Genomic DNA, 288,358 nt, shown 5'->3' on the forward strand with positions numbered 1-288,358 from the left:
TGTTGGGACACCAACTCAGTTGCATAATTTCGCAGTTCGTCATGGAAGTTAGCAGTTGCCGAAGAGCTCTTTTGGTGTGCTTTGTTTGCAACAGTTCTCTGATTGGTGGATTTTTCTCTGTAGTATCATGGGTAGTGTAGTTCTTAACCAGGAATCCTGCTATTAAACATGTTTTTAAAAAGATCAAGTTGAAATTACGTGGACTGATGGAGCTCAGAGCTCACGGTAAGTCTGTCTGTAAAGGTTTATAAGTCGCCAAATCATTAATAATCAATTCCCCTATGAAACAAATGAATGGGATTTTTACTTACAGAACCAGACTGATGAGCTCTATGACGACTTAAGTTTCTCATATGTCTTCAAAAGATTGGAATAAAGTTCACAAGTCATATGGACCACTTTGATGATGTTTTTTTGGAGCATGACAGCCCTTGGTCACTCTGAACGATTCTTCAAAAGTTTCATTTTGTGTTCCACAAAAAAAAAAAAAACATATGGGTTTGGAATTACATGAGTAGGGTGAGGAAATAATGTCAAAATTGTAATTTCATTCAATAAAATGTATTTGGGACATCAATTTGGTATATTGTTTAACAGAAGTATAAAATATCACAAAATAGATGAAATTAGGAAGTATAGCATATGTTTTTACTCTCCACACATTGTGCCAGCATGCAGGTGTGCATTTCTCTCTGCCTTTGGCTGATATACCAAGCCCTCCGAAATGAAACTCATCACACTCGGCCCAGATCAATAAAAAACCTGTGACTTCAACCTTGAGTATGATTGCTGTAGAAAATGACAAGATTGCTCCTGCAGAAGAGAAGCTTCTTCCAGGCCATATGGAGCAGATGAAAGTGCAGTATGTGATGATGCAGACCCAACCTAGACTCACCTTTGATCTGCCATGACAAATCAAGTGCTGCGGTAAACCTCAGTGTTCTTTACTGCATTAATCCATTTAGATCTATTTGTGGTGGCCACATAATGCCATACTGCAGGGAAATTATTATGTATTGGGTTAACTAAGATAGAGTCCTGGGAGACGTCAATGGGCAATGGGTTAACGCAGTGTTTCATGCATTGTAATATGCACATCTCATTATGGATTATTTTTTTATTTTGGGCCCTTTTATCTTATAAAACAGTATATACGGGGTGGCAGAACTCTGTTGGCTTGTATTAAAAGCACATTTCTGATACTGGCTACAGTTATTTTGAACAGGTAAAGATGCCTTTGCGCTCCCGAACTTGAAAAAAATGGCATATGTCTGATCAAAGCCTTAATCCACAACCTATTAATTTCCCGGAGCGGCACATCTAACTGCCAGAAACTCAGAACACATTTGTCCAGAGAGGAACTATGACAGTAGGGGGGAATCATTTGTCTTGTTCTGAATCTCTAAGTATCTACCTACCAGTGCAAACTTTACATTTCAGTTTGCATATTTTTACTACAATGATATTATGTGGTTCTGAGGTGTAATATCCACTATGTAAGAGTAAAAATTAGTTAAATATTCCCCATAACAGATTTTAAAGATAATACTCTATAGCGAGTTTTAAATCAACAAAACATACCTCCATAAACCTAACCGACAGTGTCATAAAAAGCAAATGTAAGATTACAATTGCAATTGCAGAAGGTATAACGTCATATTTTTGATGCTTTTATGACACTTTCAGATCACATGTTGACTCACATGCTCTTCAGGACTAGTACCCTCTCTCTTGCATTGCAAGTCCAATGCTCACAAACCAGCTTATAAATGTAGCTAGTTATGTAACGTTAACATAGAACTATATTGCAATTCAATGAGACCAGGTTAAAATTATGTCAGTATGTTTATTTGTGCTAATGAATTGATAAAGAAAGAATTCCACACATTCCACACTAATCACATTGCAGGTTATGTCTAGAGAAATAGCCAATCAGTTCACTAAGTTTTTGCTAATCGTATCTTGTTATGTTAAAACGTTGACATTTAATTTTTGATATTTTTTACATGAACTCTACTACAGACTTAACATGAAACTGGCTTGATATTGTATATCATGGCTAAGACAGCATGGAACTTCTAAGGCTCTTGAATATTAATGAGATAACCTAACTAGACAGTGTAGGATGATTACCTAGCAATGCCATCACAAGCTGATTAATATTTATGAGCTCAGTCTTCTCTAAATTACCCCCACTCTGAAACTCATTCCGAGGGAACAGGAAATATTGCAAGCCATATTTGAACCTGTGTCACGTGTGCTAACCTCTAGGCCATGGCCCTGACATTTTTGCACACATTTTGAACCTTATTGAAATACAAAAGAAAAAAAATGTCATCCTGCTATTCACTGCATCACTCAAAATCACAATATAGAAGTTTTCATGCGTATCACTATAAAATATGAACAGTGCAATTTACCTTCCACCTGCGCTCCTGTCAGCATCTTTGTTTTGTTGCATATTAATTTGTTCCTGATTTCTTGTCTACCTAACAAGACATATACACAGTATGTTCTAAAAACAATATCTGATTTCATAGAAATGTTCTTCTATATACAAAGCATGTTATTCCATAGCTAACAAGTATGTGCAGTGTTTGGGTTTAACATTATTCTGTAGTGTGGTATTAGCTCTGCTTTTCCAGTAACAAGATACTTTTACCCCAAAATAGCAAAACACTGTTTTTGTCCCATATATTTTACACGCACAGCTTTGCAGCCGAGCAAACCAAGAAAATAGTCAAGCATGCCATCCTAAAATGCCTTCTGTCCCATATGTGGTTTCTAATTCATTTAAGTGAATATGTTAAATGATTCACAGATTTATTGAGTCCCTGTGCAACTTATTACATATTTTAATTCAAAATGAAATATTTTGTTTTTAATAAATATTTTGTTAATACTTCTGTACTTACTATGCTTTGACTCCGGTATATAAATGAGTTTTTTCTAGTTTTATTAGTTGTATAAAGTTTAAATGTATCTTTTGAATAATTTGAATGTTGTCACCCTAATTGATTGTTGTTTTTGTGCCAGATAAATGGTGATTGTATAAATAAATTACCTAAATATTCTGAAGTAATTAACTGAAATATTTAAAGATGTATTACTCTAAAATATCTTCAGTATAGTTATAAGTTTTGTATGTAGCTTGTATGTAGCTAACTACTTTTTAATAGGTAGCTTGATTGTAATTTATGAAATGATCAGTAGCTTGGAAAGCTGTAGTTTCAAAATGCAGTAGATTTCCCAGCATTGGTGGCCAAAGGTTATTGTCATAGCAACTGTAATTTCTAGTTTATCTCCATTCACACCTCAAAAACTCATTTAAATCTGTGAAATGGACATTTAGCTTAAAGGCCCTCGCACACTTGTGAAGTTCTTCTTTGCACTTCATTCAGAGGTAAAAAGAAGTTTGAAACAGCTGAGCATCAACATACTTTTAGCGAACGTACAGACACCAGCCACGCTTTAGTTTAGAGGTACATTTAAATATGAGGACACTCAAGGCTACATGTAAAACATCAACTAATGTGACATTGAAATGTGTTATAAATGTATGCCTCATTCATTGAGTAGAATTCACACTAGATCAGTAAAAGAAGCTATTTTAACTACTCAATGATGATTTAAAGTAATATATCCAGTGGATATTGAGTAATTTGTCTTGTTTACGTTCTGAATTCAAGATATGCTAATGCACTAACACACTTTACATGGCAATAATATGCACCGATTGCACTCCGTTAATGTAATTTACGATGACACTAATACTACTGCAAAGATTGGTGTATAAAATAAGGTTATGGGCAGAATACAGACAAAATAATTATGATGTGTGAATGGCTTTCAGCCGCAGATGGCACATGAGTAAATGGGGATTTTGAGTCGATTTGATTCCTTTTTAGACCAATTAAAAGACTTGGAAAATGTCTCTAGGTGAACGACCGTAGAGATGTAGGTTAGTTTGCACCAGATCGCTAATAACCCTGAATGCAATTTGTAAAGGGATCAATGGAAAGGAGGAGGCGAGAACCGGCTTTTCAATATAAATAATAGTTTAATGATAAACTTAAAAGAAGACACAAACACACACATGACGGACATGTCCATTAACGATCTCTCTCTCACGCACGATCCTCTGCAGTTGACCCTTATACCGCAGAGGCTTGATTAGCCTAATACAGGACCGGGTGTGTAGGATCACGACCCGGCCCCGCCCTCCACCCTGCCACACAATTATTCTTGTTGACTGATCTTAACAGGAATTAGCCGTCGGCCTAAAAGAAGGGGAAGCTGTAGGTCACGCCTACTGATGACGTGGACCAGTGGCAATAAGAAGGTGTTTAGCAGCCAGTACAAATTTTTCCTCTTTTTGGCAAGATTTTGTCCTAAATTATAGACACCTGTTCATTCTTCAATTTCATAGGAAGTATCCAGAGGCCTTAAATAATTTAAGCTGTACAGCATTGTGGCTGAATGGAGATATCCTAACCAACTCATTAAATTCCTCAGCTGGAGTATAAGACCTCAGTTAAAGCAGTGTGCTCTGGTGCTCATAGAGCTTCTTGTGACTTTTAGATATTCTATAAGCATAAATGTAAAATATAAACCTGGAAGATCATTAAAAGGGTAAAGAACAGTCGATTTTCATTTCTGTCAATTTTAACATTTGTATTTATTATTCATTGCAAAATGTGTGCTTGACATTTTATATTTTGCTTGACTTGCCTTCAGAATAATGTTGTTGTACATGCACAGACAAACGAAAATTCTGTTTCATGCAGTTATTAATATCAGAAATGCCAAGAGACACAACAGTTAACAACACATTCCACAGTTAATGTAGCCTACAAATCAGCTTCATCTGGTAAGAATTTTTTTTTTTATATAATAATATATTTTTTAAATAGTTGTTGCATAATGATAATAATAATACTAATAATTATTATTATTATTGTAAGGCTGTTATTATGAAAAGGCATATATAAGTCATATTTTATTAATAGAAACTATAAATGTAAGTGTAACATTTAAAAGTGGCATTTTTGTAGTTTTGACGCACTTCAAATGTATACAGATACAAATACAGATAATGGCTTCACTGCTCACCCTTTGTTTAGTGTAATGAAGTCACGTTTGTTCCCTTGTTTGTCATCACACGCGACCCTTAGTTTCGGTTACCCACATGACTAGCTTTGTTGTGCTAAGTAACATTAAGGCGTGTCTATCTTTTTTCACTTAACGGTGGGATAGCAGTGTGTATATATTTGACTTGAATGTTAACGCAGAAGCGGCAGCGGAAATGGCAGCCCTTGTGTGAAGCCCTCCTTGTGTGAAGACCTACTTGTGTAAAGACAATCGAGTCTACCTTTGCGAGTCCACTGAGCAAGGACACAGACAAGGAGATGAGGGGAACAGGGCAAAGACAGGGAGCTAGGGCCAAGATGGAGCCGGAGACCAGGGAGACAAGAGCGGATGAGGTGGAAACCCATGAGACCAGAGTAGATCGAGTGGATGGCCAGGAGACCTAGGAGGCCAGAGCAGATCAGATGGACAGCCATGAGACCAGGGAGACAGAGCAGATCAGGTGGACTGTCATGAGACCCAGACGACCAGAGCAGATAGGCAGATGGTCAGGAGACCCATACTGCCCTGCAAAAGCAAAAGACCTTAACTCACTAGAGTATGAAACTGAGAAAAATGACTTTGAAGTTTCTGTTTTGTCCAGACAAAAGTATTGTAGGTAGGACTCCCAGAATTTCACAACTAGTTGCTATACTGAAGAAATGTTTGTATGCAAACATTTCTTCTTGAGCTCAAAATTGACCTTTGACCCTTGTTTGGCAGTTACTGTACTCTGCCTTTGTATCATGTGCCAAAAATCAGGAGTCATGCAAAGGCAAAAGGCCGTAACTGACATATAATCAATATTTACTTGCTGTTCACCATACTTACATCCATTATAAGAACACCTAACCAAGGCCTAGTCATCATGGTATTTGTTTTAAATTATATAGAAGACCTTTGGTTGTTCCTATTTAGTGCTATAATGATCAGGATAGTGCGGCAACACTAACACAGTTAAACAGTATAACAGATAAGTTACTTTGCAGTACAGTATGTACAGTATGAATAAATACAATAAATATTTTCACAATAAAGATAATTTAATTATAATTGAATACAAAGGTATATGTATTTAAATGCAAGATATAGAGTAATAATTAATTAAACATTGGACCAATACATTAGAGATTAGAGACTGCTCATTCCAAGTTTTTTACTGCGCCCAAGTAAAATCTTACTGAAAGCTAATTATTTTAGATATCAACCTAAAATTTGGAACACAATTTGTCCATAGGTATATATGACAAAGCATTCTTGAAATACAACCATTTAAGTTTGGATAGTGATTTTCATGTCTATGCGAAAAAAGGGGGAGGGGTGACAGTTAAAGTGTTAAGGGCCACCAAACTGCTCAAGATGCTCAGTCAACGAACTCGACTTGGATTACTACGTTTTAATTCTGAGATAATATAGACAGAGTATACCGAAAAAAAGTTGGAATTACTTTTACTATTTAGGTTAGCCTACTTTGTACGGACGTTAGCGATAACCAGCTGTAAAATCTGACGTGAACACCTGCAAGAATTCTGCTGTATCCACCATTGTTGTGGATACAGCAGATGACGTGCATTGCTATGGATTCTATCTTCTATGGATTATATCGGATTGCATGGAAAGGTAGGATGCCTCTGTATTTAATATTTGGTTTTCAGCATCTGATGTGAGGCGAGTGTCAGCACCAACGTTAGCGCTAATTTACGTGACACAGATTAAATTTAGCAAGCTCCGGGCTGTCACTGACATTGACAGATCTGAACCATCGCCCTATCACATCGCTATCACAGAGTAATAATACAAACAAGCAGTTGGCAGTCTACACTTTATTTCAAAGATGTGTTGTGTGTATGTTACGCGGTTTGGTGACAATAAAAGAGCGGTAATCTTTGACAGTATGACAAAGCCAGAGTACAGTAACATCACAGCGGCACCGTAACATCTCTCTTGATGCCAGGCGAAACAAAGTCAGAACACCTTAACTCAACTTAAGCGTGCCGGAACAAAGGCTAAGAACCGTAACAACTGTTACGGCGTTCTGCTGTGGTTTCTCGTATGGTTTTGGATGTTACGGTTGTCATAGCCCTTTAATTTCTCATTAAAACAATCAAATTGACTCACGATATTTATTCACATGATAAAGGAGGTCTTGAATACCCCAAAAATGACATTAACTCATTTTTGACCAAACATGTTACAGCGTTTTGCCTTTGTAGGGCAGCATAGCTGATCAGGCGGACGGTCAGGAGACCAGAGCTGATCAGGCAGAAAGCCAGGAGACCCAGAAGGCCAGAGCAGATCAAGCAGATGGTCAGGAGACCCAGAAGACCAGAGCAGGTCAGGCGGATTGCCAGGAGAGCAGAGCATATCAGGCTGACGGCCAGGGGACCCAGAAGACCAGAGCACCTCATGTAGGGTATCTGCCTCCATCTGTATCAGGAGGCCTGGTTGGTGGCCACAGGGCTGAAGCAGGGTCAGGAGGGTGGAGCTTTGGAAGGCAGAGCAATGGGAGGTTCGAGGGGCGAAGCCATGGCAGGCTCGTGGGGCGAAACTGTGAAAGGCGGAGCAATGGGGGGCCCAAGGCCAAGAGTCAAGAATGACTGAGCAAAGACCCCAATGGCCGTAGGCATGAACAGAGTCTCGGGTGTGACCCCTGTGGTCCAGGACATGAACAGAGTTTTAGGATAAACCACTGTGGTCGTGGGCATGAATAGAGTCTCTGGAACCACCTCTGTGGTCGTGGGCAAAGACAGGGCTTCTGAAGTGACCTCTGAAGTCATAGGCATGGACAGAGCTTATGAAGCGACCTCTGTGGGCGTGGGAATGAACAGAGACTATGGAATGACCTCTGTGGTCGAGAACACTGGCAGAGACTGGAAACAAACTATGTGGTCATGAACACTGGCAGAGACTTGGAAATGGAAGCCTTTTTCCTCCTCCTCCGGGAGGCCAAAGTTGGCAGCACAGGATCTGGGAAGGCTAAGGCTGGCAACTCAGGCTCTGGGACGGCCGAGGCTGGCAACACTGGCTCTGGGACAGCCAATGCTGGCAACGCTGGCTCTGGGACATTCAAGGCTGGTAACGCTGACTCTGGGACAGATGAAGCTTCCAGCTCGTTGTCTGCAGCAGGCGTGGACGTTGGCCCATTGGCCATGGCAGGCATGGGTGTTGGCTCGTTGGCTGTGGCAGGCATGGGCATTGGCATGAAAAGGCATGGAGCAGGTTGAGGCGTTGTTGTAACATGGCATGGAGCAGTTTCTGGTGTGGCTGTTACAGTATGCAGAGCAGACTCAGGCGTGGAACGCTCCAAATCTAGCCTCACTTACTCCTTCCGTATGCAATCTCCGGTCTCCGCCAATTCCCTCCACCGGCGTGTTGGTAGTCAGATTCGATAAATGGTTTTTAGGGTCTCGTCATCAAAACTGGTGTGGACGGCAACAGTGGAGAAGAAATGGAAGAACTCTCAAATTGTTAAATCCGCCTGACTGTCAGTTGTTCTGTGATGCTGGGAAGAAGTCAAGAGAGCTGGATCTAGGTGCAGCTAAAGATTTTAATGAAAATAAAAATAAACAAGTACAAAAATAAACATCCACGATGGGGGAACGGGAATGGGAACGGGAATGGGAACGGGAATGGGAACGGGTTAAACATGGGTGGTCTAGATACATACAACCACTGACAAAGAACAAGCAAACAACAGGGCATTATATACACAAAGGATAATGACTAAATGAAACACAGGTGAGACCAATGAAAGACAGCTGGCAGTGATGAGGGTAGGGAATTATGGGAAGTGTAGTCCGGGACAAACTGACACTCGCGATAAATTACAGCTGTGCGAGAAAACAAGAAGAACTTGCGTGAACGTTTTAAATATACCATCATACGCATTATTGACATATATTACCAGTATACGGCACTCGCGCAAACGTTTTTGACCATCACTGTTGTAATTGACTGAAAAAAGAAAATGTTCCCAGAAGGGAGAAATGCAAGTTCTCTATCAGCAGCTCATTTTCTACACTTGCCATTTTCCACTACGAGTGCAGAACTGTGATGTCCTCAAGTTGACCCACATGAAACACAGGCGGAGCATATCCATCTACAGATCCATTCAGGTGAATTAGCTGAGGTTGTAACTGTGCCTATCTATTTGACACTTTGTTTTCTTGACCAAACTTGTGCTACAGATGCATCATTAAACTTGAGGTGAACTAACCACAGTGCCAATGCTTCCAATGTCTGTTACAGAGAACCGTTACACTCCTATTGTTTTCTCACCCCTGTGTTATTATAACCCTATATGACTTTCATTTGACACAAAGGCAGAAATTGTGAAAAAAATGTTGTGCTCAGTGATGGCATACAATGGCAGTATATGGTGACCACATCTTCAAGATTCAAAGGAATGCAAAAGTATAATTTAGTAGTCTAATAAATTACTCTATGAGACTCATGATTGTTATGAAATCATACGATAAGGTTTGGTGAGAAACAAACTGAAATCTCATGTATTATTCAGTGAAACTGTTCACTGACCATCTTCAGTGTGCATTGAAGAAAGGGCACGAGAGTAACAGTTTATGTAGCCCTCTTGAGACATTGGGGCATTCAGTGAAAACTTGTTTTGTTTATCTAAAAACAGGTCTGGCACAGTGATAGCAAAACCAGAACACAATACAGCAGAACACAAAACAGAGAACAGAACTTACTGAACATAGCAGAAGAGTTTGTAGTCAAAAATGGTGTAGACAAAAAATGGTTACAACCTGAAATACCTACTATGAAAGAATTTATGAATAATATGCAAGATATTTTTGTAATGTAAAAAATTACTTATTCATTAAAACTGCATATTTAACAAAATATAAGTAATTGTTTTGAACATTTAAAACAATATAGGCCAAAATGGAGTAAATATCCTACTCTCATTGATCCGTTAATTCTTTTTGTTTTGTAAAATAAAAGTAAATAGGCCTATTGTTAAAATTAAAATATAGAAGAAAAGTTATGAATTTATGGAAGCTATATGCTTTATCCTGTGTTGGAGAGTATGTAAAGTTATTTGGAAACGCTTTCTCTAATAAAAATATTTTTCTTTCATGATTATTCTATTATATTCTATACAGGAACTGCACAGCCTGGTCTACCAATCTGATGGCTCAATCATTAGTGGTTTTAATTATGCCAAACCTCCAGGTGGATTAAATCCATTCAGCAAAAGTATTACAAGCATGCTCATTTTGTATTCTTGATCATTAAAATTTTACTTTGCACCTCCTCCCAGGACAGCAGCTCCTTTTCATCCCCTCAGCCAAGTAGCATCTAATTTTCTCCATGTCTAAAATTTGCTACAAGTTATCAGATAACATCCAAGTTGTTCTCAATCCCACCGTGAAATCTTAAATGAGAATATGTGGATGAAGACGTGTGTGGTAATGAAACACTGCATGCCATTGGAAGGCGATGTAAGCAAATCTAATTATGGGAGTGAAACAAGGATAAAAATGGGAATGGAGGCAGCGGGAACCGGCTGAATGGTCAAAATAATATTTAGGCGCAAGGCGGAGCAACAGTGAGAGAGAGGAGAGAGAGAAAAAAAACATGCTCACCGGTTCCCAGACATGCTGTCGCCTGGTCCTCAATCACTCCCCCATGTTAGAATCACATGACCAGCCGAATACTACTCGCTTATCTCAGTAACTGTCCTGTTATTTGACACTTTCACTTATTGATTAAAGTAATCATGGCTGACTGAATACTACATTTCTACAATGGCATCTGAATCTGTAAACTATTGATTTTCAATGATGCTGCATCCAAGCCGCTAGGTGTCACTGTAAGTCCAAGATAATTAAAAGAATGGGTCGGCTGCTAATCACAGGGTTGGTGGTCTGATTCCCGGCCCACATGCCAAAGTGTCCAAAGTGTGAATGTGTGATTGGGACAGAGTGTAAAGCACTTTGGTAACTTCTAAGGTTAAAAAAAGTGCTATAGAAGTGCAGACCAAGATGACACAAAGACAAAAGTTATTGAGTGCAATAAGTAAATGTATCATGTATATTTTTATATTTATTTGAAAAACAAGACAACAGTATATATATTTATGCAATGCTATTATTTTTCAGAGCAATCAGACGTACGATTACCTGGCAGACAATTTAATGGGTGAAAAAAGCACAGAGACTTGGAGGTGGACTCTTTTCACTTGGGCCAGTAACTTTGAACCACCTAGAAATGCCTTAGCATCAACCCACAATACCTGAGTAGCAACACCCTGTAAACCATCCACAATACCCTAACAGTGTGGCAGTGAGTTTTACACAGGCAAGCCCCACTCACATATTCTGCAGAAATTGTAATTATCTAGTTCATATTGAGAGAGTTTGTATGCTCTATATGGCCTAATTAGTGCTCTCAGACTGAATTAAGCCCTGAGGTTTTTTGTGCTATCATAAATGTTTTAAAAAAAAAAAAAATTGTATTTATGATTACACCTCACCTATAAGGTAATACAAGCATTACAGCATAATTTTCTGTATTTGAAACGATGTGTAGTGTGAAAAGCACTATTCAAATAACAATTACTTGACTTGATTAAATACCAAATTTACTCTGCAAAGTCACTTTGCTACATCAGAGATATCCAATAGGTGAGCTATGCATGGCTTATTGCCAGCATGGGGTCAGAGCATAGCAAGAACAAATGCCAGGCGAATAGTAACATTTCCCTACAGTACCTGAAACCTGCAGGTGTGCCTGGGCCATCTGTAATGGCCGACATTTCCTAAAAAAAATGTTGCTTCCTAAAGCGGCTGACCTGCTGTGTCCAAACAGAAGCAAAGACAGCTTCATCACTTAACTTTCAACTAACAAATGATCAAAGAGTGAAAAATGGGTGAGACAGATCTATATCATGTTTGGTTCAGGGTGTGGGGGCGAGATTTGAGATTAAATGTAACACAAATGGAGACTTTTGCTTTCTAATGCTTATATTATGCTTCTCAGTTGTATCTCACGAGAAAAAGAGCATAGTAATCTCATACGTCTGTCCTCTGGAGTTTCAGCAAGATCTCAACAATGTTACAAACTGTGCTCAGATTTGCAACACATTACTTTTTTCCCCTTGCTAGCTAACAATTAGCATGTTCTTGGTTCATGTACTTCGGCCAACAGGTGCCACTATCATTAAGCATGAAATCTTATTCTTACAAGGTGACAGAAGGCACCAAGACCAATTTTTTTTCACGTTGCTGTTCAAAGCTTCCGTAATATCCACATGAGTCGAGATCTATAAACTTACTGTATGTCAACAATTATCTAATTTATGTTCAACAAATTACAATTTTAACAATTTTGAGGAGAAATATCTGAGTGATACCTATGTGAAACGCAAATTAAAACTCCATTGTGCCTCCTGAGCTATGAAAGCAAAGTCTGGGCAATTCTGAAAAGTCTGGCTTCTTGAAAAAACAACCAGTCAAATAGCACAATGCCTACATTTAAATCGAAGCACATCAAGAGCGGTTGCCATGGGGATGCTAGGCTTGTTTTTAGATCAGAATGTGTGGAGGGGACAGAAGGTGAGGGTCCTACGAGTGCTGTTAAGTCTTCACACAGAGTGAACATTAATTAAACTCCCTCATTACAAAGCACTAGTGAGTGAGGTTGCCCAAGCTTCCGAGACCCTCAAGGTAATGCAGATAAATAGGGTGCAGTCAAGCACAGATACCCGCAATTATGACTGCATTTCCTGGAAAATCCACACTAATGTACCAGGCATATTCACTTTTTAGTTGCACGGGAACAGCAATTTGTTACCTAATTACCTAAAAGTCACTTGAAATAGCAACTGATTGTATTTTTGGCACATCAAATTTGATGTTTGGGAAATTTGATGAGTGACCAAAGCATTGATAGAATTATAGATAGAAGATCCCCCCTGCAAGATGCCGCCCTGGGCGACTGCCCATGTCGCCCATGCCTATACCGCCACTGGTCCTCGTGTTCCATCGGCGGACAGTAAACTTCACGTTGGCTTCAGAGGAATACAATGTAAAGGTTGTACAAAGGAACATTTATCTTCAACAACGATATCAAATTGAATAGCAGGCACAACAATGCCACAACAACATTGGCCACAGTTGGATCACATGACTGTGTCACATAACAACAAATATGTAATCATTTTCAGATATCTCTGTTTTCCCTGTCCACAATACAATGCAAAGACAGCATTTTCAAATGTATCCACTTTGGAGAGAGTTCTCGAAAAGCTTCGTTTTCACTGGCAAAAAAAGCTGTCTCACGTGGACGGAAGGCCAAAACATAGCGACAAAGATGAGTTTTTAAATGAAAACATATTAGTGTGGATGTGGCCTAAGATGTTCTGCCTTGATAGGCATTGGTAGTGTGTTTTGGTTGGTTTTCTAATTCTCAAAATAATGTCATAGTACAATAACATATCCATGTTTTTTTGGAGTAAGTCCCACAGTAGTTAATGTGTAATCAATAGTCTCCCTGCTGTTTAGTGCTGGTGAGGTGATGGGCTTGCTGTTATACCAGTATGGCCCTACTGTTTGCCAGTAAAATGTATCTGGTGAGCCCAGTCTACCAACATGGCCTTCCTTACGAAGCTGCTGGATTAGCTTATTAAGAAACTCAATGGAAAACTAGCACACCTGCAATACATGCTGGAGACCGGCATTCAAAACTCAAAATATAATGGAGACAAATTATGCAGGTCCCACATTAGAGCAACAGCATCTTAAAATTGCTTTTTGAAATGGCTTTCACTGCTCCAAATGTGCAAATATGAATATTGAGCTTCTGTGCAACAGAACAAGCAAGCTATTTCAGACCATTGTCCTTTGACTTCTTTGCCCAAAAGAGTTTTACAGATTTATCCATCCAAAAGTGCAACTGATGTAATATATTTGACACTGTATAACACCTCCAAGACCAATAGAGCCATTCAAAGTTCATGAAATAATTGGTTAATAACTATGTGGCCAACAATAAGTGAAAATGCTAGTCTATCTTTTTAGATACACACTCTCTTTTTCAGAGACAATCTTTCAAAGAAGGCAAACTGAGATCATTAATGTAATTTTGCTGTTTGAATGGTACAATTTGAAGTTATTTCCTCTTGTGCTTTGTTCCTTTTTCTGGTTGCATGGATTTTAATGATGTAGGTTTTCTTAACAAGACTGTTGTGCCGCTGGCTTTTACAACACTTGGATAATGAAATGGTCTGGCTGCAGTATGTACCATTTTATTGTGTTGTGAATAAATAAAAATTTTGCAAATGGGAACTGCAAAACTTGAAAATTACTACTGGCAAACAGAAAAGGGGGAAAATGCCTCAAGTCACAAATGTTCATTCCCGCTGGCAACCATTGCTGTGCCTGTCTATACAGACAACACGTGAGTGGACACAAAGATACAGAGAGGCCCTGCTGAGTTTTACAAACTGAAAATGTTGTACGAGCAGTGAGTGAAAGCTTGCTGAGCACGCGTTAGATTTGCCTGAATTTTGTGCGTAGGCAAAGCTGCTTTCAAATCCAACAGGTGCTCATGGGACTCTATTCTGTATGTATTCCTGGTGCTTTACTTCTGAGAGCTGCTACCTGGGAAAATAGGGCACTTGAACAAGAGGTGCTAGGAATATTTCTTATTGCACTTGCAAGATTTCCTGGTTTCCAAGCCTACATCCATAAAAGGGGATACATATATGGGAGACCGTATTTGTCACTTTTTACTCCAGTGAATATTTCTCAGGGCAGGTTTATTTTTGAAAGTCTATTTCTATATATACACTTACCCAAGTCTTGGCTAGAAAACATATATGGGCATTTGCACCGTTATTGCCCAGAAAAAAAAAAGCTACAGTTCATGTTATCAAACTATATGTGGGAAATTGTCACCCTGGAACCTGCCTGTTAAACAGCCTAAATTTAAACAGAAAGAAATAAAGAAAAGTTTTAAAAATGTTTAAACCATTGTTTTAGTGGAACCATCAAATTATAATAAATAAACTGTAAACTGTATATCTTTCCAATATTTCAAACATATATGAATACTTTACCCATTAAAAATATAAATGTGAGAACTTGCCTTGACCTGGTATTTATGGAAAAATGTCCTGACAACATGGCTCAGCCTTGAGTTAAAATCTACCTTCAGTATACAGTTGTTCTTTGCCTACAGCTATTTCAAAAACTGATGATACTGGAATTTTAGTTTTGTGCACAGAATTCACAAAAAATATTCTAATATAATGTGCCATTCACACCAAAATGTATTTGCACTAATAAAAATCTAGACAGAGCACCATGAATATAGCAGAATGCAGGTGTCTCAAGACATGTTGAAGAGTACTTAACACAGCATCTAAAAAACACAGTAATCCTGCACAAGATGAAAAACAAAATGTGAGACGTGGAGCAACAGTTAAGATTAAAACAGATTTACAATGAAAAACAATTGAAAACTTCCCCATGTGATACCTAGCCCTGGATCACCTACAATCAAACATTAATTTGTGTATATGTAATTACAAATTTTCTCATTTGTCTGCTACTTTAGAATCCACTAAAATGTATCAAAATTAGATAAAATAGGTGTTCAGGCTGACACCTTGATCAATTGCTTTTTGCATGCCAAAATGGACATATCTATGTGGTTAACGAGTAGGAAGTGGAGGAAACAAGGCAGTTCAAGTCTGTGCTGATTGCGTATAACTGCATCTATTCAAAAGTCTGGTGACATTAAATCTAAGGGAGATAATGCCTGCAACACAGACTACAACACAAAGGGCATTGGTTCCTTCATTATCTCACTCTCTCAGTGTAACAACACAGTCCATTAATCACCCGCAAACCCAACAGCCCTACTCCGCCATCCCTTTCACAATGGGGGCAGCAACTGAAGTGCCAGATCGCTGTTTTCTTTCTCATCTTTTTTTGACTCGCCTCCATAATTAGCTTGTCTGCATACTGTTCAAAGGTGAACTTTGAAAGAGAGAATATTTGTGTGACTACATGCAAACTGTAGCAAATCTGATTAAATTGAAGGGACATATGCAAAGGAGACGTATACCATTTTTAGAGTTTACAAACAGATGAGGAATTGTTCTTTACTGTTCTCCCAGTACTCCCCCCACCCAACAGATGGAAACAACCCAGATATAAAGGTTATTTTTGTTGGTGTGTGTAACAAGATCTTTAAATGAGGGAATGAGGAAGCGGGAGATGGCGTTTCCAACACAGGGTAGATCATTTATTTAAACAAAATGTCCGCTTTACAGCTATAAAGGAAACTAATAAGGATTTCACTGAACCAAAAAGAGGAAACAAAATCAGGGAAATGTAAGTCTAATGGCAACGGCCAACACACAAACAGCACACAAACAGCTTGATAGTGGGGTCTCTCCTCTGCCACTGTCTTCTGTCCTTATGAGCTCCTTCACTCCTCACTGGAACATAAAACAGGTGTTATGCACAGGTTGAATTCATTCACCTATCATCTCCCCGGCCTCTCTCTACACAATATGGCACTCGGCCATGCCCCCACCTCCACATACCCCCACTGCCAACTCAGGATGGGGGCCGTGGTCCGAAAACAGGGTGAAGGCCCTCCCAAGCAGTTAGTATTGGAGGATGAGGACTGCTCACTTAATGGCAAGACACTCTTACTGAGAGCTTTTGGCTAATTTACAGCATGGAGCATTCCTCCCTGCTCCACCTGGGATAACACAGCCCCCAACCCACCGATGTGTCCGTCTGTAATACAAAAGGTACAGAGAAGTCAAGGGAATGCAAAAGAGGTCCACCACAGAGTGAAGCCTTTACTTGCAGAAAAGCCTGTTGACACAGCTCCATCCACTGGAATGGGTCTGGCACTCCTTTTTTAATGAGATCAGCTAGTGAAGTCCATACAGTAAGGTACAAACCTACGATAATAGCCAGCCAACCCCAGGAACTGTCTCAACCCCTTTTTGGTCTTGGGCCTAGGACAAGCCGCAATGGCTGCTGTTTTATCAATTTTGGGACTCACTTGTCTGTGACCCAAGATACCTTACTTCCACCCACCCAATTGCACACTTCCTCGGATTTGACATGAGTCCAGCTCACATCAGCGACCTCAGGAAGGCCCTTAGATGCTGGATATGCCACTGCTAATCATTGCTATAGATGCTGATATCATCCAGATAGGTAGCAGCATACGCTGCATGAGGGCGGAGAACTTTGTCCATGAGTCACTGAAACATCGCAGGGGCCCCAAACAAAAAGCGGCTTTTTCTCGGGACATGGGAGCAGAATCTGCCAATATCACTTTGTTAAATCCAGTAAAAGTAAGCCACACCCAACCGATCAAGCAGTTTGTCAATGCGAGGCATTGGGCAAGCATCAAATTTAGACACTGCATTTGACTTTTTTGTAATCCATACAGAACCAGACCAAGCCGTTCTTTTCGGATCCAGCACCACTGGGCTGGCCCAGTCACTGTGGGATTCTTCAACATATTGAATTTCATTTTTGCTGTCCTCCTCACAATTTTCCCATAGGATTTTGAGGACTCAGCATGGTTGACACCTGTACAATAATTCGAATTGGGAGAACCCCATGGAGGCTCTAGCCACCTGTCCCAATTTTGAGCGTCTTCGTGCGAACTTCCAAATCCTATTCTTTAGTGTCTGATTAAATCGTTTGACCAAGCCATCCATTTGGAGGTGGTAACACTGGTCCGAATTGATTGAATCCCCAATAATTCCAATAGTTAGCATAGTGTACGTGACAGCTTCCGGATATCGCATTGCGTATTCCACCATAACAAACACAAAGCTATTTCTAAGGGACCCTCGATCAATGGAAGTGGGTGCAATGGCACACTTGGGGTGGCTGGTGGATTCACCAACTGACATTCACAGCATGCCGGATCACAACTGCAAACATCCCTGTGAATGCCTGGCTTTGTCTGAGCGTCCTGTGTCACTCAGTACAACCGATCCTTGATCATTTATAATTATGGATTTGCAAGTGCAATGTCTGGCTGGATGCACTGATCATCAATCACTTTCACCCAATCAAAGGCGTGCCTAAGGGTCTCATCTCACTTCTGCTCCAGAGGGAAATCCCCCACCGGGAATCCTCTGAGGGCTGGGGAAGTCAAAACTTCCCCCTCTGTTATGTTATCCTGACGTGGAGCTGATGTAGAAGACCCTCTCTCCGCCTCCCCAGCCAGTGAATTGCAAAATACATAGACACTTTGTTACAGAACACATCAGCACATATTCCCCCCAATAACGACTGAAATGTCAATCCGTACCCAAAATCAGCAGATGGGTGAGACGACGAGTAATTACCGCCTCAATTCTAGTTTATGCCCCAGAAATTTAATATTAATGGGCACTAAAGGATATTTGTGAACATCCCCATGCACACACCTCACCTTCACCCTATGTGCTTTACCCAAAACCTCACCTTGAACAAAGTATTGGTGAATCAAGGTCTGATTAAAACCTGAATCCACCAAGGCTTGGTATGTACCCCCTTGAATACTCACAGGTATCTTGTACGTTCCTGCCAGGTCAGGGTTGGCATGCGACACATCGGGGATCCGCACCAATATCCCTACATCCATTATCGGCATTGGTCCTGGAAGTGGCACGGCTCTTCACAGTGCCAGCGCACCAGCTAAAATTTTTTACTGCACCTGCACCCACAGATTCTCCAACCTGGTGGAAAAGGGGAGACACAGAGGGTGGGGTGTTACAAATGCCTGGAACCCCCGGGCCGGTGGAGGGAATAAACCCCCGTCCCCGGGATGAAGGGACAGGAACAGGATGAGGTAGAGGGGGGAGAGACAGCGGGAGAGAGAGAGAGATAGAGAGAGAAAGCTTGGCTGTTTCCCAGATATGCGTGTGGTCCTAAGGTAGCTCCGTGGTCCTTTTTGGACAGCCGGTCGATGAACTGTTCTAGCACCACCTCCGGCAGGCATTCCGGAGCTATTGGGTGAAGGCAAATGTGTGGCCGAATTTCCTGTAGGTCAGCACCTGGAAGTGCTGACGATGTTGCTCTGGGTTCCGGCTGACCTGTTGTTGGATGGCTCGCTTCAGGTCCAGGTACTCCAGCAGTTTAGCCAAAAGCGGATGTTGGGCCGTGAGCTGGACCTCCCCTGACATAAGTGGCAGCAGGTGGACCACCCACAGCATCTGGAGCCAGCCGACCCCGCAGTGGCCCATTCATACAACTCAATGAATGCTTCGGGATCTTCCTGGGGGCCCATCTTGACCAGGGTAATCTGAGATGGGGGGTCCTGCGGCCGGTGTCACTGCTGGAGTACCCCCACGTGGCAGCAAGCTCTGGAACATGCGCCGGTAAAAAAATGTTTTAAGGTTTGAAGAAATTTTAATTGTCTTGATACTGTACGTGTTGATATGACCCCCACTAAAATGTTGACTCATATTCTACTCAATTTTGGATTTTTATATTTTGATAGGAAGCACACACACACACACACACACACAAAGGAAAAAACACCAAACCTGATGGAGGTTCCATTACATCTTGGTCAGGTGGTCTCTTCCTGTCTATTTTGGTGTTTGACCAGAAAAAGCTGAAAACTGGACCAGACTTGTTTCAAGATGGTGCCGAGTATGGCTGCTGCACTGCGAGCTCAACACATCAGTTGCAACACACGAGGGAACAGGTTTTGGACCATTGCTACTCTCCCTTCCAGGATGGCTACAAATCCCTCCCCCACCCACCATTTGGCAAATCGGACCTCTCTTCCGTTCTTCTTCTGCCCTCTTACAGGCAGAAACTGAAACAGGAACAGTGTATTTTTATATTTGTGTATACTGTTTATTTTATATTATTTTATTGTATACAGTCTTCTTATTTTGTCTATACTGTATATTGTATATAATTTTTTATTGTACACAGTCTTCTTATTTTGTGTATACTGTATATTTTAAATTATTAGTTGTATATTGTATATTGTTTTGTGCAACATGATGTATAAACTGTGTTTTGTGTAAATCAGATGTTTATTGTAATTGTCATACTGCTATGTTGCTTGAAACTGCACCCAAAACTTTCACCCACTGTTGCATTTGTGTATATGGTTGGGTGACAATAAAGATATTTGATTTGATTTGAAGCCAAAAAATGCAGGTCAACCACAAAATCCCATTAATTAGGAACAGAATCAGACCTCATGTTCACGCAAACACACAGCACTTTAGAAAGTCACATCGTATACGATGTATCTCCCCTGTCTGATAAGTACAATTCTTTTGTTTGGGACTCCACCCTTATTTGGACTGCAAGTGCTCAATTCTGAAAGTGCATTATTGTGAAAAGGAGCCTGTGTTGGACTTGAAGATAGAATGAGTGTCAACTCGGTGCAGACAGGTCATTTCCCAACCATGCGGGAAGCCCCCTGAGCACAGTAAGTCTTCTCTCCTCAGGCAGATATGGATGCTAACGCCAGTCTCAGCTGCTGCTGCTCATCTGCTTCTCAGAGGGTTTAGCTGAGTCAGCGCCACGCTCTGCATCACACCCTCCATGTGGGGCCACCGGATTTGCATTTCTATAATTCATATTCTATGTTTCATTCCCGTTTTCAGAACTGTGTTAGGGACAGTCAGGGCTGTTGATTTGGCCATTCAAAGTATTTGCATTATTTGAACTGTAATTTAATTTGTAAGGCCCTGAAAATGGCGCAATTGATATTTACTTGCAATGTCATAGCCATCCATTCACGGATACATAGGGTGTCCCCTTTGTCATTTTATGATACAAGAGGTGCTCATAAGCACCCCCTTTGAGATCGGTATACACCCTCGATGTACACTGGTGCGGTCACATCAGCAGACTACATCCCAATAGTGCATGTTGCAAAGTGTAGACTTGGAGTTTGATTGTGCCATTTGGGGCAGGGTCTAAAGGGATGTTGCGTGTAGACAGACTTTTGAAAATTGGCGTAAACTCTGGCCCATTTTGCAACCTATTTTAGTCAAGAACCACACACTAAGACAGGAAGAGACTGTCTGACCAACTTGTAAAGCAACTAATCACAATTAGTTTGTTTTCACATGCTGTTTAATGCTGGGTTTGTCAGAAATAGCAGATATCACAATAATAGACTTGTTTGAAAAAATAAATTGGTACAGCACAAAGTGTTGGGTCACAATTGGCAGTATAAAAAACACCAATGAAATTATATAATTATAATTTTTCTCCATCCAGTGGTATAAATTATCTCACTGTGAATTCGAGGGCAATAGGTCGACAGTTCTCGGCCTGTGCTAACTAAAATGTTTGAACTTATGGGCACGTGTGCGCATTTCCGGGTGAAATGTCCCCCAAGGTGCGGCAAAAGGGAGTAGTAAAGGGAGTGGCTTTTAGTTGTAAAATTTTCTAACACAGTGAAGAGGAATGCATATTTTATAAACACTTTTCCCAAACCCCAAACATAAACTTAGCTATAAGTAGGTTAAATGTAATCTTAGAGGGAAAATGGAGCCTTCGAATCGCACTCTTCACTGAATAAACAAATGCAATTACTTCTTTGATTCAACGCAGGACGAGAACTCCACTCTCTGATGCAACACACCATTTTTCACACCACAGAAGAAGGTAAAAACATTTGAACTGATGCTGAAAGGTCTGATGGGAGATGCTGTTTGTCAGTAACTTGGCTGAATGGGGTCAATGTCAGGGTACTGGAATACTTGTTAGTAACATGTCAACTTTCAGTGAGATCTTGTTGAATAGCAATAAGTACAGTTTATTTCACATTAATTACTCAAAAAGAAAGTGTAATGTACAATTCTGCTCATGAATATCTAGTTCACTTGGTACTTACCTCCTCTAACAAAACTCTGAATATCTTTCAAACATTTTATGACACTAACCTCGCAAACCTTGGCAAATCCTGTGGTTAGTTGTTCCTTAAAAACACTTATTGTACAAGGTTTGCCATCTTTTTGTCATGCAAATATGGGTGGCATTTCACAGTCGGCCCAGGCTTGGCAGAAGGGGTACCCCTTAGGTATTTTGCCACTTAAATTTGGGACATTAAAGCCAAAATACAGGAAGTCCTGGCAAATACAGTTGGCAACCCTGCATCAACTTGTTAGCATGCCAACAGCCCTGATCTTGTCTGGTGCTAGCCATTCCATTTGTAACTGCCCATTACGGCCAGCTTTTGACATGTTTGTGTGCAATATGCATCAGAGAGACTGTGGGCAGTAAATGGGTGTGATGTTTAAGTAGAGACTAATTAAGGTGTTACTGCAATTCCAATAACTACAGTAACTGTGATATTATAGGTTGAAACTATAGTTCCTACATAATAACCAAAGTGAAATTAACATCTACAAATGCCTTATCATGAACAAGTAGTTACCTCAGTTTGTCCTTCACGTTGTCATAAGGTGGTAGTACCCACAACTACTCAGACCCTTAGGCAATAGCGACAGGCTAACATGACGAAAGCCTCATGTCTTCCTGTCATCTCTGATGCAGACAGTGGGCACAGATTTGGCTCAGAGCCAGGGACCACACTTCAATTCCAATTTGTCTCATTCTAAACTATTTCTATGGCAAACAAGGGAGAAATGCTCGGAATATGAAGCCAGGCTGAAGTAATAAACTTTTTTAACTTTTTTAACCGTTCCAGCTGCCAAGGCACGCTAGCATTGTTTATCAAGACCACATATAATTTGTTTCACAATTTGCCAAAAACATAACATTTCCATAGATTTCCGAAAAATCAACCCTCCAACCATTCTTAGAATTGCGTATTGTTAGTTTTAGAAAAACATTGCTTAGAATATTCACCATCTGCTTACACGTTTGGGAAATCACAATCTTCACATCTACTGCCTCAGCAGGCATCAAGAAATGTTTATTAATGCTCTCTGCATGTTTTAAGGATGAAAGCATTTAACGTGAGTAATAACTTTTGGGTACCTCAATGTCTTGGCCACAGCTGTATTTATTAGAGTGTATCCAGATTGATTACTTTCAATGAATGAGCAAATTCTGTACATCAAGTTAGACTATCGGGTGTGATACCGACTTGAATGGAAATGTTTGTTCCAGGTTTCTATTTCTTGTAACAGAAATCACATTTGGTCATACATATGTTTATAACTAATAATCAATGTTGGGTTACATAAACAATAGAGAAAAACAGATGCACTCTGATAGACCAGAATTTTGAATGCATTATAAAATTTATTTAGTGGTGCTTGCAGAGCAGGCTTTGTGCAAACCTATGAGGTTTGTTATGGACAATTCTGCTATTACTAGTATTTTCTAAGCATTCACATGAACTTATGGAGGATAGACCCTGATCATAACTAGGGACCAGAATACCCCCATAGCAACACAATAGCAACTGCAGAATACCTCAGCAACCACACAGCAATGCCCTAGCAACCACACAGAACACCGTAGCATCATTATCGCAAGTTTTGCATGAACAAACACCATTCACATTTCCTTCAGAAGATGCAAAAAAGTTTTTGTAAGATTGAGGACAAAATCTAAAATAATCATCTAAAATAAGTCTCATACACCTACAGCACCAAGCTGCAGAGGGTGTGGATCCATTAAATCCAAGCTCCTTTACAAGACTGACTACACCTACACAAGTGATACAGCCTCCCTTGGCTACATATAATTGATAAGGCTCTTGAGAAAGAAACCTCGGGACAAGATGAAGATCAGGCTGAAGGAAATTGATTGAGCTCATAAATTCTGTATAGAGCAGCACCATATTTTATTAGCGCTGTGCTGGAGAAGTGAGCTCCTACTGAGAATATAAAAACTGCCATTCTGAGACTGTGTGTGTGTGTGTGTGTGTGTGTGTGTGTGTGTGTGTGTGTGTGTGTGTGTGTGTGTGTGTGTGTGTGTGTTGTGTGTGTGTGTGTGTCATACAAGTCATGACTCAGCTTTTGTTTATTTGCATAACTGGGGACACATTTTACACAGATACAACATATTTTGCCTAATTCCCCATGAATAATGAAATTACATTCATTGATGTAAATGCATGATAAGCATGCGTCATCAGCTGCAACAAAGAAAAAAGTATCTCTTATAATATAAGAGCATCATTTTTATAGTATACTGAACTCACTTATACTTCAACCCACTTTTATCTTGTAATCTCATGTTTTGACCCTTCATTTCTGAACATTTGGTTCAAAAAGGCATTTTTTTAATCCTAGGCATCATCTGTCTGTCTGTCTGTAATCTAGCACTCGACAATACACTCTAAGAGATCAGCATTGTACACAACACAACAATGAAAATGCAAATAAAAAAGTACAACTGAACAGATGTGGGTTTCTTGCTGTGGGGATACACTTACGAACGAGGAGTCTACTTTATTACAAACAATAGTAATATCATGAAACAAATGGTCTGTGTTAAAAGCTTCAAGATTTCTGCAAGGATAACTTGAGCTCAAAATGTGGCAACCCAATTGAATTAATGACCCATCCCTGGAGCTGAACTCCTGCTCAAATCCCTTTTAGTTGCTCTCCATAAATGAATGAGTCCAGTAGGTTTTAATATTTAGGTTACCCCACGGCTCACTGCATTCGATCTTATAAAACATAATGAGATTTCCCCCGCTAGCAAAACACTAAGTATTCACATATTTACCCTGATGGAGAAATATGGAAAGGAGAAAGGTGTTAGGACATAGTCTCTCAGAAATATTATTTATAGCACATTGTCTTGCCTGTGAGATAAATAAGAACTCTACAGTACTGTATATTCACAACCAATTTCATTTTTGATTTGTACTAAGAAGTAACCAACAGATTTAAGACATTACAGACATCACAGCATAATTTTCTGTAAAGCTGCTTTGAAACGCTGTGTATCGCTGTGAAAAGCCCTATGCAAATTAAAATGAATTGACACAGTGCTAGATGGTTTGATGTTGAGTTTCTTGCTGTGTTATGGGAGATACAAGGTTGAGAAAACATGTATTTGGAGATAAAATGTGTAATTTTGGCACTACTAGAGTCACTAAACAGAACTGGAAAATAGTATCTGTTTTCAAACAAGTTTCCTGAACACCTGTCTTATATTGCTCAGACAAAAAAATAGTCCCACTCTTACCAATGGTAGAGGCAATGTTACTTTGTCAGGCTATACTATCTAACTCTTAACACTGTATTTTTGTTCTGAATTCCAGTAAAAGTATACACAAATTAGATCAGATTACATTTAACTGAATGCAAAGACTAAATGAGAGCACTTCCCTGCAAGTCTATCTCATCCATTTTAATCAGACCTGAAATACCACACATGGAGTCATAGAAACTCAGTTAATACAAGTTAATTCATTAACTCTAAAAATGTATTTGGCACAAACGACTTCTTGGAAGTGCAGTCAAGCAGACTCTCAAGATTGGCCATCGACATGCTCGAGGCATATGATAGGACAAAAGCATGACCACAAGATGTTCTATAGAACTCATGATTGAAAGACACTGAGCTGGGAGGGCTTAGGCATGACTGATGATTATCTCCACGAAAAAGAACATCAAGAAGATCTTGGCAAGGAGCCAGGGTTTAAATAGGGAGATACTTCTAATAAGCCTCTCAGGACCTGCTCTCATGGTCTGGAAATTGTAGGGTTGCAGGTCTTCTAAGAGCAACAGTGAGGGCAGTACAAGTTAGAGGCAGAGCAAAAGTATATTCTGATGGAAAAGGGATCAAAATCTCCACTGCATCTTTCCTGAGGCTGTACCTCCTCCAGAATTATGATGAAAAGTGAGTCAGATTTGAAAGGAGGGAGATGTGTCAATCTAATGGCTAGAAGGATAAACGGTGGGCAACTTTACCTACCAAGAAACCTTGGGCACAAGACATACCCCATTGCCAAAGTATGTGGACTCCTCAAAATCATCCTGTATGTGATTGTTGAACATCAAAGTTCAAGACCATTGACCTTAATGGGGAGTTTGTCCTTCCTTTGATGTTCTAACAGCTTCCACTGTTCTGGGAAGACTTTTCACTAGTAGAGGTTGGCAGGGTTGGCATTGTTGCAGGGTGTTGCTCTCTGATGTTGGGTGATGAGGTCTGGCTTGCAGTTGGCATTCAAGTTCATCCCAAAGGTGTTCAACAGGATTCAGCTATGTGCTTTGTGTAGGCAAGTCCAGTTCTTCCACACTAAACTCACCATTTCTTGGATCTTAGGATCACAGGGGCATTTTCATGCTGGAACAGAAAAGGGCCCTCCCCAATCTGTTGCTAAACATTTGGAAGTACACAATTCTCTAGAGCAGGGACCTTTGGCCATGTAGAGTATTATACAGAAGCCTATCTCTCAAGACACTTTCAACAAGTAGTTCCATTCAGATTACATTCAAAGAAGGATGTTTGAGTTGTAACAGTCTGTGGCAGGGCGGAGGGCGGGGCCGGGTTATCTCTCTCTCCTTTCTCTTTCTCTCTCACTGCTGCTCCGCGTTGGCCTTTTCCCTCTCGTTGAACTTTTACAGTGTTTTTTGGGGGGTATTACACTGTTACAGGAAGTACACCCCATTTTTATTATTTCTGTTTCCCTCCCCTTGTCCCCTCCCTCATCCAAGTGGACGGGGATGACCTGCCGGCAGACAGGGCTTCAGGCACGCCCTCCCCCAGGGAAAGGGGTTCTACACACCCGGTCCCTTATCAGGATTATCAAGCCTCCGAGAGGGATAAAGGCTGACTGCGGAGGATTGTGTGGGAGAGAGAGATAGTTTTTTGTCTTTTGCTTCAGTTTTATATTAAACTATTATTTATATTATCAAGCCGGTTCTCGCCTCTTCCTTTCCATTGAACAACGTTACACAGACTCTATCCATCAAATACGTTGTCCATATGGCTTGTGTGCTTTATTTTGAGTCTTCTGAAGCTGAACGTTAGCTTTTGGTGGGAAATAGACAAACATTTTATATGTTGTTATTAACAGAAAATAACATTTTCTCATTTGCTGCATATTGGAACTGGTCTGTTATGCTCAATTATGACACACATGAGAACCAGTGCTGTTTTGGCATCAATAACATCAAACAAGGCGTAACATGTCAGTGTGCCCTTTTTTAATCTGAACATAACTGTCTTAAATTTTGGTCTGTTTCTCATATAGATTCCTCAAAATTATTTTTCATTTTCGGGTGAACTGTTCCTTTAAATACTGTGAAGACAACTTCTATTAGGAATGAAATTAGCATTGTTGGGATCTCCTACTTATGCAAGTCACCAAACTACCTTTGCAGGTTTCTTAACTTTCAACCTCTTTCTATTGTCTGTTGCTTGTCCTTAATCTTCTCTGCCCAGCATTGCACATAGACACACACATGCAACAATACTATCAGCCATTCCAGGCACGCAGGCCTCAGCACAATGTAAATTATTTAGCTGGGCTTGCTGGAGGCTGCAAGCGAATCATAAATCGAGACAATCTGGGGCCTTTTTCAGAGGGGTGACTATGGTTAAACGAAGCTAAACATCAATACCGAAAACACTCACAACCCTAATGCCATCAAAAAGGATAAAGTCAAACAGTGCACACTACCTCAGATTTCACAATAAATGTTTGGGCATCAGTTTGGGCATCTTTTGTGGATTACAGTTCTTGACAGGGCTTCAAAGGTTAACTAACACTTTATGGATGCAAACCAACCCCATGACTTGCTAAATGACTTTAATTATGTATGGCTTCTGGGTCAGAGGAACCCACAGTCTACCTGAAGCAGTAAATCTTCGCACATGGACTCGCATTCAATATGTTGACATGAAAATCCCAGCAAAGCTCTTTTTGCACTCTGCAAAATGAATCAGGAATGAGAAAGTAAACGCCCCCAAAGAGTTGCGTGTTCGAGGCCAAGTTGCCAATTGCGCATTATGCTGAATATTATGGAAACGTTTTCGACATAAATAAAAATATTTTTAGAGGTTATATTTTGGACACTTGTGTTTGTATGATAGACTGAAGTAAACAATCCGCCTTATTTAGTTTTTGATCATGTTTTATAGACTAAACACAGAGAGAGTTTTATAATTCAACTAAAAAATTAAAGACTATGCATCATTAGCATTCTGGGCGGAAAGCTTTGTGTGGTCAGTGTGTATTCCCCATTTAATTTACTGTAAATATTAAACATTACATTTGTCCATATCAAACCCTTTGCAGATTTTAAATAATTAACTTTCTCTAAGAGCCAGATGCCTCTGAATACTTAACATTCCTTAATTACAATAAGAAATAGCATATGACGATTTTACAGTTTTATGTGCGCTACTTGTTAGATATCTAAGCAATGGTTTTCAAAAGGTGGGTCGCAACCCAATAATGATATAAGTTCATTGGCATAAGGGGGGAAAAACACTGAGAAATGCAAATAATAAAGTGAAACTAATCTTATAATGTTGTATAGTTTGGATAGCAAAGCAAATGTGCTTATCAACTTTATAATGGGAGGAGAAAACACGTCCCATATCTTTTGTTGTTGACGTTAATGGCCGTCCATCCATTTTAACTGTATGGTATTTGGGCACAAATTCATCTGTCACTTGGTAGAAGCTAGCCAAATTAGGCAGATGCCAACATAGATAAATCCACACAAGGTAATAGAAAATACAACTCTGTAATCATTAAATACAGGTTCACTTGCAGCAAGGATAAACATGGTTTGTGACGACCACAAAGTATTTTAAATTATAGATGCAGAGAGCATGAAACCATTGGAATTCAAGAGACCTTTCCAAATCAGCCTATGTCTAGTTAATACATTTTGTATATTGTTTGGCTTATGCTGTTCTTGGTAATAATACATTTCCAAGTTTGTAGTTTTGGTTCTGTGTGGGGTTGCCAATTGATGTCCAACATAAAATCAGAATCCTGAAGCAAAACCAGTTGAGAACCACCTTGCCAATGCATAATACTCTGCCTTGATCTATTCTGACAGAAATCCAAATCTGACAGAATAATTATTGAGGGAAGAAAGATAGTTTCTTGGTTGTTTGTCCAGCTGGTGTTTAACTTGGTTATTGTGCGTACGTGTTTATATGTATTAGTGTGGGGGTTTGCTCTGCAGGGCAGCTGCCATGTTTAGTGAGGCTGTTTGCTGTCTAATTACACACTGCAGGAGTGACCTTCCATATACCTCCTTTTCACCAGGCCTCAGGTACAAGCAAAACAATGTTATCATGCAGCATTTCCTCTAAACAATGTGACACTACAGTGATCATGGCTAATGGCGGCAGTGGTTTTCCATTAATATTTGAAAGTCAAGACTCAGGGAGACACCTTGACATCCCCTACAATTTGTATACAGTCTTTAATGAATTTGGAAGCCTCACCCTTGTAATTATCCTTGCTTAAACTTCATGCTTAGACTTGTATAAATTTCCACACTGGTCCAGGCTTATTAATACTGGTCTAGCTGGAGGACCAGGAATACCAAGTTGTTAACCAGCTAAATTTAGCTAGTGAAGATGGTCGACCAACACATTGAGCCCATTTGTAAGCACAGCAATCCACGATAACTCTAAAATATCAGCGTATTTAAAAAAATCCAACAAAGCTTTAGGAAAGCTAAAATATTTAAGAATGATCTTACACTACACACATTTTTGTACAATCCAGTGCTCTCTAGAATGAGAATGTCCCTCCCAGTAATACCACCTGCAACTGAATATGTCCCACCCAAACTTCCTGTTTCAATAGAAAAAACATCATCACAGCAAAGAAAACTTTGCTCCTTTCCCTCTTCCAAAATATCATAAGAAAGTACAATTAGAGACACCAGCAGAGCCGGCCCAAGGCATAAGCGAACTAAGCGGCTGCTTAGGGCCCCGGTCGCCACCAGGGGGCCCCCAAGAGCACATGATTTTTTTTTTTTTTATTATACTGTCAATGGACAATGGTAATTATACAAAAACGCAATATTAAATGCAAGATTATGTTAACTGGCTGCAGGATGCAAGCACATTCAGACAGCAAAACAGCAATGTCACAAAAAAGGACATATCCTCTGGTGCAAAGAAAATGAAAAAGAAGAAAACAGAGGAAGAGAAAAAACAGCACGATAAAGGTATGTTAAGTAGCTAGGCTAAGTTACGAGCTAACATTAGCTGGCTAGTTAGTTAACATAGCCTATGTAGCATATCTTCTTTTTTAGGAAAGTTTGATTAATCATCCGTAAATAGCCTTGACATCTTAATATATTATTAGTACAACATATTACTTAGCAAGTTTTAGATTATGTTTTTGTCTTCTGTGTAAAAATAAATTTCCTGGGTATATATTTATAAGCTTCTGTTCCATAAACTTTGTACTGATAACAACTTAACATTATTTACATTAATCTACCATTTTGGGGTCTTTGCTATTATATTCCAATATCATTATGCCTCAATTAGCTAGTTATAGATTAAGAGTTGTTGTTTAGTCGTACAGATGGCTTGCTGCTGTGTATAATAATTTGTAATGAGAAAATAACATATTTTGTCAAATATTCTGTCAAATATGTACTTTTATGAAACTTCCCTAGGAGCACTGTTGAAATATTTTGGACGTGGGGCACAACCAACGCCACCTGCCCCGAGTTCTAGTGCTACAGCTGAGGATGATTTTTCAACAATCCCAGATCACATGGCTAGCTTTTATTATTATTTTCATCTTTCATCAGGTCCATCCTCTGCATGCGAGGAGCACTTCCCAGCACGTGCGTCCACTGATGTGGTCATCTATCCTGTCTGACTCAGAAAGGACTGATCTGGTAAGCAGAGGGCCACTGCCTATACAGGAAAACCTCACATTCTGTTGCACTGTTGCACATTGTTCTCTAGGAAGTACACAAAACTGGTAACAGAGGATCAACAGGATTGGGTAAATATAGGTACATTTAAAACCATAGAAGGGTAAAATCATGCCAGGCAGACATTGGTATGTTGTAAGCAACACAGCTACAACCAATAAAATTGATAAGGGGTGTGTTAGATTTATAGTGTGCGAATAATCAAGCATTGACAATATTCAATCATATTGGCGGCACCGAGGGGCCCCCAAATCAAATTCTGCTTAGGGCCCCATAAAGGCTTGGACCGGCCCTGGACACCAGCATCACATCCATCCATGTTAGCTTAGCTACTGCTAATGCCACACTCGTAACTTGTTACAATCAACTTGTACATTTTTGAAACAACCAGGGTTTGAAATTAACACCCCCCAACCCATCAAATGTGGGTGGGTTTTATGCACAGTGGGGGGTCATTTTGCTTATCTAACATTACAAACATTTTGTGTTCTGGTAAACTAACTGCAAGCTTGTCTCTAATTCAGCAAATTTGCCATGAACTCTCAATTTTTGTAAGGGTACTGTGGCAGGCGACCTATAAGACATCTCAGAGTGATGTTCAATTTATTTTGACATTGCTTGATACCAAATATGTGTGGTTGTAAACAGTATGTTACCATACATTGCAAATGACATGCAACGACATTAGGTTAATTGACATGTGTTATCATAATTCATTATAGCCTCAAAAATTGTGATTGAACAAGAAGTTTCACTTCTGTGCTTGTCTATTCTTTAGCCTCCATTTGTATGTTGTAATAATAATATAATATGTTATATTACAAAATAACATTATATTAAAAGTGTATAAATATATTATTATTTAATAAATAATTATTTAATAAATATTTTAGAGGAGCTAATTCCTGCTTGTTAATCTCTCCGCAAACACGCGAAGTGCTGTTGTGTTCGGCATCAAACAGTTGCTTGACAGTAGAAGCAAATGACAGCTGAGTGGAAACAATGCCCAAACGAAAGTGCAAATTTACAGAAGATTTGCACAACAAATCCCCATCCTTTCGTTCAGATCAAGATCCACGGGAAGCAGAATGTATGACATGTAAAGCTGTCACTTATGGGTCAGTTGTTAATAAAGGCGCAAGTGATTTAGAAGCACACACACATGCTCTGCAAAGCATAAACGGTCAGCAAAAGGTGAAAGCTCATCAGGTAAAATAACGGACTACTTTTTGTGACCTGGTAAAATTATCACACTGCTTCATTTTTCATGGCCATTCAAAACAATAGTAATAGTAAATAAAGGTACACTCATGGCATCAAATATTTTATTTGAGTAGACGGACATTCAAAGAAATGTTGTTTTTTTAATAGTGTTTTCTTCACTGTATTAAAGTTTGCATTCAACACTGTTTTGAACCCTATAAAGTATGGAGTTCAGCACACAAATCCTTATCCAACTCTATTAATTTGTTCTATTATTTGTACATTACTAACTGAAAAGGCTGTAAAAAAAAATCTGTAAAAGAAAAACATTGTTAATGGATGTTCTGCATTTGGAAGACTTGTCTGTGGCATCAAACGGAGGGAAAGGAATTTTAATGACAGTAAGGATTTCTTGGCTCATGATATTCTAGATTCCCAAAAGGCTGTGGGATTGGAATTATTTTCTGTTACAGTAATCACATTCTGAGGTAAAAGACAACATTCAAATAAAGATGATCTGTGATGGGCACTTGACTATGACAGATGTGGAATGGCCTGGTAAAACACATTCAGTAGTTGAACAGACCATTCCAAAGACTTTGCCTGGCTAGATCTCATTAGAAACAAAGTGCTGTACAACCACACACTGGTAAAGTATTGAACAGCATGTGCATAAAATGTACTGCCTGTCACATTTACCGGTGTTGTGCTGGAATCTGACTCTCTGCCAGATTCTTACTCCCCGCTACCTGAGTGGTCTCTATCCCTAAAGCCCATCCCTACACCCACCCCCTTCCATAGTACGGAGTAATTGGTCCATATCCTTAAAGGCCAAAATGACAACTACCCCTAACCCCTCCCCATACTAGGGAGTCAAAAATCAGCATGACACTGGTAACCCCGACGCAAAACACAATGGATATTCCTACACAGATTTGTGATAAGGAAAGCACATTATGAAAAATGCCATTGTTGTTCAGAAGTATTTGGTATAGGTCAAATTTAAAACAAAAAAATAATATTACAAGTTGCACGTTTTATTTATTTAAAAAAAGCTGTGACCCGATTGTGTCAGACAGTGTTTTACACTGTAAAAATATTTTTCTTAATCACCATCTTTTTATTTTTCCTCCAGAAATTAAAACTACATTTTAAGGATCTATAAAAACATCCTAAAAATTTTTTTTATCTGAAATATTAGACAAACTAAAGTAAGTTAAGTTAATTTCTTAATGTTGAAGAGATAAGACTCCTTAATGGAATATTTCAGGTTCAATACAAGTTCAGCCTTATTGACAGCATTTGTGGCATAATGTTGATTAACACCAAAATAAAATTTGATTTGTCCCTCCTTTTCTTAAAAAAAAAATAAATAATAAAAAATCTGGTTTACAGTGAAACACTTACAATGGAAGCCAATGGGGTCAATCCGTAAACATTAAAATACTCACTGTTTCAAATATAGCAACCAGATGTAAATAATATGCAACCAGATGTAAATAATATGCAACCAGATGTAAATAATATGCATTTTAATCTGATTTTAGTTTGATAAAATCGCACACTAACCTTTTCTTTGTAAAGTTAAATCCAATTTTACAATTCCGTTGCTATGACGACCTAATGCCATAAACCTTAAAGACCTAATACATCCTCAATAGATAATAAGATTTAATGTAAGTGATTTTATAAAATAATAAGCATTTTAGCCTGTCCAAAAATGGGCCCCATTCACTTCCATTGTAAGTGCCTCACGGTAACTTTAATTTAAAAACAAAACAAAAAACTTTAAAGAAAAGGAGGGACATAATATTAATAATGTTATTGGCATAATGTTGATTAAAAGAAAAAATGTAATCTTCTAATCTTCCAAACATTTCAGGTTCTGGCATTAGTAAGGCTTTATAAATCTGAAAACTTTTGTGTGTGCGTGAAGTCTGACTTTTTAGCACACTTTAAGGACAAAATATACAGCATGTTTTATACACAAGGCCACAGCTCATCTTATATGATACGAAGTGAATCAATAACATTTGCTGTTTGTCTCAAATATGGAAGGAAAAAAATACAATAAAAAAATACAGTATCATTTATATACAGTATTTATATAAGACAAAAAAAAATTATAAAATAAAAACAGTTTTATGGCTGGTAAGGAATATTTACTCCTGGTAAACAACCTGAATTCACTTGCTATTGCATGCGCAGCTTAAAGTTACCCTGTGAGGAACTGTTGCTGGTATGGTTGATATTGTGGAAACAGTCTAATGGTGTGGACCCTGTCAGACCCTCTTACTCAAACACCAAGACCTAGTTGAGACTCTTAACTCTGTGTGTCCAACTCTGTCTCTCCTTGAATTGGACTTTAATGGAAAAAGACTTCGTTGAAACAAATAGTTCCGGATTCTATCTCCTCTCCTTATTATAACTGTAACTGCCTATAGGTTGAATAAATCTTTATTGCAAACCTATATGGCCACGTAAAAACATACATTAATTTTATTGTATATGTATATGTCATACTCCCCCTGCCACAAGTGAAATCTTTTCCACATGTATAGTATAATATACAAGTAGTCATTTAAAAGAGTGTTATAATTTGACTAGAAGCTTATTATATTCTTTCCACGCTGTGCTGATTATTTTTTATTATTATTTTATTGAGCTGTCAGTATGTTTCATGTAAAAAAAAAACTGCAGAACACCATTGCTTGTTATTCTAGTGCATATTGGCTTTCTTGGACACTAAGTCAATACTTTAAAGGGGTATAGTGGGATTTGATTATCACAAAAGCCCTGTATTATTTTAATGTGTCTGATTTTAATGTTTGATGTAAACCCAGACATCTGTATAGGATACTTCACTTTTTATATTTTATAAAGAAAATGTGAGTGGTGCTTGATAATGCAAGTGTTTGCATAGTGTCCCCTGCAGTCAAAAGAGTCCACCGCCAAGTCTCTATGATATGGCTTGGGTCCCTCCTTAAATTTACATTTATGGTATTGTTTGGGAAGTCTTATCTCTTCGAAAAATAACCTTAAATCACTTAGATTTAGGGGTTTGTTTAAATCCCTAACCCGAAGTATGAGCAATAGTCATAACACCACTAGGGGCCGTATATACTGAAATAAATGTTGTCCACCCACACTGTTTTTCAATTTAATTTTTGCTTTTGCGATCTCAAATGTTTTCAATGGCATCGGCATATGGTTTTAGCATATAATGTGATCTTTAGCATTTTAAATTGCCAAATTAAAAAATGTGGCTCCATATTGCAGATGCACTCACTGAGCACTTTATTAGGAACAAATATACAATTATTCATGCAAATTTCTAATCAGCCAATCATGTGGCAGAAGTGCAGTGCATAAAGTCATACAGATATGGGTCAGGATCTTCAGTTAATGGTCACTTCAACCATCAGAATGAGGAGAAAATGTGATCTCAGTGATTTAGACCGTGGCGTGATTGTTGGGCTGGTTTGAGCATCTGCTGATCTCCTGGGATTTTCCAGAGGTGCAATTATAACTACTCTCGTTACAGTACTTGAGTAAATGTTTCTCAAACTAAATAATAATACTTTTACTTGAGTTGATAAAGTATTCAACTTCACTACAATTATTTTTCACCACAATTACAAAATACAAAAAATAATAATAATATTTTAGAATTTTTGTGAAAAACTCATGAGTGCTAAATATGTTCATAAACTAAAAGGCACTGTGCGCAGCACAACGGAAGCCCACAGGGCACAGCATCATGACCACACTACACAGGGCAATAAAATGCTGGTGTTTCATTAGCTTCTTCAGGACTTTCTGCCCTGCCACTATACAAGAACTGTAATACTGTGATTTTCTGCATATTTCAATAAATTCTGGAAAGGAGCCGTTCATTCAGGTTCCAGGGAACCCTCTGAACAAGTTTAGCCACTGATCAAACTACACTTGTTTTTAAGATAAGCAATATTTTAACTGTGTCAAACATTAACACAATGAAGTTTGACATATATGTGGGGATATCTTGTTTACTTGCTACTATGTGTCTAAAACAAACTTTTTATATACCTTAGAAAGATACAATACCAATAGGGTCAGAAATTTACGAAAATATCCCAGAAATTCTAAACATTAGGGCAAAAAATGCCCATGGGATCTTCTTTAGACTTTTCACTGAACATCATTTTTGTTCCTCGCACCATCACTCTCCGCTTCTATCAAACCACATCAGTTTGGTATTGTAATCCCATGTTATATTCTGTAACCCGTTCACCCCTCTTGTTCAAAATAAACTGTTCTAGCGGGTAACACTCTCAGTCGCGATGCTGTACTGTATTTCTCTGCCCTGTTCTGCTCTTTATCTGTCTGAAAAGCCTCACCCGCTAGAGGCCAAAATTGTGCAAGGGATGGATGTTAAATAAAGAAGGTATGAGAAATCTCAAAACATAATATAACCAAATAATACAATTTAATTACTAATAATATCTCGATGTTATATAACCATAATGTTAATTAAGACTTTATTATTTCAACTGTAATACCATAGTACATATCCAGAGCAACAACTTTTATTGTTTGAATCAATCATACCTCTCACAAAACACTGTGTGAAATTTTTATTTTTGCCTTTTTTTATTCAGCTGTCATGTAGGAGTTGATAACAGTTTGCTTAATACTCTCATTCCATATCTGGATAATTGCTACAATATAGGATAAATTCCCTCCTTTATGATACTGCATTAAATTAGTTTTGAACAGTATGTTAACTTAATAGCCAAAATACTTGGATTTATATGAATGAGAATAAACCTGAAATAGGAATGTGTTTCAGTCACAATGCACATTATGTAGTTTAAAGACATTTTGAATATTACAAATGGCTATTACTATTTACATAAATGTTCTGTTTGTCCAAGTATCCTCTTGCAGCAATGCAGGTCTTTGGCATTGCAAGTGTAAAGTAACTTGTAAGAACTGAATAACTCAGCAAATGGGGGGAAAAAAAACACTGTATTGTGATTCCTGCATGGTAGCGTGGAACAAAATTGAATAAAAATCACTTAAAACAATTATTTCAAACCATAATAATATTGGAAATATGTTATTTTGACAGTATTTTTGAACAATAGAATGCATCCTTGGTGAAAGGAAGCATACATTTCTTTCAAGTCTTTATGTTCTAAAAATGGAAGTGTATATACTATATATAATATAGTTTTCATGACGTAACTTGTAACATAATTAATTGAGTAGTTTTTTGGCAAACTACTTATTTACTCTTACTTGAGTCATAATATTTCTTAGTACTTCTACTTGTACTCAAGATAATCATTATTACCATTGGGATTTTCAAACACAACAGTCTCTTGAGTTAACATCCATTTTGTGCCAAAAACAAAAAAACATCCAGTGAGCGGCAGTTCTGCACACAGAAATGCCTTGTTGATGACAAGAATGAGAATGGCCAGACTAGTTCGAGTTGACATAAAGGCTCCAGTAACTCAAGTAAACACTCTGTTATATTGTAGTGAGCAGAATAGCATCTCAGAATACACAACGTGTCGAAACTTGAGGCGGATGGGCTACAACAGCAAAAGACCACGTTGGGAACTTTATTAGAACCACAGTGTTACAAAACAAGTGCTCAGTGAGTGTATTTTACAGAGTTGCAATGAAGTCTTTTGACGGTGCCTTGCCCGAGTGGGTAGATAACAATGCGATAGCCCACATTGAGTTAGATCTTCCAACAACTGAACAAGTTAAGCCTGAATTCCTTTTTACTTCAAATATTACTGAGAATGGCAGTTGTTCTCCATCTGGATCATTCATTTGGGTAGATTTTTCATGACTTCTTATGGAGACTGGAAACAGAAAACAGTCCAGTTCAATCAGAATCATCAAGGCGATGCCCAGTGGTTTGTCAGGAAAACTGTGGAATCGTGGCACTGCATCTATTTTATTTTAGCACAAGGGTGCGTTCGGTGTGAATGGCCCCCAAAGTTAAAAGAACTTCAACGTCAACTCAAAAAACAGGTCTCAAGACACCTGCATTCTGTTAAATTCATTGTAATTCGTCTAGCTTTTTTAGTGCAAAAACCTGTTTGGTTTCAATGGCCCCTAATAATGCTAAAATGTGAAGCAACAAAAAGGAAAGCACTACATGGGACAAGGGCAGCTGCCAGCATCATAACTTCACAGAGCATTAATTGTTCACCGCTGTCAGCAGGATTGTCTCTGCTCGTTAAACCCTGGCCAAGGAGCGGCCCATCAGCCAAATTGGAGTCCAGTTGGTATGTAAGTAAAAGTTCCAGGGAATGATGTCTGCGCATATCAGAGCGAGGTGTCAGCCTCAATTTTGGAAAATGTGCTGAGGCCAGGTAGAACTCTCCACCACTAGTAGCCTCATATTCACAGTGGCGACTCAAAATGTGAATCTGCCAATTATTACAGACTGCAAAGTCAACAATTGATCAGAGTAAGTTTTTTCTCAATAAAAATGATGCAAATTGGTAAATATTTAAAGAATATTTCATTAGTGGTGCTTGCTAAGGCTATTAGGCCAACTATTGCTCACTCTTAAGATAAGGGATTTTAACAAATCTTTAACCCCATGTATTGAACTACAAGGCATAACTCATCTAGCAGTGTATGTACATGTGTAAGAACATCAATCAAAACTGATGAAAAATGTCTCTGGTGCTGAGGTGGATAAACCAAAGTATTCTGGAACCCATACTTTCATTAACCATGACCGCTTTCTGATCTGCTGGTAAAGACTGCACTCTCTGGCCTCAATATCCAAATATTTGTACAATTGCCTTGACTCAGTGCACTGACAAAACAGGGAAAAGATGTTTTCTTTTAAAAAAGGGGAAGAAATGTTTGAAAAACAAGCCTCTTTTATTCTTGCCATTACATGTATAAAAGATGGACTCAAACGTATTGAGTATCGCTTTGCCCTATCAGTTCACTTAGCCTCAGGAGGTAAAATACTTTTGTTAACAGCCATGTTAGTTTGACGGTGACACTTCATGGACAGAAATTATGGGGTGGTATTAATGATGAGGCAGGTAATAGCAGTGTGACCCCATAATAATCAGTTAGATTGGCATTGTGGATTTCTCAAGACCAATGTAAATTTTTTCAGCTCTAAGATTATTAATATTTATCATGGTAAATTAAAAAATAAACAAATAAATAATAATAATAAAAAATGAGGGTACATTTCCCAGAATCAAAATACACCAAAGTTCTGAAAAAAATAATGTATGGTAATTAAACAGCCAAAAAAACTAAACATTTAAATTCCTTTTGGAACTTTACTAAAATGTTAGGTGCAACGTTTTTGAGTCAAAAAAAGTTTTGAGTTTGTTCTTATTTATGTCAGTCTAGCTAACAGACTTGTTGTGAATGTCACACACTCGTTCTCCATCGGAAATCTCGCCTGAGAGTATGAGAGGAGATGTTGTTGTTAGAGATGTCAGCTCGCCAGAAGAGGGCATTCGGATTCTGCCTGACAAAATGATGGTGCGAAAGGCAATCGTGGTTAACCACTCACAACACTGCTGCATCTCTCTACTGTCGGGAAATGTACAGAAGAGGAGAAACATACCCGATGGAGTGGAATACACTTAGAATAATTTCAAACTGTATTCACTGACGGCATTATTTTAGGTGCGCGTTGAAATCTCCTCGACAACATAACACTGACTTTTAGAGACAAAATATATATAGCCTAGTTACGCTTCAGCTCCATCATTTGTTAAAGACAGTATTTGCGCAGTACGCAACGATGGAATATAATGAAGCGGAGAGGAATTGCTGGGATTTCCACAAGTTTGACTTGTGGTAGATAACTTGGATTTGGAATCGCGCGTTTCTTGCTCTGTTTTTATATATCATTTTAGGGTATCAACTTGTTTTATGTGGATGTTTATTTTGAACACCTGACGTATCTAAATTCGCTTTGGAGGGGAATTGAAAGACATGGTCAGTGGTCAGTCGCGAGAGACTGGCATCAACGGATACTAGGAAGGTTTCCCGCGCCTGCTCTGCGGACTGCAGGCGGGAACGTGGAAGAACCGACGCATCTGAGGAGAGCGCATGCCATGCCGCTTCGGGTGTCGCGCGATAGAAAGCTGTAAAACCTGTGGCCAGGAGTTGACTGAGACGCGGTGATGGGTGAGTTTACGGAAGTTCACTCGGACCCGAGTGAACTGCGAAACTAAATAAATATTTTTATTTTATTTTTTTGCAAACATGGAAACCACAGCGTGTGTTTTATCCACAGTTAATACGGACAAATTAAAGAAAGACACATTACCTACAGTTAAAGCGTTTCTTTTAATTGTACAGTTGTCATTCAAATGATGTCCGTGCATTGAAACTACGGAGAGATATGCATAAAATGTTCTCATGTTTGGCATATTGCATGCTTGTCAATGCGTATGACATTTTAGGACTATTTGCATGTTTTAATTATTATTTATTTTTGCATTCATTTTGCATCATGTCTATTTCTAGATCTGATTTTGCAGTCTGCAATTTACTATGGATGATTCTGGTGAGCTATACAGTCAAGTGCATCCGTCCATTCGTTTATTCGATGGGCTTCTCCATCCCTCACTGTTATAAAGAGCAGCCCGACGCCAGATCATTGATTGACACTGGAATGTAAATCGGACCTCGTTTTTGGAGGCGAGGCAACTTTTCAGCGCGTGCCTGTTCATTATTGATAGTTTGGAGATAGAAAATTGCTAGTTGCGGCTATATCCTACGATAAACCTGCTTAGATGCTGGTTCTAATCGGGTCATTTTGCATTTATTTATTTGCATATGCCTATTGCACAGCTTTAAAATCGATTAATATTTAGCCAGAATTCTATGCGTTTCTTATAGTCTTCTTTTACGCTTTCTTGGACCATTATTTAACAATGAACTGAGGTTAACTGTAAACTGCAGACCTTCTCATGGCCGCGTTAGAGTGCTTGATTATAGATGTGCCTTCAATCATTTTACAAGGGCTATTTGACAGATATGCGACCTGCTCTGATTGTTATTCGTTAGCACCGTGCGGCGAGATGGCCTTCCACAGCTCGTAAAATAATGAGCTATGCTCACTGCTTTGAGCCACTGTAGTGGGAGATCTTGACAGCAAACATAAAATAATCAACCGAGCAAAATATTGGAGCATCACTGCAAGGGGCATATGTAGGTCTAAAGAGGCAATATACATTTTACCAAAATAATAGCTGCATTGCCTCTAAAAAAAGAAAAGTGGCAGTGTAAGTTTGAATCAAATTAATTTTCATTAGACTTCACTTGGATCATTAACTTTATCAGCATCATTTCATTAGTAAATGTCATTAAACCGATACAGTCTAATTGTATTTTTGATATGAATTGAAGGCAGTGATGTAATTGCTTTATTGTGACTGCAGCCTGCTCATATCAGTTGTTGGTATGCTCATGGATGTGAGCATCTTTGTACTTGGTATTTGTGATTTTCTTTAACAAAGTACTGTAAATTCAGCCAAAGCTTTACATGTTTGAATTGTGGCATTTTTAAAAAAAATGCTGCATGCATGGTTTTGCAATAATTTTGCCTTAAAGCAAAATGGTTGTTGTTATATTCCATAACCACCTGTATGAATTCCTGTTATAAAGATACTAATATCCCATGCCCACTTCCTTCTTCAGCTGATCCAGACAGATAATACTTTATGATATTCAATTCAGACTGTTATTTCTAGCCAGCTTTGTGACATTGTTTGATAAGTTTTTACATCAGGCTTGGCATTGAAAACCCTTTTACAGCAACAGAGTTTGGCTATAAATTTTAGAAAGATCAAGCACAAAAGAAAAAAATCCCATTACGGAAAAATAAATCTAGGCTTAGGCAGAGAGAGACCTTCGCACAAAGAACAAGTGTATTTTAGCCAGACCTCTGACCTCAAGAGCGAATGTTTAGTTGTGGATTCACTGCTGATACAAAGCCTCACTTCATCCCTCCCACCTCTTTTATTTTGACAAGAACATCACCTTGGTTTTCCTCTGCCCATTATGGTGAGATGGACAAAGGCTGGCAGCACAGTGACTGAATAGCCAGGAAAATATAACCGATTTGGTTGACTAACAATCATTTAGATTATAATTAGGGACTAATAGGATGGCTGAGGCATATCTCTCAGGACATATCCTTTCATGCTGTAGTGGGCTCATGTCCAAGCTTATTGCAGCACTGGCTTGCACTGATAGCATGTTTAACATTGCCAAAGAGGAGAATTAAACAACATGCCATGGCTGGATTGATTTAAACAATCACCACTGTTAATTGGGTCCCACGTGGTATAATATTGCTGTATAAATATAATACTTCAAGGATGCATAATAACATCACAATTACAACTTTTCTAATTAGTCTTGTTAATCTTTGCTTTGGAACAGCAAAATAACAGATAGGATTGTACTAGCAGAACAGTATAAATTAAATAAAGTAATTGTTCACCCTAAATGAAAATTCTGTCACCATTTACTGACATGGCAAATCCACTTTCTTTTGTGGAAATAAAAAGTAATTTTTTTTAAGAATATCTTGTCTGCTCTTTTCCATATAATGAAAGTAAAGGGGGATTGTCTCCTTTAAGCTCCAAAATGAAAAAGTATCATGAGAAAGGACCATAAATTAGTTATTAAAGTAGTCCAGATGACGTATGCACCATTTTCCAAGACTTCTGAAGTTGTACAATAGCTATAAAAACTCCTTTTGTGATCCACAGAAGAAAGAAAAATTATACAGTGTTTTAAAGACATGAGTATAAGTACATGATGACAGACTTTTTATATCTAGGTGAACTATTCCTTTAAATAGCTTGATTTGGTTATCACATTAAGCAGTTACTTAATTTTTAATTTTTTTGTCAATTACAGGCTTTGCCATGAGGCACCACTGGTTCATGGTGCCACTGCTAATGCAGGCATGGCTCTCCGCCACTCCATGCTTTGGTGATCGTCCCTGCCCTCGGAGCTGCAGATGTGATGGCAAGATTGTATACTGTGAGTCTAGCGCGTTCCGTGATGTTCCCAAGAACCTCTCTGGTGGCTGTCAGGGTCTGTCTCTACGATATAACAGCTTGGCAAGCCTAAAAGCAGGCCAATTTGTTGGCCTCAACCAGCTCATTTGGCTGTACCTGGACCACAACTACATTGCCAATGTGGATGCTCGCGCCTTTCAAGGGATACGGAGGCTCAAAGAGCTGATATTGAGCTCCAACAAGATCACACTGCTCCATAATACCACATTTCACCTGGTACCAAACTTGAGGAACCTGGACCTCTCTTATAACAAGTTACAGGCTCTTCAGCCAGGCCAGTTCCAGGGACTGCGCAAGCTTCTCAGCTTGCACATGCGCTCCAACTCCCTGAAGAATCTTCCCTCGCGCCTTTTTCAGGACTGCCGTAATCTTGAGTTTCTTGACCTTGGCTACAATCGTCTGCGCAGCATCACCCGCAATTCCATGTCTGGCCTCCTGAAGCTAACTGAGCTGCATATCGAACATAACCAGTTCTCCAAAATCAACTTCTTCAACTTTCCACGCTTCTACAATTTACGGTCTCTTTACCTACAGTGGAACCGCATTCGGACCATGAGCGAAGGCCTTACTTGGACCTGGTCATCTTTGCAGAAACTTGACCTTTCAGGAAATGACCTGCAGGAGATAGATGCAGAGGTGTACCGGGCCATGCCCAACCTGCAGATGCTTAACCTGGATTCAAACAAGCTTGTCAATGTGTCTCAGGAGGCTGTAGATGCCTGGGCCTCTCTGACCACAATTAGTCTGGCAGGAAACATGTGGGACTGTGGACCAGTTGTGTGTCCCCTTGTGGCCTGGCTGAGAAACTTCCGTGGAAACAAGGAGATTAATATGATTTGTGCATTACCCAAAAATGTTCAAGGTGAGAAGGTTATGGATGCTGTTGACGCCAATCGAGTTTGCAGGATTGCCCCCGTTACACCATCAACAGGAATTGCTCCCTCTACCCCATTTGTTGTCTTTACCCAAACCCCTGCTAGCTCTTACATCCCAACTATCAAACCTGGAGACAGCAGAAGGGGCAAGGGTTCATCTTTGGAAGGTACAACCTCTTTAGCACCTTCTCAGCCTGCTGTTTCACCACCTGAGCAAGACTTTGAGCCGGTATCCTTCCACAAGATAGTGGCAGGAAGCGTTGCACTCTTCTTGTCAGTTGCTATGATCCTCCTAGTAATTTATGTCTCATGGAAGCGCTACCCAAGCAGTGTTAAGCAGCTACAGGAGAACTCAGCTGCTGCTCGCAAACGCCGAAAAAAGTCACGGGAGACTGAGCGCACACTCAGCACACCATTGCAGGAGTACTATGTGGACTACAAGCCTAATAACTCGGAGGCCACAGATGTGCTGGTCAATGGTACTGGACCATGCACATACACCATCTCGGGCTCCAGAGAATGCGAGGTATGACACTACACCTCTGCTTCTTCATTACAAATCTATTTGGTTTGTTGGGCAATAGAGTTAGATTCTTCAACTTCTTGTCTAAAAATCATTGCACAAATTCTGATTGGTAACATTTTTAGAGCATTTTATCTGTCGGATTAAAGTGCATGTGTGGGTGGGATATGTATTTAGCAGGGATATCTTTTAGTGGATATGTTTTGATACTGTATGTGTTTGGGACAATTTGTGGTTTGTTTAGCCTTTGACGAGATGCTAATTTGAAATCGCATATTGGGTATTTATGAGTCCTGTTCATTTAGTTTTTTTTGTGTTTGTTGTATTATAGCCGTTTTCTGATAGTTCTGGTAACATGAGTACTGACAATATTATGGATAATTGTATTTTGGGCTATGATATGGCATTATGTATATCTAGACTACAGTGTAAGGTCTACCTACAATGCCTTGTTCTTCCTGTGAGGCATTTACTTGATGTGGATAGGATGGTTTTATGTATGATCTACAGCAGGCTTGTCAAACTCAGTTCCTGGAGGGCCGCTGCCCTGCAGAGTTTAGTTCCAGCCCTGATCTACAGTATCAAGCAGATTCTTGCTTGTACTCTTTTTTTAACCAGACATTTGTGTCACAATTATTTTGTTATCGCCTGTAAAATAATATGCTTGCCCAACTAGGGGTGTGCGATATTGACAAAAAATTATATCTCAATATTTTCTGGGATTTTGCCGGTAACGAAAAACAGACGATATTTTGCATCCTTCAAAAAAAATTGTTGAAGGCTTATATTGTACCAGTTTCCTCTTACAACATATTAATAGCATAACATGATAATATTGATTGTTGATATTATTATTCGAAAAAGTAAGAACAATGCAAAACACTGCTCTGCTGTAAGGTGAACTGTGCAGCATAAAAACAAGAAGCGAAAATATGACATTGTAATAAAAGCCACCAAATGCAAACTTCTTTCAAACAGCACAAGAATTTTTTTTTATTGCATTTGTAAACAAATTACACCCTTCTGTAAATGTTTGCATAAAATCAAAGATGAAAAAAAAATGCCCAGGCAGTGTGTATCTTGGGTCTGAAGTCTTCAAAATTTGTTTAAAACTCATCTCTCTCAACCGCTTGAATTGGCCATGTCTTTTGCGATGTAATTGGTGTCAGCGTTTGTTATATCTTGCTATCTGTCGCTTTTTTTGTCATAAGGACATTTTTTGTTAAACGATTCGGCCAAAGTTTGTTGAGTGTGTGTTTTTGCTTTTACCCTGTCAGCTGCAGGCGTGTTGTGTTCAGTTGACTCGGGAAGCTTTTCATATTCCTCATATTCAGTGCTGTGGGTAGTTCGAAGATGGTGAAACAGGTTGGTTGTCAAGCTGCTTTCGACTGTAACCGATTTTTGACACAGTTTGCAGATTGCCGTCTTTTGACTAGCATCTAACCTTTCAAAACCAAACCACCTCCATGCTATTGATGACGAACAACGTCTAGCAATTTAATAAGCGTGGGTTGCAAGGTTGTTGATGTTTGATGATCTTATCCTCTTGCCGTTTTTTCGCTCATTATTAACTTCTGTCATACACACCGCAATCTTATGTGCAACATCACAATCTGAATGCGAATGTGCAGTAGTATATACTACTTTGCTGCAGCACGCACTGAATTCGTGGACACTTAATACAGCTTTTTGAATGGTTTTTGAAAATGAGTGACATACTCGATAATGTGAATTCGCATATCGTTAAAACAACAATTGCGATATATATCGTATACGATAATATCGCACACCCCTATGCCCAACTACTCCAAAGACCAAAATGGATTGGTTTAGTCTTTTGGAAACTTCAAAGACATCCTGTTAGTGAAAAAGCCTAACCATCTTTCTAATCCAGAATCTTTTTGATTAATCTGTTCTTTAAGCACTGTTTGATCCATGCTCAGTTAGAGTGAAAGGGAGCAAAGATGGTACTCTATTCTATTTCCTCTTTTCTGCTTCTCATGCTTCTCTTTAATGACACCCACACTTTATCTTCCAAGAGCTCTTTTTTAAACTTCTTCTCTGTGTTTCACATTATACAATTTTTTTTAGCCTCTTATGTATGTTTCAGACTCATCCTCTCCTCTTGAACCATCTTTACCTCATTTTTAGATTCTCCCTGTTGTTCTACAACAGAATCTGCAGTACCGATTTACAAAATACTAATTTTCACAGTGTGTCAATCTGTCATACTGATGTGAATGCGCATGTGTGTGTGTGTGTGTGTGTTTGTGTTGACAGCTGGGGTCAATTGATGCTCTTTAAGCAGCTGGTTTGGTCTGTAGTTTGTGTGCTTTGCTATACTTACATGTGTTCATGCATTTCTCAAGGGGTAGCTGCTACCATTAATCCCTAGGGCTGCCTGTCAGTAGTGCAAGAAGGTGTCATTAGATGCAGAAAGTGCCTCTGGCAGAGCCATGATAGGGGCCTATGTGCTGGTGGCAAGCAAGACAGGCCTGAGTGAAACAAGAAAGTTAGGTAGACAGGCTAGAAGACCGATTGGCATGATGCTAGACAGGTAAACAGGCAAGTCGCAGGAGGAGAGGACATTAAAGATGGGTGAGAGCACAAAGGCAAACAGCGTAACATTCTGACAGTGATGCTGACCTCTCCACATGGGCCCCTGTCCATTCCCTGATCTTCCAACTCAAATAATTTTTTGAGAGATCAGAGGTGCACTTCAGAGTCCAGCAGATTCACATGTTTTCCTTTGTGACTTCCTGAAGTCAAAAGACTTTTTTCATTTTAATGTGTAAATCGCTTTAGTCTCTTACACAGCGTGCATCCACTTTGTGCCATTTTGTGATGAAAGGTCCTGGCAACAAAAGAAGAAAAAAGTAACAAAACATTATGTCACAATGTATCCACTTAGTCCTTTTTTAGGCATGCATAATGGAAAATTGGCTTATGATGGTAGCTGTGTTTTAGAACACGGTAGCTATTTGTTTTGCTGGTCTAACCTGGTCATTAGCTGGTCCAAGCTGGTCATTAGCTGTTTGACCATCCACCTTGTTACAAAAAACAGCTAATGACTACCTGCAGCTGGTCTGAACAGTTGGTAGCTGGTTTCTTGCAGGTCTATGCTGGTCTAAATTGGTCATTGGCTGATCCTAGCTGGTTTTTACTCATCCAAGCATGTTGACCATCCACCTTGTTTCAAAAACCAACTTGGCCACCTGCAAGCTGGTATCTTGCTGGACTAAACTAGTAATTTGCTGGTTGACCGGCCACCTTGTTCAAAAACCAGCTTGGCCACCTGAAGCTGGTTTGACTGACTAGTAGCTGGTTAGTTGATGGTCCAAGAGAGTCTACCAGCATGAACCAGCAAATGGCCATCTTAGACCAGCTGCCATGTTCTAAAACACAGCTACCAGCATAACTGGATTGTCCAGCAGGGATTGCCTAAAGCTTCAAACAAGTCTATTCAATTAAGTACATAATCATCAAACTGTCTCGTGCAGTGTGTACTTATTTGATCTATTTCATGTTTTCCATTAACCCTTATGTTGTGTTCTGGTCATTTTGACCCAAAGAGGATTTTCTTTTGCCTGAAAATGCTAGTTAATGTTATCCTATTGGACTAAAACTGACTGCTCACACAGGATATCACAACTTCGCCTTGTTACACTTTTGGTGTTCCTGGTCAAACACTTGTGTGTTTTATAATGTTGTTTGGATGAATGGATGTTGGATGCAGTTCAGGGTAGGCTAGCGTTCATATCTGTGAAAAAGAAAGCATGTAATACTCCAAAGAGTTTGTGCGGGTACGTGAGCATGCGTGTGCTTGTGTGTGCGTGCACATTTGTGTGTGTGTGTGAGTGTGTGTGTGTATGTGCATGTGCACAGGTCCGAGGCCTTTATGTTTGCAAGCATATATGCACATGTGAACATGAACATGATGAACATGCTCCTGAACACTCAATTGTTCTCTTATTTTTTATCTCCCCCATTCATTTTCAATGGCCGGTCATTTTTGACCGGGAACACCTCAACTGTGACTTTGTGCCATTTTGTACAAAATAAAAGCATTTCAAAACTTTATGGTTAAACATTAAAGCACTATAGTGTGATAAATAGTACAGAATGTTTTCATATTTTATTTAATATTGCCAAAATGATCCACATATAATGTTTTATTCACTCAAAAATGGAGGTGTATATGCTCAGATCAATGAGGCATACGATCAATAAGTTCCAAAAAGAAATACAAAACCTGTGCTAATTGAAATAAAATAAGTTGGCAAAAAGATATAATACAATATTTGGTAATGATATAGCATAATGAGACATTTATAAGCAATTGTTATGTATCTGGTCATTTGAACACTAAATTAGGTTAAAAATATCAACACAGCACAAGGGTTAATAGTCTATAACTCTGAATTGTTTGCCTCCTTTTCCCCCTACTGTCCTCCATACGACAGCATTGCTGCATCAACGCTAATGTGGTTTGGCTTCCCTCCCGTGCAGCAAAGCGCACGTCACCCATGATTGATGAGTTCTATTCTCTCTCCAGCGATTTGGTATTCCGTGCGCACACCTGATTTACAGGCTTTTCACATCAAGCCAACAGACTAGATTCAAACACACAGTTCAGATTGCTCCTGTCTCAAAAACCAGTGTTCTACTGATGCCTTACATCGCCTCTGTTGCGAATCACAAATAGCGTAAATGTGTGGAAGAGACTCTTAAGAGAGACTGTCCTCTGACCTCACCTTGAGAGAGGTTCTCCGTTAAGCTGACATACGATTTGGCCATCTTTCATCATAAAATATAATGCCAAGATCTAATGTCTTCTTCAATCGATTTGGAGCAGCAAAGGGTCTTTATCGACAGAACTAAATAAGGCTCGACTGAGGATGAAGGGCCTCTTGAATCCAGTTATTTAGGTGATGAGCTTCATGGTATAACAGATCTCATTGAGTTCTTAGAGATGCGTTGGCTTCTGCATTGTGCTATACTATACACTACACTAGATTATAATATTTATAATAAGTGGCATATGCTTCCAGTTCCTTTTACATTCATTATTGCAGTTAAAGAGACATATGACCAAACCCTTCATAAATTTTTACATTGTCGATTTTACCTCTAGACATGATCTCATAAAAAATAAAATACTCATGTAAGGGAAGGGGCATCATTCAGTCTGACCCATTGGGGCTATTGTGTGCATATGTGTAAGCCATGGAAGTGCTGAAATCATCAAGTGTGTTTGTGAAAGCACCTCATTCAATATTTATTCTCTTTAGTTGTGAGCAATTAGGCCAACCATCACATTTTGGTGTATTGTACATTATGTTGCTGTCACATTTGCATTAAAAGATTAACCTGTCAGCTCGTGATGTGTTTCTTGGATTTAAAATAGCTCTAATTGTTTTTTAAAAAAAATGAAAACATATTTTGCTTCAGTATAACTGTGGAAGGCCTACAACTAAGGAATTAATCATCATTAGACTAAACAAATTTTAGTTAACAAATTGGTGTTGAGCAGTACATTTGACCCCTCTAACTAATGAAAATGGACTAATCCTTCCAGCAGACAAGAGTGCCTGTTAGAGATTAATGTTTGTGCAAAATCTGGTTAGCAGTACAGAATGAGTCCATGACTTAAAAACTAGAGAACTTGACTAAACTAGAGATGGAAAGGTAAAGTGTATTTTATATATATATATATATATATATATAAAAAGATGGGAAACTGTTTAAAAATCAATTTTATAGTTTAATATTTTTCCAGTAAAAATATCTAATCCTTAAAACAAGATACATTCTGTTATGAAGGCAGGATCTAAACGCTGTTTATTTGCAAAATAACTAGACAAACACTGGAACAAATATTACGTCCACAATGGGAAAATAAAACAAAAACACGAAAGACATACAAGGGGTACACAGGTTGAGGAAACATCCACGGAGGGCAAAGGTAACATTAACAAACATCTACATTCAAACATCCACATTCAACGATCGACAGAGGACTGGAGGAACAGCAGGGTTTAAAATACACAGACACGATAATGACAAAATGACATGCAGGTGAAACAATGGCCCTGTCCCAAATGGCACACTCCGGACTTGTGGACTTCCTCAGAGTCCACACTTCGGTGACGTCATGCAGTGCAGACTTATAGGGCCCCTCGCGCAAGTCCACAAGGGCGCATTGAGAAGTATTTTTGGGACAGACTCGATCGTGAAGCGTGGTTATTGTTGGACAGGAGCTGCAGGTTCGGTTCGGGGAAATATGCTGCCTATTGTTGTTGTTTTTACTATTGTGTTTGCGAGATGGCTTGCCATGCAGAGAAATCACATTTATACGCTCCGACGTCGTAGAAGACAAGATTATTTTTCATGCATACAAATGCTGATGTTATGCACGGAGGAAAGGGTAAGCAAGTAAATGTTATTGACTTTATAGATAAACATATAACTTGTCAAAAGTCGTTAATGCATTAAGTCATTATTATTTGATTTACTGTTTAATTTTCTTTTTCTTTATATACATATATATATATATATATATATATATATATATATATATATATGTATTTTATATTTTTTATGTGTACCTTGTTTTTTTTATGTCGTTTTTAATTTACAGGTTTAAATATCCATACTTCACTTACATATGACTCAGTAAAGCCCTGCCATTCGGTTCTATATAATGAATCGTTATGCGATCAGCCTATTATTCAGCGCTATTACTATGTTTGAGACATCAACCACTGGTCGATGACCATAATGTTTGTATAAACTGTAGGTAACAACTGGTAAAATGTACACAGTCATAAAAACCATAATGATACTTACACTTAAATATTTTCTTCTCAGCCATGTTATCAATTGTCTGTGTCCGTGAGTGAAAGCGCTCTTCACACCAGTTGTCTGATTGGCCTTTCGCAAGGACTCCTGGGTACTTGAAGTGCATGAAGCCTGGATCTATGCGGGCTTCGCGGAAGACCGCTTCAAGGGTACAAAGGGGGCGCTGCTGAGCACACTTCAGAGCCTTAAAATGCTAAACGGGACGGCCTACGGACTCGTAGACTCAGCGAGCACGCGCAATTTAAGTCCACGAGACCGAAAGTCCGCATGAAGTGCGCCATTTGGGACAGGGCCAATAACAAAGTGCTGGCAGTGATGAGGGCCTGGAATCATGGGAATTGTAGTTTGTAACAGGTGACAAGAGAAACATGGGGCAGACAACAAGGGATCGTAACATAACCCCCCCTCTAAGGAGCGGATACTAGACGCTCCTAAAGAGAGAGAAAAAAAAAATACAAAACCATCCAAGGAGTGAGGGGGGCAGGCAGACCAAGGAGAGCACAAGGGGCAACCAGACAGTCCAAGGGGGCACAAGGGGCAACCAGACAGTCCAAGGGGGCACAAGGGGCAACCAGACAGTCCAAGGGGGCACAAGGGGCAACCAGACAGTCCAAGAGGGCACACAGGTTGAGGAAACATCCACAGAGTGCAACGGTAACATTAACAAACTTCTACATTCAAACATCCACATTCAACGATCGACTAGGAATGGAGGAACAGCAGGGTTTAAATACACAGACACGATAATGACAAAATGACATGCAGGTGAGAACAATAACAAAGTTCTGGCAGTGATGAGGGCCGGGAATCATGGGAATTGTAGTTTGTAACAGGTGACAAGAGAAACACGGGGCAGACAACAAGGGATCGTAACACATTCCCTGTACAAATAGTTTTTAATTAATTAATTTGTTTTTTTTAGAGAGTATATCTTAAACGAATTTGGCCTATTACACCTTACTGTCAAATTGTTGTTTTATTATTATTATTATTATTATTATTTGTAAGCATAAACCTTGCAAAATGTTGCTAGATTTATGCTTAAAACAAGAAAAAAAGACATTTAGCTAAAACGTTTAAAAAATAAACTGAATTCAAGATATATTCTCTAAAATCAAGTCTTATTATAGTATGCAACTGTGCTTCTCAAGTAAATGTATCTTGTTTTGAGGATGTTAAGATATAAGAAAAAATACATAAACACAGGTTAAGAAAAATATAGTTTGAAGAGAGGAAAATGTCAGTTTCATTAAGTTTCAGCATTTGAAATTCTGATTGAAATAAATACAAATATCAAAAATAAAAAATACAGTAATCTTCTCCTACAGAAAAAGTCAAGTAAAGATATGGTAAGGAATAAGCTATGTAGCTCAACAGATCCATCTCACTCTGACCTGAAAGTCACAGCCCATTTAATTTAGCACCAGTCGTGCTTTTTAATGTCTGCAGGGTACATTATCATTTATTGGGATTATCATAAACATGGACCTGCATCCTGGCACAAGGGCATGCCTGCCTACCCCCTCAAAATGAGATTCTGACAGCAAGACTTGGCATCAGTCATCACAAAATTCATAACCCCACTTTTCCACACCACTTTGTTTTTGTCCCCCTATCTTCAGGTTGGCAAAGCTTTGGCACCTGATAAATATTTATGACCGTCAGTGCCTGTCATTTTTGACCAAGGATCCTGCATAGTGAATGATGCTGAAGTGTCCTTAACATTTGCACCGATGAGCAGGGAGGAGGTACACAACCAACAAGGGCTCTTGCAACAAAAGTGGCCCCTCATGTCGGCTTATGAATACCATGTCCATTGAGGAGGAAGAGTGGGGGATATTGGGGATTGTAAGAGAGGGTTGTTTTCTGTCCCAGATGGCCTCTTGTATCTCAGTGTTATGAAAAACAGAGCTGGAGTGATTTGATGCTTAAATTGGATTGTACAGGGGTTTTGTCCAAATTGTGAGATTATAAAACATACATAATTTTGATTGAGAGGCTTCCGCAAATGACATTCTAAACAGAGAAATACAAGTGTCCTTGGCTGAAAAGAAAGCTAGGAATAGTGGTAATTCAATGGCTTATTCATGTCTGACCTTTTAACTCTCATACGCCTGTAGCGTTCTTTGAGGAAGCACTAGACTTCTGACATGAGCATGCATCATATATGCCACTGATTGTTTATTAACAATGTCATCAGCTCACTCTAAAACAGTGGTTCTTAAACGTGCGAGTGCCCTCAGATGGTAAGGAATATTTATCTGAAAATTTACAATACTAAAAATATAGACATTTTATAATATTGTAATAGCTCCGATATACAAAACAAATATATAATAAATGAAGTTACCGGTCTTTACTTTTATTCTTTATCAACAACAAAAAGAAACTAGGCCACCATGAGCCCTGAAACTAATGATAAAAACTACATATAATTAGCTAAATATAGTCAGTTTCCTAAATAAAATCATATACAATTTTCAGACCATTTCTAGTGCAAAATTTGCTGTTTTTCTCTCACACCAGAATCTTCTTCTTAAACCCCTCCCCTTAAAGGGAAAGTTCACCCCAAAATTAAAATTATCTACTGAACACCATCAAAGATTTTTAGAAGAACATCTCAGCTCTGAAGGACCATGCAATGGAAGCAAATGGTGGCCAGAACTTTAAAGTTACAAAAAGCACATTAATGCAGCATAAAGGTAATTCATATGATTCCAGTGGTTAAATCCATATCGTCAGAAGTGATATGATAGGTGGGATTGAGCAACAGATCAATATTTTTTACTATAAATTCTCCTCCCTTCCTACTAGGTTGCTATATGCACAAAGAATGTGAACCACCAAAAACAAAAGAAAAGGAAAGTGAAAATGGAGATTTATAGTACAAACGGGACTTAAATATTGATCTTTTTCTCACCCACACCCATCATATTGCTTCTGAAGACATGGATTTAACCACTGGAGTTAATCGTTTGTGTTCAGCAGCAGACAGAATGTCTTACACATCTGCCCTTGTGGCACCAACAATCATGCCACAGTCCAAATCACTGTGATCACATTTTTTCCCATTCTGATGGTTGATGTGAACATTAACCGAAGCTCCTGAACTGTATCTGCATGATTTTATGCACTGCACTGCTGCCACAAATTTAGCTGATTAGATAATCGCATGGAAGTTTGTTGGTGCCAGATGGGCTGGTTTGAGTATTTTTGTAACTGCTGATCTCCTGGGATAAAATGTACTATGAATGGTGCCAAAAACCAAAAAATCCAGTGAGCAGCAGTTCTGTGGATGGAAATGCCTTGTTGATGAGAGAGGTCAACAGAGAATGGCTAGACTGGTTTAAACTGACAAAGTCTACGGTAACTCAGATAACCACTCTGTACAATTGTGGTGAGAAGAATAGCATCTCACAATGCTATTCTGAGATGCGGGTTGGCGCTGATTTGGCGGCACTAGGGGTACCTAGACAATATTAATGAGGTGGTTTGTTGTGGCTGATCGTATTTCTGCAATGGATCATGCGAATAGGTGCTTTTTAATGTTCTTAATCTGCTTGCTTTCAGGTTCTTTGCACAATAATGTTATTTTGTATGCTACAAAGAGAGCAGTAAAAAGTGAGGTGGTCGAAACAGGAAGGTTTTTTTTCTGTTTACCCTTATAGCATGCTAGATTTATAGATTTTAATTGTATTTTTCAGCATTACATTTTTAGCATGGTATTGATATTGACATGTAACCAGTCTGACAGAAGAGTTCCTAGAACTTCTTGACAGATGGGAAACATATGTGTGTGTGTTTTTTAAATGTCACTCTGGTAGGGTCTTTCCACAGATCTGCAAAAGGATCGGTCAAGGAACTGGTCAGGGTCTTACAGCAATATAAAGTATCTTAACTACAGTAATACTGACAGTCCTTAAACTTACTCTCAAGAGATAATAATTTGCTCAATGCTGAAAAGATTTGTGGGAACATTGTATAGTACTTGGATGTTCTGATTTAAACAAAGATGCTATGTGGCTTGAAAAATGTGTCAACCAGTGCTCTTAAATGGCTCCAGCAAACTTAAACACAAATGCAAATGATGTTCATAAAAATAGTTGTAATGGTTTTGTTATTGTGTTACCCAGTTACCTTTAATTTACCTGCAAAGCTGCCCAAGCTACATTTTCCTCTGGGACAGTGAATCACACAGTCATTCCAAATACCAGAGATGGAAAATCTGTCCAACAACATTGCAGTGTGTTTTATGATGGGATAGAGGCTGGTGCTGGCAGGGAAAGCAGTGGGAGAACGCGAGGCAGGCAGACTGAAAGCCTAATTAATCCGGCCTCCCTTAATTAGCCTCTGTCCCCTCCATTATGTGCTTTCCAATGTGTTTCTCACTCTCTCTATTACTCTGTTTTCACTCTGTCCTTTCTCTCTCGAATGCTTCATCTTCCTTTCTCTATTCATCATTTATTTGTTCTGTTTCACTTTTCCTCTCTATCTTCCTGTCGCTCTCCCTCCCGCTTCCTTCCTTGCCTAGCGAGGACATCGGCAATATGCTTTGGTGTGATAAACAAGCTCTCTCCGACGCAGAGGGCAGCAGAGGCGACAGTGTAGGCGTCTAAGCCTGCGTGGTATGTCTCTAACGGGAGACAAAAAGCACAGATGTGGACTGATATTAAGCACTTGTTTTTTTCGGAACAGCTATTGTTCGTAAGTTGCTTGGAGATAGCGGAATAGGAGAGATGATCATTGTGCTCCGGGTCTGGCTCATGGCCCTGGGACGGAGCCCTCCCTTGTGCTCATGTCGATTAGTATCATGTCATGGCTTGAGCAGGCATTTTGCCCAGTGTGCACACATGGGGTTCTCACCTCTTGAGTACATGGCACATGGTGGGCTGGAGCATGTTTCCCGTTCAGAGGCATAGCTCTGGTTAGAAGAATAACAGCAGATTATGATTAGTGCTGTAACGCATAGCTAGAATTAGAATCAGCAGAATGTCAAGGCTCTACACAGTAAACAAAAATGTTAACAGCTGTTTATTCAGTTGTCATTCATGGAAATGACATGTACATATATATATATATATATATATATATATATATATATATATATATATATATATATAGGCATGGGATTGATGAGTTTTCCACGAAGATAATCAGAAGATATTCCCAATGATTATCAATATATATCAAGATGTTTTTCAGATATAAATATGGCTACTCATAATAGACCATTTCCAATTGTCCAGTTTGTGCAGTTACACGAGTTTCATACACTAACCTGCAAACTCATTAACGTCTTTTTGTTCATTCTTGAAGTACAAAAACCTTTGTAACTTTGGACTGCCATCTGCTGCTCCATATCATCTCGTCCTGTGTGTGTGTGTCTGATACCTGTGCCTTTCCTTACCACAACCGGCTTGAATACATTTTATATCACCCTCTTGTGGTCTCCCACCGCAATTACAAAAGACTCTTAAACAGAGGCCAATTGAGTGAATTGGAAAGCACACAAATTCGGCTTCTAATTTAAATGTCGGCTCATTTTAATATATCGATGCCTCAAAAATATATTGATAAAATAACATACTGATCAATAATCAATATATCAATATTTTATGACATCCCTAATATATATATATATATATACAGTATATATATATATATATATATATATATATATATATATATATATATATATATATATCCAATAGCAAAAAAGCTATTACAGAAATTGACATTTTATTTATTTGTGGCTTGCAAAAAAATTATATATATAGCAACATATAAATCAAATTATTTAATTGTATTTATTACATTTATTCTTTATAGATGTTTTGCCAGTTTTTTTGTTTTTGTTTTTTGGAGGGCTCTAAAATTCATAACATGGATTTGGAATTTATGGCTCAGGTGACTAGCTCAAAAAAACCTGAATACGGGACAGAATGCCCATGAGCAAAGATGAGAGATTTTAATTTGCAACAGCAATTGATGCTACTGGATAGCTTTCACCTGATGTTTTAAACACCCTTTATCTTTTAGCTTTGAAGCAATCTACTATATGCTAGTCTACTCTTAAAAAATGACAAAATTAACTTTTAGCAGGTTATATATTTACGCATTTAAAATATACAGTTGTTTTACTCCGAATAAATTTACTAAAATATCGGTGACTCATCTTGCACTCACAGGTGAACCCTTCTTTAAAACCTGTAGTCTACTGAATGTGGTAAATAATTAAAAAAATTATTTCTTACGGATGATGATAATTAAATGATGCAGAACCCATCTACTTCCTTGCCAATGGTTCACTGCATGATAAATATCTTTCCTTTTATCCTCCCCCTTTTTAAGAAGGTCTATTTGCATATCACGATCATCTCACCTCACTTACAACCAGGGCATTTGCCAGATCATTCCTTTCCTCTCTTTTATTTTCTTACATTCTTTTTTATCTGTGGTGGGGGCAGATTCAGGAAGGTTGAGGAAATGGAACACGGGCTGAGAATGGTAGAGCCTTCAATGTGGGAGGAGAGGTGACGTGGGAAATGACCTTTCAAGCTCTGTCTCATAAATTCATACCCCAGTGGTTAGAAACATTTGTGACGGACAGCTTGTCATGTGGATTTAGTTGCCAGCACTCTAACCAGACAGCTTTTACCATACGCAATGCAAGGTTTTTCAAACGGGTGTCCACGAATGTACTGCATGGAGTCAGTGGACAGAAAAAAAAATCTGTGTTTCTAAATGTGTTTGAAATGTTCTATAGTTTTTTACATTATGGTCAAAATAATTAGTCTCTTACTGTAGATAATCTTTGGTTTATTCTGATGTGCTTGAATCCACATTAAGCAAATGTAAATTTGTCTCTGTCAGAAAATACAGTGGTCTCATGCATCCAAGATTGGCAAATGTGTTAATTGAGAAACTAAGTCAGTGCTAGTCTAGCATAATAATGTTTGTTAATATTATACAGTGTTACAGAGAAAATTTAGCATTTTTTTCAATAAGGGGTAGCGGTTGGAATCATCAGGTATGTTGCCAATACAGTTATATCGATATCTAGGTCACAATACGGTAACTTTGCAATTCTTAAAGAATTGCAATGATGCTTTGATGCTTTGCACATCAAGTACTGAACTTCATTTTTGAGCCATACATTTAGTTGTATGGAGGATCTGCATTGACACCCTTTTACAGTTAAATTAAGTTTACTTACATTCATATCTCTTTTTGATCAAATAGAAATAAATGAGCATTTGTTGACGTAATGCTTGTAGTATAAAATGTGAAAAATGTATTGGATATGTACAGTATCTAATAATATCAATTCTAGCCATATATATATATATATACTAGAATATTGATCAGACTGATCGCACTATGAAGTCGACATCAGTAGGTTGATTGATTGATTGCTTCATTATTATCCCCTTAGGGAAATTTTTGTTGCTTGTGTTTCAACATGCGTACATATAAGACCAACAATATACATGTAACAAATATGCAGATTTATATATAAAATAAATAAAAACAAATTCTACCCGCTCAGTGAACACCCACACTACCTATCATTTAATAATTTTTCTGCGTGTGCCAAGAAGGAATTTTTCCCCCTGTTTTTAAAAATTGCTGGCATCCTGAATCTTCTACCTGTGTCACGTTCCTCTGTTGTCTACCCTGTGTTCTGTGTCTCACTATTCACGTTCATGTCATGTTTCCTTGTCTGCTCCGTGTTTTCCATTTCACCCGTCACCGTTCACGCTCCATGTCACGTTTTCCTTGTTGTCCGCCCCGTGTTTCACTGTCCTTGTCTAAAACTACATTTCCCACTATCCACCTGCCATCAGCACTGCCATTTTGGTTCATTGTTCTCACCTGTGTCTAATCCAGTCATCACTCCCTGTGTATTTAAGCCCTGCTTTTTGATCACTCCCTGTCGATTGTTGAATGTTCATGTCTGGTTTCCTGCGGTGCATTTGCCCTTGTTTCCTGCCCTTCGTGTTCATTCTTCCCGCTGTGTGTTCATTTGTGTTTAGTTAAGTTTTTCCCATCGTGGACTGTTCTTTTGTTTTTGTGTTTGTTTGTTTTGCTAGTTAGTTAAATAAAACCTGCTTTTGGATCCGCAACCCCTGTCTGCCTTCTCCTGCTTCCCACATTCGTTACAGAACAATCGACCACCTATGGATCCAGCGGTTATACGAGCTAGACGCCGCCTGCTCGATTTAAGGCAAGAGGACCGCCCAATCGAAGACCACATTCGGGACTTTCTCCGTCTGGCGAGCGCCGCAGCCTTTCCGGACTCAGCCTTGGTGGTCTTCTTTAGGGACAACCTGGACCCGTCGCTGAAGGAGCGGCTGCCACAGGCGACGCATGGCTGGATACTCTGCGACTTCCTGGTGGCGACCCTGCTGGTGTGTGACTCACCGCTCTCTGCGGGCGTTGCTGAGAAGGACCCTACCTCACCATCCACAGGGGAGTCTCTTCAGCCACCCCCGGCGCCCCCTGTAACACCAGCTCCACCTGTCAGCGAACTGACCCCTGCGCCAGTCGCGCTCCCAGAACCCCCACGGTCCACTTCGGGAGAGAAGACGGGCTTCCGCCTCCTGGTACACGCCTGCCCCGGTCCTCCTGCCAGAGCCACTAGGCCCCGATGTCCCAGCGCCTGTAGCCTCTACCGTCCCAGAGCCAGCGCCTGTAGCCTCTACCGTCCCAGAGCCAGCGCCAGCAGCCTCTACCGTCCCTGAGCCAGCGCCAGCAGCCTCTACCGTCCCTGAGCCAGCGCCAGCAGCCTCTACCGTCCCTGAGCCAGCGCCAGCAGCCTCTACCGTCCCTGAGCCAGCGCCAGCAGCCTCTACCGTCCCTGAGCCAGCGCCAGCAGCCTCTACCGTCCCTGAGCCAGCGCCAGCAGCCTCTACCGTCCCTGAGCCAGCGCCAGCAGCCATGACCGTTCCAAGGGCCAAAGCCTCCCGAGCCTTCCAGGGCTCCGCCTCCCGAGCCTTCCAGGGCTCCGCCTCCCGAGCCTTCCAGGGCTCCGCCTCCCGAGCCTTCCAGGGCTCCGCCTCCCGAGCCTCCCGAGCTTTCCACAGCTCCGCCTCCCGAGCCTCCCGAGCTTTCCACAGCTCCGCCTCCTCCGCCTCCCGAGCTTTCCAGAGCTCCGCCTCCTCCGCCTCCCGAGCCTTCCAGGGCTCCGCCTCCCGAGCCTTCCAGGGCTCCGCCTCCCGAGCCTTCCAGGGCTCCGCCTCCCGAGCCTTCCAGGGCTCCGCCTCCCGAGCTTTCCACAGCTCCGCCTCCTGAGCCTCCCGAGCTTTCCACAGCTCCGCCTCCTGAGCCTCCCGAGCTTTCCACAGCTCCGCCTCCCGAGCTTTCCACAGCTCCGCCTCCTGAGCCTCCCGAGCTTTCCACAGCTCCGCCTCCTGAGCCTCCCGAGCTTTCCAGAGCTCCGCCTCCCGAGCCTTCCAGGGCTCCGCCTCCCGAGCTTTCCACAGCTCCGCCTCCTGAGCCTCCCGAGCTTTCCACAGCTCCGCCTCCTGAGCCTCCCGAGCTTTCCACAGCTCCGCCTCCTGAGCCTCCCGAGCTTTCCACAGCTCCGCCTCCTGAGCCTCCCGAGCTTTCCACAGCTCCGCCTCCTGAGCCTCCCGAGCTTCCACAGCTCCGCCTCCTGAGCCTCCCGAGCTTTCCACAGCTCCGCCTCCTGAGCCTCCCGAGCTTTCCACAGCTCCGCCTCCTGAGCCTCCCGAGCTTTCCACAGCTCCGCCTCCCGAGCTTTCCACAGCTCCGCCTCCCGAGCTTTCCACAGCTCCGCCTCCCGAGCCTTCCAGAGCTCCGCCTCTCGAGCCTCTCGAGCCTTCCAGGGCTCCTCCTCTCGAGCCTCCTAGGGCTCCGCCTCTCAAGTCTCTCGAGCCTCCTAGGGCTCCGCCTCTCAAGTCTCTCGAGCCTCCTAGGGCTCCGCCTCTCAAGCCTCTCGAGCCTCCTAGGGCTCCGCCTCTCAAGCCTCTCGAGTCTCCTAGGGCTCCTCCTCCCGAGCCTCCTAGGGCTCCGCCCCTCAAGCCTCTCGAGCCTTCCAGGGCTCCGCCTCTCAAGCCTCTCGAGCCTCCCAGGCCTCTTGAGCCTCCCAGGCCGTTCGAGCCACCCAGGGCTCCGCCCCCTGAGCCTCCTACGGCTCCGTCTCCCGAGCCTCCTACGGCTGTGCTCTCAGAGACCCCAGAGCCTTCTAGGGCTCCGCCTCTGAAACCTCCTACGGCGCCACCTCCCTCGGCTCCGCCTCAGAGCCTCTTGAGCCTCCTACTGCTCCACCTCCAGAGCCTCCTACGGCTCCACCTCCCGAGCCTCCTATGGCTCCGCCTCTTGAGCCACCCAAGCCTCCGACGGCTCTGCCCTCCCTGGCCCCCTAAACCTCTCCCTTTGTGCCCCCAGGGACTGCCTAATTGGCCCCGTGGACTGTCTCATTTCCCCTTGTGCCCCCGTGGACTGCCTAATTGCCCCTTGTGCCCCCGTGGACTGCCTAATTGCCCCTTGTGCCCCCGTGGACTGCCTAATTGCCCCTTGTGCCCCCGTGGACTGCCTAATTGCCCCTTGTGCCCCGTAGACTGCCTAATTGCCCCTTGTGCCCCCGTAGACTGCCTAATTTCCCCTTGTGCCCCCATGGACTGGCTAATTTCCCCTTGTGCCCCCGTGGACTGCCTAATTGTCCCTTGTGCCTCCTTGGATGGTCTCTGTGTCCCTTGTGCTCCCTTTCATCTGTCTGTTATCCCCCCCGGTCTACCCCCTCACTCCTTGGTAATTTTTTGTTTTTGGTATTTCTGTCTTTTTGGTTAGGACCGTCTGGAATCCGGTCCTTTTGAGGGGGGGTTATGTCACGTTCCTCTTGTCTACCCTGTGTTCGGTGTCTCACTATTCACGTTCATGTCATGTTTCCTTGTCTGCTCCGTGTTTTCCATTTCACCCGTCACCGTTCACACTCCGTGTCACTTTTTCCCTGTTGTCCGCCCCGTGTTTCACTGTCCTTGTCTAAAACTACATTTCCCACTATCCACCTGCCATCAGCACTGCCATTTTGGTTCATTGTTCTCACCTGTGTCTAATCCAGTCATCACTCCCTGTGTATTTAAGCCCTGCTTTTTGATCACTCCCTGTCGATTGTTGAATGTTCATGTCTGGTTTCCTGTGGTGCATTTGCCCTTGTTTCCTGCCCTTCGTGTTCATTCTTCCCGCTGTGTGTTCGTTTGTGTTTAGTTAAGTTTTTCCCATCGTGGACTGTTCTTTTGTTCTTGTGTTTGTTTGTTTGTTTGTTTTGCTAGTTAGTTAAATAAAACCTGCTTTTGGATCCGCAACCCCTGTCTGCCTTCTCCTGCTTCCCGCATTTGTTACAACCTGAGGGTAATATCTCAAATTTATCAAACGGAGGATGTCTATTGTCTGATATAATTTGTCTTACTTTACTAAGGCATCTAGTTTTATAAATTTGTTCAAGACCTCTTAAAGGGATACCAATTAATGTACTCGCAGTAATCAAGACCTTTCTAAGCGAACTTTTTTGCTTCACTGTGACATTTCCAAACCAGCAGGTGATGCAAAATGTAAAAACACTTTCAATAAAAGAATCATAAAATACTCTTAGGATTGAAACATTTACATTAAATGTCAGCATCTTCCTAAGGAAGTATAGCCTTTGCTGTCCTTTTTTTGTTCACAGCTTCAGTCCATTTATCCCACCTTAGTTTGTGATCAAAGACTACCCCAAGATATTTATACTCATTAACACTCTGTATTGGTACCCCTTTAATAGTGGTCACACTCACTGAAGACTCCTTCCTAAAATCAATACTCATCTCCTTTGTTTTTGAAATATTTAACTTAAGGTTTGACATGTCGCACCAAGTAATAAATTCATTTAAAACAGGTCCATGGTTGAAAGTTTTGCAACAGAAATCAGTCTGTGTTCACACAATTTGTGTTGTTGAACATATGGGTTCGTGTGAGCTCCAATTTTCTGGTGAAATGTCCACAGAGTGAGTACTCCATAATCCAAACTCCAACCCTAAACCTATCCATCAGTTGAGTAAAAATGTAATTTTAGAGGAAGAATGCAACATCTGAACCATGCTCACCATTGTTTGTGTACATGTTTACTTTGTGGTTTCTGTGGGACCAGAACCCGGGTCTCAGACGTTGCTTGGACATTGCGCTATCAGCACTAGAGGGAATGTGAATCACAGTTGAATTAATTTAAGTCTGATGGGTAAGGGTTAAATTGGGATTTTTGAGGAGGGGGAACCTTAACCCTAAATTACTAAAACTGAACTGGAGCACGCCTGCAGGAAATATAATTAATTGATGCCAATAATTATTTAATTGTTTTATTTGGAGGTGCCGGAACATCGCTCCTGTTCATTATGCCCCAATTTAACCCATGCTGATGGGGGATGGAGCTTGTCAGTAATTCAACAAAATGGGGGTTGATTTCAGGGTACATAAACTTTCAGAAGCAACATGTCTATTTCCTGTGTATTCATAACCTGTCATGAGGAAAATTATCACAATGCTTTAAAACATTGATTTTTCCCTCCCTCCTCTGTTAAGGGGACCCTTGGTTAGAAAAAGATGACAACCCTGCACTACGGCAATCGCAGAACACAATTGTAATTGGAATTAAGGATGCATCTTGTACACTTTATTTGTCTTTGGAACAATACTCACAAGAGTGCTAAATTATAAGAAAGCCTTATTCTCATCTAAACTAGGGTGACTTCGTGTCAGGATAAGTGCTCAGAGAGCAATCACGATGGCAATGAGGTCGAAAAACATTGTCCCTGGACAGAGTGGGAGGATGACATGTATTACCCATCACTGGAAGTGTTGTCATATAATCCTTCATGCATCATTTCAATGTCCGCGATGTCTTGTCTGCCGCCAAGGCCTGTTGGGAGCGTGCACTTAACTGAGCCCTTGGAGTACAGCCTGCCTCCTGTTAGAATGGTGAGATAACTGAGTGTGGTTTTGCAGATAATGACTATACCCTGTGACTCTGGCTCAGTGTCTCGAAGGTCTCCCGGGTCTCATTGTGGACAATTCGAAGTATAGTGTCAAGCTGATGTGCAATTTTGGTGGCAACTGCAATTCTTCGGCACTAGAAACATCTTTACATTTAATTTTAATTAGCTGCAGTTCTCTAATATTATCTTCAGGAGGTGAAACCTATTGTTATACAGTATCTGGGATGATTGATTGAACGGTGGGATACAATTATTTTATTTTCAAACTAAATAAGGTTAATTTAACAGAAGGTTAAAGGTGATGAAGGTTGAACGGTAATTTTGTGTGCAAATACTTGAACAAAAAATTGTTTGTCAAATACATTCGACTGTCCAAGCTTAATATGCTGAGACATGTGTAAGTATGCCATATACATGCCAATTACACTTAACATGTTTAAGTCTCTGAATACATAAGTCAGGCATATGTGTTAACGATATGTGGTATCGTTTGAAAGCTTAGAATCGGATCTTTTCATAGATAAACATCATTTCTGCATTTGTTACATAAAATAACAAATAAGGCCTAAAAACATTTTTGTCATAAATCAGTGCCACCTAGAGTTTATGTTGTAGTAAGTTTAATATGAATATAAAAATGTTTTAAATAGAACTTAAAGGTGCAGTAAGCGATATTAGCAATTCTACTTCCACTGGACTGAGCCATTGAATTAGCCACACCCCTTCTTTCCAAAACCCTGCACTCCAAAGATAACAAACACGAGCAGAAATGGTTGTTTAAAACAACAGCAGCAAAATAGTGCCCACACCTCACAAATGTTAAGAACAACATGGTTTAAAAATATGCTAAATGATTTATTGTCTAGTGCTGCCACAGAGACAGGTGAGATAACTTATGACACTTATCACAAAGTGAAACTTGATTTCTGTAAGGCATCAAATACAAATGTCTCTTTTATGCAGATCATTGCTGCTGAAAGCCCCAAATAGCTATAAAAAAAAACAAATGTACCTTTATTTTTTAATTGTCTGTGAGCTTTCTTTTGTGAATAATCGGATGATATATCTCAGATGTCCGAAACAAAATATGCGATCCAGCAGGAAAAGCATGCTTAACAAATCAACGGAAATATGTTATCAACCATTGATGATAAAATGTTATACATCATTGCAAAGGGGAGAATCTCAGCTTTCTAATGACACCTAGATTGAACTAGACACCTAGACTTTCTAGTCCACTCAGAGGCCGAGATATTCAATGAAACAATGGGGGTGGTGCCTGAACTGAAAATTAGGCTGCATTATCAATGTACAGGCCCATCTGTGAGGGCTAAAATGTGTTAGAGCACCACCTACATTTTAGATCTGCATTTTGTGAGGGAAGGTGACAGGGGAAAAAATATTTTTTCTAGTACTTGCTGCCATTTAGTTGAATAAAATAAGGCTTTTTGGAGGGAGATGGAGTGAACAGGACCAGAATTACATGCTTACAAAATTAGAACAAAAGAACAAAACAACAACAACAAAAAAAGATGAAAAAAAAAATAATCATAAAAATGAAAACATATACACTATTTTCTATGAATATTTGTGGGCTTTTGTGTTCTTGTCCAACCAACTGCAGATGGGGGAGTGTTCGGGAAACCTTTTTGAAAGCAGCCCTTAGTTTTGCAATTATATTTGGTGAAGTTAGTGGCACAGAAATTACAAACGTAAGCTTTAAATACAGTAGAAGACCATGAAGTAAATAAATGTTGTAACATATATATTTTTGTGCAAAACATCATACAAAAATCTTTTTTTTTGTCGCAAACGTTTCTTGTACCCAAACAGACAATGCATCAAAGCATAAATTAATCCATGCTGTCCTGCAAAGCCAAAATGTAGTAACAACAAATTAGGTGAAAATCAAGTTATGACCAAAATCAGGTCTGTGATTATGATCAAGGGCTGCACGATAATGGTGAAAATGATCATCACAATTATTTTGCTTAAAATTATAATCATGATTATTAATCACAATTATTCTGTTATTTGAAAACTTTTTTAATTACAATTTGAAAAAACAAAACAAACAAATCAATATATAAATACTGTTGCCACTGCTTAGATCTTGAATCTCAAAGAACAAAAAATATAAAATTACATTAAACAGTAGCTCTCATTTTAAACAAGTTGTTAGAACTGCAAACTAGTAAATGATTCCTTTTGACCAAAATTAAGGCATGTTGTGGTGTTCAGGTGTTTACATGATCAATTCTATAAATGATTATTATTAGCATTATTATTATATTCCCTTTCCCTACAGTAATATATAGGCTAATAGTAATATATTTCTGCCTTGCTCCACACATCCCCGGTGCCATGGGGTTACTTTAGATTTTTTAACACACTTGTTATGGCCAAATATATTTGGAATTAGGCAAATGTGCAACTGAGGTAAATGCATAGCGCTTTAAAATAACCCAGTCAGCGCACGTTTGCGACATGCACGAACCGAACTCAGAGCACATCTGTTCTGTATAAAACATACATTATCAAAGCACGAGATGGAATTAATTTTATGTGCATCAAGCACAGAATAGCATATCATTATCCTTGTGTTCAGCACATGCTCAAAAGAGAAGCAGTGATCGGTCAGTAACAAACTTCTGAAGAGTGCGTGATTGGTCAGGTGAGGTGAATACAGACTAGAAAGAGCTTGTGATTTGGTCTATCATCCGTAGACACCTCCTATAATGAAAATGAACAACAATTTGCTACTTTACCTGGCTGACACCTTCTGTTTGCTAGCTCACTAATATTGCAGACTATTATGCTTAATTAACCGTGAGAGGCAGAAATCGTTATCGTGATTAAAATAAGATTAATTGTGCAGCCCTATTATGATCTGTCCTGTGACAAAATGGTTTGTCTCAACTATACTCTGATTCCGAGAAAACAGAATGAGACTATTTATAATCCACATTTGGCTGGACAATCAGTCAAGGTCACAACAGAGGTCATCGTCTGAGGAACAAAGAATTTACCATTGAACCTCTCTGGAACCCCCTTTAGGATTTTTATGTGGGATGTTAGGTAATTATTTTTGCTGTATCTCTGAAAAGGGTAGAAACTTCAGATGTGAATTTTTAGATCATGCACTGACTAGCATGGTGGTTGCAGCTACACTGATGGCCTATTTTTTAAAGTGGGGCATCTTAATACCTCCATCGAGGGGCTGCGAAGTGGTAAACACTCCTTTCAACACTGGCGCTAGCGGCCATCCCAAATGAAATGATCCACTTATGGTTTACTTCGCCTGTGCCCCTCACGTCCTCAGGAGCCCTGTAATTCAAACGCACCCCTGCTCTATCACAGAGTTACCCGTGTGTGTGACCTAAGCTTTGTTATAGTTTGAATTGAGGATTCTCTCACCTTGTTCTTTGTACTGCTTAGCTCGATTTGAGCTCTAATTTTTGGATGTGCCTCTTTAGCATAGCAGCCTGCGGGTTAACTCTGCCTCAGTCAGATAAGTCATATGCTACCAAAACCACCCACCACTTTTCCTCACTCACTGAGTGTGTTGATCTTTTTTAATGTCTTGCATAAAGTGTGCTTGCTTTTTGCATGTCAGGGCATTTGAAACAAGGTCACATCAAGATAGATGTGCCACATCGATGGCCAGAAATGGTTGTTTTCATTCTCTTTAAAGTAGCTGCGCCACAGGGATACACATGCATAGATGTGTTACATTTTGCACAGTTTTTAGCGCATCCCACCATGAGCACAGCATTTTTAACACTTTAAATATTCTTTTAAAAATGTGTCTCAGGATGCCTGCAGTCTCTTCCATTCTGTTGTGCTACTTTTAGTTGTTTTTGAGTGCAAGAACGAGTTTTATAAAAACGCCTCCTGAGAAAAGCAACCAATTAGGGTAATGTGGCTTGCTAAAGACCGATTAGTCACCTCGTCGATCAGACAACCCACCAGCCTGTGTGTAAATATATATTTAAGATAATATTTTAAAACATAATAGCCAGTATTACACTCTTAAATAGGGTAAAATAAAAGTTGAATATTGTGTAAGATTAGCTGCAACTATTTTGTTGTATTGTTGTTATCAAATTGTACTAAAGTCTGATCTGACTCTTGTTAAGTCTATGGGCCATCTCTCACCACACTTTCCAGTGTTGGACTTTCCCTTTTAGCTGTTCTACGCCTAGCCCAGTGTCCGTTTTGGTGATGTCGAGCCAGCACGTTCTTTGGCAGCCTCGTCTTCTTGTTCCACTGACCATTCCAAGCATCATTGCTTTCTCCAATGAAACTGTTCGAATAATGTGGCCAAAAGTGAGTGAGCTGGAGTCTGGTGATCTTACCCACAAGTGACATTTCTGAGATGTTCCAGAACCTATTTGTTGGTGACCCTTGCTGTCCATGGTAGCTGTAACAGTATTCTCCAGCACCATAGCTCGAAAGCATTAATCCTTCTTCGTCAGCTTTTTTCAGGGTCCAGCTTTCACACCAATACATTGATATGGGGAACACAATAGCATGGACCAGTTTTCATTTGGTTGTGAGGCTGATGTCTTTGCTCCTCCAGATTTGGTGCATGCTCAGCAAGCGAACACAATTTGTCACTTGATTTTAGGTCGATCATGGATCCCAGGAAGCAGAAAAACTTGACGCATTTGATCTTTTCACTATTGATGATTATTTTGACTGTTCCATTTACAGCTGTTGTCATGATCTTTGTCTTTTTGAAGTTGAGGTGGAGGCTCATCATTTCCCTTTCCTTTTTGAATCTTAGTATGAGGTGTTTCAAACCATCTTCCATTTCCACCAGTAATGTTGTATCATCGGCATAGCGGAGATGTGAGAATGTTGATATTTCTGCTGCCAATCTTCACAGCGATTTACGATTCCAGATCTAATGTCTTCATGATAATTTCTTCATAAAGATTGAACAGAAAAGGGGACATAATACAACCTTGTTGCATGCCTTTCCCAATCTTGAACCACTCGGTGTCTCCGTGTTGTGTTCAGACAGTTGCTTCTTGGTCTGAATAAAGGGATTTTATCAGCTGGATAAAGTGTGCTGGCACTCCCAGTTCTTACAGGGCCTTCCATAGCTTATCGTATTTGATGCAGTTAAATGCCTTGCTGTAGTCGATGAAGCACATGTAGATGCTTTTCTGATACTTTCGACATTTCTCCATAATCCACCGCAGATTTGCGATATGGTCACGGGTACCATGACCTAGCTGGAACCCAGCTTGCAAGTCAGGTAGGTCTGCTTCGATTGGATGGAAACACTATTGTATGATCTTCAGAAGGACTTTGCTCGCATGAGGAATCAGGGCTATTGTACGGTAGTTGCAACAGTCTTGCCTTGCCTTACATTGCCTTTCTTAGGCAGTGGGATGAATACTGATCTCTTCCAGTCCTTTGGCCACCTACTGGTTTCCCAGATCTACTGGCAGATCGCTGGTGCTTGTTTACAGCTCTTCCGTATGTTCTCGCCATCTGCTTCTGATGCCTTGCTGGTCGGTCAGGTCCTTCCCATTTTGTCTTTGATTGCTCCTTTGTTGGCATTGAAGGGAGTTTCAATTTTCTTGGAATGTGCGAAAAGATCTCTGGTGTGACCTTTTCAACAGTCCTCCTCCATTTGCTTGCATCGCTGATCCCAGTATGCTTCTTTGTCCTTCCTTGCTGCCCTTTGAAACTCTGCGTTTAGCCTCCTAGTCTCAACTCGGTCCCCGGCAGCTTTGGCTGCTCTTCTTTGATCGACCATTTTTATGGTTTCTTGTATGGTATGTGTACCTTCGCTTTCTCGCTAGGATTTCCTGCCACCATTCATCCAGCTATTTGTCTGCAGTGCCAAACAGTTCTAATCTGTTCTTCACTTTGACTATGTATGAAACAGTAACCTTGATATTATAAAGTGACCTTCTTTTTGATTTTGCAGAATTTCACCTTGTTGGCGGCTACAAGCAGCTCGTGGTCAGAACTGCAGTCAGCACCAGGGAATGTTTTGATGGCAAGGACTGAACTTTCCCAGCGTTGACTGCAAAGGATGTAGTCGATCTGATTGCGATGCTGTCCATTGGGGACTGTCCAGGTGTACAAACAGTGTTTAGGTTGCATGAACTATGTATTTGAGACCCTGAGATTGTTTTCATGACAGAATTTGACCAAACGATCACCATCGTCATTCCTTTTAATCAGTTCAAACCGGCCTACAATGTTTGCATCTTCCTGACTGCCGGACTTCGCATTGAAGTCACCTATGATATAAACAATATCCTATTTGGACACCTGTTCCAGTGCTTCCTCGGTTTTGGCATAAAAGTTTTCGATTTCACCTTCTCTTTTCATATTTGAAGCATGTGAGAAAATTTCCATGAAATTTCGTTGCGGTGATTTTCCATGGTAGGTCACCAGGACTTTTCTCAACCTTCCCCATTTGCCCGGGCTTGGGACTGGCATTCAGGAGTCCCTACATGGCTGTTTAACAGTGATTAAATAGAGCAATTTAATACATGAGATCCCTAAAAACCCTAAAAAATATTCTTGACACAGTTGTGTGGGTTCTAATCATGGAAACTCAAACACATAACCACAGCCAAAATGTTAATTCCTATGGGTATATGCATTCTTATAGGCTTTGCTTAACCTCCTGTGCTGCTATTGTTTATCATGGTTATTTATCCCTCATTAAATGTACTGTTTAAATCTTCAAAATACATTTTATCTGCCTGAAATCAGACTACCAGCACTTGATGGCTTAGCAATTTATTTGACATCAGAAAGCATTCTCCTGAGTAACTGGCTGAAATATGCCTTAGGCTTGTGAAACGGGTTTAGGATGGGCAAGGAGGAAGCGAGAACTGGCAGAACAGTCAACATAACTTTAATGACATAAAATAACTGAAACATACACCCTCCTCCTCCTGTGGGAGGTGTTGCCCTTCTGGCCATCCTACTGCCAACAGGTCTTCCCTGCCTCTCTGGAACCCTGGGAGAGATGTGGGGACGGAAAGGGGAGATGGAATGAGGGAGGGGGAGCGACAGAGAGAGAGAGAGAGGAGAGAGAACAACTCGCTCGGCGTTCCCCGGGCACTCCGTCGCCTGGTCCTCAGCCACTCCATCACCCTCTGGTGGACCACAGCTGCACCTCCCCTGGCAGACGGCAGCGAGTCCTCTGACCCCTGGTGGACTGAACGGTTTCTCCCCATCCTAGCATATGGCAGTGGTTCTTCTGACTCTCGGTGGCCGGCAGCGACTCCTCCATACCCTGGCGGACAGCCGTGGCTCCACCGCTTCGGCATCAGTGTAAAGGATTCAGGATGGGCAAGGAGGAGGTGGGAACCGCCAGAACAGTGAATGTAACTTTAGTGACTTAAATCAACTTAAAACAACATAAAACACATTGACGCACACACACACACACAGCGGCCACGTGTGTCTCTCCCGGCCTTTACCTCCCCCTAGTCACACTCCTCCGCCACCCGATTCAGGCTGGGGAGACCTCCATCATGACATACTCCCCTCCTCTTCCTTCCTCTAAATTAATAATTACCTTTTTTTGTGCACTGCTTGTTTAGGATGGTTATATTTGACATAGGATATATAAAATACAGCGTTTGAGTATTTGGCCATGCAAAGAGATAAATGCCTAATATACACACTTAAATGTAAGATTTGTGCATATTCCACCGTAACAAGGTATTTCTACCTCAGGTGACCCCTTAAAATAACTTGCTGGTGTAACTCAAGGACGCAACCAAATTTTCATGATCTGAGAATATTGAGAATTGGACTTTGCAACGCTTTCTTATACATTATATACTGCAGTGTTAGGAAGTCCAATTCATTTTAGTGTAAAGGTGCGTTCGGACAGTTAATGTAAATGAACTGATAAAAATAAACAATTCACAGATTCACTTAAATGAAGCATAAGAAGTCAAATTAATTTTAGTGAATCGTTTCATTCTGACAGTTCATATAAATTAACTATTTAAAATAAACATTCCATAGATTCACACGGTTCATGTACTGTAAATGATAAATATTTCACAGATTCACTTATATGAAACATGAAAGTCCAATTTGAGTGAATTGTTTCATTCTGACAGTTCATGTAAATTATATGGTTCAAATAATAATTTCACTTATATGAACCATTTGGAAGTCCTTTTCATTTTAATGCATCGGTTCATTCGGACAGTTCATGTAAATTAACTGGTTAAAATAAACAATTCACCGTTTCAGTTTTATGAAGCATTAGGAAGTCAAATTCATTTTAGGGAATTGGTTTGTTCAGACAGTTCATGTAAGTGAACTGGTTATAATAAACAATTCACTGATTAACTTATTGTAGCATTGGGAACTCAAGTTCATTTTAGTGAATTGGTTCATTTGGATGGTTCAAATAAATGATTCCCAGATTGACTTGTGATCCTGTGCAGAAGTCACTCTTTTTTTATAATATAGTTAACTGCTGTTTAACACTATGTATTTTAGATAAATAATTTAATGTTGTCAGAATAGATTAGAACAGTATTTGTGTGGCACAAAAGCAACAAAGATCTTTTTAAATATATAACTATATTTAAGATGATTTTATAAATATGTGTATAGTTCATATATGGACTAAACTATATAACTGTTTAAAAGATGGTATTAATTTTGTATTCAGAACTGACAGTTATGTATTTAAATCATTTCTTGGGAAGCTACAGTTTTAAAGAAGCTTCCTCAACAGTGATGTATATTCAATATTATTTTGACTTGAACAAAACCACTGTAGACTATATCAAGCCCATTTTCATTAGGTTATATGACCAAAAAAAATTACAGGTAGTTTTAGTGAAAGGCAGAGTTGCTTTACAAAACATTTTTCAATACATTGAGTATCCCATATAGATTTTCACTCCTCACTCAATTTTGCTGTCGATCGCACTGACTGAGTATGCAGTACCTGTCTGTGGCAGAAGGAAAAATAAATCACGGCTAGAGCTTTCTGGCCCCTCTCGCTTGACTGCAAACCTAAGGCAGCCAATCTGTTTGCTAGCCATTCCAGCCTGCACCATTCTCTCCCACTTTAGTTCTGAAGGTGCTCCACTTTGTCGTCTGTCTGTCGCCATCTGCGAAATGAAACCCAGACCGGCTATGCTAGTGACTCACACAACACATCAATTCCCTGTGATGGGTTGCTTGTTTGGCCTATAAATCCAATTGAGATTGACTCACTTACACATGACAAATGAATGATCAAATGATATCTGTGATTATTTATAGGTTAAAAAGGTTGTAGATCAAGGTCACAATGACACTGCCCTACTTGTTCATCCAAAGTATCTGCAGTCCAGCTAAATCAAAGAGTTTATTTTAGGGCTGTGTTCAAAATAACGATACGATGATGACCACTTTTAAATTGGATGAGACTCTTACTAAGGCTGGCAAATAAAAAATATATGTGCATTTTGACTTTTTGCCTTAACTCTGTAGTTGGGAGTAGGGCTGGGCGATATATAGAATATTAACAAAATAATCAAGATCATTTTGCTGATAAAATAGAATATGGCGATGATTTTAATGTGCTTTCATTTGGCCATTAAATTCCATAAAGAGTGCATCAGTAGACTAATTTCACAATCCTTCAAGGCTGCACAATTAAACAAAATAACATCAAAATGGCAAATTGGTCATTTGTGACTATTAATCCACAAAAAGCTGTAATTTAAAGACAGATAAACATTGTCTGTGTGTGATTCAGGACAAACCAGTGACACGCTGATCTGTGTGCACGAGCATGGCGGCGATCTCAGATTAGTTATCAGTAAGTAATGCTGGTTCAAGCATTCGCACAATTCAAAACATTAGTATCAGTTACAAGTTATTATACAAATCTACAAATGTGGCACAGAATACAGAAAAGAAGATTCCAGCATTTCACGAAATATTCAGAATATTTACATTTACATTTAAGCATTTATGCATTTGGCAGATGCTTTTATCCAAAGTGACTTACAGTGCACTTATTACAGGGACAATCCCCCCAGAGCAACCTGGAGTTAAGTGCCTTGCTCAAGGACACAATGGTGGTGGCTGTGGGGATCGAACCAGTGACCTCCTGATTAACAGTTATGTGCTTTAGCCCTCTACGCCTCCACCACTCACATATTGCAGACTGTCAAATACACATTACCTTTTCTGTGTCGAAATAAAAGCTCCTTGTGAAGTACGACAGGTGTAAACAGGACAGAACCATATTACTTCTGTATAACGCAAATCTAATAATCAAAATATTAATGATAATTCAGCATTATATTATAATAATCAACCTGATGTGCCCCACAGTAATAATTTAGTATTATGCAATGTTCAACTGGGGTTTCAGAAATAAGTCAGTGCAATAGCTTTGAACAGTAAAACATTTGAAGGTAAATAATGCTTTTTATTAAGCTACTATGTATTATTGTGTATGGATTATAAATACAAAGTGCATATCAATAAAAATTATTGAATTCCATTCTCCCTTGTGTTTATTGAATGAAAAACGTATTATTGGATTTTTATTTAATGTCTTTAAAATATTGAATCTACTTGGCTACAATGGATGTTTGGATGAAATGATGTTCCTCTGAAAAATGAAAATAAAAAAAACAAACATTTTTGAGCCATTTTAGAGCAAATACATAATTTTTGAGATAGATATTGAATATCGTCAATAGGCTGAAAAAAATTCAAGATATAATTTTTTAAGATATATTGCCCAGCCCTTGTTGGAAGTGAGACGTGACTCATACGATATCCAAATACTGCAAAACTTAAGTACTGTGTAACCTCCATCTCCCTGTACATATGTCAAGATCTGCTTCTTGAACAGTCAACCAGGGTATGAAATGAACCAAAAGGCGGATACTTTTTGCTGATATTTAAGCCCATCTTCCTGCCTACCTGTTTGTTTCAGACCCACTCGCACATGCATTTAGCACTGTCCACTTGTGAACGGACCTACCGAGATGGATATTAATACTACGTCTGAACAGGGCAAGAGTGACATTGGAAAAAAAAGTCATTACTTAGACACAAAGCTGTGTGTTTGTAGGAACACATTTCATTATATTTTAAAGAGCAGATGAAAGAAAAGCAGCTGTTGTGCATGTCGGATTCATCTTCAATGGTGCTTTTGCTCATAAGCATAGGGTGAGTGCTTTTCACTGAATATGCATATAAAGAGTTTTCTTCTCTATCTCAGTGACCTGCAAACAGTTTTGTTCTTCATGTGAGTGCTACAAATGATCTCAGAACATCTCAGGAGGTGCTCTGAGTTTAAATCCAGCAGTTTGCATTTTACTGTAAATGGATTGTGAATAGCATATACAGTATACTTATATATCATATGCATATATGCAACGGATAAAGGTTGCTGTAAATATTGAGGTGGATGGTTAATTTGGGCCAGAAAACATAGTTTTGTACCCTACTCTCAACCGAGGTGCGTAAAATGCCAAAGATCTGCACTGAAGGCATCATGGATATCGCATGTGAGTTACACTAACTATATAAAGAAAACACAATAGCAGGCTAATATGTATTTTTAGCACAGAATATTTGAATTTGTATTGTATTTACGAATGTGGAGTAAATTGCGAGATATTTAACTCCTATTAAATTTACTAATTAATTTCATTTTATGATTATGATAATTATACAATTCTTCTTTTGAATACAAGAACAGTGTGTAGAACGGATTTGTGTTTGACTTGGGTTAAGACTTAAGATGTTTAATCATAGAGCCTTTGACCTTTTGAACGCTTCAAAAATAAGGTCTGCATTTGAGCCAGAATATTTTAAACTACAGTAAGAGTTGCACAATACACGTTTTAAAAAGGAGAAAGAAAAAAAAAAATAGCTTTTTGATGACAATTATTTATTTTTCTTTTCTTATCATTAAATATCTTATGTTTTGAATGGTGCAAAATAAAAGGTTAGAATTTTGCCATATTTAGTATACTATAAACAACAAAATTATGCTCAGGTGTAACTCAGTTAAAAATTAACATGTATCGCGATTCATATGGTATGGTGATACCCAGCCATAGTTTATTTTTTTATTGAGTTAAAAAAAAACAAAAAAAAACAACAACAACAACAACAACATACAAAACATCTGGGTTGGGGAATTTCCAATGGAAATAAAGGGGGCCATCCATAAACATTAAAATACTCACTGTTTTAAAAGTATAGCCACAAGGCATAAACAAAATGTGTGTTTACATGATTTTAGTGAAATCCAATCACTTTCTAATCATTTCTGTGTAAAGTTATATGCAATTTTACAACTTTGTTGTCATGACGACATTACGGTGTAAACCCTAAAACCATTAAAGTTGATGATTTACCTTAACGGCTCAAATAAAATAAATCAATTTAATAAAGGTTAAACAGAAGAATAAGTGTTTTTATAAAATTATAAGCTTCAGAATTCTGTATTTAAACCCTCAAAACATTTGGCCCCATTTACTCCCATTGTCAGTGCCATACTGTAACCTCAATTTATTTATTTATTTATTTTTTAAGAAAAGGGAGGAATGAGTCGAAATAATTTTTTGGGGGGATAATCTTTCATTAACATTAAGCCACAAATACTGTCCATTCGGCTAAACTTGTTCGGATACATTTTTTATTTTATTGTTTAAAGTGGAACGACATCTAGGCAGAAATCTTGCTAGAGAGCAAACTAGTAGTGGTTTTTCTCACACAAGTGAGCAGGGAGTGAACGAGGAGTGTGAAATGTAAAACCCAGAGTGGAGTTGAAACAAAGTGAATACAGAACACTTTAATGCATAAACTGTGTCCAAATGTCGCATACTTGCACAGTATGTACTGAATTTGATAAATAACATACTTCTCGTCCATTAATAATGTACAATTTAACAATAATTAACAACTTTCTTGGTACAGTATATATAGTATAACAATTACACTTGAAAAGAGCCAACTGATTCAAGTTTTTTTTCATTTTACTATTTGTAAAATGTCAGAGAGGCATTCTGGATTAGAATTAATTTTGGCACCCTATGAAAAGAAAAATCATTAGCACCGATGTGGGAATTAGCGCCGACTTCCTTGAACTGCATTGAAGATTGTACATTGGAAGCATTGGATTGATTTTCCCATCATTGCTGGCATTTGATTGCCGTCAAAGTCCTCCCCAGTCTCCTTCAATTATCTCTCTGCCTAGGAGCTCTGTCAATCCCTATCTTCTCGCGTGCCCATCAATGGCTTTCTCCACTGAGCAAGAGCAACAGAAAGAACAGCTCTGTGTTTGGAGCCCTGTTGCTGTAGAACAAATAATCTGGTGTTAGTGGTATGTCAAAGCTAGGGCTGCAACAACTAATCGATAAAGTCTATAATTATCGATAATGAAAATCATCGACAACTAATTTAATTACCGATTAGTTGGATATTGGTCTAAACCACATAACTGGTAAACTGTTAATCAGAAGGTTGCTGGTTCGATCCCCACACCCACCACCATTGTATCCTTGAGCAAGGAACTTAACTCCAGGTTTCTCTGGGGGGATTGTCCCTATAATAAGGGCTCTGTAAGTCGCTTTGGATAAAAGCGTCTGCCAAATGCATAAATGTAAATGTAAATGGTGATACTTGTTTGAAAAACGGCAGAGACAAGTTGAAGCAGAAAAAAAAAAACATGACCCAAGATGTTCATCGCACGAGAGCACATTATAAACACTTCAGAGAAGATCATAATAAGCATACAGTTTATTGTAGAGCGGTTGCTGCATCAGGTGCTGTTTGATGCGCTTAAGACTTGTTTCTCTCCAGGGCATAACTTACATTTTACTGCTATTTTCTATGTTCTGTAATGCATACATGTTATGAATTCAAAATCAGACACGCATTTCCATTTCGCAAAACCGTTTGTCTTTACCACAAGCGAGACTCCATTAAAATTTCATGTCAATCAGACCAATTACAATGGATAAAGGGAGAGCAATCATTTTGATTAAACTGTACAACATCATACCATGATTTCAGTCTCAATGTAATCAATTATGCAGCTGGATGTTTGGATGTCACAATGTCTCAGATGTCCAAGTGTTTCAGCTTTTAAAGCATTTTAGATGTTTTCTTCTCATCATGTAATACAATGAGCTTAGGAAGTCTTGGAGGAGACTGTTCAGTGAAAGTCTAGGATGAGACTGTTCAGTGAATGTCTAGGATGAGACTGTTCAGTGAAAGTCTAGGATGAGACTGTTCAGTGAAAGTCTAGGATGAGACTGTTCAGTGAATGTCTAGGATGAGACTGTTCAGTGAAAGTCTAGGATGAGACTGTTCAGTGAAAGTCTAGGATGAGACTGTTCAGTGAAAGTCTAGGATGAGACTGTTCAGTGAAAGTCTAGGATGAGACTGTTCAGTGAAAGTCTAGGATGAGACTGTTCAGTGAAAGTCTAGGATGAGACTGTTCAGTGAATGTCTAGGATGAGACTGTTCAGTGAAAGTCTAGGATGAGACTGTTCAGTGAAAGTCTAGGATGAGACTGTTCAGTGAATGTCTAGGATGAGACTGTTCAGTGAAAGTCTAGGATGAGACTGTTCAGTGAAAGTCTAGGATGAGACTGTTCAGTGAAAGTCTAGGATGAGACTGTTCAGTGAAAGTCTAGGATGAGACTGTTCAGTGAAAGTCTAGGATGAGACTGTTCAGTGAAAGTCTAGGATGAGACTGTTCAGTGAAAGTCTAGGATGAGACTGTTCAGTGAAAGTCTAGGATGAGACTGTTCAGTGAATGTCTAGGATGAGACTGTTCAGTGTGAGAGTGAATCTGATGATTGTAAAAAATTACCATGACATTTATAAATATTACGGATATTTTATATTTGAAATTAAGACTTTGCATTGTAAAAAAAAAATTGGGTAAATTGAACTACTATATTTAAGAGAGAAGACAACTATGGTTTAATTTACGGACACCAATTCATTTGAAAGTGAACAACTGCTGATTTGACGACATTTTGGCAGACTGGTCGACATGTGTACACGCTAAAAGGTAAGCCTTAATTTGTAATTTCTTTTTATTTCTTAATTGTCTTGTTAAATTTTGACCAGGTGTGTTCAATCCAGTTCTGGAGCACCACTAACATCACATATTTTGGATGGCACCCTTATTTTATAGTTCCAGTTTATAACGAAGCCTGTCCTGATGAGCTAGTTGAATCAGGTGTGTAAAATAAGAGAGACATTTAATGTGCGGGGTTCTGTGGAGAAAATGTTAAAGATTGTCTGATGAAAAAAGGGCCATGATCGTTTAATAATACCTCCTTTATTCATCCGTTTGTGCAGAGACGGCACATAAACGGACGATGGTTATTCAATGTTAATTGTAAAAAAAAAAGACAATTCAAGATGTGCTTCAGAGACGGTTTAAAATCAACATGATCAGACTAAACAAATGGTCACTGTTTGCTTTATCTCATATTTTGTATATTGAGAACTTTGTTCAAGTTAGCTAGGGTGACCAGACTTCCCAATAAAACCGGGCTAGTCTTGATTTTATGGACCGTGTCCCATCCTGATGGAGTTACAAAACGTAATTTGCGGTGCTTTTTTATCATGAGCAACTTGCAACAAATAATGAGAGAAACATTAATTCCCCATAATCAGTGGTGCTGATCTTTCCCTCTCAATGATCCCTCCCACTTCTGCTGCTGTCGGTCAGCCCAGTATTTTCCCCAAACTTTTTATGGGCCATGCGTTCCTGCGCCGATAAAGAGTCTTATTTTCTATTATATACCCTGAGGGAAAAAAAAACAGGTAAAGGTAGTCTGTAAACCTCAAACCGGTTTCCAAACATGTTCTTGGGGACACACAACTCTGCACATTTTTAATGTCACCCTTATTTAACACAACTGATTCAAATCATCAGCTCGTTAGTAAAGGCTCCATTATCTGGGTGTGTCAGATAAGGGGATGTAAAGCAGTCAATGGAAAGAAGGAGGCGAGAACCGGCTTTTCAACATAAATAATAGTTTAATAATAAACTGAAACAGAAGACACAAACACACACATGACGGATATGTCCATAAACTATCTCTCTCTCCCGCACAATCCACAGCAGTCAGCCTTTATTCCTCTCGGAGGCTTGATTAGCCTGATAAGGGACCGGGTGTGTATGATCACGACCCGGCCCCGCCCTCCGCCCTGCCACAAGGGACTTACAAAATATAAAGAGCTGTGGGTTGCCAGGAGCAGGATTGAAAACCCCTGGTGAAAAGTGGTTGTTAAAGACTATAAAATGGAAAGGCCTCTGATTAAGCTTTATGGAATAGAAAAACCACCTAAATTAAAAATGAATAAATAAATTTCCAAAGAAATGTGTACATATAAATAAATGTATTTTCATGACCCATGTAGAAGCATTGACTAGTTTTTCTCTGTGAAACACAAAAGGATGTGATAGGTACAATACACTAGTAGGCTAATAGTTTTGACTAGTGTTCATTGTTACAGCCTGGTAACTTTTAGCAAAACTTTATCTGATTAATTTCGTGCACCCCCTCATAAGAGTTGCATTGCAGACAACAAGTCAGAATGGATTTTATGAATGTAGTCAAAGAGTCTCAATGTTTATACTTTTCAGAGAAATCGGACAACATATGGTTTACTAATAGTTGTCTCAGAATATTAAAATGAGTATGTAAACAGAAAAAAATACATGACATTTCTCTTTTAAATGGTGACATGATAGAAATGCTTGCAACATGAGAAGTATCAAATGCTTGTGTGTTTGTGTTCAATAGTGCTCTAATACAGATGTTCAGCAAGATCTCCTGCAGCATTTCATGAAAATGTCTGTCAGCACAAGGGGTGAGCAGGTGGACTTCAGCATCATCTTGGAGAGGGGCAAAGTCATGACTGGGTTGGAAAATATGGCTAAAGCCAGTCTGATTCTTCTGGGACTCGCATATGCCCTAAACCTCAGCTATCCCAAACAACTGAGGTATCCATTTGAGGCCTTTCAGAAGATCTTATTAAAACTGGATGTATGGAAGTGATCTACCAAAATACAAGCACTTAAAAAAAAACATATTTTATAGACTTTTGCAAGCAAAACCCTTTCTTTGTTTTTCTGGACCAGGTTTTGGACCAGAATGCACTGAATAGAGGGATTTGTCCTTAAAGTTCAACATTAATACAAGCTTATAGCACGCATAACTGTAATTGGTTTTGCAAGACAAGTTGTTTACCTAGTTTTATTCCAGAATAGTTTTTTTTTCCACAAATGTTTTTGGAGAATGTTATAAGTTTAAAGTGTGGGTATAGTCTAGTCCAGTTAGTCATGTATAGCATTTTCAACACACTCATGTCGAAATCATCAGGATTTGATCTTTTCTAAATTTGGCTAATTCGTACGATATCGTGTGACTGGACTCATTTGAATTCCTACGACTTTCACAACAGACAATGACGTAGCTGTACATCGTTTCCATCTAATACTTGCTTCTGTCACACTACAGCTTCATATCATGTTTACACACTCTACTGATTGGTTAAGTTTAGATATGGGGTTTGTGTAAGTGCATAATATTAATAACCATGTCTGTGACAGGGCAGAGTGCAGGGCCGGTTTGTGAGCCTCAGAGAGGGATAAAGGCCGACTGGAAGCTGGAAGTGTGACTGAGAGAGAGAGATTTACGGACAGCTGTCAGACACCTTTGTGTGTTTGTCCATCCATTTTTTTTCAGTTTTATATTAAAACTATTATTTATATTGTCAAGCCGGTTCCCTTAATCCCTTTACACTGGTGCCGAAATCCGGGAAGGAGGAGGGATGCGCCATATTAGAGACCTCGCCACTACCATCCACCCCAATGGAGCAACCGTGGCCATCCGCCGGAGGACGGAGGAGCCCAGCCGCCTGGAAGTGGAGAAACGGCCGCCGACCACGAGGGGAGGAGGGGCTCCCAACCAACCGCCTGGAGCGGTTACCACTGCCAGGGACGGGGAGACCCCTACCGTCCACCAAAAACGCGGCGGGGCATTCCGTACGCCAGGGGCCGGAGGTCTGCCTTGATCCGCCCATGGAGGTGCGGCTGTCCTCCATTAGAGGGTGGATGAGTGGCCGAGGTCCAAGCTACGGCATATCGAAAACCGGCAAGTGTTTTTATTTCCTCTCTCCTCTCTTTCCTCCACTGCCGCTCTGTGTTGGCCTTTCCCTCTCTTTTTAAAAAGTTTTGTTAATTTGGCATGATCTGCTGGCAGACGATGCGGAAGGCATGCCCCTCCCCAGGGGAAGGGGGGGGGGGGGTGTACGAGAGAACGAGGGAGGAATGTGACAACGCAAAGGGCGGGCCAGTCCCGGCTCCTAATCAAGCTAATCAAGCCTCAGAGAGGGATAAAGGCCGAGTGGAAACTGCAGCGCGAGAAGAGAGATTTCCGGACAGTTTTGTGTTTTTTGGTTTCAGTTTTATATTAAAACTATTATTTATATTGTCAAGCCGGTTCTCTCCTCCTCCTTTCCATTAATCCCTTTACAATGTCCTTAACGCCTCGTGTGCAGAACTCGTACTTCCGCATTAGACATCTGGGAATTTGTACGTGATGAAGTTGTACGAGTTTATGCAAACAACCTCATTCGAGACCATACGAAAAAACTAATTTTCATGAGATAGGGTTGGCATTTTTGTTTTTGGAAAACATTTAAAGCTTTGAGATTTTACCTTGTATTTAATGTCTAGCAGCTTTATATCATGGATGAGTTATTTTTGAAAAGTTATTTTAGGATATGTTTTATAGCTTAAAGGAATAGTTCCCCCCAAAAATTGTATTCTCTCATAATTTACTCACACGTGTGCCTTCCCAGATGTGTATGACTCTTTCTTCTGCAGAACACATACAAATCACATATCTCACTTCTGGTCCATACAATGCAAGTAAATTATGCAAGTCTAAAGCACAAAAACATCATAAAAGTAATCCATAAGACTTTGGTGGTTTAATCCATTAAAACATTAGAAAATTACACTTTAATTACACTAGTATTTTAATACCTTTTAAATATGAATTAAATAGAAATTCATTAAAAAATTCTTCTGAAGCTATCTAATCAGTTTTGGGTAAGAACAGATAAAAAAAAAATCCTTGATCACGATTGCCAAGGAGACTGCTGATGTCATAATTAGTATAAAAAGGAGTTATATTTTGGTATTTTCTCACCCCAGATTGATTGGATTACTTAAGACATGAATTAAACTACTAGAGATATATGGATACATTTTAGGCTGTCTTTGTGCTTTTAGAGTCCTCAAAGTTTTGGTCACCATTCACTTGCATTGTAAGGACCTACAGAGCTAAGATTTTCTTAAAATCTTTTTGTATTCTGCAGAAGAAAGTCAGTCATACACATCTGATTTCATGAGGGTGAGAGATTTGTCATTTTTGGCCAAACTATTCCTTTTAGAGGAGGCATGTCATAATAAAACTTTGACTACTTTGACCCTTGTAAACTTTACCTTAATTTTGTTTTTCATTAAGTTGTGCATTTATTTGTGTGTTTTAATTAAACTGTGTATTTCTTTTCCTTTTTATCAAACCATTTTAGTGTAATGTACACTGCTTACTGATTGATAGAATAAATTCAGCACTTAACCGTAAGGTTGTGTGTGTGTGTGTGTGTGTGTGTGTGTGTGTGTGTGTGTGTGTTTATATCTTGTTGTGTGTTTGTACAAGTTATTGATCTCCCATATATATATATATATATATATATATAAATTCATATATAAATGCTTTGAGTGGGAATAATACTTAAAATATAAATGGATAAAGCGTTAAAAAATGCATCATGTAAAAATTGTTAAGTGTTTTAAGATGGTAAAATGGCACTTTTATCATTTTAAGCTTATAAAAATGATTAATTTAGCTTAATATCATTAGAAGAATAAAGCATGTTAGATTTATTTAATGTGATTTCATAAAAAAACAAAACAAGGTTTAATTACTAACTAGTTTGGATGACTTCACATGATTTATTTAAGGAAATTCCATTAAAAAAAGCAGTATATACTAACTATTTGGATGATTTCACATGATTTCATTAAGGAGATTTCATTTTAAAAAACACGGATTGAAAAGTTCTTAAATATTACGTGCAATATTGTTACCATACTTTTTTTAAGTAGTTATCACAAAATACTTTTTACAGTGTATAAAATGCTAAGGGTCCTGATATTTGATAATCCTGATAATGCCAAATGTAATGTCTGATTTCACCAGTAAATTTATACCATGGCAAACATTATTTTACTCATTAATGAATAGTACTTTTTGATAAGCTTTAAAGTAAATGAAAATAACTGTTTTGCATATGTCCTGAAAGTAATAATGTAACACCCCTCACAGGAAGTAGGACAGGAAACAAGTCTTCACTGCAAGGTAAGCCTTTAATGCCCGTTGTCTTTTCAATACAATAACACACAATATAACACAAGCGCACTGGGTTAGCTTGTCATCTCCTTTCCATGGAGGCCCTCTGGCTGCCCTTTTATGCCGCTCTCCCCATGCTAACTGAAATTAGAGACAGGTGTTAGACATAATTTAGCTCAGGTGTAAGCGCCCTTACCGCTTTTCTCTCCCGGACGGGCGCTTGACCACGCCCCCGCTGCCACAAATAATAATATGAATAATAATACATTCAAACTTAACTTTTCAGTTAAGTTTTGGCCCTAGTCAAAACACTCTGCAACATAGACAGACACAGAGGAAGATTTAATTACTCAGACATTGCTCTTTCATTACTCAAGATACTAAATGGGGTCTTCAGATATATTTCTTTAAAGTTTCTTATTTACTTTGTCTTAGATGTTTCTCCTAAAATTTCCTTGGAAAAAAAAAAATAGACACAAATGAGTATTGAGCTATGAATTGAATGTGGATGGCATAGCTCGGCTAATCTGGTCTTGGAAGGATTTTTGATGAGAAATCTTCATATTAAAAATCTGACTTTTGATTGCACATTTTGGAGAAACTCTAGAGGAGACATGTAAGATTACTGCAGGCTTTTCTCTGGTCGAAAAATCAGAGAAGCAGGAGCCTACTGCAAAAGTATAAGAGGTTTCATTTTTGATTTTACTCTATTAATAGAAGAGTTTGTCAATGGAAACATAAGACTGCTGCTGAGACAATTGTTATACAGCTCAGTCTTTGGTCCATGAATCACAAACAGCTCACTCCAAAACATTGCTATTTTTCATTGCCCTGGAGGTGAATGGTTCCGGATAAGTTGCGTCCGAAATCTGAGAAGGAAATTGTTCTAGCTAGTCCCATGAGGGCTTGGCATCTCCAGCAGGCAGGACCATATGGGCAGTTAGAGAGGCGATGATTGCTCCAGCTTCCACTTCTGACTGTTTATCTTTCTCCATCTTTACCATGCTGATTTTGGTGAGGCTCTGTTGCATTGTTCGGCTTTTGAATTGTCCAAGACTTTGATTTCACTGATGAGTGGCTGTTTTGACAAAGCTTTTGCTTTTCACTTAAATCAGACAAAGAGACACTTATGACTGGCACAACAAGTGTAGAGCAGAGGACGATGTTGACTTTGTGGCCCTGTTTAACTGTATTTGCAAGGCTGTGCATTTGTATTCGAAAGTCTGGCTTAGTCATAATGGTTGGTGTAATTTCAAGGCAGTGAGTAAGCAGTGATATTTGTGCATTTACCCCTCTGTTCAAACACAAACTCAGTACACTACTTTCTTTGGCTGTTATAAAAGACCAGCATTGCCCGTCTACATGCATATGTTGTGTTTTGGATGCTGGTCCTCAGTAGGAGATGCTGGTGTTCCCACCAATATTTTTATCTAGCTTGATGAGCAAAGCCTTTTTGGTCATCGAGCTTCATTAGAAAGACCATGCTGGTGAACAACATTTCTATGCTAGTTCACCAGCTAGACCAGAACCAGACCAGCAATAAAGTTATAAAATATATAAAATAGTGTACCAATTCAAATACTGTCATAATTTACCCTCATATCGTTCTAAACCTGTGGGCCTTTCTTTCTTATGCGGAACACAACAATATAAATTTTAAATGTGTCATGACATGAAGAATCACATTTTCCTTAATCTTTTGACATAAAAGAGGTCATTGAACTCTAAAAACATACTGTAAGTTTTAGAACTCAAAACTTCCTCCTCACTTCAAAAAGATCATTTGTTGAAACCAAGCTGCCAAAATGACTCGTTCTTTACTTCCTACCCATTGTGATGTCACACTGTGGTAGAAATTTTCATCAGACTTACAATTGGGAAGCAGTTGTACATATTGTCTGGGCTTTGGGAAAGATCTTATTGAAAAAGTGTGAGCATGTATGTATATACATATATATATGTATATATATGGCCTCAAATGCCATAGCCAATATTAGAATATTGCCATTATTGTAGAGAGGTTTCAACTAGGTTGTGTAGAAAGAGAACTCCCCATATGCGTTAGCACGCGAGGTCAAGTTTACTGAGTTGTAAGGGAATCATGGTGGTCAAGCTTGACATTTCAGCAAGATTAATCATCACACATACTTATGTTACGACTGTGGAAAGCCACAAGTATGATACATTTTCATTTTCAACATTGAAATTTTTGGGTGAACTATCCAATGACGGAATATTGAAGGCCCGGGGCACCAAGATCTGTGGAGGTGTACTATACCCACATTTGACAGGCTGAAACCTGATGCTTGTCTAATGAGCCTCTCGATAAATCTCTTCTGCTATATCCCTCCCGCTCTTCATCCCCACGCCTTTTCCGGGATATAAATAAATTCCTGCTGCAAAAAAATGTCCTTGTCAAAATAAAGCAGTCTCCAACAAATGCACCGTGGAGCATCAAATCACAATGGAAATTGCATCACTGATGGGCCTATCTCTGTAATTTATCTTGGCAGTTTTACCTAAGGAATGCATTAAAGTTAAAATGACTCAGATGACATGTGACAGTCTTTACCTAAGGAATTTATGTAAGTTAAGACAAGTTTAAAAATGATTTTTTATGAAAGAATGTACCAGGGGAGAACTACAATGACTTATGAATACTTTATAATTTAAATCATATTAACATTTTAAGATTGTGGTAATGAGAATATCATAATTAATCTTTTTCTCTTTTTTTTTTTTTTGCATTGCGGTAATGAGAATTGGGGGGTAAAATATGCATAACTGTCATGAAAATAATATCACAATGCCAAAAAATCACAATGGCGCTAAGATAGACTTAAAATAGATTTTTTTTGTATGCTAAATATAATTTCATACTTGTTTCTTTTGATTTTGGAGTACCAGGAGGACCAGGACACTTTCTTGACAAGTTTCGTGAGAATCAACAAGTGGGAGTACAAATCAGCAGGGACCGGTTGATATAATTTTATATTGATATCTGGGGCGTGATAATATCTTTTACTAAATTATTTCTCAGTCATATTTAATGGACTTCAGTGCTTTGAGAGACAAGTGCTAAACCTCCTGCTTTAATTAATCAGAGAACCGGAAGTAATTTAGAGTATATACACTTAAAATGATTAAAGAAATAGTTCACACAAACCTTTTATAATGATTCTGTATTGTAAGGTAAAATATCACAAAACTCCTCCACCTCTAATGTATAGCCCACCTCACCATGTGCATCGAATCACCAAAGACATTTTACCACCAACATTTCATCATTGATTTTCCTCAACCTACTCCTAAAATTCCTTTCTCATTCTTTTTCACTAATTGTTTTCCTTGCAAAGTAATCCCATTTCCCCCACTCCATTCTTCATCCCATCACCTGCTGCTGAGCCAGAAGAAGTAAGCCCAAACTCCCCCACTCAAAATGAGCGATAATTTCTCATCTTATTTGCTTTGACTGGAAGGAAGATGGCTCAAAGCCTCTCTTGTTGAGAAAGGGTGCTCAGGAGTATGGAGACCAGATATGAGGCTTGGGGTACTGGCACAACTGGTGCCTTACCTTTCAGCTGTTCAACTCACTCTCCCTTACACTAAGCTTGTTTAGATTCACACCACATCTCTCTTCAGCTAAGCGTGTACAAATCCCTGTTATTTTCCTGAAAATTGTCCCATAGATGTTTCTTTGGTTCAGGCGAGCGTGTCTTATTTTTATTTGTAAATGGATACTTTTGAATAATAGGGTGGATGAGTAAATCCATTTGGAAAAATAGTCAATGATGCTTTATTTGCCGAGAATAATCCTTTTTCAGTTGCTCACTTTAAGGGCTTTGTGGGTGCTTAGACTTGGGTTGTCAAAAGTGTTAGCACGTTGGTTCTTTTTTCATTAGTTACTGTCTATTTTCTGTACTTGGACTCGGAGCTGGAGAGCTATTCCGGCTGCTACTCGCAGGTGAGCGAGTGTTGCCATCTTCACCACTCTGTGAGCATTTAAAAAAATGCAGATATTTTTTTCTGCTTTTCAGGTGGTTGACACAACATATTTTCTGACACATGCTCTCTGTCCGCTGGTCTGAGTGTGTGATGGGGAGTCGACTCCAAAAGAGTCGATTCCTCGACTCTGATGAGCCCCAGAGTCAGGGTTGACTCCAGCACAGGAATCGACTCTCGGTGTCGACTCGGTTACTGTTAGGGGGGCGTTAGGGGGGCAGGGCACCCCCTAATATAATGGCAGGGGAAAGGATGCACAGTAAACATTTAATCTTGGAACTGCCATGATATGTGAACTGCCATGATATGTGTAATGAACAATCATTTAATAAAAATGACACCACAGTCATGTAATTTTCATGAGTTTAGACTGTTTTTCCAATCATTATCTAAATATTGATATATCAATTATTGATTGGCTCTATATTTTATCTATATATTTTTGAGGCGTCAACATTTAAATTAGAAGCCTAATTTGTGTGCTTTCCAATTCACACAGTTGGCCTCTGTGTCTGAGATAAGAGCATTGGGAGACCACAAGAGGGTGATATAACATTTACTGAAGTCGTGTCCCACAGGTGGCAGTCCAAACAAAGTTGTGGATCTAGTCATCACCATACACCTAAAAGTTACAAAGGTTTTTGTACTTCTTCAAGAATGAAAAAAAGTTGGTGAGTTTTCAGGTTAATGTATGAAACTGTGCATGTGTAACTGTGCAAACTGAACAATTAGGAATGGCAACGTTTATTATGCAATTTGTCTGTATGCAGCCTCGAAAAGGTCTTTCATTCATGTTGTCAAACCACAAAACGACATACTTGTAACTGAAAATACATTGTGTAGGCTAAATGAAAGATACATTAACTCACCGGCCACTTTATTAAGCACACATATACATCTACTAATTCATTTGATTATCTAATCAGCCAATCATGTGGCAGCAGTTTAATGTATATAATCATGCATATACGTGTCAGGAGCTTCAGTTAATGTTCACATCAACCATCAGAATGGGGGAAAAATTTAATCTCAGTGATTTAGACTGTTGCATGATTGTTGGTGCCAGATTGGCTGGTTTGAGTATTTCTGTAACTGCTGATCTCCTAGGTTTTTCACATGCAACAGTCTCAAGAGTGTATAGAGAATGGGGCGAAAAACAAAAAATAACCAGTGAGCAGCAGCTCTGTGGACGAAAATGCCTTGTTGATGAGAGAGGTCAACAGAGAATGGTCAGACTGGTTCGAGCTGACATAAAGGCTACGGTAACTCAGATAACCCCTCATAACAATTGTAGTGAGCAGAATAGCATCTCAAAATGCAAAACACGTTAAACCTTGAGGCGGCAGGGCTACAATAGCAGAAGACTACGTTGGGTTTCACTTCTGTAAGCCGAGAACAGAAAACTGAATCTGCAGTGGGCCTACCATTTGTGTACCTCACCAGAAATCCAGATTTGACAGACCAGGCAATGTTTTTCCAATCATCTACTGTCCAGTTTTGGTGAGCCTGTGCCCACTGCAGCCTCAGTTTCCTGTTCAAAGGTGACAGTATTGGTACCCAGAAGGGTCTTTTGCTGCTGTAGCCCATCTGTCTCAATGTTTGACATTTTGTGTGTTCAGAAATGCTTTTCTGCATAGCACTGTTGTAATTCTGATGGTTGATGTGAACATTACCTGAAGCTCCTTCTGCATGAGTTTATAGATTACACTGATGCCACATGATTGGCTGATTAGATAATCGTACGAATAAGTAGATGTACAGATGGAAATAATAAAGCAGCTGGTGAGTGTATACACAATATATCATCTGGCGATGGCTAGAGTAAATCATCTTTAAATTCAACCCAAATTATTATCAAAGAATAATGGAAAATACTGTATGTTTAAAAAGGTTATTGTGCAACAAGCAGCCCAATTTATAAAAAAATTAATCCAGATATATATCGTTAATCGTCTGGAAAATCTTCAGACTATCGATGCGTGAAAAAGGCAAGCTGTCTTTGACTGTTGCGCTGGGGCTCGCTGTTTCTTGCAGGTTTTGAATACCATAATAAAGAGTGAATAATTAAGGACATATGAATGAACTGTTCTTAAGAAATTAAGGCCCTTTCAAAATTTAACCCCATTCAAAAGAACTTGTTTAGGCATCCAGTGCATAAGCTTCTTAATTCTCAATTTGTTACAAGGGAATGGGCTTTAATGCCCTTTACGGTGTATAGAGAGCGTGATGGGGTGGCTTAACTAATGCAAGCAGGGAGTCTCACATAACTCATCTCAGTGGGAGATGGCCATTCAGTAGTGTCAGGCAGGAACCAGAAAATGGATGAAACGATAGAGAACCAGGTGTGACTCTGACTTATTTTATTATTTCATATCATAGAACTACAGAACAGCTAAGTCCAGCCTCATGCAGCTCTCACTCTCATTCTAAACTGGCCATGCTTGCTTGAGGCTAGCAGGGGCTTTACTGCTACTCAGCCGCCAACTCTTTGACTGACTGGCATCAGTAGTGATGGATGTGATGGGCAGACCCTTGAGAGCGCCTGCAGATATCTAAGCGCAGGAGGCTAATTAACTGTCTTCTGATAAATCATTGAATTCAGAGACTAGCCTGAGGTTAAGAGCAGAGCTCCTAGCCATTGGTTAGCGCTAGCGATTAACACATATCTTGGCTTGTGAAATCAAATGTAAATGACAATTTTTGCTGTTAGGGCCAAGATCATAAAGGAATGTCTCCATGCCCTCAAATTTACATCCCAGAGGGCTATTTCTACTCAAACACTCATGGATAAGCAGTTTATGCTTTTTTTTTCCCTAGTTGTCACTGCTGTTTATGTGTGGATATATGACTGCATCATAACCTTGGGCTTCCAAGACTTTTGTTTGCCTTCATAAACTCTTGCTCTCAAAATGGGCAAACTACAGTGGTCCGTTAAATAAGAAATGTTTTGTGGCTAAATTATTAAACAAATAGAGATGTATATCTGCGGGGAGACTGCTGCTTTGAGTGGTCTCTTTGAAGAGCGGCTGAAAAACTACCAAAACACTAAATTATGTCTTTCTTTTTGATTCCACATTGAAATGGGTTTCTTATTTTATAGTTTGAATAAAATAAATAGTTTTTCAATAATGGATCTTACACGGCCTTCGAAGAGGGTGGAATCGTGACAGAGAGACTTGTTAAAAGACCTGTGTGAAGAATTTGAACCGCCTGAGACTTTGCTCCTTTTTAATCTGCGTTAGTTATATTTAAAAAAAAAAAAAAAAAAAAAGGTATTTAAGCAGAAAAACAAAGCCACAGAGTAAGTATATGCATTGTAAAATATGCATGTATTTACAATAATTCTAGGCAGCATTGCATGTATGTGGAAAAAGAAATCCCATAATCCCAGTACAAGCCATCTTAACTTGTTTTCAATATGGCGATTTGGAGCTCTCCAATTCTTTTGTTGTTTTTGTTTGTTTGTCCTGTGTTTAGTATTTTTTTTTCCAATCAGTTTTACCAGTGACGAGCTGCTGAACATTCGACAGCACATACCAGACAATTTGTACCTGTTTTTTGACTATTGGGATGTTTTGCTGGAGATTTTAGTCACAGACAAATCTGTGTTCAATCGCACTATGAGACGCATGAGAGGGCAGCATGCCGGCATGCTGGTCAAGCTTCAACAGCGTGGCTTTTGAACAGTGCTGCTGATTATTCATCTAGTGAATCTCTGCTCTCTTCCTCACAAAATGGATGAACAACATCTCCTCACCCATACAACCAAGGACTTTTCAAACTCTGCTGCATTGTGTTTCACAGAAACCTGGCTGAGTGAAGCCATTCCGGACAGCGTGTTACATCTTCCAGGCTTTCAGCTGTTCAGAGCAGATCGCATTGCAGAGTTAATGGGGAAAACATGCTTCTACATAAATTAAATTTGGTGTACAGATGTAACAATGTTAAAGAAGATGTGCTGTCCTAATTTGGAAGCACTCTTTATCAATGGTAAGCCTTTCTACTCGCCACTGGAGTTTTCCTCATTTATTCTGGTGAGTGTTTATATTCCTCCATAAGCGTGTGTGAGCGTAGTGCTGCAACCGCTGGCTGATCAGATCACAGACATGGAACAACAATATCAGGATGAACCTGGTTCATCTTCTTCCAACCTACAAGCAGAAACTTAAATCAGCTAAGCATGTAGTAAAGACTGTAAAAAGGTGGACCAAAGAAGCAGAGCTGAAACTACAAGCCTGCTTTGACTGCACTGATTGGATTGTTTTTGAAGTTGCAGACACCAAACTGGACGAGCTTACAGATACTGTGACATCATATATCAGTTTCTGTTAGGATATTTGCATTCCTACTAGTACTTATAGAATATACTTATACTTACAGAAAAACTCAGGCAGCTTCATCAGGCCAAACTGGATGCTTACAGAAGTGGGGATAAAATCTTGTACAATCAGAATAGAGAAACAAGTTTTCAGCTAATGACCCTGCTTCAGTGTGGAGAGGCCTGAAATACATTAATCACTACAAAACACCATCCCCAACACTGTTTTACTGTAGATTTGAAAAGCCCTATCTCACACCCGCTGTGACCTTTACTTCACAAAAACATCAACACCTCCTGCAACCACCCTACTCCCCCCTCCTGCTACTCAACCTGCACCTAAGATCTGTGAAGAGGATGTGGGGTTGGTCTTCTGGGAAAAAAAAGACAAGGAAAGCACAGGGCCCAGATGGTGTTTCACCCATTTGTCTAAAATCCTGTGCTGACCAGCAGGCCCCCATCTTCACACAGATCTTCAAAAGATAACTGGAGCAGTGCGAAGTTCCCTACCGCTTCAAACAATCCACCATCATCCCTGTCCAAAAGAAACCCAAAATCACAGGACTTAATGACTACAAATCCATCGCTCTGATATCTGTGGTCATAGAGTAATTTGAGAGACTGGTGTTGGCCCACCTAAAGGACATCACTGGAGCCTTTCTGGATCCCCTTCAATTTGCTTATTGAGAAAACAGGTCTTTGGATGATGTAGTCAACATGGGATTGCATCATATGCAATAAGCAAGGATCCTTTTTATGGACTTCAGTTCAGCTTTCATCACCATCTATTTTCCAGACTAAATTAAACCAACTCTCTGTTTCCACCTCTATCTGTCAGTGGATCACCAGCTTTCTGATATCTGGAGATGATAGTGGACTTTAGGAGGAACATCCCGCTCATCATTCTGAACAGCACTGTGGCAGCAGTAGAGGAGTCATTCAGTTTCCTGGGCTCTACTATCTCACAGGACCTGAAGTGGGAGACCCACAATGACTCCATTGTGAAAAAGGCCCAGCAGAGGTTGTACTTCTTTCGCCATTTGAGGAAGTTCAGCCTGCCACAGGCGCTGCTGATACAGTTCTGCTCAGCAGTCATTGAGTCTGTCCTCTGCACTTCAATAACTTTCTGGTTTGGTTCAGCTACGAAATCAGAAGACTACAAAGGACAGTTCAGACTGCTGAGTGGATTATTTGTTGCCCCCTGCCCACCCTTCTAGAACTGTACACTTCCAGAGTGAGGAAAAGGGCTGGGTAAATCCACTCACCCAGCCCACTACCCTTTTGAACTGTTACTTTCTGGCAGGCGCTACAGAGCACCGAGCACCAGAACCATCAATCAAAACAGTTTTTTTCCTCAGGCTATCCACCTCATGAACAGTTAAAACTGTCCCATTGAGCAATAATTTAAATAATTTTACACAGCTTAGTGTATTTATATTTATCCAACATATCCTACCTCTTCTGCCATTACATTCCCTTGCACTTCCCATCTGTATATAACAGATTTGTATTCGTACACACACCCACACACACATATATACACATATGTGATATATATATATATATATATATATATATATATATATATATATATATATATATATATATATATATATATATATTATTGTGTATTTCTAAATATACTTTATTAAAACTTTTTCTCTTTCTATTCGCTTTTTATTCTATTTTTGTATTATCTCTGTCTTGTTATTGTATTGTCTGTGCACTGGAAGTTTCTGTCACCAAGACAAATTGCTTGCATGTGTAAGCATATTTGGCAATGAATTTCATTTTAATTCTAATTCTGATTCTGATAATGCATTGCAAAAAGCACAGCAAAAAATCCATCCAAAATTGTGGACGAAACAAGAAAAATGTTGATTATAAATAGGCTATACTTATTAAACATTAATTTAATATAAAAACATTAACATTAACATTGTAGAAAAACAATATTTGTTGGTGCAATTTATTAGTCTATAGTCAAGTCATGTCTTGTCAAGTCATGTTCATGTTCACATTTTTAGTTAAGGTTTTTTGGAATACATGTTTGATAATCGTCTTCGTCATCATCATTGCCAGCAGCATCGTTACAGAATACCTGAACGCCCATAATGAACCCTGCAGTTCGGCTTCTGCACCTACATCAGGGGATTCGATCCCTGGAGGAATATGTGGGGGACTTCTGCTTTCTGGCCAGTGAGGTGGACTTTATGGTCGACGAGCCAGCGCCCATGCCTGCCACGACCAACGAGTCAGTGGCCATGCCTGCCACGGGCAACGAGCCAGCGGCCACGCCTGCCATGGCCAACGAGCCAGCGGCCACGGGCAACGAGCCAGCGGCCACGCCTGCCACGGCCAACGAGCCAGCGGCCATGCCTGCCACGGCCAACGAGCCAGCGGCCACGCCTGCCAAGCCTAATGAGCTGAAAGCCTGTCCCAGAGCCAGCGTTGCCATCCTCGTCCATCCCAGAGCCTGCGTTGCCAGCCTCGTCCGTCCCAGAGCCAGCACTGCCAACTTCGGCCTACTGGAGGTGGATGAGGAGAAAGGCTTTTGTTTCCAAGTCTCTGCCTATGTTCACAACCACAGAGGTCGTCTCTGCCCATGTACATAACCACGGAGGTAATTTCCAAGTCTCTGCCCATGTTCACGACCACAGAGGTCATCTCCGATTCTCTACCCTTGTACACAACCACAGAGGTAGTTCCTGAGTCTCAGTCCATGCCCACGACCACAGAGGTCATTCCCGATTCTCTGTCTATACCCACATCCACAGAGGTCGTTCCCGAGTCTCAATCCATGCCCATGACCACAGAGATCATTCCCAAATCTCAGTCCATGCCCACGAACACTGAGATCTTTTCCCAGTCATCCGGGACTCTTAGTTTAGAGCCTCCCATAGCTCTGCCTTCCATGACTTTGCCCCATGTCATGGCTGCCAAGACAGAGTTCCAGCCTGGTCATGGCAGCCACGCCAGAGTCAGCTCCAGGCCATGTCACCACCATGCTAAATTGCAGGTTAGCCTATAACAGGGAATTTAAATGTAGTTGAAATAAACATCTTGCTGCATAATCTTGGTTAAAACAATGCAAATTCAGTTGAATTTCTACCCTGCACATTCCTCAATCACATGCATGCAGCACACTACTTACAACTACAGATGGACTATTGAAGCCTCACTAATGCTTTTGAGCCCAAGGACTACATCCATTTAAGTACGTTTTGATGATATTATTCAGGTAAATATATTTGATCTATGATATTAAAGTTTAACTAGCAAATACTAAATCAAAATGTGTTTATACAGTAGCTAGCTAGCTAGCCAGCAAATCAGATATGCTAAATATAAGCTAGCTAACACCATTTCATTGACAATTTTATAGGCTAGCTATCATGGTGCTAGCTAGCTCAACTGTGATGCTGTTTCTTCTGCCTTGTGCTAGATGGTTTTCTGTTACCTTACAAGAACGTAGGTTATAATTTGATTTAGCATGCTTATTGAGGAGTGTTCATCTATTCATCTAGCCTATTTCTATTCATTTTTCCAGCATCAATTGTAAAATATTTTTTACCATTCTAGAATATTCCAATTGTTTAGCTAACTATTTATATATCTGTGCATGGCATTGCATTAGTTTTTTTTTTTTTACAAGCATTTTCCTAATCTTATTCTACAGATCAATGTCTTGTGTGCCATCTGATGTGTGAATACATTTCACCTCAGCCAGTGTAGAAGGAAAGGCTGTGTACATTTGCAAATAATGTGCAAAGACCTATGTTAAGAATGCCACAAAGATGCAGCAGCATATAGTCAAGTGCCCAAAGTGTTTCCAATTTTTCCAAAATTCCCCAGCTTAACTTCCCGTGGAAAGTTTCCGGAAATTTACCGATTTGCCCCTTTGCAACCCTATTCACAAATGTATTTTACAAAATTAATCAAAGACCATCTCTCATATAAATGGCAAGGAAAAACAACCAAAAAATATTTTTACTAGTAGCATAGTGAGTTCTCATGAGAATGTTTCCATTATTTGATAGTTTGACCATTTATAGGCCTACTTAACTTTAGCTAACAGTATTTTTAAGCTTCACTATTGTGCTGTACATTGTTTGTTATTGGTAGATTTTCGTTTAAAAAAAAAATCTCTCAGGGGATACTCCTGAACCCCCAAACAATATATTTCCTTAACTCTTTCCCCGCCAAACACGGAATTTTCCGGGTTTTATGAAAAAACGCTTCCCTGCCAAACACGGAATTTTCCGGGTATCCGTGTTTTAGGTGGTATACGGTAAGGAAGACCCGCAGGCACGTTTTGAAAGAGTACGCAACTCTTTGATCAAAGAAACAGACTGCGATCGTCTCAAACATGAAGAAGTGGAGTATTGAGAAGCTCAAAATATCAGACATAAAAATGCCTTTTTCTCAGCTTTTTGTCCGAAATGTTGTTTTTGACAAAAACCTACCTCTGTTCAAGTGGCAATAAAAAAAAGAACATATGAAGATAAAATAAAATCGTTTTTTTTGCCTAAAAGCAGAGGCTCAGATCTTTATTTTGATATATAGCATCTTCATATATTCATGGAAGAAAATATTCTGCGGGCCATTAAATTTTAGCGAAAATCGTCAAAAACCCTGGCGGTGGCTGGCAACTTTTTTTAAAAACGCTGGCGGGGAAAGAGTTAATAGTCACAAGGCCTCCTATGCCCCTTGAGTATCTAAAAATATTCAAACGCAAATACTGGACTGTTGTCATTCAGCTTCAAAATGATTAGTAGATTTTATCTTTTAATATTAATAACAAAGTGCTCTCGATTGATGAACTCATTGAAATATTTTAATATTTTGGTAGAACATCCCCCAAACCTCACTACTTTGGCTTTGTCTATGGAGCCTCAAAGTCCTAATCTTAAAATAATTTAAAAAAGACTGTTTTGAATTTGATGTTTGTTTGTTTTTTCTTCTTTTACAAAATAATAAGCAGTTGGCACACATGAACATTCAAGTGTAACGTAACCCTGTTGAATAGACCAGGACTTCTGGTCACCAGCATATGTTGGGTTTTGGCTGCTGGTCCACAGCATGGGATGCTAGTTTGCTGGTGTCCCCACCAGACTTCTTAGTTAGCTTAATCAGTAAGACTTCCATCGTCAACCAGCTTAACCAGTAAAACCAGCACAAAATCAGTGAGAAGCAGCCTGTACCAGCATAAAAAGTCAGTGCAGAATACTATGATAAAGCACAAGGTTTGTTGCTATCTCTTATTAAAGAAAAGGCCTGGAAAGATCCAGCCCAAATTGAGAAATAAGAGAAAGACAGAAAAGGTCAATATATAAATAAAAGGTTTTGAGATTTAGAGACAGCCACTGATATTGCGACCTAATGAAGGGTGTGCAGTATTTCTCTGGAGCCAGGGCCCTTACCTCACAACTGACAAGCTGTCCACATCGGAGTGTAATTTAAGACCTTCCCCAAGAGATCCTAACAGAGTTAGGACATGTATCTCTGCCTTTCACCCTACCTCATTCCCCATTTCTTCTAGCTAGATCGAAGCCTCCCTTGTTTCCATGTCCACACCAACTCATCCCTCTTTAAATTCACCTGTAAGCAATTTCCCCAGCCATTTGTTTTCCCCGGCCTGTCGTCTTTTCATTCTCTTGTGCTTGCCATCCATTAATCCTCCTACAGCTCCATCCTCCTCCCTAGACCTGTTGCTCCTTCTCATTTTCTTTTCGCCTCTTCTACCTGTTTCTGCCAGCCCCTGTAACCCCCCATTACTGCAATGCTCCATTCATGTAGTCTGTTTCTCCTTACTAGTCCTTTGTCACTGCTCACACTTGCCCTCTCTCGGTGCATGCCCTTTGGATCATTGTGACAGGCCAAGGCATCCACACTACACCACAAGGCAACAGAAGATATTTGACATGAGAACATTTTAAATGCAACTTCTAAAAAAATCAAAATTATGATATTTTTCCTATGCACTGCACTTTTCTGCACTGCACAAAATATATATATTTTTTACTTATTTTATTTTTGTCTTACGCCCCCATTTCACCCTATCCAATCAGCAAAAGGAACTGCCTGTCCTGACCATGGTTCCCAACAGTAACCGTAAAGAACAGCTACACATCTGAACTGTTGCTCTTGATTGAATTAACATGGGGGTCAGATTGAATTACGTGTTGTTGCGGTCCCATTTTGAGTAAATGGCATTATGACAGTTGAGATTTAAAGTGGTGATTTGTTGAACGTCGAGGGAAATAAATGGATTTGTAGACTCCAGGGCTCAGGCCAGCATTAAGCAACCTCTCCACACACACAGAGAGAGAGAGAGAGAATATTAAGCTCTCTTCCAAAAGCATCATTTATCTTTTGAGTTTAACCACCCCGTTTGGCTCACGCTGAAGCCACAAAAGCCATCATTACCTTTATTTTTAATCATTTAATTTACCCCTTTTAAAAATAAAGAAATCTACAAATGCAAAAACAGTGCACAGAACATTGAGGCTGTTCTGTTATAGCTTGCAAATCTTTCAAAGCTCGTAATTAGCTACTGTACTCTCTATTATCAGGCTTGGCGCCACTTGAACACAAATTGGAGCCATACGGCCAATGTTTCATACACTTCTGCTTAAATAAACCACCATTGAAGAGCTTGGTTGGGGGTGGTGGAGGGGGGGTCATCTGTTTATTTGTTTGCTTGGAAGAGTTAAGTTAATCTATTTAGCCGTAATGTTTTCTTACCTACCATAAATTATTCACTCATTTCATCTCTAGTTCATTATCGAGCTCGCCGTTTTGTAGTGGAGCCTATTTTCCAATCGCATGGGGAATTGTAATAACAGTGAGACATTGAGTGTTACATCTAAATATAATGCCAAATGCAAACATCTCTGTGTGTCGCGTTAATTTGCCACACCGAGTTTGCATAAAAGTCTCCTCTGTATATGTGAGCTTGACTGAATGATCTTTAAGCTGGGTTAATGGAGTTTACGTTTAAACCGCCACAACTGCAAGAATACAAATAACCTCAATGTTGTCAATGCTTCAGAAATGAGCTTAAGATAAACACAGTCTTCAAAAGGAGGTGGGTGGGGATGTGGGGGAACAACAGAGAGTGGGAAACAGCTTTTCTGCAGCACTCTTCATGCAAATAGAATGACTAGCACCTCTCTTACTCTTTGCAGATAAATTTTGCCATACTTGTACATGTCCAATGAGCCATGAGAGCTGGATGGAGTTAGTCACCAGGCAACAGCAAAAGCATAGCTCCCTCCATTGTTTTCCCCTTTTGTGCACTCTCTCTTTCTCTCCTTCAAATTTGAAAAGTGGTAGTGTGATGCTCTGGGATGAAATCTAAACAGTTGTACCACCAACAACCCCCCCCCCCCCACCCCCCACTCTGATGACTGACAGGGTCCCAGTGAAACAATAAGGCCCAGGGCCCAGGACAACCTTAATGCGGCCCTGCATGCATAGATGGGAATCGTAAGGAATTAACCATTTCGTTCCAATTCTAATTCCTCTTAACTATTCAGGTTCCTTAATGATTCTAGTAACTATTCTATTAGTACTTTTGAGGAAGAATTATTTGGAAATAAGAGATGAAATAGTTCTGGAACCAATATAGTATTATCATAGCAATATGCGTTTCATGCTGTAGATTCAATAGAGGGCAGCGCTGCCGCATAATTGCGCTGCAGGAAACACTTTATTTTTTAGTAAAGAGTATTTTAGTACAGTGTTCGGTCAACATCAGGAGAATATTACTGTGCCAGGGCGAAGGGCAGGGTCAGGTCATGATTCTGTACACCCAGCCCCTAATTGGGCTGATTAGCCCGAGAGGGATAAGGGCCGACTGGAGAAGGCAGTGCGACAGAGAGATTTACGGGCAGCTGTCTGACACCTGTGTGTGTGTGTTTGTCTTTTTGGTTAAGTTTATTATTAATAAATAATATTAATAATAATATTAAAATATTATTTACATTGTCAAGCCAGTTCTCGCCTCCTTCTTTCCATTAATCCCTTTACACTGGTGCCGAAATCCGGGAAGGAGGAGAGATGCGCTGTGGTTCTCGATGCTACCATCCACCCCAAAGGAGCAGCTGCAGCCATCCGCCAGAGGATAGAGGAGCCCGGACACCTGTAAGTGGAGGAGGGGCTCCTAGCCAACCGGCCTGAGCAGATACCACTGCCAGGGGCGGGGGAGACCCCTACCATCCACCAAAAATGGAGGACTGCCTCCGATTCGCCTGGGGAGGAGCAGCTGTCGTATATTAGAGGGTGGAGGAGTGGCCGAGGACCAAGCTACGGTGTATTGGAGAACCAATGAGTACGTCTCTCTCTCTCTCTCTCTCTCTCTCTCTCTCTCTCTCCCACTGCCGCATCGTGTTGGCCTTTTCCCTCTTTTTAAATGTTTTGTTATTTTGGCACAATCGCTGTAACGGCGTGCATTAAAAATGGAACCGGTTCTGGAAAAGTACTAAACCATACTGACTAGGCTGAGAAAACAGCTAAGACAAGAAAATGGGCATCTAATTTACTAATCATCCATTATCCAATAGAACCAGGTGCACTGTTATAGCGCTGCACCATGTGTATTTACATAAAGTAATTTTCAGTATTTTAAGAGAAAACATGCATTCCTTTAATGTAAATTAGGCTTATTATAGATTTGCTTCTTATTTATAAAAGTCAGCATTATTTTTGGCTGCGCAAAGAAGGTGGCGAATGTAATTTTGATTTAATCAGTTAAATTAATTTTTATAACAATAATTCATCAAATGATGGAGCGTTATAACTAGCTATATTTACAGACACCTGGTCTAGTTGACTGCACTTTTGGGATTTTAAAGAGCTGATTCAGGGGTGTTGATTGGCATGTTACGGAGATTGCTGTAGATTGCAGCATCCTCTTTAATTTAGCACTCAAAACCGGCCTGCAAGCTGGGGTTATTGTGCCTTGCAAATTGCAATTAGCATAATTTATGTTTTGCATGTTTGCATTGATACCTGATTTGCATAATTCCTTAAGTGAATCAGGTGCTAAAGCAACTTAGACAGCATGTGCAAATAAACAACACTATCAACAGGCACAATTCATTCTTGGTGGATTCCCCCTTCTGTGTTTCTCCTTGAAGTATTATTGAGAAGATGTCAGCTGGTGAGGCATGTGGCTGCAGGTTATGACAGGGGTATCTGCACTAGGCTTCTCAAGTGACCAACATGAATGATGTGGAGATATATAATGGCAGAGTTCAGTGTAATCTTGTCACCTCCGAAGTGTTATAAATCACTGGAGGGAAAAGTATGTGTGTAGGTATACATGTTCATATGGCATGGTGACAAGAGCATTAAATAAGCTTTGGAGAGTATAGCTTATTTGCATATGCAATAGAGTACACATAAATAATGTAGATTTTCTTTGTAGTAATTAATTACTAAAAGAAATCATCTGATAGTCTCTTTAAAGCTGCAGGGAAATTGCAAAAGAGTTTCTTGTGGCTATATATGATCTTAGAGTACCCCTAATTATACATGAGATTTGTTTTTGTACCGTTTTAATGAGGCATATATTGTGGTTTACATTCATCTACTATGAAAAAAGCACTTTAAAACATCAGAGAATCTTATTAAGGTCAGTATCATACTTCATTATAAGATCATGATAACCTTAATAGGGACTGGAGATCCACACAAAAAGTTAGTTTTGAAAACCTAAATAGTTACAAATGTCAAATATTTTTCTTTATATTTTTTTATTGGTTTGCATTCTGCATCTTTGATGTGCATTCTTTGAATTACGTAGAAGCATGTGTCAACCCTAGTTTTATATAATGATCCAGTAAGCCCACTTTCAAATTTGAAAGTGAAATAAAATAATAAGAAACCATAATTTATTTTTGCTTTTTTATGTTTAAATATGTCTATTTGTCTCTTGAGTGTTATTTTTCTTGCAAGCCAATCAAATGAGCCAAAATTTAGTTTAGGACTGCCCTGGACATTGTGTTAGCATTCCCTAGTGACCAAACAAGAAGTGGATGAAAAACTTTGGTGTGAAGAGACCCTGCAAATTAACACATATTTTAACTATTTCATATCAATTAGTTGGTAATTATGCACAATTTACTTACATTTTAGAGATTAATAATAATTGATATGAATATAATGAAATATCAGTCTGACAATAATTACCCCTTTGTTTTTTATGAAAAGGTGAGTTTTGTGATCTAGCAAATAGACAACATGGCTTGGTCAATGACTGGCTTCATAATATGGTGTACTGCCAAAGCATCAAGCATGTTAACCATGCTCTCTGGACATTTTTGGTTGAATTTCATTACATATAACTAAATAAATAAACCTAAATATGTTTTTCATCATGTTTTTTTTTTTTTTTGTAAATTAGCATTTCTTTCAGGTGGGCATAAATTGTACAGTAACACAAAAACCGAGCTTGAGGAGTTTCAATGTGAATAGCTAATTATTTTTATACATTTTTGTGTTATGTATCATTTTAGTGATGTTCTGTGAATATCCACCTTTTAGATGTGTTTTTCTAACTGTTTTGCATGTAGTAAGTAAAAGTATCATCATGGTTACTGTTGTAACCTCCGTTCCCTGAGGGAGGGAATGAGACGTTGTGTCGAATGAAGTGACACAAGGGGTCTTCCTTGGGAGCCTCGCTTACCTCTGAACTTGAGAAAGGCCAATGAGAAATTGGCAGACAGAATTTGCATGTCCCGCCCCCTGACATACGAGCATAAAGGGAAGTGGCCGTGCGTCTGTCAGTCAGGTTTTTGCACTGAGGAGCCGAGAATAAAGTACAGCCGTTTACAGTGGTAGGTAAACTAGCATGGGAGCAAGCCCGGCAGCTGCTGACTTCTCTTTCTATGTCTCTCGCATAGAGTGTGAAGCGGATGGGGGTATCTTAGCGCTATGAAATATTTTTCAGGGGGAAAACACCCTGCGGAGGCCACATCCTGCCCAGACTAGGGGGAGGTGACATGTGGCTAATACACAATGTGGGTGGTGAAGCCGCACGTGGGAGCGGCGCGGTGGTAGGTCCTGCCTGATGAGGGAGGAGCTCTACAAACACGGCGACCGGGGACAGTGGGACTGCACAAGGGAGATGCAGGTCCACTGATAGGGGGACCGTACTGCGGAAAATACATCACAGGGAGTTGCCTGAAGAGGGAATTAAGCCTGTGGAGCCCTACCCTAGTACAGAACACTTGTGGCTCGTAATGGTTTTGCAGGCCAGAAGTCTAGGGAGGAAGGCTAGGCTCATTACTGAGTTCTACCGGCTCAGACCTGACAAAACACGGGACGAGACCGACTCAACCTTGAGATTGTAAAATTCGCAAAGGTATTGGTTGTTGCCCAGCCCGCTGCTCTGCAGATGTCTGCTAAGGATGTGCCATTGGCCAGTGCCCACGAGGAGGCCACACTTCTCGTCGAGTGTGCTCAAACCCGCAAGGGGGCGGGCACGGCCTGGGTCTGGTAAGCCAGAGAGATGGCTTCAATGACCCATTGAGCTAACCTCTGTTTGTAGATGGCATTCCCTTTCCGCTGTCTGCCAAAGCAGACAAAGTGCTGCTCAGAACATCTAAAGCTCTGTGTACAGTCCAAATTGATATGCAAAGCACATACCGGACACAGCAACGAAAGGGCTGGGTCTGCCTCCTCCTGGGGCATCACTTGCAAGTTCACGACCTCATCCCTGAAGGGGGTCGTAGGAACCTTGGGCACGTAGCCCGGTCGTGGCCTCAGGATAACGTGAGAATGTGCCGGACCGAACTCCAGGCAGGTGTCGCTGACAAAGAACGCTTGCAGGAACCTGATAATCAAGTTGTGCTTACCCAAGGACTTGCCGTCCACTGTGTCCTGGTGGGCCGAAATAGCGGCTACATACACCTTCAAGATGGAGGGGGACAGCCTCCCCTCCAGCCTCTCTTGCAGGAATGAGAGCACTGACTGAACTGCGCATCTCTGCGGGTCTGCAGCTCGGGAAGAACACCAATTTGCGAACAAGTGCCACTTCAGGGCATAAAGTTGCCTGGTGGTTGATTGTGTCTATGACTGCAGGTGGTAGGTCACTCAGATCTTCCGTGTCCCGTCCAGGGGCCAGACGTGGAGGTTCCAGAGATCTGGGCACGGGTGCCAGAAGGTGCCATGTCCCTGAGAAAGAAGGTCCTTCCCCAGGGGGATTTTCCTGGGAAGTGCTGTTGTCAGGAGAGTGAGATCTGAAAAGTCCAGGTGGGCCAATAAGGAGCCACCAAGGTGACTTGTTCCTCATCCTCCCTGATCTTGCACAGCACCAGTGCAAGAAGGCTCACTGGGGGAAAGGCGTACTTGCTTAGCCCCCGGGGCCAGATGTGTGCCAACGCTACTGTCCCGAGAGGGGCTTCTGTCAGGGAGTACCAGAGCGGGCAGTGAGTGTTGTCCCAGGAGGCGAATTGGCGAATTGGCCCCAAATCAGCTGGACCACCTGGGGGTGGAGCCTCCACTCTCTGCTGGGCGAAACCTGATGCGACAGCGCGTCCGTCGTCGTGTTGCGGTTGCCAGGGATATGAATGGCGCGCAGCAACCTGAGTCGCTGCTGGCACCTTGGCCATTTATGTACGCTACCGTCGCGGTGCTGTCTGAACGGATCAAGATGTGATTGCCCCAAATCAGCGGAAGAAACCTCCGCAGAGCAAGAAATACAGTCAGCAACTCTAGGCAGTTGATGTGCCAACGCAGCCGGGGCCCTGTCCAGGAGCCAGCGGCAGCGTGCCTGTTGCACATGGTGCCACATTAACCCAGTCTCTAATTTGAAGAAACATATCGAGATAAATTTCATATTTCTGCTTATTAGATTCTGTGTGTCTATAACGTAGCCTGTAATTTAACTATCACTGTGATTATTGGGCTGCTGTGAGAGATTAATGCAATGTTATCAATAGTGCTGGACAATAAAATGATCTAGATGTTTATCTGAAAAAGAGAGATGTCCTCGATCAAACTTTTGAGTAGTTTTCTATATTTAGCATAACATATTTCTATATGTTATACATCTAGAACAGGGGTGTTCATTTCATCAGTCGCGATAGCAAGAGCACCACTGGTTGGTTGATCTAGATGAAATATAAAATATTTACTTTTTATTTACTGACGTCTGTCACTGCATGCGGTTTGATTGACAGCCGGCTAATATTTGTACGCTTTACATGCACGTGTGCTCTTAGAGCGCTAATGCTGGTTCACGCCTAAATGATCAAATACACTTTATTATTCCGCCAATGCAAGTCTTGATGAGGACTTAATATGAACATAGTCGTTTATGTCTAAAGTGAATTGAAACAGTTCGACAAAAATCGTATTTCCATCAAAATGTCGGACTTGAAGTGTACATGAAACCGAATTGTTCACTGTCTAGTAGGCTAGTAGTATGTCATATAAAGGATATTAATCAAACAACATTAACAAGGAAACAAGAAAACCACTCACTACGTTTGGCTGAATAACTTTAGTAGCTTTAAAAGTATTAATGTAATAGAATAAAACAGTGACATTTTTTATAATAATATATTTTTAGAAAATTGTGTTTGTTTTTTTAATAAAACTGCCCCCTGATGTAGAGAGAGTGTTAATTTGTATAATAAATTACCAGGAAAGTAGAGATGATAAATTAGCATTCATAAAGATAGATAATCAACATTCACAGAGCAATACTTCAGGCAGAACATTCCACCAGTCACAAACTTCAGAAAATTGTGCATTATGCATTAGAATGAGAACACAACTATTTCTGGGCTTAAAAGATACAATAACTAAATCAATGTTGAACATTGTATCTCAAAAGGAGGACAATGTGGCCCCTCTTGTGCTACTTAAAGAAATATTTCACACAAAAATGAATTTACTCACCCTCATGCCATCTGTCTATGGCTTTCTTTCTTCAGAACACAAATTAAGATTTTTAGAAGAATATTTCAGCTATGTAGGTCCATTGCAGGCAGTCCTTTGTAAGTGAAGGGGTGCCAAAATTTTGATGCTCCAAAAAGCACATAAAAGCAGCATAAAAGTTAGACATGCAACTCCAGTGGTTTAATCCATGACTTCAGAATTGATATGATCTGTTTCTCACCACATCTATCATATCGCTTCTGAAGACATGGATTAAACTACTGGAGGCACATGGATTAGACTACTTTTATGCTGATTTATGTGATTTGTGGATCGTCAATATTTTAGCATCGATTCACTTCATTGTATGGACCAAAAGAGCTGAAATATTCTTCTAAAAATCTTAATTTGTGTTCTGTAGAATAAAGAATGTCATACACATCCAGGATGGCATGAGGGTGGGTAAATGATGAGAGAATTTTCATTTTTTGGTGAATTATTCCTTTTAAAGTGTGATGTAGCCCCCTTACCAAACAACTTTTCCCATGCCTGCTCTATATCGTCTATTGTGCAGGACATGACGTGCCAAGTGATCCTGTTCATTTAGCTTTTTTTTTTTTTTTTTTTACATGTTTTATGCACAACAATAACGCTCTGTCTGCATTAAGGGAAATTTAGATTAATTTAGTGTTTATCACAGATAAGTGATGTATTTTAAAAGTTGGCATACAGTGTTCTTTATAATGGGGCATAGGTTTTGCTACTCGGTACTCAATACTCACTACTCATGAGTACTTTTAAATGAGCTACTCTTTTACTCTTACTTGAGTCGTTTTTTAGGACAGCTACTTTTATTCTACTCACACAAAATTTTGGGGAATTAACAGTACTTCTACTTGAGTATGATTTTTCTGTACTTTTCCCACCCCTGTATATATTTCACCATCTTTAAAAACAGTGAATCTGACACGTCGCACACTGAATTTTTCATGGCAGGCAAGCACAGAGATTTTCCCAGAGATTGACATCTATGTGCAGTCCATTTCCTTTTGATTGGCAGAGAAGAGCCAAAGGCTGGACAGACTCAGGGCAGCACACGGCAGTCTGGCTGCTAATTAAGTTTTTAGAGAGTGTCTTTATGCACGCGTGCCTTCCAGTACAACAGTGTAAAGCAGACAGAGCAGTATAATTTAGCTACTCCACTAAAGACTGCCAAAACAAATTTGTTTCCAAAGGTTGTGACTGTGAACACCCCTTCATTTATCACCTACACTTGCAGAAATTTTGAAGGGATTTCTTTTTCATCTATAGTTGGAGTTCAGTGGGTTACTAACTACTGATGAATTTATCTATAAAGCACGCTCTTTGTAAATCTTGTTTCCTTTTATCCTTTTCAAATAGTCAATACACATGGCAGGAAAATTGGGCTCTAGGGAGGATTATATATAACAGAGCATTCATTCATGTCCCATGTTACCTTCATTTTTGTTGTTTTTACCCTTGAAACGCTGTTTAACATAATCCTTCCCACTGCTGAATTTCCATTCCTGGAAAGCCATCCATCCCGGACATACCTCTCATTTACTATCATAGCTGGAGAGCTAATTGCTTCTCAGCCCCTCTTGGAACGTGTTCAGGAAATCAAGCAGTAAGAGTGGGGCCCCCTTTTCAATTTTCACACTAATACATATCCTCCCCTTTATTTTCCCGAGTTCTTTCGAAAGTACAGGCAAATTAGAATTCATTGAATTCTGACATGTTCATTAGAATGTGAAGTTCAGGCCCGCTTTCTTCGAGTGGCGGCTTCAGTTGAAGTCAGCGGATGAGATGAGGGGAGACAGTAAGGCTCTGATCTCACAGTGCACTGACAAAGGACCTGAAAGTGCAAGAGTAATGCTTAAATTTACAAGTCAGCTGGCTTAAGCCTGAAAGCCCAAAGATCTCTGACAGATCTAAGACTACATCTGAATAAGTGATTTGTCACGAAGCTCTTGAAATGCAGCTACTGTATTTTGTTGTGACTGAGAGGTTGCATTAATGTGCGACATTTTCATGTTTGTTTTTTTTAGTAATATATTTTGTGTACATATTTGTGCACGGCGTAAACGTAAATGATGGTTCAGTGATTCCTGCAGCGCTTTTAAGCTGCATCACCAAAAAATTATATACATTTTTACTCTCATCTGATTTTTCTTCATGAGGCAAATAGATAAATAAAATAAATGGTTCTTTGTAACCTTTTGGTTCTTTGTTCTTTTCATATGGCGTGACTAGTATAATGTGATTAATGAACAAATTACTCTTATTAACCTGTTCTTTTGATGAATTGCACAAAAAAAGATTCACAAACCCACAACTTATCAGTTTTAATCAGTCTAGCCAAGCCTTCATTTTAATTGGAAAAGATTACAATGTAAAACAATTGATATATCAATAGAACTGGATCACTGAAGCAACAGTAAACTGCCAGCAGGAGGTGAAGCCACCAGAAGTGTTTGTGCGGCCCAATCTCTCATAGCGCGTCAATGACTGACAGAAGAAAACACCCCTGTTTCACCATCTCCGACCTGCAGATACAGCGGTTGCATTTTTCTGTCTAGTGACAGTCTTGTTTAATGTTTGATTTTCTTGTTATGGATAATATTCGTTACGAGGGAGAAGATATACGTCGATCACGATGTCCGTGCATTCACCTGACCCAGTGTTCAGTCTATCAGTGCAGTGCAGTACAACGATCACCACAAGGAACTGTGAAAACTCTCCACAAGTTGTAATGCATGTAGGAAAAGCTGTAATATCTGCTTGACAATACATCCTGACCACCAAGAGGGACTTTAAACAAGTCAGACCGGGATTTCTAAATCGACTTTGCTTGTTTTCAGTTGAAGTGCTCTCTGTAGTCAGTTTAATGTAATGTCTTCCAGTCGAACCTGTATCAGTTTAATTTTAACCAGCTTTGCTTTGCGTGTCTCCCTCAATCACAGCGCCTACTGCGTGTGTGATAGACGGAGTGAGAGCGCACGCTCATATTCAAGTGACCGCGAGAACAATGCACTTTTTGATAAAAACACAAAACAAGTAACTCTGAACAAACACTCTGATGTTCTGAAAATGTCTGTTTGCATCTTACCTCAGTTTCAGTGAACTTGTTTCATTCAGCTGATCTGTTCACCGATGAAGTCTGTTATGTATACCTGCCTCAACCACAGTAATGCTGCAGACAAAGGCCCTTGAAATTCAACCCGTCTAAATAGATAACAGACGAAAATGTTTGCTGCCAGAAAGCAACATTAAAACAAAATATCATAGTTCTTCCTACAGAATGCTGTTTTTGCCCCACCCAAACAGTTCAAAACCTCCTTGCTTTCTGGCAGCAAACATTTTCGTCTGTTATCTATTTAGACGGGTTGAATTTCAAGGGCCTTTGTCTGCAGCATTACTGTGGTTGAGGCAGGAGGCAGAGTGAACATCTTCAAGGCTGTAATTATTTTTTTTTAAAATCCAGACATTTTCCAGCACTGAGGGGAGGAGGTTAGTGAGACCGTAAACAATTGAAGAGGCTACTGAAAACAGGCAATAGCAGTGGTGAGCCTCACAGCACTTAAGATATGTAAGTGGGTAAATTATGCTCTTTGATCTAACAGGCTTCATTGAAACAATTGGGGCACAACCCCAAAGGATCGTTCAATAAATATATATTTGTTTAATGCCATAGAAGACATATCAAATGGCCCAAATAGCTGTAAACCCAAAATTTAAGGGTTTGCACTTCCTCGCCCGACTCTTTAACTTTAGTTTAAGTCTTTGCGTTTTCTCTATGTACAGTGTTGGGTAGATTACTGCTGAATGTAATCTGGTACTAATTACATATTACCAAATTAAAATGACATTTTAAATTGTTAACTAATCTCATTACTTTTGGATTCAAAAATAACAAAAGCAGGAACCACTAGCATTATTTTCAATTCAATAATTTGTCCTTCACTTTAATTTTACATTCTTTGTCTCACCAGAATAAGCAAAGATAATTAGCATCATAATCATTAAAACATAATTTAAGATATGCCAAAGCAACATGTCATATTAAGATAAATGAGCATTTAAGTATGACGTCTATGGTCCGTAATGGACTCTTGTTGACCTATGAGTGAATAATGATTTCCTGGGAAAGAATAACACACAGTAGAAGGTCATTGGGAATATTTGTGAAGATAAAGCTTGTGCTATGCTTTCTAGGCAACTCAATATATGTTTATGAAGAAATGTTTTCATGCCATGGCTGTGATTGATTAAATTGCACAGATACATATAATATTTACCAGCCAATTTGAAAAATGCCCAGTTTCTAAGTGTAGTTTGAAAAATTATCATTTGAAAAATAGTTTAGTTTTGATTACTCTGTGATACTGCTGTGGGGGGTATTTTTATTGTTTATACCTTTAGAGAGATTTCGATAGGTAGGATGTGCAGGAGATTAAAGGCAAGGAAAGCCAACTGCCCATTCCCTCCCTTCCACCTCTCTCCATCACCCAGCACTGTTCAACCACGCTAGGACTTGCATCTAAATAAGAGGATCTGAATAACACTGTTTCATCCCAGGAGGGTAACTGGTGTAACATTCACAAACACACATTTGGAAAAGACACATTCTCACATACACAATTGCTCTTTCACAATTGCTCAGTTGCTAAATCAAAGATGGTGGACAAGGTGAGAGAACTGTAGTTTATAAATATAAATATTAAAACATTTATTAAATTCTGATTAGTATCAATAAAAATACACCTGTGCAATTTAAAATCATCTATTTTACACAAAATGTGTGTGTCTGTGTATGTATTTTTATGCTTATTGAAGTACTGCGCTGTTAGCCTAGCAACATGCTAACATCAAACTCAATTCATATCCATCGTGAGTTGAATCTCTAACTATTTGTGTAGTGTGTGAGTTGCTGGTCAATTAAGAGGTTCCATTATGGTTAGCATGCTTACTTAGTAGGCAGCTCACTAGGTTTTGCAACGGAGCTAATATTTTTGATCAGAGTCCCACTGCAATATTAATGTGTATGATATAAACACGTGTTCATCGACCTTTTAGTGTTTATGTTCATAAAGACCCCTTTACATAAACGAATCCTTTAACATCTCTCAAGGATCTGAGCATCACATCCTCTCACTTTGCCAGACATGCATCAGCGTTGGCAGAAATATTCTGCGGGCTACAGATTAAATTACTGCCATGGTGAAACTATAAACGACAAATTAAGTGGCTGGCAAAGGCTGCTACAAGGAAGAAGCGCTCGCCAGAACCCTAATGCCATTTTTGTCCAATAAAGAGCAGAAAAGATGGGGTTGAAGCCTCCAATCTTTCAAATGTGTCACTCTTCCCTGTTGGAAACCTTCCCTGTTTGTGATTTTTGAGGTGTGGGTGGTCGAAATGTTGTGATTGCAGGGGCTGTACATTACTCAGTGGGGATCATGTTAATACACTTTACATGCCACATCTTACATAATATCCACATGTGGAGCATTCCCATGATTCAAAACCCTTGTTAAAATGAATGGATGTATGTACATGCTTTAGAGGTTTGCACATTAATTAATTTGAAGCCTGAACCTTGCAAAAACCCTGTGCCTGTTTGGGCAATTTGTTTAAAAAAAAACAGTCATTATTTTTGCAATTCCAGCTGCCGATGCAGGTGGCACAAAAATTCTACTCTCAACCTTTAAGTTGAAGCCCACACCTGGTCAAAAACCTGTGACACGATAGATACTGTCAAATTGTATGACCCAAAGCCCCAAATCACTCACTAAGCTCTGAATAGAAAAAGTGTTACATTTAAATTGACACATAAATATACAAAGTTATTGAAAATAGACAGTTTGTCAGATCACATCATATGTTAAAGTGTATATGGTAAAAGGATTGTCGGGACCCATCATAACTTAAAGGCTAGCAGACTTTAAGCATATGGACATTCAGACTGATCTTGCATTGAATTTGGAAACAGTGGGTTGACTAGAGCTTAACTCAATCTGTGCTTACTGAAATTCAAATTACTGCCCCCTGTGGCCAAAACAGGAAGTGTTCATAGGCTAATGTGAACTCCAGTTTCAGCTGAAATGCCCACAGAGGGTTGCCAAAAGAGAGTTGTAAAGCGAGTTGTTTTTAGATGTAAAGAATGTAGTACAGTGAAGAATGCATATTCCTAATTGTATTCGTCACTGATGAAACGAATGTGATTACTCCCGGGATTCAGCGCGGGATGAAAAACACAGGTCTTAAATGTGCTTCCGGTCGCACCACAGGAGAAGGCAAACACAGTTGAACCAATGCAACAATGTCTGAAGGGAGTTAGCACTTGTCAGTAACTCGGCATAATAATGGGCCTGTGTCAGGGTACTGGAACATTTGGAAGCAACATGGAGGCTTCACGAGTTATCATGTTGGTATATTTCTACCAATAATAAGTGCCGTAAATTATGTATTTGCCTCTTAAGTGTTTCTCATTTCAGACTTGGTTCCACTCCAGCAGTTGTGTGAAACAGCAGCTTTTAATATCAAGCAAAATAAATTTAGATGATTTTTTGCTTATAAATTCATCAAAATACACATCCAATTACGTTCCATGCCACTCCCCCGCCATCAAGTGGCACAGAATAAACAGTGGATTTGAAATGAGCCACCAGCATGGAAGCAGGGCCCACACTAATACACTGACCTTTTAAGTTGACAAGTGTGGAATGCATATTGCAAGTGATTATTTTTGTCACCAGCTTTCTCTATCCTTTGCTTTTTAAACTCAGGCTTGTAATAGCATTGGACTGGGGCTCATGTGTCACTGTGTTGTGAGGCCTCTTCTCCCTGGTAAAATCACTCAACATCTGATAAAGACTGCATTATGGGAAGTGCATGACAGATTGCTTTGGCCATTTTGAAATCTTTCTGTTCCTTGTTCACCTACTCTCTACACTTGGTTTCTGATATGATAAAGCACATATGAAATCTTGGTCACACTTACAATGGAAGTGAATGGGGCCAATCCGTAAACATTACAATACTGTTTTAAAAGTATAGACACATGGTGTAAACAAAATGTGTGTAAACATGATTTTACAAGGTGTAAACATGATTTTAGTGTGATTCAATTCTAATAACCTTTTTGCACCAGTTATATCCACTAAATAAATATCTGGAATAAAACTCATCTCAAGACTTCTGCATTCTGTTTTGTTCAGTTGCATTTCATCTAGCTGTTTTTGAACACAAGAACGTGTTATGTGAGTGAAGGTCTCCTCACTCATTCGGTGCTGGCTCGGTAAATGTAGTTTGGTGTGACACGTTGTCTACGGACTATCAAAAACATGAAGGTGGTGTTTCAATCTTGAATTGCTCCAATGGTAGCAAAATTCATTATTACGAAATTTACGTACAGCTGGGGCATAATTAATGGTGTTAATTTGTCTCAACGAATTGTATTATTCAATATAACTTTAAATTAAATGTTATATTAACAGCTGTAATTTAAACCCTAATCTATTTTTTATGGTCATATAAATTCTTCTTCCTCATCCAAGGGTGTATAAAGTAAGATATGTAAGGCCTATATGTGTACATGCACAGGCACTCTCACGTTCTTTCACATTACTGAAATTACTCAAAGGGCATTGACGAATTTAATGAATTAAAGTGGACAGAGCTGACTCAGAGCGATCGATTGCTTGTCCCTTATGGACCTGTGTGGGTTTAGTGCTAGCAGTTTCATTCTGGCACAGAGAGAAGGACAGCAACTGAAAGACAGGCAGGTTTGGATGTAATGCTATGCAGGGAGGAGTAGGCACAAAGTGTTTTTAAGAGGCCAATAATTTTTTATTAATGTAGGTCTCCACCGGTGGTGGTTGACAACAGGAAAAACATCTATCTAAGATTGTATGATACTGTACTTTAAAATGTGTCCTTCTTTGAACATTTCATTAGCATAGACTAGCATAGTTTATCAACATTATATATAGAGATATTCATTTTCATAGGTAGGGGAGTCTACACCAATAACCAAAAGGTCATGGATGTTAACTCTCTCTGAAGGTTGCAAGTTCGAATGTCCTTTCTCTGTCCATTTGTCTTGTGCCCTTGAGCAGGGTATTTAACCTTAGAGTTGATCCTGGGTAATTACAGCATGTTCACCTCCTCCTTATGATCCTTGACCCTAGTATAGCCCCTTTACAAAAGAACAAACGGTGTATAGCACGACCACTGTGAATAACTAAACACTAAAATTGCACTGCATCTATTGTGAATGTATGCCTGAATGACCTGCTGCTTTGGAAAGATTATCAAACCTTGATGTAAGTCAACACTGCAGTGCAGACCTTACAGGGGCATCGAAATGTGTGCAGGAACTACTTAAAACACTGTCAGAGAGGGGTGACATTATATTAGCATATATTTCCTACCTCTGCAAATGTCACCCGTAGGTTTGTATGACTAGCCCAAAGCCTACTTAGTGCGGGATGGAGGAATATCATTAACTTTTTTAAAGGACATTCGTTACATTTGAAGTTTTTTCTGAGATATATGTCTTTGGAAATGCCCTGAAAACTGAAGAATGACATATAAGCCTAATTTACTCTTTGTGACAACTACTAGGTCCATTTATAGCCTTTCTGTGTTAGTTTTGTGTATTTGTGTTTTTTGGTTTGATATAAAAAAAATATGCAAAATGACCAATAAAATCTCTCAAAAAATATTATGATAAAATATACAGTATAATAAAATAAAATACATAATGTAAAATATATAATGCCATTCTCATAAACTGTATATTACGTCAACGTTTTAGTGGCACGTTAAAATAAAAAATATGATTTCATAAATGAATTCTTAACCTTGTGCGACCCTGCTTCCACATGTGTGGACGATGTGTGTTGACTTCGCTATATGCATTGCATAATTGAAATGAATAAAAACCAACTGAATGCTGTTCACAAAACTCTAGATTGTCATTTAAAGGGTTAACTTCTGCTGCTCGATTTACGTGACACAATAACATGATGTCGATTTCCTTGAAGCGCTTCCAACAAAAGGGCCTCTGGTAAGAAATCTCTTTACGTTTTTACATTGATTGTAAAGAGGAGAGTCTCTAGTTTCATGTGATATGCTACCTTAAAAATTCTGTTCATTTTCCGCACGTCAGTGCCCTGATAAACATATATCCACGGTATGGAAACTCATACCGCATTTCCTCAAAAGTAGAAAAACATTTATTATGCAGTTATTTTTAATAACATTTAACTCTAAAACATCTGTGGGTCATTTCACTTCATTTCAATATACTTTTTGTTACATTTTATTTTTGTTATCTCTGTGTATCAGACCAGTGGGGCTTGCCTTTGCTCCCCGCATGCATCAATGAGCCTTGGGCGCCCATGACCCTGTCGCCGGTTCACCGGTTGTCCTTCCTTGGACCACTTTACTCTGCATTTTAATATTGAGAATAAATGGGTTCATCCTAAAGCTGGAAAATGTTGCTTTCAGAGGCTTTATATGGACTTGATGTAAATAAGGTGCATTTCAAACTGTCCTGAGACCAGTGAAAACAGATAGCACACTGGAGATGGGCTGGTTTGAGTATTTCTGTAACTGCTGATCTATTGGGATTTCCATGCACAACAGTCTCTGGAATTTACTTTGAATGATGCCAAAAACAAAAAACCTCCAGTGAGTGGCAGTTCTGTGGATGGAAACGCCTTTGTTTATAAGAGAGGTCAACAGAGAATGGCCAGACTGTTTCAAACTGACTAAGTCAATGGTAACTCAGATAACCACACTGTACTACAATTAATTAACTACAATTGTGGTAAGAAGAATGGCATCTCAGTATGCTATTCTGAGATGTGGGTTGGCACTGTTTTGGTGGTACGTTGAGGCTGATCGGTGTATGTGGACATACATTTTTAGGACAAATATATGCTCTACATTTTTTTTATTTTGCTTGTTTATGAGTTGCTACTAGTTACAAATCATAAAGGGAAATGGAAACTACACACAGTTGTCACACAAGTCTCAGGAGGTTAATGTTTGCAGAACTGTCAAGCACCAACGATATAAAACAAAGGCTGTCACGTTTGTAGGGCTGCGTCCTCCGGAGTTCGCATTTGTAGGCCGCATACGTCATCAAGGGTGTCTCTTTTCAGAAAAGCGACTAGGACACTTCAAATGCAGCCTTCAAATGCAACCTTCTTTCACAGGAATTTGGAGGATGCATGAGGTGTATCCTTCGTGGGCACTCATAACCCACAATACTTTGCTTCAATGGAAATGTCAAAAAACTAATTATGCCAATTTACTTGAAAATATGATGTTCAAATGCAAGGAATGATAATTCCCAAGTGGAAGTACCTCAGTAGATGGGTGCAGATTATATAATATGTATAATCATATTAATATAATTAATATAAAGTATCAGACTAAAAGTGCACCTGTAAAAATCTATTTCCTTTTCTCTTTACGTCATTATAATTCTCCTAAAATGTACCTCATACATTCCCTTCTAAAGGGACTTTGTTCCCTTCTCACTCAAAGCGCTCGCGCTTGTTAAAGAGTGCCGTGCTGTAATAGCAACCATGTTACGTTCCGTTTCTGTTTGTCCTATGAAGGCTGTCTCATTTAAACAAGGCTTGTTTAATGGAGGACCCTCTGTATACTGCAGCCTTGAAAGGACGCGTCCTACCTAGCATGCAGCATTCCAAAACGAGACTCAGCCAAAGACAGCAAATGGGCAGTATTAACAGTGAATGTATCCGAATGCACTTCACTTCTATCGATTGATTTTAATTTGAACAAATTAGATTAATTTATTGAAACATGAATAAATGAAACCCAAAATAAATCTGAATTCAAATGACACTTTAAATAAAAAAAACGATATAATCAAAATAACAAAGTTATAAAACAAATCATACCAAAACCAAATATTTTACTTTCTCCAACTTCTTGTACCGGCGACTTGTGCAGACTTAAAAATCCCTTTGACAACAGGTGGAAAAATACCAATAAAATGTAGATTATAAATACAATTATTTAATATACAAAATATTATAAACATAATAATAATAATTGAAAAAGAAACCATGACCTAAAGATAGTTCATAAAACTGCTACAAAAGTGACATCATTTGAGGTTTCATTGTATTTTCAATGTTTGACAATGACTTTATTACCACCTGCTTGTGGAATCTACAAACTGCAAATGTAGAAAGTGAGTTTAGACTGAAAACGTCTTAGAGCAATGACCTATTTCTCAATACACCCATCTACACTCCCACCCACGCCCACATGCGCTTTGTGCTGGCACGGAAATAGCATTTACAATTAACGTTCTCACGGAAAATTGGATAAGGTATAGCGCATGGTCTTAGCGCATAGTGCTGCGCTTTGCCCTCTCACAAAAATAAAGTTTGTGAGAATAAAGTCACGGTATTTCTTTAGAATGAAGTCGTATAATTATGAGATTATATTAGTAATATTTTTTGAGAATAAAGTAGTAATGTTACGAGACTAAAGTAGTAGCATTATGAGATGCTACTATGTAGCATTTTAAGATTTAAGTATTAATGTTTTAAGAATAAAGTGGTAATGTTATGAGAATAAAATCATAGCATTCTGAGATTAAAGTCGTGGAATTATGAGATTAAAGTAGTAATGTTACAAGAATAACGTTGTAAAATTAGGAGATTAAAAGCATACTAATCCATGAATACAATGTACATATATTTAGAAAATAATCACAATGTAAAAAAAAAAAAAACTAAAAAAACATAGCTTTTCCATTGTGCATGTCCAAAAAAACATGGTATTACTATGAAAGTATGTTCAGAGAGTGGTTTCAAAGTCAAAACTTTTGCCTTCCAGCCCACCAGGACACTGGCAATGTTATTACTATGTTAAACACTGGGGGTTAAGGAGGATATTTCAACTCCATAAAAAATGTTTTTTTCAAGACAACAGTGTGTGTGTTCTAAAGTCACAGCTTTGGATGTCTTAAAGTGTCACGGAAGTAATTTTATGTAATGCAGTAGTCTTTATCTATGTGCTCCGTGCAAAATTAGACCGGCTGACATTTTCATGGTAGACTATTGCTATTAATTTCCATCGCTTCACCATCCTTCTCACTCAACATGTGGCTATGAATGTTGTAATGTACTTTTGTCTTTGTTGGTAATGTACAAGAAAAATTTTTATGTTCCGCTCTGTTTTAAAGCCACACAAAACTGCTCTTGACTGCTTAACCCCACTGTCATCAATTCTTTTCTTTTTTTCATCACTGTTCTCTTGCATTTACCCCTTTCAGTGTCATTTTCCAATCTATTTCTTTCTGGAACACTCAATTCTCTCTTTTCTCTCGCTTTTCTTGAAGGAAGGTGAGCTGCAAGTTACCAATTATAGAGAGAATGTTGTGCATATGTGTCAGGTTTGTGTGACTGAAGAGTCGGGGAAGCTCAATTTAGAGGGCTGTCACATTTTCGTTTACATTTATTTCCCTGGCAGACACTTTCATACCAAAATGTCCTGTCACCACCTCGAAATAGAATTTTTTAGATGAGACATAAATACTTTTTTTTTTTTTTTTTTTTTTTTACAATCTCAGTCTCTGCCTAAACCTACTCTCATTCGGATTGATGTAAAGTTAATGCAGGTTAATGGTTTTCCATATTCCCTCTAGGGATGTCAAAAGTACTGGTACTTCAGTACCAAGTCGATACTAAAATTATAAATAAAGTACATTTTCCAGTCTTTCTAAGGTAACTGTAGTACTAAGTACAGACTCAACAGTTCGATATATGAGTGCTGTTTGACTGAAGGCTGCTGCTTTAAATGCGTCCATGTGTTTTTGTGTGTGGTTTCATGATAATTTGTCTGTGTGTGTGAACTGTCAAATGCACAATTGATCAAAATGCCTGTTTTGGCAAAGTACAGTATTAATGTAAAAACAGTCGGTTATGTCTTAAATAAAAAAGCATAGAGAAAACATGTAACTGTTTATTAGGCCTTGCTGTATAATTTTGGCCTAATTGACCTGTCACTGGGACCTATTTTAAGAGCGCTATGTCTTAAGCGAAGTGCCATGTGATATGTCACACACAGTCAGTGGGCACGACCATGAAGTTTTTATATTTTCTGAATCTAGATGCAAGGGGTTTTGTGCAATCGCGTGCACAAAGCGATAATGGGTGGTTCAAGTACAAATTAATTCTGAAGTTCTTCTCCGGTTATTGCACTGTCTGCGTTTACATTGATATAAATGAAGACAACCTATTCATTAGAATTTGGTCATTTGGGCTGTATGCAATGCATTAGAAGAACACAAGATTGGTATTCTCAGTTCAAAGTAAAAGATCGGAAAGTGGAAAGTGTCACTCATTTGGACTAATCAAATGTAAACATGACAATGGGAGATTTCTTCCATGTGTTTAGGTTAAACACTTTTTTATCAACAATAATTGTGTAACTTAATCAAAGATAAGTAATGTAAGGGGGGGGTTGCATTCACAATCTACTTGCCACAAAAATGGCAATAACACTTCTAATATAACTTAATAATGGAGTGTTTAATATCATATTATTATTATTATTATTATTATTTATGGGATCGTAATGTCACTGGTATTGGTATCAACTATTGAAATTGTGAACTGTGGTATCGTGACATCCCTAATTCCCTTATTCCATGCCTTTCCCCCTCAATATCTCACTCTTTCCACTTACCACACCAATCACGATCCATGGTCGCCAATGACAAAGCACTCAAATTTAGTTATGCTAAAGTGGCATAAGAGAAAAGCGCATGTTTTTTAAAGCAGGTACTGGGTAATGGGGCTTGATTGATTGACAGAGTCATTCTTTCATGCTCTTGAGTGACAGAGTTGCGGTCGCCATGGTGCCGAAAATGAGAGAGGAATTACAATGCAGGTCTGTCACTTCCTTGGGGACATGAGAAAAAGAGGAAACACAATTAGGCTCTTTACTTTCAAATCAAACTCACAACCTAACGCCCACACGGCCTGCATCTACAGCACACACACACATACATATTCATGGGATCACACAATAGCACTTGCCACATTGGGCTCCGCATCAAAAATACACTCGGCTGCCTTGCTTTTACCTGGTATTATACCCCTGACTCTCTTTGCCTTTAATCTGCCACCTCAGATATAACCCACAAGAGCCATTATGGAAATGCAGAACTGGGCTTTAGTGGCTCAATCTAAACTACAACCCTGGATGATTTGCTCAATGTTCTGCCTCACAAATCGCTCTATTAGCTGAATAATACAGTGCTACTGTAATCATGTGCACAGATGCTATTATAATGAATTATTTGTCAATATGGTTGTAGAGACAAACATGAAAGGATATTGGGTAATCACTGGCTATGATGTAAATCTGCTATGGGGCAACTCACAATTAATTGGAGGGAATCTCAAGGATACATGCCTGTGTCATTTTTTTCAGCCCCAGAATCAAAAGTAGTTAACATTGTTTTAAGAAATTATATTTTATCTATTAAAGGATCATTAAGAATTTTTAATTATTTTATTTCTCAATGGTGATTCTCATTAGATTCTAATAACTTTAATTCTTATTTTAGAGAGAGAGAGCTAAAGGCAGCTGCCTTGTATGTCTTTTGTCTTTATGGTTTAACTGATCATCATGGTTCTCGCCCCCTCCTTTCCCTTTTATGCTGCGTTACAATATACATACATATGTATATATATATATATATATATATATATATATATATATATATATATATGTATATTTTTTTTTTTTCTGAACTTTACAAAATTTCCTTAAGAGTCCTTAACTAAATATTATAGTTCATCCAAAATTGAAAATTCTCTCTACATTTACTCACCCTCATGCCATCCCAGATGTGTATGTCTTTCTTTCTTCTGCAGAACACAACCATATCTCAGCTCTGAAGGTCCATACAATGGAAGTGAATGGTGACAGACCTTTAAATCTCCAAAAAGCACATAAAGTCAGCATAAAAGTAATCCATAAAACTCTGTGGCTAAAACCATGTTTTCAGAAGTAAACGTGGGTAAGATCAGATCAATATTTAAGTCCTTTTTTACTATTAATCTCCACTTTCACTGACACATCTGAAATTGAAAGTGAAGATTGGAGACCAACAGAGCTGAGATTTTCTTTTTAAAATCTTTGTTTTTGTTCTGCTGAAGAATGCAATTCATACACATCTGGGATGGCATTAGGGTGAGTAAATGATGAGAGATGTTGAACTATCTCTTTTATTTCATGAATTATGTTACTATGCAAATAATCTTAATGGTCCTAAAATAGTCTTCAATTCCTTTAAGCAAAATGTTTTGTCGGTAACAAACAAACACACGGACATTAAAAATGAGACATGTTCTGTGTCAAATGCTAAAAACTCATTATCAAGACACAGAGCTAAAGCAGACTCCCTTATGAGACCCTCATGTTTGCAATGGAAAACACAATTCAAATACTAAGACATCTCATCTTAAATCCATGAACAATTCACACAAAGTCACAGCACTTTGCTGACTTAACCCTCTAAAATGCACATAATCTACCTTTTATGTACCAAAATGTACACAATACTTAGACTTGCTAGACAATTCTGAAAGTGATGTTGTTATGACCTGTAATCACTTTACTAACTGACAAATTGATGATTATAATCTTTAATCTTGTTTTATTCATGTCATATTAGTAGAGTGGTAACTATTTAAGTTAATTACATCATGTTTACTATCATTGCGGTTCTTTCTGCATTTCAGGAATATTTATATTAATTGATTTTTGATATATTCAGTTGTATCCGAGATAAATAAAATGTATGATTAAAACATGTACTTTTTGAGCGGGAAACGGGAGTCTTCCCAGACAAAGGCTCATCGGTCACCTTAAGAAGGAGGGACAGAAATAACCATGTGACCCCACCGAAGACATTTCTGATTGGCTCAAGACACCTTTGGGGTGCGGCCAACCAGAATAGTATAAAGCCATTTCATTCACCTTCTTTTACAGTTCACTCACCAACCTGTATGTCATGGTTGTCTTTGTCTTTAGATTAGCAATAAAGTCTTCATTGTCTTCAAAGTTAATTTGACTGTGGTATATTTTGATAAATAATCTCATCACTTGATTTTGTTAAAGATCTGCGCGCCAAAGCTCGAACCATATCTGAACATATTTGTGATATTATTTTCAATAGCCATGAGAATAGTATTACTCAAAAGAGTTCAAAGCTGCATCATATCAACTCAGCTTGGCCGAGTGATTAGACGCAGACCGTAATTCCATAATTAATAAATTAATAACAATTCCTTTAATAAAGCTAATTTCCTTACATATAAATTGTATTACATTTTAAATTGTGAATGGTGGTCGAACACGGCTAATTCCATTTAAAATTCCATTACATATTATTGGTGAAGGTATGCAGGCACTTTAATCCATACCGTGTACATTTATACTACCAATTTTCCCTATATATAATGGCGCCCACGCTGTGATTTATGATTGATTTTGTCGTCGTGTAGCTTTGTCACGTCAGGTTAGGACAAGGTAGGCTAAAAAAATAATAATAATTATAAAAGGGTCACGGTAAGAAGCCTTTTCACTGCACACGACATTAGGATACGATTGTCGCATTTCGCCCCCTAGTGGCAGTAGCACATAATTTTAAAATTGATCATGCGCAGCCCTTACCTTCATTAATTTACCATGGTAGAATTAATAAATCAATATATGCACATTAGATAAACTACCAACATTACTTCTGAAGGACAAATATTATGGGTTTTCCAGGACTTAAATAATTAATATTTATCAAATAATTATTTCAGACATACACTACCAGTCAAGTTCGGAGAAGCCATGGAGAAGGACTTTCGGTCCGCACCAAAGTGCTTCTGGAAAACCGTCCGCCACCTTAGGAGGGGGAAACGGGAACCATTCAAGCTGTATACAGCAAAGATGGGACGCTGTTGACCTCAACTGAGGAGGTTATTGGGCGGTGGAAGGAACACTTTGAAGAACTCCTAAATCCCAACATGCCCTCTATGGTAGAGGCAGAGCCGGAGGATGATGGGGGATCAGATTCTATTTCCCTGGGGGAGGTCACTGAGGTAGTCAAACAACTCCGCAGTGGCAAAGCCCCGGGGATTGATGAGATCCGACCAGAAATGCTGAAAGCTTTGGATGTGGAGGGGTGTCATGGATGACACGCCTCTTCAACATTGCGTGGAAATCTGGGACAGTGCCTAAGGAGTGGCAGAACGGGGTGGTGGTTCCCTCTTCAAAAGGGGGATCAGAGAGTGTGTGCCAACTACAGGGGTATCACACTTCTCAGCCTCCCTGGTAAAGTTTACTCCAAGGTGCTGGAGAGGAGGGTTCGGCCGATTGTCGAACCTCGGATTGAAGAGGAACAATGCGGTTTTCGTCCTGGCCGTGGAGCGACGGACCAGATCTTTACTCTCACAAGGATCCTGGAGGGGGCCTGGGAGTATGCCCATCCGGTCTACATGTGTTTTGTGGATCTGGAGAAGGCGTATGACCGGGTCCCCGGGAGATACTGTGGGAGGTGCTGCTGGAGTACGGGGTGGGGGATCCTTCTTAGGGCTGATCCAATCCCTGTACGTCCAAAGCAAGAGCTGTGTCCGGGTCCTCGGCACGAAGTCGAGTTCATTCCATGTGGGGTTGGTCTCCACCAAGGCTGCGCTTTGTCACCAATCCTGTTTGTGATATTCATGGACAGGATATCGAGGTGTAGTCGGGGTGGGGAAGGTGTGCGGTTCGGTGGGCTGGGGATCGCATCGCTGCTTTTTGCAGATGATGTTGTCTTCATGTCATCATCGGTCCGTGACCTTCAGCTCTCACTGGATCGCTTGGCAGTCGAGTGTGAAGCAGCTGGGATGAGGATTAGCACCTCTAAATCTGAGGCCATGGTTCTCAGCAGGAAACCGATGGAGTGCGTACTCCAGGTAGGGAATGAGGTTTTGCCTCAAGTGAAGGAGTTCAAGTACCTCGGGGTCTTGTTCACGAGTGAAGGGACAATGGAGCGGGAGGTTGGCCGGAGTATCGGGGCAGCGGGGGCGGTATTGCACTCGCTCTATCGCACCGTTGTCACGAAAAGAGAGCTGAGCCGAAAGGCAAAGCTCTCGATCTACCGGTCAATTTTTGTTCCTACCCTCACCTATGGTCATGAAGGTTGGGTCATGACCGAAAGAACTAGGTCGCGAGTACAAGCGGCCGAAATGGGCTTCCTCAGAAGGGTGGCGGGCTTCTCCCTTAGAGATAGGGTGAGGAGCTCAGTCATCCGTGAGGAGCTCGGAGTAGAGCCGCTGCTCCTTTGCGTTGAAAGGAGTCAGTTGAGGTGGTTTGGGCATCTGGTAAGGATGCCCCCTGGCCGCCTCCCTAGGGAGGTGTTTCAGGCACGTCCAGCTGGGAGGAGGCCTCGGGGAAGACCCAGGACTAGGTGGAGAGATTACATCTCCACACTGGCCTGGGAACGCCTCGGGGTCCCCCAGTCAGAGTTGGTTAATGTGGCTCGGGATAGGGAAGTTTGGGGCCCCCTGCTGGAGCAGCTGCCCCCGCGACCCGACTTCGGATAAGCGGTTGAAGATGGATGGATGGATGGACTACCAGTCAAAAGTTTTCGGACAGTAAGATTTTTAAGAGTTCTTGTCGTAGGACAACTTTGATGCACTTTTTGATCCACTTCAAATGTTGGAAATGCAACAGTTGAGCGAGGTTTTTCGGTCAATAGACAAATCGAGGTTGAAAACATGAAGGAAAGCACTTACAGTGCACAGCGTCTTGTGTGTGATCATTTGAGGTCAGTGGGGGGAATTGATAACTTTGTGGTAAATAAGGCCTTACTTCAGTCTGCATCCTCAGCAAGACAGCGATACATCTTTCATCTTGAGGAACAGAAAAAACTTAAAGGAGCAGAAAAACTAAACATGAAAAGGAAAACTCTCTCTGATGAGATTGATGAGCTGAAGAAAAAGAGAGCACGCCTCCAGAAGGATGCCTCAGCCATGGAGCAATCTGCTGATGGTCTTGCATTAAAGGCAGAAAGTGTAGGCAATATTACATTCATTGCTCAGTCAAACAGTCTAAGACAGTCTGCAAAAACTAAATGTGAAGAAATAAAAAGACTGAATGATGAACTCGATGACAAACAGAAAATCCTTCAGAGCATTTAACCCATGAAAGAATAGAAACCATAAATGTATTTCTGTAGAAATTGTACAGAAAAATATCAATGCATTTAACGTGTAAAAAAAAAAGAGAAAAAAGAAAAGTTATGTTTGTGTGTTTAACTTAGAATTATACTAAAAACATCTGTGAACAAGTAAATAAAGTTTGAAATTGGTTGGATTTAAAACACTGTCTGTGGCTGTTTTTTGTCTGCTCGGTGCTCCGCAAAACAGCGGCCTGTTTTGCCGTTCATTATAGGTCATGGAAATTCATCTTTTTAGTCAGTGAAAGTCAGGGAAAAGTCAGGGAATTTGACATTTGGTTTAGAGTGGGAACCCTGAGTTTTAATAGAATCATTATCTGTTTGTGAGTGTGGAATATATGGTCACATGTTTGTGAGATTTGAAGCTCCATTCTGCAGGAAGTGCAAGATTATGGGCTCTGGCCCTGTTTTATGTCAATTTTTATTGCCACTGAATCTTGTGTGGGGTTTATGGCCATATGAAGAGCCTGACGTATCATCTTTAATACAATTCGGATGTGCTACTTCCTTTCGTCAACACAAAAACACGTTAAAACCTTGTTAAACGCCTTTAAAGTCTGGCAGCTTGGGGCCTGTTACATGCAACAATAACCCCTAACTGGAAATTCATTTCTGGTGTCATTTAATAGAATGTAGCCCTATACATCAGCCATAGTCACTGCCAGCCTTAGGGCAGATGAAACACGGAAATGAGCCACTGTGGCAGGTTGTGGTGAAAGTAATAAAACATCCCAGAGCGTCTCTGAAAATCTTACACCATAGTTGACTTAAAACAAAAATAATTTACTCATCCTTATGTCTTTCCAGACCAGTATGACTGACTTTCTTTTTGTGGAACACAAAAGGAGACATTTAGCAGATTGTTTAAGTAGATCTTGAAAGTGGATGGAGACCAGGGACTGTTAAGCTCCAAAAGGACAAACAACAAGTCTTATGAAGCCTGATGACAGCTTTGTGTGAGGAATAGACCAAAATTTGAGTAATTATTCACTGAAAATCTGTAAATAGATAGAAAGAAAGTCATACAGGTTTCGAAAGACATCTGAGATTAGTAAACGAAAAGCATCATTTTTAAATCTTCAAATCTTCACATTTCTCATCCACATTTTGAATCAAACACCTGATTCAACTTATCAGGTCGTCATTAGTACTTCACATGAATTGCATGTGACAAATAAAAGAAACACTCAAAATGTGAGGCATATTTGTGGATACTCCAAGACTAGAATCTGGAAACACAGCTTTAAATAAATGGCAAAAATGGTCTCAGGCCAACTGTGAAAGTTCATTTTCACCACCGATACAGTCATTGGACCATTGGGCGTCTGAGTGTAGGAGTCTGAATGGGGCAGTGTGAGTGTCATTAGAGACCAGGGAGCTAGCAGACAGCCAGCAGCCCATGACCTGACATTTCAGATAGCTGAAGCAGTTGGGTCAAGGTGTAAGAGGAGAGGGGTGGCACTAGGGGAACAGATATGAGGAGTGTCTTTAAAGTTAAATGCTGCCTCAGCTGGGGCTGCAGCAAGCCTGATGAGGTACTTTTGAAGCTGGTGGAGGCCAGGTGGCTAAGCTAGTTCTGGTAGATAAAAGATAATCTTGTTGACTTATGTGAAAGTGAGATTTGTGAGACAGGATTGGGAAAAATTCAGAATTTAAAGGAATATTCACCCTCATGTTGTTCTAAGCCCATATGACTTTCTACAGTGGAAAACATAAGGAGATGTTGAATGGATGGTGACTGAGACTAATGTAACAGTAGCCAGCTGGTACATGATAGCTGTGCAGTGTGTAAACTTCACTCCCCTGGCCTTAAGAGATGCACTAGTGACTGAGGATAGAGGCCTTGGCTTTTATAGCCTCCTTGATAGAGTGTCTGACTTCCATGCTGGGGATCGCCGGTTCAAGTCCTGCTCGGTGCGTGTCAAGTTGGACCGGTGACACTGGTGCCGTGACCCGGATGGGGGTGAGGTTTAGGGGGGTTAGTGTAACAGTAGCCAGTTGGTACGTGATAGCTGTGCAGTGTGTAAACCTCACTCTCCTGCCTATGAGAAACGCACTAGCGACTGAGGCTAGAGGACATGGTTTTTATAGCCTCTTTGCTAGCTAGTCTGACTCCCATGCCGGGGATCGCTGGTTCGAATCCCACTCGGGCCGTTCGAGTATGACCGGTGACTCTGGTGCCATGACCTGGATGGGAGTGAGGTTAAGGGGGGTTAGTGTAACGGTAGCCAGCTGGTACGTGATAGCTGTGCAGTGTGTAAACCTTACTTCCCTGGCTTTAAGAGACGCACTAGCGACTGAGGCTAGAGGCCATGGTTTTTATAGCCTCTATGCTAGCGCATCAAACTGATGGTTTGAATCCCGCTGGGGGAGGTCGAGTAGGACTGGGGACACTAACATTCTGCTTAATATTTCCTTTGGTTTTCCATGTTCGAAGTAAGTCATATCAGTTTGGGACAACATGAGGGTGAGTGAATGACAGGATTAAATATTTTAGGTGAACTGTCCCTTTAAGAATTGGTTCCCTTTCTATTTGGAGTTGAAATGTAAAATAAATTGTCCACACCACACAGGATGTTGAATCTGAATTAAAAATGGGAAAGACAGGAGGAAATGCAACAGAGAAATTTAAACATTTTTAGCAACAAAATATGCATAATTAGCCTATTTCTCCCTGATGTTAAGTATATAGTTCTTATGCGATTAGACATATTTCTTTAAACTAAGCTCAAATCTGTCAATTACAACATACAATAGAAGTGTATGTGGCCAATCCGTAAACATTAAAATACTCACTATTTAAGTACAGCAACAAGGCATAAACAATACATGTTAACATGATTTAAATTTGATAAAATCACTTAATAATCTTTTCTCTGTAAAGTTCTAGCCAATTTTACAATTTTACAACATTGTTGCCATGATTATGTAATGTCAACAAACCGTAAAACGACTAAAAAATGTAATTATAAACTTCACATTTCTGCCTTTTAAACCCCATTCACTTCTATTGTAAGTGTCTCACTGTTACCTAATTTTTTGTTTTAAGAAAAATAAGGTGTTAATCAACATTATTCCATAAATGCTGTCGATTTATCTTTTGTTAATTCTGGAATATTCCTTTAAGTTCAAATACACATCTGCATCCTGTACTTATTCTGCATCTCAACTGAAATTCAATTTAATTAGAATTCATTCTAATTTGATTCTGAATGGCACACAACCTTGTAGTTTGAAATGCGTGTTGAAATATGTTACAGTTGGGATTTGTTTGGCTGTGCAAAGTGGTTTTCACTTGGCTGTGTAAACGTTTTCCTTGTGACATTGAAAGACTTCAAGTGTACAACAATTTCAAACACATTTATCCTTGTTTTATAACTTATGCATAATGCACCAAGCGTTAATGAATGGTTTGGAATAATTGTTTTGGGGGGGATTGGGGGGGTGTTGGATTACATAAGCTTATCTTACATTCCACTCTTATAATCACAACTTGATGACAATATATGCTTGTATTATCAATCAAAGCATTGAATTAAGTTCTTAAGCACATCAGAACACTGTGGATATCATTTTCATTTGATGACTGTGTAATGGGCAGTAATAACTTTAACCTAGAGAGACCTATTAAGTCGTCCTCCTGTTTTTCAGACACATCTGCCTAAACTCCAGATGTTAAGAGCCATAAACACCCCCTTAAAAGATTATTTCACCCAAAAATGAAACTTCTGTCACCATTTACTCACCCTCATGTTGTCTGAAACCCATTTACTATCCCTTTAAGTACCCCACAGCAAAGTGCAGAAATTCTTCTCAATGACAACATCTTCCATTCAGCTGTTAAATAGACCCACTGATTATCTTCCCCCATCACCACACCTTCCACTACACATCCTCAAGAGTCTCTATTAGCATTAGCACGTGCAGCGCGGCAGCCATATCTCACGCTGTGACGTTTCTCATCGCTAATGCACTTAGTATCAACTTAGTAACCATCGCTTTGGCAAAACATCTGTTCTGCTCTTAACAGCACTGGGTTGTCTTGAAGCATTTAAACTAAGTGTCATTAACTGTACTGATCAAACAGTGCGGCCCGGTCAATTGCTGTAAATGCTGCTGACTGCTATAGAGCAGATGTGTAGAGATTGTTAGCACTAAAGCAATAACAGCATAAAATGGTAACAATGGCTATTGCTGTTTACGCTGTGTTGGAACTAATTACATGGCAACTCGGAGAGTCTATTCAGAGTGGTTCATGCCCTTGGACTCTGAAATTATTTGTTTCTATGGCAGTGTTCCTAATATGAGAGCAAAATGGATCCATGTGAAGCTTTGTTGTTGATGGCAGCAAAATATTAAATCACTACATTAATTAATTCACCCAGCAACACTGCTACAATAAAATTGCATATCAAACAACGAATATGTGTAGAGGTACCTAACCATCATGAACGTTTGAGGTTGCTGTCATTTTAGTTCTTTTTACATGATGTCAGGATGGTCAAGATGGAGCTTTCATAAGATTCTGAATTTCCAACTTACAGTAATTTACGAGTTTGGCGAAGATATTCAAATTAAAATCTGAGTTTAAAATGTATAATTACAATAATTCTAACATTACATAAAAGCACCATATGTTCATGTGGAGCGGAGGGGGGCGGGGACCGGGCGCGCAATATTCCGACCCGGCCGCGCCCCCCTCCGCTCCACAGTTCAGAATAATATACTACCACACTCTTGTATACATATCATTGCTGCAGTATATAGTATGTATACTGTACAATGTAGGCACATTTTCCTTATAGTTAAAAAAAAAAATATTCTGGAATAATTTCTATTTTTTTTACTTTTGTAAAGAATTCTTATGCATTCAATACAAGTTAAGCTCAACCGACAGCAGTTGTGGCATAATGTTGTTTAATTTCGACTTATCCCTTTTCTTTAAAAAAGCAAAAATCAAGTTATTTACAATGGAAGTTATTGGGGCCATTGATTTGGAGGGTTTAATGACAGAATTGTGAATCATATAATTTTACAAAAGCCCTTAAATTGATTCTTCTGTTAAAACTCATGTATTATTTGAGCTGTAAAGCTGTTTAAATTGTAAGATTCACAATCATTTGAGGGTTTTAGGGTTTGTTGACATTAGATCATCATGGTAACGAAGTTGTAAAATTGGCTATAAGTTTATACAGAAAAGGTTAGTAACACTAAAATCATGTTAACATGCGTCGTTTACATCTTGTGGCTATACTTTTGAAACAGAGTATTTAAAAGTTTACGGATAAGCTCCATTCACTTCTATTGTAAATGCATCAATGTAACCCAGATTTAGCTTTTAAAGTCAAAATATTTTTTTGTTGTAATCAACATTATGCCACAAATGCTGTCGATTGAGCTTAACTTTTACTGAACCTAGAATATTCCTTTAAATAATAGGCTGTATACAGAACAGTGTACTGTACTGTACTGTATATTGTGCCGTATCCAGGTAAGTATAAAGCTGGTGTTTCATTCTAAACATAGCTAAAGCTAATTCTTCAAGGACTGAAAGCACGGGGCTCTCCTGAAGTTTGACATGAGAGCTGTTAACCTTCTTGACCAGTTTGTTACAGGTCCAGCAAGTCTGTGTAAATTTGTATGCTGGAGTGAAGCTAGCAAACAGGTTTCAGCGCTGTGGGTAATAGCCTGTAAGGGGGTTAAACAGCATAGCATATCCTCAGTTTTCATAAAAGAAAAAGAAACCTAAGACCTTTTCTTGGTTAGTTAAACGTGTGCTTTGATTAAAGATTATGAGATTAGTAAAGATAGAGCACACCAGCATGACCCTTGCTCTAGAAATGTAAGAATGATTTCAGAAGACCCTGAATGTATGTGACACAGATCTTACAATGTACTGTGTAGTGTTATCAAGAGCAAAATATTTGGAAACTTATGGAAAAATATTTAAAATGTATGAATATCATTGTATTAGATTACTAAAAACTGTATCAAACTAAGTGGCATCTGCAAAAAAAACAAAAAATATGCTAGTGATTTTAATATCTTATACAGTATATTGCTAGTCTAAGAAATACCATATTAATTCATACATTTGTTAGTGTGACTTAGTAGTCTAAACACTTTTTTGGGACCACATTTCACAGCATATCCAAGGGACGTTCACTTATCAATTATTAAAACCCCCACACACCCTCCAGAGCCCATTTCTTTTGAGGACTCCTACAGAGGTATAGTTATTTTCTACAAGCTCTCACTTTGTGGTTTGCCACAGTTATGAGTCCATACCATGGACAATATAGGAGGAAGTGTTGAGATTAGAGGTATAATCCCCATGAATGCACAACTTTTATCTAGGACAGTAATTTACATACAGGGGAAACAGATAGACATAGTAAGAGACAAATGGAAATGATTTATTTTAAAGTGAGGAAAAAGAGTAAGTAATTTGTATTTCTATAGCACCTTTCTAGAACAGACATCACAAAGTGCTTCACATCCACAATATAAAAACAAGGAAGCATAAATAAAATAAATAAATAAATAATAAAAAAAAGCAATTTTAAACAAATGTGTTTTTAGCTGCTTTTTAAAAATGACTACAGAGTCCACAGATCTTAAATCCAAAGGGAGTGCATTCCACAGTTGGGAGCAACAACCTCAAAGGCACAGTCACCTTTAGTCTTTATTCTAGAGCGAGGAACAGCTAACAAGACCTGTTCTGAAGACCTCAGATTCCTGCTGGTGGCAATAACTCTTTTATATAAGCAGGAGATTGACCATGCAATGCTCTAAACACCATCACAAGAATATTAAATTGAATTCCACCTTTTACTGGGAGCCAATGTAAACAAATAAAAAATTGGTGTTACACGAGATCTCTTTGATGACTTGGATAAAATTGTGGCAGCAGCGTTTGAACCACTTGTAATCGTTTAATTAATTAATCAAGGCAAGAGTAAATGAATGCCTGTATAATCATTTCTATTTCGATTGTGGACACAATTGGCCTTAATTTAGCAATATTTGATCAATATAAGTACACACAAGAGAATTTACATGCTTATCAAGACTCAAGGTCTTTCCCATATAAACGCCTACATTTCAAAGTGGAAAAGAGGAAAGACATCAAGCCTCAAGAGGGAGGGGAATTTGGCGTGGTGGTACAAAGTGTTAGAAAGGCATTCTGTTTGCGTTATGAAGAACGATAACACTGGCTCTAAGTAGGGAAAAGTGACCAAGAGTAAAGATTGGACTCACCTATAAGTGGAACATTTTATAAGGTACTGTGTGGAACTCCTTCAAGATACATTCACCTCACTGCTGCTGGCAGGAAATACACTGTGTTGATACTGTATTGACTGGTTTATCATTGATGACCTTACTTCTGTGCTTATTCCTTAAAAAATGTTTTAGGTTGGTGGTGCGTAGGGCTGGGTAGTAATACAGATTTCCCGATTCCGATTCACAAGGTCTCGATTCGATTCAGTCCCGATTTCGATTAATTTCTATATCGAGTCATATGGGTATATTTAGTCATAATTTTCCTTTTGTTTACATATGAAATAAATTATCTCCCAGCTAAGACTGTTCATTATACATGGGACCTTTTAGCTAGGTACATTATGAAAATATTCACTTTTAGTTTAAAAAAAAAAGTCCAGGTATTCAATCAATAAATATGATGTTATATTGCATATATTATATTTTGTAAAATTTTTATTGTTTAATTGCATAATTTGTACTATTTACCGGTACTGTCTCTTTAAGAAAACTGGTGCTTCTGTAAATGAGCATGTTTTTTAATTTATTTTAATTGGTCTCCCCTTTTCTCCCCAATTTGAAATGCCTAATTCCTAATGCACTCTAAGTCCTCGTGGTGGCATAGTGACTCAATCCAGGTGGCGGAGGACGAATGTCAGTTCCCTCTACGTCTGAGACAGTCAAACCGCGCATCATACCATGTGGCTTGTGGGGCGCATTACCATAGCGCATGTGGAGGCTTCACGCTATTCTCCGCGGCATCCAAGCACAACTCACCATGCACTCCACCGAGAGCAACCACGAGGAGGTCTATAATGTCCACCCTAGCAACTGGTCCAATTTGGTTGCTTAGGAGACCTGGCTGGACAGATCATAATTTAACAGACTCAATTTCGGTCATAAATCAGTTTTGACAAAATACGTAGTTACTGCATTTTGACTTTGCACAATAGAGCCTCTCTGTGTTCCTATCAAAACATTGCTTTTTTTGGTTTGGATTTCGTAACCAGCCAGACACTGTGACATTGCCTCAACCATTGCTTTGAGTTTGGGGGCGGAATATCTGTTCTGCAACCAGTGGAAGACATAAGAAGTGTTCAAGAATCCTGTTTGGTGCTTTTTATTTATTTGTACTTTTTTGCAGTTCTGATTGGTAACACTAGTGGTGCAAAAATTAAGTACTACACCTTTAAGAAAGCAGACGCAGACTGTCATGGCGATTAAAACGGAACCGCGTTTTTAAAACAACATAACCCCCAGCAAGGAATCAGTAGTTCTTGCAGGTTCCAATCATTCAAGCGCGAGCACATATCTGACGAGGACTTCAAAACTTGACAGCGCTGGTTTACTTGACAGTTTATCATAAAACTGTTCCAGAAAAAAATTAATTAATTTGACTGTTGTAGCTGCAGGGACATTTTCCAAAAGAAGTCACCCACACAGCATAGAAGCATGCAGACAGATATTTGGAAAGGAGCCAGTCATAGTGTGGCCTTGTCCTTCACAGCAGCAGCAGAACTCTCTTTTGTGGCTTACCATTCAAAACACAACCTTTGCCATTTGTTCTGCCACATCCACCTGCACCCGCCAAGCTTCTGAAAAGTCTCCCCGAGGAGCTGTAATGTCTCCTTTCTCCTGTCTGTCTCGTTGTCCTGTGTTGGCGGACTGACAGTAGATTGACTCCATCTCTGGCTACATTTCTCACACTCCCTAGGGAGCTACCTCACCAGGACTTTGACTCACTTCTGAGTAGGGCTGAAACGATTAGTCAATGTTATCGAAACGTTGACAATGAAAAATTGTCTAAAAACTGTCTTTGTTAAATAGTCGTTTGATCTCATTTAACTTAACATGCACTCACATTAAACTCTAATGATGACGCGCGAGAGCAGCACTGCAGCTCGTGCCTGACTGAGGAGAGGAAGAATTACACAGATCACAGTCCAGATGCACTCGAAACTTACACAGTACATCACATAGATCGCAAAGTATGCGTGAATTGTACAAAAATACTAAATAAGTAAATACAGAAGCACTCTCGTTGTGGAATAATTGGAGCCAAAGCTTTTAAAGGGAACACCTCGGCATTACATCTTAAATGCAGTTATATTTAATATTTAATATATTTCACCTGATAAGCAGCATATAAGATATTTAGACTTGCTTTTAGAGAATATATCTTGAATATAAATATAGTTTGTCTTTATTGCACTTGCACTTAGAAAATTATATTATTAGAAAATTATTGAAAATAGAAAATATTGTATTAGAAAATACACCTATATACAAAATACAATTTTATTTAAGATACATTCTCCTATAGCAAGTCTAAATATTTTATATGATGCTTCTCAAATAAACCTTTCTTTGCTGAATTAAACTTAATAAAAATAGATTTTTTTATAATTCAGTGAATGTCATTTAGAGGTATTTTAAGAAATTATTTTGTCCTCTTTATTGTTAGTAAGCAAGTTGTACAAACTTTTAAGTCGGGCACAAGCTGAATAATCGGTTAAGAGCTAATGATTCATCGTTGCAATAATCGTTGGATAATCTTTCTAATAATCATCATATTAATCGATAATCAAAAGATTAGTTCATTGCAGCCCTACTTCTGAGGCTGTCCGAGTCAGTCCCACAACTCAAACATTTCAGATGACCGACCTGAGGAAAAAATCCCTCTGATGGCCTTTTCTTCCTCTAAAGCTCTGGCAGACAGTCAGAATTTAATTTAAGCACTGCAGGGGTTACCCACAGCTAGTATGCAGCGCTAACTTTGATTCGGTGGCCCCCTCGCTAACGATTAAGTTAACTGAAACTGAAAATGACAAAGATAAGTTTTTATTTTTTTATCTTTGCCCTTTGAATGAAACAGAACCCTGCTGAAAGTGGTAGGTGTTATCTAAAGATAAATACACTCTTTATTTCAGATCCACTATTAGAATTTTGTTTGCTAGACTTGCAAAGTCCCAAAACGTGGAGACAATCTATTCTCCGTCAGATGCGGAACAATTTACCTTCCATTCTATCGTTGCAGGATTTGACACATGTCCTTTTATCTGAAACTGTTTTTGAAAAAATGGGAGAGAAGTATGTACTTTTGCTTACACCTGGGGTGCATCTTAGTCAAAATAGCAACTCTGGCTTTCAGGCTGCATAACAAAGTACTACGACTGAAGAAAAATGATTTTTTAGTCTACTGACAGCTTTTCTGCCGCAATGTTTGTGTCAGGAAATCGTACTTAGAAAATGTGCTCCAAACATTTCACCAATTTGTCATTTTTGTTTTGGATGCATCTGTCACATCTCATCTACACTCATTTTCTAGTAGGATTAAGTATTTTAAAGATGATATCATTGAGTTCCCGTAGCTGAACTGGTAGAGTATGGTGCTAGCAATGCCAAGGTCACGGTATCAATTCCCAAGGAACATATCACTGGCAAAATGTACAGAATATTTTGGATAAAAGCATCTGCCAAAGTTTTATATATATATATATATATATATATATATATATATATATATATATATATATATATATATATTTATTGCTAAAGCTATGCACAGAATATTTCAAAATCTTTTGAACAGATCCCAGTTGAACTATAACTTCGACCTTAAAGAGATAGTTCACCCAAAAATGACAATTCTTTCATAATTAACTCACCCTCATGCCATCCCAGATGTGTATGACTTTCTTGCTACTGCTGAACACAAACTAGATTTTTGGAATATAATCTCAGCTCTGTAGGTTCATAAAATGCAAGTGAATGGTGGCCAGAACATTGAAGTTCCAAAAAAGCACATAAAGGCAGCATAAAATAATCCATACACCTCCAGTGGTTAAGTCCATGTCTTCAGAAGCTATATGTTTGGTGTGTGTGAGAAACAGATCATTATTTAAGTCCTTTTATACTGTAAATCTCAACCTTTGACCAGCCCCAACCAGTAGGTGGCAATATGCAAGAAGAATGTGAATTGCCAAAAAACAAAAGAAGAAGAATATGGAAGTGAAAGTGGAGATTTATAGTAAAAAATACAATAAATATTGGTCTGTTTCTCACTCACACCTATCATATCATTTCTGAAGACATGGATTAAACCACTGGAGTATCGTGGATTATTTTTATGCTACCTTTATGTCATTTCTGGATCTTAAAAGTTCTGGCCACCATTCAATTACATTGTATGGACCTACAGAGCTGAAATATTCTGTCACATCATGAAATGATGAGAGAAATTTCATTTTTGGGTGAACTATCCCTTTATAACCCTTCTTAAATCCTGCAAACTTTACTTGAGACAATTCTCTTCATGTATCTGTCATACATTAATAAAGGTCAGTGGAATTGATATGCATATATTATTTGATGGCACCCATAGTCTTGAATAAGATGGACTACCCTCCTTGTATCTAATGCATCACTGGAAATATAATTCCTAAATTTTAAGAACGAATAAATTTGTAGTCCCTGGGTGTATCTAAAATATTTTAATCCACAGTTCTGCAATAGTTAAAGGGTTTTCTGTAATAGCTGAGAGAAGTACAGTGGATTTTGGCCTCACTTGCTATATTCATGTGTTTGTGTCTCAGTAAGAATCATCTCTCATCCAGTAATTCATAATGTTTCTTATACATTTAACCTGCTTCTGTAAACAAAAAAATGCTGCCTTCGCAAGCTGTATATGGAGGTAGGAAGGAATCAAGGCACGGGTGATATTTGTGTCACATCCATCTACTGACCGTCATCATCTGGTCAGTTTTTGAAGGAAAAAACCTGAATTGCTACAGAGACATAAACATTGTGGTTCCTTTATATTTGCTTGGTTATCTCTAAAGCTCGTTTTAATTTGTTTTAGATCATTACACATGATGTTATGGTGCCTTGAACGCCTATCTAAAACCACTTTGCTGAGAAGGTACCATCATAAAATATATTTTTTTTAAAACACTGTCCGTTAAGTCATGGACTGACAGGGAAGCAAGAAAACTGCAATGTTTTGGTCACACAATGCGGTCAAGAGGTTCAAGTTATTCTTTAAACTAAACATCAGAATAAGGAATAAACGTGATTGAAGACCACTTAGACCATGGAATGGTTGTTGGCGACATACGAGGTGGTTTCACAGGAATTACTGTCATTTTTGCTGCTGCATCCTGCAGACTAGTTAACAATAAAGTTACATAAGTCTTATGTAATGTTTTTTTGTTTTCCTATTTTATTATGAAATAATGTGTTGTTAGTCGTTTTTGTTTCTTTACACAAAGAGTACTGTGTATCAGTCCAACACAGTGAATTATAGCTCATCTAAACTCATTAAGAAAAAACAACACTGGTATCTGATCGGTATCGGCCGATACTGATAGTTCAGGTATCGGAATTGGATTGGAAGAGAAAAATTGTATTGTTCCATCCCTAATCCTAATGCAGTCACAGTCATTACCACATTAACATTATTAACACAGCTGTCTAGTCAGTGGAGTCTTGTCAGAAATCCATTGATCTTCTGTCTCTTGTCACGTCTATCTGTCAGTTCTGTCAAGTCTCCTTTCACAATTCTCTTATCTCGAATTTTCTTCACTTGTTTTCCCTACATCTCCCACACTATTATTTTTACTCTACATACCAATCATTCACCTGTTTATTCTCAGCAACAACGAGACGGTGCACTAAATGGTGTGACGCTCAGGCAGGAACTATTGAGCTGCAGACTTCAAGGTTATGATGTTTTGATGGAGCGATCCGAAATGAACCTGCTTCTGCTTTGAGTTGCTTTGAGCCTTTGATTATCAGAATCAGAATCAGAATGAACTTCATTGTCAAGTATGCTTACACACACAAGGAATTTGTAATGGTGTCAGAATCTTACATACATACATACAAACATATACATTTAAACATATATACTGTACATATAGTGACATAAAAAAATAAGATATAACAAATAAAAAAAGAGAAATACAATATTTCAATATACAATATACAATAGAGCAATAATGTTGATCTACATTATTGTAAGATTTTATATACATATTTACAGTTATGTGCAGGTGATGTAATGTGTTGAAGAAGAGTAAGGATATGTTAAAGAATATAAATAAAATATGGATATAAGTAGAAATGGATGGACTGAATATTGCACATGGTTGTATTGACCAAAGGAAAGTATTTGGGGGCAGTTTTAACTGTTCTTGTGCCTGGCTGTTCTGGTGCTCAGTGCTCTGTAGCACTGGCCAGAGGGCAACACTTCAAAGAGGAAGTGTGCTGGGTCAATGGGGTCTAGAGTGATTTTTCCTGCTCTTTTTGTCATTCTGGATGTGTACAGTTCTAACAAGGTGGGTAGGGTTATATGTTATTGTTATCATTGTTGTTGGAAAACAATATTTTTTTGTAAACAATATTATTGTTGGAAAAACAAGTGTGTTGGTTTTCACATATTTGCTAGTGTGTATATGTTTGTGGCCTTGTATATGTGCACCTGTCTCTATTATTAGAGGCTGTGGCTCAGTTGGTAGAGTGGGTCGACCACTAATCGCAGAGTTGGTGGTTTGAATCCCGGCCTACATGACTCCACATGCTGAAGTGTCCTTGGGAAAGACACTGAACCCCAAGTTGCTCCCAATGGCTGGCTAGCACCTTACATAGCAGCTCTGCCGCCATTGGTGTATGAATGTGTGTGTGAATGGGTGAATGAAACGCAGTGTAAAGTGCTTTGAATACCGTTAAGGCTTAAAAAGGTGCTATATAAGTGCAGACCATTTATTATATATCTTTATTTTGTTCTGCCTTTTTTGTCATGGTTCAGCCACTTCTGTTGGTTGTGTTTGTATTGTCTTTGTGGCTGAACTCTGAACTCTGTTTTGTGTCTAGTCTGTGTCTTGTGTGAGAATGCATGGCTTGCCTTTGGCATTGTCATGCATTCACATGTCTTGCCGTTTATTGGCGTGAGTGCATTGCTCTTATGTCATCTTGGTGACATGCACTCATGTAAATTGTTTGTGTCTGTCTTTCATGACATTGGGTGCACTTCAAGCTGCGTTCACACTGCCAGCTACTTTGTCGCTGCATGTCGCCAGTGGCTGGCGGTTAGGTCGCTAGTGGTGTGTATGAAGAGTCTAAACAGCACTGTTTCTTTACAATTAATATTATTATTCAAATATTACGATCACGTGAGCTCCATCTTCTCTTGTATTAGCTTTCGCTCCTAAAAGTCGCACTTCATTTGCATAAAGTTAAACATTTCTCAACTGTCGTGTCGCTGGACACGCCACATCCGGTCGCCAACGGTCATCGTCGCTCGTGTTGCCAGAAGTCGCCAGCTCTCATTGAAAAGGTATGAGATGAGGTCGTTTTGTCGCTGCGTGTCGCTTCACGCTGCGCTCGCTTTGCGCTGCGTGTCCTGGTCGCGAGCCGTCTAAATTTTTTGCTAGGGTTCGGCCACTTCAGTGTTAGTTGCCTGTTTATTTGTGGCCGAACTCTTGCACAGGTGTCTCGTCTCATTTTATCGGCTGTTGCATGCATCTCATGGTTTTGCTTTGTGGTGTACGCTCAGGCTATGTCTAGTGCAAGAGTGCCTGTCATCGCTTTGTTATCATGTTATCATGCATTCTCTTGTCTCATTTGTTGTTTGCCATGAGCGCATGTTGCCTTGTAGTGTCTGCCGATATGCTCGTGTCATTCGTGTGTTTGTGCTTTGAGAGAGAATGTTGCATTGTTTTGTTTCTGTTTTTCCACATGTCTCTCAGTCTTGCGTCGTACACCGGCTCCTTGTCTGCCCATTATCAGTACATTTGTTTCACCTGCCATGCTTGTTATCCTGTTCATTTCTCACCCTATTTTAGTATCCTTGTTTGCGCTGTACCTTGCCAGTTCGTCTTGTTTCCTCGTCCTGTCTGTCCTGTCAGTAGTGTCTCCAGTTGGATCTGGTTCTGCTCCAGTTTGGATTGAATACACTTGGCTTCATAGTAAAGCTATAGGATGCTCCCTTGCTCCCTAATTATTGAATTACTTAACCTCCAGAGTGCTGTCTGTCTGCATTGGACTATCTATGCTATACATGCTTTGAATTATATGAACAATTCCATATAAAGCCTTTGAAAGCTTTGTATTATCTCAATGTGAAAATGCACAGTAATTATAGGATTTCTAATGAAAACCTAGTGCTATTGTACACTATAGTGTACTTTGTGGTTAGCAGCATGGTGTTTCATGATAGATTCCTCAGATTGAAAAAAAGTGCATATCGGATGAGAGAACTAGAAACTCTACTCTTTTGACTCAAACAACTTCATTCGGTTTCTTACCAGTTTTGTTGACATTTCTCTCTAAGGTAAACTTCGCTGTGATCGGCGCCATGTTGTTTGGTCACATGACTCCGTACATCGAAAGATTAACTCTTCACTGACAGCCCAAAGTGTGCTGAACTGAGATCAGTTGGGTAATATGAAATGTAATTATGCTTTACGTATAGTGAAGCCAAAATACAACGTCCACGCATTTGGACACGGGGTGAGTGCATAGGTAATACGTTAATGAAAACTAAAATATGGTAAAACCTTTTTTTCAAATAATCAAGGCTTTCTACTTTGCAATAATCAATGTGTTTCATTAAATAAATACTGTATATCTTATTACTAAAACATTTGAATATATGGAAATTGCCACAGTGAGACTTCTGTGAAGATTTTTGAACATCTGTCTTAACACTGTCATACTCTTGAGACAAGAAATGATCTAATAGTTCAGACTTTAGGAAATGTAATGGCTAAATAAAAAGAAACAAGCTTTAAAATTATCGCAATAATCACAATGTTGCTTGAAGAAATAGTTCAGCCAAAAAATAACAATTCTATCATCATTTACTCATTCCAATTGTCCATATTATCATGCTACCATACAGCATGTAGTCATATGTCTCATTAACATTGTTACATTGCATCTAATCTTTTAATCCACAAATAAATGTCTGGCTTTTCATTTTGTCTACTCCCACACCAGCCCTCCTCCCTCACCTGAGATGATTCTGGGAGGCCTCGCTGCTTTGTTCAGTGTATCAGGCAGCTTGCACCTGTGTTGCTATGGACTCTATATTTTCCCCTCTGAGGACTTCCTGCAAGAAAACTGAACTGGAAAAATCCAGAGACAGACTGAAGCTGCTAGGTTATCTGATGTAGATAGGTGCATTTGTATAATACTTTGTCTGCTGCCAAATAAAATCGTTCACCCACTGAGCATGGGGAGTAACATCTCTTTCAGAAAGCTCAGGGAAAAGAGACTTTGGAATCAGAACGTGCAGCTGTGAAATATAGCATGCTGCATCACATTCCAAGAGTTCAAATTATTTAAAGAAGCCATTTAGCAATGATTTATAACACAAAACATTAGGCAGAGCAAACAGACTTTGGGTAGAATAGTCCATTTTAATTGAAGTTATTTTAATTAACTATTTTCATCAGTACTTTTTGTTTAATATTGCTAAATTATGAATATGTGTTATCACCAATTTTCTCCCTGTGTCACCTTCATGGCTGGATGATTTTCCAATGATCTCGCCATAATACAGTATGGGATTGCCTTCTTTGCAAAGGATGCAATAGAAATTTTAGAAGGCAGCTGAATTGTGCTGTCATATGCTGCCAGTTGCACCTAGGAAGCTCCAAACTCTGAGTTGGGCATTCATGATTACAGAAAGACATGTCTCGCATTCAAGTTGAAAACAAAACCGGAAGAAGCCAAACTCAAGGAAATACACAGTAAACAAAAGCTCTTTTTTTCAGTTGTACTGCTGATTACACTTTACACAACCTATATCTGTATGATTTATTAATGCATGGTATCTAGCATAATATTAATTAAGTTGCATAAAACAAACTGTGATAGGGGAGTCATTAGCTTTATATTAGTTGACTGATCTGTCATATACAGTATGACAAATTCATATAATTTAAAGCACTGAAATGTAAATAATTTTACAAAATCGTTGCTTTCCATTATCTTTAATGTCAACAAGCCCCTTCCAAAGTCACAACTTGGCAACTCAGGTATCACCTAGAATTCCATGCTTCTCACTGTTAAACATTACTTTGGTTATTCATGTGCTTGGAACTTGTGCAGTAATTATATTTTCAACTCTTCTTGAAGGCTGCAATATTTAGGCCAATTTGAATCGTTAACGCATGCGATTAATTAAAAAAGTTTAACGCATACATTTTTCTTATTCATGATTAACTCATTTACTGTTAATACAGCATAAAACACCATACACACATACACACTGGTTGGAGTGGGAAGGAACCTTTCCAACGTGACCACCCGGAGTCATTACACTCAGGCACACACCACAAACACAACAGCTTTGTCAGTGATCATTTGATGGGGAAAGGACCTCTTAATGCTATTTGGTGTACAAAACAAGCCCAGATGGGACTTGTGACAGAAATAGAGCACTTTAAAGCCTCTGTTAGGTTCAATTGAATTACTACAGAAGCATGTCAAGTCTGAATTATTACAGAAAAAAACTAAATGAGAAATTGTTTGCAAGCGCTTTTCATGTGGAGTTCAAAGCGGCGTTGACACCCTGATGCGAATTGTGAATGTGGCTACATGATTTTTGTAGCCACAGTCTGAGGAGGATGAAAGTTTAAGTAATTAAATGTGCATTGCAATGAATACTGAAACTATGGAGGGGTGTGTCAGGAGGCAATCAGGCTCACTCACATCCACAACACAAAGATCACACTCACCCGAATACTAATCACCTGCACCTGTCATCAATCCAGCAATCCAGCAATCACCAGCACTATTTAAGAGCATAACTCACCTCCAGTCTCTGTCAAACCTTGAACGAGGAAATATCCACTAACCTGCTCTCTGTGCTTTTCAGACGATTGTTCCAGAGACTATTCCAGTCTGTTTCCTCAGTACACCCTTGTGTTACTTACCTGTTTTCCCTCGTCCAGAGACTCCTCCATCTCCCTGGTGTTCATACTCCGCGTCCTTTGGATTGTGATACTTACCACACTCAAGCCTGCCGTTATCTGCAAGAGAAAAGACGGTCATTCATCAGTATTATACTCACAGCGCCCGTTGATGCATCTGAACTTCTCTACTGTCTTACGAAAGCTTCATTAAAAGTTATTCTGAATCCTAACCTTTTTGTCCTAGTGTGTATCCTGACAGGGTGAGGTCTTTAAATTAGTCAGCCTCCCATTTAGACTTTATGAAACATTTAATGTTACTTGAATTGATACTATTTTAGTGCATTTCCATCTTTATACTGTGGAAAAATGTTATTTATGTTACATATTGTTTTGTTTTCTTTCCTAAGAAGGAAATGGGAGTATTTTGCCAGAGAAAGAGGTATACTAATATAGAATAAAATTTCAGCACTTTCAAAATCTGCGATTAATCACGATTAACTATGACAAATTATGCGATTATCATGATAAAAATTTAATCATATTTTTAACAGCCTTTGCAATGGCCCTTAAAATAAAACAACTAACTAGGTTTTCAACAGAGCCTATACAGTAGTTAAAACTGCCATAGTCAATAAAATAATAACACTTTTTGTATGAATTGACAACTTTCTGCCTTGTTAAGGGACACTATGGCTTGACCTTAGCTTCAATAACACCAAAGCATTACTGGGTCTTATTAAGAACTTTTGTTGTTGTTGTTGCTAATTGTTACTTAAGCTTGTCCTTCAAGTGGACTTTATTAACTGGCTCAATGTTTGCCCATGTAAATAACTACACTACACTTCGCGGCTCTTTTGTTAAGAATGTGCACAACATCGTTGCCTTAATTTGAGTGTAAATAATTTAGCCCTCCGCTCTTCAAGCCTCAGTGACTTTTCTAAGCACCTCAGATTTTTAGAGACAGCCTGTGTGTTTCCACACTCTCAGATAAGAAACGTCAAAGGGATAGTTCACCCCAAAAAATGTAATCCTGCTTTCATTTATCTTGTTCTAAACACATTTCTTAATTTTTTTTTCTGTAAAAAACAAAAGTTAGGAAAATGCTAGCAAGTTCAATTCAATCACATTCACTTGATCGTATGAAGAAAAAAAAAGATGCAATGAAAGTGAATGGTGACTGAGGCTAATATTCTGCCTATCATCTGCTTTTGTGTTCCAAAATGGTTTGGGACTACATAAGGGTGAGTAAATGATGGCAGGTTTTATATATATATATATATATATATTTGTTTATATGGATGAGCTATCCCATTTATAGCTCGGCTAATTTACATTTATGCATTTGGCAGACACTTTTATCCAAAGCGACTTACAGTGCACTCATGACAGGGACAATCCACCCGGAGCAACCTGGAGTTAAGTGTCTTGCTCAAGGAGACAATGGTGGTGTCCGTGGGGATCGAACCAGCAACCTTCTGATTAACAGTTATGTGCTTTTGCCCACTACGCCACCACCACTTCAGGCTAATGCTACATTCTAAGGAATACATGAAGAGGCAGTTTTTACTTTAATGAAAATTATATCTCTGGGGTTACTTTGCAGTATCACTGTCACATAAAATTACTTTTTGAGCATAATCCTGTCTTGTTTATAGACAAGAAGCTTTTGTGTTTTAAATCCGCATACTTCACTGAACTATATGCTTATGAAGGTAATTTGGCAAAGCAACCTTCATGCTTTGAAGCTTCCTCTCTGCATTTCATATGCTAGGTTTGTTTTCTTCATCTAATTTTTTCCTCAATCAGGGGAAATGTTTTCCTAAGCTCTTTTTTTCTCTCCCTTATTTCTCTCTTCCTCCCCAGATGGTGTTGCTCTAAATAGATTTACCTTTCCTAGATGCAAAGTCCTTCTATTCATCTTTTAAATCCCAATCCTGGTTTGCATCCTTAACCACAGCCCTGCTGACTTATGACCCTTTCTGCTGCGAGCCCAATTCATACCCCCGGACGGCAACAGTGGTGGGCTAAATACAGGCCCATGGGCTGTGCTCAGGGTTAAGGGAAGATCAAAGCTAAATTCCTGCAGACTAAATCACACTTCGGCTCCTGCTCTCTTTACCATTAACTAATTAGGCACAGGTTAATGAATCTCATTTACAGGTTTAGTTAGGTTTTAAAGGTGCTAACTTTTAAACAGAAAGAAATAGTAATAGTAGAATAAAATTAAAAAAAAATCTAAAATAAATACTCTCACATGAGATTTAGATTCTAGTCATATCAGTCTTAGAGAAAAAGCTGGTTCATTCTACAGGTGCTGGGTGCAAATTTAGTGCTGCCATGTTTTGATCACATGACCAGCCGAAAATTATTCACTTTATTTTGATAATCCCTTGTAATTGGATGCTTTTACTCACAAAATAAATAATCTTTTGCAAGTAAAAAATTACTCGCCATAACGACAACAAACCACCACACATGACTCATCCCATATAGCATGCTACGACAAATGTTATGAGGCACTCCATATTGCTAGTCGTGAGATTTAATGCATATTTGTTCCCTGTCATATCATTGTGTTGACAGAGTGTCTTCGGGGAAAAAAAAACATAGGTTGAACATGTACGCTAGGCAAAGAGGTAAGCGAGTGCAAACTAGAGAGGCATTCATCTACAAGTCTTAGTGGAACTCATTCACAAGATGCAAGGAAACCATGTGGCGTGACACCCTCATCAAAGTGCTGCAAATTTAGGTTTTGTTGTGACTGAGTTTGTCTGTGATTCTACTGCTTGCTTGCTTTGATATGGTAGTTAATGTAAGTCATACTTTATCCATCTGTATGGCATTCCAGGGTAAGACAATTTGTTTACCAATCTGTTAAGTATTTCATACAAACAGGACTGTCACTATAATTCACAGGGCCGGGATGATTTTTTTAATGGATGGGCCCCTCTTCCCCAGGGCCAAAAGCAGGACCTTAAAGGACCTTAATGGGCTCCCCTCATCTGAGGGACCTGGGACAAAATTTCCTGGTTACTTACAGATAAATACATCCTTGGGTAGATAAGTATTTTACTGGTTACTGACAGCTTAATTGCTTCATGATTATTAGGCTACTGTAGAATGGGAGTGAATGCAAACAGTATCTGAATTTTATTTGCCCTCAGGTCATACTAATCAGATTAGCCTGATCAATATGCAGTTCTGGTGGTAGTTAGCAGTCACCTTATTCACCGCAATCACAAAATGCATAATAAGACTGCAAAGATTAAAAAGAAAAGTGTAAAGAATCTGTTAAAAGTAGAGCTGCCGGAATTAACGTGTTAACATGCAATTTATTGAAAACGTTTAACGCTAAATGTTTCTTAATGGCGATTAACTCGTTTAGGGTTAATGCAGCATAAGCCAGCATTAACACTTTTTGGAAGGGCAGAACCTTTGCTATGTGTACGTCCAGAGTGATTACATTGACACACACTTACAACACACACACAACAGCGCTTCCATGTCAGTGATGATATGACGGATGAAGCTCCTCTTAGTGCTATTTGTTTTATAAAACCAGCACAGATGAGTCTTGTGATAAAAAACAAGTATTTTTCAACATAAGTAAGGTGCATTTTAATTAGCATGAATTAAAAAGCATGGCAAGTCATAACTATCACCAAAACACAGAATGAGATGTTTTTGTCTGCAAGCACTTTTCATGTGGAGTTCAAAGAGGCACTTCACAATTGCTGTAACAAAGCAGATAGCCACAGTCTGCCGGCTGATTAATATTGTGGAGGATGAGAATTTAAGACATTGAATACCCATTAAAATGAATATGCAACCTATGTGGGGACTAATTCTTTCAAGTAGTCAAACTCCCAGTTCGACTTTGGGAAATTAAAGTTAAATTTGACTTGAATTGGTGCTATTTTAGTGCAGTTCTGTCTTTATACACTGGAAGGCTTTATTTGGAAAATGTTAATAAAGCATTATATTGTTACATATTGTTTTGTTTTCTTTCCTAATATGGAAATAAATGAATTTGTACAGGTAAATAAGTATATATAATGTCAAATTTCAGTACTTTCAAAATATGCAATTAATAGTGATTAAAAAATGTTATCGACTGACAGCACTAGTTAGACACTTTTTTTTTTAACTTCAATCGACACATTCACGCATACTATTCAATCTATGCAGGCCAGTCTAGCAACAAAAAAAAAATATTATATGATGCTACAAAACTTTTATGTTATATATTCATAATATTCCGTTTTTAGCTACAGTTGTTGTATTGCATGTTATAGCTTAACTTTCTTTTAATTACACGTGCTGGGTACGACATTCAGCACTTGTGAATATCTGCAAATTATCTAGTTATATTGCCTAGTATTGTCATGTTCACTGTTGTCTTTTGTTTTGTGCTTTTATGTTGAAGTTTAGTTTAGCTCCTGTTTCCTGTTTTGGTGTTTGTAGTTTTATGACAAAGACTAGTGAAACACGGGGCAGACAACAAGAGATCGTGACAAGTATAATATTGACTACATGGACAGGTACAATGAATAACATTAGAGATAAGTAAATTGTTCAATTTACTCTCAAAAGTCTCCACTGATTATTAGATACACATTGAAACATGAATATTAATTTGATGCTGTCAGAGTTTGACTGAGAAGCCGGCCTGTAATTAAAATTAGCCGTATATTTTTTTAAGGCTCAGCTTTGTGTTAATTTTAGATGGCTTATTAAAGCTGAAGTTATCCATCCAAGAGCTGCGAGTGGTTTTCAATTTTGCTTGTCATTAATGTTGCTTGATAAATATTCCATAATTATTCATTTTGTTTGTATATGCAATGTATATGCCTCTGGTGACCTAAATGATTAAATTCAGTGTGCTCACTTTTATTTGACCCCATTATTGGTTATTAAAGTGGCATTAAGTAGATCCTGGATGTATTGTGTATGTGCTCCCCATGAGTCCACGGAGGTTTACAGGAATAATTTTCCCAAAAATGACAATTATGTCATTATTTATCCACCCTCATGTTTTTCCAAACCTGTATGACTTTCTTTGGCAGAATTTTCTGACAGACTTTTCATTTTTGAGTGAACTTTTCCTTTGACAAATTAAAAACAAAATTGGGCCACATAAGATTATCTATTGTCTAACCTGACCCACAACATAAAATTTGTTTAAAATTTGTTTTAATGATCTGTTTTTACAGTTTGTCCACACTATGCAGACTTTTTCACAGTTTATATTCACTGTGTCCTCTTTTGACCTGTTCCCCTCATTCACACATGGATTCTGTGAAACTATTAATGGCTCCTTGGCTGGGGTGGTCTCCATCCCTGTGCCTGGTTACCTGTGGTTATCTTGTCCCCTCTCCAACAGCACAGCATAAAGCCAGCAGTGCAACTGTGCTCACATTCTAATGCGCTGCCTGGTATCTGCTTAACCACAGCACATAATCCCTTGCTTTCCTCATCGGGTCGCTTCCCATGCCATGACTGGCAAACACACAGAGAGAGAGAAGTGTCCTAAAGAGCGTCCTGAAGGATCGTACTTTGAAACAAGAATCACAATTACAACATGCTGGAGGCATTGCTTTCTCGTGCTGCCTTTGCGAGAGTGAAAGTGGCCACTTTATCACACAGGTAGTGTGTACGGGCATATTCCAGAGATTCTGAACAAATCCAGGAAAAAAGCTCTCTCATGAGAATGTGTATTCATGGTGAAAAAGTTAGCGGAACTCATTTTTCTTTGTTTGTGCGTGAGAGAGTTCGAGTTGGAGGGAATTTTGCCAAGATGAATGACTACAGAAATGGTAAATGTGTTTAAATATAACTTTTTGGATGGTTTCAGTGATTTTCAGTGGGTTTGTTGCAAAACCTGGTGAGCGGCCTCATTGCTAGTGATATTTTTTCAGGAACTAATCTGTCTTTTTGAACAAATCTTTTTATTGAACAAATCGTTCTCGTTCATACCCTGACTATATTTCCTGTTACTGACGTCTCTCCCTTTCAAAGACAATGAACCCTAGTTTGAAGCGTGAGACTACTTTGGTAGCTTTTAATGCCAATAAAGACTTACTATAGCACGAGCCAATAGCATTCGAGTGCAGGCTGTGAAGGAGCATATAATTGGTTTCACCCACTGAACGGATACACACTTAACTGAACCAGTCGAGTCAGTCGTTTGAGACTGAATGAGATGAAACGTCTTGTTTATTAATGAACTGAATGTACTGGTATGCTTGTTAGCGAATTAAATTAATAAACAAGGATCTGCTGACTGACTGAACAATAGGAGGAGGCAAGTCGATTGTTTAGTTTGTCAATCTCGTACAACAAGAAGAAGGGCTGGATAAATTATTAATAAAAGTGAGTGATGACCACACATTACAATGACATATGGACATTTTTAAAACTCATATTTTTTAGGGGTTTTTTATACAGCAGCTTGATAAAAAAGTTGTGCTCAGCAGTGTAAAATTTGTGGGGAAATGCTTATGATGCTTAAACACTTAAGAAAACACTTAGTAGAATTGTTGGTGTGCCAATTTTAATAGACTTGTTCCTTTGGTGAATGACTGTGCTTTTGATTTAATGCAATGTACTCATTCAAAACGTAAAGACTGTCAATAGGCGCAATCTACTGGCATAAAAGTTAATTTGCATAAGTGGTCAATTAACAAATCAGTAAACGAATCTGAACAAATATTTTTGGTGGACAGATTCAAAAGGCTCGTGTCATTAAGATGAATTAAAATCACCACCACAACTCATTGTCTACTTCCTACATGGTAGATGCATTATAAGGCAGCCATGTAACCAAAATAGAACCACATAAGTGACCCGTATCATTCTGTCGTTTCTTCAACTAAGCGAAATCAATTCAAATTGATGTCAATTTATTTACTTATTTAACAATTATTCTTGTATTAATTGAGGTAGTGAGCCATCAGATGGTAATTTTCGAAAAATGAACACCATCAGAACTCCGACTCAAACCAGAGGTTGAATTGAGCTGCTTCTGGAGACTCTGCAGTCTCTTTCTTTTATTAGCATGTAGCGATTTAACAAACAGGATAATCTACAACCTTTTGGGTGATACAAGACCCAGGTCCTGACCACACTGTCACATTTTTATTTTGTGATAATTATCCCTTAAGTGGTTTTAGTATTGAATTAATTATATTCATAATCAACAAATGATGTCTGCCTCTTTGGGCTGTGTAAATAGCATTTAGCACAAAATTTTTTGGGTGTTTTTGCATGAATACCTGATTTGTATGCAGAATTCACTGTGAATGCAGAGCTAAAACAACACAGACAGCACTTGCAAACAAACTATGCTATTAGCAGGCACAATTCATTCTTCGTCAATTCCCCCCAGGATTTTAAGGTTCTGGGAAAGTCCCATGAATACACTTGAGTGTGCATGTTAATGTTTACGTGAGATTGTGCATATATGTGTTGAATAGGCTGAGAAATTCTCTGTTGTTGCTATACATCATGTCAGGAAGAAGAAAGTATGCTTGTAGTATTGACTTCATTTGAGTCCCACAGTTCCAAAGATGATAGCATGGCACAGGTGCGTCTTCTATCTTAAGGTGCTGCAAGAAATATACACACACAAACACTGAAACATTCCTGCTGTGATAAAGGACTAACCAATTCATATGCTTTTTCAACAAGCAGGTTAAGATGTTGCAGCTATTGCTCCATAGTCAATCATCATCAGTGGTGTTTTAAATAATTTCCATCCTTGGTACGTTTGCTCTAAATCTCATGTAGTCAAACTCTTGACCATTGGCAAAAAGCCTGGTTCACTCTGCGGCAACTTTTTGGCACAGAACACATTTTTGTGTTTGTCTAAGCTGGTTTTAATAGGGTTATTTTTCTATGTAAACATGCGCTAGACCAGGGGTTCTCAACTGGTGGGTCGCAACCCAAAAGTGGGTCGCAGACCTGTTTTGGGTGGGTCTCGGTAAGCTGTTAAAAAAAAAAAAAAATGTAATGTGCGTCTCATGTTTGATTGGTCTTTTATTTTGAAAAAAGGTTTATTTTGACAGGCATTCGTCAGAGATGTGCGGTAGTTTACTATGGTAGCCATCCTGTCTTTATGTTATTTTGACATTCAGATTCGAGATGGCGAAGCGCAAATATGACCCAGACTATTTAAAAAATGGATTTTCGTACATTGAGGATAAAAAGGGACAGAAACCCCAGTGTGTGCTTTGTAGTGAAGTGCTTGCCAATGAGAGCATGAAACCGTCCAAACTGAAGCGCCATTTAGAAACCAAACATCCCGCATCGAAAGACAAGCCGGTGGAGTTTTTCATTCCTCTCAGAGACTAACTCCCCGTATGCAGAACTGTTTGACAACGAAATGTGGCTCGCACGAGTTGCATATCTTGCTGATATTTTTGAGCACCTCAACACATTAGATGTATCGATGCAAGGGAGAGGACACAATATATTTGAACAGTCAGACAAAATTGCTGCGTTCAAGAAAAAGATCTCACTGTGGCTAAAACATTTATCCAAAGACAGACTGGACATGTTGCCCAACTCTTGCCATGAAGCACAGCAGCTGGACAGTGCGGCCAAAAATAACTTGAAACAAACTTTAAGGGCGCATCTCACTAAACTTCAAGCTCGGTTTGACGACTACTTCCCAGAGAAACAAAAAACAATGGACTGGATACGCGACCCCTTCGGTATCAATGTGGAAAACATCACGTTGCCAAGCAGCGAAGAGCATCAGCTGGTGGACCTGTCATGTGACCTGACGCTGAAAAAGAGATTTGGTGAGGTAAGCCTTTCCCACTTCTGGTGCAGCGATGTGATGACTGAGTATCCATCCCTCGCCACTTTAGTCAAAACGATCTTACCATTCAGCACAACCTATTTGTGTGAAAGTGGCTTCTCTACCTTGGTCCAGCTCAAGTCAAAGCAGAGAAACAGGTTGGACACTGAGCATGATCTGAGAGTAGCTCTGTCTACTGTCACCCCAGACTTTGAAACTCTTATCAAGAGTAAAGCACATCCCCAATTGTCTCATTAACTTCCACAAATGACCTGGTTAGGTGAAAACTTTATTTTGAGTGATATTGACATTGATTTTATTCAATTTTGTACATGCAGTTGTCATGGTCCTCCTTAGTTTCTTATTAATTTGGTCATAATGCAGTGAAAATATCTTGTTTTGTGGCCTTATTTATTTAATTAACTTTTGTACATGTGGTTGTCAGGGTCCAGTTACTTATTAATATGCTCTGAAATGCACGTTGCACGGGATAATATATGCATGTATGTAGGGTTATGTTTTAAAAAGATGATATATGAGTGTTTTCAACAGTTATTTTTGAAAAATACATTTTGTTGGTTGAATTCTAAAAAAGTGGGTCGCGACATAATGACCATGGGAAAATGTGGGTCCCAGGGTGGGACCAGTTGAGAACCCCTGCGCTAGACAGACACGTTTGACTGTTGCTCCACTGTGTCTAACTTTTTTCAGCCTTGCACACATGACCTCAGTGTTTTTAAGAAGACATGTCGTGTTAAAAGAACTTCCACCTTTAAAAATGTGTCTCTAGACACCTTGTTCTGTTCCATTCGTTGCACTGCACTCAGCTTTTTTTAACACAAGGACGTATTCTGTGTGAATGGCCCCTAAAACTGGAGAGATTGCTTGACCCACATATAACTTTTTGTTGTTTTTACATGCCAATCAATTTTATATAAAATAGTTGATATTAATGTGGAAAATGTATTAACAAATAATTGTGCAGCAGTGGCCCTGCGATGGACTGGCGACCTGTCCAGGGTGTCCCCCGCCTTTCGCCCAATGTTAGCTGGGATAGGCTCCAGCCCCCCGCGACCCTGTACACAGGATAAGCGGTTGACGATGGATGGATGGATGGATGTGCAGCAGTGTTAGTCCATGGGTAGCTTTATTGAAAACACTAAACAAGTTAGCTAAAATATGTAGGGAATAATGTATAGTCAGCCGGTTGTTATTGCAAAATAAACTCAGACAGGGTGATCAGGACCCTGACACGAAGCAGAGAGGTCTTTTATCTGCCTGAAGGGATTTATTTTGCGATAACAACTTGTGAGAAGAAATAAATCGCTGAACAGATGAAATCCACCTTTATTTGGCGAGACTACTTGGCATAAATGGACATGAAACACTGATCTGAGTTGAAATTATTTTATTAGCTTACTTGTAGAGATTGCACAGTAATCAAAGAAGCAGGAAAGATGGCTTGCAAATACCCGGATGAGTGGTCTGATTCATGGATGTGTGTTTGTTACTCAGTAATACCAGACTGCTATATGGAGCCATTGACCAATCAGAATCAAGTATTCCAGAGAGCTGGCAATAAAGCAGGATATACAACTCTACTAGTGAATATCTAGTATACTTGTTTTAAAGGGCTTCAAGCATAACAAGAGATAGCAATGTTTTTCACAGCTATCTTTTAGAAGCATCCAAAGAAAGATTAGACAACGAGTCTATGAAAACAGGAATATAAGTCAGAGCTTTGAGGTTAGAGGTCAGGGTGACTCTTCTTTTGTCGGATGAGGTGACTTAATTTTACATGACTTCCTCTAGTATCGGTCCATTAAGACATTACTCAAAACCTTCTCTAAAAACCCCTCAGGAAGTGCATACTAAGTTATTTCTTATTTGTACTGCTTTGTTGCCCGAGGAAGGCAATGCAGACTTAACTTCTTTTGTCAGGCGGCAGAGCTAGATGCTAATATTGTTTGATACAATCTACCAAGCAGGTTGCATGCAAATGGCTTCAAATATACACTGCATTGCCAACCGTATGTGAACAACCCCTTCTAATGACTTTATAGAGCATTGTGTGATTTGTGGCAAAAGTTTGGGCAGGGCCCTTTTCTGTTCCAGCATGACGATGCCCCAATATGGGACAATGACCTCCAGACAGATTCATTTCTCCTTCCATTGGGGCACATTTCTGTGAATTTTGAGGCGGATGGAGCATTTGGATGATTAAAAGGATTTGATGAGCACAGTGCCATGTTTTCCTAATCTCCCAGATAAGGATTAGGCCCTCTGCAGTGTCGCAGGACATCTCAACGTGGTGACTCTGCCGCCCATGTCCTCTTTGTTTACTGTTGTGACAACATACTGACACTGATTCTGATAGGAAGTCCTGTATTATGTCATCAGAGTTTTAGACAGCTGGCCAGGAAGGTGGACAGATGTGTACCACTCTTTTCAGGACCCTGGACATTTACCCGAAGCACTCAGTTCAGTACAACACAATTATGAAACAGACAGCATTGGTTTCAGGACCAAGGACAGTTACATTCTACTCCATTCTAACAAAGGGGTTGGGGTTTGGCTGGTTAGCATGGCCTAGTTAGCCCCTGCTAGTAGATGTTGTAATTACACCATCAGGGCCACACAAGCCTAACTGATCTCATAGAAAAATGTTATTATTGCAAAAGAAATTTTCACGTGGCTCCTTGTATGTATCGTAGCAATTTCCAGGTGAAATGAACACTAGATATGCTGCAACAACAGTCAATTTTATTTCCTTTTCACACAAGTTATGAGTAGAAGGGCAAAAAAAGGCAGTTCATAAAAATAGTTTGTTCCTTACACAATGCTTAAGACATTTTACATCTACAACTACATTTATAAGTATGTTCAAGTGCCATCAAATTGAGCAGTAGCTGAAATTGCGATGGAAAGGGCCTAGGTATGACTTCTGAAGATCACACGAGGTGACACGTGAGTCAAAAGTGTCATAGGAGCACCACAAAATGACGTAGTTTCTTCAACAATTGTGTTTTGTTTTTTTTCACATTCGCTTTGGACACTATTGGTTAGATTTAGGGTAGGGGTAGATGTTGATCAACATCTTTCATCAAACATGACCTGTTTTTCTATCTAACATTTGTGTTTATTGACACTTTTGTTTAGGTGTAGGTTTAAGTTTTGGGGGATATGTTTTGTTTATTTGAAACTAAATAGAACATTACATTTAAAAACCAAATCGAATCTGAAAATGTAACTTTAGCGATATGACCTCATTTAGTGCCACTCAGTGGACATTCTGCTTTAATAGACATATTTCTAATATTTCATTATAGTGTAGTAAATTGTAACACTGCCCAGTTGGTTTGGAGGGCAAAAGCATCGAATGGATTTATATTATTCCCTGTCTGTTGCCTTTCATGTCACATCAGAGGGTAGTTGCTGGTGACGGGCTTGGGACAATGTGTGTTGTTGTGGTGTCATCAGACGTCTTTGTCCTGCAGCTCTGGAGGGATTAATCCTATGATATTTATGGCTTAGGTAATTGACTCAAAAATATCTGTGCGCAAAACGAACTGCCCATGAGCAAAGATACTAAGAAAACTTTCAGGGGACACTCCGCCAGCTAAGCAGTTGCAATTGAGATTAATGGTAATGCTAAAGAATAGCCTTCTCCAAGTATTAGAGACCTACTTGGTTTCAGCAGGTTTCAGCAGCATGCACTGTATTAATTTACTTTTTTCAGTTGGTTTTAGAATGGAATATTCAAATATCAGACATCTATGCGTCCCTTTGGGAGAAGCCTGCACATTTAAGTTAACTTGCAAATCTACTAATGACCAATGATATGATGGAAACATTGGGGGGGGGGGGTTGTCGCAGTTAGTTTGGAAGCTGTCTCTGCCAATTTCCCCAGACAGCAGAGTTTATTTTGCAAAGCAGCTGAAATTGTTATGCATGGGGTGGGATGGGTGGTTTCCACCAGCTCCCATGTGGCCTCCATCGCAAGCTTAATGCAAGAAATTATGATGTGTTTGATGAATAGATTGGCAAGATAGGATTCCTCTGTCTTCAAGATTTCAAAACCCTCAGAGGGATTTATCATTCCCATTTTCATGTATCTGCAAATATACCGGACAGCTGTGCGATGTCAAGGAGGTAATTAAGACAAACGTTCATCTTATTCTCCAAAATGTGCCATGATCTACAACCGCTTCAGTGCTCAACAATACGGATAGGGCCCTTCACCAGTGCGAGAAATTTTCGACTAGATTATGCAACTGTCATATGTGTTGTCACTACATCTAACTTTTGTTGATCATGTACTATACATGTTATTATGCTTTGCAATTTATGTGCAACTAGTGTCCTGTTGTGCTCTGTTCACACACATAAAAATATGTTACTAAAAATAGCTTTTTTTTCATATTTGTTAAGGGCAAGTAAAAATGTTAAATATTTGGTTTTGGACTGAGCCAGTTTATTCTCACCCGCTGTTCTCAGTCCAGCTATGGCGTTCTAAAGTATGCTTCCATTTTGTGATGTTCAGCAGATAGCGCAGGACGAGTGGGGTCTGTGTTTCCTGGCCTGACAGTGTCCCTGTCATCTCCCTCCAAAGAGTGTGTGGGCAGTTCCTCTGTGTGACACCTCCACAGAGACTGTCAGGGGAGAACAAATTCCCCCATCCAATTTGTAAAGGGGCTGAACTTTACACCCATTCACGATGACAAGGGGGGATTGAAAATCACCATTGGGGTCTAGTGGTGATTTTCTTCTCTCTCTCTCTCTCTCTCTCTCTCTCTCTCTCTCTCTCTCTCTCTCTATATATATATATATATATATTTATATTACTCTGTCTCTCTGCATCTTCTACTCACTGGATTCCTGACATGATATTTTTATTTACTGGCTCTTCAGCTTGTGTACGCTCTAAGCCTCTGAAACGGCACTGCGGTCTATTCAAATGTCAAGGTGAATTTCAGCGTCTCTTTTACCCCCATCTTCTTTTATTCCCCTCACGATTCCAGTTATATGTGCTTACTGTTGGCTCAACAAAGCCAACATACTGTTTCTACAGTCTTGGTTTTATTTATTTTTTATTTATTTATTTTTATCTGAAGCCTTAACCAAAATTTCTGACTGTAACTCATCTTAGAGCTTTCAAGCTACATCCAACAAACTAGACACAGACCTTCAGACTGTTTCGATTCAGGTTTTTCTGTCTGTTCTGACTGGTCATACTAACGGTTTTACCATAGCAGATGATCCAAAATTATAAAAAGTTCCTTATTTTTACATTGACAGAAAGTTCAAAAGGGCCAGTGTAATGCCCGTTAACTCACACACAAACCATCTAATAATTCAAATGTAAACAAACTTGTATTGATGGTATGTTCAAAAGGGCCAACAGAATGCTCATTAATTCAAAATCAAACTGTCAAAAAAGTTTAATGTAACCAAACCTAAGCATTTGTTTACATTTGAATTATTTGACATTTTAAGTTTGAATTAACAAGCATTCCATTGGCATTCCGTTTCAAAGTTCTGTCAGTACAAGTTTGTTTACATTTGTATTTTCTGTCCGTCCATCCATCCATCCATTTATCTTTTATTATCTTGACAAAATAATGTTACCTGTCTAGTTCTGAATATGGCCTAACCTACTGTATACAGAAAGACCGTATTACCATTAGCTGTAGTCAGAAATCTTGAAGTCTCCAGAATAAATAAAGTGTATTTCTTTACTTGCGGATTAAACAACCCTCGCCCAGTACGCCTCTGTTACACTACACTAACGTTCTGAGAGGCTGACTCTTCCAAAGCACACAAGGTAGAGGGCAGTGCCATGGCTAAGATTAAACCCAACGTTGCAGTGGTATCATCTCTGAGCCTATTTGAAGAGCTTTAAATCCAACACACAGCTAAAGCAGAGCTCTCAGCAGATGGCCTTAAACACACTGCAGAGCATTTCCATCTCAAATTAGACTTTGTTTACTGTTGAAAGGGAGCACTTTTTGGGTACACAGATTTGTGTAATCATAAATCTTAAAAGTGGGTTGATGCCTAAGTCCACATAAATCTATCCAGCTTTATAGTGCCAGGCAAAATAGCAGAGCTAAGTTTGTCTTAATAGGGTATTGTATAAAGGGGAGCTTCCTGTAACAGTTCTGTCCAAGTGCTGGGCAGCCCAATATAAGACTTTATATATTTATTGATTGATTTTAATTCGATTTTTTTATTGTTTTCGTTTTTTCAATATATATATTGATATTTATGAATGAAATAAACTGATTTAAATGTTTATCATAACTAAAACACAAAAATAAAAGTGTAAAAATCTTGTTAAAGGAATATTCACTGTTTAATTTAAGCTCAGTCGACAGCATTTGTGAACTAAAGTTGATATATATATATATATATATAAGCAAAAATATGGGTTACAGTGAGGCACTTACAATGGAAGTGAATTAAAATACTCACTGTTTCAAAAGAATAGATACAAGACATAAAACAGTTGCTTTTACCAAGATTTTAGTGTGATGAAATCTCTTACCTTTTCTGTGTAAAGTTATATCCAATTGTATGTACCAATATAACAATGCAAAGTAATACACAGCTACATTTACCAATTTATATTTTTTCTTAAACAATAAATTAAATGTAAATAAATTCATAATTGTATATAAAGAGCAAATTCATTGAGAATATTTTGTGGGTATTTAAAACAATGAATATTATACCCAACCCTTGTAGAGTTTGAACAGATTCATTGAAACAGACCATTTGAACTGACTCAAAAAATGAACTGAACTTACCAGATTAAACTGGTTTTAAAGTTTAAATCAAAGACACAATTATCAATCTCTGTCATAGCACTCTCATTCTCAGAAGTATATCATATACATTAATTGTGAATATGGCCTAGACCAATACTGCACTCCTGTTTTCGAATAGGTCAAAAGAACACATGACACGTTTCCAAGATATAGACATGTACTCGCACATGCAATTTAGTGGATGAAGATATAAGGTATCCGGAACAAGTGTGACCATCGATGTTTTACTTCACTTATGTGATACGAAGTCATTAGCTCTCTTCAGAAAGATGGGAGATGATGGTTGAATCTAGCTGTGGCAATTACTCCAGCATGGATAAAACATAAGAGGGGATCTTAGAGGGATTCAGACTCTCTCCAGTATTTTGCATTTATTGATTTTGTGGCATGTGTGTGTGGATGGGAGAGAAAGAGAGAGAGACTGACTCATAAATTGATCCTTACAGTTGTTTATTTAACACAGCACTGGATGCAGTTTTTGTAGGCTATGTATTTTTTTGTGTTCTCGTGAATTGCCAGAAATGCTTTTCATTTCACTATATTTAATCATATAAGTATTTTGATATTCACATTACTCTATCTATCATGCTATTTTCAGATATTGCTTACCAAACATGACCCACCAAACCACGGCCTACAGCACACTGCTGTCATTCAAGAGAACCAGACAAACCTAGCGGTCTTCCATGTCTGTTTTCACCATTTTCATGAAATATGCATGATCTTCATTGCCGTGGGGTGCTTCGCTAAGTCTTGATGGCTCTTCCCTGTCTCATATGCTGAACATTTCTCTCTAGAGATTATGTCCCTTGGGGTACCAAACATACAGCCCACACATTCCGGCACGCGGATTGCATCAAAGCAGTCCCTTGCTGGGCCACAATTCCTGCCCTGTCCTAGTGTTTACAGCTCCACACTTTGAATCGAGCACTGCAACTGCCCAGTGCTATTATCGTTAAAAAGAAGTAACATTTTCATTAACTGAAATAAAATAAAAATGGCATAATTGCAACTGTGCCAACAAGCCTAATCAGCATAAAATAGCACGATTCAACAAAAGTAACTTTTCTGCCCAATGTTGGAAAAGCGCCTATTGACAATTAGCATTGAACATAAAAATGCTAATAGATAGCGATAACACTTAATGCTCCTTAGAGGTCCGGTTCATATTATGATGTTAAACCTATTTCAATTATATCATTAACTTTAGTAGCCCTAAAATGGGCTACTACTGAAATCTAAAACTAAACTACAACAAACAAGAATTGAATTAAATTGTAAACAAAATAGAAATAAAAGCAAAATAAAATAAAAAATATCTAAACTATAATTACCCTGCAATTGCCATTGGTTGCTTTTGGTTGATGAACAATGGTGAGCAGGGGATGCCACAACACTGTTCTCTCATATCTAATGGTAATTTTCATCTGTAACTACATTAACACAGCTGTGTCTGCTGCAGTAAGAGGATTACAATGCATACAAATAAAAAAAGAGTCCACAGCTCTTTGTATAAACACAAGAGCTGATCCCCCTATGGAGGTGACAGAATATCTATGCACATATGATAATCTCCTTCTCACAGTGGGATGCGGATTCAAATTGGAAGAATGTGGGGTGCCATGTCTCATTCTAGTACTCCCTTCTAAGGGAGGGGACGTGTGTTATTTGATAAAGCATACATAAAGGATGTGCACAAGTATCGGAGCACTCACCTCATGTCATTCCAAACCCATATGACTTACCTCTGTGGAACACAAAAGGTACGTTTTAAAAAAATATCCTGGTCACTCTTTTCCATATAATGAATGTGAATGGGGACTGGGTCTGTCAAGCTGCAACATGACAAAAAAGCATCATTAATGTATCATACAAGTAGTCCATACAACTTTTGCACTACTTTCCAAGTCTTCTGAAGCCCTACAGTAGCTTTATATGATAAAGGCATTCAATGAAAACATGTCTATCCACTACAGCTCTCAAATAAAATATACCGCCATTGAAGTAAATGACATATGGTCAACGAGACATATGAGAACCAATGGCGTTTGCTGTCAGTGGTGTTGTTGTGCCATTTTAGTAGTCCATGAGAACTGAAAAATATGAATACGCAAATCTGAGCACTTCACAAATACAATGCCAATGTGCCTTTCGGTTGAACGTGCTTAACATACGTTCTTTTGTTACTGTATTATGATTACTGGGGTGTTACCTCCCCCCATCCCCCCTGGAATCTATGCTCCTGTATACAGGTATGTTGCTATAAATATATTGACTTTACTGACTTACTTGCTCAGCATGATTCTTTTCAAAGCGTCACTAAGTCACTACAGTAATTGGTTTTAAAGAGAAAACTCAATGTAGAAGCAGTCAGTGCACACCAAAGTCCCCTATAGCACCCCTTGCAGCAACATTGAATATGCAGCATGTACTTGCAGTGTGTTTTGACATTCACTGTGTCCTGAATTGTGGTTTGACACATTTTGAAATGCAACAACGCACAAAATAGATCTTTCGTAGCTAGAAGCACTTGCATTCACGTACTTGTGTAGAGTATGTTTGGGCCTTAAGACTTTTGAAGTCCATTTTGAAGTCCATTTTCAGCAGAGGTGAAGGTGTATCAGAACATCATATTTAATGGCCACAGTAAGCAGTAAGGGTTGTGGGTGGGGGGGAACTTCATAAACCTTAGATTTTTCTGTTTCATTCTTGAGTAGTCAAATGACCAAAATCCACATGCCATATCTGTTAATGTGGTATTAATATACAATAAGTGGAATGACTTGTCCAGTGCTTGTTTATAGACTTCTCTTACTCCTGTACAGTTCTGAAAGCACCTGTAAAATTTCAAGGCAATGTCACTTATTCAGACAAACTAATGGAACGTCTGCATAATAAAGCAGCCCACACACCAATGCTGTTGTTTGCATTATTACTGACAAGAAAAGCATCTTTTTTTTCTAGAAGCATGGCTTTCAGCTGTTTCAGATGTGTCAGAATCACATTTTGCATGCACATAATGTTATCACACACTCATATTAATTGCTATTAATTATTGCGTGTCCGAACACTCCCTCGGGTCACACATAGTGGTTTAGTGTCATTGTTCATATGACATTTTGGCCTTGTAGAAGGATGCTGGGAGGTTGCATGTTGCTCCAAACACAGAGCAAGAAGGTCATGGTTCATGCCTCCATTATTTATCATCTATGAGTCTTGTTTGCCTCTGCTGTCGCCCATTCTTGCGCGGTAATGTCATAATCGAGGGACAGCTGGCATCCTCGTTTCCTGTCACCACATATTTTCTGCCACATCAGTAACAAGCGTCTACACGCCGCTACACTACCCATGGCTTAATGCTCTTGTGCTCCCCCCCCCACCACCCCCGCTATAGCTTCCGTCTCTGTTTGCCACCCTCTGTTTTTCTGGGCAACAAAAATCCTCATTTTCTACGTTAGCAGCTGTAGCAGTCCCTTTTTTTACTCTAGCCTGTGATCTTTCTCACAAGCTATGTTCAAATTGCAATAAAAGCTTGCTGCTCACTGGATTCTGTGTCATATTTACTGTATGCTGCCTGCTATTATTTTTAAAGCAAATATTTGATATCATTATTCCACAATAAATGTTTCAAACAGTATGTTACAGAATTTACCTGATGTCACATGACCTCATCAAGTTACATACTTAATTCATCATGTTACCTGTTACCATCTTGTGTTTAAAATTGTATGTTAAAAGTGTTTTATTAATTTTCAAAGATGTAATAGTTTGCAGATTTGGTGCAATGAAAGTTGAAGAAGCAATAAAATGCTGTCTGAGTCAAGCTGCTTTTATTCCAGCTGCTTCCGGCTCTCTTTCTCCCTATCGCTCCTGGTTGTGTAAAGTTTGTGGTAGTCTTGACAGATGGATAATTTACCATTTAATATGCCTTAACAACAATACATCAGTTAAAGCAACTATTTGATAACACAGTTATTTTGTTATTATTTTTTCACTTCCAAGTGTATGATAATCATTAATTAAGAGATTTCAAAAATCCCTAAACCAAAATCCTCCTAGAGCTTTCATGCTTCATCCACTAAATGTTTCACATACCGTTAGACTTTACTGACTTAGTATGCTAGATATTTTCCAACTGATTTGAATTATTATTAGTACAGCAGACAATAACAAATCTAAAAATTTAATTTGACATTAATTGACCGGATGTTCAAATTGGTCAAGATTATTCAACCGCCAACAATCAAAAATTCAAATGTAAACAAACCCACACCAGTACTTTAATCTGATCCTTTGATCTATCTATCTATTTTAGCCTATTTTTATTTATTTATAGGATTTACACATTTCAATTTCATAACAAAATTATGTAAATTTGAATTGTGTAATGCTTAGAGAAAATTATATATATAAAAATTAAAATAGCAAGGTTTTTATATTTTATTGTATTAAAGATTATTCAAATTTGATGGAATTTTGTTATGAAATTTAAACATGTAAATTTTAAAATTACTTTGAGTGTAACTGTCAGGTTGTGTAGAAGGGAGGGCAGGACTCAAATGCAGTGTGTTACATTTGGCTTTATTTAATACAAAAAAGAAGCAAAAACCACCCTGAAGGGGAAAAAACACAGTCCAGGGCGACAAACCAGATGACATGCTGGGCTGGAGCAGGGAACAGACAAGAATACAGACGACAAAGGGAACATGACCAACAGAGACTTAACAGGGGCAATAAAAACAAGAAACATCCCACAACAAAATGGCAAAAGACAGAGAATAAATAGGAGAGAAATACGAAGGGTAAGGAGAAGGGGCGTGTGAAACTAATTAACCAATAACAAGATAAAGGAGGGGGCGGGGTTTCACTTAAGACAGCACAGAAACAAGTGCACATGGCAATGAGAACACACAAAGCCAAGTGTACTCACACAACAGTAGTGTCAGGATATAGCCACGAAAACTATAAACAAGACCAACTGAAGTTGCAGGATCCTGACACTAGATGCACAAGACAGAAATACACAAACACTGAAAGACAGGTGACAGGATCCACACACAACAAAACCTTAGCTAGTTTTGAACTTCAAAACGAATTAGACTAGTTTAAACTTTCAGACAAGTCTATGTCAACCCAACGTCAGGAAATGTTGACTCTCCTCATGTCTATCATGTCATCTCTGAACTCTGAACTCACAAGGTGCATGAGAGAATATATAAGGGCCAAAGGCAGACATTCATGCATAGTCAATATCCAAAACTGCTGACTTGTTGTTCATTATTCACTAGTGACATACATATGTTGCATAAAGAGTGAGCAAAAATGGGCTGTATTCATAAAACACAAAAGAAATGAACTCCTGTATACATTTTTCTAAAACCATTCTATATAAATAGATCAAGTCAATGTGACAATTTACATATGAGTGGATTTATAAACAATTTACACCTAAATTTCATTCTGCATATGTTTTATGAAAATGCATTCGAACACAGGCCAAGCAAATATTGCGCATTTTGTGTGGATACATATGTTTAGTGCACCGAATGATAAAGAAAAACACTTTTCAAAATATCAGATTATTATATGATTTTGATGGTTTTGTTCTGTTCAGACTACAACCAACTAAACCAAAAAATGTATTTTTGCTGCCTGTTTGAACAATCTTTCCTCTACTCAGCCTCTTTGTGTTTTTAAATCAAGGAAAAGGTAAACGAAAGAGATGTAACTTAAACAGGTGCATTTTTACTCTCTTTGTTTTGACATGCATAACCTACACAAGGGACGTGTTGACATTATGCAGACTCTGACAGATGCTGGTGCCCACTTTGCATTTTCCAACATTGTCGTGTTCTCTCCGGACTTTTCTTCAATGGTAAGCTTGCATCAACGTGAAAGCAGAATGGTAGAAAGAAAAAGAAAAGAACAAGGCTGAGAGAAATTGGAAGGGCTGCTGCCAGTCCCTGCTGCCACTTTGAGAGATACATAGTCATTATGGGCACAAGCAGACATCACTATGGAAACAGAAGAGGAAGGATGGAGATGATGGAAAGGGGCATTGGAGGTGGCACCTGAAAATGATGAATGGAATGACGGAGGAACCAAAAGATGCAAATAGATATTTCTGCGGCATCAACGATGGCCTAGTCATTCATTAGCAGTGTAGTTGCTGTCAAGCAATAAGAAAATGACAACCTGTTCTGATTTTTCCACTGTCTGCTGAGACAGATGCATAACTTAGCTGTTAATCAATGTTAAAGGTGTATAATGATGTAAAAGGAGGGTCAAGTGTTTGGTATCACTGTAAAGAAAAAAGAAAAAAAAAATGCTGCTATACCTTATGATAAATTCTGAGACTCTTAGCCTAATAAACTGCTGAAATATCATAAAGAAACTTAAGCCAAAAATGTACTTTTTTTATGATCACAATCATGTCAACTGTATCTGATTCGAACATTAAAAAGTTATAGCATTGTAAAATGTATTTATCCTAGTGTACAAAAATGTCTCCAGATGTCCAAAGCTCTCTCCAAACAAACAAAACATAATAATTGCACATAAGAACTAATTACACATGCAAACACAACAATGACTAAAGTTTTGTATACCATGCAGACATGATTTTAGTAATGAGAAATGAGTTTCATTCTGTGCATTTTGTGTCATCATTGAATCTGCGCCATTTTTTTGGTGGCCACATGTAACAGTTACCAATCATATGTCTCTGCCCAAATATGGAGGATTTTTTGCACCAATCTGAACCCAATCCGATTGGTTTAGTGTACCATGATGCTACATCATTTCCAATGATGTCATCTGATCCAGGAAACCAAAAGTGTTTTCAGGCAGATTGCAAGATGCCAGGTATCCAGATGCTGTGTGCGCTGTGCACAATGTATTTATTGTCAATTATCTAATGATCCATGCATCCAATTACCTTGTGTGTGATCTCATTTATAAGATAATCTCATCCTCTGTGTAATGTTATCTGATATTTTATACTTGATATATATATATTTTTTAAGTTATAACTGAAAATGTGACATATGAGCAACATCTGTTCACATGAAACATAAATGTCAAAGACAGATACTTAGCTATTACTTCCTACATTTTTGTCTGTGAGTAAAACAAATAGGTTGGTTGTATGTTACTCTTTGAGGGCTTTCCAACAACAAGTTTTATGTTTTTACTGACAATAATTATAAAAAATGGAAAACATCTGATTTGTCTGCAGATTTCAAAGCACCTGTTCAGTTTTGGTCGTAATACATACATGCATTGTAAAGTACTAATCTAAGCTTTCAAACAATACCTATTTTGAGTTTGTCAAGACTGTAGTTATTAATATTTTGATAATTTGTTTTTCTCACTGGCCCGCCAGCGATCATTTCTTTTCATTTTTTTTTAAAGATTTAACATAAAATTTGTAACTATAAAAACTAAAATAAAAAAGGCATATTGTACTCTAGGAAAATGGGGCCTATTTTGTCCTATTAAGATTTTTCACATTATTTATTTTAAAGCACAGCGCACCCAATTCTCTTTACAAATCAAATAATATAATATAATATAATAAGCAATTTTTTTTTTCATTATAGTAATGTATTTATGCATCATGATAGTATTTGTTGTACTGCCTTTAACTTGTGCTGATTTAAATGGACAGGATGACTATCATAATACAGTAACAAGGATCTAAGGAGAATAAAAAACCTCTTCAAAAGTAAAACATCTGGCCGCATAACCGTAATGAAAATGCGTATGTGCTTTTAAAGGGGCCTAAAAAATAGGCTTCATTTTGTTTATGCAAAAATAATTGGGCTGAAATACGATTGGATATATTCTTGACAGGCTCTTTGAGATTCATCCAGTTCATGCTTATTCAAAAGGATTACATCAGAATCGAAGCTATAATTTTACAGTACCTCAAGTAAAAATATACTGACAAACTGTATCAAACACTTGTTGTAGACCTTTAACTAGTCCAGTCATTCATGAAAACCTAAACTTGTGTGTGGATATTGGCAGCGGTGCTCGGATATGAAGTTTAAACTGTGCAGTATAATTCCATTTCCTTTTTTGACTTAAAAAGCAGCTCTCTTATTAAACACTATTCAGTCACCCTGACTCTAGTGTGTAAATCTCACTGGGTGCAGATTCTTCTGATTAGGCCAGAACCCTGAGTCACACTGCAAAATTAAAATGATCAGAGCCCGAGCCTTGAGAAATGTCCAGAAAAGACACTCAATTATACACCAATCAGCTGGAGGCGCTTCGCTTTTAACAGCTGATTTATACCCTTCACCAGACCTCTGACTGTGCATAAATGACAAGGGGTCCACCCCCCCTTTTCAGCACATAGCTAGAGCTTTTCGGTAGCCTATAATGCCACGCTTCAATCCTCAGTCCGGTGACGTCCCCTGATTTCCATCCATTGACATTTTTAGGAAGGGTGATCATTGTTATTCTGTGTGAGTGCCAGACCTTTTTAGACACTGTTTGTGGGCGTAATGGGGAGACAAAATGGGGAAGGAGGGGGAGAGATGGAAATAAATACCCCCCAAAAAGATGAATAAAAGGATGCAGGAAAAAAGGAGAAAAAAGATTTTTGGGAGACAGGGGCATTTTCAAAATTTTTACTCATGTGAATATTTTTCAGGATAGATTTATTTTTTTGTATAGGCACATACCTATACCTATTTGAAATGAGATGATCACAACAATGTTTTAAACACAAATGTACCATTTTGTTTTATTTTCTCTTTATTTCATCACTTACTTCCTCTAAAACCACTTGTCCTATATTATTAAAATATATATTAAACATAAGAAAATGAATTGCATAAATATCAAAATGTATCTTTCAAAAAATATGTCCTGAAAGATTACGTTAATTTTAAGAATATATGTATTTTGTAAGGTTTCACAGCTGTCTTTTTTATACCATCAACATCATCAGACCATTAACACCATTTTATAGAATTATATTCACCTTATTCAGCCCCGCCCCTTTTCCGCGCTACGCTCTTTTGAATTTTGTCATCCAACTTCCTATTTGTATTGAAGTGTTGAGAAGAGTTGAACTGAGAAGAGTTGATCAAAATGGAGTACGTGTAGGAGCACAGAAAATATAAGTGTTGATGGTGTTAGTTTACTCCACCCCTTGAACCTGGCAGATCACATTAAGATAGCTATGATACACAGCACTTTTTAATGATACAAGAGTTTAATTATTATAGTGTACGTGTAATTCTGTTTAATTTTTAGGTTCCAACAAGTTAATAATTTGTTAAAATGTGTAGTTGACATAAAATTTCTAGTGTGCCAATAATTCAAATTGCTTAAAAACATTTTACATACAAACAAAACATATTGTTTTTTTTATTTAAAAATGCAGAAAGTGTTTTGTGAGGGTTATGTTTAGGGGTAGGGTTAGGGGATATAATCTATAGTTTGTACAGTATAAAAATCTGTATGTATATGGAGAGTCCTCATAAGAATAGCTGTGTGTTTCTGTGTGTTTGTGTGTGTGTGTGTGTGTGTGTGTGTGTGTGTGTGTGTGTGTGTGTGTGTGTGCGTGTGTGCGTATGTTTATGTGCGTGTGTGTGTAGATGCACACTTCCCCCGTCCCGGGTTTAACACTCATAAATCTGCTCACCTTAACAATAACACGATGGGTAAATGACACGAAACGATGGCTATTTTTATTGATTTTGTGTTGTCTCTTGGAGTTTCATGAGCACAGAAGAATATCAGTATGTCCACAGCATGAAGGTAGGATCTTGTGTATTTATGAACGAAGCGCTCTTGTTTTAAAATCTTCCCGCTCTGTTTCCAGTTGTTATGACATCCCCTGAACACTTTAAAATACTCATGATAGCTTTTGACAACTCTATAACCTGTAAATCCACTTCACTAGGTAATTACACTTTGTTTAACATCAACACCATATATGTCCATATAGCGACCGGTAGAACAGAAGTTCAGAGACAAAAGTTTCTCTGGCACATAAGGTGAATACAGTATGTGGGTAATTGTTGGCATGGCAACATTTTCGCAAAGCAAAATTACATGCTTCATTACACGTTTGCTTAATTTCCCAGTGAAATATCCAGTGGAGGGCGCTGAAAGTGAATGAAATGATGTCATAATCATACAGGGTTTTTAAGGTAAATATTAGATGGATGTTTTAATAAGTAAATGAGTAAAATGTTCCTCCCTTTAAAAATTTCCCTTAACCTAACCGATAGTGTTTTAAAAGAAAAATGAGAGGTGAAAAAAGCAAACACCCTTACCCTAAACCAACACCTAAACCTATCCGATAGTTTTTAAAAGATAAATGAGAGGTGAACAAAACAAACACCCTTACCCTAAACCAACACCTAAACCTAACCGATAGTTTTTAAAAGATAAATGAGAGGTGAACAAAACAAACACCCTTACCCTAAACCAACACCTAAACCTAACCAATAGTTTTTAAAAGATAAATGTGAGGTGAACAAAACAAACACCCTTACCCTAAACCAACACCTAAACCTAACCGATAGTTTTTAAAAGATAAATGAGAGGTGAACAAAACAAACACCCTTACCCCATACCAACACCTAAACCTAACCAATAGTTTTGAAAAGATAAATGTGAGGTGAACAAAACAAACACCCTTACCCTAAACCAACACCTAAACCTAACCGATAGTGTTTTAAAAGATAAATGAGAGGTGAACAAAACAAACATCCTTATCCCATACCAACACCTAAACCTATCCAATAGTTTTTAAAAGCAAATTCAACATGAAAATCACTTATTTACTGAAGCAACCACATCATTCCATGGCCCTTTCACAATTTCACCTTTGATTCGAGCATCCTTGGCTGGGCTCAAGGTTCGGTCTCTGAGTCCAAAGCCAAAAACTGTTTTAGGTGACCTACTGCGGACGTTAATCACATTGGAATATGTTTAGGTGTGTCTGTAATACAAGAGGTAAAATGTATAGTTTTTCAAATGATGCGTTAGAGCAATACAGTACAGTAATAGTATAGCAGTGCGTGAGTAATTGAATGAAAAAAAAAAGATGTTGTCATAAACAGCCATAGTATCCATGATTGGTGTGAAAGTGAAGAGAACGTTATTGTATCACCTCTATTGTTCATTTCACCAAGAAACTTCAGCAAATTGTAGAAATCTGCATATATAACTTTGTTACTATAACTGATTTTTTGCAAACTATCACCCTATAAGCCTAGGTTGCAATTTTCAATCTGACAGCGGTGACAATGTAACAGAGAATCCATTTTAAACCATCCCACAAGCTTAATTCATTTAGTCATTGAAGTAAATGCTTGATTTGTCAATATTTATAATAAATATATAACACAGGTAAGTTTTATCTGATGCATATTGAATGATATACACACATCGAGTATGAGAAAATGGGAGAATCAGGAGGTTGCACACAAATGGTGATCAATACCTCATGCAGAACAGATTAATTCCAAATTATACATCAACTTTTATTTCTTTCAGTTCTGTGCCCATTTTTTCCCATGTCTCAAGAATTAGTGCAGGGTTAATCAGCATCATCGAATATAACCATCTATCAGCTTTTCCACGCACCATTGTAACTGTGCCATTAACAGTAACACATTCTGATGTTGAAACAACAGTAAGCTCTTGGTAAATCCCACAACCTAAGCCTGCTATCTGCAATGTGGTGGTATATCTGGGCAGCTTAATCCAAGCCTAGGCCCAATATTTACTCATGCCTCTCCCAGCACAGCCACCAAGATCAGGGAGAGATTTGATGTGACAGGAGGGGCCGACAGGGCATGGTGCTCTGAAATCAGAACACCTCTGTAGAGACACACACTTTCAACACACAAGGCCAAAGAGCAACTCTGAGGCTGAAGAAGAAGCGCTGAGTATACAGTTCAACGTTCTGTGCTGGAATTGTTGAGTTGACCTTTAAAGTTGGCACCATATTGTCTAGAAGTCAAATTATTCCACTCACAAAAATTACAATTCGGTCATCATTCTTTCTTCAAAGGCACATAAAAGGTGATTAAAAAAAGAATATCCTGGTCAATCTTTTCCACACAATGAAATTTGCAGAAAAGCACCATAAAACAACATAAGTGGTTCTTACGGTTTGTATACTACATTCCAATTATTCAGAATCCATATGATAGCTTTGTGCGAGGAACAGACCAAAATTTCATTCACTGAAAATCTTGTTGATAGATGTCTGTTTCATGAATGATACACTCAGATTTTTTAATAAATCACTTTTTGTGTTCTATAGAAGAAATATAGTCACACAGGTTTGGTTTGGTGACATGAGAGTGAGTAAATGATGACAGAATTTAAGATTTTGAGTCAACTACTCTATTCCTTAGAACTATTTCTGAACCCAGAAAAGAGCTGACTTGGAACAAAAAGTTTCCTGAGAGGAAATCCTTTCTTTAGGCCAGGATAAATCCTGATTTGAGAGCAAGAGGGTTTGCTTGAAGAAAGTCACCAAAGGACAGCCCAGCTGGGTATCTTTGGAACAGTCAAACAAGCCATTATCAATGGTGCTTATTAAAGTTTTAATAGTGCCTGCTGATGTTGGGGTTACGGGTGTTCACATGCCTGTTCAAGCTCTCTACCAAGGGTCACCAAATGGTTAAAGGGAAAAGGACCACTTAGTGTTAAGGGTAATTGCAGCTCTAGGGGTTACTCAACCTTCCATTCATCTCGTAGTGGAATTGGAACCCTGCTGTGCTTGCGTGTCACTCTTCAGATAACCATAAAGGGACAACAGAGCTGCAGCGGAAACCACTGGAAGAGAGTAATTTTCTCCCAAGACATGCTGAGTTAAAATAGATTTTACTGCAATTATTTTCATCACTTAATTCCGTAATGACACCCAGTTCGCACATCTTCCAAAGAGGTTGAATTTCATTTCTAATGATGCGAACGGAATGTAGAGTACCAGTCATATCATAGGAAAACATTCCGAGAGGTCCTTGAAGTAAGACACAAGATATCTGCAGAACTACAATCGCTATAGATACTGATACTGATATTGCATTTGCATTGAGGAATGAGTGTTGTTAAACTGTAAATGAAGAGAGCTAAAAACACCCTCTTGTGGATGCGCTGGTAAAATTACGTGGCAAATTCACTAGTTGCTCCACTTTTGCACTCTGTATTTCATCACGAAAACCTACATGTTATTCATCAACCGTTTTACCCAGACATTATTTGTTAGTTATGTGTTCGAGTCCACCTTAGTCAAGAGTCCCACCAAGACCAGAAAAGGAATCTGGTCTTGAATCTGAATTGAAATGGCAACTGCATACTCAAAAAAGCTTATCAACTATGAAAAACTTTGTGCCAGTATTATTTTAACAAAAGCATACGCTATTGGATGTTGACAACATATATATATATATGGTTTCAGAACGAAAGCATATGCTAAATGTATAAAGTTAAAGAATACAATTAACTCATTTATTTGTTTATATACTCTATTATATATTCTGTTTAACAGACTTTCCTTTCAGCATTCTGTTCAATTTCAATAATTTGAAAGCACTCAGATAGACAAAAGAGAGGGTAAGTATAAACACGGAAATGAGAACAGCTATAGTTATTAATAATTAAAAAATATGTCTCCCTCTTTGTATTACTGTGATTATTTCTGAATCATTAATGTATATGTATGACAATAAACTACATTTTGAAAAAATATTGCTATAACCAATAAAAAATTCTGGCTATAATTAACAAAATACAACTTGCTATATGCAGCTTTACTGTACTGAGGCTGATGACTGGGATTCTCTGAAGGACCTAACTATGGCCATGTTGCTCTTTAGAAACACAAGTGCTGTAAGCATTTTATGACTTAGCCTGTTGATACGCACCCCCTTTTTGAGCACAAACCATGAAAATGGCATACCTGAACTTAAATGGTTGTATTTACTGGACTCTTTGGAGTATGGACACAGTTGTAGTATCTTTTGAAAGAAGACACTTTGTGGCTTTGTTTCCCAAGTTTCAGAATTAATATATATTGTTATTTTTTAAAGTTAGAGAAGCTGAATTTTATAGTATTGGAAATATTTTGTGCTGAACATGTTTTTTTTATAATCTAAAAACACATGAGAACCCAGAAATACAATGTTCTCAAAGCCACAAGTCTAAAGAAGTTATTTTTCAAATTTGAAGTTGATCTAACAAAAAATGAGGTTCCTGCAAGCTTTTTTCTCTGTAAAGAAGGCACCGCTTTCCAAGACGACACAAAATCTGACTGCACTGCTTGGCTATTATCAATAAAGCTATGCCGCATTTTTAAAAAGCGACTTGAGACATGCTCATTTTGTTTATAAGACTCTAATATATAAGATCATATACAGTTTTACAACATGAATGCTGCTCAGATTGACACAGTTTGTTGAAGAAAGATGATGAAGGGAAATTCTTTCAGGCGAGATCTCATGTAAACAATGTAGAATATATAAATATTTCTCAGATTTATCACTTTTATGGACAAAAAAGTGCTATTGGATGTATTTCAATGAACGCTTGTCATGGACAATTGACCCAAGTGTGGCGAACTGGATTCATCTGGTGATCGCATTTTCATAACAAAGGTATGAAGTCCCGTTTTGATATTGCATGTTGTTATTTGTACTCCTGGCACAAATAACTAAATTGCTGTTTCTGGAGCATTGCTATCATGAAACAGAGATCAGATCTCAATATTAAACCCTTAGACCTTTGAAAAGATGTAGAATTTTTTAACACTAATTACATTTATAGACGGTAAATTACATATTAAATGCAAGCAGAGTGACGTCACCACCACGTGCGGGGGAATTGAGTATCAACAGGTTAGACATGCTGAGGATGCTGGGATAGACAACACTTTTACTACCAGAGAGTGGAGCTGTGGGAATATGTCCCTGTTTGTTGACCAAAACTGGAATGCAGAATTAGTTTCAGAGTCTTGAATGGCATTGAAGTATTTTTTGTATATGTGCTGAAATGCTCTGGTGCTTGTGGGCTTGATAGTGGGCCAGAAGATGTGGGCATTTTCCAGTCCTTGTCTGAAACACTGCCAATTTCTGAATCCAGTATATTCACATCTGCACTGGCCTCAACTTCTGCAGTCAACATGTCTGAAAAATAAGAAAATGCACACAAAGCACACACACTATTTATAACAGTATGTATTGTCTTGATTTGAGGACCAAAAGACCTCAAGTTATTTACATACATTAAATCAATTTTAACAATTACAAACATAATTATTTTATTTCATGTTATTAGAGCATAATATAAAAATGCATTATCTGTGGCTGGCACTGACTTCTTGACCGCTTTATCTGGAGCAGGTGGTTGTTTAAATCCAGCACTTGTGGGGACCACTATACTAATTGAGACCAATTTGGTCTATTGCCTCCGAAAAAGGAGAAAGCACAGAACTCAAATCCTTCAGTTGATTCCATTCAAGAGTTGTGAAAGACATGCTGAAAGTCCAAACTGCACATTTGTCAATGGTCAAGTGCTGTAAGGGCCTGCAGCTGCTTAAATGTGCTGTTCCACTGTGTAGATGTTGTTGCATAAATACAGTGAGGAAAATAAGTATTTGAATACCCTGCTATTTTGCAAGTTCTCCCACTTAGAAATCATGGAGGGGTCTGAAATTGTCATCGTAGGTGCATGTCCACTGTGAGAGACATAATCTAAAAAAAAATCCAGAAATCACAATGTATGATTTTTTAACTATTTATTTGTATGATACAGCTGCAAATAAGTATTTGAACACCTGAGAAGATCAATGTTAATATTTGGTACAGTAGCCTTTGTTTGCAATTACAGAGGTCAAACGTTTCCTGTAGTTTTTCAGCCAGGTTTGCACACACTGCAGGAGGGATTTTGGCCCACTCCTCCACACAGATCTTCTCTAGATCAGTCAGGTTTCTGGGCTGTCGCTGAGAAACACGGAGTTTGAGCTCCCTCCAAAGATTCTCTATTGGGTTTAGGTCTGGAGACTGGCTAGGCCACGCCAGAACCTTGATATGCTTCTTACAGAGCCACTCCTTGGTTATCCTGGCTGTGTGCTTTGGGTCATTGTCATGTTGGAAGACCCAGCCTTGACCCATCTTCAATGCTCTAACTGAGGGAAGGAGGTTGTTCCCCAAAATCTCGTAATACATGGCCCCGGTCATCCTCTCCTTAATACAGTGCAGTCAGCCCTGTCCCATGTGCAGAAAAACACCCCCAAAGCATGATGCTACCACCCCCATGCTTCACAGTAGGGATGGTGTTCTTGGGATGGTACTCATCATTCTTCTACCTCCAAACACGGTTAGTGGAATTATGACCAAAAAGTTCTATTATGGTCTCATCTGACCACATGACTTTCTCCCATGACTCCTCTGGATCATCCAAATGGTCATTGGCAAACTTAAGACGGGCCTTGACCTGTGCTGGTTTAAGCAGGGGAACCTTCCGTGCCATGCATGATTTCAAACCATGACGTCTTAGTGTATTACCAACAGTAACCTTGGAAACGGTGGTCCCAGCTCTTTTCAGGTCATTGACCAGCTCCTCCCGTGTAGTTCTGGGCTGATTTCTCACCTTTCTTAGGATCATTGAGACCCCACGAGGTGAGATCTTGCATGGAGCCCCAGTCCGAGGGAGATTGACAGTCATGTTTAGCTTCTTCCATTTTCTAATGATTGCTCCAACAGTGGACCTTTTTTCACCAAGCTGCTTGGCAATTTCCCGTAGCCCTTTCCAGCCTTGTGGAGGTGTGCAATTTTGTCTCTAGTGTCTTTGGACAGCTCTTTGGTCTTGGCCATGTTAGTAGTTGGATTCTTACTGATTGTATGGGGTGGACAGGTGTCTTTATGCAGCTAACGACCTCAAACAGGTGCATCTAATTTAGGATAATAAATAGAGTGGAGGTGGACATTTTAAAGGCAGACTAACAGGTCTTTGAGGGTCAGAATTCTAGCTGATAGACAGGTGTTCAAATACTTATTTGCAGCTGTATCATACAAATAAATAGTTAAAAATCATACATTGTGATTTCTGGATTTTTTTTTAGATTATGTCTCTCACAGTGGACATGCACCTACGATGACAATTTCAGACCCCTCCATGATTTCTAAGTGGGAGAACTTGCAAAATAGCAGGGTGTTCAAATACTTATTTTCCTCACTGTAGATCTGTCTGTTCCAAATGCAGCCTCAAATCTGTCTTTAAACTGAGTGCTAGTGTGGAACAAGGAAGTGGATTTAGACATTATTGGCAATTGTTGTAGAAAAGTTGAGAATGGAAGAGTGCAGCAAATTACCAGGTCTTCAATGATGTAGTCATACATTTCTTGTCGTCTGGGAGAATTCAGATCATACAGTTTTGCTGATTTTGCCAATTCTGGTGGTTTCATAAATTCAGCAATGATTGGTTGGGAAGCATTTACTACTTGCTGTTGTGTTATGTACTCCGTAAACCTGAAGAAAAGAGAAGAGAATGGGTTCTATCTAAACTCTACTAACATTTCAGCTATCTGGCAACATCAGCCTATTGAAGCTCCCAGGTCATTGCATTAGTTAGCCAATAGAGCAATTCCATACACATGGAAAAATCTAGTTACCAAAGGAACAAATCCTCTTTTAAATTATTCACTTACTTAACATGCTGTCATACAATTTTTTAGATAATTTTGTTGTTCATTCACCACTCATGAGGTGTGCATCAATACTAAAATATTTTCAATAAGCCATATCTCATGCTTTGAATGTACTCTTTATATTTATGTTATCAATAAGCATTTTCAGAAAGACCAGAAAGTGACTGAAAATAATGTGAATGAAAAATGTGAAGTCTGTGCATTTCAGTGTTGTATTCATACTTCATATTGTGATCTAAAATTATCCTTATCTTTAATCAATTCAATTATGTGTAATAAGTACTTTCTCTGAGAAGTCACAAAATATTTTTGAAATAATACATACACTGGTATTGCCCACTGCAAACATATTAATAAGTTGGCTACATACCTGTCTTCATGTTTTCTTTCCACATGTCAGTAGAAATTGGAAGTCGAGCCAGCCACCTCGGTTATTGATATTTTGCAGTATTTTCATTGCGCAGAGTGCGTCTTTAATTGGATGTCTTGCACAGAAATTCTGTATGATTAATATACGCAAAGCAAATTATTGCTGACTTGGCAGATATTATTCCCCCTCATTAGCCATGCGAGGTTGACTGGGCACGTACGCGTTTGTGTATGTGCGTGCGTTCATGTGTGGGTGTATGCGGTCAGACATTAGAGAGTTCTACATCTGCATGCACGTAGAGTACCCCAACGCTACTCTCTGCACTAGTAAAGCTCTGTCCGTTAGGCACATTAAGTCATTGTCATTGTCTTATTATTGATTGTGCTTTATTATAAGTCAGCGCAATTTGCCTAGTGCATTTAACGTTGTATTATCGCCCATGCTAAGCAGGCGGTAAACAAAAACATTTTGTTTCAAATACGTTTTTGTAGATTTTCTAGTGATTATCGCAACAGTAATTCATACAATTATGGAGAAGAGCGCTATATATTCAGACAGATGTTGTAGAGTGCACTTTCAGTATTTTTAGGTGTCGATTGGGGTGTCTGGATTGCAGTGGTGGTAGAGTTATCCTGAACAATCCCAGTATGCCAGATAGATGTTGTCTGCAGAATCCACTCAGAATTGTCCTGCAAGATGGGGAATTATGCCAGGCAAAATATAAGTTTAGCACAAAATGTTTTGGTGTGTTTGTGGGATTGCCTGACTTGGCAATAATTCCTGTAGTATATTGAATGCAAAAAAACAATGCAGACAGCATGTGCCACTAAATGATGCTATCAGCTGCCGCATTTCATTCTCAATGAATTCCCCATTCATATGCTGTTGTCGATTGGGATGTAAACATACTAGAACTTACAAACATGCATACTTCATACATTCTTAATGTACCCCTGCATACTTAATGCTGTACATGCATTCTTAATGCATTTTCAGGATTGTCTCTGTTCCACTGGAGCTTTAATTATGCAGTTAAATGTGTCTTTACAAATCATTTATCTTAGAAAGATTGCAATCCATAAGTAAATACTATTTCTTTAATGCAATGATTTATGCCACTAATGCACATCTGAAATCATAATGAAATCATGTGTTGCAGTTCTCAACATTATGTCACATTTAAGTGTATTTTAGCATATGTTAATCCCAAGTGTTTTCAGTATGTTTGAAAACACTGCCTTAAATTACATTTTTTGGCACTTCTCGTCTCCTATCAGATAGAATAGAAGAAGCTGTTCCAAACAAAAAAGAAAGACAAGCTGAGTTTAGAGAAGGCAATCCACTTAAAATCTACTTCCTCTGCCAGATTTTGTGAAAATTGATGTGACATTTTCTTGGTGACTCATAACAGCTTAAAGTATCACTGGCAGTGTATTAAGAGGTGTTCAGCCAGGAATCAGAAAGTGCAGATTTAAAGAAAGCAAGCAAAATTTTAGTTTACTTTATAGTTTACCTCTCAGCAAATAAACAGGTTTTATTCATTTGAATCTCAAACCTGTCAAGAACATGTCTGAGAAAAATAAGAAATTATATTTTGCCTAAAGACAATGATAGGTCATTAAGATTTGTTTGTTTTGTTACATAATTTTCATGAAAATTAAGTAAATTTCTTCTAAATTCTCATTACTGCAATGTGAGAAAAAAATGTATTTCTCATCACTATAATGGAAGTAATATGTGATTTAAATTGTCAATTCATATCAATTTCTCATTGTATATGTATACTGTAAAATCTGAACTTGTTGTAATGCCTTTCATTTATTGTGCTTTAACCTCCTGAGACCCAGCGTCCACAGGCGTGAACATTATGTTTTGGCTTCGATATAGACTGATCTCAGATTAGTAGACTCTAGGCTGTCACTAAAGGGTAAACTTTTGATGTACCGAGTCAAGTGACAAGACAACATGGTGCCTATCTCAGCAGAGTTTGCCTTTGGGAGAAACAGCAAGAAAACTACATCTAGTAAGAAACCTCACTACATTTTTACATTAAAACCTGTTTGAGTCAAAAGAGTCTTTAGTTTCATCTGATATACCATTTTAAAAATTCCATTGATTTATCACAATATGGCAGACTGTTAAATACAACAACCATGTTACGTGGACTATAGGCTAATTTACCTTAAAATATCTTATATTCACTGTGCATTATCATTTTGAGAATCAAAGATGCATCCAAAGCTGGAAAATGTGCATTCAGAGGTTGTAAATGGAGTTATGTTATGTTATGTTATGTTATGGAAACATAATAAACAATCTGATATAAAAAATATATGACACAGTATGTGTTGGCATATCTGTATTATCACTATTGATCCAATTCACCATGAACTGTACCACTCACATCCGAATCCATAAACAGTGATGTGGTTTATCCACACAAATATGACCCCAAATGTCAGATAGCAAAGTTCAGAATCTGAAGGAAAGATAATCTTGTGTGAATTGGAAATGCCAGTGCTTGGTTTGTTTACTGTTCTTTACATGGCTGTATGTACAGTGTGGTTCAAAGGTTTTGACATATCTAGGATTCAAAATGAAAGGATTTGAAAAATGCAAAACAAAGAAACATTATGAGGTAAAATTAATAATACATATGCAACATTCTGTTAGGTTTGATGTGCATACATTTGCTTCATCCTTTAGACAGATTTGCATGTGTATCGGGTTGAACGGTATGATGGCAGGCTATATACCATGTGCAGATATTTAGCGATACCTTTTATATCATGATATACAGTATACATTGCCATAATATACAATTACTCATATCATGATATAATATTTTTTGTAATGATAAGACATTTATGCCTTCAAGGCACTTTTCCCACTTATTTCTGCCTTTTGCTAATGATTTCTGTAGATAAAAACATACGCCCGTTCATTAATATTATACTGTACAATCTTAATTTCTGCCAAATAAGTTGTAGTTATCATTTTAATTTAGATTAGAGGCTCAGACCTCTCAGAAGAGAACCCATGAAAGAGTGCACAAACACACATGTTGAAGTTAACAAACCCAGCACCATGCACAGCAGGCAGATCAGGCAAGAGCTGTAGCTCTTTGCTAATGTAATCACACACCAGGCAAGGAGAGTGGGAGAGATATTACACCAGAATATAATTACATAGCAGTTCTACACGTCCTCTACCCTCTCCTAGCGTTGTAATCTGTAAATGAAAGTGGGCTGATTTAGAAAATTGAAGGTGCGTGTGTGTGTTTCTTTGCTGCAAATTATGTTGTTTGTATGGTATTTGGGTTTTGAACTTGAGCCCACCTATCTCAGTGGGATTTTTCGAATGTGAAGGTTATAAAATAACTCAAAGGCAAATTATGATTACATTTGTGCATGATATTAATAAAGTATTATCAAATCTATCAAATTTAATGGTCTTGGTTACTGATGTAACCTCTGTTCCCTGATGGAGGGAGCGAGACGTTGTGTTGATGTAGTGACACTAGGGTTTCGATCTTGAGAGTCCTAATCACCTTTGCTTTAAATAGAAAAGGCCAATGAGAATTGGCGAATGGAATTTGCATGCCACTTTCCACCCCGGACATATGGGTATAAAAGGAGATGCGTGCATCACTCATTCAGATTTATGCTGAGGAGTGATAGAGAGTCCATGTCAGTGGCCGGTTCAGCACCACAGAAGGGGGACACAACGTCTCGTTCACTCCATCAGGGAACAGAGGTTACATAAGTAACCAAGACATACACTGTCTGTCACTTACTCGATGTTGTGTCAATGTAGTGACACTAGGGGTTCCTTTAGGAACCGTGTCACAAGGTACGGAAGAGTGGACATGGGCAAGCTGCTGCATGCCTTGCAGTGAGCGCTCAACCATGTCGTGACCTTCCAGTGAGTTTGGTAAGGCATCTCCCTAGTCCCGTTAAGGGGGAGGAGGCATTTACCCAAGGAGGCTACTGACAGAGCATTTCCTGATTTGCTGTTAAGCAATTTTCCACCTAGAACTGTGTTGAATAGCGCTGGGAAGTGCTCTTCCCTCTCCTGGAGGGAGGACACTATGGAGACCACATCCTACCAGAGGGAGGTTAACATGTGGAGAATCCCTCATATGGACTTACAAATGGGGAAGTTCACATATGGAATGATACCACCGAGAGACCCTATATACAGAGAGGGAATGCAGCAACAGTGGCCGAGGCAGAGAAAGCTCTGGTGAGGGGAAACACATGGTACCAGGAGGGCCGTCTTCAGAGACAAAGTACTGAGGTCGGCCTGCTCCAGAGGCTCAAAGGGGGCTCTTTGTAAGGAAGGTAGTGGCTCTCTGTTAGGCAAGTAGGACCATAGAGAGATCCCAAGAGAGGTCTAGGATGGTTGAGGGAGACAGCCATCTCCCCAGCCCTTCCTGAAGGAAAGACAGCATAGACCAAACGACAAGAACACCAGTTCACGAAGAGAAGACATATCAAGGCATACAGCCTCCTTGTAGAGAGGGCTCTGGCCAGAGTGATCGTATTTACTACCGCTGGCAAAAGACCCACTATGGTCGCTGTGTTGTTGGCCCGGACCAACACATGCTTGCCCTGAATCAATGGGCGAAATTTTCTCAGGACCAGCAACTCTAAGCAGTTGATGTACCATTGGAGTTGGGGCCCTGTCCAGGGGGCCTGCACGTTGCACACAGCACTCCTGCCCGAGGTCAAGGCATCTGTCGTGACCACGATGAGCCTTGAGACCTGCTCTAGGGTAACACCTGCCTGTAGAAATGCCAGGTCCGGCCAAGGGCTGAAAGTCTGCTGGCACTGTGGCATGATGGTCACACACCGGTTGCCATGGCGTCATGCCCACCTTGGAACTCGAGTCTGTAGCAAGTGCTGAAGTGGCATCATATGCATCAACCCGAGGGAGAGATCCACCGCCGAGGATACCATATGCCCCAGGAGCCTCTGAAATTGTTTCACTGGCACCGCTACCTTCTGCCTTATGGTCTTCAGGCAGGTTAGCACTGACTGAGCAGGTTCAGTAGTAAGATGTGCCTTGAGAGTGACCGTGTCCAAAAGAGATGCTCTGTACAGATGCTTCTCCCAGTTGACCTGAAGCCAGAGTCAGTCAAGGTGCTGAAGCACAAGCTCCCTGTGTGCACACAATAGATCTCGCGAGTGAGCTAGGATTAGCCAGTCGTCGAGATAATTGAGAATGCAGATGCCCTTTTCCCTCAGCAGGCCCAAGGCGGCCTCTGCGACCTTGGAAAAGATGTGAGGGTACAGGGACAGTCCGAAGGGGAAGACCTTGTACTGGTATTCTCATTCCTCGAATGCAAACCCGAAGAAAGGGTATGTGTCGAGGAAGGATCAATATGTGAATTTTCTGGTCAATGGCTGCGAACCAATCCCGATGTCATACTGATGCCAGGATGCGCTTCTGTGTTAACATCCTGAATGGAAGCCTGTGTAAGGCTTTGTTCAAGGCACACAGATCCAAGATTTGGCATGACCCTCCCCCTCTCTTAGGCACGAGCAAATAAGGACTGTAAAAGCCCTTGCGCATCTCGGCTACGGGGACAGGCTCTATTGCTCCCTTTGCCCGGAGGACAATGGTGGAGAGGATGCCACTGAACCTGGGCGGGCGTCTGGTGAACTGGATCATGTAGCCGAGTCGATTTGTCCTGTTGAGCCACCGCGAGGGGCTGCAGAGCGCTAAACAGGCCTCCGGCCTCCACGACAGCGGCACCAAAGAGACAACTGGACTTACTCTGCCTGGTCAGTGCGTTTTGCGGCAAGGTAGAGCAGGTGCCCGACCTGGAAGACAGCCCAGGGGGGACGTACTGCTCCGCAAGCCCGCAAAGGTGGCTGGTGACTGGGGCAGGTGATCAACCCCAGAGACCATTACACACATACCTGTTCGCTGGCTGTCTCTCAACGGAGAATGGGGAATGAGAGGTACTCGCAATGTCCTGAAATGCTCACTGGACGAATCACTGAATTAAATAAATTTAACAATGAATCAAAATCCACCCGATTATTTGGAAAGCCACAAACGCGTAGAAGTGGTGCATCTCACAGAAACTGCCACTGAAATGACACACCCATTAAATAAAAATTTTTGTATAATTATTATAAATGTATATCTTTATGACTTCATTTTAAATGCAAGTCCACTTGGAATATTTGTACTTATTTAAATCAATTGTTCACCGTAAAGTGAAAATTCTGTCATAATTAACTCACCCTCATGTCGTTCCAAACGTGTATGACTTTCTTTCGCAACAGACGTCAAGATTTTAAATTAAAAATGTGTTACATTTCAGATTGTTTCTCAACAGAACTGATTGTTTGCCTTCAGAAGACTTCCAATATGATGCACAAGCTGCATTGACATCTTTTATGATACTTTTGGATCCTATTTTAAGCTTTAATGTTTAAATTATATTCCATTGTTTTAAAATTACGGATTGGGACATTCATTACAAATTATCTGTTTGTGTTCTGCATAAGAAAGCAGTGGGTTATATTGGTTTGGAACGACAAAAGGGAAGTAAATTAGGACAGAATTTTCATATATGTGGGAAGTATTCTTTAAGTGAACTGCAAAGGTTAAAATTGGTAAAAAATAAAAATAAAAGAAATGGAAATGCCGTCCGTCACATGCAACTAAAATATACAATCATATCAGTTATGTTATAAATAGCTAATGTCCAGGTTTTTGTCAACTATCTGTTTATAGGTAAATGTGAATTATGAAATGTCTACACCACTAGCAGCACCACACTGGAAAATAATAAATAAAACCTTTCAAACACCTAATGAAAGAAGGACAGAACAATTATAAAAATGCATGACCTTTGTGAAATTGGAGTGAAAAAAGTGGAGAGTAGCCTACTTAACAGATAAATAAATAAAACAAATAGATTTACCAAGAACACTGAACCAGCAGAGCACAACTTGTTGTGTACAGCTCCATTTATTAGAATTAGGTTTTTATCTATTTATTTATTTATTTATTTTTCTCAGCAGCAACTTGAAGCAGAAAGCCAGGATTATGCTTAAATTCACAGGTGGGAGAGACAATCTGCATCGATCCTTTTCAGACAGAAGCATTTTCAGACAGGGCTTATCCTAAGTGTGCTTTTCCAGATAGAATGGTTCATTTCAAATAATCTGCCTCTTTCAAAGAAAGAAAGAAAGAAAGAAAGAAAGAAAGAAAGAAAGAAAGACAGACAGGACAAAGAAAGAAAGACAGACAGACAGGACAAAGAAAGAAAGAAAGAAAGACACAGAGAAGGGTCTTCAAATGGACCTGGCTTGGGTCCAATTCAGTGAGGCATGTCTGATTAGCCCAGGCTTAAAAAGCTCCATTCACACATTCCTTTTCAATATCCCTGATTAAAAGTTGACAGGGGCGGCTGCTTTAGAGCCAAAAACCCTTTTTACCTTTTTTGGAAATGTTCATCAACTAGACAAAGTGAAGATGAGAGTAGATTCAGATGGATGGACACAGCAGTTTTGGGCGTGCAGACGGATCTTACCTCTTCAAAAGATTATGGAAGATGGCTCATGGTCTCAAAAGGAGCATAGAAACATTATGATGCGTAGTGGATGAGTTACGATGCTGTACATAAATTACATGCTGTTCAGATCTTGTAATTTCACTGTTGCCATAAACACAAACTTAATTAAGAATTTTAGGACTTTGTCCAATTAACTAGGCTTTCAGTAATCCTTAGGAATAGTTAGTCATCATTTGTTCACCCTCCACATTCCAAGCCATTGATATTCTCTCTTCTGTAAAACACACACACACACACAAACAAATCCATCATTATATTATAATAGCATCTTTATTTCCATCCATTTAACTTGTCACAATAATTTTCAGAGTTTCAACTTGGTTTTCTTCATCAGCAATTAAATTCAATGTTTGACTTCAGAGCCCATTAAGCCCAATGTACACTTAGGTTTTGACGCAAATGCTTAGCATCTGGGTACAGTCGAACACAAGCCTTTCAAAGTATACTTAATTTAACTAAGAGCGCTACAGCGGATATGAGTTACTGGACTATTTATCTTTAGGTGTGTAGTCACATAAAAATGTCAGAGTCAATTTATACAAATGCAGGAATCTCCAGACTTCCACACATACACTCTTGACAAGCACAACCACTGTTGTTGTTTCCACATTTGTCTACTATTTATTTCCAGCAAATATCGTCTTCTTCTAGCCCTTCTTTGTAACAGCAACACATTTGTGGGCCACTAATTAGTGCAAATAATTCAAGGCACATGCACATTCTGTGCATTCAACAATGCACGGTTAGAAAAAATCCCAAAGTATACTTTGGTCAGATGCTGGGCACCCACGTAAAAGACGTGTGATGCAGATCTCGTCAACAGCAGAGTGCTCGAGCACTGAGTGCACTGCCAGATTTTTCTAACCAGGTGTCTTTTACTGTGCATGTGCCTGGAAATATTTGCACTAATCAGTGGGTCCACAAGGTGGCAACACTCACATTTGAGCAGTTTGCAGTCAAAAAGGAATGCTAGAAGTATATGTAATCGGCGGTAAACTTAAGGAGACGAAGGTAAAAACAACAACAGTAGGTGTGCATGTCAAGAGCGCATGTGAGAGGAAGTCAGGAGATAACTGCATTTATATAACTTGAGTCTGAAGTACTATAAAAACATCTTTACTGAGCCTAAACTCAGTGTCTCATAACAGTCATAGTGCACCTGCATCAACTGTCTGTGTATGCACTCACAATAATATGAGGTATATTTTGACAGGCTTGCGTTGGACTTTATGAAGACGCTGGGCGTTCTCGTCAATATCAAAATATACTTTGGGCTAATGGTGCGTTTGAGACAACTTATTGATTTTCCCACCACTGACTTGAAAAATCAAAGTAAACTTTGTATGTTCCAGATAACTCGGAACTTGGGATTTTTCCAAATCTGACTTGAAAATAATAACTGGAACGCTGCTTGAAGTTGGATATCCAACTTGTGGTAGATCAATCAACCCCAACTTCAGCAAGTAGCGTCATTTAACTTAATTTCCAGAATCGTAACTGGGTTTTGTGAAACATAAAAACAAACCTTTAAGTATTTTGACTGCAAGAAATGTCTGCAGGGTCACATTAATGCACGGTCTTACCTGGGCTTATGCACCGGGTCCTCCGGCAGCAGGGGTGCCCTGAACTCCCAATCTCTGTATTTACCCTTCAACATTCTCGGGAGGGTGCATATGTAAACACAGAGAGGGTGTGCAATGTTTAAACCCATCCATGTAGCACAAGATCATTGAGTGAAAATGTTCTGCTCTACCGCCCCCCATGCATTTGGCATGTGTTCATATGACCGTGATGTGTGATTGACTGGAATGTACTGAGGTCGGAAGTGGGAAATTTACCGCACTCTCTCTCTATGGACAGGCGCTCAACCACGCCCCCGCTGCCACATATCCCCACTGCCTGACTCAGGCCGGGGGCCATCAGGCCTGCCTACCTGTTGGCACTGCTCTGTCCATTGGACCACATCTGAGGCCAGTCGGCAGCCTGTGAGGCAGGCTCTACTCTATGTTTTATTCCCTGAAATTTAATCAGCAGGGTCATCATAGGGTTTTTGTGAATATCCCCATGCACACACTTTACCCTCACTGTTTTAGCTGTACCCAACGCCTCACTGGTGTCCACCAATGCTTGGTGAGTACTCCCTCAATCCTTTCCGGGATCCGGTATGCTCCAGCCCGGTCGGGGGCAGACTGCGGGGTGTCGGGGATCCACCATATGGTCGGGGATCTGGACCACTTTCCCTAGCTCCATCACAGGGCATTGATAAGAACCATTTACCCTTCTTTGAGTATACATCGATTTGCTATCGGATTACCCAAACAAAGTATTTAGTAAATACACCAGCACTTTGAGCACAATATTGGAGATATACTTGCATGTAGTGGTGTTTCCTTGCGTTCTTTGTGTTGCTTGGTTCTTGGTTGAAAGTTCGTTCTGTCTATGTTTTGGACCTCTGTAAGACTGTATAGTTATTGTCTGTATGAATGATGAGGTTGGCTTTGAAGCGAGGCCTTCTCATGGGTGTTCGATCCGTAGAGAATGATGAGCTTCCTCGGGACATCGCATCCTGAGCTTCCTTGGACCTCACATGGCATTGATCAGGATTTATGGTCCTTTGTTTCAGATTCTTACAAATCTCCCGCTCAAAAATAGTGCATATTTAATAATAGACTTTTATATTTTGAGAATGGTACAAGATACATTATATTCGTTGTCATCAGCTTTCTCTGCAGACGCCAGCGAATGCTTACATACTAAATAGTAAAACAAAATCATTGAAATTATACATGTAGGTAGCAAAACATGAAAATCCCTGGTTACAAAATCATACTGGTTAATTAATTGGTTATACAACATGGATGAAACATTACACACATTTAAAGAGGTATTTCAGGCTATAATCATTAATTTGTCAGTTATACAAGTTACCACAGTTCAAAGCAATTGTCAGAATTGCCTAGCAAGCCTAGGTATTGTAAGAATTGTGGATTTAAATGCATTCTGTACATTTTAGAAGGTTGATTCGGTAAAGTACTTTGACTTTGTGTAGAAGTTTCCTGGATTAAGATGAAATGTGTTAGTATTTGAGTCGTGCAAATCTGATGGTCTTTCAACCATGGAAACCTTTCAAAGAGAAGTCTGCTTTAACTCTGATTGGAAGTTTAGGAGGTCGTGCAGAGCAGGGCCTTTCTGAGCAATGTTCATGCCTGGGCCGTCTATTTTATTACGTTGTGGAATTCCAGGATTAAGATTGAGTAAATCCTAGATTCAAATCATGTCATTTCAATTCTTCTGCATGTATAATACTACAACTCAATAAGACACGGCAGTCACTGGTCACTCGTGTTATTCTCTCTCTCCCGTCTGGCAGAGGCGTGGCCTTTTATATGCCGCTCTCCCCATGCTCACTGGTATTAGAGACAGGTGTTAGACATAATTTAGCTTAGGTGCAAGCACCCTTACCGCTTTCTCTGTCTTCGGATGGGTGCTCGACCACGCAAAACAATGGTTTTACTATAGTAATATTGTAGTAACCATGACTGCAGAAACCATGGTTAATCTTGTTGTTACTAGGATTTTATTACAAATAAAAGATAACTATTGTTACTGTAGTAAAGACATGGCTAATTTATTCTGAGGGAAAACAAATGTATTGCAAAAGAATGCAGGGAAAAAAAAACTCCCTGTCCTCTAAGAGGCTCTCTAAGAGGTATTTGACAACATATCTCAACGAACTGTTTAACAAACTTATGACTGCAGACTGTAACTTTTGCACCACTAAAGATTTAAGACTGCAGTTAAACTCTTTTTTGTTGTGGTTTCTTAAATTGTTTAGAGTGTTCAAAGTAAGTAGAACAGGAGATGTCAAGCACCAAAAAGTACTATAAAAGTGTTATAAAAGTGCTATGAAAGTAGTCTAAGTGACTTCCATGTGAAGTTTTTTAAAGCCATGCAATAGCTTTTGTGTAAGGAACAAACTGAAATTTAAATCATTAATTGCTGAAATTATGGGTTGTCATAAATGTTGACAATTTTCATTTTTGGTTGAACTACTCCTTTAAGCATACAAGCATAAAAATACAAACTACACCAACATTTTATTCCAACTCTTAAAGATCAGTGCATAGAGCTTTGTTGGATGCATGCTGGCAACCTTTTCAGCTTTCTGACAAATAATGTATGAGTTCATATGTTATATAAATGGAAAGCAAACACTTGTCAAGGTTGTGGCAGCCCAGAGCCATATAGAGAGAGAGTTGCAACAACTCCATTGACTCCAATGGAACGTTTTTTTTACAGCAATGGCGGCTCGTGGAGCCTCTCAATAGTTCCCGGAAGTAGCAGCAAACACATGCCGCGCCGTAGAGACAAACCGTTTGCGACGCACTTTTAAAAGGTGAGACGTTTAAAGAATAATATTATCTTATTCTGTATATTATCAGTACATCTAAATAAAAATAACTTGTAAATTAAAACCTTTATAGTTGAGTATCACTCATTAAATTAGGAGATAAGGGATGTTATCGGATAACTAAGGATTGGAGCTGGATAAAGTTAGTAACGAACACTCTATTAATTGTAAAATCGGTTCTCTTGATTCAGTTTCATTCATTGTTTAAAAAAAAAAAAAAGTAATATCGTAATATATTATTAGGCTACAATTTAAAATAACTGTTTTCTATTTTAATGTATTTTAAAATGTAATTTACTCCTGTGATGCCAAGCTGAATTTTCAGCCTCATTACTTTTGAACGGCAGTTTATATACGAGTATGATTAAGTTGTTTTAAAGCTGAATATATTGTGTATATGAATAAGTATTGTAAGAATTATACATTAGATATATAATATTTATAATACATAAATAATTATATTACTATATATAGAATTGTAAGAATTGTAAACAATAAGCTTCATTTCAATAAATTTTACATTTACGTAACTGCTGCTAATAGTTAATAGTTCATTGACCCATTGTGCGGTCGCGAGCTGGAAATCACCTGTCACCAGCCTGTCTCTGTACTATCTGAAAAGTCATAAATATGACATTAGTTACCATGAGATTAGTAAAAACAATGAACATGAGGTAACATAAAAAGGCAACAGAAACCCTAGCCTGAAATAAGTTGAGGCAAATAACGGTAGCTTAACACTAATCCTCAAATATTAGCTGATTTGATCTTTAAAAACAACATCGCTGTAACAACATACTCATGCTACATACATATGTCGGTGTGTTACATAAATATATAAAATAAATGCATTTATTGACTACTAATTACCAGAAATCGCAGTTCTGTCACTCTACTCTAACAGTTTGAAATGCCCCCTAAAGCACTTCCTGGAATTATCTGAAGTCTACGTGAATCACGTGACGATCAAGCATTTAGAACTTCCGTTGTCGCAACTCTCTCTCTATATGGCTCTGTGGCAGCCCAAATTCCCTTTTCTCTGTTAAGCATGTCTTCCCCTCCTGTTTGTTTGAATTCCATGGTGCTCAGGCAAACTTGTCCTTAGACGTGTTTTATTTCATTGAAAGTGTGTCTGGTGGCTTTAGTGTCACACTGGCTCCCCATGCAACATTTGTGTCATCTGCTTCTGTATGCCACAGCCACATAAATGTTTCACACATACTGATACAATGCACATACAAGCATGCATGCAATTGCTTTTAAGCCTTGTCATGGACTCTTTAAACTCTCTCGACAATGACAAAGGTACATCTGCCAAACCACTGAAGAATATTCATAATTGCACTTCCCGCCCTGGTGCCTCTGTCCTCCTTTGGTAAACAAACATAAACTTCTTACCAAATGCAGCAAAGTCACAATTGCACAATGTGCATGTTTAGTGCTGAAACGTTCTCTCGAATTTAGTAGTGCATTCTCCCATTACATGCAGATGTGCTTGTAAATGCGAATAATTGGTTTGTGCATGGAAGTCACTCGCTCACCAGTGGTTTAAAATTGTTTATCATTCTTGTCATCCTATTAACTTAAAAGCTCACAGATTCCATACTGTGCATGTACCGTTACTGCTGTATGACAAAAAAAGTGTACAGATGTTGAACATCATTTTCTTCATTTAGCCTCTGAAACGTGGCAAATAAATTGTTGCATTGCTTTTTTTCTTTCATGGATGCACTGCAAAAAAAAAAAAAAATAGCCAGATTTTGCCTTTAAAAAAAAAAAAAAGAATCCTATGGATACCTTGCGGTGCTTGGCGTGCAGTCTATGAGCCGGCACTGTCAGCTAATTTGGCAAGCTTCTAAGGCCAGCAACATGCAACAAATAAAAGTGTTAGCTTGAATGTATGGCTTTAACATGCGACGCAAGCGTGCTTATTGGCATTGCTAGTGGCTGGGGCACACAAATTTCCTATTAAGCTCTAAATAAACAGGAATGGCAAAGACATCACGTTCCTCACATACTGATAAGTCCCTGTTGTAACATTCACCTGCTATGGACAAACGGCACAGCAATTTGGCTATAGTTGGCCACGGTGTTGTCATCTGGGTAATGGGGCAGCAGACAGTGAGTTAAGAAAAATCACAATATGTACCACATGAAATTAAGGCACCAGGGACAAGGGACAAAACATAAGAGATGTGACAAATGCTGAATAGAAAGTATTTACGCCTTATCTGTAGAAATGGAGCTTGACCACTTGACTGATTAACACTGACAATGTTTTTTAGGGCTGTCAATTTAAATGTATAGTTCAACCAATGAAAAGTCTGTAATTTTTTTACTCCATTACCACATTATGTCTTTATTTAAGGGCTTTCCTTGTCAAAAAAATGTGTTTATCCCTTGCAGATAAGTACTTTGGGTACCATAGTACATTGATGGTATCAAGCACTGAAATTCATGTACCATTTATTTAGGGCATGGTTAAAAATATAGATTTTCCAATGCATCGTGATCTTCGTTTAAATGATCTCGATATAGATTCTTAAATCTCAAGATTGATCTTTAAATCTATGTGGCAACCGTTTATAATGCAATTAAATCAATCTCATGTTCAACCAAATCATGTGCAATGCAACTAAAAATGTCTATTATTATCCACTGACTAGAAAATATTCAGATTTCACTCACCCGTGATTGAGTAGTATAGTGGAGAAGTTATTAGCACTTTGTGTAAAAGTTTGGTTTAACTCGTTTTGTGTGTCCAAAGACGAGATCCACAGATCCATATGTTATTGAACAATATCTCTTTTAATACCTTTCTGTTTTTTTACCATCAGTTGTTGATTACAAACAATAAAAAAAGAAACATTTAATTTTAATCACACAAGGATGCACTCAAAAAATTATGCACTTCTCTCTTTATATGTGCTAACTGGCTGAAGCCGCTAGTCTTAAAGAGACAGTACCGATTATATGGGATGATTTTAATCTCATTATGATTAATGAATGCACACACAATTATGCATGTACTAGATAAATGCTGTGAATGTATTTTACTAACCACAAACAAATGCCATTTGATTTGAATCTGTGGAATTCGGGATTGAATGATTGTGCAGCGAGTTGTACAAATACAGACATATTTGCAAATAAACATGTTTTGTTCACGTTAAAGAATAGCACTGGCTTGTTCATTAGTTGTGTGTGTGTATGTGTGGGTGGAATGCTGTAAACTGCGAAAAGGAAGTCTCAAAATCCAAATGAACCGAACACGATCGATTCGAACAAGATGTCAATAAATGCACGTGTGTCTTCTGATCCACAAATGCACGGATTCATTTTTGCATGAGCAATTTTTGATTTATTGATGTAGAACAGAACATGTTTATTTGCAAATATGTCTGAATTTGTACAAATCGCTGCACAATTTTTGGGTATAAGTGCATTAGCGGAGAGTGAATTTCTTTCATATTTAAGCAAAATGGACACTGTAACAGAAATGTACCCATATGAATCGATATGGAATCAAATCGAGAGCTGTTGAATCGGAATTAAATCAAATCAGGAAATCTGTATCAATACCTAGACCTAATGGTATTTACATGGTAATCAAAGTTACTTCCAAGAATGCGTTAGGGTAAAAAATAATGGCAATGATAGTTTCTTGTAAATTATAAAATTATTTAAAATATTTAACTAACTAACAACTGTATTAATTCATTCGATTTTTTTATCACATAAGTCATACACTTATGCACTATAATAAAAACTTTGGCAAATGCACTGTAAATCATCTTGTCTCCACAAAAGGCACATGAAAAGAACTGAGTAATTATAAATCAGTTAATCTGACTGTATCAATCTGTGATTTACCCATAATTCCATTAAAGCAGACCCGTTGCTGACAATTCAACAGAGGAAACGCTGAGGTGGTGATTGGCTGTCACTTTGCTTTGCTGAAAGGTGTAGTTAAGACCGGAACCCCTCCTCCGAGACACGTCACACACTTTTCCGCTCAATCAAGCACACACACACACACACACATTCAAGTTAGAGTTATATCCCTGCACTGTGTCCAGAAATCACCCAAACAGTTAATATATTATTAACAAGAGTTAATATATTATAATTAATCAATGCATAGCTTTGGTAGAGAGAGATGTGTTTAGGTGTGTGTGTTGGGGGGGGGGTTCTAATCCACAGAGTGCCTCCAATGTTCAATGGTAAACCCAGCTAAATGGAGACCATTTGCACAGGAGAGAGTGGACAGATAATGCTAAGGTTTCACTGAGTGCTCATTAGAGTGGTCTGACTCACCGCAAACATCACGTCTAACTTATTGTACAGGGATTTACCTTGTTCATCATTTATATGTCTATTCATTTGCATAGTGAGCTGTATTCACATTAATATATACAGTACATCCTTGTGGTGAACAAAGCGTTTGGCTTTTCAGTTGACTGCTTTTTACCTCTGGTCCATCTTTTAAAGGCATAGTTCACTCAAAACTTCTGTCACTCACCCTCATGTTGTTCATTCCTTTAACTTGAGTAAATCATTTAATCAGCACAGACATTTAATAACATCAATCGACCTTCCCTAAATTCTCATTTTGCTTGGCACCTAGTGCAGTAGTTTGGGTTTTGGCAAGCATTCCTCTCTTTTTACCTTGATACCCTGTGATGTCTATGGGGTCTTCTAAGCCTAAAGTTTCCCACCACATGGGCCATCTTTGAGTGAAACCATCTCAAACACACCAATGACTCATTAGAAACAATAAAATATTCTGCCATTGCAAAATAGTTTAGCTCAGGTGGCTGTCTCGACCTGTGCTTTTTTAGGATTGTAGCCTTGGTGTGAATATTGCCGACTTGTGGTAAACCAGTGTAGTGGGCAGGCCAATTGGATCGCCATATTTAGCATTTTTAGATTATTGCCATAGGGTAATCTAATATTTTAAAGAGTAAATTTTGTTCATTGTGTGAATGCAAAAAAGGTTTCTGTGAATTGTAGGATCAGGGGTTCAGTAAAAATCAATAGAACTCATGTAAAGTCCCCAAAAGAGTGAAAAAAATAATTGTGTGGATTGGTGTACATCTCATTTGTTATCAGAATGTCTAGCCCCATTGACTTCCATTGTAACTTTCCCACAATACATGGAAGAATACCCGAAAGGGATGTGATATAACTATCTACAAAGAACTGTTTACATGGAGCAAACTCCAACAAGTATTGCATCAGTAATACATAACCACAAGTTCAAGAAAAGTAGCCCTACCTCTAAAAGGACAATATGAACATAACTATGACGACACATTAATGCTTTTTAACCGTCCAAATGCCTTGACCTACCAGACTGATTTTACTGTGAATTCGGTGACGATAGGTCAAATGTTCTGCTGCTGAAAACAGTCTGTGCTTACAGACTGGAAGAATTGTTTACGTTTAGGCATGTGCGAGCTCCAGATTCTGGGTGAAACATCCACAGAGTAGCACAAAAGCAAGAAAATTATGTAATATAGTCAACAGGAATGCATATTGTATTAACCATATGCCCTAACCCAAGGGTGCTTATTACATTGTGAAGTAACTACATAAATAACGAAATCTGAAAGATACATTTTTATTTCCTAATTTCTAAATGAGGCTCTCCTGCACGCGGATTTCCAAATCATATGATGGCAGGGGAAGACTTATTTATATTTAAGAGGAAAGCTCTATCTAGATGGTTAGAGTTAGGTTTAGAGGAAGGGTTAGGTTAGGGATATAGTTTCTCCTACCAATCAGGTAGCACTTTCCTGATGAATATGACTGAATCGTCCAATCAGGTATCACTTTCCTCATGAATATAAATTACTCTTCCCCTGCCATCCTTTATTTTGGGTATTCGCCCCATGCAGTGTTTGACATACAGGAGGCTTATTTGGGGCTTACATATCTCCCTGTCCTACCAGACCCAGGCCGTGCCCTCCCCCTTGCGGGTTCGATCACACTCAACGAGAATTTTGGTAGCCTTGTGGGCACTGGCCAATGGCACCTCCCTAGCAGACATCTGTAGAGCAGCGGGCTGGGCAACACCTAATACCTTTATGAGATTCTACAGTCTCAGGGTTGAGTCAGTCTCGTCCCGTGTTTTGTCAGGTCTGAGCTGGTAGAACTTGGTAATACGGAGTAAAATGGTAATACTGTTGGCGGACCCGCATCTCCCTTGGGCAGTCCCACTGCCCCCGGTCGCTGTGTTTGTAGAGCTCCTCCCTCACCAGATAGGACCTGCCACCGCGCCACTTCCATGTGTGACTTGACAACCCATGTGACGTATTGGCCACATGTTACCTCCCCCCAGTCTGGGCAGGATGTGGTCCCTCGCAGGGTCTTTTCCCACTGAAAGAATAGGAACGGAAAAGATTGCCTTCCCCGACGCATTTCATAGTGTTAAGCTTTATGCTCTATGACGAGAAACATAGAGAGAGAAAAGGCCACGGCTGGCCGGCTTGCTCCCATGATAGTCATGTCGTCTGTTAGGGGTGCTGGGAACCTAAGGTCTGTATATGACACCTTTTTCTGGGGGCATTGGGGAGGGGTACGTGTGGCTGATACAGTTGATTCTTGCACGCAGTCGAGTGAGTGACAGAAAGGGAACGTCATGGTTAATGTTGTATCCTCCATTCCGTGATGGAGGGAACAAGACGTTGTGTTCCCCTTGCCACGACACTAGACCAACCACTGTAAATGGCCATACCCTATTCTCGGCTCCTCCAGTGCAAAAATCTGACTGACAGACGCACGCCCGCTTCCCTTTATACACGTATGTCCGGGGGCGGGACATGCAAATTCTGCCAGCCAATTTTTCATTGGTTTTTCTCATGTTCAGAGGTACACGAAGCTCTCAAGAAAGACCCCTTGTGTCACTACATTCGACACAAAGTCTCATTCCCTCCATCAGTGAATGGAGGTTACGACATTAACCATGATGGGTTTTTTTTATTTATTTATTTTTTGCAGTGTGGGTCTATTACTTTTATGTCATGGAGTGCTATGCTATTGCCATTGACAACTCTGCACTCTATCAGCATTGGCCATTGAAAAACCCATATTGATTAACCACTAGTACTGACTCTGTATGATCTAGTTATTTTTTACAAATCCTATGACACTTTCAGTAAGACAGTCTAAGTATGCAGTCTACTGGCATTCAGGCAAAAAATACTTTGCTCTGCTCACTCTGTTTAGGGGAAGTGGATTAATTGTGGCATACAAAACCCTAGCTTAAAACCAAAGCCACAGGCGAATCGCATCTCATTATTACTTGAGCTTCGACCCTGCATTTTAAGTTGTTTTATTTGTTTTGTTTCCTGTCAGGATTCTTTTTGTTAAACATATTCGTCTGTCATACCGGCAGAGCTCTCTTGCACTAATGTTTACTTAGTGCTCTGTGGCAGTGATCACGCTCTTCACTTTCTCTAGCGTTCTATAATTCACCCCTTTAAAACCAATTAACTCTGCTATTTCTTGGAAAATAAATGCAGACTCTGTCTCTGCATTATTTGCTTTTGTGTGTTTGCATGTGCTTAATATGGCTTGCAATATTGAATATTCACAACGATTGTGTTAGTAAAGTGTAGTCAAAAAATTGCTTAATCTTGTATATCACAATGTTTTGCTTTTTTACATTTGACCATTTGGTTGCCTTGAGATAGGGTCATTAGAAAGTACTTTTGTGATCCTTTCTTTTAATACTGTCTCTAATTTAAACTTCAGTAGCAAAAACAGCATTAGAGTTGGTTAGTTTGATTTATTTCCGTGCATCAGTTCAAACTGTCCGGTTCAATGAATCAATTCAAAACTGTGATTTGTTTTTATCATCATACAAAAATATTCATGAAAAGTTAAATTTTTTCATACTCTGAAATGTTAAATTTGTTTTCACTTGAATTGAAAATGATTAATTAACTTTCATAAGTTCATAAATGAAAGACATTATGGAAAATGTCTCGGGTTACATGTGTAACCCTTGTTCCCTGATAAAAGCGGAACGAGATGCTGCGCTTTGCTAAGCGCTTTTGGGAACAATCCCTGCATTGTGACCAGCTGTGAATATGTGTTTAACACGTCAATGAAAATTGACCGGAATTTATAGCCTCGGCTGGTGAGATCATTAGATGCACCTGTGGCCAGGCTATAAATAGACGTGTCACCAGCGTGTCATCAGATATCTTTTTCTGAAGAACAGTCCTGGGACGTCCCAGTGCGGCAAAGAATCGTTTTTTTCAGGGAACAAGGGTTACACATTTAACCCGAGACGTTCCCTTTACAAAAAGCTTCACTATGATGCTGCACTTTGCTAAGCGCTTTTGGGAATGCAATACCCATGCCGCTGCACTGGGGCTGTCCAAACCCCTACGGTTGTGAAGTGTGCTCACAAGAACGCGAGAGGTCTCAGACATGAGCTTGAGATGTTGACTCAAGGACGTAAGAGCCTGGAGTAGCATAAACATCTAAACCATAAAATTTGACGAATGTGTGCGGAGAGGACCAGCCTGCCGCATTACAAACTTGTTCAGATGTGAGCTTGAGATGTCGACTCAAGGACGTAAGAGTCCGGAGTAGCAAAAACATATAACACATAAAGTTCTATGAATGTGTGCGGAGAGGACCAGCCTGCCGTGTCACAAACTTGTTCAGGCATGCGCTTGTGATGTCGACTCAAGGACGTAAGAGCCCGGAGTAGCATGAACATCTAAACTATAAACTCTGGTGAATGTGTGTGGAGAGGACCAGCCTGCCGCATCACAAACCTGCTGCAGAGGGACCCATCTAGCCAAGGCTTTAGAGGAGGCGACCCCTCAGGTGGAGTGAGCCCTGACACCTACTGGCGAAGCTTGACCGCGCGCCTCATAGGCCAGGGCAATAGCATCTCTCACCCAATGTGACATAGTCTGCTTGGTAGCGGCTGCCCCCCTGTCTGTCAGATGCTGACTCTAGAGGTTCAAAGGGGGTCTCAACCAGACACTCCAGGACTATTGCTAAGTCCCATGAAGGAGTTCTGGTCCTAACAGGAGGCCTCAGTCGCATGGCTCCACGAATGAAGCGAGTGAGTAGAGGATGCCTCCCCAAAGGCACCCCATCCATCAAGGTGTGGCAAGCCGAAATGGCGGCCACATAAACCCTAAGAGTAGCGGGGCATATGCCTGCTGACAGTTTTTTCTTGCAGAAAGTCCAGAACTGAAACAATTTGGCAGTTAACTGGATCTGCACCATGTGAACTGCACCACTTTTCGAAGACACCCCATTTATTGGTGTAGATTCTTCTGGTAGAGGGAGCCCTAGCACTAAGAATGTTCTCGATAACCTCAGGTGACAGGCCTGTGTCCCTCAGTTGGTACCCTTCAGGGGCCAAACATGAAGTTTCCACAATTCGGGCTGGGGATGAAATATCGTTCATCTGAGACAGAAGGTCCCTCCTGTCCGTAATGGCCCAAGGCGAGCCGTTGAGGAGAGATATTAGCTCTGAGAACCATACCCTGTTCGGCCAGCGTGGCGCTATCAGTGAGAGGCAAGACCCTTGCTGGCGAACTCTGGCCAAGACTCCCGGGAGCAGAGAAACCGGGGAAAAACGCATACAGACGCATTCAGGGCCATGTATGCGCCATCACCTCCAGACCCAGGGGGGCTGGGTGACTCAGGGAGAAGTAGAGGAGACATTGCTGTTCATAGAGGCGAAGAGGTCATCTTCTACCCTGTAAAATCTCACCCAGATTTGTTCCACTACCTAGGGGTGGAGATTCCACTCACCCGTCGGTATTTTCTGTCTGGACAGTAAATCTGCTCCCACATACGGGCATCCAGGGATATAAACTGCCCTGAGTGACAGAGGCTTGCCCTGGGCCCCAAGGAGAATCCGACGTGCCAGAAATTTAGCTGACATGAACGTGGACCTCCTTGATGATTTATGTAAGAGACTACTGCTGTATTGCCCACCTGCACCAAGACATGGTAGCATCTGGAGGAAGTATTTCAGGGCCAGAAATACCGCCATCAACTCGAGACAGTTACTGTGACAACCGAGCTGACGACCCTCCCATCCCCTTGTGCTGGACGACCACTTAAGACCGCTACCCAGCCCGTCAGGGAGGCGTCTGTTGTTAGCAGTCTGCGACGACGAGACGCACCTAGAGTGGGACCCAAGGTAAAAAACCGGGGTCTGAACCACATAGCAAGGGAACGAAGCAAGCGGCGCGTAACCCTTATTAGCCCTAGGGGACTGGCCCTTCGGGGGCTGCTGAGGGTGACGATCCTGTCCCCAGTCTTTACGAGGGGGAGCACAACTCGCCACGCTCTGCCTAGCAGAGTCGGGGCGGGACTGGGTGGCTGACGGCCCCACCCCCGAGTGCGGCAGGGAAAAAACTGCCCGGAGGCTTCCTCGTGGCTTTTCGCCTCCTGGAATCTGGAGATAACCGTATTCATGGCGTCTCCGAAGAGACCGGAAGGCGAAACCGGGGCATCGATTGGGAAAATTCTGTCCTTATCCTTGATGCCTGAAAGCGTTAAGCCATAAATGCCTCTCCGTGCTGACTAAAGCAGACATAGACCTACCAATGGCACGGGCTGTCTGCTTGGTCGCACTGAGAGATAAATCTGTGGCCCGACGAAGTTTAGAAAAGGCTTCTTCGTCGAGCGTTGCACCCGCACTCAGGTCTTTCAGTAGGTCAGCCTGGTACGCCTGTAACACGGCCATGGTGTGCAGTGCAGCACCAGCCTGACCTGCTGCTTGATTAGCCCTCCCCACTAGCATGGAGGTAGTCCTGCATGGCTTAGTGGGGAGAGTGGGTTTCTTGAGAGATGATGCCGAACCCGGTGAGAGATAGCCCGCAAGCGTCTCTTTGACCATCGCAATGCGCGCACTTGCCCTTCCCCAACGCGAGAGCACCATGCTCTTCCCCCAAACAAACAAAACAAAATTGATGCGTGTCCCTGACAGTCAAAGAATGTTGACAGGGAAACACGCATCGTTTGCTTTGCTTCTCCGATATTTTTCCACCTTTTCTTTCTATTTCTATATATATATATATATATATATATATATATATATATATATATAGAAAGAGGGAAAGGAGAAAAGGTTCACTGCGCACTGCCTAACAAATTCTAAATCCTAGCAGAGGAAAGAAAGTTTCTGACAGGCTTGTGAGACACACAGCACAGTATGCTCTGAAGAAAACGGATCTGACGACACGCTGGTGACGCGTCTGTTTATAGCCTGGCCACAGGTGCATCTAATGATCTCACCAGCCGAGGCTATAAATTCTGGTCAATGTTCATTGACGTGTTACACACATATTCACAGCTGGTCACAATGCAGGATTGTTTCCAAAAGCGCTTAGCAAAGCGCAGCATCATAGTGAAGCTTTTTGTAAAGGGAACATGCATTGGTTATTTTTAACTTATTTTTTTTTTGTAGTTAAACCTTTTGCATTTACTTTCGACCAAGATACTCTTGCTGGTTGAGCTAGTTAAGAAGCAAAAGTGCTGGTCAGCTAGCATGATCTTTTTGGTGAAGCTGGTTGACCAAGGAACTCTTGCTGGTTAAGCTAGTTAAGACGCAATAGTGCTGGTAAACCAGCATCGTCTTTCTTGTGAGGCTGGTTGACAAATAAACTCTTGATATAAACTGATTACTCTAAACAAGTTAAGAAGCAAACATTTTTGGTAAACTAGCATGGTCTTTCTGTTGAAGATAGTAGTTCTTGATGAAGTTATATGATGATGCTAGTTAAAAAGCTTGTTTTCAAAACTCAACATGCTGGTTGATTAACTGGTGATCGTCAATGCTGGTGTTTAAACTGGATAGTGGCAGAGCTAGTCTATGACACTGTGCAATCCCTAGTGTGTGACAGCATGAGAACATGAGGCATACAGAAGTGACATTTTTTTTCCTCACAGCATCTCCATCAGTGTGATGGCATGAAAAGGAAAGTCGAATTTGCTTGTGTCACTTATCATGGGAATAGCTGCGGCAGTCTGTGCGGGTGTTCGTGTGTGTGTTTGTGAGTGTGAGTGTGTGTGTGCGTGCATGCATATACACAGAGTGAGTCACCACCAAGCACAGCATACACACTGGGAAGCAAGACAGATGCTGGGTTTGCACTCGGTGTAAAAAGCTATTACCCTTAGCAGCGCGGTGCCTCTTTGAAAATGTGGCGCCACGAGGCAGCTTCTAAATGCAGACAGAGGCAGAGCTTAGAAGAGGAAGAGCGAATGCGGGCTGAGGAGGATGAGGGAACGAGGAATGTTGGAGTGATTAACAGATTCATCAACTTGCTCTATCTGTGTGCATGTTTCAGTAGCTCTGATCGAAACCTTCACTGCAAAAAATAATTTTCTTAATAAGATATTAGTCTTGTCTTAATGCTGCTTTAGAAGTCTTCTTTTAGAAACATCCTAACTGAGACAGAACCTCATAATTTACTGGAATAGAATGCTCTATGTTGGCAGCCACTTTGTGCTCCAGGGAGACACACTTGCAACTCGATTTACAATTAATTTTAATAGAGTTTGACATAAACATGTTGCTCAGCTAATGATGCCATACTCTCATAAGCATAAACATATTACATAGCACACACAAATATAGTGTAAATGTATTCATTTTAAATTAAATTGAACTAGGTTTATATAGTTTTCAGTGTGGAATTAAACACTGATAATCAAAATTTCTCTCTTTTTTTTGCCATATTGAATAGATTATTTTCACAGAGCTTGTTACTATGGGTTTGCCTAAAAGTAAACATGTCATGCTGCCTTATTATGAAATGTGATCACACAAGAAATCAACATGTTTTTTTGAACATTCGGGTAAATCCTGAAATTGAACCCATTCTGCAGAAATTCCGAACACGCACCATCGCCCATCAGATATTTTTACATCACTTCAGATCTGAGAGGATGTGTTGCAAGAGCAACCTAAGAGACATGAGTTCTGGTCATGTCTTTGACCAAGTCATTTGTGTTGACAAACAATGTCATGATTAGCACGATCCATTAGCATGATTAGCAAGTTGCATTTTTGTAAATATTTTACTCCACTGATAGTTAGGTTTATGGTTGGGGTTTGAGTTAGTGGGTAGGGTTAATAAAATATGCATTCTGGTTTAATTTACAAATAAATATACAACTCACTTTTGATGCCACTCTTTGGACATTTCACAATGCAAATGGAGCTCACGCATGCCCATATGTTCAACAACACCTCCTGCTTTGGCCACTGGGGGCAGTGGTTCAAATTGTATTAAGCACAAACTGATTACAGCTGCAGAACTTTTGACTTACTGTCACTGAATTTGCAGTGCAAATAGTCTGTATAATGCAGTTAAAACTAGGTGTACGACAACAAAGGTTTGCTACCTACAGCCATTGCATTGGGAGCATGCCTATGAAGGCTTTAAAAGCTGTTTAGATAGGCAGCTCGCTAGATTTGGTTGATTTTATGACTATTTAATGACTGCTGTTATCAGGTATGGTTTAATTACTTACATGAATGATCTAAAACTTAATTATTTTTCTGTCTTTTCTCTCTTTTACCCCCCATCTCTACTCTGTTCCCTGCTGCTATCCACCAATCTACAGGTCCCTCATCAGATGAGCACTTTGACCTTCTACAGGTACGAGCAGCCCATAGTGGACTACTGCCAGGCGCATCAACCCCTGCGGCTTAACATGAACTACGAGGGTCCCCCGCAAAGCCTGGAGGGCTTGGAGGAGCTTCCCCCATGTGAGAGAAGCACAATCCAGACCGTAGCCCTTCCTGCCGTGCCCAATGTCAACAAGGGCCCCATGGGGCCCTGCTCCCCTCCCAGCCTGAGAGCACCTGTCGAGGGACCCAGCATTCCTTACCCCACAACAGAACGCTCCATTAGCTATCCAACCACAGAACGATCCACCAGTACTCTCACTTTTCGACGCTAATGCCCCCCCTCCCCCTTGAAAAGAAAGGCATGATGGTAAAGGAGGCTGTGCCTGGGTTGTGATACACATTGCACCACCATTTCTGCAGCAGTGCATCTGAAACTGCCCTTACTGCTGTGGCTTTGTCTACGCTAACTGCTTGAAGTGAAAAAAACATTCCCACAAACATAGCTGGAGACTAAAAGGATCTGGCATATGGCACACTTCAAATATGGAGCGAAGTCTATCCTGAAAAATGAGATTCCATTTGTCTTTTTCCATTTCTTTGTTTTGAATCACAGGCCCATACACTCTTTTTGTTTCCCCATCCTGCTAAATGGCAGATTGAAACCCAATGCAACATGCATGAGACATTAAATGTGGCTTTGGTTTCATTCAGTCCTTGCTCTGTACCGACGCTACAGGACGCCTTCTCGGAGGAGTAGATTATGGTGATTCTCCCATGCTGAGTGAAGAATGAAATGGAATGTGCAATAAACAAGGTTTTTTGATGAAGGAGAGAAAGAAGAGAGAGAATGTGAGAGTGAAAAGAAACAAATTAATGTTCACCAGAGCTCAAAGGCCACTCGCTGTTATTTTCATTTAGTTGCCAGGGAGCGTTCATAAATGCTGTCATTATTTGATTAAAAATATAGATCTGTCCAGACATGAGCATGTCCCATGGAAGATCTCTTGACTATAAAAAGTATTCATTAAAATCGAATTGAAGTTTCGTACGGCGAGGTCTTTCAGTGTGCACATGTACCAAAGATCCAGCTTCTTTATATGCACACATTGCTTGTGTTCCTTTTCATAATGTAATCGAACAACTAAATCAATATTTATCCAACTCATACTGGGCCAGTGGTGTTTATGATTGGCAAAATGTTTTCCTGATTTTTCTGCAGAATTCAGTCTGGTTAGTACTGTTAAGATATCAGTTGAGATATGTGAGAAATATGTTGTGTTTGTAGGCTACCCGTTTTACAAGATGGTGTATGTGTGTGTTTCTTTGTGTGTGTAAATCTACAGACTGTAGTAAATTGAAGACAGATGAGTGCCAAGAGGGGAAGGAAATCCCCTCTCTCTGTTTGCATTTTGGAGCCACCATACACTAAGGCTAGAAACATACTCTACACAAATGTGCAGATGCTAATGCTTGGCCTCAAGGGGGTGATAGTTACCTTCAAATGTCTTTGCCATTAAACAGGATGTGTTATTTTTTTATTTGCTAGCTACAAACAGTTGAGGAGTGTTAACTTGCTCAACAAAATTATCTTCAAACTGTTGCCCTGCCGTGAGAGTAGTTGACCTGTCCGCCATAGCGCCACTTGTGGCAAAGCTGAGAATGCAACATAACATTTCGGTAAGCAACGATGTGCTATTGCAAGCTAAGCTAGAAGCACACTTGCAGTAAAATATCTTTCAGGCCAAAAAGCTCATAACATTTCGGAAAGCAACGACGAAAAATTTTGAGCTTGCTTAGCTAGACGCATACTTGCAGTAGAGTATGTTTTGGGCCAAAAAGCACTTCCCAACCCACCTTCAAACAGCTTTCCAATTATTTAAGGAAAACTATCTAACATTACCAAGGCTAGTTCGCCTAATGGGGCCACCTAAGATTGTATGGAAGAGCTGAATAAACTATAAGCATTCGCTAGTTTACTTAAGCTAAGTTCAAATAGATGTGGCCAGTCACCTCAGGTCATTTATTGTTTAGTTTTATGACTCCACAAAGAAGCTATATGAATTAAATTGCAACAATTGGATGAAACAGCAAGAGACTTGGGGCAATTATATAAAAAATTACCAAGGCTGTTGATTTAATGCATTCATTGTCATTTGTCATTAATCATGCCCCCAATAAGTACATACATTTCGGAATAAGGAATGTTCCTACCATTGGAGCAATTCAAACATGATGTACCACTTTGATATTGCAGTGGGGGGCAGTCAGCTCCAGCTGCACTTTTTGTATTGTAGAAATGCTTAACTTGTCTGCTGCCACAATATATGTATATGATATAATGTATTTGATTTATCTGAATTATAATATTTATTATATATTATATTTATAATTATTTTATATATTACATAGTAGTTAAACAAATCATATTTCATAACTACTGCTCCTGATTTCAAAGCCAAGATATAACATTGTATAATAGCCACCAGCGACAATGTTACCATCTGCCACTTATGTACTTTTAAGAAACAACCTAGCTAAGTTTTAATACATTTTGTGGTTGAGAACTTTACTGAGCATGTGCTGAATAAGTGTGACACAAACACTTTAGCTTGTTTGTGATTGAAGAAATTCAGTGTGTTACAATTGCCCCCAGTCTCCCCTACTCTTTCCAAGGCCACTTCAGGTTTAGTTTGAGTTGAGATATTCAGAGCAGATGCTGATCATTGAGCTATTGTACTATTATGTCCTCAAATAGACCACTAGGTGACTCATACTCATATCATTAGACACATTACAGGTCTTTGAGTGGTTTCAGTCCATTTCACTTACTGTAGTTCAGTTATTCGATGGATGCTTTTTGAAAGAACTTCACTCAATAACAAACTCTTTGACATTACAAGCCATTGTCCAGTCTTGTAGAAGTTCAGTTTCTCCATGCCAAGTGGCACAAATTCTGATCACAATATTTTTTCTTTCTTTCTATCTTTCTTTCTTTCATTCTTTTAACCCTGACAAAGGACTTTCGAATAATGTGAGAATATGGAATAATTGCCTGTAAACACAGATTTTTTTCACCCTGTGTGCCTGTGCATATGGGCTTTACACAATGAATGTGGACATGGTACCTCATCAACGGTCAATGGATATCGTTACATTTGTTCAAAGCCTGCAGAACAATGGCTGGTGGTGACATCATCACCTGTCTTCTCAGGAGCCATGTTAACCCTTCTGGGCACACTCAACACTAGGTTGGCATGTTTGGCCTCACTCGGTATGGACTTGGATCTATATAATGTAAAACTCCACCAAGATGTCACTGGAAATGTGGTGGAGCACTTGCAAGGTAAGAAATGGATTTCACACTGTCATGTCAAGAGAAATGACACTGTCAAGATGCTCAAAGACATTTTGAAATGTGTTCTGCCAGTCTCCGGCACCGATTATCTTCATATGTTTATCTTGTAAATAGAGAGTATAAAGAACCATATTGTTTAGCTTCTTTTGACACATGTTTGTGAACAGGAAGACTCAGCTGTTTAAATGCGCACCTGATCAAAGCATACGCTTCTAGAGACCCCTCATTTCGAAGATTGATATTTTTCTTCTGTTCCGTTCAGTTCATCTCATTAGCATAATAGATTTTCATATTCTGTGTATCACTTTACCAACAACATGTGTCGTGTCTGTGGGATGAAAATCGAAAGGTTGATATCAATGCTTTGTCAACCCTTGTGTCGCACTGCAAAGAAATAATTTGTGTTTTTGTTTTGTTTCCATCCTTAAAACAAGATACATTTACATGAGAAGCAAAATTGAAAGATGTCTTGTGTTTCAGATAACATTTGTTGAATTAAAGGGATATTTCTCCCAAACATTTAAATTCTGTGATTATTTACTCTCATGCTGTTCCAAAACGAAAGCCTTTCTTTCACCAAAGGAGATGTTAGCTTCAGTCACCATTCACTTGTATTATATGGAAAAAGGTTGCAATGAAAGTGCGTGATGACTGATGGGGTGGAAAAATAAACCAAATTTTGAAAGTTTTGAATTATGTTTTTTTTTTTTTTTTTAAACAAGACAAAAATGCTGGTTTAAATTTTTGCAGTGCGTACTTTGATTTTGGTCAAAGTAACTGTTGTGATCCACCCAGCCCTCTCTCTTTCTCCGTGGTTTTGTATTTTCAAGAAGCCCAGGCAAATTAAAATAATAGCAACGTGTTCAATGTGAGTGGCTTGTACTTCGCTCCAAGGCTTCATGCATGATGTATCGAGTGTAAGCTTGATGTTGTAAGGTAAATGCTAATAGAGTTACCTGCCTACCACATTTCAATTCTGAATGAGTCGCAAGAACATCATAAAACAGCCCTTACAGCAAGGTATTAGCTCCTTGGCAGTGCTGCAGAAAGACAGAAAATACTTCAGTTCTTGATTTTGAAAAGGCTGTTGTTTAGAAGAAAGCAGGATTATGAAATTATTCTAATTAAAGAATATATATTAATCATATAAGAAAAAAATATGATTATATTAATATCTGATTATATGTATATATTTAAACAGCTTGAACCCAACATAAATGATGACATGTTTTGGGATTCTTTTCTGGGTGAGATTTGTTTAAAATATTTAGCATATAGCATTTATTCAGAAACACAATTTTCCCCCGTTTAAATGCATATGATAGTACCCAATCATGTCAACTGTTTGGATAAGGGGTTGCACAACTACTCAACTAATTGATTAGCCATGCAACTAGTCGACATCATAGATCTCAGTTACATGGTGACAAGGGAAGAAAATGACTCTGTCCACTAAATGCATTTATACTGTATTTGTGTACATATATATATTTGGAAGTATGTGAAAGTGAAAATACTGAAGCGAACCTGGAGCACTTTGCAATCACAAATCGTGTTATGAGCAAACAGTGCCGCCACTAGTATCACTAAATGGAATTGCAAATATAATCGCTGTTTTCAAACAGATTCAAAAATATTTACCCTGTCCTACATTGGTTGTACAAACAGATAGTCTCCCCTCAAACGCACACCATTGGTCAAGGAAATGTTGCTATGTCAGACTGGTCGGGCAGACTGATCACACTGCGAATTCGGCTGCAGGAGGTCGAAAGTTTTACGGTGGAATTCAGTCCCTGCTTACTGAAATTTTAATCACTGCTCCCCCCACTGGACAAAGCTGGAAGTGTTGTTGACCACATGGACACATGTGAGCTCCAGTTTCCAGGAGTGGCGCCAAAAGTGAGGTGTATTTTTAGTAGTAAATGATGTAATACAGTAAACAGGAATGCATATTTTTCTAATTGCACCCCCAACCCTAAACTTGTGTAGTATTCAACCTCCGAATCACACTCTCTTTCAATTATGTGGACGCAGTTACTTAGTGGGATTCACTGTAAAATTTGCTGCAAATTTCCCACTTATTATTTTCACATGCAAATGTGCTTATCCCAGCAGATGTTTGACAGAAGTTTGCAGTTATTCACCGGTATTGGTGAACCTGCAGCAAACGTTTGCCAACAATTGTGAGTTTGCCACAAAGCTCATTTGCATGTTGAAATAATGAGTGTCAAATTTGTGGCACGTTTCCAGCAATTTTGTCATAATTTGTAAGGGCAACTGCTAAAGGGAAAGGTGGTCAAACAAACTGATGCAAAAAAATGTCTGTTAGTAATTCGGCAGATTGGGGTTCATTTTAGGGTACATGAACTTTCAAAAGCGTCAATTCGATTTCCCGTGAGATCATCCTCTCTTTGGAGAAATCAAGCTTCAAATGGCTTACTTTTAGTTGTCTCTGCATATTCAATTGGGATACAAAATCATTTTAACACAAAAAAAAATGACATACATACATACACAGCTTTAAAGTTTTAATTGAAAAAGCCAAAATTCTTGCAAAAAACACCTTTTTACTAATCAAGTCTGACTGAAAGTATTCACAGTTTGACAGCATGAATCTGGCAATGATAATATACAAGCTTTACTTTCTTACACACATCTTCTCAGCTGCATGAACATTCTCTCCACTTACACACTATCCGTTAACAACATTGAACAACAAAGACCACTGATGCTGCACAACAATTAGTAATTCATTTACATAAGGTAAACAATGACAAGCCCACCAGTCGACTAGTAAAAATGAGTAGTTGTGCAAGCCCTGGTTTGTGTGAGTCACCTTGACTAGATCTTCTAAGCTCATAAGACATCATTCAAAGCAATGATTCACATCCTCCACAAAAACGGCTATTAATTGCTCAGTTAAATAATGAAGCCTTATGCAATTGTCTGTTCCCTTAATTCTTAAATATACCTGTAGAATGAGCTTATACTTTTTTCATTTTCTCTCACCATTCTGTTGATACAAAACAAGATCACTAAACAAAGTAACCATAAACCATTCTGAATATGTACTTTAGGATGTAATTTTACTGATGTACTTACAAAACTCTACAGTCTTTCACATTTTGTCATTTCCGTCATGAGCTCTGTGTTTTGGGTACAGATATTTGTTTGTAATGTTTACCAGCAAATACATTATTAGAGTTTTTTTCTGGAAATAAATGTGCAGGTGCTATTAAGCTGCAGAGAACAAACAAGCCAAATGCTTTTTTTTTCCATATTTTGCCATGGTTCACTCCACAGGATGTTCACTAAAAACAGAGGAGGTGGGCATAATTACCTAATATTCAGAGAGCTCATTACTGGCAATGTATTGGTTACTCCATTTCATTCACACAAAAGATAAACTGGGGATTCACTGCACTGAAATAATTGTGGTTATCATTACTTTGGTCATGTTTTCCAGTAAAAAAATATCTAAACATCCTTAAAACAAGATACATTTACTTAGAAAATAAGACTTGTTTTCAGAGAATATATCAATGGTCAATATGGCAGCCATGTTGGACTTAAACTGACACCTATGTGTAGGATGCACTATGTTTTTTTTAGTAATAGGTTTTAGCTTTCTATGTCAATTAAGTCCAAAAGTGAAAGTGTCCAATAAGAGGCTGATTACTGAGTTTCAGTAAGTAGTAGGCTAGTTATGTGATCTAACATGGCAGCCCTCATGAGGGGACCCTTTCCATGTAGAACAGTTTTTATACACCAATCAGTCAAGTCAAGTCATTTTTATTTGTATGGCACTTTTCATACATGGTTTCAAAGCAGCTTTATAGAAAATCATGCATTAAAAACACTTTAATGTAATATCTATAAATTCTTAGAGTGTTCATTGTGTAGTTTGATTAAATATGATTGTAAACTGCAGCCCGGGCCGCTCCCTTCCTGCCGGAACTCCACACTGAGCTTGCAAAGTCGTGGAACGCGCCTTTCTCGGCCAGGATCCGTTCCCACGTCTCCACCCCTCTCGCTTCGGTGGACGGCGCCACCGAGAAGGGCTACTCCTCCATCCCCCCGGTCGAGGATTCGGTAGCAGCACACCTTTGCCCGTGTTTCTTGTTCCCAAGAAAGACGGCGGCCTCAGACCAATATTAGATCTCAGGAGTTTGAACAAGGTGCTTGCAAAAAGACCGTTCAAAATGCTTACAATCAGGAAACTCCTCGCGCATACGCGCCAGGGGGACTGGTTTATCTCTCTCGATCTGAAAGATGCCTACTTTCAGATTCAGATAAATCCCGTCACAGGCCATTCTTGAGATTAGCCGTCGACGGCCAGGTTTATCAATACACCGTCCTTCCGTTCGGCCTGTCTTTAGCACCCGTACTTTCACGAAGTGCATGGATGCGGCGCTCGCACCCCTGCGGAGTCAGGGCTTGCGAATTCTGAACTATTTGGACGACTGGCTGATTATGGCACAGTCACATACGGAGCTTCTGTCTCACAGAACAGTTCTCCTCAGCCATCTGACAGTTTGGGTCTTGCAGTCAATTGGACCAAGAGCTCACTACAGCCCAGTCAGGCAATTTCCTTCCTTGGAATAGAACTAGACTCCGTGGCTATGACGGCTCGCTTATCTACACAGCGACTAGCCGCGTCCTTTCAGATGAACAGCCTCTGAAAAAATTTCAGAGAGTGCTAGGTTACATGGCCTCAGCCGCAGCAGTACTTCAGCTGGGTTTACTGCGCATGCGCCCGCTTCAGCATTGGCTAAACACCCGCGCGTCTCGCCGGGCTTGGGCCACAGGCCACCAGCCAATCAAGGTGACTCAGACCTGTATTTCAGCTCTGCAGCCCTGGACAGTGGCCGAATGGTATCAGCGGGGAGTGACGATGGGAGCTGTATCTCGCCGAAAAGTCATTTCGACAGACGCGTCCAACACGGGTTGGGTACGAGGGCTCTCCGGTTTTTGGCCTATGGTCAGTTCAGGAAAAGCTCCTTCACATAAATTGTCTGGAAATGATAGCGGTCGAGTACGCGCTTGTGCGCTTTCTCCCAGTCATTCAGGGTCACCACGTCCTGGTCCGTTCAGACAACAGATCTGAGGTATCCTACTTAAACCATCAGGGCGGTGTCAGATCCAGGAACCTCTTCCATCTGACGAAATGCATACTGAGTTGGTCCCAGTGCCACCTGCGCTCGCTGAGGGTGGCGCTGCGTGCCAGGCCACCTGAACGGCGGCCCAGACAGACTGTCCAGAGACAATATTCCTCCAGGGGAATGGTCCCTGCACGCTCAAACAGTCCAGAAGTTATGGCGCATATTCGGCAGAGCAGAGATAGACCTCTTTAGCGTCAGAAGAGAACTCTCACTGCCCAATATTTTTCTCAGCGAGGACGCAGCTGGCCCAGGACTGGCCCAACCGCCCGCTTTACGCCTTCCCTCCGTCTCGCTATTGCCACAGGTAATGCAGAGGATCAGGAAGCAGCGCCACTCGGTGCTCCTCATAGCCCAGCGTTGGGAGAATCAGACATGGTTCCCGGAGCTTACGCAGCTGTCACTGACAGCGCCGTGGCCCATCCCAGTGAGAGCAGATCTCCTCTCTCAAGCTCGCGACGCGATCTGGCATCCCCACCCAGAGCTGGGCGCTGCAGCGTGGGTGATCAGCGACTACCCGTCGCTCTGCCAGAAGGGGTAATAAACACCATCATACACGCTAGAGCCCCTTCCACGAGAAGACTCTATGCGTCAAAATGGTCTGTGTTTTCAAAATGGTGCACCGACAGAGACCTGGACCCACGGACATGTGGGGTGTCGTCGCTGCTCGTGTTTTTACAAGAGCTGCTGAATAAGGGCAGATCCCCATCCACGCTCAAAGTGTATGTGGCGGCCGTCGCGGCGTTCGCTGAACCCCTGCACGGCCAGTCACTGGGAAAAAACGAGCTGGTCATCCGCTTCCTCAAGGGAGCTAGAAGGATGAACCCCCGCGCCCCCCATCGGTTCCTATCTGGGATCTTTCTATAGTTCTCGAAACTATGAAAGCTCCTCCTTTCGAACCGCTTCAATCCGTGGATTTGAAATACCTTTCACTCAAAACCGTTTTTCAGACTTCCCTGTCATCAGTCAAATGTGTGGGAGACCTTCACGCGCTGTCTGTCAGCGCTGCGTGTCTTGAGTTTGGACCAAGTGACTCCAAGGTCATTTTAAAGCCTAGACACGGCTATGTTCCCAAGGTGATCGGTACTCCTTTCAGAGCACAGGTCATTTCCCTATCGGCACTGCCAGCATCCGATAGCGAACGCGACGCCAATCTCCTTTGCCCAGTCAGAGCACTGAGATTGTATACTGCGCGCTCCGCCTCTTTCAGACGCTCTGAGCAGCTTTTCGTTTCGTTCGGAGGGTGCACCAAAGGTCTCGCCGCCTCGAAACAGACACTGTCTAGATGGATAGTGGACGCTATTGCTGCAGCATACGCGTCAAAAGACCTGCCATGCCCATTGGGCATTAGGGCTCACTCCACTAGAGGCATGGCCTCATCGTGGGCATGGTCCAGCGGGATTTCCATTCACGACATATGTGTGGCAGCGGGCTGGGCTTCCCCTTCCACCTTTGTCAGATTTTACAATCTGGAAGTGCCCGCCCTGCAGGCAAAACTACTAGCAGTTTAATACGCTACAGCTCCCCTGGTGAGCTGCACTGATGGGACTCATTCCACACAGACCGGCACCGCCGCTCTGTCGTTCCCTTCCCACTATGTGCTTATGTATTACACACACACTGGCCCGCACTCTTGCTGGCCAAATATTATTTCCCCACTCACAAGGGCTCCCCCGGGTCCCCCCACCCCCCAGCTAGCTTACGCAATACGAGAGAACCTCTCGTAAGAGAACGAATCGGTTACCTAACGTAACCTCCGTTCTCTCTAGATGAGGGAACGAGTATTGCGTAGCCGGCCGTGCTTAGCGCCACGGCGACTTTCGCTTCATTCAATGAAAACCAGGGTTCCAGCCTCACGAACTACGCTTATATGCACTCTAGCCACGACCATTTTGGCGGGCTTTGATGCAGTAAGCGCGGACGCTCTCTCATTGGACGCGAGTTCGCCAAGTTCGTCTATAGGCTGCAGCAGTTGCCGCAGTGCAACCAATGAGCTCGCTAGCTAGCCCGCTCAAGGTCTGCAGTTGCTGCACTGCGTTGACAAATGATACAAAATTAAGGATAATTTTTTGGCTTCAATATCTCAGAAAAGATGAATCTTTCCCGTAGCGTAAGCTAGCTTACGCAATACTCGTTCCCTCATCTAGAGAACCGAGGTTACGTTAGGTAACCGATTCGTTATCTGAGTTACCGCAGACCTTGTCAGTTTGAATCATTTTCTGTGGACCTCTCTCATCATCAAGGCATTTTTGTCCATAGAACTGATGCTCACTGGATGTTTTTTGTTTTTGGCACCATTCGGAGAAAATTCTAGAGACTGTTGTGTGTGAAATTCCCTGGAGATCAGCAGTGACATAAATACTCAAACCAGCCCATTTGGCACCAACAATAATGCCACAGTCCAAATCAATGAGATCAAATTTTTCCCCATCTAATGGTTGATGTGAACATTAACTGAAGCTCCTGACACGTATCTTTATCATTTTATGCACTGCACTGCTGCCACATGATTGGCTGATTAGATAATTGCATGGATGATTGTTGGTGCCAGACGGGCTGGTTTAAGTATTTCTGTAACTGCTGATCTCCTGGGATTTTCATGCACAACAGTCTCTAGAATTTACTCAGAATGGTACCACAAACTAAAAACATTTAGTGAGCAGCAGTTCTGTGGACGGAAATGCCTTGATGATGAGAGAGGTCAGACTGGCCAGACTGGGTCGAAAGTCTACAGTAACTCTGAGTTTTCTGCAGTGAGAATAATATCATATCAAAATGCTATTCTGAGATGTGGGTTGATGCTGTTTTGGCAGCACAAGGGAGACCTACACATTATTAGGCAGGTGGTTTTAATGTTGTAGATAATTGGTGTAAGGTTACTGATGAGTGATTTTATACAAAATTACTTTTCGTTTGGAGTAAAATTGATATTATTTTAAATAATTTTTTTATATTTTTAAGACAAAATAATGATAAAGACAATAATTTTTTGCAGTGAAGCACTAATTTAGCTTTTGTGTGAAATAACTGAATATCTGTAGTGTTCAAACATCTACACTACACAGAATGTCCCCCTCCATTTTGTTTGTTTTGGTTTTGTTCTACTTTCCTCTTGTGTTTGAGCTCTAGTGTCTGCTGGGAACACATTTTCCCTCAAGGGCAGGATTTAAAGGAATGGTGAAGAATTTACTCTTCTGTGCTGACTCTCAAATGAGTGTTTAATGCAAATATCCAGAAGGACAGGAAGTGGAAAGAGAGAGCTTGCAGAAAGTTCATTGGCCAGTTTCTCTCTCTCTCTCTCTCTCTCTGCAGCAAAACCATATTTGGGCAAAAGTCTCGTGAAAGGAGCTATATACCACACACAAACACATACATCTGCTCATCTGTGCAGAATTAGAGGAGAAAAAAACAGCTTATCTCAAGGCTTGCACATGGCGGAGAGGTAGTGGTGTTTTCAGTGTGGGAGATGGCCCATGAGGCTAACATCTGCTGCTATTGTGGACATGGCCCTGTCACCAGACTTATTCCCTGTCTACTAAATCTGCCACATTCAACCAGAACTCAGCCCACAAACTCTCTAAACAACAAGTGTCGTGGTTTGGTTGTAGCTGAATGCTGGACAAAATGGCCTGTCAAAAATGTATCCAAAGGCTCTGTTCTTTAAACTTAGGGAGCTGAATTCTAATCATGGTAACCTCATAAGTGACTGATTGGGAACAATCTACATAGACAGAAACTCTACAAACCATTCAAATAACACATCTCATGCAAAATATCCAGGAGACTCAACTGTGTTAGCATGTTGCTAAGCTAACGTGCTAAGCACGATATAGGGCTGTAACTACAGTCACAGAAATATTGGGTAACATTTAAAAATTAAATTCAACTATTTGTATCAAAGCCTTTCGGTATTAATTATAAGTATATTTAAAATCAATATTCCTCTCATTTCATCTATCATTTTGAAATAAATTTTCTAAAAAAACATTTTTTTTTTTTTACTTTGGCCAAAAGTATCTTACTAAGTAATCTACTTATTGGAATGGCAATCATGTCTGGAGAATGCCTGTGATGCCTTGATATGCTGCCTACGTAGGCAGTTCACTGAGTTTTGAAACAGTATTTCCTCTGAAATACTTAAAAAAGGCTTTCATTGCTAATAGAATTGGTTATAAGGCAATATTGTGAGATAAAATTCATACAAACCTGAATGTAATATAATCAAAGAATAGGAAATGAATGACTTTAGACAGAGTAAATGCCATATTTCAGTGGACGCGAACAGTCTGTTCACTGTAGTGCTGGTTCAAGGTCAAATAACATTTTCTGCAGCATTTTGTTCATTGAAAATTTGCATAAAGACATTTTCAACATTGAAAAGGATTGGCATTGAATGTTTGATACCCAGGTTCAAAATAGTATGTCATATCTTTACATCTCATCTCATATAGCCTCGTTTTCATGTGCATTTACAGTAAATATCGCATCTACTCTGAGTGAAGCTTATTGAATTATTCACTCCATATTCATAATGAAATGTAATTATAAGTCTAGCATTCATGAGTGTTATTTGTTGGCAAAAGGTTAAGGTCTGATTAAGGCATAGGCCTAGAGTATGTTGTGGTTGTATTTTGTCCTGACTGTACATGTCACAGTAGCTCCTACGTTTTCAAGCTGTAAACTTTGGTAAAATTACATCTGCTAGCTTGATGTTATTTGCAAACCCATCCAGCATGTTTAAGGTTCTTCAGGATAAAATTCTGAGTCAGTTTTGTTCCATTTGTGAAGAAGAGCTTTTCCCTTTGTAGGAAAGAACCATAATAAGTACTCAGCCAAGACCTCAAACTTCGTCCATTGACGTGAGATACAGATATAGACAAGAGCTATAGAAAGAGGCGTGACATCACTGCGAATTGACGTGGTTATCGATGATCTGTGCCACAATGATTTATGGAGAACTCAAACTAATGATTCAAGCAAATTTTAGCTTTTCTGTTCTAATTCATTTCCCCATGCTCAATCTATTAATGGATTACATAGGGCAAAAACACAATGAAAAGCAATATCGTCTCTCATTTGTATTCTTCCCCTGTGTCCTTACCTTCCATTCCATCCTCTGTAGGCCATTAACTTCCATGAAAATCACGTTTTTCTGGCTTTGCCTGGTCTCAGGCTGTGGGTTATTATTTTTCTGTGGGATGTAAATATGCATTGTTGAAATCCTTCTGTTAGTTTTCTGTTGTTTTCTTTTGTTTTCATCTGTACACAGATTGAAAACAGTTTTGTGAAGACCTGCTCCAAATGCAAAAATGTGGCTCTTCTTTGAGTATATCATTGTCAGAAAACTAAAGTTTTGTAACATTTTTGATGATGAGATCAGAAATAAAGTAATTTAAAGATCTAATGTACTGGACTGTCTACTTGAATTTTTTTGCCTTTAGAATACAGTAGCATCTACAACCCCAATTCCCAAAAAGATGGAACAGTAGAATGCTAATTAAAACAAAAAGGAGTGATTTGTAAATTATATTCACCCTTTGCTACATTGAAAGCACTACAATTAAACATTACATGATGTTTTACCATGTGAATTTCATTGTTTTTGTTTAAAGGACAGTCATTTCAAATCAGCATTTTTCATACTGTCCCAACTTTTTCAGAATTTGGGTCATAACCACCATTCCCTGATGCATTTTTGTTTTTTCTTATTTTAAGCATAAACCTTGAATCCTATTGAAATTGAAGTGTACATAATCCATTTGGACTACATGAATACTTTTTGTTTTAGCCTTACACTTGCAATTAATAAAATAAATTAAGTTGGACCAACCTAAAACATTTATTTAAGTCAAGTATTTTTTTTTAATATTCACAACAAACATATTTTCAAAAGCAGCTTTACAGATAATTATGCTTTAACAGAAAAATAAGCTGTCTGTAACAAGTAAAGGACTGGCAAGGAGGAGGCGTGAACCGGCTGAACAGTAAATGTTAGGTTCAATGTAAAACTCAACTTAAAACAACATGAGACAAACAGACACACAATACAGCCACGTGCGTCTCTCTGTCAAACCGGCATCTCCGGCTGCCCCTTATCTCTCTCTAACCCTAACCCTAACCCTAGAAGCAGTTAATAAAGAGTGCATCCAAATTAGGACAGAACATCATCTTTAACGTTGTTAAATCTGTATACCAACTTTCATTGATTTAAAAGCATGTTCCACCGCCTCTCGTTTTCCCCGTTAAATCCTCGATGCGATCCACTCTGAACAGCTGAAAACCCAGCAGATGTAGCACACTATGGCATCACTCTGTGAAGCACAAGGGAGCAGAGGTTAAAAAGTCCCTGTTTGTATGGGTGAGGAGATGTAGTTCGGAGATTCGCTAGATGAATGCTCGGCAAAGCTGTTCGAAAGCCACGCCGATGGAACTTGACCAGCGCGCCTGCTCGTCTCCCTCGCCTGCGTCTATTGAACAGCAAAGCAGCACCTCTAACTAAAATGTCCAGCAAAGCGTCCGAATATTCAAAAACTGGGAAAAGATTGTCTGGTATATGCTGACGAATGTTCAGCAGTACGTCTCTGGTAAAACTGATTGGAAAAAGATTACTGAACACAGGACAAACAAATAAAAACAACAAAAGAATAGGAGCGCTCCACACCGAGGCGGCCATCCATGGCACCATCATGATGCAATATAATGTAATGAATATAATGCCAATATCATTTATTTATGTTTAGTATATGTCATGATTTAAAATCTGTAAACCAAGTAAGTGTTAGGGGCCAATGTTTAAATAAATAAATTTTGTATGAACTGTAATATTAATAGCTAAAGTGTCTGAATAACTGCGGAAGTGAACACAGATGCTTTTGTTGTTTGGCTGATGAAGGCTTAATTTGGTAATTCATTTATTATCTATGTATTTCATTTTAAGAGTGTAGTCCATCCTTTGATTTGGGTGATGCAGACAGAGTAAAGTGCACTGCAGTTCAAATGTAAACTTGTGGCAGATTCATTTCTGGTGAAGTCCATCTTAAATCCAAGTTTCAGGCAGTGTCCCATGTTAAATACAATTTAAACTAAACATTAGTACATTTAGTTTGACAAACCTAATTAAGTTAACCAATCCAACTAAATTATGTCTGCTGAATGAAACTGACTTTATCTGAATAAAATAAATTAAATTTCTTGTAACAAAAATAATTAAAAAATCCCAGTTTCATTCAATCTTTTTTTTTTTATCAGTGCAAAAGTGATACAGTATCAGAGGTCAGCACACTGTTCTCTCCATCTCTCCTTCATTTCCTTTCCCCTTCAAAGAAGAGAGCTGTTATTCTATATGCCCTCTTCGGCCCCACACTGCAGTGGCACGAGGAGACGGGGACATTTGAAGTCCAGCTTGCGGAGCAACAAAAGTGCACTGGAGAATCTCTTCAGCCGAAAGGTTAGGCACCCCACTGAGGCATTTAAACATGAGCAGGGCCCGAGAGAAGCTTTAAGCTGCTTATACATTAATGCATTTCCTCTTCTTTTTTTTTTTTTTTGTTGCTTGGTAAGCAGGACAGGCACCATAATCATTTCATGTGACACTATGAGACAGCTGACCTGCAGTATGCTACATTGTTGGGGAAGCTTTTAAACTGTAACTTCTTCAACTACAAACTACTCATACTGTACTTCAAAGTGGTTAATCGACAGACCTGCTAATCTTTTACAAATATTTTGCTACACTACAAACCGCCAAAAAGTAGCTGAGTATATTAAAACTAAGTGAGCAAAATCTGTTTAAATAGGGGAGACTGGGGCTATTTGTCACACTTTTTACTCCAGTGAATATTTTTTTCAGGATTTATTTTTGAAAGTCGAGTTCTGCATAGCCACATACCATAGAGTATTGGCTACAAATGTATCACTATACATTAATGTATCCTTTGTTAAGGGTTTATAAAGGGGTTCATTAATTACTAATAACTCCTTAATAAATGCATTATATATCAACGATATGCTGTTATAACAACATGAATATAAGGGGCAAATTTCATAAAATGCTTATAGCCAAATAGTATTTTAACTCACATGTTATAAATGCTTAATAAATATACATATTCATTCTTAATTTTACTACATATAAAAAAACAACATTCACTAATTTATGAAAATATAGATTGGTATAGAGAGCTTAGAAGAAGGGATTTTGTCATTTTAATACAGTCTGCTTTGTATAAATTACTGTCTTTACTCACTTGTGTTGTCACAGAAGAATGGTGCTACTCTGAGCGGTGTCCCGGCTAAACTAGTCCTAATTACCTAAAGTCCTTTGCAAAAACACTTTATAAGTCTTCATACTCATTCACTGCCTGATGCGCATTTAATCAATAGGTAACATCTTAATAAATTATTTATTAGTGTCTATTTATTTGCATTAAGGTTTTCATTAAGTGTTATTAAGCATTTATGACATGTGAGGTAAAATGGCTCACTATTTGGCAAGTATTGCATGATGTAACCCTTTATATTCATGTTGTTATAACTGCATATCAGTGATTTATAATGAATTTTAAATGAGTTATTGATCATGAATGCACCCCTTTATAAAACCTTTACAAAGAGAAGAATAATGCAAAGTGTCACAGCGGCAAAAAAGCTATTGAACATTTCTACCGTTATTGCCCAGTCAAACAGATCCACTTCACTTCACTGGGGTTAATTAAGCTTTTGTGACAACATGCCCCACACTATATGGGATAATTTGTCATGACTGAAGCTGTCTTTAACAATCTACAGTTTAATTGGCCTTTCTACAAAATTAAAAAAAATAAATAAAAAAGAAAAGAAAAAATATGAGCATTAAAAAAAAATTAAAAGAGCGAATGTATAAATTAATAAATAAAAGTTAACATAAAATATCAAACCATTGTTTTGGCCTGCAAAATAAATAGTATAAATTGCAGCATATACAGCACATGTGACAACTTTACCCAAGTTCAATCTACATTAATTTAATAGATGTCCTATTCCTTAATGTGTTGTTAGTGTTCTTTTAATATGTTTTTTTGTTTCCCAACAGCTTTTACAAAATATGGTATGATATCGGAGCATAGAATTCAAATGTTTTTCATAAACACCTTACAGCTACTGAGATAAAGCCTTTATGACAACTTCCCAGTGTGACAATGTGGCAAAAAACTGTGATTGAGCTTTTTGTTGCACACAGCTGAGCTACTGTAACATTACTTTTCATTACTGTCCAAAACTACTTTGTTGCCATCAGTGCTGGGTAGATTACTTCTAAAATGTAATGCGGTACTGATTACAAATTACATTACTAAAATTGCAATCAGTAATTTAATAACTTGGATTATATTTCTATTCTTGGGGGGTAATTTTATATGATTAATTCTGGATTACCTCTGACCTAACCTGTTTGTTATATGATTTCATGTTTGTTAGATTTGATGTCACATGCCTTTTAGTAGGATAATCTATGCCATTTTGACAATGTTGCTTAAATGTATTTAAGAAAACTTAACTAATGAATCCAAATATTAGAATTGATTTGATTATTATTATTTTTAATTTTTTTACTCAATATTTGTCTGTCACTGAGTGAAATAAAAAAGCAATTACAAGGTCATGAAACACAAATACATTATTTTAACTGACATGTTTTTTTTTCTCCAAAGGAAGAAAAGGATAATTTTTATTTAGAATACTTTTTTCCCACAAATTCAGAAGCATTGATCGCAAATGTATTTACATGGTGTAAAAGTTGCTCAAATGCATCAAATTTAATTGTGTAATTTGTAACAAAATTTAATTAATAAAACTTTAAATATGTAGTTTTCTTTATTATTTTGTTAAAGATTACTCATTCAATTTGATATACATTTTTATGAGGTTAAATTGCATCAATTTTCTTTTGTAATTACAGGTACTTGATTTTAGGTGATGTAGTTGCATCATCCAGATTACATTTAATCTTACTACTCAGCACTGGTTGAAATTTTGCAAAATTCACTTTTACATGGTGTTTATGCATAAACATGTGTCGGCAGTGTGTGTACACAACCACCCTACAATATTAAAAGTCCACCCACTCCTCTTTCTTATATTACTATTAATCAAAAACAGTGTGTCAAAATGAATGGTTTTCGTTTCTGCTCTAAAGTGACGTCACGTTAAAGCAGGCCTCGCCCACGACTGGTGACTGACTCCACCCTGTTATCATAGATCCTCCCCTGAGTGATCTACACACAGTCCGCCATTTTTTTCCATGCTGGAGCAGAAACAGTGAGAAGAATAATGTCTCCACTTCATAAGCGTCATAAGTGTTCTGTTGTTGGCTGTAAAAGTGAAAATAAGAGTCTTCAAGTACTCCCGGCATCAGAGCCACTGAAGACACAGTGGACAAGTTTTGTGTTTTGAAGGAAATGGCCCAAAACATTCAAAAATGTGTGAATGTTTGTGCAAATCATTTTACACCAGACTTCTTTGTGAATGAGTGTCAATATAAAAAAAAATTAAAAAAAATTAATTCTCAAGCATGGATCAATACCAACTGTTCGTGTTCCAGCTTTATATCCTGAAGATGTAAGTATTGCACTTTATATTTTGTGAATATTTGCAAATCGCCTTTCTGAATTTCCTTGTTAGCTGACGCCACGGCTAATGCAGCTAAAGTTACCATTGTCTCTGATTGTATTTACGGAGACCAGATATACAGATATATATTCATATGGCTGAACTCGGGTATTTATGCTTTCAGTCATTTAGGTTCTGATTTGATGTTGCTGTAGTAAACGGAGCACATGCTGTAAAGGCACAGACCTCTTCCTGAAAGGAGAAAGGCTCATTTGCATTTAAAGAGACACACACGAAATCAGCGTGTTTTTGATTCCACCCAAAAAGAGGCATTTATAACATGGTATAATAAATGATCCATGGGGAATTTTGAGCTGAAACTTCACAGACACATTCTGAGGACACCTAAGACTTATAGTACATCTTGTAAAAAGGGGCATAATTGGCCTACTTCAAATCACTCATATCTTTTAACAGCACGTGTTACGAGTAAACTAGTAGCTTTAACTTTTCATGCGGGCATAGTTTGCTGTATTGTTTTGAATTCAGACTTTGCCATTTGAATATTTAAAAGGGCCTTCAAATCTTGCATTTTATTTACAGACAAATTTTTACAGATACATCAGTAAATTGAAAATGCCTTGCAATCAGGTACATGTTAAGTAAAGTAGTAAGATTCAATATCTGAATCACCGCAGTAATACCAAACTCTTTCTTCCATGTTCTCTGCTACAGATGTTGCCCGTGGCGTATGCCATCTGAGTAAGAGGTCAGCAGCTTCATAATTATTCTGTGTGAGTTTTCACAGGTGCCCTTTTCAGCTGCATAGTTGCCAGGTTCTTTTAAAAGGCGTTGTGTAATAGAGGCTATCTGACAGCAAATGACCGGAAAGACAAACACTGTCAAGGAGGTGTACAGAGGCTATACATTTCTGATGCCCTGATACCAATGTTCTGTTCGAAACATACATCGTTGTTAAACTTTCAAATGGCTGCTTCATTTAACAGCTTGGAGCACTAACAGAAGAGCCAACGTGACCTTTTCATGAACTTTTAACAAGAGAAAAGGTAGAAACATGCACAAAAACATTCAGGATTTATTTATTTATTTCTGTTGTTAGGGGTTATTTTATTCTCTTTTTCTGTCTTCCCAATGGACAACATTGTTTACCCAAAGTAAACAGGCTTTTCATGGTATCCCTGGAGAATTTGTTGCAGTAAATAATGCAGGATTTCTTTATTCTTAACAGCATGAGCTCTTAACATTCTACATAATGGATTATGATTTCAAGCAGATGCAATAACAACATAGGTGGATTCCTACACAAAACAAGACATCTGAATATCGTATAATCGCCTTATTTTTCCAGCTGGAAAGGCAGACCATCACTCCATATCTAAACTAGCTGCATTTGGCATAAATTTAGCTTAAAACCATCCTGGAAAATCTGTTTTGTCAAAAGCACTTCATGATTTACACATTTTATTGTGTAGAACAGTGGATTCTTTTGTTCCAGGAGCCATATTTTACATTGGACATCAAGAGCTGACTTGTACAAAAGTAACAAAAATGTCCTGAAAAAGTCAAACATGAAATGTATTAACATTACCACTGCATATAGCCAACAAAATGCAAAATTATTAATATAACAAAAGTTGATAATGAAAATTGATAGCCCGATCTCATGAAAATGATGTGACTGTGGTGATATTTTTGATAAATCATATTACATTACACATATCGTGGCAGTTCCAAGGGGAACAGTGTCGACTGTGCTGTGCTCAAGGCGAGTTAGATGCTCTCTCAAACAAATTAAGTTTTGAAGGTTAATGCTCAGTTGAGTTTTAAATCAACAAAACATTCCTCCCTACCCTAAACCTTAACCCTTGTATGGTCATAATGATCAAGTGCCTAATTTGAACCTACCCCCTTTTTTAAAGACATTTTTAAAGCTTGCAATAAAGACTCTGTTGGCTCTAACTCTCTACTTTTGGTCTTAAAATGTTCCTCTAAAACAGTTTTTCTCTATCAACTTCTTTAACAGTATACAGATCTGAAAGGCAGGGGACGCCCCGACGCAGCTTCAAAAGCTTGTAATAAAGGCTATGTTTGCTCTAGATGGCAGCAAACACTAGAAAAAAAAATATTAATATACAGATCTGAAAGTCAGAGTGCACCACCAATGTGTTTTGTGACTCCGCCTCCCTTCCCCCATGTTTTGTGGAATATCTCGGCCTCTGAATGGACTACAAACGTGATATTGGTGTAATCTGAAAGCCAAGAAACTTTGCAATGAAGCTCAGCTGTGCAATGATATACATTTCATAATCAATAGTCAGGAACATATTCAAACTATGATTTGTTTATAATATTTTTTTTTTGCTGAAGTGCATTTTTTCTGGACATTAGAGACATACTGTAATAGTGGATTATTTACCTAGACAAGCTGAGAGATGAGTAAAGATAGACCAGTTTTGTCGAAAACAACCTAATGTAAGAGCTGATATAGAGTATGTGGCTATTTGTGCCTATTTATTTATTTGATAATGATTATTTGAACAAAATAATCCAATAACTAATAACATTAATTTGCATTTATTCAATTTATTTATAGGTTTTATTTGTTTATTATATCAAATTTTATCATGTCGAACATTTTATTTTCATATAATAAACATAATAAACATAACAATTCTAGTGTTTTGATCTCATTAGATAGCTAAAAGTAACTGTTTATGAAATTATAATCTGCCTAATAACTCTTGATATTTGTGAAAGGGAAAAAAGTAATTGTTGTTATAGTGCCTATAGTGTGTATTTCACCAGGAAAAATAGACACATAAAAATAGTAATATGATTCTATAAGACCAGTTTGAAAATTGACAGTATGGAAAATGCCTCAACAACTGAAGAAGTGTTATTTACCAGCCTAACACATGAAACAAACTCTGGGCCAGATATTTTCGAATTTCAAATTGGATTTATGCCAAAATACAAAGAGTTTAAGTGGACTCATTGCTTTTGACATGTAAGAATTAGAATTCAGAGTCATTTGGAATACACTTTTATTGTGCTTTTTATCGTTTTTGTTTAACACTTACTGCGACTGTAATTTTATCTGCCTGTTAGGTGTTTTATATTGTTGAGAAGTGGTTAGATTCAGGGTTGGGGATGGGTTAGGTGCTCCAAAGAATCGATATATTAGTTTAATATAACTAAAAACAGAGCTCAACAGTCTGGTTTCGGAAGTAAAAATTCCATCACTTTTTAAATTGGGGAACAGATTATTAATGTTTACTTATAAACCTTCAAAGACAGACCTATTGTGACCTCTGAGGTTGCTATTCAATGGTATCTGCTTCTGTTTAAACCATCAGTCTGTATGTAAACGTGTTTAATAGGGGAATTCCTGATGAGTAACTACAATAGCCATGATTGTAAGGGTGGACAATGTGAACACAGTACAATTATGAGTAAATCCACTTTCATACTCTTATCTTAATTTGATCTGAGCCAGAGGGTCAAGGTTTTTAGCCTCTTGTCTTGCATTTGTCTGTGCTCTGAGAAGATAATGGGATGGCATTTAAAGGAGTATAATGACAAGAGCATAGCCCCCAGTCATTGGCAGCAGAGAGCCCCCGAAAGCACTGGAGATGGACTAATTTATCAGCATAATAGAGAAAATTTATCAAGACACATTGGTCCCAGCAGGGCATGGACTTCACTGGTAGGGGTCTAATGACTCATGGAAAAACAAAATAATCACCAACGCAGCATGTGGACAGCCATACGGAGTCTATGGTCCTTAGCACCATTGGTCATACTGTAGATGATGGGGGAGGGGGAGGATAGAAAAGTACTCATAAGATATGTAAAAAAATACAAATAAAAAAATGCTTAATTCCATGGATGGACAGAACCAGAAGATAATGTGTCTAAAATTCATGTGTACAGTACAGTTCAGTTAAATGATACATTTTACCCTCTTTAACCTAATGATGTTGAACCAAATGTAGCAAGCTGTATGCTGAAATTATGAAAAATAACTCCAACATTTTAACTGTCAATCAGACACGTGTGAAACATTCAATAACAACAATAGAGGTGTGTTATACAGAGGTGTGATACAGGATAAAATGTTCGGTAGAATTATCACTAATAGTAAAGAAATAAATCTAATTAATTAATATTTCTCTTTTAAATATTATAATAGTAGTGTTGTAAGAAAAAACTTCCTTTGTCACAAATGCTCTGTGATTGATCCATGAGAAAATGCAGTTCAATTAGGCCCCGACAGCGAATTATTGCAACTAGGAGTGATATTTCCACCAAATACTAGAGTCCTTTTTGCACTGAGGTTTCAAGTACCAATGAAGACACCATGAAAAGAACATGAGGGCAGTTTCTTTTTACTATTCAGTGATGAATCTGGATTTTAAAATTAGTTGAGAAAGTGCATTATATTTACTTTTAGAGTAGTCTAACAATGGAAGCATGTATGATTGCTGTTTATTAATTATGTTTCGGTAGCACTTTGCAACAAGGTTTCGAGAGCACAATATTTTTCAGATTTTTTTTTTTCTTTTTACATTAGTAGCTAAATTAATTATTTAAATTGACAACCCTAACTTTTACTTTCAAATCTGATGTACGTACATGGTATTAAAATTAATGTTTAACTAGAACATTCAACATTTTGAAATTTCATGTACCACATGACATTTGGAAGATTTCCACAGGAAAGCTCCATACATGCTATGTAGTCTATTAGAAAACATCAATTTGAATTACTAGCAATGGGATCTTAATATGAAGTTGCACACACAAACCTCAACACTGCACAAAACGCGATGATGGCAAGAACGTACAGATAATAATTTTTTTTATCATGAAAGGGTCATTTTAAGTTGAAAATTAACTTCAGAATTCAAAGATATTGTATCAAATATAACAACAAAAATGGTTTAAATAAACTTGCAAACATGGAAACCATGCAAACTCGTAAATTATTTAAGCAAGGTGCTTGCCAAGAACACCAGCTTTCAAAAGTGAAGTAAAATTTACTTATTTTATTTCCCATTGAAATTTACTCAAATTAGCGAATGAGAAGGTTTTCTGCTTTATGATTGGTACATGATGACGCATTGTAAAAATAACAAATAATGAAATAATATTTATTTAAAAGCTAAAGCATTAATGTTTACATTTTACTTTTGAATTAAAAACAAATGTACTATTTAATGAATATTTTCATGTTCACACTTAAACAAATTTATTCAATGTAGAAAGTACTTAATTTTTTCTGCAATGATTACTTTTTCAGCGTATATATAAACCTTGAATGCATTGTGAGTCACTTAGTATAAAAGTGTTTGCCAAATGAGTAACTGTAAATGAAACATTACTACTCTGACCTCATCACTTTTTCTATTGTCCAGGTTTTCTACTTTTAAAAAACTGGTTATTTATCTTTGTGTAATTGTCTTGGACTCCTTCAAATTCAGGCTTTGTAAACCTTAAAATGTACAGTTTATGACCAAATTGGATAATTGTCCTGTCTCAGTTCTGAAGTAATTTTTCAAAGCTGTACGTTTTACAGCCAATTAGCCCATCGATGTGACCATCTATCCTTTGGTGAATTTCGGCTTATGATCATTGTTGCTCTATATCGTTTGTTCATGTTTACCATGAGCTCTCTTAAAATGTCATACATTTAAGTTTACATTTATTCATTTGGCAGACCCTTTTATCCAAAGCGACTTACAAAAGAGGAAAAACATCAGCGAATCATCTTAGGGAGACAGTGGTACGAAAAGTGCCATATTACAAAGTTTCACTATCGTCAGAATAGTATACAAAACAGATTTAAGTGCAACAAGAAATGTAAATATTTTTTATTTTAATTATTATTATTTTAGGTGCTTTTGGCAAAGATGTGTTTTTAGCCGTTTTTTGAAGATAGAGAGTGAGTTAGCTTCCCGGATTGAGTTGGGAAAGTCATTCCACCACCGTGGTATGATGAAACTGGAAGTCCGGGAAAGTGTTTTGGTGCCTCTTTGTTTTGGTACGACAAGGCGACGTTACTTAGCCGACCGCAGGTTTCTGGTGGGAACTTAGCTCTGCATAAATGTTTTTAGGTATGCTGGAGCAGACCCAGTGACTGTTTTATATGCCAGCATCAGGGCCTTGAATTTAGTACGTGCATGAACCGGCAGCCAGTGGAGAGAGACAAAGAGTGGTGTAACATGTGCTCTCTTAGGTTCATTAAAGACCAGACGTGCTGCTGCAATGAGAGCGTTACAGTAGTCATAAAATTTCGCTAGACACATACGATCATTTTATTATAATTTTTTTGTCCGATGGTCTTGCTATTATGCCAACAATTTGACCTTTGCAAAACAGTTGCTTAATGTTGCTTTGAAAATGCACACATCAAAAATTTAATTGTTAGACCTTATTGTGATCTAACACATCCTGCTATTAAATCAACCAATTCACATTTTCAGCATGATATATCAAGTTTGTAATATCACAATGGGGAATGCCTTTGATTCAAAACTATACATGTGCCAGCTTTGAAACTGTTAAAAGAAATATAGCAAAATGGCTAACAAAGAATGCTTTTTCCAGATTTAAACGAGAAATACAGTCACTCATATCAGTATACCCAGTATACTACTGGCAAATGTTCAGTCTCTGGACAACAAGCTCTGCGAGCTGAGAGCGCGGATCTCTTTCCAACGAGAGACGAGAGATTGCTGTGTTATCTGCCTTACAGAAACCTGGCTGGCTGCGGAGATTCCAGACTCGGCCATCGAAATCACGGGCTTCTCCGTGCACCGAGCGAAAGACCTCTCCGGTAAAAGCAGAGGTGGTGGTGTATGTTTTATGATCAACAAATCATGGTGTGATCAGAGGAACGTACATTTCATCAAGTCTTTCTGCTCTCCTGATCTGGAATATCTCATGCTTCTGTGTCGACCATTCTGGCTGCCGAGGGAATTCACAGCGGTCATCATCACAGCTGTGTACATCCCCCCACAAGCCGACACAGACCGGGCACTCAGGGAACTGTATGGGAGTATAAGTGAGCAGGAAACCGCGCACCCTGAGGCTGCGTTCATTGTTACCGGGGACTTTAACAAAGCCAACTTCAAAACAATCGCTCCAAAATACCACCAACACATAAAGTTCAACACACGAGGGGACCGGGTTTTAGATCATTGTTACTCTCCTTTCCGGGATGGCTACAAATCCCTCCCCCGCCCACCATTTGGCAAATCGGACCATTCTTCCGTTCTGCTTTTGCCCGCTTACAAGCAGAAGCTGAAACGGGAAGCACCCACCCTCAGAACGATCCAGTGCTGGTCGGACCAGTCAGACTCTGCGCTACAAGACTGTTTTGATCACGCGGACTGGGAGATGTTCCGGTCCGCCTCTGATGACGACATTGAGGTTTACGCTGACAGCGTAACGTGTTTCATCAGGAAGTGCGTAGAGGATGTTGTTCCGACCAAAACAATACGGATATACCCCAACCAGAAACCATGGGTTAACGGCGAGGTTCGCGCGGCACTCAATGCGCGGTCCTCCGCTTTTAATTCTTTTAACACGGAGGAGCGTAAACAAGCCAGTTATGCCCTCCGTAACACCATCAGTGAAGCCAAACGCCAGTACAGGCACAAACTTGAAGGTCAGTTCAACACCACTGACTCTAGAAGTATGTGGCAGGGAATTAATACCATCACGGACTACAAACGGAATAAAGACTCCGCTGTGAACACCGCTGCATCTCTCCCGGACGAACTTAATACATTTTATGCTCGTTTCGAGGACAACACCACCGCCCTCGCGGAGAGAGCACTCGCGGCTGATGCTACAGAGGTTGGTTCACTCTCCGTCTCTGTTGTGGATGTAACCCGATCCTTCCGACGGGTGAACATCCGTAAAGCCGCGGGTCCAGACGGCATTCCGGGCCGCGTCATCAGAGCGTGCGTGAATCAACTGGCTGGTATTTTTACGGACATTTTCAATCTGTCCCTCTCCCTGTCTGTAGTCCCCACATGCTTTAAAACATCAACCATTGTGCCTGTACCGAAGCAAGCCACAATCACTTGCTTAAATGACTGGCGTCCTGTTGCTCTGACCCCCATCATCAGCAAATGCTTTGAGAGGTTAATCAGAGATTACATCTGCTCTGTTCTGCCCACCTCTTTGGACCCATTGCAGTTTGCCTACCGTAACAACCGCTCCACTGATGATGCCATTGCATCTACACTACACACTGCTCTCTCCCATCTGGAAAAAAGGAACGCATATGTGAGAATGCTGTTTGTAGACTACAGCTCAGCATTCAACACCATAGTGCCCTCAAAGCTTGATATGAAACTCCGGGCTCTGGGCTTAAACGGCTCGCTGTGCAGCTGGATCCTGGATTTCCTGTCAGGCAGACGTCAGGTGGTTAGAATGGGCAGCAACATCTCCTCATCACTGACCCTCAACACTGGAGCCCCGCAGGGCTGTGTTCTCAGCCCCCTACTGTATTCCCTATACACGCAAGACTGTGTGGCAACACATAGCTCCAATGCCATCATTAAGTTTGCTGACGATATGACGGTGGTAGGTCTGATCACTGACAATGATGAAAGAGCCTACAGAGAGGAGGTGCACACTCTGACACGCTGGTGTCAGGAGCACAACCTCTCCCTCAATGTCAGTAAAACCAAGGAGCTTGTGGTGGATTTCAGGAGGAAAGATGAAGAACACAGCTCCATCACCATCAATGGAGCACTGATAGAGAGAGTCAGCAGTTTCAAGTTCCTCGGTGTCCACATTACTGAGGGACTCGCATGGTCTGTCCACACTGAGGCCGTTGTGAAGAAGGCTCACCAGCGCCTCTTCTTCCTGAGACGGCTGAGGAAGTTTGGAATGAACCAACACATCCTCACACGGTTCTACACCAGCACTGTAGAGAGCATCCTGACTGGCTGCATCACCGCCTAGTACGGCAATAGCACCGCCCACAACCGCAAAGACCTGCAAAGGGTGGTGCGAACTGCCAGGAACATCATCGGAGGTGAGCTTCACTCCCTCCAGGACATATACACTAGGCGGTGTGTGAAAAAAGCTCGGAGGATCATCAGAGACTCCAGCCACCCGAGTCATGGGCTGTTCTCACTGCTACCATCAGGCAGGCGGTATCGCAGCATCAGTACCCGCATCAGCCGACTACATGACAGCTTCTTCCCCAAGCAGTCAGACTGTTGAACAATTGATCTATCAGGATCAATAATTAGCACTGCACTTTATTTTTCTATAATCTCACACTGGACTGTCAACATATTCTCCTCAATATACTACTTCACATATATATATTTCATATACTCCTACTTATTGTATTGTATATTGTGTATTGTATATTGTGTGTATTGTTTACTGTACGTTGTATATAATTATTGTGTTGTGTAAGTATGTGTACATTTGATTTGTAAATTGTTTTGTGTATGTTGTTTACTGTAATTGGTATATGTCTCGTCACTGTCATGACTGCTATGTTGCTCGGAACTGCACACAAGAATTTCACCTACTTTTGCACTTGTGTACATGGTAGTGTGACAATAAAGTGATTTGATTTGATTTGATTTGATCAGATAAAAGAGGTGAAATTCCTCCTTGTGTTAAATATGAAATTGTACTGCGACACACTGTTTTAATTTGTAAACTTGTTAACTTCAAAACTGGTTGTGTCTTTTAAAGTGAAAGCACTGTGAGAGCAGAGAGCATCGTGTGAATCCCAGATTCCAATCTTTTACTCCCTGAGAATCTCAAAAGAAAAGAGAGGATCGGACAGCACAATTTATGTTTCATATTAGGGCTGAAACGATTAGTTGACGTTATCGACAACATCGACAATAAAAAAATGTAAACCAAATTTCCATTGTCGAATAGTCTTTTGATCTCATTTAACGTAACATGAGATCATATGAAACTCTAATGAGGATGCGAGAGAGGAGCACAACAGCTCACATCTGACAGAGGAGAGGAAGAAAACACATGTCCAGATGCACTCTAAACTTTCCAAACAGCTTCAGGTGATGTAGATCACAAAGTATGATGCAAAATACAAAATAAGTAAATAAGCGGAGCCGGGGATCTTTAAAGGAAACACCCGGCATTACATCTTTAGTGAGTTTATATTTAATGCAATATAGCTTTCAGTTCAAATAATATGGAAGCAGATCACGTAAATAAAATCAAACTCCAAAACTGGCATTTGTCTGTGCGGTCAGCACTTCTTCTATGAGTTGCACAAATGTCCCAATCTAAGGGGGACGGACTGAAACTGCACCCGGCTGATGTACACTCTGTCACGTGGACACTCATCCCTCAACGTGAGCTTAATGCAGCTAGATTATAACGTGATGACTCACGAATAATTGAATCATAATACAGTATATACGTCACTGTGTGTTTATTATCGTGAAGAAAATTGGCAATATGCAGCTTTATTAAAAAGGGAGAGTTTGTTTTGTAGTGAGTTAAGGATGGATTGAAGTGAACAGAAAGGTGAGAGAAGGTAGCCTTCGCACCATTATAGACTGCAATAAAATACATTTTTGATTTGTTTTTGTTTTGGTTTGTTTTCCAATATAAACATCTAAAACTCATTTAAAAATTTGCATTTCCTTTAGCAGCTATACTGCAGAAGATTTTTTTTTAATTTATCTGAGAATGTTGAATATAATATAAAAAATACAAAAAATATAAGAATCAGCATATAACATATTTAGACTTGCTTTTAGAGAATAGATCTTGAATATGAGTATATTTTGTCTTTACTACAGTCACAGAAGTATAACCAAGTGAAAAAAAATATAAGTATATACAAAATACACTTATTTATATCACAAAATAGATGTTTAAATTACATTCTCTTAAAGCAAGTCTAAATATATTATATGTTGCTCTCAAGTAAATGTATCTTGTTTTAAGGATTTTTAGACAAAAACACTTGATTAGAATAGGATATTTTGCAGTGAATTGCTTTACTGAATTAAACTAGTTTTTTTTCCCCCTTTAAATTAGTGAATGTCATTTAGAGGTATATTTAAAAGATGATGAATTTGTCCCCTTTATTGTTAGTTAACATGTTTAATACAACATTTTAAATGGGGCACAAGCTGAATAACTGGTTAAGAGCTAATGATTAATTATTGCAATAATCGCAGAATAGTCGAATAATCATTAAAATAATCATTAGATTAATCGATTATCAAAATAATCATTAGTTGCAGACCTATTTGACATTGTATTATTTACTACAGTATATCAATAAAACTTATAATTCTGGGTAAGAAACAGACCAATATTTAAGTAATTACTGTACTAATTACTATACATTTTCCTCCTTGCCCAGTAGGTGTTGATTAGCTTTAAAATTTTTGTACCATTCACTTGCATTGTATGGCCTACAGAGCTGAAATATTCTATTAAAAATCTCTGTTTCTGTTCAGAAGAAGAAAAACAGTCATACACATCTGGGATATCATGAGGGTGAGTAAATGATGAAAGAATTTCCATTGTGAACTATCTCTTTAAGCTCATTCTGGCAAATTCCACAACTAAGGTCATGATGATATCTTTGACAATTTACGACAAATATATAAACCTCACTCCTCATTTCTAGTGCTATCACTACATTAACTGCTTTAACTTCTCTCTGCAGGGGTGTTAAAATCAGTACTGAAAAGCAGTGTCTCACTCCTATGGCCATTTATGTTTGTTTTATTGAGGGCTTCGAAGGTTAAAGACTCCATGAAAATAAAATCAGAGTTTTGTAGCTTTTAGTCCATGTTTGTTTTTCTTTGAGGTCATCTGTATACAAGTGTACTACTTTAAGGTAACAAAATTCCCTTAGCAGATATACACATTTAAAATTTACAGCATTTCTCTTCTGGGAGAATGGACCAAAAAATATTAATGACTCATGATGCACCACACATATTTCTGTCCAATCAAATGCTCTCTAGAATGATAATCTCTAGAAGGGCCTCCAACTGTAATGCATCAGCGAGTCGCAAATCAAGGTTTATGGCTGTGATGAAACTAAAGCCTACTGGCTATTTAAAAAGGGGAATAGGCCCTTAATAATCTTCTTTTTTAATAGGAAATACATCAACACTGATTAATCAAAGCTATTTTACTGTACGTTACTGTACCAAGAGCAATAAATCAAAGAGTTGTGTACTTGATACATTGTGTCTTTCTGTCTAAGATGTACATTGCATATTAAAAATGTTTTATGATGATGTTGGACTTATTCACAGTAGACTCAGTCTAACATTAAAATACAGCTAGATTAAGCACAAGAGAGAAGCACTTTTATAGGTGTATTATGTACCATTTACCATTGCCAATGTATTCAGTTAGTATACCAGAGACACTTATCTCCAAATGAATCTCGTTGCAGCCATGTTTCCATATTTGATTTCCTTGAGAGAAGAAAGGAGAAGAAGCTGATGATAATAATACTAATAATAAAAATCTCTCACATCCTCTTTGCAGCAACAAAATTGCTCCATTATGCAGATGCGTTAGGAATGACCTTTACCCTTCTGTCAGAATTTGCTATGTAAATATTCATCTCCAAATACCTTGATCAAACTTTAGAGAAAAATACCCTAAAAAGCAAAGAAGGCTAAAAGGGGCCAATATGTTTTTTTTTTTATCTTCCTGAGATTCGAGCATGACAGCTGTGTGCATTTTCCATTTTCATTTTTAATTTGTAAATAATAATAATAATAATAGACCTAATAAACATGCAAAAAATAAATAAAGAAAATTCTAAAACAAACAGTTCTCCTAAAAATGTATATCCACATATGTGGATTGCAGGATTAAGTTGTGAAATTTTAAATAATACCAAACTATTGAAAGTCAGTTTTTTTATTTATCAAATTGTATATTATTTTTCCAGAAGTATTGGTTATTCATGTTTTTGAGACGTTAGACATTACATCAGAAAGTAGCATAATGTATTTGGATTCAAAGTAATGAATAGCATCATCCAATCACTGCCAACCATGTTCAAATAAAATAAAACATTAGAAATTCGGAATCTATGTACTGATTTCCATTGTCTCATATCTGCCAAACACATTCAAACATCATCTGCAGCCTGAAACAGATTTTTTGGTCAGATTTTAGGAGTGAATGCATTTAGTATGCTGCTGCACAGAGAGCTAGGATGCTCCCTTGCTCCCTATTTAGTGAATAACTTAACCTCCAGTGTGCTGTCTGTCTTCACTGGTCTCAGAACTGTTTGAAATGGACCTTATTTTTTATCCTAACTCCATATAAAGCCTCTGAAAGCAAAAATGTTTAAGCTTTTGCAGTAACCCATTGATTCGCAGTGTGATAATAAAGGATTTCTAAGGGGAAAAAATGCACTAAAATACACATTGGTTTAAATCGCAGTTTTTTTTAAATGGCATATCGAAGAAACTAGAGACTCTACTCTTTTGACTCAAACAGGTTTCAATATAAAAACTTACGTTTTCTTACCAGATGTAGTTTTGGTTTCTCCCAAAGACAAACTCAGCTGTGATCGGTGCCATATTGTTTTGTCACATGACTCTGTTAGTCGAAAGTTTTACCCTTTACATGCAGCAGAGAGACTTCTGAGCTGAGATCAGGTGGTTTAAATTAATTTAATTTATGCTTTGCACAAGATAATGCATGTGGATGCAGGGTCGCACAAGGTTATAATACAAAATGGCTCTGTCATTGCCATTTCAGAACGAAAACAAGTAAAACACCAGATAGTTCACCCAATATACAATACACCCATCGTGTAAATGGGCGGGTTGTACTTGCTTGTTTTGAAGAATCAGAACTTGAGTACATTAGGTTTTCTAATGTTGTTCAATCTTACATATTAAACATATTAATATAATTATGCCATAATTCTCTCATCCACGTTATTCCAAACTCATATGACATTCTTCCTTCCATGGAAAACAAAATGCTACCATTTACTTTCATTGCATTTTTTTTTTCTATACAATGCAAGTGAATGGACATTTTACATAACATCTCCTTTTGGTTTGGAACAACATGAGGGTGAGAAAATGATTGGTGTCAACTATACTTTTAATGCTAATCACTTTTTGGTTATTCGCAAAATAAAGATTTGTATATTGATGGATGCTTGTCACTACAAAGACAAGGATATAAGCAATAAACAATTGTGACTTCACAGCAATCAAGGCACTTCATAGCAACCACAATTGCAAACATGCTGTTGCTTTTGCTGGTGCATGTTTAGGATTTCCACAAACCCAGAGATGTGAGCGGTCACTGCATGAAAAGGCTAAAGCAAAGTGGAAAACACTGTTGTGCCAATTGTTGAGTGATAGTGTTTTATAGAGAGGATCTGACACAGCTGTCTGTCTAGATATTTATTTAGAAGAAAGAGAGAGGTTTATGTGTCAGACTGCTGAAAACACACAGTGAGACAGTGACCCCCTCCTGCAAAACCCTTTAAAATCACTGTTGGTTAGATTTCTGTTGCTCTATTTCTCCTGCCACCTGCCTCATATTAAGGCAAGAGGAGAGATGGGATAGGAATCATCCCAGTGGTGTAACTACCGGCAGTTCGGGCAGGGCAACTGCACTGGGGCCTGTGACAATTTATCACACACTATGCATCTCAATATGGTGAGGGTGAATCTCAACAACTAAATTACTGACAAAAATGTTCATTGACAATGTTTTTTTATTTTTTATTTTGTCAACAATAACGAGACAAACAAAGAAGCATCATCACGAATATCAAACGGTTTTAATAAAAACATTCTGTTGATGAAAATATGTCAAGAAAAACATGAACACTGTTATTCTATTTATTTTTTTTAAGAAAGAAAACTTAAGAAATAATTTATTTTAAAAAAATCCAGTTATAGTATGTTGTAGATTACCCTCTTGAGCTGCAAGAGCTGAACAGTAGAATACCTTTTACAGTTTAAACTTTACTAAAGGGTTAATGATCTCCTTTAAACACATCATATATATGTGAGCTTAATCAGTTATATCCACAACATAAACACAATATTACAACCTACATCTGCACAGACTATGAAGCAAATTAAAGGGATAACACACCGCCAGTGTTCAATTAAAAAAATGTGTCTTAGGATGCAAATGTCCTTTAAATGTAGTCAATAATTTATGTGATTTTAATAATTTTTTGTCAGTTTTACTAAACCTCCACAACACTGTTATGAGCATCGAACGGCCCTTTGGGGACAAGTCAACTGCCCAAAAAATAGGGACAGGCCAGCCCAGCCTCTTTTCCTTTTTTCTCCCCCCAAAAAGAGTGAAATTTGTCAACCGACATTCCCCAGTGGAAGACACCACGGAGACCACACCCCACCCAGACGGGGGTATTTTGAGTGGGAATGCATCACATGGTCTTGCAGAACCTTGTCGGAAGTAAGTCATGTGGAGAAGTCCCATGGTAGTTCCTACCCAATGGGGGAGGAGTTTCTACAAACATGGTGACTGGGGCAGAGGGGTCTCTGCCCAAGGAAGACGCAGTTTACCAACAGGGAAATTATTTAGCGGAAGATATACGTCGCATGGGGTCACCTACGGGGAACCAGCATATGTGGAGTACCTACCCCAGTACAGGGCTTAGTTAGCACATGTACTGAGCCAGCAGCGAGTTTCTCCGCAAACTCATCTGCCACAGGGCTAGGAGGAAGTCATCCAGGGAACACATTTTGTGAACACTACTGGGAGTCAACAGTGCACGTCTTCAGCTCAGGGGAGGTGAAAGGCGCTATGCTTAAGCGATACACCCGGCCAACTGTCCTGGACTTACCTGTTCGTTCCTGCCAAGACACGGGACGAAACCGGCTGAACCTGGAGATTGTAGAACCTTGTAAATGTGTTGGGTGTTGCCCAGCCTGCAGCTCTGCAAATGTCTGTTAGAGAGGTGCCACTGGTCAGGGCCCTGGAGGCTGCCACACTCCTAGTAGAATGGGCTCATAGCCCTGCAGGAGGCGGCATGTTCTTGGAATGATATGCCATCACTATGGCATCATTGACCCAGTGGGTGATCCTCTGCTTGGAGACAGCGCTTCCTCTCCGCTGTCCACTAAAGCAGACAAAGATCTGCTCAGAGACTCTAAAGCTCTGCGTGCAATCCAAATTTATGAGTTAAGTGCACACCGGACACAGCAACGTCAAGGCTGGGTCTGCTTCCTCCTGGGGCAGTGCTTGCAGGTTCACCACCTGATCCATAAATGGGGTCGTAGGAACTTTGGGTACACAGACCGGTTGGGGTCTTAAGATCACGTGAGAGTAGCCCGGACCGGAATTCAGGCACGTTTCGCTGACAGAGAACGATTGCAGGTCTTTTACCCTCTTGATGGAAGTGAGTGCAGTCAGGAGGGCAGTTTTTAAAGAGAGTGCCTTAAGCTCAGCTGACTCCAAGGGCTCAAAGGGGGCTCCCCATAGACCCTGAAGGACTACAGAGAGGTCCCATGAGGAACAAGGCGTGGTCTGGAGGGATTCGACCTCCTGGCGACTCTCAGAAAACTTATGATCAGGTCATGCTTCCCTAAGGACTTATCGTCCACTTTGTCTTGGTGTGCCGTTATAGCGGCTACATACAACTTCAAGGTGGAGGGGGACAGCTGCCCCTCTAACCTCTCCTGCAGGAAGGAAAGGCCTCGTAGAAGGAGCCCTAGCCTGAGTGAGCGTGTCTATCATGGCAGGTGGTATGCCAATTAGGTCTTCCCTGTCCCATCCAGGGGCCAGACATAGAGATTCCAGAGCTCTGGTCGCAGGTGCCAGCTGGTGCCCCATCCCTGCGAAAGAAGGTCCTCCTCACAGGAATTCGCCGGGGGGCTAATTTCGGGCGTACTGGGGGAATCGCATATTTGCATAGTCCAGGGGGCCTCTGAAACAGTTTAAGTGGAACTGCTGTTTTCTGTCTGGACGCCTTAAACAGGTCAGCACCAACTGTGCGCACTCGTTTGTGAGGCGCGCCGTCATCGAGACTGAGTCCTTCAGGTCTACCGCCATGAACCAATCTTGAATGAGTTTTTGCGCTAGCATTTTGAACGGGAGTCTGTGTAAGGCAGTCTGTCTACTCACAGTTTCAAGATTGGCCGCAACCCACCGCCTTCCTTCGGTACAATGAAGTAGGGGCTGTAAAACCCTTTCTTCATCTCGGCCGGAGGGGCAGGCTCTATCGCACCCTTCCGTTGGAAGATAGCAATTTCCACACGCAAGGTAGCTGCGTTTTCGGCCTTCATTAAGGTGAAGTGGACCTGGGAAGATTCGTGGTGAACTGAATCACATAGCCGAGTCGGACGGGCCGGGTCAGCCATCCCAACAGGTTGGAGAGCGCAAGCCACGCGTCCAAGCTCCGGGCGAGGGGGACCAAGGAGACAATTTCGTCGGACGTACCGGCAGGTGGGGCCTCGCGGAGAGGCGGAGCCTGATGCGCCACGTTGAAGGGGTTTGAGCCCCTTGGCCGTGCTGAGTCAAGGGACATCGAAGCACTTACCTGGCTCCAGATACTCACCAGAGGATCGGTCGGGGAGGGGGGAGGAGGTACATTGTCCCCATAGTCCATCGAAACCATCCGGGTGTGGGCGTGTTTATGCCACAGCTCGGCACGCATGCACCAAAATGAATTATTTTCTATTACATTTTTTATTATTATCTATATCTGTCTTGTTGATGTTTTGTATTGTTGAGCACTGGAAGCTCATGTCAACAAGACAAATTCCTTGTATGTGTAAGCATAATTGGCAGTAAAGCTCATTCTGATTCTGACAATATACTCCCTTTTTGGACTAAGAACACAATCTATCCCTTAGCTTTTAACTTTGCAAGAGGGTCTCTTAAGGCTCTCCCATTACACAAGACACTCAAGAGAAAGAGAGCCCCCTCCCATTTATGTCATTTTCTCACTAAATGTAGTCTTTACACTGCATCAAGCTGTTAGTAAGACTGTGCAAGTCCATTACATTTCACCAAATTGGTCTGAAACACCATTATCACGAAGAATACAAATACTTTTGTGAAAGGATGAACATTTTAAGGCCGCTTTGCCTATAATCAAGGGCCACAATGGCTTTAACTCCCTTTTAAACATCTTTGCTAAATACAAATAGCCAGGTACGTAGCTAGGGTTACCGAAGATCACAGGAAATAGATATCAAAGATACCTACACTCTCATTAGAGTGACGAACATAAGAAAAGTTGGCCATTGCTGCCTTAACACATATTAACCTGTTCCTGTGCAGCAAATAAATTATTACAAATGACTATTGTTTCTTTTCATGATAATCAATCACTGTATCAACCGATCTTTTCTGTCAGGACCAAGCATTGTTTTGACATCAATCATTTTCTGATGAAAAATCATCAGGTGTATTCAATGGCCAGTAAAATCGTAAAAGAAGAGTTTTGCTTTGCAGAGGAAACTTGGCTGGCTGTGATTGCATCAAAAAAAGAGTAATGTGTGCACACAAAGTGTATGATTATGTTGGAGTACACAATTATCAAGGAAATTACTATCTTCAGGTGGAAATGCATTTCCACTCATTATTAGAGGTAAATGGGGTCTATTTGTAAGGCTGTTTAACAGAATCTTTAAATTGATAAAAAAAAAAAAAAAAAAACTGTTGAATCATCTGTTATGCATTGTGTGTGTATAAATATGTAATAGGCCATTTACAGGAGCAACTATTTCTTTTACGATCTATTTTGTTAAACTGATCAAACTTTGTTTTTTGAGTTAGCATGCCAGATGATCATTTAACTCATGTCTTTATCATTTGTGGTGTTTGCTAGGGCACTATTACTATTTCTCATTGAAGTCTTAAACTTTGGCACATAACTTTTCCCCTACCGTTTATGCTGCGGACATAAAGAGTAGGTGACAATAGTATGTTTGTAGAACCAAGATTATTAAAGATTAGGTCACCCAAAAATTAAAATTCTCTCATAATTTACTCACCCTTATGCCATCACAGATGTGTATGGCTTTCTTTTTTCTGCAGAACACAAATTAAGATTTTTAGTAGAATATCTTCTGTAGGTCCATACAATGCAAGTGAATGGTAACCAGAAGTTTGAAGCTCCAAAAATCACATAAAGGCAGCATAAAAGTAATTAATACTACTCCAGTGGTTAAATCCATATTTTAACAAGCAATAATATAAGTGTGAATGAGAAACAGCTCAATATTTAACTCATTTTTTTCTATAAATCTCCATTTTCACTATCAAAATTTGAAACAAATTTATTACTATTTTCTTTGCAGTGCAACCACATAGCAGTGCCCTTGCAACCACCCACAACACACTAACATCATGGCAGAAAGTATTGGCAAGCACCACTCGCATTTTCTTCAGAAAACATAAACATCTCATTTCAATTTGAATATTTCCCAGACTAGCACTGTACAACCAAACATACATTTAAGCTAGTATATTTAAAAATCTTTAAGATTAAACTAAATTTAAATCATTTTAAATCTGCTGCTTTGAGTTACCAGCAGTCAAAACATTTCATGTGGTTGGAACCATGGCGCCCATGCTCACGGCACGAAGGAGTCGTAATGCTCCCGCAGGGACAAGGTTTGAGTCCAGTGTCATTTCCCGATCCCATTTCCCCTGTCTCCCACTACTTTCCGATCTTTCTCTGATGTCCTGTCGCATAAAGGCAAAAAGCCCATAAATAAAAGGTTAATGATCAAATTCAAAATGTATTCAGTTATAGACATCAAGTTAAATATTATAAAGAATGCTTGAATGAAAAAACAGTTACATTGTTTTGAAATAAGTTTCAGACTCATTGGAAATCATTAAAGTAGTACACTTTAAATTTGATTAAATAACCATTTAATAAAAGCACTGTAACTGGGGTTTAAAATGGGAAAGGAGGAGGCGGGAACCGGACGAACCATTAAAGTAATATTTAATGACAACTTAAACAAAAGACACAAACATAAACATACACACGGCAGCTGCTTTTGCTCTCTCTCTCTCTTGAACTGCCGCATCCAGCTCATCTTTATCCCTCTCCTTGGCTGATTAGCCCGATTGGGGCCCGGGGCGTGCGCACTCACAGCCCGGCCTCACACTCCTCCTCGTCACAAGCACTTACGTTTATTCTTCTGTTAAATCGTGTGTATTATCACACTAAAATCATGTAAACATGTATATTGTTTAAGTCTTGTGGCTTCACTTTTGAAACAGTTAGTATTTTAACATTTACGGATTGACTCCCATTCATTTCCATTGTAAGTGCCTCACTGTAACGCAGATTTGTGCTTTTTTTAAAGAAGGGGCAAGCCAAAATAAATGTTTGTGGCAATCAGTATTTTGCCACAAATGTTGTTGATTGAGCTTAACTTGTATTGAACCCGGAATATTCATTTACTTTAAAACTCAATTTAAAGCCATTTTGTGTACCAACAAAACAAAAAATATAGTGATTGTTTCCGAACAGTTTTCTTGAAAACTGCCTCCATCTTCCAGTGGTTGGACAAACAGGTAGTCCAGCCCAAACTCATACCATTGGTTGAGCTAATGTTGCTGTGTTGGACTGGTCCTTATGGCTGGTTGGGATATTCAGACAAACAGAGCAATGTTTTGATAGACCCACAGAGCCACAATGTTTTCAGGGAAATCAACCTACAAATGCTTTATTGTCTCTGCATATTAAGCTGGGATAGGAGAACACGTTTAGATATTAGATAATTAATTAGATAAAATAACAGATTCAGATTTAAGCAGTGCTTCAAAAACAGTGGTGATAATTGAAGCTTTATTAACTTGTTTTGGTCTATTCAATATATTGTGTTCTTACTGTGGTGTTTTTCAAGCATCCTTTGAATCTTAATAAAGTATTCCTGGCTACTTATCATGTTAGATTAGTGTTAGCTGAAGATCTCAAACAGTACTTGTTGATCAATTACATGTTGAATGCTAGACTATGCATCATGACTCATGCCATAATCAAGACTGTGTATTTCACATCAGCAATCTTGTTCAATAAAGAGCCCTTTAGCAAAATTACAATGACTAACATAATAAGTTGGTAATGTTTTACATTTAAGGCAATTCTCATACCACATACATAATGTGTGCTATTAACATTATAAAGACCATAAGACCTGTAATGCATATTCATAACAACAACAATACATAACAACAACAACAACAACAACAACAACAACAACAAAAATTTGCATTGGAAATGAGACATTGAAAAAGCTTTAATTTACACTCACTGAGCACTTTATTAGAAACTCTTTGGTCCTAATAAAGTGCCTGATGTGGTCTTCTGCTGTTGTAGCCCATCTGCCTCAAGGTTTGACATGTTGTGCATTCTGAGATGCTATTCTGCTCACTACAATTGTACAGAGTGGTTATCTGAGTTACCATAGCCTTTCTGTCAGCTCAAACCAGTCTGGACCATTCTCTGTTGACCTCTATCATCAACAAGGTGTTTCTGTCTGAAGAACTGCCGTTCGCTGGATGTTTTTGTTTTTGACACCATTCTAAGTAAATTCTAGAGACTGTTGTGTGTGAAAATCCCAGGAGATCAGCAGTTACAGAAATACTCAAACCAGCCTGTCTGGTACCAACAATCATGCCACAGTCAAAATCACTGATATCATATTGTTTCCCCATTCTAATGGTTGATGTGAACATTAACTGAACCTCCTGACCCATAGCTGCATGATTTTATGCATTGAACTGCTTCCACACGATTGGCTGATTATATAATCGCATAAATAAGGTGTACATGTGTTCCTAAATAGTGCTCAGTGAGTGTAGAGGCCCTAAGTAAAATTTTTAAATAAATAACGATAACACTATTTCTATCGGGAAGACACGCAGGCTTGAGTGAAGTTTAAGATGCCATTTATTTGATAAATGTAAAACAGAAAGTAATGTCTCTCTCTTTGGCGTAGGCCCCGTCCGGCGGTCCGAGGGAGTTGTACCCGGAACCATCATGTCCTGCAGGAGATAGGAGGCAGGGGCGAGGAGCCTACCCTCGTGCGGGACAGGGCTCAACTGGTGGTGGTGGGGTGGTGGAGGTTGCCATGTTAGCACACTGAAACAGCAATGTGATAGATTGTGAGCAGACTTATAAAGCAATCGCTTACATGCGATTGGCTAGGAATTACCCAGCTAATGATGTGACGATGTACAGCTGCCAGTCTTCCTGCTAGAACTACGCTGCACTTCCATTACATTTTGTTGCATTATAATCTTACCTGAACTAACAATAATATATATATATATATATATATATATATATATATATAAACAATATTAATTTATTAACTTATTAACATTCAGAACTTTTTGTTAAGTGTTACCAAAAAACTATGCTATGGCTATACAAAGAGTACAGTATGATCCACATATCACCTCAGCATGAAAACAGCAAGTAACAAAAAGGAAAGGAATATAATTTCCATATGAATGACTCTCACGCTGTAATTTCTGAAACCAAATCTTTCGACATTTGAAAGTACACTGATAAGTGCCCTTGTGATAATGGCTGAAACATGTTCAGCCCACTCTGTTTTGTCGTCAGCTGCATTTTAATAACCAAAAGCGCATTATTTATTTTTCTGTGTGACCATGAAATAGTTTTGAATAAGCATGGTGGTTTAAAAATACATGATATGCATGGATAATAATATGTTAGTTTCATTATAATTGTTTAATGGAGTTAATTGCTTGTCTAAACTATGTAAATATAAACTGCAGAGCATGATAACAGCACATAATTTCAAAGACATTTCCCTCTCGATAAATCTCCCAGAGAGAGTCCATTAATTGAGTGTTGGACGTGAATGTCTTCTTTCTTTTTCACTAAAAGTGTGATGAATGTCTGTGTGTGGTCTGTTCCACAAGAAGCCCTGGTTGCCAGGCAATAGATGAAGGAGCAGAGATATGCGGGCATTTATTTTTGAGAGATGTTTATTAAATTTGAAAGACAATAATGGAAGTGGAGAGAGGAGGGAAAGATAAAGAGAAAGGAGAAAAAAGAAATAGAAAAGTACAACTGTCACTCATTTGCTGGAGGATGAAAGACAGAAAAAGTACAGGAGACAGAGAGAGACATCAGAGAATCAGTATGTTAAAAAAATAGAGCACAACAGCAGGGTTCTAGAAGTAAAAATGCTATTCATTTTCTCCATAGAGAAATTGATCTTTAAGGATAACATATAAATCTTTTAAGACAGACCTACCATGAGTGTGTTTTTTCTTCTGTAGAAACCATTAATCAGTGTAATTTTAGTCTCAGCCTCAGACAGCATGCCCACAATCCACCCACAGTCCAATCACTGACCATCTGATGCAAATTGCAAACAAAAATCGCAAGCACTGGCGGAAATCACTAGTTCTGAAATTATTGGCTAGTGTGACACAAGTAGTACAGGTTTCAGACAAGGAATTACGACTACGCCACCCATGGGAATTTCACCCAGGGAAATATGAATGATACCTGAAAATTTAGGTCACACAGGTCCGACTCTCTTAACAAGATAGGCAGAAGCGTAGGTATCATAAAAAAGTAAAAACATTTATTAATACAAAATTACATTTAAAGAAAGAAGAAAAATCACATTAAAATAGCATCCGTTGTACCAGGCAGCATATGACGGCTTGTTAGAAGTGCATGGCTGACAACAGTTTCAAAATAAACAAAAATAACAAACAACACATACACAACACTTTACATAACTAATATTTGCACAACTCACAAAACTGCACAAACTTACAGGGCTGAGGTTCACCACAGGAGAAGTGATCACGAAACTAGTTATTCAACAGCTCACTTTCACACACACACCACCGTGCACTCAGATAACACAACCAAAAGCACTTGGAAAGTGTCACACGGCAACCGTTGTAAGAGCACCACCACCACAAGAGACCCTTCACCCATGGGACCCCAGCGACTGAAAAGGAAATCAAAAACAAACTTCAAAACATAATTACAATAATCACAGTTTGATTGTATCACCGTATGGTCATGGAGCAGACAATAATAAAATAATAACAAATCGAATACCAAACAATATACAAATATTATTACGCTAGAAAAAGAAAGAAAACAAATTAACTCAATTCAGACAATAGGGGAGACAGGCTTGCATGGAGCAAACGTGTCATTCTGTGCTCCTTGTTCCAAAAACCAGTGAGTGTCAACCCCAGAGTACAATAAACTATAATTTAATGAAACCAGACAGCAACAATCTCCTCGATTAGTTGGAAGATACGGCGTTGTCGCAGTATGGCAGCAGAGAAGCGACAGGGCTGTAACTATAGCAAAAGAAGAAACAAACCAATCGCCATGAACGAGAGGGAGAATCCTGAGCCAAATACAAACAAAGAAATGTATGCATCACCTGCTAAGATTCTCAGCACATAACTACGTGCACAACGACACTTACCGGGAAAGGACAATGTGCTCTATTATCCCTTCACAGGCACGTGTACATGGTATTCATATAAACCGCCATTTAGCTGAGATACAGGGATACTGCACATAACTCAAAACATCAGCCAGCCCCAAACGAAGCTAAACAATCTGCTTTTCACAGAACAGTTTTGCACATACCTGAGAGGTGAGCAGTCTTAGAATCCACTTAATAAAACAAGCCGAAGGAACAAGGGAGGGGAAAGGACAAGATAGAATGCAACAATGATTTATTAATGCCACACATACAGCAATTAAAAGCAGAACTTGCTACATGCTAATGGCACATACCTGTAGCTACCGTCAACAACTGAAAAGGGGAAGAGCCGGACGTGATGCATCACAGGCCATAGCAACCAGCTCTTAGATAGGAAGAACTCCTTGCTGATAGGTGCTCACACATATCAATCACCACCATTGTGAATGTAGTCAAAACACTCAAGCCAACTGAATGCATTTAAATCCCACAATGCACAAGCGCAGAGTAAAAAATAAAATTGTGCACATGCACAATTGTCATTATTGTAATTGATTAAATAATTTATTCAGCGCTTGCAGGTTCACCACTTGATCCGGTCAGGGTCTCAGGATCACGTGAGAACTCCAGGCACGTTTCGCTGACAGAGAACGCTTAAAGGTCCCCTACCCTCTTGATGGAGGTGAGCGCCATCAGGGGGACAGTCTTCAGAGAGTGCCTTAAGCTCCGCTGACTTTAAGAGCTCAAAGGGAGCCCCTCGTAGGCCTTGCAGGACTACAGAGAGGTCCCACAAAGGAACGAGGCACGGACTGGAAGGATTCAACATCCTGCACCTCTCAGGAACCTGATGCTCAGTTCGTGTTTTCCTAAGGACTTACCGCCCACTGTGTCATGGTGTGCCGCTCTAGCGGCTACGTACACCTTCAAGGTGGAGGGGGACAGCCGCCCCTCCAACCGCTCCTGCAGAAAGGAAAGCACCAAGCTTTTGGGGAAAAACACCACTTAGCGAACAGACGCCACTTCAAGGCATACTGGCACCTCATATCAGAGGGGGCCCTCGTCTGAGTGAACTTGTCTACTACGGCAGGTGGTAGGACACTGAGGTCTTCTGCGTCCTGTCCAGGGGCCAGACATGGAGGTTCCACAGGTCTGTTCGCGGGTGCCTGATGGTGCCACGTCCATGAGAGAGAAGGTGCTTCCTTCAGGGGATTTTGCCAGGGAGGGGCTGACGCGAGGAGCGTGAGGTCCGAAAACCAAGTCTCAGTGGGCCAGTAGGTTGCTACTAGGATGACCTGCTCCCCGTCCTCCCTGACCTTGCACAGGGTCTGTGCAAGCAGGCTCATTGGGGGAACACATATCTGCGTAGTCCAGGTGGCCAGCTGTGTGCCAGCACATCTATACCGAGGGGTGCCTCGGTCAAGGCATACCAGAGCGGGCAGTGGATGGATTCAGGGGAGTCGAACAGGTCTACCTGTGCCTGCCCGTATCAACTCCAGATCAGCTGGACCAGCTGAGGGTGGAGTCTCCACTCTCCCTTGCTGGAGACCTGCCGTGACAGTGCGTCCGCTGTGGTGTTGAGGTCGCCTGGGATATGAGTGGCTCGCAGTGACTTGAGGTGTAGCTGACTCTAGAGGAGGAGACTGTGTGCAAGTTGTGACATGCGAGGGGAGCGAAATCCACCTTGGTGGTTAATATATGCTACCAAGGCCGTGTTGTCTATTCGAACCAGCATGTGCTCGCCGGAATCAACGGCCGGAACCTCTGCAGGGCGAGCAGTATTGCCAACAACTCGAGGCAGTTGATGTGCCAACGCAGCCGTGAAATGCAATGCGAGGTCACTACAAGAGCTGAAAAGGCGGCGACATATTGCCGTGATGGCCATGCGATGTGTACCGTGGCACCATGCCCATCTCGGGACTCGAGTCCGGAGCCAGTGCTGAATGGTCTCATATGCACCAACCCAAGTGGTGTGGCCACTGCCGAGGATGCCATATGTCCAGGAGTCTCCTGAAATAGTTTCAGTGGAACTGCTGTCTTCTGTCTGAACGCCTTCAAACAGGTCAGCACTGACTGGGCACGCTAGTTCATGAGGCACGCTATCATCAAGACTGAGTCCATCTCCAGACAGAGAAAGAGATGCCCTGAACCGGAAGGAGCTTGCTCTTTTCCCAGTTGACCCGAAGCCCTAGCTGGCTGAGGTGCGAGAGCACCAGGTCCCTGTGCGAACACAACGTGTCTCGAAAGTGAGCTATGATTAGCCAGTCGTCGATGTAGATGAGAATGTTAATGCCCACTTCCCTAAATGGGCAGCCTCTGCGAACTTCGTGAAGATGCGAGGAGACAAGGAGAGGCCGAAAGGGAGGACTTTGCACTGGTACGCCCGGCCCTCGAATGCAAACCGCAGGAAGGGTCTGTGTTGAGGTAAAATCGAGATGTGGAAGTACTCGTCCTTCAGGTCTACCGCTGAAAACCAATCTTGATGTTGGAAGCTCGCTAGAATGCGCCTTTGCGTCTGCATCTTGAATGGGAGACTGCAACCTGGATTAAGTGTCTTGCTCAAGGACACAATGGTGGTCGCTGTGGGGATCGAACCAGTGTCCTTCTGATTACCAGTTATGTGCTTTAGTCCACTACGCCACCACCACTCCATCATTGAGGGTAGTGAGGGCAGGGGAGCTGAAAAATCAGGACCGGCCAGTAAAAGGTGCCATCCACAATCTTGTCAGCTCCTCGTGCACTTCCGGGACGAAAGGAACTGGGGCGGGGCATGGCTGTGAGCGGCGCTCGTTCCCAGATACCAATCGTTGAGCCTCGAGGGTTCAGGGGAGAGCAGAGAGTTCCACTCAAGCCTGACACTCACGGCTGCCCTGGAAAGCGTGACTGCTCAACTAAGAAGAGAAATTCAGAATGAGCGTTATGCTCCTTTATACTCGTATGCCTTTTATAAAAGTCCAGAAGGTGTCTCAGGCTCCCAAGAGTGAGCCCTAGTGTCACTACATCGACACAACGTCGAGTGAGTGACAGACTAATGGAATTAATGGAACTAAATGTCCATGAGCATATGAAACAAACTTAGATGGTATTGTTTTGTTTTTTTATCACACATGCGATCAAACCGGTGTGATCACACTAGGCTGGGCTCAGAGGCATACGATCAAACAGGTATGATCAGCATTCATGCTGCTGTTTACCAGCAAAAGAGTTATTGAAGCAGTTTTCATAACGAATCAGCTGCTCAAATATTCTTTTCAACATCACATTATCTTTGTTTATGCATGTTACACACATTCAAACAATCACTAAAAGTTTAATGTTGTTACAGTCAGAGTGCACTGTTTTGATGCAGCGTTGCAGACATGTTTTCTGACATCAAACAAAGACTATACAAATTAGTCAGTCCACTCAAGCCTTCTCCATTCCATCTGTCACACACTCTAACCACTTCCGGATTTGGGAAAATGGAAGTGCTAGTTTTTTTAGAACCTTCTATGCTTCTATAATGAACTCAGAATTCCTTGCTGCATTGCATGTAAACAATACGTTGGTGAGCATGGCCAGCTAGCGCATTCCCGATTGCATCTTATTTCTCCTAATGAATTATTATAAACATCTAAAAAGCACATTATATATTTGATAATATATAATCTGATCTTCAGTGCACCTGCTGTGAAGTGAATGGTAAGAATTTTTTTTTTCCCCATGGAGAAAATGAATGGGAAAAACACTTCAGAAACTGAGGCCGCTGGAAAAGTCACTTTTGAGTTGAAAGGAGGTGAACTACTGCAAAGTAGCTTGGCCTGATCTATTGCATAAAAAAATGAAGAGAAATGCTATGATCTTTCCTAGCACACTTTGATCTGCTGTGCTAGGTCTCCTTCTCTTGCCAAGTCATTTGAATAATTTTGAAAACAGGGCTTTTCAAATGCATGATGGATGTAATTGTGCATTGCACAGATTGGATGCATAAGCTTTGGATATATTTCATTGGCACATCAGACTCTCTTAGACATGGAGGGTAAGCAGCATCAGCAGGTTGAGGTAATCTGTTCCTGCCCTACAAAATAAAAGCATTTATTTGTAAATGTTATAATAATCCAGATAAATACTGAAACTTCATTTAAGATTCATTAAGGCACTTTCATATGGGGAACGTCATGGTAGTGACATTTATCCACGCACCACCAAAACGTTGTTCATGGTGACAGTTCAGTTCAAAATTATTCAACCAAAGCCTCTGCAATCTTTACATATTTTCACGTTTGAATGGTGCAAAACACGGTAGTGGATGTTTTATTATTAGGAGTCTCAATCTATTGAAATTTTTTATCAAATTAATTACAAGATATGCCAAATAAATTCATCAATCAAATTAATTGCAATCGCATATATCAATATATGCTGAAAATGTCTGCAAATAAAGATAATTCAATATATAATTATCAAAATAATTAGAAATATGCCATATGTAATAAATATAATCTAATGGTACCCACTATCTACTTGAATAACTTAATTGGAAGAAACAATCTTTATTTCTTAATTTACTTGTGATGCAGGGGCATGATTTCCAGCTGTTCAGAGTGGATCGCATCACAGCGTTATCGGGGAAAACGAGAAGCATTGGAACATGCTTTTACATCAATGAAAGTTGGTGTACAGATGTAACAAGGTTAAAGATGATGTTCTGTCCTAATTTGGAAAAGCTCTTTATTAACTAAGTCTTTCTACTCACCACGGTAATTTTCCTCGTTTAATCTGTTGACTGTTTACATTCCTCCACAAGCAAATGTGAGCACAGCGCTGCAACAGCTGGCAGATGAGATCACAGACACGGAACAACAATACCCGGACTCACTTATTATTCTCAGCGTTTTTAACAGAGCCAACCTCACCCGTGAACTGCCAAAATACAGACAGCACATTACATGCCCCACTAGAGACAGAAATATACTGGATCACTGCAACACAACATTAATGGTTGCATACTGCTCTCTCCTTAGAGCAGCTTTGGGACTCTCTGATCACTGTCTGGTTCAGCTTCTTCTAACCTACAGGCAGAAATCTAAATCAGCTAAGCCTGTAGTAAGGATTGTAAAGAGCCACATGCACTGCTAATCCAGTTCTACTCAGCAGTAACTGAGTCTGTCCTCTGCACTTCCTCTGCGTAACTGTCTGGCTTGGTTCAACTACCAAATCGGATATCAGAAGACTACAAAGGACAGTTTGGATTGCTGAGCGGATTATTGGTTCTCCTCTTCCCACCCTCCAAGAACTGTACAGATCCAGAGTGAGAAAAAAGGCTGGAAATATCACCCTGGACCCCACTCATCCAGCTCACTACCTCTTCAAACTGTTGTCCTTTAGCCGATGCAACAGAGCACTGAGCACCAGAACAGCCAGGCACAAGAACAGTTTTTTCCCTCTGGCTATCCATCTCATGAACAGTTAAAACTGACCCATTGAGCAATAATTATGTGCAATAATTAGCCTATTTATATTTAACATATCCTACCTCTTCTGCACATTACATTCCCTTGCACTATCTGTATCTAACAGATTTTATTTGTACATATGTATATATTTTTGTCTAATTGTGTATGTTTATATAAATATAAATATTTCTATTCACTTTTCTATTTTTATTATCTCTGTCTTGTTGTACTGTTTGTGCATTGGAAGCTTCTATCAACAAGACACATTCCTTGTATGTGTAAGAATTCTTGTCAATAAAGCTTATTTTGATTATCTTCTTCTAATTAATAACATGAAAAATTATTATTACAATTAAAAAAATTTTTCAGAACTTCTTAAACTACTTCAAAGAGTTCCCATCAAATAATCCTCCACATGCAGCAATGACAGTTTAGCAGATCCTTGGCATTTTACCTGTCAGATTGTCCAGATACTCAGGTGACAATTCACCCCACACTTTCAGTAGCAATTTCCATAGATTTGACTGTCTTGTCGGGCACTTCTCACGCAACTTACATTCTAGCTTATCTCACAAAAGTTCAATGGGGTTAAGATCCATAACACTCTTTTCCAAATATCTGTTGTCAAATGTCTGTGTTTCTTTGCCCACTCTAACCTTTTCTTTTTCGATGTTCTGTTTAAAATATGTCTTTTTCTTTGCAATTCTTCCTATAAGGCATGAAGCTGTCATCTGAGGAGATGTGAAGCATCTATTTCTCAAACTAGTGACTCTGATGTACTTAGCCTCTTGTTTAGTTGTACACTTGGCCTTCCAAATCTATTTCAGTCCTCATTAGAGCCAATTGTTCTTTGTGTTTGAAGACTGTAGTGTACACATATGTATGAAATCTTCAGTTTATGGCAATTTCAAGCATTGTATAGCCTTCATTCTTCAAAAACAATGATTGAAATTTTTTTTTCAGCTATTTTTGACCTAATATTTGCCTTAAGACATGCCAATCTATTGCATACTGTGGCAACTCAAAAACAAACACAGAGACAATGTTAAGGTTCATGTAACAAACCAAATAGCTTTCAACTGTATTTTATATAATGATAAGTGATTTTCAAGTACCAAATTAGCAATTTAGCATGATTATTCATAATAAGTTGTTGGAGTGATGGCTGCTGGAAATGCGATCTGTCTAGATTTGACAAAAAATGACTTTTTTCAAATAGTGATGGTGCTGTATTTTTATATTAGTAATATCCTGACTATACTTTGTGATCAGTTGAATGCCTCTTTGGTGAATTAAACTATCATTTCTTATAGAGTAAATTAAATGTGAAACACAATCTCATAATGGAACAAATTCCTGCAGCACCAAAGCATTACTTTGGTGCTGGTTCACCAAAGCCTAAACTTTTAGGGGTAAATATTTTTTAGGGGTAAATATTTTGGAACAAAAAATTATAATTATTATTATTTATTTATTTGTTTATTTATTTTTTGCAGAAAGTCAATGCTGCTCTATTCTAAACAATGAAAGTTACTTCTTATTTTATATATATATATATATATATATATATATATATATATATATATATATATATATATATATATATATATATATATATATATTATACTATACACACACACACACATGTATACACACACACACACACACACACACACACACTGTCAGCCAAATGTTTGGAATGTACAGATTTATCTTTTTTGGAAGGAAATCTGTTGTCTTTTTCCCTATATTCTTCCAAGTCTATTGACTCCACCATACTTATGACTGCCATCTTGATAAAATATGCAATCACTGTATAAAGACTTTTCTGTTTGAATTTTCTTTTTTTATTTAATAAGAGCAGCCAAATAGCAAAATAAATATTTCAAGGTGTGAAAAGGCAAACCCAGAATGCTGTCACCCTAAACTTAAAACTACTCTAACACTGATGCTTACTGCGATTACAGCAGCTGCGAGTGAAATATCAGTGTTTCTGCAGGAATAAGTGTCTGCCATTTATTCTTACAGAGTACTGGCAACCTGTGGACTTCCACCAGCAACTCTTAACAAAAGGAATTAAGGTCTTGTGTCATGTGCCATTGCTTTGCTTCAGATATCTTAAGTGCTTGAGTGGATGTGGGGCGACACCGGATATTAAAAGCATGCAATCATGCCTGAAGGACTTTTGAAGAGCATGAAGGCTTGTAGAAGACCTCTAAAGACTGTGCTCACAGAAATTGCATTTTATATTTTTACCTAAGCCCTAACAATTTAACATTGCATTTGAGCATTGAAAACATTAGCAATGCTAATGCTAAAGTGAAATAAGCAATGCTGTTGGCTAGTGGAAACTAAATATAATCATTCATATCCCCCAAAGAGTATTTGGGCACTTAAGACACACTTAAAATATATGCATATCACTGCATCAGATTAAATATCAGACAAAGTGGCATTTTTTTAAAGAAAGTTAGCAAAATAACACTTTAAACAAAAGAAATTCACAAAAGTTTTTTTTAGGCTTGATTAAAAAATAGATATACTGTTCAAAATTATTACTGGTTGATTAAAAGTAATTGCAAAAATGGAAAGAAAGGGAAGTTAATTCTGAGAAAAGGTCTAGCATCATTTGCTTGCAGATGCCAATATTTTTTTTCTCTCTGAGGAAATCAAATTCATGGGGGTCAGGAGCAGGGTTAATGGATGCATGAATGTCCTGCATATCAAAGTCGCCAATATAAACAGAACGCTTATCTATCAGTGCTTTAAGTTCTGTTTGAAGTTCTCTGTTAGGCTTCAATGATCATGGTTCTTCAGAAGAATCTAATTTCTATGCAAGGAAACCAATTGCAGTCCTGTTTCACTTACATTCAATGAAACAAGTGCTATCGGCTCATCTTGTACTGGAACTGAATGCTAGCTCTATTGCCTTTAGGCTAAAGATAAAAACTATAAAGACAGTGTACACTCTACATTATACCAGCTAAGATAGCAAAAACATCTGTGCAATCTGTTAGATATCATCTGTACAAATTATGTTAAATCTTCAAAACATCCCTGTCAGATGTTAAAAGTGTTTAGCCTGAACATGTTCTTACATTTAAAAAGGGAGGTGGCATAGTGGGCTAAAGCACTGAACTGGTAAGCAGAAGGTTGTTGGTTCAATCCCCACAGCCACCACCATCGCGTCCTTGAGCAAGGCACTTACAGGTTGCCCCGGGGGGATTGTCCCTGTAATAAGGGCAATGTAAGTCGCTTTGGATAAAAGCGTCTGCCAAATGCATATGCAGCACAAAGAAAGGAGGGATGCCCATCGCGGAGTCCTCGACACTGCCGTTCACCCAGGGGAGCGCCGCTGCCATCCACCGGAGGAGGGAGTAGACCGACCGCCCGGACGTGGTGAATGGCCGCCGTCCGTGAGGCGACTGGGGACTGGACTCCCCGATCGCCTGGAGCGATGGAGACACTGCCAGGGGCGGAGGAGGGACCTGCCATCCCCCAGAAACGCGGAGGGGTCAGATGAAGGCCGCCGTCCGCAAGGGGAGGGGGGAAGTGTTCCCCGACTGCCTGGAGCGATAGGGCCACTGCCAGGGGCGGAGGAGTGTCCCCATGAGTCACCGAGAATGCGGAGGGGCGTTCTGACCGCCGGGGGTCGTGAGTCTGACTCCGGTCCGCCCAGGGAGAAGCGGCTGTCGTCCACCTGAGAGGGTGGATAAGTGCTCGAGGACCATGCGACGGTGTATCGGAGAACCGGCGAGTAGGTTTTTTTTTTTTTTTAATCTCTCTCTCCTCTCTCTCTCACTGCCGCTCTGCGTTGGCCTTTTCCCTCTCATTTAAATGTTAGTGTTTTTTTGAGGGGGGTACTACACTGTAACAGGAAGTGCCCCCCATTTTAATTATTTCTGTTTCCCTCCCCTTGTCCCCTCCCTCGTCCAGGTAGATGGGGATGACTAGGCTTAAAGCACGCCCTCCCCCAGGGAAAGGGGGGGGGATGTACGTCAGGCCGGGGGCTCCCCAGCCTGAGAGAATGAGGGAAGAATGTGGCAGGGTGGAGGGCGGGGCCGGGTCGTGATCATACACACCCGGTCCCTTATCAGGCAGATTAAGCCTCCGAGAGGGATAAAGGCCGATGACAGATGGTGGTGCGACAAGAGAGAGAGGACATGTCTGTCATGTGTGTGTTTGTCTTTTAAGTTTATCATTAAAACTATTATTTATATTGTCAAGCCGGTTCTCGCCTCCTCCTTTCCATTGACTGTTTTACAATTATGTTAGTAGAAACTTGATATTTCTTATACACAACAATCTAAGCAATAGTCCAAGGATCCCTTTATCTGTCAAATTATTGGGAAAATTGTTTTAGTTAATTGTATATAAAAGTTAATTGTCCAATTTGATCCCTCAAAATAAGGAATTAGCACTCTCAATTTTAAAGTTCTCTTGAATTAGTCATGGCATTTAACAGGATCACACTTTCCAGGCTTTTTTGTTGGAGCTTTGTGAATCTTGGCACTGTCATCCCATTAGTCCCGGTAGCCAGACCTTTGACTAAAACGGCAAAGGTCTGCAATCTAGAGCAGCTGCAATTGGCACAAAACCACCCACTTAAACAGGGAAAGCCCTTTAACTGACATTTTTTTTAATTATGTGACCATAATAAAAGACAGACATGTGGAAATATTTAATAATTTAAATAATGCCATGGCAGTCTCTGTGAGCGAATGAACAGAAAACACAAGGGTAAATATGTAGAGACTACAAGTACAGCACACAAAACCTCATCACAGAGTATTTCACAGTCATAACTAAGTTAACAAAGCAATATATGCAGCTATGCTCATGGATATCCGCTTTACTTTCTGCTGCGTGCCTCAAACGAAACACTGAATATCGTAAAAAAAATGTACGTTACTAACATGGCGAACTTGGGCAAAACTGGTGATTATTGCTCCGCTCATTGTATCAACGCAGAACCGTGTGAACATGAACCTGTTTCCAGGCAGACTAATAAAAAAGCCTGTGCTTCCACTTGTGGAATTTCCATCAAACCAGCTGATAAGATTTGCAATTGTTTGAGGAAGCATTTTCCAATTTTGCATGCTATGTGCATCAGACAGTTAGAGCACGGACTGTGGGCGGTCCGTGGGTGTGCCGTCTGAGGCTGAGACTATCCCCACCCATTGGCCCAGTGCATTACCACTTGTAGTATACTCTAACCCTAAACCCAAATGGATGAGATGGATTCCAGCCCTTTTCATACCATACAGTTTTCAATCAGGACAGCCTCATTCTGTATTGTTTAATTAGACAGAATCAACATGATTAATGTCCTTAAATAAATGTTCAATTTACTGATAAATAAATAATGTTGACTGATTAAGACTTACAATGACACCAATTTCATGTTAAATTAGGCTGATGTTTTTAGCTACAGTAACTCCCATTACACAAAATGCTCTGTAAATTCAATAGGATACCTGCTGATATAAGGTAAATAAAGGGCTTTGCCATTTAAACAAGAAATAAAATTAGTATGTGCTATACACACTAATATTAGCTCACATTATTGTAAAGAAAATGCTTAAAACTGATGAATTACTGATGCATTTCTTAAAAGAAACATGTAGAAATGCATACACTGCAATCAACTAATACATTTCCTTGTGAAAGGGACATAATGACAGAATTTTTTGGGTAAATGCTATCATATGGTTTTAGAAGATGTACTGTAGTGCACGAGTCATATTGACTACTTACTGTATATTAAGTTTTTATGGTGGTCTTTTGCCCTTTTAGGAGCTTTACAGTACCTGGTCCACATCTACTTTCATTGTATGGAAGAGAACAGCTCAGACATTCTGCTAAATTTCTCCTTTGGTTTTCCACAGGAGAAAGAAAGCCATATATTTCTTATTTAGAGAAATATAGCTGTTGTAGAGAACCAGAGTAAAACATATTTACCCAAATATTGCCTTATTAGTAAAATATTTACCTTGATTCGCGATATCTCAATATGCCGAAATGTTCTAGTCATTTTGAAAGTGCTTTCAGCCATGGACACTTACAGTTTGGATGAATAAATTAAGCATTTCCCTGTTCAAAGAAGTGTGCAATTAAAAGGCAAATTAATTTTCTCTTGGGTGAATCTCTTAATTTGTATTTCTCTGCACTTTTGTGTGTGTGTGTGTGTGTGTGTGTGTGTGTGTGTGTGTGTGTGTGTGTGTGTGTGTGTGTCTGTGTGTAAATGTAATAATGATGCAGTTTTAGTAACCTCAACCGGATTCAAAAATCAGTTACTCCAGGACATATCAAAGCATAATTTCAAATTTCCCTAACTATAATGCTTTGTGCATTATGTTCCTCAGGGAGTGTGCATTTTTTAGGCCAAGCAACATGATCAAAGAATGGGGTCAGTCAGATGCAACATTTCAAGAGAAATGTCTGTGTACTGTTTCTTGATCAACTTCAAAGTTACATTTTAAATCAGCATATGCTTGCCTGGACAGATAAAGCATATTTTTGCCAATCAAAGCCAGCAACAATTACCACTCTGGGAATTGTTCTTCTCGCTAACTGAATAAGACTATATAGAAGCTATATTGTCTTCTTTTTCATATGATGACACTGATTGGCTAATTATCTCTTATTATCTGTATTGTTCATTAGCAGATAAAAAATACAAAGCTTTATTCAATACAAAAAAGTATGGAAAATATGTGAAAAATCAGTGTGCCTGCTCAGAGACGTTTGTTTTTTTTTTTTGCTTCAGTAACCAGCGTTAGGCACAATTCAGAATTTAAAGGAACAGTTCAACCAAATTTGAAAATTCTGTCGTCAATAACATCAAACCTCATTGACTGGTGGCCAAATTGTATTAGAATTCCACATCCTGTTTGCAACCTAAATTCACATTCAAAGAGCCATGTTGTACTATTCCTCAGTAGACTAGGACAAGCATGTAGAGCATTTGCATAACAACATAATCATTTGATTTTCAGAAATTAACTCAAAAAAGGATTCCTCCGGAGAGCATGATGGAATAGCTTTTAAAAAGCCAGCTGTTGATAGGCCAGGCTATGATGGTAAGCGATCCACAAAGACTCCAGCACTGATTTGATTTGCATAAGAAATTAGATAAAATATAAGAGATTAAAGATAAAATTATACTTAAAGTCCAGAAATAAAACAAATTATAGTTAAAGAATAGACATAGGAAATATGAAGAGATAAAGGAACAGAGATAAAATAACTTTGAAAACACTGAAAGATATTCAATTTTAAAACATTGTAATGCTGGTAGGACTGAAAAATTACTCTAGGTGGATTTGAACTTGGGTCACAACATTACATTGTTACATTTGACTGCAACTTACAAATGATCCAAGTAGGCATGTGACGATTTTCGGTAATATGGCATATCTCGGAAATTAACATGCATGATATCTTTATTGTGGGCACTTCAAAATACCGTAAGTATTTTAAGAGTGTCCACATACAGGACTCATGACACAAATCTCGTCATCAGCAGAGTGCTCGAGTACTAAACATTTCTAAACTTGCATCTTTGATCGTTGTTTAAGTTGTTTAATTTATAAATGTGTTTTTATTATTATTATTATTATTATTGTATCTATTTTGTGTGTGTGTGTGTGTGTGTGTGTGTGTGTGTGTGTGTGTGTGTGTGTGTGTGTAATTATTGAAAAGCTCAATTTGTTTTTTAAATGTTCAGAGTTATTTTCAAAGTTCTTTGTTATCTGTTAATTTAAAAGGCCAGTTTGGTATTGAAAAAAGTAAATAATGTATTTAAATAATGTAATTTTATTCAGTACCATGATAATACAGTAGCAATTATCATTATGTGAAAACTTGATACCGTCACATGCCTACATTCAAGCAGTAGATCTTATCAGTATGTGTTTCCCTGACTAATAAACCCATGACTTTGGTATTGAAGCATCATGCTCTACAAGCTGAGTGCACCTTTAAAATATTCTGAATATTAAAACATTTTCTTGTCTAATTTAGTCAAGAAAATTTGATTAATGTGCATTTAAAAGCAACAGAGCATTATTGAAGTGTTTTGGGTCAGCATTAAAGAGAATTGAAACTCTTTGAAGATCTGAATCAGCCTTTCCATGAAACCCAATAGCTTACCGATAAACCTGAATGCTTTTAGGGGATTGTCCATTCTCATTTTATTTTATTTTTTATAATACATAGGCTGATAAAATCATTTCAGATAACTGTACAATATATGTACATTTATCTAAATGTTCTATCATATGTATTATCAAAATATAAAATAAATGAAATAAACATTAGTCAGACACTGTGTCTAGATCAGTTTCAATCTGAATACTGCATCCAAAGCAGAAATGGGTCTGGAAAGGAATTGTAGCCTACAAACATATCCATACAGGTAGTATCTATGTAACTACAGAATGTTACATGAGCTAGACATTCTATAGGCTTGTGCACAATTCCTTGCATGAACAAATCCTGTTGTATGACAGCACACAATGGATTTATGGTATTTTATGATCTTATGTCTTCAAAAATTAAGCAGTCCCCAGAGTTTCCTCCATTTCTGGCCAACGCAAGTGGAATCAGCGAGCACAGACAGTAGCTCTTGTTGAGAACTCCCTGCGGTTTCACGCATGAGCAGAACCTGTAGGTCAGCATGCCTTACCATCACCATCCGGTGATACAAGCTTCTGTCTGTGTTGTCTCTAGCGCATAAAGACCAGATACCAATAAATCTCAAGTGCCCTATAAATCATTTATAGATAGGCCATATCTTCTCATGCATGCCATCTAGACATACCACATTCAAATTTCACATCTTAGAAGACAATAATTCTTCCTGAATGCTTTTGAATTAATTTATGTAGTTTTTATTGTTCATCAAATCAAGATAAATATATGTGTCAATTATTTATTCAAAGTATTGACAATTCTAGCCTTGACTATATTGTGTATATGTATATGCGTATTCTATATTGTGTGTATTGTATACTGTACATTGTATATTATTATTTGTATACTGTGTTGTGTGTAATTATGTGTATATTAGATATGTAAATTGTGTTGTGTAAAGCTGATGTTTATTGTAAACTGGTATACGTCTCATCACTCTCATGACTGCTATGTTTCTTGGAACTGCACCCAAGAAGTTAACAGCTTACATGCAGACAAAATTACCATATTGTTCATTTAACACATTTGTTAAATTCAGTAACAGTTTGCAGGTGTTTCTAGCTTTTAATATAGGATCTATTAAAATTGGGGACCTTTTCTAAATCCAAAATCATTTCTTTACAATTTGTGTGAAGGAGCTGGCATAGCATGGTTGGAACACAGAAAATATAAGCATAAAAACTTATAATTAAACACACCAAAGTCTATGTAACTTTGTTGAATATTGTTTCAGATTAAATTATTTTTTTAAATGTTTATATAGGGCTATCAATCGATAAAAAAAATTATGGAATTAATTATATAACATGCAGTATAATTAATCAAATTAATTTCATATATCAGTATTGGCTGAGAAAGGCCCCAAAATAAAGATAATTTAAAATAAACAATGCATAATAATTATAATAATTATAAATATATGTAATAACTATTATCATTCAGATGGTCTATATTCATATTGAAATATATTGCATTATTGTGGCAGATAAGTGAGCCATTGATTAGACAATATAAAAATATGTCTCTGTTAATCAATATATTGTTTGTTTTATTTCCATATCATTGGATATAAGCAGTCGACATCAATCCATTTTCCAATTTCCGAGTCATCAGTTTTCTCAATCAGAATGAGATCTGGGGAATTTGGAGGCCATCTAAACACCTTGAACTCTTTGTCATGTTCCTCAAACCATTCCAGAACAATTTTTGCCGTGTGGCAGGGTGCATTATCCTGCTGAAACAGGCCACTTCAGGGAATACTGTTGCCATGAAGAGATGTACATGGTCTGCAGCAATCTTTAGATAGGTGTTACATGTCAAAGTAACATCCACATGAATGCCAGGACCCATGGTTTCCCAGCAGAACAATGCCCAGAGCATTACACTGCCTCCGCACACCTGCCTTCTTCCCAAGGAGCATCCTGCTGCTATCTCTTCCCCAGGTAAACGACACACACTCATCCGGCCATCCACATTATCAAAGAGAAAACGTGATTTATCAGACCAGGCAACCTTCATCCATTTCTCCATGGTCCAGTTCTGATGCTCACGTGCACATTGTAGGCGCTTTCGGCTGTGGACTGGGTATGGGCACTATGACCAATCTTCGTCTACAAAGCCCCATACGCAGTGAGCTGTGATGCACTGTGTGTTCTGACACCTTTCTATCATGGTCAGCATTTCGTTTATCAACAATTATGTGCTACAGTAGCTCTTCTGTGTGATTGGACCAGACAGGCTAGCCTTTGCTCCCCACGTGCATCAATAAGATTGACACCATAACATTGTCGCCGGTTCACCGGTTGTCCTTCCTTGGACCACTTTTGGTACATACTAACCACTGCATACTAGGAACACCCCACAAGAGCTGCCGTTTTGGAGATGCCTTGACCCAGTCGTCTAGCCATCACAATTTGGCCCTTGTCAAAGTCGGTCAGATCCTTACGCTTGCCCATTTTTCCTGCTTCCAATACATGAAATTCAAGAACTGTCCATTCACTTGCTGCCTAATATATTCCACCCCTTGACAGGTGCCACTGTAACAAGATAAAACATTTTATTCACTTCACCTGTCAGTGGTTTTAATGTTGTGGCTGATCAGTGTATGTGGCAGATGGACATTTTTAGAGCAACTTACTGGTTTTCATTGTCATAAATGCTGAGTAAATGTCAGAATTTTCATAAAGTAAAGGAAATAAAATGAAGGTGTACATATATAGTGATCATTTCTGATTAATTTTGTTATCTTAAAAATGAATGATGGGTAATGCTGTTTTTTTTTCCCCCATGTCCCAAGAATCTGTTAAAAGGCCATTTAAAATCAAAATGCACCATCTACATGATTTTGTACAGTGTGTGCAATATTCAAGAGCACCACTCTGAAGTATGCTATACCTTCACTCAAGTACATGGGATGAAGAGACTTGCATTAAGGTGCTTTTATTTTTTCAACCTTCTGAGCTTGTTTAGAGAACATTTTCAATGACAAAGGTCCCACAAGACATCAAAAGCTTCACCCTGTAACATCAATCCAACCGTACTCATACACTGACATAAGTCACCGGCTCTTCTGGCATCCGTACAAACCACCCTTCACCTTCACATCTTCACAAACAAGTAAAGACAAGGCGTAAAACAAAGTAAAAACAAAGAACGACCCTTACTGAACCATCTGAAGCATCACACGGACCAGAGAGGTCAATTCTGACTTAAGAAAGTATCTAAGGAGGACAAAAAAGATCAAAAGAACTCCTGACATTCACCTTACATGGCCGCTGGGACAAATTATAATTTCAGGGAGTAAAACAACTCGATTTTCTAAATGAGAGTGTAAACAAATGATGGATTGCGATAATCTGAGCAGTCAGTGGAGCGCAACGAATGGCTGAACGCCCACACAGCCATGTTTGAACACACAGAGAATATCAGCAGGCACAGAAAATGGAAGCCAGAAATAACTGATAGATTCAATAGAAATCAAGAGAGGAAGAAAAGTTTTTTTCTCTTTGAAAATGGTGAGATGGTGAAGAAATCTACTATACACATTTTTTTCTATATTATATATTTATTTTATAAATGTATGTATGTATGGCATTAGTATGTTACTCTATATTGATATTAAATAATAATCAAAACATTTTAGTCAATATGCAGATTCTACTTCTAAAATTATGTATTATGTTAGTGCATTAGCAGTAGAGCTTGCCAATGCTCTTAGTTCTCCTTTGAAATAGTGAATGTTCACCTCACAGAAGTCTCTTGTGCACCCCGTTGCCCCTGTTACACTCGCTGTGAAGATTTCTGAACTATGTCAGAGATAAACCCAACACAAAGCCCTCACCTCAGAGATCCAACAGGGGCATCAGGATTAAGCTCAGATCTGCCCTGCTCTTAATCACAGAAGAATGCAAATGGTTATTACACAGAATTTAATACTTACATATTCAGAAATACAGAAAACAGATTGGCCAGAAAGTTAAGATCAACATTATAAAACAAAAGGTTATTTCAGGTTCTGTGCTGTAGATAGTATCCCATTTAATTTCTCCTATTATCACAGATAATTCCATTCTGACAGTCAGGCTAATGAATTCTTGGTGAATTAATTGTTTATTCTGATAATTAACATTAATAATTATTTATAAACTCACTGTAAATAAATTATTTTGCATTTCAGTTAACTTAACTTCAAATGTAGAGTTAGAATAACTGCCCTTTATTGATCTTGTTGAGAAAACTCAATTATCATGCATCGAGGGAAGGGGGTCTTAACCAATTTCCTATTCTTTCAGGGGGAAAAGACCACACCTACTCAGTCGGGAGGTAAAGTGGTGAATACATCACATGTGTTTTTAGGCAACACGTGGAAGTGGCGCGGTGGTAGATCCAGCCTCAGCGAGGAGGAGTTGCTACAACACTGGAGGGCAGCCGAAACTTACCCAAGGAAAATGCGGGTCCACTCGTAAGGGGACAGTATCGTGGAAAATACACACAGGGGGAGTCAGAGTAGGAGTCATCTGCTTCGAGCTCTAGAGGATAAGCGAGCTGGCTGTGAGGCGAGCCACTGTTGCCTCGAGCACAGACGGGAGTCAATGAGCGTGCCGGGGGACAGGTGGTCCAAGGGGGGGTACCCGACGGAGCCGCACCCGCTGCCATCCCCAGATCACTTCCAGTGCCACTCGCATCATCCTCAATCTCGTGGGAAGAAGGAGCAATGCGGGGGCAGCTGGACTCAATGAGCGTGCTGGGGGACGGGTGGTCCGAGGGGGGGTACCCGACGTAGCCGCACCCGCTGCCATCCCCAGATCGCTTCCAGTGCCACTAGAGTCGTCCTCAATCCCGTGGGAAGAAGGAGCAATGCGGGGGGCGGCTGGACTGGCTTGCTTTTGGTTGAAAGCGAGCCGTGACCGCAACGTTGTCATGGTCATGCTCTCGCAGTGAGAGCATGAACCATCCACAAACGAAGCCTCGGTGTGAACGCTACCCAGACATACGAGACAACGCCTGTGGCGTCTGAAGCGGAGGGCACTCTACCGCATGGGCATCTTTATAAAGACGCGTCCTAAAAAGGACGTTCAACGCCGCTGTGTATTTTTGCTCTTTTAGAGAAAATCACTCTTTTAGAGGAAATCACTCTTTTAAATATCTCTTTCGAGTTTGGGTTTACAGCGCTGTCGAAGCGCCCAGGGGCAATGTGCACTGCCGTGCAAGGAGAAATCGTCGCTGTAATGCGCCCTCAGTACAACAGCATGCAGAGCATCAGAGGAATACAGGAACAGGTGTGTTTTCACGCGAACAGCATGCACAACCATCGTCTTCGAAGAAATGTTCTGAATTTACTCTAGTATTTCCTCGCCTTTATACCCGTATGTCCGGGGGCGGGGTATGCAAATACTGGCTGCCAACTTCTCATTTGCCTTTTTTCATAGATCAAAGGTTTTTCGGTGCTCAAGAGAGACCCCTAGTGTCGCTTCTCCGACACAACGTCGAAGAGAGCGACACACGGGGAACTACAAATCTTTGAGGGAGGGAGGAGATGTATCTAGTATGGGAGCAGGCCACGCCAGCTGTGGCTGTTTTCTCTCCACAGCTCATAAAATGCACCGGGGAAGGTATTCTTTTCCTTTCCTATTCTTTCAGGGGGAAAAATTCACACCTGAAAGAACACGGGACGAAACCGGCTCAACCCGGAGACTGTAAAATCTCAAAGGTATTGGGTGTTGCCCAAAATGCAGCTCTGCAGATGCCTGCTAGAGAGGTGCCATTGGCCTGTGCCCAAGAGGATACCAGACTCCTTGTAGAATGTGCTGTATTACCTGAAGGGGCGGGCATGGCCTGGGCCTGGTAAGCCAATACGATGGCGTTCATGACCCAGTGGGTAAGCCTCTGTTTGGGGGCAGCGTTCCCTTTCCGTTGTCCAACAAAGCAGACAAAGAGCTGCTCAGAGAATCTAGAGAGCATGCACCGGACACAGCGATAAGGGTCTGCTTCCTCCTGGGGCAGCTTCGCTTGCAGGCTCACCACATTCCCAATAAGGGGGACATGGGAACCTTGGGCAGATACCTTGGCACATTCATTCTCTTTCTGTCACATTCCTCATTGATAGGCCCAGGGGAGCTGTCTTTTGTCTCCTCAGGTGTGAATTACAATCAATATTCATGATAGTTCACCCCTCCTCGCACATGACCTTTCTAACACTAAAAGTGTCTTACAAAAGTTAAATTACTATATTGTTTTGTATGAATGAGTGATCAGGATGGTTTTCATTCAGGCATCATTTTGTAGCAAAAACTCTAGGCTGAAAGATCCAGTTCTCAAAAGGCTTGTGGACAAATGTTTAGTATGTGGTATATGGCTTTATTTCAATGACTTAACATTTTTACATTTGAGTGTGTGACAGAAAGGGAACCAGTGTGTAACCATTTTTCTTAATTATTGGTGACTTATATAATGCTCTCCATTCTGGTTTTTGATTTTCCAACAATTGAAATACATTACGCCAAGGTGTGTCACTCTTGTTATCCAAAAACTTCTTGTTCAAGGCTTTAACACTTCTTTTATTCCAATCTTTTCCCGATGCTGAATTTGGACCCATAATAATTAATTCTTCACACTGTAAAAACATACTTTTAAACTCACCTAAATTGAGAAATAACAACAAATTAGGGAAAGGATTGTTACAGTCAAAGTTAATTGTTCTTTTCGAATATTGTTTTATATTCTTATGGATTTATTGACAATTTAATTTCCTCATCTGTAAGGGCAGATCTCCAATTTTTGAGTAGTCTGACAACTACACAGACTGATCTCATTCCCAAGTGCTCAGATACCGACTTGACATTCTTGAAATCGGATCCTGCTATCCTTTTTACATGACCAAAAGTTGTTAAACCGGAAATACAAACAGACCCTTCCGGTTCAGCAAAAGACATCCCATGTAATAAATCCAAACGTGAGCCAAAAACCAATTGCTCCTGCAGTAACCAATACAGAGAATTTGTATTGCTTTGCCTTTGAACTTTAAATAGATACTAGACTTTAAAAAGATTATGATGATTTTTTTTTTTAATTGGATAGTTTTAACCTTTGAGGGTCCATCCAGAATAACGCTTTATCCAGTCCTAATCCTTCGATACTTCGCAGTATAGCAAAAGCTACAGCCTTCCAGTTCGATTCCACTGAGCCTGTCAGTAGTCTTTGCACATATGGCACTCGAAAAGCTGCCATTCAGCTCTGCAAATGTATCAGTCAATGTCTTCTTTCAGAAAGACATAGACCAATATCTAAACCACTCTCTACTAGTAGAATTGCCAGTTCAATTGTCTTAACAAACACAACAAAAGCATTGTTCATTCGTGACACAGACAAGACATTCTCATGTCCAACTACTGCACTCACACCCAAACCACACTCCTCCACACTAGCAGTTGAATCAATTTTAACTGCATGACGCCTCGTCAAAATACCAAACTCTCTGCACCTGGAGTTGCCATACTCCCAGTACAAAGACTGGGAGTAGAAACCCCTGCAAAAAAAAACACTCTTTCACTAACTAATTCCACAGATATCTGGATAACAATTAAGATAATGTAGATATTAATCTACAACAAAGATAGCAGAAAAAAAAAAAAAGGTAAGCTTTCCAAACACTCATACCTGGCACCACTTCCAAACACTACACTTCAAACACTCTTCCCACTCACTCAGGACATGCGAAAACACACACACACAGGGGAGAGAGAGAGAGAGAGAGAGAGAAATGCATAATTATTGTCATATTCTTCCAGTTTCTGCTTCTGTCCTCCTTCGGGGCATCTTAAGGAACTGCAAATCAATAAAGACCTCTCCGTCACACTCTAGAATACAGTGCTGTTTATCAGAAACACATGGCAGACAAACAGGAGATGCCAAGAATGTACCCTGCCCTCTCCGCCCCACTTCTAATTGTTCATTTCGTGTCTTTGCGAATGCAGCAACATTCCTTACACTCCTGAGACACGAGCGTATCTGCTGTGTGTATTTTCCATTTCCCTTCTTGATTTGTAACTAGTAGGAACTAATACAATTCTAAAGCAAAGAGTTTTCCTTCAAATTGATGGCAACAGATGTGGACAGTGGGACTAAGTTTTGAAATTGTAAATAATACCAAGCTATAGAAAGTCAGATTTTTTTAATCAAATTGTTTATGTTTTTAGGAGTGTTGGTTATACATGTTCTTTAGATGCTACAGACATTACATCAGATATTAGCATAATTAATTCTGATTCAAAGTAATAGCCAGCATCATCCAATCACTGCCAAACATGTTAAATAAAAATTCTACATTATAAATTCTATGTACTGAATCAATACATTCTGAATCTATGTACTGATTACTATTGTCCCATGTTTGCCAAACATGTTGAGTGGTCCAAACATCATATGAACTTTTGGTTGAATTTTAGGAATGAATGCACTGAGTTGCATAGGAAAGCTATAGAATGCCCCCTTGATCCTTATTTAGTAAACGGCTAATCCTCCAATGTGCTGTCTGTCTACACTGGTCTCAGAACAGTTCAAAATATACTTTAGGCCCTACCCTGTTTCCACCTAGTATTAAGATGTGTTTTGGGTGATGAAACAGCTATGTGTCAAGTGAGACACATAGCTGTTTCACCTGGTCTTTAAAATCATCTCCTGTGACCACTTATGTTCAGATTTGGAGTGGAGGGTCTCTGTTTCATGACGATGTAACGCAGTTCAATGGAAAGGAGGAGGCGAGAACCGGCTTGGCAATATAAATAACATTTTAATGATAAACTTAAAAAACACACACACATGACGGACATGCCCGTAAACGGTCTCTCTCTCCCGCACCATCTTCCGCAGTCGGCCTTTATCCCTCTCAGAGGCTTGATTAGCCCGATAAGGGACCGGGTGTGTAGAATCATGACCCGGTCCCGCCCGCCACCCTACCACAGACGACTACATCAATCGCTATGTCATTGTGTTACTGCATGATATTAAGCACAACAAATTCAGAAAAGACAAAGAAAGCATGCAAAAGACAGCACGCTGTTTCTGCTAGATGTGTTTCAAATTTAATCTAAGCACAAATGTGAAGCAGAATTATCCATTATAAATAGTATAAAAGGAGTTTCAGGTATTCGTGCTTGTCATCTGTGTTGATATCAGACACACTAAAGAAGATCCGTGAAGCTCTCGTCATTGTGTTTGTATCTGCTTTTTAAATTCTCCGACCAGACTGATATTTCCTTTTAAAGCCACTTGGAAACGGCAAAGTTTTAACTCTTGTTTTAGTGCAGCAGTTGATTGAGAGGTGAGGTGTGGCATTTCACTGCTGTAGGTTCGCATACAGGATGGATTAGTGTTTACACCTCAAATATGATGTGGCCACATGTGTTTTTTTCCACATTCGTTTGTGGTTTCTGTTTAGACCTTGTTTAGACCTGTATTATGGCTGACCACATTAGGCCAAACGCATCTTAATACCAGGTGGAAACGGGGTCTTATTTTCATCCTAACTCCATATAAAGCCTCTGAAAGCAAAATTTTTCAGCTTTTTGATGAACCTATTGATTCTCAATGTGATAATGCACAGTAAAGATATGATTTCTAAGGAAAAGATGCACTATAGTACACAACTGTGAATTGTGTTTATCAGAGGTGTTTCATGATAAATTGCTCAAATTTAAAAAATGGCATATCGGATGAAAATAGAGACTCTCTATTAGATCTTTTGACTCAAACAGGTTTCAATGTAAAAACTTAATTTGGTATCTTAGTAGATGTAGTTTTGTTGCCGTTTCTCCCAATGACTAACTCTGCTGTGATCGGCGCCATGTTGTTATGTCACAAAACTTCAACCCTTTACTGACAGCACATATTCTCCTGAACTGAGATCAGTTGGTTTAAAATTAATTTAAATTATGCATTGCGTATAGCGAAGCCAAAATACAATGTCCACGCATGTGTATGCAGGGTCACACGTGGTTAAAGGTGCAGTGTATGATTTCTGCACCTCACAATAATTGTTTTTGAACAGGTTTCCCAAACACTCCTTCCTGTTCGGATCACGGAGGTCTTTATTTCTATTTATTGATCATTTTTTGATTTACCGTTTATTGCAGAACTAATGCAGTTCTGTTGCCTTTGCCATGTACAAATGTCTATTTTGGACATGAAAATGCAGTGAAAAATCAATACATGAACTAGATAATACAGTAGACAATAGTTTGCATTAAACTGCTGAATCCCAGGCAACTCTTTAATCCCAGTTCCTCCACAGCTGATCCAGAAGTTGGTGTTGAGCTGCTCAAACAACATTGAAAGTGCAACAGAGCTACAGTGTTTACACCCTTCAAAAGTCAACATACAAATGGATTACTTATAGATGTCTCTGCATGGAAAATGCATTTTAACTTCAAAAAAATTACACACTTCTCCTTTACTACAGGAATTAGAAGCCCCATAGCTGCCATTAGAAGTTAGATGTCTCTTTCTGTCCTCTCTATCTTGAGACGCCTATGGGACACAATAGAGGACAAGACTTATTGTCAGACCAGATATACACACACGTACATATACACTCATGCATCATTGGTCATGCGCCTGGCAGGGATGACAAGGAGAAAGCAAGGTATGAGCCTAGCCACAAACACACATACATTCACTATCACACAGATGTTACTCTATATATATATTTCCTCTCATGTCATCTTCATGGACTTATGGATTTATTGATAATTTGTGTGAAGGGTTCCATTAACCATGTGTGATAAAAAGGTGCAATTCGACCTATTGAGAGCAAACTGCACCTTCTGTACACCTTCTGTACACTATAGAAATGTTTGTGATGATGAAGGTGATGTTAGCCATAAAGGAAAGGTGAATAGGTTTCATGATAAGGATGCACTTGATGCCTATTTTTATTGCATATTGTCATGTAAATTTGGGTAGTTTGTACATCACGTCCACTGGAAAAAGAGATGGCCCTCCCTGTGGAACCAAATCTGAGGGAACGTATATGGATATGCCTCCTTCCGGATCTAATTCCTCTCACAAAATATTTTCACCAGGACAAAGCAGGAATATAAGCCTTTCTGTAATCCTAACCTCAGCCACAACCTGAATTTAGCCTTTGGAAGGGATATTAAGTTAGAAAACTACTATTAAGGAAAGCACAAAGAACCAGAACAAATATGAAAAAAGGGATTGCTTGTAAATACATGTAAATATAGTAAATAAAAGCATAACACCTCCACATATAGCAGGTGTCAGTCTCATTCATGCAGAAGTGTATGGTGAATTATACCAACCCCCTCACTGAAGTGTAAATCCAGAGGTAAATATGGATGGGGAAGGGACATACAGGGGGATTACTGAGAAAAATCCATTACAATCCCGAGCTTGCAACATAGTTCCTCGCTGACAGCTAAAACCGGAGTGTATGTGTTATGTGTACACGTGATTGTTCTTTGTTTGACCTCTCGGCTATGCACCTAGAATTGATTTGATTGTTATGGATAGAAGGAATTATATCGCTCTCAACTGTGCCATGCAAGTAAAAATCACATGCAGAGGAACTATCAGTGTTTAAATTTATAAAACTCAAAATAGGCACAGATTTAACAATGTGGCATAGTTTTATTAATTTACTGAAGTACTCATATTTGAAACAACCTGTTTTTACCAATATATTAATGGGCAGACCCACAGGTGCACAGAAACACACCCAGACACACATATTTACCAAGCTATATAAATTACCTCTTTACCCTAAAAAAAACCTTTAAACATTTGAAGAATATGTATATATATATATATATATATATATATATATATATATATATATATATATATATATATATGGGCAGTCAAACGATTAACATTTTTCAGCTGAATTAATTACATGGTACAATGTAATTATCATATAACAATAACTCAATATATAATGATTATACATATATCAATATATCATTATAAATAGTTATCTTTAAATATTTACAAATTATATATATATATATATATATATATATATATATATATATATATATATATATATATATATATATATATATATACACTCACCTAAAGGATTATTAGGAACACCTGTTCAATTTCTCATTAATGCAATTATCTAATCAACCAATCACATGGCAGTTGCTTCAATGCATTTAGGGGTGTGGTCCTGGTCAAGACAATCTCCTGAACTCCAAACTGAATGTCAGAATGGGAAAGAAAGGTGATTTAAGCAATTTTGAGCATGGCATGGTTGTTGGTGCCAGACGGGCCGGTCTGAGTATTTCACAATCTGCTCAGTTACTGGGATTTTCACGCACAACCATTTCTAGGGTTTACAAAGAATGGTGTGAAAAGGAAAAACATCCAGTATGTGGCAGTCCTGTGGGCGAAAATGCCTTGTTGATGCTAGAGGTCAGAGGAGAATGGGCCGACTGATTCAAGCTGATAGAAGAGCAACTTTGCCTGAAATAACCACTCGTTACAACCGAGGTATGCAGCAAAGCATTTGTGAAGCCACAACACGCACAACCTTGAGTCGGATGGGCTACAACAGCAGAAGACCCCACCGGGTACCACTCATCTCCACTACAAATAGGAAAAAGAGGCTACAATTTGCAAGAGCTCACCAAAATTGGACAGTTGAAGACTGGAAAAATGTTGCCTGGTCTGATGAGTCTCGATTTCTGTTGAGACATTCAGATGGTAGAGTCAGAATTTGGCGTAAACAGAATGAGAACATGGATCCATCATGCCTTGTTACCACTGTGCAGGCTGGTGGTGGTGGTGTAATGGTGTGGAGGATGTTTTCTTGGCACACTTTAGGCCCCTTAGTGCCAATTGGGCATCGTTTAAATGCCACGGCCTACCTGAGCATTGTTTCTGACCATGTCCATCCCTTTATGGCCACCATGTACCCATCCTCTGATGGCTACTTCCAGCAGGATAATGCACCATGTCACAAAGCTCGAATCATTTCAAATTGGTTTCTTGAACATGACAATGAGTTCAGTGTACTAAAATGGCCCCCACAGTCACCAGATCTCAACCCAATAGAGCATCTTTCGGATGTGGTGGAACGGGAGCTTCATGCCCTGGATGTGCATCCCACAAATCTCCATCAACTGCAAGATGCTATCCTATCAATATGGGCCAACATTTCTAAAGAATGCTTTCAGCACCTTGTTGAATCAATGCCACGTAGAATTAAGGCAGTTCTGAAGGCGAAAGTGGGTCAAACACAGTATTAGTATGGTGTTCCTAATAATCCTTTAGGTGAGTGTATTCAGATAATTTAAATGCATTACATTCTTTTGGCAGAAGAGTTAATCATTGATAAGACAATACAAAAAGCAGCTCTAGAATACAATGTATTGTTTACTACCATATTATTTATCATAAGTCAGTCATTGGCATACAGTTCACAGCAATCCATTTCACAAGTGAATTTGTCAATCAGTTGGAGATTTATTATGAGGGCTTGTTTAAGGACCCGTCAATTTACACCTACGTTAGACGTCTCGGGTGTGTTGCGTCATAAACATAAAATGTTTAGATCACTATGTCAAGTTAAATATAGTTTAATACTCAGTCTTTAAACACATCTTGAGATCCCTTAGATCGCATTTGCGCTTCTTCGAGTGTTTTGAATGCAAGAATGTAACGCATGCTTGTGTTGTTCTGCCTATTGAAGTGTTTTCTTCAGTGTATAAACTGCATGTTGCTCATACAGCTGAAATTTCATTTACTGCCCTCTGGAGTAAACAGGTGGTATTACAAGCTTGCATTTCTCAGGAATCTTCCTTATTATTGTGATCAATTGCATTAATCGACAGCCCTAATATATATACACATTGGCGGCCAAAAGTTTTGAATAATGTTCAGATTTTGCTCTTAAAATTGGTACTTTTATTGTCGAGTCTGGACATTAATAATGTGAAACGTTCTATTACAATTTGGAAAAACAAATTCAGAACTTCTTAAACTACTTCAAAGATTATTCATCAAAAAATTCTCCATGTGCAGCAATGACAGCTTTACAGGTCCTTGGCATTCTAGCCCTCAGTTTGTCAAGATGGCCTACACTTCCTGTACACTTGCCATAGATTTTTGTCTTGTCGGGCACTTCACACCTTACAATCTAGCTGATCCCACAAAAGCTCAATGTGGTTAAGATCCATAACACTCTTTTTCAATTATCTGTTGTTCAGTGTCTGTGTTACTTTGCACACTATAAAACCTTTTCTTTTTGTTTTTCTGTTTCAAAAGTGGCTTTTTCTTTGCAATTCTTCCCATAAGGCCTGCACGCCTGAATCTTCTCTTTACTATTATACATGAAACTGGTGTTGAGCAGGTAGAATTCAATGACGCTGTCAGCTGAGGACATGTGAGGTGTCTATTTCTCAAACTAGAGACTCTGATGTGCTTAACCTCTTGCTTAGTTGTACATCTCGTCATCCTCAATAATGGTGCATGATGGTCTGGTTTGAGTGTTTCTGTAACTGCTGATCTCCTGGGATTTTCACACAGAATAGTCTCTAGAATTTACTCAGAATGGTGGGATGGGAGAAACTTGCAGAGGGACAACCATCACTCCAATACTCCACCGATCTGGGCTTTATGGAAGAGTGGCCAGACAAAAGCCTTTCCTCAGTGCAAGACAAATAACAAAGCACATAAATGACTCTCAGACTTTGAGAAACAAGATTTTCTGGTCTGATGAAATGAAGATTGAACTGTTTGGCCTCAATACCAAGCATCATGCCTGGAGGAAACCAGGCACTGCTCCTCATTAGCACAATACCATCCCAACGGTGAAGCATGGTGGTGGAAGTATCATGCTGTGGGGTTTTTTTAAGTGGCATGGACTGGGGGACCTGTCAGGGTTGAAGTAAAGTTGAACGCAGGTAAATTCGGAGATATCCTTAATGAAAACCTGGTACAGAGTGCTCAGGACCTCAGACTGGTCCGAATGTTCACCTTCCAACAAGACAATGACCTAAGCACACAAACAAGACAACGCAAGAATGGCTTATGGACAAATCTGTGAATATCCTTTAGTGGCCCAGCCAGAGCCCGGAATTAAACCCAATTCAACATCTCTGGAGAGACCTGAAAATAGCTGTCCACTGACGGTTCCATCCAACCTGACAGAGCTTGAGAGGATCTGCAGCGAAGAATGGCAGAAAATCCCCAAATCCACGTGTGCAAAGCTTGTCGCATAATACCCATAAAGATGTAATCGCTGTAAGAATGTAATCGCTGCCAAAGGTGCTTCAACTAAGTACTGAGTTAGGGGTCTGAATACTTATGTCAATGTGGTATATATTTTTTTTCTTTTGAATACATTTTGCAAAGTTATATAAATTCTGTTTTTTGCTTTGTCATTATGGGATATGGAGTGTAGATTGATTTGAAAAAAATATTTAAAGAATTTTATATTGTCCATGTATACCATATACACTCACCTAAAGGATTATTAGGAACACCATACTAATACTGTGTTTGACCCACTTTCGCCTTCAGAACTGCCTTAATTCTACGTGGCATTGATTCAACAAGGTGCTGAAAGCATTCTTTAGAAATGTTGGCCCATATTGATAGGATAGCATCTTGCAGTTGATGGAGATTTGTGGGATGCACATCCAGGGCATGAAGCTCCCGTTCCACCACATCCCAAAGATGCTCTATTGGGTTGAGATCTGGTGACTGTGGGGGCCATTTTAGTACACTGAACTCATTGTCATGTTCAAGAAACCAATTTGAAATGATTCGAGCTTTGTGACATGGTGCATTATCCTGCTGGAAGTAGCCATCAGAGGATGGGTACATGGTGGCCATAAAGGGATGGATATGGTCAGAAACAATGCTCAGGTAGGCCGTGGCATTTAAACGATGCCCAATTGGCACTAAGGGGCCTAAAGTGTGCCAAGAAAACATCCCCCACACCATTACACCACCACCACCAGCCTGCACAGTGGTAACAAGGCATGATGGATCCATGTTCTCATTCTGTTTACGCCAAATTCTGACTCTACCATCTGAATGTCTCAATCGAGACTCATCAGACCAGGCAACATTTTTCCAGTCTTCAACTGTCCAATTTTGGTGAGCTCTTGCAAATTGTAGCCTCTTTTTCCTATTTGTAGTGGAGATGAGTGGTACCCGGTGGGGTCTTCTGATGTTGTAGCCCATACGCCTCAAGGTTCTGGCTTCACAAATGCTTTGCTGCATACCTCGGTTGTAACGAGTGGTTATTTCAGGCAAAGTTGCTCTTCTATCAGCTTGAATCAGTCGGCCCATTCTCCTCTGACCTCTAGCATCAACAAGGCATTTTCGCCCACAGGACTGCCACATACTGGATGTTTTTCCCTTTTCACACCATTCTTTGTAAACCCTAGAAATGGTTGTGCGTGAAAATCCCAGTAACTGAGCAGATTGTGAAATACTCAGACCGGCCCGTCTGGCACCAACAACCATGCCATGCTCAAAATTGCTTAAATCACCTTTCTTTCCCATTCTGACATTCAGTCTGGAGTTCAGGAGATTGTCTTGACCAGGACCACACCCCTAAATGCATTGAAGCAACTGCCATGTGATTGGTTGATTAGATAATTGCATTAATGTGAAATTGAACAGGTGTTCCTAATAATCCTTTAGGTGAGTGTATATATATATAAAAAATCCTTTAAATATTTTTTAAATATTGATTCAGTGCATTTAGAAAGTATTCAGACCCATTATATATATATATATATATATATATATATATATATATATATATATATATATATATATATATATATACATACATACAAACAAACAGGTAGTTAATATCTAAATGTAAATCCTGAAATTATTTAACTCTGAATATATAAATATGCTCAGGTTAATGCTCAAGCATGTTGAAAGACACTTTTTCCATATTTCACTATAATGATCATAGTCTAGCTATCAAACTTGCCATATTAAATTTATATCAGATTTACAATTCTATATTTGGATTTACAAATATTTATTCAGAATATTTTGAATTATTTCCTGTTTGCCTCCTCATAATTATATATGTGTATGTGTGTATAAATATAGATACACACATTATACATATTATAATACTTTTTGGATAAAACTATTATAGCCTATATATAGAATATATGTTAGCAGCTTTGCGTGATCTGAGAAAATAACAAAATCATGCTTTCAAATAATGTTTCACCCACTTTAATAAACAATTCCAACCAATTTAAATCATTTACATACACATTAATTGCCATTCTGCTTATGAAAGTGGCTTTGGTGATTGGAGGTTTGCATAGCTTTCTCATTTAAGGTGCAGGCCTAGTTTCTTATGCAATCATAAACATAGAATCACTGCTGCTCTAGTGAGTGATAATCCCAGTATTACCACAGGGAATTTATATACTATATCTGTATTGCATTTTGCATAATCTACTATGACTGTAGTGTATTCCTCACAATCAAGGAATTATCCACCAATTGGGTGGTAAAAAAACAATGAGATTTGCTTTTGCAGAGCAGCAGAACTGAATGGAGTTGACAACTGAGGAGTATTTTGGGGATGAAAAGATGCTTCCACTTATGTGTCAGATTTACAAAAGAAAAAGTGGAGCAGCAGAAGGGACAAAGTGGCAAAGTTTCATCACAGTGACATTAAGATATCTGTAGTTACCCTCTGGGAGGGCGTGAAAAACAGACGTCTCTCTTTTTTTCCCCCTCCTGTTGTCTGGCATCTGCTTTTGCCCTGTCAACCACACAACACTCAGAGAATTACAATGTGTGTGATATTATGCATTGAAACAGTTCAGTTTCAAAACTTAGATGTAGAGTTCTTTGAACAGTCACTTACTTAACATTTACATTATTTAAGTACACTAGTTTGTGCCTATAATAGAAGGCAAAGTTTTACACCTTGTTTTATTATTCAGGAATTAAATCAGACTCATTCAAGCAAATTATTACTTCACTGTGACATGTCCTATTACACTCAATAAACAATATTATTTTGCATTCTTAATATTTTGTTGCATCTTTTTGGATTAATAATTTATCATACCCTCCTAAAATAGAGGGTGTTTTCATCACACTACAGTGCTTGGTGAATAAAAAAATAAAAAAAACTGTACAACATTTCTAAAGTACATGTAAAAAATTTAATATAAATACTTTTGTATATTATTAGCACATAATATCGAATAAATGTACTATTATTATTTTCATATTTCATATCATAAATTATAATTTTTTTTTATCATAAAACCTTTATTTTAATACATCAAAAATCTTTGTAATACAAGAAGAGTCATTATTATTTTTGGTCCAAGATAATATGTTTTTAAAGTGCCTAATTTTGTTTTAAAAGTCTCATACAATATATTTACATGCATTCAAGTTCAAAAAACACTTTAACTTGCTCATAATTTAAATTTCAGTATTTCCTTTTTTCCCAGTGTCACAAACGTCCCTTTACAAAAGGCTTCACTAGGATGCTGCACTGAGAAAAGCACTTTGGGAACAATCTTACGTTGTGACCAACTGTGAATATGTGTGTAACTCTTCAATGAAAATTGACCGGAATTTATAGCCTCGGCTGGTGAGATCATTAGATGCACCTGTGGCCAGGCTATAAATAGATGCGTCACCAGCGTGTCGTCAGATCCTTTTTTTTTCAGAGCCATTCTGTGTGCGTGTGTCCTTTCTCTTTCTTGATTTAAAAAAATATTATTATATATATATGACAGAAAGTCAAGACAAACGATCAGTTTTGTTTTGTTTGTCTGGGGGAAGAGCATGCTGCTCTCGCGTTGGGGCGGGGCGGGTACGAGCATTGCGATCTGCTTTCAGGCAAAATGCTTCGCTCGCCTCGCTTACTTCCGGGAGTCAGCGCCCACACTTCGATCGTGGGGCTCTCGCATGGATCTGGCTGAGGAGCAAGAGACGGGTTCGTCAGACCCAGCTGGTCCTTCCCTTCTCCTAGACCGGCTAATGGCACAGGCTGTCTGTTTGGACGCACGGAGAGAAAGGTCCATGGCTCGACGAAGTTCAGCGAGTGCTTCTTCGTTGAGCGAGGAACTTGCACTCAGGTTTCAGCAGATCAGCTTGGTATGCCTGTAACACCGCCATAGTGTGCAGAGCAGCACCAGCCTGACCCGCTGCCTGATAAGCCCTCGCCACTTCGTGGGGAGAGAGGGTCTTTTCAGTGATGATGCCGAACCCGGCGAGAGATAACCCGCAATGTCTCCTCAACCATCGACATCATCGAATACCCCCGTGTCTCAGCACCCACGATAGTCGAGTATATCGACGTCGAGGGCACGTGGATACGGAAAGCCCCAGGAAGCCCCAGGAATGACCAAAGCAATTTTACACCCTCATCCTGACTACCTGCCTAAGGTGCCTTTCGCGACCCTATATCAGGTCACTCTCTAAGCCTTCTGCTCCCCGCCATTTGCAACGCTGGAGCAGCAAAGACTTCACATACTGTGTCCAGTTTGTGCCCTTTAGACTTATGTCCACCGCACTAGCCAGTGACATAAATCAGGGCAACTATTCCTTTGCCATGGGAGCCGCAACCTGGGGCAGCCATCTCTAAGCAGACTATGTCGCATGGAGTGAGGGACGCTACTGCCCTGGTCAACGAGGTGCACAGTCAAGCTTCACCAGTAAGTATCAGGGCTCACTCTACCAGAGGGCTTGCCTCCTCTAAAGCCTTGGCTAGAGGTGTCCCTCTGCAGCAAGTTTGTGATGCGGCAGGTTAGTCCTTTCTGCACACATTCATTAGATTCTAAAGTTTAGATGTTCATGCCACTCCGGGCTCCTATGCCCTTGAGTCGACATCTCAAGCTCATGTCTGAGACCTCTCGTGTTCTTGTGAGCACACTTCACAACTGTAGGGGTCCAGACAGCCTCAGTGCGGCGGCGTGGGTATTCTCGTTCCAAAGCGCTTTTCTCAGCACAGCATCCTAGTGAAGCTTTTTGTAAAGGGAACGTCTCAGGTTAAGCGTTGTAACCCTTGTTCCCTGAAAAAAGCAGAAACGAGATGCTGCGCTTCTTTGCCGCACTGGGATGTCCCAGGACTGCTCTTCAAAACAAAAATATCTGACGACACGCTGGTGACGCATCTATTTATAGCCTGGCCACAGGTGCATCTAATGAGCTCACCAGCCGAGGCTATAATTTCCGGTCAATGTTCATTGACGTGTTACACACATATTCACAGCTGGTCACAACATAGGATTGTTCCCAAAATGCTTTTCTCAGCGCAGCATCTCGTTCCGCTTTTTTCAGGGAACAAGGGTTACACCACGTAACCAGAGACGTTTTACCTTACCAATTTGAGCCCGAGTCAGTAGTGATAAATTGGAAGATCAACCCAAACCACCATTGCAAGCACAACGTTTCTCAGTGGCAAGTTCATATGTAGTTTGACAATAAAGTGAGTTAGCCAGTTAGCAGAGGCTAACAGATAACTGGCTAACAGCGTGTTCTGGCTGTACACAAACAGACCAGAGGTGGGTTTTTGTTACCAAATTATGTAGGTTAGTACATGAAGTAAGTCTGGAATTACTAGTGACTAATTTCAGGTGTTCAGAATCGGTTCTTTCTTTTGGGAGTAAATAACTCTGACTCTGAAAAACACCAAAAGAAAGATGCCCAGGGTCCCTGCTCACCTGCGAGAACGTGCCTTAGGCTTGCTGAATGGAGGCTTGTGGACAGCAGATGTGGCCAGGGCAATAAATTACAATGTCCGTACTGAAATATGTCCAAGACAGTGCTACAGGGAGACAGGAAGGACAGCTGATTGTCCTCGCAGTGGCAGACCACGTGTAGCAACACCTGCACAGGATAGGTACATCCGAATATTACACCTGCGTGACAGGTACAGGATAGCAACAACAACTGCCAAAGTTACACCAGGCACGCACAATCCCTCCATCAGTGTTCAGACTGTCTGCAATAGGCTGAGAGAGGCTGGACTGAGGGCTTGTACGCCTGTTGTGAGGCAGGTCCTCAACAGACATCACCAGCAACAACGCTGCCTATGGGCACAAACCAACCTTCGCTGGACCAGACAGGACTGGCAAAAAGTGCGCTTCACTGATGAGTCGTGGTTTTGTCTCACCAGGGGTGATGGTCGGACTTGCGTTTATCAAGTCAAGTCAAGTCAATTGGTTTTTATTGTCGTTTCAACCATATACAGTTAGTACAGTACACAGCAAAACGAGACAACGTTCCTCCAGGACCATGGTGCTACATAAAAACAACAAAGGACCAACACAGGACCACATGAGACAACACAACGAAATAAAATACCTATATAAAATACCTATATATACCTAAATAAAGTGCACGTGCAAACATGTGCAAAGTACTGGACAGTACAACAAATGTCTGACAATGAACAGGACAATAGACACAGTGCAGCGCCGACCAGTACACAGTAGTGCAAAAAGATAACAGTTTCTAAAAACGTAAACATAACATCCTATGAGATAGTGTTCTATGCATATAGCAGTTATTGAGGTAGCAGAGAGGTATACAGTGACAGTAATTAAAGTGCAACTCAGGACACGTGTGTGTGTGTGTGTGTGTGTGTGTCAAACCAGTCTCTGAGTATTGAGGAGTCTGATGGCTTGGGGGAAGAAGCTGTTACACAGTTTGGCCGTGAGGGCCCGAATGCTTCGGTACCTCTTGCCAGACGGCAGGAGGGTAAAGAGTTTGTGTGAGGGGTGTGTAGGGTCGTCCACAATGCTGGTTGCTTTGCGGATACAGTGTTTTTTGTAAATGTATTTGATGGAGGGAAGAGAGACCCCAATGATCTTCTCAGCTGTCCTCACTATCCTCTGAAGGGCTTTGCGGTCCGAAACGGTGCAAGTCCCAAACCAGGCAGTGATGCAGCTGCTCAGGATGCTCTCAATAGTCCCTCTATAGAATGTAGTGAGGATGGGGGGTGGGAGATGTGCTTTCCTCAGCCTTCGAAGAAAGTAGAGACGCTGCTGGGCTTTCTTGGTGATGGAGCTGGTGTTGAGGGACCAGGTGAGGTTCTCCGGCAGGTGAACACCAAGGAATTTGGTGCTCTTGACGATCTCCACAGAGGAGCCGTCGATGTTCAGCAGAGTGTGTTCACCTTGTGCTCTCCTAAAGTCAACAACCATCTCTTTTGTTTTGTTGACATTCAGGGACAGGTTGTTGGCTCTACACCAGTTCGTCAGCCGCTGCACCTCCTCTCTGTATGCTGACTCATCATTCTTGCTGATGAGACTCACCACGGTCGTGTCATCTGCGAACTTGATGATGTGGTTTGAGCTGTGCATTGCTGCACAGTCGTGAGTCAGCAGAGTGAACAGCAGTGGACTGAGCACACAGCCCTGGGGGGCCCCAGTGCTCAGTGTGGTGGTGGTGGAGATGCTGTTCCCGATCCGGACTGACTGAGGTCTCCCAGTCAGGAAGTCCAGGATCCAGTTGCAGAGGGAGGTGTCCAGGCCCAGCAGGTTCAGCTTTCCAATCAGGTGCTGGGGAATGATTGTGTTGAATGCTGAGCTGAAATCTATGAACAGCTTTCGAACGTATGAGTCCTTATTGTCTAGGTGGGTGAGGGCCAGATGGAGGGTTGTGGCGATGGCATCTTCCGTTGAACGGTTTGGACGATACGCAAACTGCAGTGGGTCTAGTGAGGGGGGCAGCTGGGTCTTAATGTGCCTCATGACGAGCCTCTCGAAGCACTTCATGATGATAGGTGTAAGTGTGACGGGACGGTAGTCGTTGAGGCAGGACACTGAAGACTTCTTTGGCATGGGGATGATGGTGGTGGCCTTGAAGCACGTTGGAACGACGGTGCTGCTCAGACAGATGTTGAAGATGTCGGTAAGAACATCTGCTAGCTGGTCTGCACATCCTCTGAGCACTCCGCCAGGAATGTTGTCTGGTCCAGCAGCCTTCCGTGGGTTGACTCTACGTAGAGTTTTCCTCACATCTGCCGTGGTAAGACAGAGCACCTGGTCGTTGGGAGGAGGGGTAGTCTTCCTCGCCACAACGTTGTTCTGCACTTCAAACCTAGCGTAGAAGTCGTTCAGCGCATCTGGAAGGGAGGCATCTTTGTCACAGGCAACTGATGTTGTCCTGTAGTTGGTGATGGCCTGGATGCCCTGCCACATGCGCCGCGTGTCACCGCTGTCCTGGAAGTGACTGTGGATTCTCTGGCCGTGTGCGCGCTTTGCCTCTCTGATTGCCAGTGACAGTTTGGCCCTAGCTGTTCTTAGGGCTGCCTTATCGCCTGCTCTGAAGGCGGAGTCTCGGGACCTCGTAGAAGGAATGAGCGTTACACCGAGGCCTGTACTCTGGAGCGGGATCGATTTGGAGGTGGAGGGTCCATCATGGTCTGGGGCGGTGTGTCACAGCATCCTAGGGCTGAGGTTGTTGTCATTGCAGGTAATCTTAACACTGTGCGTTACAGGGAAGACATCCTCCTGCCTCATGTGGTACCCTTCCTGCAGGCTCATCCTGACATGACCCTCTAACTTGACAAAGCCACCAGCAATACTGTGCATTGTGAATTCCTGCAAGGCAGGAATGTCAGTGTTCTACCATGGCCAGCGAAAAGCCTGGATCTCAATCCCATTGTGCACGTCTGGGACCTGTTGGATCAGAGGGTGAAGGGCTAGGGCCATTCTCCCCAGAAATGTCCGGGAACTTGCAAGTGCCTTGGAGGAAGAGTGGCGTAAAATCTTACAGCAAGAACTGGCAAACTGATGCAGTTCATGATGAGCAGATGCACTTCAGTACTTAATACAGCTGGTGGCCACACCAAATACTGACTGTTACTTTTGATTTTGACCCCACCTTTGTTCAGGGACACATTATTCCATTTCTGATAATCACGTGTTTGTGAAACTTGTTCAGTTTATGTCTTAGTTGTTGAATCTTTTTATGTTCACACAAATATTTAATTTTGCCGAAAAAAGCATTTGACATTTCTCAATATAATTTTCTTATATATATATATATATATATATATTTTTTTTTTTTTTTAAGCAATATCACACAGTAAGAGTGCAATATACCCCTACATTTGCACTGCTGTGATTAAGCCGCAGGCACAAGGCCGCTGGGCCATATAGCACAATTGCGAGTGTGATATTGCTTATATACAACAGTTCAATGAACAAGTAAATAAATGTAAAAAAAGGAAAAAAATAGTACATAAAAATGCATTTGTGCATGGAACTACTTTCTTAGGCAACCGATCAGAATCTGTCGTTGCTGGTTCAAAACAAATGATGCGTCCAAACCTTCATAAGTAATTAAAAAAAGTCAATTCAGAAATATTATCACTGATTGTGCTGTTTTGAACAAGTTATTGGATAAACAAGGATGGATGGATGTGTGCGTGTGTGAGAGAGAGAGAAAGAGAGAGAGAGAGACGGAGTGTATGTGATCACCTGTTGCCACACACAAGCAGAGATGCTGTCAGCTTTCCCAATGGTAAAATAGCCGTCCAAGCGGGGGTATTCCTGTCTATTTCACGGTAGCCGGTGCGCAAGAGTCATTCCCTATAGATAACGCAATGTCCTCCTCCATTTTAAATAGTATATATCCAATGTGGAAACTCCAGAAAGAGGTAAGCACTTTGAGTTCTGTAATCAATCAGTCTGTTGTGTCTCTCAGCTGTGATTTAGTTGTTAATTTAAAGCAAGCTATTTCCTAGCTGTAGTAATGTAGTAGTAATACAAGCGATCACGGAGTACTGTAAACAATGACTGATGGATTCACTTCATCACCAACTGGCTCATATTACACACAAAAATGATCTTTTGCCACCACCTGCTGGCTAACATATGTAATGTAAAAAAAAAGCTCTTAACACATATACACTGCTCTTACACTTTAGTTTAGGATGATGAACACAAGCGGAGTGATACACACAGTGAAGCGTTCGAGTACTAATGGGGGTCAGACCATCAGTGCTTATGGAGCGTCTCTCGTCCAATCAGATTCGAGGACCGGAACTTACTGTTGTATATATCTTGATAAACAGGATGATATAAAGCGCTTTTAAAGCATCAGCTATGAGTCATCTGGCGTATACACTTTCTTATGAACTGTAAATAAACCTGTTATACATTTTTTTGCATGTATTTCAATTAGTTGTTATTTACAGCATTGTATAACCAGCAATGCTCACACTTCATTTCGGCATGAGATGAAACATATGAACTGTGTCACATTTCCACTAGACTGTGTGAGCGTTATATGCATTATGAGCATCATTTCCTAATGTGCATTACAGATCTCTGCCCTTGGATTCAGGATGAAATTTAGTGTGGGTTGGTTAACTTTTGTCACCAAACAGGCTTGACACATTCCTTGAACAGGCACAAACTTTGAACATTCCAACCACGAGGTAAAAATAAACAGCCTCTTTAAAATATTGTGTTTTCCATTGCACAGGAATAGATTTTCTCACCATGCAGAGACCAGTGCTGTGCCGTTGCTCGATGGCAGGTTGGTTTTTCCACTGTGTACACTTTCAATTTCAACTGATTTAATTTTAGCACCCACGACCCAGACCCCTTTTATTTAATTAGAGTGCCCTTATATTCCGCTTTGGAGGCGTAGTTAATTGAATGTAAACTATGTAGGCTCGTAATATGATTAATGAAGGCCCCACAAGACCAAAACCCACCGCTGCCAAGTCCATCCTGATGTTTCAAGGTAATCTGACTTTTGCACATGTAAACTGCGTAGTATTTGTGCAGTTTTGCATGGCATTCTAATTAAAGACCTTTGAATTCATTTTCATTATGACTGACACTGAGCGGTTAATAAATTAAACAAAAAAAGGTTGAATTTTCTATGCCAGGTGTTACTCGTGAACTGAAAGAGTAAATGAGATCCAATGCTGAGGAAGCTAATTTGAAACTGTAGCTTCCAAAGCTTCAAGCTACTCACAATTTGAAGGACTTGCATGGATGTAAAGATGCGTGTGTGCAATACAATGTGAAACAAATAAATAAATAAAATAGCAATGTAACAGTTTGTCTGCTAATCAGACAAAGTGGCTTGTTACTGGAACCATTTTGAAAACAGCTGATCAACTGAAAACTTTAGATATGTTACTAGTGTCACGATTCCCAGTCTTAGCCTAACAGCATTGTGCCCTTGAACTTAATGCTAGTTTGTTCAAGGGGGTTGCAAATAACACTTACACGTTAAATTTCAAAATTTGATACAGGACAGATCATGGTTCTCACCTTTAAATCTGATTGAGAGGAGTAGGTATCCAAGCACTCAAGACTCCTGGGTAGCATTACAAGTATCAGTGAAATGGCTGAGTTGACACTATTGATGAGAAGTATTCTGGGGACAAACTAGCAGGATTCCGGAACACTGAAACTTATCTGGCGGCCCTCTCAGATTTCTCGAAATGTCAAGATCACTATTAATGCAAATACCAATTTTTATCTTATTGTTTGTTTGTTTGTTTGTTTGTTTGTTTGGATACATGTGGAAAGTAAAATATATCCACCAAAATATATATAGCACACCTTAGCGGTTTAGAGTGGCTAATGACTAATTCACATGGCAATTGGAGCGGTAAAAAGCCTATTCTGGTTGAATACCTATTCAAGCCAAGTATTGGGTTTACTGGCAGCCCTTTTTCAGAAGGTGGCATAGTTGTGCCTAGGTGTGTAAAGTGTTCAATCAGCTATGCTTGCTGCAGGCATTACATAAGAAATACCCTTAAGTTGAGTTCTCAAAAAAATTAATAAAAAGAAGCTACTTCACAATAAATTAAGCCACAACACAACAGAAAAAGCCACAACACAATGGATAAGCCAGAGCACAAAGGAAATAAGCCACAACACAATGAATTTAAGCCACAGCACAACTGAAATAAACCACAACACAACAGAAAACGCCACAACACAACCAATTTAAGCCACAGCACAACTGAAATAAACCACAACACAACAGAAAACGCCACAACACAACCAATTTAAGCCACAGCATAAAGTAAATATGCCACAACACAACAGAATAAGACTCAACACAATGGAATAAGCCACAACACAAAAAAATAAGCAACAACACAACTAAATTAAGACA

The 288,358-nt window shown here is 39.3% G+C and overlaps 1 protein-coding gene across 1 annotated transcript; it reads left to right on the forward strand.

The window, feature by feature from the left end:
• The first annotated feature begins 40,147 nt into the window (after positions 1–40,147).
• On the forward strand, positions 40,148–204,308 carry LOC127636686 (leucine-rich repeat transmembrane neuronal protein 4). The gene is made up of 3 exons (XM_052117350.1): positions 40,148–40,351; positions 43,100–44,664; positions 203,970–204,308. The coding sequence occupies exons 1-3, from the start codon at positions 40,348–40,350 to the stop codon at positions 204,306–204,308; spliced, it is 1,908 nt and encodes a 635-aa protein (XP_051973310.1). The 5' UTR covers positions 40,148–40,347.
• The last annotated feature ends 84,050 nt before the right edge of the window (positions 204,309–288,358 follow it).

This window comes from Xyrauchen texanus, chromosome 44 (genome assembly GCF_025860055.1).
Source record: "Xyrauchen texanus isolate HMW12.3.18 chromosome 44, RBS_HiC_50CHRs, whole genome shotgun sequence".
Taxonomy (NCBI): domain Eukaryota; kingdom Metazoa; phylum Chordata; class Actinopteri; order Cypriniformes; family Catostomidae; genus Xyrauchen; species Xyrauchen texanus.

What these genes read in the sequence shown, in the direction of transcription:
- LOC127636686 (XM_052117350.1), top strand. An exon ending in CGGGCTCCAGAGAATGCGAG is followed by an intron (nt 44,665 to 203,969) that starts GTATGACACTAC and finishes ACCAATCTACAG; the next exon opens with GTCCCTCATCAGATGAGCAC.